The sequence below is a fragment of the Callithrix jacchus genome, chromosome 11 (genome assembly GCF_049354715.1).
Source record: "Callithrix jacchus isolate 240 chromosome 11, calJac240_pri, whole genome shotgun sequence".
NCBI lineage: Eukaryota > Metazoa > Chordata > Mammalia > Primates > Cebidae > Callithrix > Callithrix jacchus.
In genome coordinates, this window is record NC_133512.1 from 17,083,627 (window position 1) to 17,327,419 (window position 243,793).

The 243,793-nt window shown below is 39.6% G+C and overlaps 1 protein-coding gene across 6 annotated transcripts; it reads left to right on the forward strand.

Annotated features, from left to right (window-relative positions):
• The first annotated feature begins 93,293 nt into the window (after nt 1-93,293).
• Nucleotides 93,294-243,163, forward strand: VWC2 (von Willebrand factor C domain containing 2). Of its 6 annotated transcripts, XR_013523691.1 has the most exons (7): nt 93,294-93,742; nt 94,943-95,741; nt 99,511-99,670; nt 121,956-122,085; nt 220,532-220,914; nt 229,564-229,742; nt 233,575-243,163. XR_013523691.1 is itself a non-coding variant. In XM_002751411.7 (4 exons), exons 2-4 carry the CDS (start codon nt 95,046-95,048, stop codon nt 220,681-220,683), a joined length of 978 nt encoding a protein of 325 aa, XP_002751457.1. In that variant the 5' UTR covers nt 93,294-93,742; nt 94,943-95,045; the 3' UTR covers nt 220,684-221,033. The 6 variants fall into 6 exon arrangements, 2 of the variants coding, with proteins under 2 accessions (XP_002751457.1, XP_054093061.1); XR_004727852.3 differs by lacking the exon at nt 99,511-99,670; XR_001913087.4 differs by lacking the exons at nt 99,511-99,670; nt 233,575-243,163 and having other exon boundaries at nt 229,564-230,536.
• Nucleotides 243,164-243,793: the final 630 nt, after the last annotated feature.

Below are 243,793 nucleotides of genomic sequence, written 5' to 3' on the forward strand. Positions count from 1 at the left end.
AAGCATTCCAATTTTGAGAAAACAAATGATACTCTAACTTGGAAAGACGAGAACATGGCTGATTTTTTTTTCTTTGTAACTTCTATGGTTTTAAAATTGTATACAACAAGCACATAACTTATTCAATGCTAGAGGAATTCTCTCGTTCTGAGTATTTGCTTATCCAAGCCATGCACTTATACAGCCAATTTCAGAAAGAGAGAAAATTTCCTTTTGCTTCTCTAAGGTCAAAGCCTGGTCATAGTTTCCAAGAGGCAAGTGGCATCACGTTTCACCGTGATACTCTTAATTTGAAGTGTCAGTTTGATGTAAATCTCTGTCCAATGTGCACCTTCCTAGCCAATATGCTCGTTTTAAAATCCATGTTAGGTTAAAATTGCTTCCTATTTTTTGCAAAAATGGCTTCCAAGTATCCAAATATAGTACAAGTGCTAATAATTTGCACAGTTTTCAAACAACTGACAAATTGGCAAGCACCGAGCTTGCAGCTGCTCCAGCTCCTATTTGCTTTATAAAAGTATACATTTCATTATAGAAAAGACCATCAGGCATAAAGCTAACTGTGATTTACATTTACAAGCGTGTATTATTTGAATTATCTGCTTGATGTTCAAGGTTGCTTGTTATTGACAGATTACAGTTATATCATAATTTATCCTAAAGCCCTGTAAGAATAGTTTCCACCTATGAAAAATGGTGAAGTAGTTACATTCATGAAGTGAGGGAATCAGATTATTGTCTTTCAAATTAGAAAAGGAAAAGATGTGATTGTTATCCTCTGTGTCGAATTGTAGAGTTGCAACTATGTTGGCCCATAGTTAGATGCCCTTGTTCTATGTCTTGTAAAGCATTAGTCGGTGTGCCAATGAGAAAGCCAATCTACAAAGAAACTGTGTGATTTTCCCATGATTTTACATTGTATTAAACAGAGGTCTAGTACTTAAGTCCTCCTGTCACTAATTCAGTGCCTTCAACATGCTACATCTATTTTGAGAAGTCCATAAGGGAAAGGTAAATCAAAAAAGTCATGATATTTTGATAACTGGCAATAATATTAATGTATGCCATTTATTAAGGGCATTAGTATTAAAAATTCTAAAATATATTCACACATAAAAATGCAAAAATAAAGAAATCCTATTATCACAAATAGCCTTCATGTAAATAAAATTATGAAATGCATATTTTTATGTCTGCTTCCTTCGCTCAATATTATGTATATGAGGTTGAGCCATGTTCTCGGAGTGTAATTCATTTATATCTAGCACCTTATGATTTTTCATTGCATAACTATGCTGCAGTTTCTTCATTCATTTTGTTGAAAACAATATGTTTCTCAATTGTATACAATTTTTTGCAGTTGTCACAGGAATGGATCAGTTACATTAGTAGGCAATTCTAGGTGTTCATTTCTTGGTTTATTTCTGGATATTTTCTCCTAGTTTACCTTGCGTAACATGTTTCACTTATTTCCTTTCTTTCCTCTTTCCATCAACACTTTCTTTCCTAGATTGTTACTTTATACTATTTTTTATTTCATTATATTTTCTAAAATTGCTTTGATTCATTGTGTTTCTTAATTTTACCTTAAATATCACAGATTAACTTTTCTGGAGGTTTAATTCTAAATCTTTAATTGTTTCCAAATCTAATTTATTTAGTTTGTTAAGGTCTTCTTTTCAGTGCATTCTCTTTCTGTCTCTGCCTATTTGTTTAATGCACAAAACACTCTCTAATCAAATTGAGAATAAATACCAACCACTCTAAATCTTATTTTATTTTATGAAATAAATATCTTTAAGGGGAAGATTTTCTTTGTGCCTCTAAACATTATTCACTTGATCATTTCAGATGAATTGTCTTATTGAGAAAAGACCATATTTTGTTGATTGTTGTTGATGCTGCTGTTGCTGCTACAAAGTCTCTTACCTTTGAATGCTTTTGTGGAATAATTAGCATTGCCTCTTACTCCATCATGGTCTCAGAAGGACCTTTGAATGCTTTTGTGGAATAATTAGCATTGCCTCTTACTCCATCATGGTCTCAGAAGGACCTCTGAATGCTTTTGTGGAATAATTAGCATTGCCTCTTACTCCATCATGGTCTCAGAGGACCTTTTCACTGGGTTTTCTTTTTTTTAGTACCTTGTCATACTCTAGGTTTCATTAAGTTAGTAATCAATTAACACTCTCAGATGATATTTTTCATTGAATTTTGCTATCAAATTGGGTGTCATATGACTCACAGAAACTTAAATAAGCATATGGTGAGATTTAAAATGTGAAACAACATTGAATTAGCAACATCAGCCAAGTAAGACTAGTGTTACAACACAACAAAAGCAACGAACAAACCGGTATTTTACACAATAGAATATTATTTCTCACTCAGGTTGGGGTCAATATTAATGTTCCTGATTGCAAAACAACCCTTTCACATGTCAGTGTTCAATGACCCCGGTGGACTTCATGAAATGCTGGAAATTGTCATAAGAGACATACAGTGGCTATAGGATTAACGATAGCCATAAGGCCCACCTAACATTTCCCAGGGCAGGGCCAATGCTACATGTACATCACTTAAAAGGAAGATACAACCTGGCCTGGGAATTTTTAACCCTGGCCTGGGGATTTCCAGAAGGCAGAGCCAATTCGGCAGAGGTTGAACTCTCTTAAGTCTTAAAACCAAAGCTTATTCGTGCAAAAATAGATCAACTTTCATTAAGAAATACGTGGTAACTGACCAAGACTGAACACAGTTACAAAAATGGGGAAGAAGCCTCCATACTCTGAGAATAGTGTCCTGACAGAGATCCTCTCAGCCAGGCCCTCACCTGATCTCTGAGACTGGTCCAGGTCTCAGCCTCCTCCCACTATCTGACTCTTAAGAACACTGCCAGAATAAACCACTTGAACGTCTGATGGTGTCTAAGACTCATCTTTCATGTGAATCAGACAGAAGGGAAGAAGTCACCCCTGGGAGGCTGGTTAACTGGAGCCACCTGAGAGCCCTGAATATGACAGAAATATGGCTCCGCTGTCTTCAGGGAAAAGGAAACAAAATGGGAGGAATACATCACTGTCTCTGCCATAGACCACTCCACTTGTGTTCAAGTATCCATTTCATTTTTTCACTTAAACAGAAAATCACGTTCTCTTATGCAAGGAAGGCACTTCAGGTTCCATCTAAGTACCACACTAGCTCACCTTTCAAAATAATACACATAATATGCAACCTCATTCACCTTCTGGTGCAGATGTGGCCCTTCATGGGCTGGTGACATTAGTTTGCAATGCAAGTCATGTAGTCATCACATACATGTGCAACATATGTGGGAGAGCAAAGGCTGGGCAACCTCAGTAAACCCTCTCCCCCAGAGTGTGTAAAAACATTGCACACAGGTCCATACACCCATGAGCCTTGATGGGTAGCTACCATCTCCTGGGTTGGCAGGGTTTCCCTGATTAGCTCCAGGTTTTGTTTTGGAGAAGAATCTTCATAGTCCATTATTATCTGTCACTTGACTCTGCCTATTCACAGATACCCCTTGCATTCATCTTTGAGGGCCAATCTGACTTGGACATCATGTTTTCTGCTTTCTTTGGTGGCTTCTTGGTTTTTAAAATTGACCTAAAGTTTGTGAAAATCGAAGTGCCTCAAGCTTTTACTTTTTTTTTTTTTTTTTTGAGATGTGGTCTCACTCTGTCACCCAGGCTGGAGTGCACGCTGTGATCTCAGCCCACTGCAAACTCCCTACCAAGCAATTCTCCTGCCTTGGCCTCCCAAGTAGCTGGGGTTACAGGCACGTGCCACCATGCCCAGCTAATTTTTTCTATTTTTAGTAGAGACGGGGTTTCACCATGTTGGCCAGGCTTGTTTTGAATTCCTGACCTCTAGTGATCCACCTGCCTTGGCCTCCCAAAGTGCTGGGATAACAGGCATGAGCCACGGTACCAAACCAAGTTTTACATTTCTAACAGTTAAAGAAATATTTGCATAAGCCAGTAAACCAGTATCTCCCAAACGACCAAATCTTCACGTAACAAAAATCATACGTGGATAAAAGATATATCCAAATACAAGATAGATCAATGAACTTCAATGTCATCATGTATGTAAAGTTCATTGCAACTAACCTTTAAGAAATTACCTCTTATCCAGTTTTGATCTGGAATTGAAGAAAAATGTCTACAATTGTAGCTCCAATTAGTAGCTACAATAAAAATGCTTTTAAAATCCTGCTGTATTTTCCAACTACGTATCTGTGTGAGGGCACATTTGCTTTCATGTACTTCAACCGAAACTACAGATCGCAGCAGATTGACTATATTAATAGAAACAAGCTCTCTTCTGTTAATTCAGATAGCAAAGAAATTTGCAAACATAAAACAATGTCACTTTTCTCATATTTTTCTGTTTTGATAAATATATTTATTTTTCATGAAAAACTGTTATTTACATTAACATGGTATATTTATTATTTTTAAATGAATTAATAAATTTTCAAATTTGTTTAATTTCTAATACAATTGATTTCAATACTCAGAATACATATAAACAATAACATTTTAAGAATCATCAATAATTTTTTAAACAGTAGAGACTCTAGAGCAATTGATACACAAATTGTCCAAGAGGACAATTATTATAGAAATAAGCCCAGAAATAAACAGATTTTGGCAAATACGTAGTGATCCCCATTCACACTACAGAATTCTTACCTACAAGTAGAATTCTGTCTTGTAAAAATCACAAATGCTAAAGAACAAATAGTAACAAACATCTGTAATATGGTAATACATCAACCAAAAGTAGCTATTCTGAGTTGTTTAATACAGAAAAGACTTGTTAATGGGGAAAAAAGCAGCAGAACATGTGAAGCTATGGCTCTCCTCATTATTTAACCTGTGTTGGGAATGCACAGCACCTGTGACCATCCAGCCAACAGCTATGGCAGAGCAGGCAGATTTCTAGCTCTTCCTAAATTTAGGTATGTGATTTCTACTTTTGACAATATTTCAGAGCTTTGATATATTTACTTTGGTCTTTTAAATGGTTCATAATGGGATATGGTTCCTATACATAGGTACTTACTTTTAAAATATTTTTGAAATGCTATATTCGTTGTTGTCATTATTTTTTGGGACATATACATAGAAATAATAGATCTCAAATTTAGCTTAATGTCTGCAACAGAACAGTTGCTTAATAATACTTGTTATTGCTTTCTAATAATAGGTAGAACAGCTAGACAGAAATTTGTAAGGAAATAGTTTATCTGAACAACACTATAAACCAAGTAAACCTAACAGACATCTATAGAACCCTCCACCCTACAGCAGAATGCAGATTCTTCTCAAGCACACATGCAACAGTCTCCGGAATAGACCACACAAGAATTCTTACAAGCATCAGTCAATGTGAAAGGTCTGAAGCCATACAAGTCTATTCTCCAGCCACAATGGAATAGAAATCAATGACAGCAGAAAGTTTGAGAAACTTATAAATATGTGCAAATTAAATAACAAACATGCTCTTAAATAATCAATGCATCAAAAAAAATCACAAGGAAAATTGGAAAACATTACCTCAAGACTTAGCTGGCAATTCTACATGGGTTGCTGGGGATCAATCTGCCACAGGTGTGTCTCTGTCTAACACCAGGAGTTGGCCAATCAGGCAACCATGTGTGTGCGTCTTTCCTTTCTCATTTCTACACATGCTTCTGCAAAACCTCAGTTCAATCTTAAAAAGAACTTTTCTAGTGCATGGGTCACTTTAGGAACATAATCAAAAAATAAATTTGCCTGCCTCAGATTTCACATATTCACATATTCATAGTTGACCCGTGATTATGTTGATTATATCCATTTAATATAAATGCTATAAATACAGTTATAACATAGTCATAGCACCTAAAAGAGCAATTTTATTACCATTTAAACTATTGAAACAATTATTATCAAGATTTTGAACATAATTACCGGAGAAGCAATTAATGCACAGAGACAAAACTCATGTCTCAGAAATAGTTGACACTGCAAGTGAAAATTAACAAAAATTATAAAAATTACTTTTTATGGGAAAAAGTAATTATTTCCATTAAGTAAAGTTTAGAATGAGGCACTAGAGAACTCCACAGCAAAAAAACTAAGAGTCAAAAGATTTAGAATATGTTTCAGAGTTGTCATTGAATCTCACTGATTCATTAAGAATTGTCCCCTACTCCCCAAACATAAAGAAATATGATAACATTTGTATTCACAGCAGTTACTGGATTCTTGAAAAATGTATTACAATTATATGGTTAAAAGTCAAACAGTAAAATAATAGAGTAAGAAATCTCTCTGGCTTTCATGTCCCATTTTTCAAATTACTACCTATCTAATCTTCAACCAAGTAACTACTGCTATTAATACTTTCTTGTGTATGCATCTAGACATATGTTACATACACACACAAGCAAAATTTACATCTCATTTTTCAGCTTCTTTTTTTTGAGACAGGATCTTGCTCTGTTGCCCAGGCTAGAATGCAGTGGTGTGATTATATCTCCCTGCAACCTCGAACTCCTGGGCTGTAGTGATCCACCCACCTCAGCCTCTCAAGTAGCTAGGACTAGAGAGGGGTGCCAACACACCTACCTAATTTTTCAGTTATTTTGTAGAGACCAGGTTCTCACTACGTTGTCCACACTAGTCTGGAACTCCTGGCCTCAAGCAATTCTCCCACCTCAGCAACTCAAAGTGCTGAGAATATAAGAGTGAGTCACCATAGCCAGCAAGCTTCTTAATACAAATGGTAACATGTGATACACAGTATGCTGCATCTTAACTTATTAACTTAACTATGTATCCTGATGATATTTCCATTTTACTGCATAAGGAGCTCCATTTTTTATAGTTTCATATTAGTGTTAGAAAAAAAGTACAGAATTTATTTTATCATCCCTTACAGATAAAAATTTAGGATTTTTTTCATTGTTTTGCTGTTAAAAACAGTGTTGTAATAAATAATACTGTACATACACTATTTTTTAAATGTGTGAATATGTCCATTACATAAATTCCTAAAAATAGAATTCATGGCACAAAAGGCATATGTATTGATAATTTTGATGAATATTGATAGATTATACTCCCTCTCCCATAGGTGTTTAACCAATTTACATTTCCATCAACAGTATACGTGATTCCCTGTGTCTCACAGCCTTACTGAAAGAATAATAACAAACTTTAAACTTCTTGTCATAATGAGCTTGAGGGAGCTTGATCACTCTGTCTGATATGTGAAGCCACTTACCTTTATGAGAATTTCAGGGGGACAATAGATTTTTTAAAGTTGCATTGGCTTTTAGGATCAACTGATATGTAATGAAATCATCTGCTTATTTGTGAACTAAATTGGAGCATTTCTCCAATGGTTTGAATTTTACTAAGCTTAGACTGAATTTGTTTGTTGTTTGTTTTTACCAAGCACACGTTTTGTGCTTGTACTTACTGACTTCTATGTAATAGAATATTTCATCCTGTTCCTTGGTGTCTTTTGAATTATGATTGGAAACTCCTTTTCCACTGTAACGACATAAATAAATTCTAATTTTCATTAATTATATTTAAATCTTTGGCTCATGTAGAACTATTTCAGCTGTTCAGTGTGTTCAAATTAATTTCTTTCTAGATGGATAGCTTCATATTCTCAAATCATATATATTGATTAGTCCATATATCCCCCCACTGATTTGAGATACCAAATTTGATTTGAGATACCAAATTTAATTTAAGCTAAATTTTCATATGTATGTATGAGTATTTTTGAATTATCTTACATCATTGCCGTGATATTTTAATTATTAAGGTTCTATAATATTTCAATCTATTTTCATTTAAATTTTAATCACATCAAGACTTTAAAATTATTTTTACAAATACTTTTAGAATATGTAGGTAATATTCTGAATTTTACAAATTTTCAGAATATTTAGGTAATAATTATCATTTCAACCATGGTTCCAAAAATATTTGCATGGAATTGAGCAAAGTACATGTATCACTTTTTAAATCCCTTTCTTGTGAATATTATGACCTCATTGTTTATTTTGAGCATTTTTCTTGTAATAATCAGCCAATGGTTTATCTTTTTACGTTTTGATAACAGACCACATTTAGAATTTTTATCCTAATTCAGAATTATCTGTTCTTAGTTTCTCATTTCATCCCTATTAATGCCTGCCCCTTGCCTTGGCTTTCCTTTAGTTTATATCATTCTTGTTTGTCTAATCTTTCGAGTCAGATATTTAATAAATTTCTTTCATCCTATGTTTTATTGATATAAGTATGTAAGTCTGTAATTAATTTTCTTTTTTTGTAAAGGTTTAGAGTTTTAACAGGAAGACAAACTAGATTTTAAAATTATATTAATTATTATTTCCATAGTTTTTGGAGAACTGATCGATTTCGTTGCATGGATAGGTTCTTTAGTGGCGATTTCTGAGATTTCAGTGCACCCATCACCCATTGTACACCTTTTATCCCTCACACTCCTCCCACCCTTTTCCCCAAGACCCCAGAGTGCATTATATTATTATTATTATTTGTTGTTGTTGTTTTTAGAAGGAAAGAAAGAGAAAGAGAAAGGGGGAGAGAGAACAGGAGTCTTGCTCTATTGCCCAGACTGGAATGCAATCTAAAAATGGGTATTAAAAACCTCCTTTGTGACTATAATTGTGCTTAACAGTGGAGACAGGAAGGAATAAGGAAAGAAAATAACAAACAGCTAACCAATATTTCATTTAAGTCTGTGAAATGCTATGCAAATCTGAAGAGTTATTTACTTCCAATTACGTGGTCACTTTCAAAATAGGTGTAATGTAATACTCAGAAAAATGTATGTTCTGTGGACCTGGGGTAAAGAATTCTATAAATATTCACTGAGTTTACTTGTTCGAGGTCTGAGTTCTAATCATAGATGTCCCTGTTAATTTTCTATCTCATCAATCCATCGAATATTAACAATGTGGTGTCAAAGTCTCTTTATAAGTCATTAAGAACTTGTCTTATGTATCTGGGTGCTCCTATATTGGGTGCATATATATTTACAATCGTTGACTCCTGTTGTTGCATTGATCCTTCTACCGTTATGTAATGTCCTTCTTTGTTTCTTTTAGTCTTCGTTATTACTAAAGTCTATTTTGTCAGAGACGAAAGTTACAACTCCTGTTTGTTTGTTGGTTGGTTGGTTTTGCTCTCCATTTGATTGGTGAGTCTTCCTCCAGTCCTTTGTTTTGAGTCTTTCTGTGTCCTTGCTTATGAGATGGATCTGGATACAGCGTACCAATGGGTTTTGACTTTTTATTCAATTTGCCTTTCTGTGTCTTTGATTGGGGCATTTAATCCATTTAAATTTAGAATTAATATTGATATTTGTGAGTTTAATATTGTCATTTAATGCTAGCTGGATATTTTGCCCATTAGTTGATATAAATTCTTCATTATGGAGATACTCTTTACCTTTTGGTAAGTTTTTGGGATGATCAATACTGGTTGCTTCTTTCTGTGTATAGTGCTTCTTTCAGAAGCTCTTGTAAAGCAGGCCTGGTGTTGACAAAATAACTGAGTGTGTGCTTGTTCATGAAAAGTTTTATTTTTCCTTCATTTATGAAGCTTAGTTTGGCTGGATATGAGATTCTGGTTTGAAAAGTCTTTTCTTTAAGAATATTGAATATTGACCCCCACTCTCTTCTAGTTTGTGGGGTTTCTGCTGAGAGACCTGCTGTGAGTCTGATAGGCTTCCCTTTGTGGGTAACCTGACCTTTCTCTCTGGCTGCCCTTAGAATTTTCTCCTTTATTTCAGCCCTGGTGATCTAACAATTAAGTGTCTTGGGGTTGCTGTACTTGAGGAACATCTTTGTGGTGTTCTCTGTATTACCTGGAGTTGAGTATTGTCCTGCCTTTCTAGGTTAGGAAAGTTTTCCTGAATAATATCCTAAAGAATATCTTCCAACTTGGATTCATTCTCTTCATGACATTCAGGTACACCTATCAAACATAAATTAGGTCTTTTCACATAGTCCCATATTTCTTGGAGACTTTGTTCATTCCTGTTTACTCTTCCTTCTCTAATCTTGTCTTCTCATTTCATTTCCTTAAGTTGGTCTTTGACCTCTGATATCCTTTCTTCTTCTTGATCAATTCAACTGTTAAAACCTGTGCATACTTTGTGGAGTTCTCATATTGCATTCTTCAGTTCCATTAATTCACTTATATTCCTCTCTAAATTGTCCATTCTCGTTAGGATTTTGTCAAACCATTTTGCAAGGTTCTTAGTTTCTTTACGTTGGGCTAGAAGGGCTAGAACATGTTCTTTTAACTCACTGAAGTTTCTTATTATCCATCTTCTGAAACCTAATTCTGTTAATGGAATGTACTCATTTTCCATCAGGCCTTGTTCCCTTGCTGATGAGGAACTGTGATCCCCTGTAGAGGGAGAGGCATTCTGATTTTGGGTATTCTCAGCCTTTTTACGCTGGTTTCTTCCCATTATTGTAAATTTATCCATCTGTCGTCTTTGTAATTACCGACTTGCAAATTAGGTCTCTGAGTGGACGTCCAAGTTGTTGATTCCCAGTGCTGAAATCTGAGCAACCCACTGAGCCAGCTAAAACAGCAGCGTTAAGATTCATGGTGCTTTTCTGCCCAGGAATCTCTGGTCTGGCTTCCTTCTTGAGTCCCTTTTTAAATCAGCTGAATAGGTGACTCTGTCTTCCCAGAGCTCCAAACATCGACCAAAAGAGGACCCAGTCCCGTTTACTCTGCAACAAGAACCACCGCACCGGCCACAAGATTCTCCGTTGGTAATCTCCTGGCCTGTGAGCAACAAAAATTCATCTGAAAGTGTGGTGTCCTCTCGTTCTCTGGGAGCTACAATCCTGAGCTGCTAGTGATCGGCCATATTGGATCTCTTCTCCCCAATTTTCTTTCAATGCTCACTAAGCTGTATTCTGGAAGCTTTTCACTTTTGATTTCATTGTTTTCTTTCCCAGTTGTGCTTCCATTTTTGTTGGTGTTTGTTTCTTCCTGGGCCAAGGAGATAAGAATATTTAAGTAAAAATACTTAAAGTTTTAGGACAAAAAAAATGTTCATTTCTAATTTTAAAATTTAATTTCTAGTTATATTATCTTTATGTATGGTTAATTTTTGTGAATACAGAGGCACTTAAATGTACATATATGTGTATGTATATAGGTATATATGAATATATATTCTTTTCAGAGCACATATTTTAATAAATATTAATCAGATATAACTTGTTCATTGTATTACATTGGAATTCCATAGGCTATATTATTTTTGGCTCTTTTAACTCTGTTTTTGTACCGAGAGAAGTGAATAAAATTATTCTATTTCCAGTGTGCTTCTGTTCCATATTTTATTTCCTGGAATATTTATTTTTAAAAACTTTATAATCTGCTCTTCAAAAGTATTTATGTTCTATATCTACTTATAATTGTATTCTTTAGCATAATTACATATTTTTATTTTTCTCATTTAATAACATTAATTGGATTTCATTTTGTCTGGTGTTTATCATTATGTATTCTCCTTTTTCTTTTTCCACTTTATCTTTGAATATCATTTTATTTTTCTCTTTTTATTTGTTATTATTTTAAGAAAGAGTCTCTCTCTGTTGCCCAGGCTGGAGGGCAGTGGTGCAATCTTGGCTCACTGCAACCTCTGCCACCCAGGTTCGATTCTCCTGCCTCAGCCTCCTGAGTAGCTGGGATGACAAGTGCGTGCCACCAAGCCCAAGTAATTTTTTTTATTTTTAGTAGAGACGGGGATTCACCATGTTGACCAGGCTGGTCTCGAACTCCTGACCTCAAGTGATTTGCCCACCTCGGCCTCCCAAATTGCTGGGATTACAGGCATGAACCTCCGACATCAGCCTAAGTATCATTTTATTTTTGACCATTTTGAATCCCATGGTATCCTCAGCAGAGTCCTGGGTTTTGTTTTACGAGCCGATATGAAAATTTTATTTTTTTCAATTTTGTGAATTAAGCCAAATTATGACAGATATGGTCAGTCTAAATTTGTTATATCTTTTAATGCTATTCTCTGTGTTTTCCTTAAGTATTTTAATATGTGCCGTGGGTATGCTTTGTGTGCACATGTTTGCACATGGCATGTGTGTGCATGTGTGTGCGTGTCTGTGTGTGTGTATGTTGCATGTATAGTTCTGCTATTTAGAAGTTTTATATTTCTTTGTAATTATAATGACATGTTATCTTTATTTCTAATTATTTAAACAGCAACTGTAAATTCTAACTTTATGAGCCATGGTGAAATTGGCTTATGTCATCTTCTAGCCTTTCTAAACTCTCTTCTCAACCATCCAATTAAACCATAAGTTTATCTTCCTTGGTGTATTGTTAATTATGCTCAAATTTCCATTAGAGGATTTGTAAACTTTCTATGCTGTCCTTTGACTGCCAGGTCTTATTAGTGAGGCAATTATTGTGTTTCCTTCCCATCCTCTTCACCACTTTCTGTTTCAATTTCCTGCATCATTAGATGACATTTCCATTCTCGTTTGTCACCCTAAAATCCACTTTTTGTTACATCAATTTAGTTAAATGTATTCCAAGTTTATAGCCACTCTTTTTATCACCATTTTTAGGAATGTTCTAGTTGGCTAAAAGTATGTCTCATGGAAATTTTGTCAAGAAACAATATTTCCTGACTTCTTCCATGTTGAAAACCCTTGTTTTGCAACCTTTATTGTAGCAGAACAAACGTGGATGAATTTCAAATACTAGACTCTCAGTTTATTTTCTTGCAATATTTAATGCAATTTTACTGTCTTCTCACCGTGAATGTGTTGACTGCTGCTGTAGAGAAGTGAGAGACTAATTTTTTTCCATTATAAATGACTTGCTCTTTTTTGTATGAGTGCCCAAGTAATTATTTATGCATGAGTTCCATTCTATGCCTCAATATCAACCCCTTTAGGAAACATTTCACCTGGTATCATCTTTCAGAGTGGAAGCTTGAATCATATTTATTGAATTGTGTCTTTAAATTTTTTTTTTTATTTTGTTGTTTCTGTTCTATTCCTTGGAGATTCAAATTGTGCATATTTTGGATCTCCTTTCCTTGTGTTTTGTTGGGTTTTCTAATTTTTCTTCTTGTTCTTGTTTTATTTTGCTTATTCTTCTCATTTCAGTCTTCTGCACCCCCTACAAGGATTTTAGTAGGTTATATCCTCTCCTTTACTGTTTTTATTTCTATGTTGACTTTATTCCTTTATTTTACTTGTCTCCTAATTTCCCCTAGTTCATGCTGCATTTCCTCCTTTGCCATGCCATCTCTTTCTTGATTTTTAAATTTTTTCTTGTTCTGTGAGCTCTCTTTATAAAGTCTATTGTCTACCAAGTTTCTGGTTTTGTTCTTTTAATTTAAGCCAGAATTTTTTGTCATAGTATTTTTCTCCTCAGGGAAATACTTCCACACTGAATGTTCTCTACTTCGCTATATTTGCTGATCTATTCTTTATTTTTTTCACACAGTATCCTTCTTCCAATATTATCCTTTTGTATGTCTTGTCATTTAATATGTAGGCTTTCCTCAACCCAGATTCCTATTGGCTGAGAAGGACAAGTAGTTTCTAAAGCTTTCTAGTATTCACAACGCAAATATGCTCTTTTTCTTGCTGCCTTCTCTGCTCCTATGAACTGAAGCCACTTTACAAGGTTTCTGCTGTAAGAGTTTTACACTTAAAAGAATGTGCTTCTCACCTGAGACGGCGCGTCTCTGTCATAGATCTCATGCCACTGAGGCCTCTGTACTTTCTTCATTCCTTCTCACTTCTTTCTCTCTCCCCTCATTTTCTTCGTCTCATGTATGTTGTTAAAGACTAGGAATTATATATATATCACTTTACTAAAAATTGAGCTTTCTGGTAATTAATTTTAATTAATTACTAAAATTAATTTAAATAATTATTTTTTTAATTCCTTTAAATTCTACTTTTGAATAATCTCCGGGAGGAAAAGGAAAACGCACACTTTTGCAACCATGATCCCAATAAAAATCCTGCTTAGTGATGTTACAACCACCTTTGAAGATTGATATTTTAACCAGAACAAGAGGATACACAAATTCTCCTCAATGAAATGTTCCTTAGGAAACATATTTTAGCTGTGAACTCGAAACTAAATCAGAAGAGATACTATAAAATGTACATTTTCTTTTGAGACAAAATATACACACAGCAAAATAGATTTTAGACAAGGTCTAGAAAAGAAAATTTAGCTATTCATATAATCCCAGTATTATAAAAAAGATGAAACAGAATTTTTTTTTGTTATTTACTACATTTATCTAGGAATTGACATCATAGAAAATCACTTGGATGATTGCACTCACAGATAAAATGTACTGCTACTAGATTTACTTAAAATGTAACAGTGACTATCAGAATCCTGAACGAGCTGACAAATCACCTTTCCCATTTTTTCCATCCGTTCACTTCCCAGACTTTTCAGCCTCTCTTGAGATAGTTGGTGACGGAGATTCTTTTTTCTTCTCAGGTACTCTTGACCATGTGAAATGCTCTCACATCAATACACATATACTCTCCTCCTTCCAGAAAAATTAACGTCACACAGAGCTCCGTCCACCTTCAGTAGAAACCCTTTCCTGTTTTCAGAAATGTGTAGAAAATGACTGGATGAAATCTCACCAAAGTTAACACTGGCAACCTGCTCAGTCAGACAATGATTGTGTTGTGTGGGAGGGGTAGATAATCTCCTTTTACCTCTCTCCCTCTTGCTCTTGACAGATGATAGAGAGATAGTTAGCTACCTAGCTAGCCAGAGAGAGAGAGAGAGAGAGAGAGAGAGATTAGCAAGATAGATAGACAGCAAAATAGCAAGATAGATAGATAGGTAGGTAGGTAGATAGATGATTGATAGATATCCGTACTGTACTTACAGAATATTTTGTGATGATAGATAGATAGATAGATATCCATACTGTACTTATAGAATATTTTGTGATGAAAATATTCATTTGGTGAAATATCCATGATGTCACAGGGACAGTTGACCTTTTGTCTTCCATTGCTACCCTCTTGTTTCTTCTTTTATCTCAATAAATTTTACTTTCCTACCCAAAGTTTCACACTTCAAGTCTTCTCTTCCCATCTTTCCTGCACTACTCTTACATGGTGGAATATTGTAAAAAAAAGTCTAACAGTTGCCTGTGGTGCTGGCCTGGCTCATGTCCTCTTCTCTCGGCCTAGGTTGTCATCATAGTTGCTCCTACCTGCCCATTAAGGAGTGGCGCTCATGGCCTGCAAGTTGACAGTATCCCTCCAGGCCTTCTGGGCCAGGCTGGAGATGGCTGAAACCAGAGTGGACTGTGAGTGCAAGCCAGAAAATTTGGTTTGTTCCTTCAATAATTTGGAATAGGGACACAAAAACTTTAGCTAGTCCATTAGTCATTTAAACTGAGAGGCTCCATAAATCTGAGTCTGGGGCAGCAAGATTTATGAAGAGAATAAAAAGTTAAGCAAAAAGACAGAGAGAGAACACAGAAGTGAATAATGAAGCCCAGGTGAGAGGTCAGGCTTCTGATAGAAACAGGGCAAGAAGGAGCAAGTGCCACATTGTCGGATTTCACACGTCCAAGCCCACTTTTTGATGCCGGAATCTGTGAGTTTACCAAATAATTATTCTTTCAAATTTCCCATTTTTGCTTAAACTAATTTCACTAAACCTACATTTTGTAAAGAAACAGTTCTATTCTTAAATATACACATTCTTTAAATTGGGGCAACATGAAGATATTTGTCAAAAAAAAGCAATGATAAAAGCAACAGAAATATTTGAATTAATGAAATTACAACAGAGATTCAAATTAAAGGTTAGGAAAAAAATGAAACATATTCTATCGTTTGCAGCATTAACCTATGTGAAATAACTTATTTGTGCAGGTTCATTAGGCTTTGAGGAATTCTCAGTGGAGCTTATTATGTAGAATAAAATTAGAACAAAATATCTCAACCTTCTACGTTTTCAATGCAGCTCTGAGAATTGTAAGGCTATGCTTTTGTAACTGCTGACACATCAAAACTTGTAATCAGATTCTTGAGACCATGCCAGACCAACTAATTAAGATTCACTAACATGTGGCTAAGACAATTTCTTCTAGACCAACTGGGGACCCTCTCTAGAATATAGAAACCACTGTTGATTAGGAGCTATATTGTATTTAAAACTTAAAAACAGGAGGCAGCATACATAATAATCATGGCAAGAATGGCTTCAATGAACTTAATAGTAGGTCTGCTTTTGATCAGATCTGAGGCATGAAGTAAGGGTTAAGCCTCAGTCACCTCATCTAAAAAAGGAGTATAAAGCTTGGCTGAGGCTAAAGAATAATGTTAAATTCTACGCATGAAAGGAATAAACCGCCTTATAATGTTTCTACAACAGCTCATGACCCAGTATTTGCAATGAATGTCTATGGTTGTTGAATCAGGGAACCCAAGTGTGTATACGTGCACACATGCACACAGGCAAGCATGCGCACACTTCCTAGACATGTGCCCTATGTTCTCCTTCAAATACTTAGTGTCGCTAAACCCTTCAAGGTTTGCGTGGAGGCTTCCAGTCCTTGCCTTCTTTTCCAATTGTGGCCCATATGCAAATTTAAAAAAGTTGAGGTACTATAAGAAGAAACTGGATCATTTATTTTTTAAAAAAATAGGTAATTGGCAAAGAAAAAATGTATATATTCAAAACGTACCATATAATTTATAATACATATGCATACTGTGCAGATTACAACAAATTAAAATATTCATTACTACCCATAGTTACCATTTGTCTGGAAGGGGATAAAGACACTTAAAATCTGCTTTCTTATCAATTTTTCTTTTGAGACAGAGTCTCACTCAGCCGCCCAGACCGGAGTGCAATGGCGTGTTCTCAGCTCACTGCAACCTCCGCCTCTCAGGTTCAAGTGATTCTCCTCCCTCAGCCTCCCGAACAGCTGGGGTTACAGGCACAAACCACAACATCCAGCTAATTATTTTGTTGTTGTTGTATTTTTAGTAGAGACAAGGTTTCACCATGTTGGCCAGACTGGTCTCAAACTCATGACCTCAGGTAATCCGCCCACCTTTGCCTCCTAAAGTGCTAAGACTACAGGCGTGAACCATTGTGCCTGGCCTCAGTTTTTAAGTAAGCAGTAAGATATTATTAATTGCTGTCACCATGCTGTACATTAGATCCACAGAATCTCTTCATCTTACAGCTGAAAGTCTGCAGCCTCAAACCAATGTATTTCCTTATTTTACTCTGCATTCAAACAGTGCTGCACATTTCTTAATCAAATCATTTGTTTTCCTGTTATTGAACTGTTTTATCTCCTGTTAGATTTTGGATATTAACCCCTTATCAGTGATGTGGCTTATAAATATTTTCTCTCAATCTGTAGAATGTCTTTTCACTATGTTAATCATTTTCTTTGCTGTATGGAAGTTATTTTAGTTAGATGGAATCCCATTTGTCTGTTTTTTGCATTTGCTACCTGAGCTTTTGGGATCAGGTCCAAAAAAATCATTGCCCAAACCAAATTCATAGTTTTTTCTTTTATTTTTTTCTTGTACTTTTACAGTTTCAGGTCTTGCACTTGACTATTTTATCCATTTGGAGTTGATTAGTGTATATAGTGTGATATAAAGGTCCAATTTCATTCTTCTGCATACATATGTCAAGTTTTTCCAACACACTTCATCAAATGAAGTCTTTTTCCCCATTGTTTATTCTTGACACCTCTGTTGAAATTTGTTGACTATAAATGCATCGTTCATTTCTGTGCTCTCTGTCTTTCTGCACCCTTGGTCAATATGTCTACTTTAATGCCAGTAGCACGTGCTGTTTTAATTACTATAGCTTTGTGATATGGCTTGAAGTAAGGTTGTGTGATGTCTCCAGATTTACTCTTTTTGCTCAAGATTTCCTTGGATATTTGAGAGGTTTGTGAATTTTTGAATTTTTTTTCTATTTCTGTGAGATATGACATTGGAATTTTGTTAGGGGCTGCATTGAATCTGTAGATTGTTTTTGGTAGCATTAACATTTTAACAATACTTATTCTTCCAATTATTAAGACAAAATATTTTTCAATTAATTTTTGTCTTCCTGCTTTTTTCATCGATGTTTTATCATTTTCACTTACAGGATCTTTCACCTCCTTGGTTAAACATATTCTCAAGTATTTTTATACCTATCATAGATGAGATTCTTTTCTTAATTTCTTTTTTGGATAGTTTGTTGTTGTTAGTGCAAAGTACTGAAAAGACATTTCTCCAAAGAAGACATACAAATGCCAAAAGAAACATGAAAAAAAGATGCTTAACATAACTAATCTTCAGGTAAATACAAATTAAAATCACAATGAGGTATCATCTTACACCTATCAGAATGGCTACCATTGAAAAGATGAAAGATAACAATAGTTGATGCGGATGTGGAGAAAAGGAAACTCTTGTCCATTGTTAGTGAAAATCTAAATTAGTATAGCCAATATGGAAAACTGTATGCCTCAAAGTGCTAAAAATAAATTGCCATATGATCAGCAATCCCACATCTCAGTGTATATACGAAGGATCTGAAATCAGTTATGTCAAAGATATATCTGTGTTTCCATGTTCATTGCAGAAGTATCAACAATAGCCATATTATGGAATCAACCTAAGTAAGTGTCCACCAAGAGATGAAGGGATAAAGAAAATGTGGCATATATATACACAATGGGATTGCATTCAGCCTTAAAAAGAAGGAAATGCTGCCATTTCTGACAACATACATGAACCTGGAGGACATTTATGTTAAGTGAAATAGCCAGGCACTGAAAGACAAATACTGTATGTTCTCACTTATATGTAAAATCTAAAACAAACTCATAGAAGCAGAGTAGAATGGTGGCTACCAGAGGGTGAGGGTTGGGAGAAATAGAAAGGTTTTGGCCGCAGGATACAAAATTTCAGTTCGATGGAGGAAATAAATAATAGGTATTCGAGATGATGTATATGCTAGTTTCACGTAATCATTCCACACTGTATACATATAACATCACTTTGTACCCCATAAATAAATGCAATTATAATTTGCCACTATAAAAAACAATGCAAAAGAGTGGCTGCAATCTCCTGTCTTTAATTGTATACATAAACTAGCTCATTTGACTTGTATGACCTTCTGTGGACATGACGGGTTCATACTTGCATTTCAATTCTTGTAGCTATAAAATATGCACTAACAGGCTTACATTAATGCTTTCCTCTATTATTTTGATCCGCAGATGGTTAGTATGCTAAACAATATTTGAATGTGGATTCAATATGAGTCATGTAAATATGGTGTTGTGTAGCAGGAAGCCTCCTAGGCTAGAAAGAACTACATACATTGAAGGTTTTTCTTGGGTGGGGGGCATCGCCCAACTTGTTTGGTCCTTGGAGCCCTGCACCCAGGGTGGGTCTCCTTCAGCCTATTCTGTGTCTGGAGCAATAACCATGGCAGTGAATGTCCCTTGTAAGTTAGCACAAGGTGACAAGTAAAGGATTTGTTTTGAATCATTGGATCCACTCAAGAATGAGAATAATATATATTTACCCTTAAGCTAGTGGCTTCCCAACTGCTTTTTTTTTTTTTTAAGCACCAGACACATTTTTTCTAAACAACAAAAACACCTGATTCAGAATCCTCGTATGTGGAATAATGAAAAGCAGAGTTTCTCTGGCTGAAAGAGGAATGGCTCATAGCAGAGAGAAATACTTGCCCTTAGACCCAAGAGTTCCAAAAAACACAACAAGGGTTGGGGAACAAGAAAAGTTCTTCATCCTGGATGGATTCGGGAGTAAAATCGGGTTTCCCTCTAGCAGAAATTATTGACATCCTTTGGTTGATGTGGTTTTGAGAATAGCCTCCATTATTGTCCCAGTCTGAATTCTTGAATTTTCCTCTCTACAAAGCTTCTGTGTCCACAGTGATTTTGCTCTATTGCCAGTCCATACTAGTCTGAGACTCACTTACATCAGAGATCTGTTCTACAGCTGAAACACTCAACATGAATCCTGTTCCACTTATCTCTAGAATTATGAAGGAAGCTTTGATTTCTGCCGCTGTGTAACTTCAATATCTCCTACTAATTAAGTACAATCCCAGGAAGAGTGTTATTTAACAAATGTCGTGGTCAGCAATTATTCTCTGCTGCTCCCATGATAGGCATGTTTTGTCCTCATTGTGGTTGAGTCTGTTTCTGGCTAAAGTTAAAACTGGAGAAGGTTCTTTTCCCAAAGGGCAGCAGGACAGGACTTGTAGACTGGTCAGTGGAAGGCCCTGAAAATCACTCCCAGCCACCATGGAGGGTCATTTCCACTCTGTGCTTCTAACCAATCCTTGTTGCCTCGGTGGGGTCTACACGGTTTTGCATAATTTTTAGTAGAGTTTAAATATATCAAATAAAATTGGTATAATTTTGAAGATCCTTTGGATTTTTTCAACCTTAGCCACACATTGGAATCACCTGCGGGAATTGTTCAAACAGCTAAAATATCACCGATGTCCAACATAAATTCAATCAGAGCATCTGGAGGGGAGCCCAGGCATCCGTTGTTTCCAACACTACTCAGGTCATTCCAGCAGGCAGCTGAGCCCTGGGAGCTGCTGCGGTCAAGAGAGCCAAGCCCTTTCCACCTGGAAAGCCTTCCGTGGGTTTTCATGACAGCTTGTGGGGCCTTTTCTACTGCTTTTTTTAAAAGCAGTGCTACACTACCTTTCTCTCAAAGCAGTGCTATGCCACATTAACATTTCACTGCCCGTTGTCAAATGTCCTTACTCAGTTCTCCTAAAACAGGGTGCTGAGGGTGTGCACGGCCCTGCCTTTTCCCCTGCATTGCAGCTGCAGTGCTCTTCTCACTCCTGCTCCTGTTACACAGGAGAGGAAGCTGGGCAGGCCCTGAGGGCATGCATGGTGTGTGGGCAGGGCTCCTGGTTCTCAACCTGGGCTGCCTGTGATTTCAGCAAAGAGAAGAATGCCCCTCGTACAGCCTAAGCTATCATCATCACTACCCTTTGACTAGTAATTCTGATGTTTTCATTCCTGCCTTACTCCCAAGCCTGTTTCTCAACTGTGGTTCAGAAGCTAAGAACCATGGAATTGAGTGATTTCCACATCTAATATAAATCCATACAGGATGGGTTCCTGGTGGGTGGAGCGCAGTGATGAGGACCCCAGCCTGACACCCTCCATGCTCAGCTCTGTCTGAGGAGCTGCTGAAGGAGCTGGCAGTGCTGCAGCAGAGCATCAGCCTCTGACAGCGGCACCAAGTGTGGGAGTGAGGGCAGGGGAAGTCACCTGCTGCCGGGCTCCACCTTGGGGACATTAAAAGGGAACAGCACGCACCACTGACTAAGTGTGGGATTCGAGGATAGGTATGAATCATACGAATCATCACTAAAATTTTTTTTTTTATTTTCTAAGGCTTCTAACTGTGATGTTCATTTTAGGTATTTTCTTACCTGAATTTTCTAAACTTAGTCAGAAGACATATTACTTATAAAAGAAGAAGAAGAAGAATTAAAAAGCATTGCTAAAATGATCGTTTTGTATTTCCTTTTAATACTTGCACAAGTTTAGTTTGTATGACTTATCTCCAACTTTTTGTTTTAGCTTAATATTTTGCAATTAAGCAATTAAGCCAAATCACCATTTAGATGATAAAAATGTTCAATATATTTGAAAACCTACTACCAGTCAGTAATATCCTAGGTAATATACTAGCAATATACTAGGTCTTTAAGTCATTTCAAATGTAGGTAAATTTCCTCTGTTTTACAAATGGAAAATTAAATACTCAAAGACATTTATACTAATCCGTTCTAATTCTCTGCTTCATTCTAAATCTTTTGTAATTAATTTGTAATTGTGTTTTGCACTCAAAACTATGGTTTCATTTATTCATGTTAAATTGGGATTGATTTTTTTAAATGTTAAGTGTTTAGTATTATGAATACTTTAATAATAATATAAACTCCACTTTACTCAAGTGCAGTATCATCTTAGTGCACCATTCTCTTCTACTGTATATTTCTATTTCAATTTCTCAAGCGAAGTGTACAGGTTTTGGAATCTCAAGAACTAGACATAAATCTTAGATTTCCCTCACATAAGAAGGATGAGCAGAAGTTTGAAATCAGAAACACGGGTTTAAATCCAACATGTCTTTTCCTCAGCTGTGTTATTTGTCCTCTCAAAAGCTTATTTTCCTTGTCTAGAAAATGGCAGCAATAATGCTTTCTCCATGAGATTATTGTGAGGACAAAATGAGGTAATGGTTATAAATCCTCTTGCAATGTGACTGGCACATTAAAAAGGCTAAATTACTCTTGGTTCCTTTTTCTTCCTCTTAATAACACATACAAATAATTCAAGTTTATGTAGCTGAACCCCTACACAATTCAGTCATCATCCATATGTCTCTGTGATCCCTGGACTCACGTATAACCTGTCAATTGAAATTTCTCAATCCTCCTTAATGAGTCCATCTAAATCAAGGATTGTATGTCAAAAATGATAGTACAACAGAAATGGGAAATAAAGTTCTTTTTTTCCAGAAAAATGCATTTGACTTTTAGTCCCTAGAGTGAACCCTGCTACAGGTGGAAGTCCGCAAAGTAAATGATTTTCTCACAAGAATTCCCTTGTGTCGTCACTTGGCAGACACTCAGAACACCTGCTGCCGGGATGCTGGAGCTGCAGATGACAATGTTACCATTTAATTTCCAGAATTAAATCCATATCCAAAATATTCTGTCCCACTGAATAGTTGATGTAAAAGAGTTTGGCCAGCTCTAGAATGTTCAATCAAAGAAGAATACAAAATCCTGAGACTTCTTCCCCCCATGAAGTATTTATGAACTCTGTGCTTTCTTGGATTTAACCCTTGTGCCTTATATTCATCCTTAGAAGAGTATTTATACACCCGTGTTTGCACACATTTACAAAGTTCCCAATGCCCAGCTGAAGCAGACCCCTAAACAGGTGAATTTCAACTTTCATTTGTTTCTGGTTATAGACATTGAGTGTTGGCTGTGAAAGAGAGTGTCCTTCCAGAATATTTAATGTGTAAACCCACCCATTGCAGAGGTAGCTTCTACATCCTCCCTTACAGCTGGGCATTGGGCTGTCTGTGAATGGTGATGAGGCAAATGTTTAGTAGAAAGAGCATGGAATTGACCAGACCTGGGCTCAATTCCTGCTTTCATCACTTAATCAATGCTTTAAATTGGATTCAAAAATTAACTGGTCTGAGCTTCAGTTTTTTACGTGGGACAGCAAAACCAGCCCCACAGACTGTTTCCACCCCTTCCATTTCCCTTTCCTATATAGATCCTGTCTGTTTTTCTGTGACTTCTACTTGCTGGTCTTTTCCATCCTGGTGGCTATCTCTCCTTACCATTATTTTTCTGCAGATAACCTCTCCTCCTCATGCCAGCATGACCCAGCATTTCTGTATCACTACAATCTTTGCAGTTGGAAGAAAGAAGAAAGTAACTAAACTATCTTAGATCACGAGGGAGCTTCGTCGGCTGTGTAACTGAGCAGTCTGGAGGTCCACAGGCTTCCTGTCCCGTCTGCTGAAGGCCATTAGAGCTCCAGCTATTTCCCTGTAACTCCCCCTGCCACCCACATGTGCTGCCTTTGCCCCAAGACAGAGGCTATCAGTAGTAACAGGGCTTCAAGCTTCACATCTGGGGGAAACTATATGTCTTTTCTCATAGCTATTATAAAAACATGTTCAGCTTCACTGCACATGGATCATCTCAAGACATGAACCCTTCCCTGACCCATCACTAAGGCTGGGGCACATACTACCTAATTGGTCTAGACTAGGTGGGATCTCTCCTGAATGGCTGGTGGGTCTTCCCACCTAAGAACATGTGACGACAGGAATGGCATCAGTTTGACGAAGGCAAATACAACTTCCTCTACCTTCCCTCACCAGTCAAGCCTCTTCTTTCAACATTTCCTGGTTCTATCACTTTTATTCTGATGCTATGGCCTTCTCACCCAGTGTCATCCCAGTGGACACCTGGAGAAAGTTCCATGGCAGGTCTGCTGCTAGATGGCCAGTGGCTCTGCTTCCAGAGAAGGCCACCCATCTGGCCGCCCTGTAATGTTTAAAGAATTTGCTTACATTGTGAGCAAAGAAAAACCCACAAACCTCTTTATAAATTGGATATGAGTATGAAAGACTTCTGACTGGTTCCAAAGTAAACCCATCTACAAAACTAGACTTGTCACTGGTGAGATGACATGAGAATACTTAGGGGAGAAATTCCCATAACAGAGGAAACCTTAATTACACTATGGTTTGTTACTCATTTCGTTATGTCCTACTAAAAAGTCATTCCAGATGCAAAGTATCATGGAATTTACTAATGATTTATATTAAATGGGTACATTTTGATATAAAAGGCTCTTTACAATATGACTATACTTATACAAAACAAATGGCTCACACTTGTAATCCCAGCACTTTGGATGGCCCAAGGCAGGTGGATTGCTTGAGGCCAGGCCAGGAGTTCGGACTAGCCTGGCCCACATGGTGAAACCCGTTCTCTACTAATACTACAAAAATTAGCCGGGCATGGTGATGCACATCTCTAGTCTCAGCTACTCAGGAGGCTGAGGCACAAAAATCGCTTGAACCCAGGAGGTGGAGGTTGCAATGAGCCAAGATTGTGCCACTGCACTGCAGCCTGGAAGACAGAGCAATAAACAAACAAAAAAAAACACAAATAAAATGCCATGTATGGGTGGTAGAGACAAAGGAACACATAAATTAGAAGTGTTCACCTTTGGGATAGTGGATACATTATTAACAGTGAAAAGGAGAATAAACATGAGTTTTTATATTACAGCATATCCTATCAACACATTCTATAGAGAGATTGTCACCTTATAATGAATATTCACAGTCTCTCAAGGTGACGGTTTTATATGAGTAATACCTGTTCTCTTTAGTTGTTTTTTAACAATACTATCAATACCTAATCTTTCAAATATAGAAGATGGTACCTGTAATATTGGTCCTGTCAGTGATTTGTCAATACAGTGTTACTCATCTCACGCACGTTTAGAATGCTTTATTTAGCCCTATCAAGACTCCACCATGTAAACAGTCCTGCCAAAAAAAAAAAATAGCAAATATGCTACATGTACACACAAAACAATGAATTTTAAAACTTCACAAATAAATATAAATACATCTCTGTTTGGAAAACTGTCATTCTCATCAATGAATAGGGCCACACCTAACAGAAGCACCTACTACAGGACACCTGATAATTATATAATTATATTTTTTTTCCTCAGGAAAAACTGGAGCTACGAGCATCTTCCTGGCTAAATTCCCAGACGTCTGATGTTTTAGTTTTATTACAGACCTTGCCCATTTTAATCTGATTCTCTCTTCATGATACATGAGCCTTTTCTTGCAGGGTAGGTTCATTTGAGAGCAGTTCTCTCATTTTAAATTAATCGACTGCCTTCAACGTTATCCAGATTGAAGTGTTGATTGTGTACTATTTATCTTCTTAATAACACAAAATTAATCTGCAAAGGAAATATCAAAGGAGATGATCTGCTCTCCACTGTGAGAGATGAAGTGGTCTGATGTTCTCACTGAGAGTCATATTTAACTCCTTATATTTATTTCTGGGTGGTCATAATTTCATTTAAATGTGATTGCTTTCTAGACTTTATGTTTTTGACATTTTTTCCCAGAACACCCATCAGCTTCACTCCAGGTTTCACTAAGACCAGAAGAGCTCACACTTGGGAGTACTGAAAAGCCCTTCTTAGTCTCCATTTTTAATCCAAACCCCAACATCCTTTTTAGAGCCACAGATATAACCTCCACACCAAAAGCAAATGTTGCAAAGAGATGCTCAGAGCTACAAAACACTCCTTCCTTCCCGACTGATCAATGCAATCCCTTCCTAATAGCTGCTTGCTCTCTCACTTCTCACACCAACCACCTGCCCACTTCCTTTTCTACAATATATATGGGAAGGCAAGCCCATTCACAGATGCCAGATAGAGCAAGGGAGCATATATCTACCCACATATGGCTAAGAAATTAGATCAGATGTTCAGGATTCTACTTACTAAAAGGTCATGTCTGTGTTTCATTAGAGAACAGCAATCTAGAGTTCCCCCAGTGTTAGGGTAAGATGCAAAGAGACCTAAAAAATCTATAAAACTCTGCTCAAGGGAATAAACAAAGATGACAACGGGGTCATGGTAGTAAGGTTAACAGAGCCCTAACATGAAGACCTGGTCTACATATCATTCCTTCAAAGAATGATTCGGCTATTCAACTTGTGCCTGCCAAGTCCAAGGAGCCCGGCAGTGAACCACAAAGTCAACCCTGCCCTCAGGTGACTTAGAGGACATGATGCATGAGCCCGGCACAAATTCAGACTGTTAGAGAGGCCCTTGTTAGATGCTAAACATTGCTCCGCATGATTTATTAGCGCTTTTAATTCTCACAAAAATATTTTACAGAAGTTATTGCAGTTCTTATCTTACAAATGAAAAAAGTTCAGACTTTCTGTTCAGACGCACAGAAAGTCTGAACAATTTGTTCCTCAATGCATGGCCAGGAAGCTCTAGAGGCAGGATATGTGCACAAACGAGGTGCCCATAATCCATGTTCTGACCCCCGGCTGTATCAGGGGTCCCTGACATCCTCCACATTCCTGTTACAGTTTATCCTCACTAAATAAGACATGATCACTTTAGGACTGAAAGTCAGGGAAGAAATTATCTTATCCAAAACTCTAGCTTCTGTGGAGACTGAAGCCCAGAGAGGGTTGCTCACAGAATAGGCACCATGTGCCATGTCCCTATATTTCACACCGCTGTCTGCATTTAAAACCAGCTACAGCAAACGTGGTCTTTGTGGTAACAGAAACCCGCCAGGTTCCCCAGCCTCCACATAGCAGAATGAATATGTCTGAATAAGCCGTCTGTATTTTAACTAGAGTTTCTCTCTGTTTTTCTTTCTCTTTACCCTTTATGTCTCCTAATGCCCTGTCTACGCACTTGTAGCCTTGGGTCTTGACAAGGGGCCACAGCAGAAAGTCTTTTACCAATAAACAATCTCCAAATCTAAATGCAAGATAATGTCTTCTCCTGTGTCCATGATGGATAAGTAAGTAGCTGGCCTTCTGGAGAATTCAAGAAGTTTAGAATGTGCCCCAAGCCTTAGTTACCTCCTGAGTGCAGCTGGGAGCCTCCAACAGTGTGGACCAGTGGAACAGGAAATTGAAGGCAGCAAGCAGATGACCCCAGCTCAGACCAAGCTAGAGATGCACACACAAGGCTCTGCTCCGGCAAATGTTGCTTCATCCTTCCCGTGGCCTGCATGTCCTCACTTCACAACCTGGGTAAAAGTGTGTGATCTCTGGAAGAGTGGACTATCTCCTAACGAATGCCTGAAACTGTAACTTTCATTGTTAGGAAGATTTAATCTGATGTTGGTTACCGAAGTGTTTTCACTTGGTGAAAATGTACCACTTTTGATTTGTGCACTTTTCGGTATTCATGATATATGTTACGATATATGTGAGATCTGAAATCACACAAACCTAAGGCTAAATCAAGTATTCATTCCTACCTTTGATCCTGGGCAAGTTTGCTTATCTGTTCTAGACTCTATTTACAAATAAGAAAAGTAGCAACCCCCAGAGCTCTCCTAGGAAAATAGGAGATTTTCACATACCCAAAAGCACCTGGAATGCAGCAGCGCTTCTTGATAATTCTTGTAAGGAAAGAACCTGAGTCTTTTTTACCTTTTTCCCAAATGTCTACAATGGAAGATCTTAACAATTATTTTATTTGAATGACCAATTACATGACAGATTTGCTTATTTTTCTCAAAGAGACAAATCGCATGGTATAAAAATGACAAGAGAAGTTCCCTTAAGACAGTACTGAGTTTGAGAGCACAGATACTCCTTACACAACCCAGGGGTAGACAAGAGTCACTAGATAATAGTCTATTCTCCAATTGATGTTGAGCCACAAAGTCCTGCTGAGTTTGTTAACATAGTCCTTGAAGACCTGGCTGTAAATGGGCCTTCTCAGGCCAGCAGACAGACAATGAATATTTATGTCTGTAATTACCTGATTTGCATAACTAATTGCCCCCTGTTGCTTGTGTAGCTTGGGCTGTGCCAGTCGTCTAGATATGGGGATGAGAGCCAACAACAGCCTAGTGCAAACTCTCTCTCTGCAATTCATTTGCTCAATGGCTTAAATAAATCACTTAGTGCCTCCACATCTCAATTTCCTACTCTCTGTAACCGTGGCAATGGTTTATACTTGTTTACCAATTAGCTGACTTAATTAATAAATTTAAATTGCTTTGTAGATAGGTGATATCGAGTGCGAGTAAGTATTAATTATTGTGATTTGTGAACACTTCTCAAGCAGTGAGTCTTGTATGCAAATGAGGCAATAAGTAGCCTAATTTGGTAAAAAGAGAAATAAATGCTAAGTAGAAGTTGTGTCAGCAAGTGCAAATGTTTACATGAAAGCAGAAAAGAAGAATGAGAAGACTCGTTGGTGGGAAATTGTCTTTGAGCTGCCAAATTAATCTGTTGCTTATGGAATCTAAAATGCATTGTGAGAATGAATAAGTTAGTGAGAGACTCTGGGACAGCTTCATCCCTTGCAGGATGAAGTAGACATCTACAAAATTGGACCTGGGAAAAGCAAAGGCAGCCCCCAGGATTTCTAAGGCCTTCCTTGACAGGAATGAATTACTCTGTTCAGTATTCCCGGATTGAATGTGTGTTGTGAACCACATCCTCTGCTGGATGATTGGTAGGGGGAGTAAGACTAAGAGCAACAAGCGCTGATGAGTTATTTTCAGTCTTTGAGGAATTCGTAATCTAAGAGAGGAAAACCTACACACACAAGTAATTAACTAGCTATGACAGACACACACAGGTAAGCAACGAGAGTTAGAGGAAATCAGGAGGTGATGTTTGAGCTGGGTCCTGGATAATTAAGTAGCCATTAGCCAGGAAGAAAGGGATGGTTGGGGCGGAGCACGCAGTGTGGCCTTTGGAGCAATGGGCTGGCAGGTCATTCTGGCCATGCTATTGAAGACAGAAAGCACAGGACGAGAGACAGGCAGCCAGGCAGGAGATGGTGGCAGGAGAGGTGGGAATGTAGCCTGGGGAAAGCTGGGATACCAACCTGTTAGCACACTGTCTCCTAGAAAACCAGAACCTAAACAAAGGACGGAATTAGAGGTCGATTCTCTTAGTCACTGAAATTTCCCTTTTTAGTGGACCCTAAGAAAAGAAAAGCCATTACAAAGTAGTGTCTATAAACATGTCAGGTGTATGCTATTAAGCGTACATGTCTAAGGAAGCCAAATACCTTGATTGCCTTACATAGTGAATAACTCACTTTTGCAATTATCTGTAGGGGGATATAATCATTCACTCATTTCTTCACCCACCCACCTGACACACAGACCACCAACCTAGGACTCTTCACTAGGTATTTGTCATTTGGGGAATCCTGAGAAACGAACCCTCTTCCTGTCTGAGGAGTCTCTCATTGTTTGCCCGTGGAAGAGGCAGGTCCCCACTTTTTTCTAAGGTAGCCATCAGAGAGCAGATAATTCCTCTCACATTAAGCAACCAGGAGTTGAGAGGTGACCTGGGCCCAGTCATCATCTAACTCCAGACATAGCCAAGTCTATAAATATGGGGATGGGGAGGCTGGTGAGGCAAAGGCCCAAGGCAGGTAGAGATTCAGGGGGTGGCCACAGAGCATAAATGGTGTGGTCATGCCAGTGGTGCCAACCCAGCCAGGCACTACCTCAGCTGCCTGACCTCCCGAGTTCTAGTCCTGGCCATTCTCCCAGCCTGGACCACAGCCCCTTAAGAGGACCCTGAAAATTCCCAATATCTACTGAATATATTTATTTTCTTTCAATTTACAACCAAGAACATAGACTCCACTACACAGCTTTCCATCCTGAACCTGGAGGCGTCTAAGACAGATCTGCCCTGTCACTCCATTGTGTTCTCTTGATTCCAGCCCTACCATTAATGTTCAGCACTGTCCTGTAGTTCACCCAGTGCCAGACTGGTGGGGTGCCATGAACCACTCCTAAGTTTCAACAGAGCAGAAGGAAACTGAAAGTTGCACAATAATTGTTATGAGTATTTTTTCTGTATTTGTACCCCATGGCCCAAGTAAGAAAGGATAAAAACAAGCATTTATTTATTTCCTTCTATGTGCATAGCCTTGTGCATATATATATGTATATCCCCTTTACATAACCATCTCATCTAATCCTTATCGTTGTAAGGGGAGTGTTATTATCTATGTTTGCAGAAAAAGAAACTGACCCTAAGAAAAGCTGGGGTGATTTGCAAACAACATAGAATCAAGTATATATGAGCGTACTCTTTCTACTTCACAAAGCCACAGTTAAACTAGAGTCAGGGAATTTTACTAATCTGTGATAAATGCCATGTAACAGCTTATGCAACAAGGCAGGGCAGGATGACAAATGTTGAATTAAGAAGACAAGTATTTGAATAGACATTTCTCCAAAAAATACACTAATGGTCAATAAGCACCTAAAAAGATATTCATCCTCATTAGACTTGAGGTAATGCAAATCAAAGCCTCAATAGGATCCCACCTCATCCCCACTAGAATGACTCAACAGAAAAACAAGGGTTAACAAGGATGTGGAAAAAATGGGATTCAACGTATTGTTAGTGGAAAAGTAAAATACCTTTACCGAGTAATGAAAATGTTCCTAAAAATTAGATTATGATGATGATTTCACAATTCTGTATTAATGTACTTCACATGGTAAAATTTGCAGTGTATAAATTGTATCTAAATAAAGCTGTGCAAGAAAGTACTGCTATTAATTTGATGGATAATTATACCATCTGACATATTTCCTACTCAAACAACTCTATGAAGTTTGTTTTATGATGGTCTTTCTTTACAGCTGACAAACCTGAGGTTACAAAAGTTAAGTGACTTTCTCAAGGTAACACAGTGAATGTAACACATTTAAGTTGATCCAAGCTGCAACCAGCAAACCAAGATGCATCTGTCCCTCCAGTCACAGAGAAATAAATTCTATATGTTTCTCAAATATTATTCAAATGAAGGAACCCAGTATGTTTTGAAAAGTTGATGTTTAGTCCCACATTCAGTTTGTGACATCCAAACTATTATTTCCATGTTATAGTTGAGAGAAAGCTCAGAGGAGATGTTTTTACACTTTTCTGACACAATTAATGAGTAAATTTCCCAAATGCACTTTAATTTGGCTTTAAAATGGGAACTCTTTCCTACTGTATACACCATGCTTCCTTCTGCAGAAATTCAAATCCCTAAAACCTATTTGCTTCTGAGATGTCAAAAAGCTATCAAAATATAATTATTTCTTCATAATTTGTACAGAGAAACAGGTACCAAAAGATTACAAAAATTGTCAGAAGTACTATGTGTATCAATGATGAACCTCATTCAGTTCTCAATCCACTATTCATGAAAGTGTTTAAATCGTACAGCACTACCTAGAAATTACATTTAATTTGGTTTCCTTTAATTCTTGTGAAAGATATTTAATCTTATCTTTTCTTCAGTAGAAGTGCAATAAGACAAATGCACTGATGGTACAAAAACAAAAAACATTTAAAAAATACATTCAAAGGCCTGTCCATACAAGAACAGGTGTTAAATTAGCCACAAGAGAAATCTCATGTTACTTCCCAAATGTAATACAATAGAATTACAGGGAATGCGTCATTAAAAAGGGAAAAGCTTTTTAAACTCCTGTTCTCCAGTCTAAATTAATAGCTTCTAGGTTTATTGGTTCCCAGAAGGAAACAAGCTGGGTTTGTTTACTCCTACATATGAATAACCACGTCCATCATGTCCCATTGGAGGAAAACATACAAAAATGATTAATGTTCATGGTTATAAGAAGTAAACAGAATGCACAGTCAGAGGTAAGAAGGGAGAGAGGCTTGAAATGGAACACAAGTAATGCAGTTTGCTCCAGGAAATTTGGATCTGCAGATAGGGGCCCCCAGAAGACAATAATCCAAGTGCAAAGTTCAGTTCAGTACAAGAAAGACAGAACCCCTACTATGTGCCAACCAGCATTGAATAAGAAATATATTCCTGCCTTACAGGTTTAAGTCCTCACACCAATACCAATGCCATACAGAGATTTCTACATTTGGAGAGAAAGGATACTGGAAAGCGGGAAATAGAATAAACAATTGTCAAGATAAGATAACCTGTACATGGATCTTACGTAAAAAAACTTAACATTCGCAAATCTTATTGAGCAGCTTAAACTAGAGCAACAAGTGATTTAAACACATATAATCTTCATAAAAACCCTATGAGATACTGTTGCCCATATTTTCCAGATGAGAATACTGAGGTTGGAGCACTCATGTGCCCAAAGCTTAGGTCTGTGTCTACGAGGCAGGGCCATTTGATGCCCAAAGTCAATCCCTAAGCCCTGTGGTTATCATCTTCCCTGAAAGGAGTAGGAGGACTCAAGGCTGAGGAAAATCACAGCGGGAATGCAGGCTGGGAGGAAAACAGGAGCTGATGAGGCATGCTCAGGTGCCACAAGCCTGCGGAAGTCACTGGGAAAAAATCACCAGCAGGGAGAGGGGAAGCAACTGGATCAGAATGGGCAAGACACTGGACAGTGCTCCAAGAATTTGTAACAATCCAAGGTCCCTGCATAGCAAACAATCTCAGATGTCACTGGCACACAAAACTCAGCAATGAGTTTTGCTCACATGTTAGTGGATCAGCCAGGATGACTCTCCTCCACGTGTCCTTCAACCTTCACGCAGGGCCAGCTGGCTACTGCAGAATGTCCTTCCCATGGCAGTGGCAGAAGCATGAGAGAGCTCTCCCAACTGCCCAGGCCCAAGGGAAGCCTCTGCCTGTGCCAAGTCAGCTGTTAGCCCAGCGGCCAAAACAAGACACAGGGCACAGCCCAGTGTCGAGGGGTGAATAAGCACACTTTGCTTTTGTGGCAGGAATACTTCGGCAAAGAGGCAGAGAGTACGATACAGTGAGGGGTGCAGAACAGGGGCCAATCATCCAGTTTACCACAGCATTAAAGGAGTTTAACAGCAGGTAGCTTCTGGGGAGCCACTGACAGCTTTTACTCATGGGGTTGAAACAGTCAAACTAGTTTTGGTGTGGGGGATAGATTGAGAAGAAATGAGTTTTGAGATGCATAGTTAGAGAATAACTTTTTTTCTTTCCTAAAAAATGTATGAAATAGAAAGTTTCCATTCTGGCTGAGAAGAATAAATAGAATCCATGTACTTGACTCAAGCAGATGACTTCTGTGATTTGGTACTGAAGATTTGTCAAACTCCGGGAAATTTGTGAGTCTATAAATGTTCCTGTCGTTTTTATATATGTGTGTTCAAAGAAAAAGAAGCCAAAAAGGAACTAGGATCAGATTTTAAATTAGCTCAAAGTTAATCAATGTGATTATATCTTTTTACATGTTTTTTCACTTTAATCAAATGAACAACTGTTTAAATAACCACCTGCCTAATTTTTATTTAATATATACATTTTCATTCAATAAAAATGTGAAATCCTATTGTTGTTTTTAAACTGACACAGGTATTTTTACAGCTCTGTACTGAGCTTATCTCACATTGTAGCATGCTTCATTACCATGCTATGTTTGAGTTTGCCTTTTGAAAAATGGGCTGTTATCATCATAAAATTGGACTTTGTAGTTATGTAGTTCTGAACACATACCTTTTCTGGGCTTCCATCATTTTTTTGTTTTTAAAAGAAAAATATTAATTTCTACATAAATAAGGAAGTTGTGGGTTCTGAAGAAAGTGTATAGTAGACAGGCATGATGTCAGGCATGAGCTTTCAATAAATGGGAACCATGATTATTATTACTGTACGGCACCACCCAGTTAAAAGTGCACACACAATTATGGCACACCAAAGGCTTCTCCACTGAGGCATGAGCCACTCTCAATCCTTTTGAAAACACAACAATCAGGAGGAAAATTGGGTTCTTTCTTAAGAATCAGTGGCTCAAAGAATAGGTTTTTATAAAGGTACAGCGTTTTCTCCTTGTTCGCTCTGTATATAGCTCTGCACTGCGAAGGCTGAAAGTTATTACTACCTGATGACCTGCAGTAAAGAAGGTGGGAGCTCTGCTCAGTGCTGTGGTGACATGTGTCTAGCCCAGTCAGATGAATGTCCTTAATTGTCATCCATCTTCACATACCTGAGACAGGTTAAGAAGCCACTAACTGTGCTGAGTGGGATCCCTGGCCTCTTCTGGGCAGGGCACTGAGGAAGGAGGAGGAGAGATAGAAGGAAGAGGCCACACATCTACTTTTCTCCTTCACATCTTCTTGTAAGAGAGTAGATTAAGCATCTCCATCCAGAACATTATCAGTTTAGGTAAACATAAACTTGGCATTAGATTCATATTATGCTAAAGAAGAGTCCATACTAATAAATGCAGCTCACATTTGACAAAGATTTTATCACGTACATTTTCATGCTGTGCATGCTGTAACCGTTTACATTCCTTCCAAAATTAAAGCCTAAAACACCTAATCATCCATTAACCATAAAGAAACAGAATCAGTATATTTGGATGTAATTTCTTAAGCACAAGAGTCTTAAATTTCTCTCAAGCTCTTGCATTAAATGTTAAGGCAAATCTTCTAGTTGCACATGCTTTAAACTATGTGGGAAAATTATATTGAATTTTTAAACTACATTGGATAAAAAGACAATATTTTGTGTAGTTGTCCTACAAAAGTATCATGGATGTGAATATCTGGGCAGTGTGTTTATCATTTCTTTCAAGTGGACAAAAACCAGGATGATTAACAAATTATTGAATGTCAGCATCCCGACTGACCTAAGAAGCAGGGACAAGGATAGCAGAATGAAAACTAACAAGGATAAAATTCCCTCCACTAGTTGGCAGGTGGGGAAAACTAGGTTGGTTTTTTTTTCTTCCTTGAACCTATTTGAAAAATAAGTGTTTCTTACACATATCCCTACAATAAAGGACACAAGAAAGGGGTTAGCTACAGGCAACACTGGGCCAGGACCACTGGAGGCTGCCCATGTGACATATTGCTAGAGGGCTTTAGGATATCAGGCCAAGGAGATTTCATGCATGCATAGTATATACAAGACATGCTCAACAGGAAGGCAGGGAATGTGCCAGGAGCCTGCAGGTAGAGCAATAAGATAGCCACAAAACTTTGAGAGGCCAAGGCAGGTGGATCACTTGAGGTCAGGAGTTCGAGACCAGCCTGACCAACATAGTGAAACCCTGTCTCCACTAAAATTTCAAATAACTAGCCAGGTATGGTAGTGGGTGTCTGTAATCCCAGCTACTCGAAAGGTTGAGGTAGGAGAATCGCTTGAAGTCAAGAGGTAGAGGTTGCAGTGAGCTGAGACAGCGCCATTGCACTCCAGCTTGGGCAACATGAAGGAAACTCCATCTCAAAAAAAAAAAGTCTCAAAAGCCTCAATGAACTGTGGTACCAAAGTGGAGACAAAGAGGAAACTAATGAGAGGGCAATACAGTGAAGCTACAGCAGATGGCAGGTGCAGGTAGGCCTGTGGGAAGACTCAGGGCAGGTGGCAGGTGCAGGTAGGCCCACAGCGAGGCATGGCAGACCCTAGGTCACACTTGTGAACACAGGCTCCGTAGGACAATGCCTGTGTATGTGGGTCTTCCACCAAACTGAGGACAAATTCAAAAGATACTCTGTTCTCCTGAGTGATTACAAACAAGGCAATTAGTTTGGGGGCCCTCATCTAATAGAACCACGAAGTCTTCTAGAAAGACACACATTACAAGTGAACCAACTTCAATCATGCAGGGAACATCTCCTTTGGCCCTATTCTGTGGGATGAAAGTCCAGGCTCAAGAGGAAAATCTAACCAAAGGCTGTGAGCCTCAGGAGGCAAGGATCCTTGGGCGCTATCTCAGACTTGGACAGCCACACTGGTCTTTCTTACCTAGAAAGAAGTGGGGAAGGAAATGTTAAAACAAACAGTCAAACAAAAACCGAACTTCTAGCTGGGTTTCTTCTTAACCGTTAACTTATTTCACAACTGCAATTTGTGCTTCATGATTTATGAGGCTAATTTAATCTCTTGCCTGTTTCAAACTTTATTATGAAACTCTCAGGCATAAGAGAGTTTATAATGTTTCCCTTTTCAGGGATGATGGGTGATGTACACAGAAACATCAAGACTTTACCCTGGGCCATCAGGGTATAAAAGCAGGAAGCTGACACATTTGCCTACAATCCCTGGCCAATGCTACTCTGTCTTTTCAGATGATGCTAAGAAAGATCTCTCTACTGTTATGGTTTAGAATAGACTGCCATGAGGGGCAGAGGGTTATTCAACACTGGAAATTTCAAGCAAAGGCAGAAGAGCTAGTTGTTTAGGATACTGGGAAAGGACAAAGTGCTTACACTATGTGAATTTTTGATGTCTCATTTCTAGTGTAGACAATTAGCAAGCACATTGGCATGGCTGCAACACCTAGTATTTGCCGGGCACTATTAGAGATGCTTTACACAGGCAAATGGTTTTGGTGGAGGTGGTGGTTGTTTTAGTTAAATAATGACACAGTTCCACAGTGCCTCCATTTTATAGGAAAAAGAAAGAAGATTCAGAATGATAAAGGAACTTCTCTGAGATTCCGCATCTAAAGAATGTCAGAGCTTGGAGTCAATCAGAGCCAGTCAGGATTTTTGTTTTATTTCATAGGAGGGTTTATTTGTTTTGCTTCATTACACAATACTACCTTACAGCCCTCGTACATGAGAAATGATTCCGCGTGATCAGAATACGAATTTGATTCAGTTTGGCCTTTTTCACGAGTGACTAATCACATCACCCTGTGATTCAGAAGGCACAGCAAATGAGGAAAGAGTTTCTGTGGAATCATCTTATCCCAGTAGCTGGGCTAGAGGGGAACGAGGAAAAGCAAAAGCTATAAAAACAGCTTTGAAGGTGGAAATAAAAAATACACTTCTAAATAGGAATGGTACCTTTTCCTGCTCCCAAATGTTTTTCGGTCAAGAAAATGGTAACTTGACGGGGTGAGATGAGCAATGTGAAAAATGGAGGGTTTAGCTGTAGCATGGGAGAGAATATGAAAGACGCCAAAATCTAAGTTCCCCAGACTCAACAAAGTATCTCTACTGAACTTCTCAAACTCCATGGCTTACCTGAAGACAGAACTTAATATTTTTAGAAGTATGGTGTTACCATGTTGCTTGGAAGGCCTGAAGTTTCCCTAAATCTTCCCTATAATGTTCTTGATTTCTGGAGGAATCAAGAATGAAGAGAAAAAATAAAGTAACAAAGAAAGAAAAAGATCAAAGTCGGACAAGAATCTCCCTTTAGCTATTGTCGTTAAAAAAATGCCGACCACTAAGAACGAGGAGACTGCAGAGAGGGTAGTCAACAGTGACTGAACATGGAGAGGACATGGAAGCTGAGGCTGGCAGAAGTCCAACTCCAGGAGAGCAGGGGGACAGGACCTCATTTCAGATCTCCGAATTCCAGTTTAGAATTACCCACAGTCCTTCAGCCACCTTTTCAGTTGATGTGTGGGAGGTGATTTTATGTGTTAGACATTGTTCTAAAGGCTGGAATCAGATTTATAGCACTGTTGTCTTCAAGAGACCCAGGGCTGAAGAAGAGAGAAGGCTGGTTAGCCAATGGACAAAGCCAATGTTCTAAGCAATGCAATAGTGGGGTATTACCTAGGGTGATACAGGAGTAAGGAGGAGAAGGGTCTGAGCTCTTCCTGTGGTGAGGCAGGGGTTAAAATAGTTTGTTTTAACCAAGCAATCAATGCCATAATGTTAACCTTCTTAACATTCTGGCCTCAGGTTGGGTAAACTTCTTACCCAACCTGAGTGGGAATCTCAACTCCAACATTTACTATCTATGGAACCTTGTGCAAATTATTTAAATTATCTAATCCCCAGTTTTCTCAAGAGTGAAAAGGACATATCAATAGTCTTTTCTTATGAAATTTTTATGAAGTCAATGAAAGAAACATGTTTAGCATGGTACCTGAAATACATTATGCCTTGTATAAATGTAGGGAGTTGTTTTCACCATAAATTAGTGTCTTAGTCTGATTGTGTTTTATGAAGGAATAACTAGGACTGGGTAATTAATACAGAAAAGGAGTTTCTTTGGCTCACAGTTCTTCAGGCTATACAAGAAGCATAATGCCAGCATCTGTGTCTGTTGACGGCTTCAGGCTGCTTCCACTCATGGTAGAAGGTAAAAGGGAGCTGGTTTGTGCAGAAAACAAGTGGCAAGAGGAGACCCAAGAGACAGGCGGTGGGGTGCCAGGCTCTGTTTAATAACCAGTTCTCACAAGAGCTAATAGACCTAATAGCTGGTTACTCATTATGTGAGGATGGCACCAAGCCATTCATGACAAGTCTGTCCCCATGTCTCCAACACCTCCAACACGGGAGAGCAAACTTCAGCCTGAGATTTGGAGGAGATACACATCTGTGTCATGGCAATGAGACACAAAGACTTGAATTTGTTCTCTCCATTGACGGTTTGTAAGCCTCATGATCTTCTGGATAGAAATTTCCTCACAGAGTGGATGGATCCAGATGATGGAGGCAGGAGCTTCAGTTCAGAATATGTTGTCTTTGGAGGCAATGCCAGTGCTGGACTTTTCTTGGCTCAATTGCAAAAGACTGTTTTTTTTAAAGGACTCATTCCTGGTACAGGTACAAACATCAGTCTGGGATCTCTTGGCCTGCCGGGCTACAAATTGAAATAATTGTCCATGTTTCTCACATGAGCCAATAATAGCATTAATATATGTGAGGGGAAAACCCAGGTCTTTCATACTACAGTGTCTTTAGAAAAGGAAATAGGCTGAGCAAAAAAAAAAAGTGTGAATTTAAGACCTTCGGGCACCACAAACACTAGATCTGAAATATCCTTGCATTGCTCATGGTCTAGCAAAACCACTGGCACTACAGCAAGGAACTGCCCATTCTCCCAGCTTCTCACTTTGTTATTCAATCTTGTTTATAATCTTACCTCACCACCTCAGTCATTATGCTCTGTGACACTTTTCTGGTCACTGTCATTGCTTCTGCCCTTGACAGAAGCTTTAGGTTACCCTTCTGTCTACATGTCAGAGTGAACAACCCACCCCATGTCTAGAGGCCTTGGCAAGTGACCTGTCAAGAACAAACCCCTTCTAGACGTGCTCTGTTACAGCAAGCAATGCTAAGATTTTCCATGTGTGTCCATCAGCAAGACTAGCTGCACAATCTGTGAGGCCTAGAGCAAAATGAAATTGCAGAATCTTTTGCTCAATACAGCAATAGCCGAGCACTAAAGCAAGCACAAGCCCTTCCTAGAGCAGGTCCCTGTGCAATTGCATAGGATACATACCCATGAACCCAGCCCTGTTAGTTAGAGCCCAACCAGGAAACCAGAAGCCACCTTAAGTATCTGAAACAAAGAGAACTGAGTTCACGGAGTTGGTTACTCGGGTTATGAAAATGTTGAGAAGATTAAGAAAGACAATGAAGCACACCAGAAATGAGTAATATTAGGAAGCCATCATTTCCAACCCTTAGACCAGAAGGACACAAGGAGTAGGCTTTTCTGAAGCCCAGCAGCTAGAGCCACCCCACCAAAACAGGAATTCCAATGGGTCTGTCTGCCAGAGGCCTCAATCACAGAGCAGATGTTGCTACTGCCTATGATACGGCTCTCTCTTCCTTCCTCCTGTCCTCTAGTATCCCCCAATGCCTCCTTACTGACATGAGGCAGTTGGCACAGAAGCCTTCACACTCAGCCTGTAGGAATCAGCCCTTCTGCAAGACAGAGCAGAGGAGGTGAAAGATGAAGGGTGGTTTGAACGAGGCAGGCTCAGCACATCCCATATACTTTGTTGACTTTGTTGCTCACTGCTTGCTCTCACCAATTTGCCCTTATTTAATGTTCTTCTTCTCTGTCACAGGCCACCAGCTGCACAAATGAAGACACGTTCACACTTTTCCCCCACAAGACAAGCCCCCTTGCTCATCGTATCCACTTCACACCCAGTGTCCTGTGGATCTATAGCTCCCCCTTGAGGTATGAGTATAACTCTACATGATCTGATAACCTTTGAACTAAATACACCAACACTCCTCAAATGCAGGAGTGCAAAGGAAATGTTTGGCTGTTGCATATATCAACAGAAACATGTAATTGTTTCAATCCTCTTTTCTGTAACTATTAAAGAAGCAATAATTAATATTTATTATTTCTGTCACTCACATCTACTCCAGCTTATTCTTGTCCTCAATTAGCACTTCCCTGATTTGTGTCCTTCACCTAGTAGAGTCCCTAATGGTCCTCACTTTATTGAGTCATGAAGTTTTCCATTGATTTTTACCTTTGAACCTGCAATTACTGAGAGGCATTCTATAGAACTCCCTAGTTTCCAGATCTAATCACAACTCTCATTGTGAATAGCAATCCAGTTTACCCTGAATAAAATAACCGGGTTTGATCATTCCAAATAGCACAGTAATCTCCTCATGTGCCAAATGGTTTACAGTCACGAGGAGCCAAAAATAGCCAAGTGGCAGTCTCAAGGTCCAGCTGAATGGGCCAGTGTTTTATTCACAGGGAGAAGATTCCTCTCTTAGAAACCAGGATATCTAGACCAGCAGATTTTAGAATTTTAGGCACATAAAGCAAAACCCCTGCAAAGGGTATTTATATCCAGGTCCTGGCTCATTATTTGCTCCACCTGATAGAATAGCAATCCAATCATAAAGGTGATTCTCTTCCAGTCATAAGCAAGTTATCTGTTGACACAACATGGCTTGATTAGGCTACTTGCTCCTAGATGATGGGTACATGTCAAGACCAGTGAAGCTGGAATAAACATTCTGGACATGTACATGAAATTTTTACCCATTTACAGTCACTTGGTACTTCATGGCAAGTGCCAGTCTCTGCCAGAACTCAATGGCAAGCAAGAAGCTGACTATTAAAAGGGGTATTGTCATCAACAGAAGAAACCGTGACTTTGTTCTAAACACCCCAGGGTCTGCCTTATGATTTTCTTTCAGGAATGGCTGGGACCATTATTATTGACTAGAGATCTCTCCTTGAGCATCATTAAATCTACTGGATCATAGGGCTCAAGTACAGGAAGGTTCATATCACAGCCTGGAACTGCTGCAGAGCTTATTTCAGTCTGGGCCCCATGCAAAACTAGCAGCCTTGTGGATTTTTCTGTGCCTTGATTGGAGAAGTAAATTTCCAAAAATCCCAGGACTGGGATCTGATTACAGTATATATATACTATACTCATGAACAGTCTCTCTAGAGTTTTAAAGGGTTTTCAATATCTGCCTGTTCTTTTGTCTTAGCCCCTACTCGCTACAGATACACCCGCATTAAGGCTTACAAAAGAAAAAATTAGCTGGGCATGGTGGCACGTACCTATAGTCCTAACTACTCAGGAGGCTGAGGCAGGAGAATTGCTTGAACCTGGGAGGAGGCAGAGGTTGCAGTGAGCCAAGATCATACCACTGTACTCAAAAAAATGTATGCTATTGTCTCTAACCCTCATCCATTACCACATTAATCACACTAGCCTCCTCCTCCCCTTGTTGATCTGACTATATACACTATAAAGTCCAAAAATTTCAACACCAACAGTGAAAAACCTGGATCCACCCATCTACCACATATTTACTTAGGTATTTGACTCCAGCATACATGCATAACAGCACAGATGCTCCTCAACTTATGACGAGATTACATCCTGATAAACCCATCATAAATTGAAAACATCATGTCAAAATTCATTTAATACACCTAACTTACCAAACATCATAGTTTGGCTTTGCCTACCTTAAACGTGCTCAGAACATGTTAGCCTGTAGTTGAGCAAAATCATCTAACACAATGCCTACTCTGTAATACTAAAAATAAATATAAAAGATCAAAATTAAAAATATGGTTTCTACCCAATGTGTACTGCTTTTATACACTATAAAGTCCAAAAATGATTAGTCGAACCATTATAAGTCAGAGTCCATCTGTATGAGAATGGTTAACTCACATCCCAGTGGCAAACAACCTTATCAACTAGAGTGCAAAGCTTATATAAAATTACTTTTGTCTTTACTCTTACAGACTTCATTCATTTTCAGTTACTTGAGGTAGCGCCTCATTCATCTCTCACCTTCAGCGGGATGGTTTCCTGCCGCTTCATTTGTAATCAAGTTAGATGGTTTTGTCACATTCTGCATTCCACCCTGGAATCCTCTGATTTAAGAGGTTTTCTTTGTTTACATAATATTCATACATTAGGGTTAACTCATTATGCTGTAAATTTCTACAGGTTTTCACAAAGTCATAATGTCATCTATCTACCATTACAGTAGAATACGGAATAGTTTTACCATCCTAAAAATCCCGTTTCACCTATTCAACATCTCCCGCCATTCCTGCTTCCCCCGATCCTCTGAAAACCACTGATCTGTTTACTCTGTATGTAATTTTGCACTCCATAATGTCTTATCATTGGAATCATTTAGTATGAAGCTTTTCTTTTACTTAGCAATATGGATTTATAATTAATTTGTGTCTTTTTATAACTTGAGAGCTCATTTTCTTCTCTCTTTTTATACCAAATGATATTCTATGGCATGGATGTATAAAAGTATTTTATCCCTTCACCTATTGAAGGACATCTAGATTGCTTCCAGTTTGGGGTGATTATAAAGTTGTTACAAGCATTCTCAAGCAAGTTTTTACATGAACGTGTGTTCAAAATAACTGGAAAGCTGCCTAGGAGTGCAACTGCTAAATTGTATGTGTTATGGTTTAAATGTGCCCTCCAAACTTCATGTTGAATTTTAATTTTCAATGTGGCAACATTGAGAGGTTGGGACTCTAAGAGGTGATTGGATTATGAGGGCTCTGCCCTCATGAATGGATTAATACACAAATGGGTTAATTGATGAATGAGTTATAATGGGATGAAACTCGTGGCTTTATAAGAAGATGGAGAGAAACCTAACTTAGCATATTAGTTCACTCAACTTCTCACCAGGGGATACCCTGTACTGCCTTAGCATTCTGCAGAGTCCCCACCAGCAAGTCTCTCACCAGATGCAGACCCTGGACCTCGGACTTCTCAGCCTCTGCAATTGTAAGAAATAAATTCTTTTTCTTAATAAATTAGCCAGTTTCAGGCATTCTGTTATAAGCAACAGAATATAGACTAATACAGTACGGTAAGGCTATTTCTAGCTTTGTAAGAAACTGCCAGACTGTCTTCCAAAGTAACTGTATCCTTTGCATTTTCACCAGAAATGATTGAGGGTTTCTGTTGCTCTATATCTTAAACAGCATTTGGTATTGTCTGGTATTTTTTAATTGCAGCTATTCTAATAGGTGTGAAATTATACCAGGTTGTTATCTTACGTTGCATTTTTCTAATGACAAATGATGTTGAACATCTTTTCTTATGCTTATTTGCCATTGCATTTTTCTTTACTGAGGTGTCTGCTCAGATCTCTTGTATATTATTTAATTGTGATGCTTGATTTGCTGTTTTGTTTTCGCGATTTTGGTATAGTTTGGACATAAAACATTTGCAAATATTTTCTCCCAAACTATGGCTTGTATTTTTATTCTATTAATGGTCTTCAACAAAGCTGAATTTTTTTTTTAAATTTTTTATTGGATTTTAGGTTTTGGGGTACATGAGCAGAGCATGCAAGACAGTTGTGTAGGTATACACATGGCAGTGTGCTTTGCTTTTCTTCTCCCCTTCACCCACATTTGGCATTTCTCCCCAGGCTATCCCTCCCCACCTCCCCCTCCCACTGGCCCTCCCCTTTTCCCCCCAATAGACCCCAGTGTTTAGTACTCTCCTTTCTGTGTCCATGTGTTCTCATTTTTTATCACCCCCCTATGAGTGAGAATATGCGGTGTTTCATTTTCTGTTCTTGTGTCAGTTTGCTGAGGATGATGTTCTCCAGATTCATCCATGTCCCTACAAACGACACAAACTCATCGTTTCTGATTGCTGCATAATATTCCATGGTGTATATGTGCCACATTTTTCCAATCCAGTCTATCATCAATGGACATTTGGGTTGATTCCAGGTCTTTGCTATTGTAAACAGTGCTGCAATGAACATTCGTGTACATGTGTCCTTATAGTAGAACGATTTATTGTCTTTTGGATATATACCCAGTAATGGGATTGCTGGGTCAAATGGAATTTCTATTTCTAAGGCCTTGAGGAATCGCCACACTGTCTTCCACAATGGTTGAACTAATTTACACTCCCACCAACAGTGTAAAAGTGCTACTTTTTCTCCACATCCTCTCCAGCATCTGTTGTCTCCAGATTTTTTAATGATCGCCATTCTAACTGGCGTGAGATGGTATCTCAATGTGGTTTTGATTTGCATCTCTCTGATGACCAGTGACGATGAGCATTTTTTCATATGATCGTTGGCCTCATATATGTCTTCTTTCGTAAAGTATCTGTTCATATCCTTTGCCCACTTTTGAATGGGCTTGTTTGTTTTTTTCCTGTAAATCTGTTTGAGTTCTTTGTAAATTCTGGATATCAGCCCTTTGTCAGATGGGTAGACTGCGAAAATTTTTTCCCATTCTGTTGGTTGCCGATCCACTCTAGTGACTGTTTCTTTTGCCGTGCAGAAGCTGTGGAGTTTCATTAGGTCCCATTTGTCTATTTTGGCTTTTGTTGCCAATGCTTTTGGTGTTTTGTTCATGAAGTCCTTGCCTACTCCTATGTCCTGGATAGTTTTGCCTAGATTTCCTTCTAGGGTTTTTATGGTGCCAGGCCTTATGTTTAAGTCTTTAATCCATCTGGAGTTAATTTTAGTGTAAGGTGTCAGAAAGGGGTCCAGTTTCTGCTTTCTGCACATGGCTAGCCAGTTTTCCTAACACCATTTATTAAACATGAATCCTTTCCCCATTGCTTGTTTTTGTCAGGTTTATCAAAGATTGTATAGTTGTATGTATGTTGTGTTGCCTCCGGTGCCTCTGTTTTGTTCCATTGGTCTATATCTCTGTTTTGGTACCAGTACCATGCTGTTTTGATTACTGTAGCCTTGTAGTATAGTTTGAAATCCGGTAGTGTGATGCCCCCCGCTGTGTTCTTTTTGCTTAGAATTGACTTGGCTATGCGGGCTCTCTTTTGGTTCCATATGAAGTTCATGGTGGTTTTTTCCAGTTCTGTGAAGAAAGTCAATGGTAGCTTGATGGGGATAGCGTTGATTCTGTAAATTACTTTGGGCAGTATAGCCATTTTCATGATATTAATTCTTCCTAACCATGAGCATGGAATGTTTCTCCATCTGTTTGTGTCCTCTCTGATTTCATTGAGCAGTGGTTTGTAGTTCTCCTTGAAGAGGTCTCTTACGTTCCTTGTGAGTTGTATTCCAAGGTATTTTATTCTTTCTGTAGCAATTGCAAATGGCAGTTCGGTCTTGATTTGGCTTTCTTTAAGTCTGTTATTGGTGTATAGGAATGCTTGTGATTTTTGCACATTGATTTTATATCCTGAGACTTTGCTGAAGTTGCTTATCAGTTTCAGGAGTTTTTGGGCTGAGGCAATGGGATCTTCTAGGTATACTATCATGTCGTCTGCAAATAGAGATAATTTGGCTTCCACCTTTCCTATTTGAATATCCTTTATTTCTTTCTCTTGCCTGATTGCTCTGGCTAGAACTTCCAGTACTATATTGAATAGGAGTGGTGAAAGAGGGCATCCTTGTCTAGTGCCAGATTTCAAAGGGAATGCTTCCAGTTTTTGCCCATTCAGTATGATATTGGCTGTTGATTTGTCATAAATAGCTTTTATTACTTTGAGATATGTTCCATCAATACCGAGTTTATTGAGGGTTTTTAGCATAAAGGGCTGTTGAATTTTGTCAAATGCCCACTCTGCGTCAATTGAGATAATCATGTGGTTTTTGTTTTCGGTTCTGTTTATGTGGTGAATTACGTTGATAGACTTGCATATGTTGAACCAGCCTTGCATCCCTGGCATGAATCCTACTTGATCATGATGAATAAGTTTTTTGATTTGCTGTTGCAATCGGCTTGCCAATATTTTATTGAAGATTTTTGCATCTATGTTCATCATGGATATTGGCCTGAAGTTTTCTTTTCTCATTGGGTCTCTGCCGGGTTTTGGTATCAGAATGATGTTGGTCTCATAAAATGATTTGGGAAGGATTCCCTCTTTTTGGATTGTTTGAAATAGTTTTAGAAGGAATGGTACCAGCTCCTCCTTGTGTGTCTGGTAGAATTCGGCTGTGAACCCATCTGGACCTGGGCTTTTTTTGTGTGGTAGGCTCTTAATTGCTGCCTCAACTTCAGACCTTGTTATTGGTTTATTCATAGTTTCAGCTTCCTCCTGGTTTAGGCTTGGGAGGACACAGGAGTCCAGGAATTTATCCATTTCTTCCAGGTTTACTAGTTTATGCGCATAGAGTTGTTTGTAATATTCTCTGATGATGGTTTGAATTTCTGTGGAATCTGTGGTGATTTCCCCTTTATCATTTTTTATTGCATCTATTTGGTTGTTCTCTCTTTTCTTTTTAATCAATCTGGCTAGTGGTCTATTTTGTTGATCTTTTCAAAAAACCAGCTCTTGGATTTATTGATTTTTTGAAGGGTTTTTCGTGTCTCAATCTCCTTCAGCTCAGCTCTGATCTTAGTTATTTCTTGTCTTCTGCTGGGTTTTGAGTTTTTTTGATCTTGCTCCTCTAGCTCTTTCAATTTTGACGATAGGGTGTCAATTTTGGATCTCTCCATTCTCCTCATATGGGCACTTATTGCTATATACTTTCCTCTAGAGACTGCTTTAAATGTGTCCCAGAGGTTCTGACATGTTGTGTCTTCGTTCTCATTGGTTTCGAAGAACTTCTTTATTTCTGCCTTCATTTCATTGTTTACCCAGTCAACATTCAAGAGCCAGTTGTTCAGTTTCCATGAAGCTGTGCGGTTCTGGGTCGGTTTCTGAATTCTGAGTTCTAACTTGATTGCACTATGGTCTGAGAGGCTGTTTGTTATGATTTCTGTTGTTTTGCATTTGTTGAGCAGTGCTTTACTTTTAATTATGTGGTCAATTTTAGAGTAGGTGTGATGTGGTGCTGAGAAGAATGTGTATTCTGTGGATTTGGGGTGGAGAGTTCTGTAAAGGTCTATCAGGTTTGCTTGCTCCAGGTCTGAGTTCAAGCCCTGGATATCCTTGTTGATTTTCTGTCTGGTTGATCTGTCTAGTATTGACAGTGGAGTGTTAAAGTCTCCCACTATTATTGTGTGGGAGTCTAAGTCCTTTTGTAAGTCATTAAGAACTTGCCTTATGTATCTGGGTGCTCCTGCATTGGGTCCATATATGTTTAGGATCGTTAGCTCTTCTTGTTGTATTGATCCTTTTACCATTATGTAATGGCCTTCTTTGTCTCTTTTGATCTTTGTTGCTTTAAAGTCTATTTTATCAGAGATGAGAATTGCAACTCCTGCTTTTTTTTTTGCTTTCCATTAGCTTGGTAAATCTTCCTCCATCCCTTTATTTTGAGCCTTTGTGTATCCTTGCATGTGAGATGGGTTTCCTGTATACAGCACACTGATGGGTTTTGGATTTTTATCCAATTTGCCAGTCTGTGTCTTTTGATTGGTGCATTTAGTCCATTTACATTTAGGGTTAATATTGTTATGTGTGAATTTGATACTGCCATTTTGATGCTAAGTGGCTGTTTTGCCTGTTAGTTGTTGTAGATTCTTCGTTATGTTGATGCTCTTTAGCATTCAGTGTGATTTTGGAATGGCTGGTACTGGTTGATCCTTTCTATGTGTAGTGCCTCTTTTAGCAGCTCTTGTAAACCAGGCCTGGTGGTGACAAAATCTCTGAGTACTCGCTTGTTCGCAAAGGATTTTATTTTCCTTCACTTCTGAAGCTCAGTTTGGCTGGATATGAAATTCTGGGTTGAAAGTTTTTTTCTTTAAGAATGTTGAATATCGGCCCCCACTCTCTTCTGGCTTGTAGTGTTTCTGCCGAGAGATCTTCTGTGAGTCTGATGGGCTTTCCTTTGTGGGTGACCCGACCTTTCTCTCTGGCTGCCCTTAGTATTCTCTCCTTTATTTCAACCCTGTTGACTCTGACGATTATGTGCCTTGGGGTTGCTCTTCTTGCAGAATATCTTTGTGGTGTTCTCTGTATTTCCTGCAATTGAGTGTTGGCCTGTCTTGCTAGGTGGGGGAAATTTTCCTGGATGATGTCCTGAAGAGTATTTTCCAGCTTCGATTCATTCTCTTCGTCCCCTTCTGGTACACCTATCAAATGTAGGTTAGGTCTTTTCACATAGTCCCACATTTCTTGGAGACTTTGTTCATTCCTTTTTGCACTTTTTTCTCTAATCTTGGTTTCTCGTTTTATTTCATTGAGTTGGTCTTCGACTTCAGATATTCTTTCTTCTGCTTGGTCAATTCGGCTATTGAAACTTGTGCTTGCTTCGTGAAGTTCTCGTATTGTGTTTTTCAGCTCCTTTAATTCATTCATATTCCTCTCTAAGTTATCCATTCTTGTTATCATTTCCTCGAATCTTTTTTCAAATCTCTTTTCAAGGTTCTTAGTTTCTTTGCATTGATTTAATACATGATCTTTTAGCTCACAAAAGTTTCTCATTATCCATCTTCTGAAGTCTAATTCCGTCATTTCGTCACAGTCATTCTCCGTCCAGCTTTGTTCCCTTGCTGGTGAGGAGTTTTGGTCCTTTCTAGGAGGCGAGGTGTTCTGGTTTCGGGTGTTTTCCTCCTTTTTGCGCTGGTTTCTTCCCATCTTTGTGGTTTTGTCCGCTGGTCGTCTGCGTAGTTGCTGACTTTTCGATTGGGTCTCTGAGTGGACACCCAGACTGTTGATGATGAAGTATTTCTTTTGCTTGTTTTTCCTTCTACCAGTCTAACCCCTTCGCTGTACGACTGCTGAGGTCCACTCCAGACCCTGCTTGTCTGGGGTGCACCTCTAGCAGCTGTGGCACAGCGAGGGATGCTACCAGTTTCTTTTTCTGCTATCTTTGTCCCAGGATGATGCCTGCCTAATGTCAGTCTTTTGGATATAGAGGGGTCAGGGAGCTGCTTAAGGAGACAGTTTGTACTTTATAGGAGGTTAATTGCTGAGCTGCGAGCTCTGTTGTTCATTCAGGGCTGTTAGGCTGCTATGTTTGATTCTGCTGCAACAGAGCTCATTGAAAAAAACCCCTTTTTTTTTTTTCTCAAATGCTCTGTGTTGAGGGGTTTGGGCTTTATTTTTGGATGTCCGTTGAGGTCCTGCCCAGCTAGGACGCAGACTAGCCACTGTTTGCCTGCTGAGTCTCCGCCCTGCTGTTGTGTGATTCGCCCTGTTCCTGCAGGCTCTGCTGTGTTCTCCGCCACGCCCTGCAGCGGAGTCTCTCTGATGTAGCGGGTTGCCTCGGCAACGGCAGGCTGCGTCAGCAGTGGGCGTGTATCTCAGTAGGGACGGGTTGCCTTAGCAACGGCTGGCTGTGTCAGCAATGGGCGTGTATCTCAGTTGGGGCGGGTTGCCTCGGTAATGGTGGATGCCCCTCCCCCTCAGAGCGTCTCGGGCCATCTGCACGGAGCTTGTTTGAAATCACGGTTTTGTTCGTCCCACTGGGCCACCCCTAATGCTCTGTCCCTGCAATCCCCTGGGCTGGCCTACTGTCCAAGTCTAGCTCAGTCTCAAGTCTAGCCCTCTCACGTCTCCGGTTGCCAGTTCAACGGGGCACCCGGACAAGCGCGCCCTGTGGGGAGCGCTGGGTAGCGCCGGCTGCCGCCACCCCGGCTGCCGGCTTCGCCGGGCGGAGGTTCTGCCTGGCGTCCCGCGTCTCCTCTTCACTTGGGAATTTCCCCGTTCCGTGGGCAACAAAGATCAGTCTGGAAATGCAGCTCAGACTCACCTCTCAGCAGACACAACGAGAGCTCCTATCCTGGGTTGTTCTCACAGCGCCATCTTGAGTCAAGTCCAAAGCTGAATTTTTTAATTTTAGTAATATTTAAATAGAAAATATTGTCTTAAAAATGAATTTTTCACAATATATTTAAAAAATTGTCACAAAACTCAAGCCCACTTAGATTTTTGGTTTCTATTTTCTAGTGGATCATTTATGGTTCTGCAGTTTGCATTTATGCCTATAATTCATCTTAAGTTAACTTTTTTGAAAAACGTGAGGTCTATGTCTGGATTTACTTTTGTTTGCATGTGGCTGTTCAGTTGTTTGGATACTATTGGTTTAGAAGACTATCTTTTCTCCATGGTATTGCCTTTGCTCCTTTGTCAAAGATCAGTTGACTATATTTGTTTGGGTCTATTTCGGGACACTCTATTCTGTTCAAATGATCTATTTATCTATTCTTTCATCAATATTACACTGTCTTAATTATTGTAGCTTTATAGTCTTTAAGTCAATGAGTATCAGTCCTCTTTGTTTTTACACAATACTGTGTTGACTGTTCGAGACCATTTACATCTTCTGTAAACATTAGAGTCAGTTTGTGATTAGACATTCCACAACTGCTTTCTGGAATTTTAAGTGGGATTGCATTGCATCTATGTATCCATTTAGGGATGACTTGCGTGTTAACATCACCTTCCGATTCATGAACATGGAGTATCTATCCACTTATTAGATTTAGTTTGATTTCTTTCATCAGGGTTTTGTAGTATTCTCCATAAAGATCCTGTATATATTTTGCCAGACATAGGCCTGAGTATTTTATTTTTTGGTGCTGTTGTTTTTTCTATTTCAAATTATAAATCTTTATTGCATATATATATGATTTTTTATATTTTTTCACTGAATCCTGAAATCTTGCTATACTTATTTATGTTTCAAGAATTTTCTTGTCAATTCTACATAGAAAATCATATAATCTAAGAATAAAAACAGCTTTTTCCTCCTTTCCAATTTGTATATAATTTCTTTCCTATTCTTGTCTTATTGCACTAGGTAAGACTTCCAGTATGAGGTTTAATATGAGCAATGATGCTCTTCTAGATTTTTCATAATCTTTATTTCATCATCCTCATTCTGGGATGCAAAAGTAAAAAATGACATCCACAAGGCAATCTAAGAAGCACACTTTTTAAATTCACCTCTTCAGTTCCTGCATTGGCCAATCATCTTTGTATCTTTCCTATTCAATCCTAGATTGAATATAACTGATACAAACAACCTTAACTCATCCTATATCATCATGACCAAATGGACTTTGTTTTCTGATTCTCACTGAAGAAAATGAAAGATTTTAATGGTGGTAATTGATATCAAGAAAGAGAGGGAACCACTTCAGACACTGGGCGTGTAAGAGGCAGCCAGGGTACTTGGGAAAAAAGAGAGTTGGTTTGAACAGGATGAATTTAGGGACTAGGAAGTGGTGCACAACATAGAAGAAAAATGAAATGACAGCAAAAGCAAAATGTGTATACTTTAAATCTTACTTGGGTTGAAGGACTGGGTCACCCAGGTTTGCATCTTTCTATTCCCCTCCTGAGGATGGAGTTGTCTAACCTGAGGCAGCAATAAATCTCCCTGCCAGCACCCCAACTCTGTGACCTTGAACTTATACTAAGACTGTCTTTTGAGAATTACTACAGACAAAAATATAATAAATGAGGATAGCAAGATATACCTTCATATAATGAGACTGAACACAAAGAAAAGACTTGACTGTTATGTTATTGAATTCAGAGAGGAGAGTTTCCTGTAAAAAGTTTGGTCAGCAATGAAAGCATTAGAAATTAAGAACCAGACTTCGTAGGACTGATGTATCCTCCTGATAGAAGGAGATTTCTGGCAATGGAGTTGAGCACACTCTGCTCCCAGAAAAGGATAAACACCTTCTGTGAATGTGGAGGCATGATGACAGCCTAGCCAATAAAACCACCTCAGTTCCGAGCTCAAAAAGCAACCTTCTGACTGTACAAGACTTCCCATGCCACTTACTGACCTCAGAGAGCAGAGTCACCAGCAATGTATGCCACGGGGAAGTCCAGTTATTGGGCATTATTTTAAACCTCATTATAGATGAATAACTGGTACTTATTGTATAAAATTTTTTCTCTCTGGAGTTTGCTTAACATGACTCTGCATTCCTCAAGCTTGCTTAGTTTTAGGATTCTGACAGTGTTGAGTGTCAAGGGGATAAGGGGCAAGCCCTGATCTCAGTGAGCACTCCAAGTCATATATCATTTGGTTTACAATATGACTGTTTTCAGTTAGTGTTTCTTGTTGAGAACCAACCACAACACTTCCCTCACAATATCGCTTATCTCACTGACAATATATCTGTTCCAAAAACCTTGATGTGATGAAGTAAGAGATAAGAAAGATTACCCTGGGCCAGTTTCTGCTGAAGAATGAGCCTTCCCCTCAAGCCATTACCAGGTTTTCCAGGTGCCATGCTTCTCTATCGTTTTTGGTTTGTTTTGTTTGGTTTGGTGTTTGCTTTTGAGACAGAGTCTCACTCTTTCACCCAGGCTGGAGTGCAGTGGTGTGATCTGGGCTCACTGTATCCTCCACCACCCAATTTAAGCAATTCTCACGTCTCAGCCTCCTAAGTAGCTAGGATTATAGGTATGTGCCTCCACACCTGGCTAATATTTGTATTTTTAGTAGAGACGAGATGGGTTTTGCCATGTTGCCCAGGCTGGTCTCGAAATCCTGGCCTCGAGCAATCCACCTACCTCAGCCTCCCAAAGTGCTGGGATTACAAGTGTAAGCCACTGCACCCAGGCTTCTCCACCTTTTTCATCTTATGCTAAGTAAACCACGCAACATCTCCTGGCCTGAGTCTCAGGGAAGCTCTCATGGTTAGCTACACATTGCAATAGAGGTAAGTGCTGAGGAGGCTGTTAGATACTTTGGTCAAAAAAATCCTCCAGTCTCTTCCTAAAGAAGACAATGCCTACAGAGGCATAATCAGAAAATAGATTGAGTGAGCGACCAGTGTGGTAAAAACATTACCTAAACTCAGTGCTGGAGAATAAAGTGTAGTTTAATTCACACTGATTGCAGGAGCAGCAAACATCGGGATATCTGGTGTTCTCCTGACTTCAGCTAAATGACACCTCCATGTTGCATTGGTCTCTGAATGTGATGTCCATAATCAGATACGTGAAGGGCAACTTTAAATAATGGATGCAGGCATGACATCACTTCTCGCAAAAAAAAACCACATAGGATGATTAATGACTTAAGAGTGTAGGTGAGTGAATTGCAGTCAATCTGGTAAAATAAATGGAAAGTCAAGAAATAAAATACATATTCAGCAATGTTTCCACTCTTCTTCTCAAGGGATAACTGTGATAAACTTCTGTGTTGTTTGGTTGCTCAAAAAGTCTACTATTGTTGGAAAAAGAATCTTTTCTGATACATAAATGATGGTGTAGAAGGAGCAGGTACCGAAAGGGAGTCTACAAGGCTCAGCAATGGTAACTGAGCATAGAGCTTACTTGATCGTGGGGGCATTCAGGGAGGCCGCATGCTGAGGTGACATTGAGTTTCTCTGAACATCTCCTACTTTCCTATGTATTTTCTTCTGATGACATTGACAAATCTCAAAATGTTCCTTAATTCCATTTTATTTGTTGAATTATAAAGATAATGCAGTGTGTTATAGAATTTTGAGTACATATGCAAAATTCAAATCAAAGTGTGAATTGGTGGTAGGGAGCTCATTCTTAAAGAGTAGAGAAACCCTTGAGAACTGATACCTACAAGAGAAGACTAAGGCCATATCAATGGCCTTTCTTCCCAGAGCATATGGAAATGAGCAGTAAGGACACAATATTCTAAAATCAAATCTGAAAGAGGGTGACAAGTCCCTCAGATACTAATTAATGAGTCAATGTGCATTGATTAATATGGATTTATATCCATAAGCCCATATTATTTGGCTGTCCTGACACCATATTTTAAGAACTTCAGTTCTTAAAATAATAGGGATTTATGGGTATAAAAAACACAGCAAAATTTATGCAAAATGAAAGAAGAGCTTCCATGCATTTGACTATTTTAGATAATTCATATAAGTGGAATCATGCAGTATTTGTGAGACACTTATTTCACTCAGCATGATGTCGTCCAGGTCTATCCATGTTGTCAAAAATGGAAGGATATCATTCTTTTTTAAGGCTGAATAATATTTCTTTAAGGAATATTATTCATCATAAGGAATACGCCACATTTTCTTTACCATTTATCTATTGATGGACAGTTGCGTTGATGGACATTCCTCCATTGTGAATAATGCTGTTATCAAGAGTGCAGCTATTTCTTCAAGAAAAATTAAATGATAATTGCCAGGAGCTTGGGGTTTGAGGAAAATGGAAAGTTGCACAATGGGTATAAAGTTCCAGATAAACAAAACGATTTAAGTTCTAGTGTCTGCCATATAACTTGGTGCCTACAGGTAACAATGCAGTGTTGCACACTCAAAATTTTGAGAGGGTTGCAACAGTTTGGATGTTTGTCCCTGCAAACCTCATGCTAAAATTTGATCCTAATGTTGGAAGTGGGGCCTAATGGAAGGGGTTTGGGCCATGAGAGCAGATCCCTCATGAAATAACTAATGCCCTCTTTTCATGAGAGAACCAGAGAGTTCTCACTCTTAGCAGTTTCCTGGCGAATTGGTTGTTAAAGAGGCTGGCATCTTCTTCCTCTCTCTCACTTGCTTCTTCTCTTGCCATATGATCTCTGCACATGGCAGCTCCCCTTCCCTTTCTGCCATGAGTGGAAACAACCTGAGGCCCTCACCAGATGCAGATGCTGGCACCATGCTTCTTGTACAGCTTGCTGTACCACAGGCCTAATAAACCTCTTTTCTTTATAAATTACCCAGCCTGAGGTATTTCTTTATAGCAACACAAACAGAAAAAAACAAGGCTAGATCTCATGTTAAGTGTTCTTACCACACACCAAAAAGCAAAGGAACATAAGGAAACTTCTGAAGGTGATAGACATATTTATCACTCTGGTTGAGGTGATAGTATCACAGTGTATGCACATGTGCAAACTCATTAAATTGTATACATTGAATATGTGCGGATTTTTATACATCAATTATACCTTAATAAAGCTATGAAAAATAAAATGAGAGATAGTAGAAGCAACATACAAAATACCTTTCATAAATCAGATGGGAAAGATTCCTAGTCATTAAAGACTAACCTGCAGTCACACCGAAAGCTTAAAGATCCTGGCTCCAGAGACTGAGAAAGATGGTCCTATTGGCAGGAAACTGTCCAGAGAGGATCTCTGAAGGAAGACCACAATGCAAAACTCGTCTGTATAAGACTTAATGTCAGTCAGCAGGTCAAGTTCTTAAATTCATGGCATTAATATTCAGAAGTTTGATTTATCACCAGGAAATCCATAAAATATCATCATAGATCATAATACTCAGAGTCCTTAAGAGGATAAAAAGGAAAAATGTATAGAAAGTACCTGGAGCACATTTGAATTACCTAGGTGAGTGAGTCAAGCAGAAACCTAATGTTTCCTTTTTAGTTTGTTACCTTATTGTTTTGTTTAAATTAAACAATAGTGAATGCCCATGTGCATTCCTTATGAATGGGAAAATCAATTTTCTTTCCCACTGCGAATGAGTCCGTAGTGCCTAAAGTACTTCCAGGCCTGTCTTTAATTGCTCTAGTGCCTAGATACAGGTTAACTAGCAGCAAAACCCTCATTTGGATAGCAGAGGGCAGCCAAGAAAAATGGGGTTGTCTTAAGATAGACAGACTAGGCTCTAAAAAGAGTGAGTAAAGATTTGAAGAAAACTGAAGAGGTTGACACAACTCAGCAGGACACAGAGAAGTCAGTGCAATTGTGGGTCTGCACCAGCTTCTGTAAGAGCAGAAGCCTGGACAAGAATTCCAGGCACAGAATCAACCACGAAGAGTCTGAATGTGAATCCTCAGAAGATAGCAATGTCTCCAAGCAGAGTGCAATTGGTGAACAGGCTCTCAGAAACTCTTGGAGGTGGCTGACTGAGCAGGACTCAGATCCCAAAAGTTACAGTGAGTGTTTGCATGGAGAAGAACCTGTCTTAAATAAGCAAGCATTTAGGGAGGAGCAACACTGGCTGAGGGCTTCCCAGATATGGCAATAGGAATTGCTGGATGAGATTAGTAGCAGGATTTGGTTATAGTTAGTTGATGTCCATCTTAGAGGAGATCCTTTGCATTTTTTAATGAAATTTTATTCTTTTGATAATAAAAACAGTAAGTGATTATTGTTGAAAATATAGAAAAAATAGAAAAGTATAAAAATATTTTAAATCACCTATTTATCACCACTCAGAGACCCACTGAAATGTTTTTATATATATTCCATTCAGCATTCTGGCCAATCTTTTATACAAAATTGAAATTCTAATGTACAAATGATCTTGGCTACTACTTTTTCAATGAAAATTATATGCTTATAATCTCTTTAAAATCCCTCCTAAATATTTGAATCACTATATAATATTCTAACAGATGGATATATCAGCTTTTATTTAATCCATATAAATTGATAAAGAGGTTGTTTACAATGTTCTGCTACTATAAAGGGTTTGATGTTAAACATTTAATACTCTAATCTTTATTTATGTGTCTTATCATTTCCTCATAATCAGTTACATGTTGTTGAGTCTGAGTACAGAACCCCGGATGTGGCATTGGAGTGTACAAGGAGAAATGAGGGAAGTGTTGCTTTTAACATTAATCCTTAGGCTGGCTTTTCTTAGAATACGGCAGAGAATAAAAGAATTCTCTGGAGTAGAAAATAACTATTAGTGCAATGTGATAGTTCTATTATCATTAACATTCCAATCAAGAAATTGAGAGGCAATCATTGATCAGAAGTATAACAATGTTAAACCATTCAATTCTAGTAGTTGAATTTTAAATTTTGATATAAGGATTTAAAAATTGCAGGTAGAATTCAGGAACCAAAAGACATCTTGAAAGAAATAGTTATAATAATAATTTATATTTAAATAATGACTGATTTGCTTTTTTTAAAATTGCATTTTAGGTTTTGGGGTACATGTGAAGAACATGCAAGATAGTTGCATAGGTACACACGTGGCAGTGTGATTTGCTGCCTTCCTCCCCTTCACCTATATCTGGCATTTCTCCCCATGCTATCTCTTTGTTTTTAAGTAATGTTCACATACATTATACTATTTGCCCCAGAAATTAACTATTTCTCCTGATAGTTTTTATAAGGCAATGGACACATGACCCCAATTAAGAAAATTGGCTCCTGGACTAGGTACAAAAGAATGAAAGCAGATCATTCAATATACTGTACCATTACAAACTGAATTCTAACCTTGTGTTTTTAAGAGAGAAACTAGTGGCTAGGAATCATCCATTACTTTTTGTTTTCTGCACCTGCTCTGCTTACACTGGGCCTGATTGCTTATATTTTCTTTTTGATGATAGGCATTTGGTTCCTCTAAAGCAATTAACAACAGGCTTGATAAAAAGGCCAAATTAGCGTCTGAATTAAATAAAATCTAGCATTTCTGTAACACTTTACAACTTACAAAGATCCAAACAAATGTTAGGACGTGAACTATTTGCCACTGGATTATATAAACTATTTGTCAATAGATTATAATTCCTATGGTAATGTTTCCATAGGAATTATTTCCTTTAATTATTCTGTACTGTAGGAATTATAATCCATTATATGTTCATGTTTTAAAAATTATTTTGAAATGTGATTATACTAAACTGTGTAAAGAGATCTTCCTCATTCAAATTCACAGAAGAAAAAAGATAATTTAGCTAACTAAACTCAGCTGCGATCAATTCAATAATAACTCTCAGGATTTTTCATTTGTTGATCATTATCCTCCATTTTGTTAGCCACTGGATAAACAAAAACAAAGGGTTAAAGCTCCAAAGTGATGCAGTTGCTTTTGACAGAGAAGTAGTTTAGAACAGACTATAACATCTTCAGTAGATTATTAGATTGAGGCACAAAATTAAAAACAAAAAAAAACTCAGAAAATTAAAATCCACATTGGGAAATGAGTTTTTTTTGTAAAAGTTCAATGGGGTCCCTATACCTTAAAATTGTTTAAAATAAAAGAAATGCATTGTATACTACATAGTTCACAGCCTATAGCAATCAAAGCTTTCCATAATATTTTTGAAAATTTGTCAAGGGCCTCACATTGTTAAGGTTATCTCTGGTTCTGAACTCCTGTTTTCACGACATAATTAATTTAGTAGATTGATGTCTGGAAATCCTACAAATGTCCTCTCCATCTGTCTTACTTGCATAAAGTCTCAGCTTATACATATGAACGAATGCCACACAAAAAAAAACTAGAATATCTACTAAACCAGCTTGACTGAAGGCTTCTGAGGAAGGGCAGAGAGGCTCAGATCTCAGCAACATGAAAAATTGCAATTTAAACAGTATTGTTCTTAAAATATTTCTGCAAGAAACAGGTGTTGAAAGCTAGTGTGGGCGCAAGGTTGGGAGTCTAAAAGGTGACCTATATTTACAGGTGAGATGTGAATATCATACTATCAGGTTAAATGTTGATTCACCAAAAAACAAAGCAATCCTGAAACACAGAAGGGGACAACAGGAAGCATGTCTGTTTTAAGCTGAAGGTTGCATGGAGAACCTTTTTTAAATGTATCACCAAACCCACCCAGAGTAAATAGACAGAATTTGTGCTTGCTGGGTTGCCTGAAAACCCTCAGATGAAGAATTTAGCTGAACATAGTCTTGGGTTGGGGTGTTAGAGGTACTTTACAGAAATAAATGTCCTTGAAGGTATATATATTTCAACTCACAGATAAATTTCCAAACTGATCTAAAAAGTTCAATTAAAGAAAAAAGTCACAAAACATGCAAGAAAACAAGGCATTGTGTATAAATGCAAAGACTTACAATGCCGTTATTAAAAGGAATGGAGACAGAATCTAAATACATACACCTTGTGTCCCAAAACAAAAGTGGTGTTTTGAAACATAACTACAGAGCAAGGGATCTGGTAGATTTGGGGGAAAAAAAACCTGATATATTTCTTTCTCAAAATTAAAAAAAAATATTTAATTATTAAGATTGGACATCAAACTAGTAAATTAGTAAACAAGAATATAGATCATCAAAAATTATTCAGAACACAGCACAAGAAGAATATTGTATTAGTCTGTTTTCACATTGCTGATAAAGACATACCCACGACTGGGCAATTTACAAAAGAAAGAGGTTTAATTGGACTCACAGGTCCACATGGCTGGGGAGGCCTCACCATCATGGCGGAAGGCAAAGAGGAGCAAGTCACATTTTATGTGGATGGTGGCAGGAAAAAAGAGAGTTGTGCAGGCAACTTCCATTTCTAATACCATCAGATCTCATGAAACCCATTCACTATTATGAGAACAGCATAAGAAAGACCAGCACCCATAATTCAATCATCTCCCTTCCACAACATGTGGGAATTATGGGAGCTACAAGATGAGATTTGGGTGGGGACGCAGAACCAAACCATATCAAATATAGAGTATTAAAACATTATAAAAAAGAGAAGTTAACCTATTTGGAGAGTTATTAACAGTTCTAGAGAGGTTGTAGAATAATTAGGCAAGAAAGAATAGGCAGAAAATATTCACTAAGAGAAAATATTAGCAAACGATACATTTCACAAAGGACTAGTATGCAGCCTATATAAATAAATCTTACAGCACACTAATAAAAGGAAGGCTTCCAAGAAAATATGGTAAAAGGCTTGAGCAGACATTTCTCAAAGGAAGATATATGAATGGCCCATAAACACATGAAACTTTGCTCACCACCATTAGTCATCAAAGACATAAATAATTAAAACTAAAATTACTCATCACTACATACCCACCACAATGACTGAAATTTAAAAGACTGAAAAATACCTAATATTGGTAATGACATGGAACCCTGGAATTTTTGCCTATTGCTGATGCAACTACTCTGGAAAAAGGACTGTCTATTTTTTAAGTAATAAACCTGAATCCAACAATTCTACTCCCAGATGTGTCCACAAATAAAAAGGTTATACTAGAATAAAGCAGATTTATTCACATTAGCCCAAGGCTAGAAAAATCCATTAAAGGAGAAATGAACAAAACAGTAGTGATACATCCACATACACAATGAAATCCTATTCAGCAATTAAAAGGAAAAAACCAACAAAAGCTCAGAATAATTACACTATGTGAAAGAATCCTTTGAAAAAGAAGTACATGCTGTGTAATTCCATTTACATGAAGTTCAGAAATGGGAGAAACTAACCTATGGTAGAAAAAAATCAGAAAACTTGTTGCCTGGGGTTAGCAGGGATTTACCAGGAAGAGACATTACAGCAATGGTCGTGTTCTGTATATTGACAGATTTTGGTTGCCACAGGTTCATACTATTGTTGGAACTTACCAAGCCCAAAATTTCCCAACACCCAACCCAGCAACTCAAGGTGGCCCAAGTAAGCTCATTCCTCCCAAAAACTGAGTAATAATTCATTGACTGCATCATCAAGCCTAGCAAAACCTGCAAGAAGAATCAACGGGAAGACCTGTTGACAATAAGTGGCCAGGAGAAAAACTCTCCTAACCAGGAAATTAAGTAAACACTTCCATTTACAATGGCATTCAAAAGAAAAAAAAATAGCTAGGAATAAATTTAATCAATAAAAATCTTATACACGGAAAACTACACATCATTGTTGAAAAAAAAGAAAGAAGACCTAAATAAATGGAAAGACAGCCAGTGTTCATGAATTGAAAGACTTAATATTGTGAAGATGACAATACTACTCAAAGCAATCTACACAGTCATTGCAACTCCTTTCGAAATTTAAATGACTTTTGGATTTTCGGCAGAAATGGAAAACCTGATTCTTACATTCATATGGAATTACAAAGGACCCTGAATTGGCAAAACAATCTTAAAAAGTTTTTTTTTTAAGCTGAAGGGCGCACACTTGCTATGATGCTTAATATTAAGTGTCAACTTAATTGGATTGAAACATGCAAAGTATTGTACCTGGGTGTGTCTGTGAAAGTGTTGCCAAAGGAGATTAACATTTGAGCCAGTGGACTGGGAGAGGCAGACACACCCTCAATCTGGGTGGGCACCGTCTAATCAACTGCCAATTCAACTAGAATAAAGCAGGCAGAAGAACGTGAAAGGACTTGACTTGCTAAGTCTTCCCTCCTTCACCTCTCTCCCATGCTGGATGCTTCCTGCCCTCGAACACCAGACTCAAGTTCTTCAGCTTCTGGACTCTTGAACTTACACCAGTGGTTAGCCAGGGGCTCTCTGGCCTTCAGCCATGGACTGTAGGCTACGCTGTCGGCTTCCCTACTTTGAAGTTTTGGGAATCTGACTGGCTTCCTTGCTTCTCAGCTTGCAGATGGCTTATTGTGAAACTTCGCCTTGTGATCATGTAAGTCAATACTCAATAAACTGCACTTCATGTATGTATGTATGTATCCTATTAGTTCTGTCCCACTAGAGAACCCTGACTAATACCCTTTCCAATGTTACAGAATTTAGTAATCAAAACAATATTGTATTAGCATAATGATAGATATAAATACCAAGAGAATAGAATTGAGTCCAGAAATAAACCCATACATCTATAGCCAAGCGATGTTCAATGGAAGTGCCAAGCCCATTCAATGGAGAGAAAGAACAGTCTCTTCAACAAATGGTGCTAGGACAATTAGACATCTATATGCAAAGTAAAGTTCAATTCTTATCACACATATATTCAAATTTTAACTCAAAAGGAATCAATGATGTAAATAAAAGAGTTAAAAACATAAAAATCTTTGAAGAAAACATGAGGCTAAATGTTCATGACCTTTGATTCAGATATGGCCTTAGATAATTAGATATGATGCCAAGAGCACAAGCAACACAGAAAATATGAGACAAACTAGAATTCATCAAAATTAAATTTTTTGTGTATCAAAAGGTATCATTAAGAAAGTGAAAATACAACGTATAGAAGAAAATATTTGCAACGCACATGTCTAATAAGGGTTTAATGTCCAGAATACATAACAACTCAACAACAAAAATACAAACAACCCAATCTTAAAATATGTAAAGGATTTGAATAGACACTTTTCCAAAGGAGATATACAAGTGGCCAAGAAGCATATGAAAGAAAAATCACTAGTCATTAGGCAAACACAGATTAAAGCTATAATGCAATACTACACACCTCCTGGGAAGCCTATAATTGTTTTTAAAAATGAAAAATAATGATAACAATTTGAGGAAATTAGTCTCTGCTGCATTGCTGGTGGGAATGTAAAATAGTTCAGTGAAAGAACTCAGCAATTTGTTCCTAACAAAGTTAAGCAGTCATTATCATGTGATCCTGCAATTCTGCTCTTAGGTATATATTCAAAAGAATTAAAAACTGGTACTCAAACAAATACACGTGTGCATACATATTCTCATAGCCGCACAAATCACAATAGCCAGAAGGTGGAAACAGCCCAAATATCCATCAACAAAAAAATGACTAAAGAGATTGTGGTATATAGATACTATGAAATGTTATACTTCCATTAAAAAGAACCAAGTATTGATACGTACTATAATGTGGATGACCCCTCAAAAACTTTATGCTAAGTGAGGAAAAGCCAGACATATAAGGTCACAATCGTGTGATTTCATGTACATAATATAGAGAAGGTAAGCCCTAGAGACAGATAACAGGTTAGGGGTTGAGAGAAACTGGGGAAAGGAGAGAATGGGGAACAACTGCTTATGGGATACAGGCTTCCCTTTTGGGGGTGATGAGGTTTTGCAACTATATAGAGATGATTGTTTTACCACAAAGAATGCACTAAAATGCCACAGAATTGTACACTTTAAAATGGCTAAATTTATGTTATTTGATTTTCAACTCAATAAAAATACCAAACACACCTACACACACAGAGAGAAGAAAAAAGACTAGTAGTTACCAAGGGTCGAGATTAGTTGAGAAGTATGACAATAAAGGGGCAGCAGGAGTGCCATCTGTGTGCTCATGGAATTGTTCTGCATCTTGATTATGGTGGTGGTTACACACATGGGCTTACACAATAAAATGACAGAGAATGTGCACAGGTCATTGGCACAAAGTCATTTGTGCACAGGTCATTTGGTACATTGTGTACCAAAGTCATCTTCCTGGTTTGGATATTTTACTACAGTTGAGTAAAATGTAACCACTGGGACCAGGTGTGGTGGCTTACCTCTGTAATTCCAGAACTTTAGGAGGCTGTATAGGGAGGATTGCTTGAGTCTAGGAGTTTGACACCAGCCTAGGTGACATAGTGAAACTCTGGCTCTACAAAAAATAAATTAAAAAAAATAATTAGCTAGACATGGTGGCATCCACCTGTAGTCTCAGCTACTTGGTAAGCTGAGGTGGGAAGATCATGTGAGCCTGATTCTATAATAATTTTAAATTTTTAAAAAATAAAAAGATGGATATATTGATTACATTAAAATTAATAGTTTCTTTATTGACTAAGTTAAAATTAAGAGCTTTTATTCATCAAAATAAAAGTTCATGAAGAGTGAAAAGGCAAACAAACTTTGGTAACAATGTGAAATACAGATTGTCTCAGTAACAGTAAGAAAAACAATCTAAGAAAAAATGGGCAAGCAAATTAAATAAATGTTTCTGTGAAAATGAATCATGAATTAAAAATAATAGATAAGCATTTCTCAGCGTCATTAGCAATTAAGTATTAATTAAGCCATGTTAAATCATTTACAACCCCTAGTGTTGAGGGGAGATATGAAGCAAAGGGAACTCCCACCTGCTCTCAATTCAGGCTAAATGACTGAGCAAGCAGCAAATGACTTACGTAGTAAAGGAGTTCAGTCTGACAACCAGATTTCCCAGCTATGTGCTGTGTCCAGTGGTTGCAGTGGAGTGATGTCAAGAAGAGCATAGTGAGCTGTAATGAATGTATAAATCTGGCTGTTTTCAAGCCATACCCCAAGCACTCCCCATACCCCCCACCCACTCCCACTGCACCTCCATCCACGTGAGACCACAGACTTGATGCCATACTAAATCAAACCATTCACCATATCACCTGACACCATTACCTTCATCTTCTTGTGGTCCCACCCCCATTCAGCATGTAAGTAATTCCGGAGCAAGGACTGTGTCATATTTCTCTCTTTATTTCTAGCACCAACCGTAGTGCCTAGAATACATGTGACATACTAATAAAACTTGGTATCACACTGTTAAAAATGAGAAGAAGCTTTTATTCCCCACAAGCACTTAAGGTATTTAAGGATGATCTGTGCTTGATGTCTTTTTTTTTTTTTTAATCTTTTCTTTGACAGGGAAACAATTACACTAGAACGGACATTTTATAGCTCTGCTAAAGTGGCAATTGTGTAGACATTCCTCATCTTAGCTGCAGAAGGAAAACAATTTACAGCTCCTGTTAGTCCATCTAGAAAAATGGTGCTTGTCAGATAACTTTTGTGGAAATGAAGATACTCTTATAGGGAAAAAAAATCATGGTATAGATTACTAACTAAGAAACTTAAGTTTTCAAACTGTAAACGTGTTTGCATTCACGCTGTTCTTAAAAGTCATGCAATTGAAGTCTCTGAGCTATCTAAATTAATGTGCCAAATTTTACTGTTATATAATTCATGCTTAAGCAACATATTTTGAAGTTACAGAAAAATATACATTTTTAAAAATCAAGCATACTGACAATACCTGGAAATATAGAATGTATGAAATGTTTTCGAATGCAATTATTTATTTTTCCTAATTTTAATCTACTGCTTTTATTCTGAAAGTTATTCTCATCAGCTATTTACTTACTTTTTCTTTTTATAATTATTTTATTTTAAAAACATAACTTTAATATTATTTTATTTCTAAGATTTTATTTCTTCTGCTTTGCTGATTTATAATTCTTCCTTGTAAATGTATTAAGTTCATATAGGTACTGAAACTCATTTCAAAGAACTTCTTTCTCGCAGATTATCTGGGATTTCTCAATTGCTATACATTTATTTGTTTTAATAACAGTAAGACAAGTTGTCTTTTGCTGCCTTCGTTTTCAAAATGTACTTTGCAAGTGGTGAAGAAGCGGAGAAAGATCAAGTGTGGTATATTCAGCTTCTGGATTTTGACAGAAGATCAAACACAGGCATCCAAATTCGGTCCTTCTAGATATATCTTTAAGGTTAACTTGAAAAGATATAAACTCAAAGCAACGGTGAAACCAGGAAAAGAGATAAGAACAGAAAATGCCAAAAGCTAAGATACAGATGGATGAGGTGGTAACTGACTTGGCAGAACCTCAAAAAGGTGAATCCCAAGCAGTGGGATAAGCTGAGAACTAACATGATTTACTCTGCAAAATCCTCAAAATACACATGAACTGGCAACTTTAGTACTTCTGTAACTAGAGCTACTGTTGAAATGGGGCTTACATAGAGTATGTTATGGGATAGTGAAGGTGAGATGAGAAATACTGCTCCACATGGCTCAGCCACAGGTTTTTTCTTGAAGATAGAATCCTGGAAAAGTATGAGAACACAAAGCTTAACTGAGGGCACTGGCTTGTATTCACCATCAAGGGAGGATTCAGCAACTGTGCACACTGACGCTGAGAGTCTCCAACCCACACCTGCAGTGAGCTCCCAGAATGAAGAATGGAAAGAAGACCATTGCCTCCATGTGGGAGTTATTAAGGCCCTTCTCTGGGTAATGCAAGAAACTCAGTGGGAAAGTCCTGAAGCTACTGTTGTTAGTTGGCTCTACAAGTAGCTCACATGACAGTTAAGGTCAGAATTAATGAGCACATATTTAGAGCTTACCATCAGCTTTTCAGTCTCCTACTCTTAATCACGAGAAGACAGCCATGTATTATCTGTTATATATCTAAAGAAAGTCTTATTAAAGAAGAAAGATGCTTCCCAGATGAAAGATTGGAGGACAGAGAAAAAAATCACCAAAAGAGGAAAATGAAAACAAAACAAAAATAAATGTTCTCAAAACCATTCTGTTGGCTGAACACAGTGGCTCACGCCTGTAATTCCAGCACTTTGGGAGGCTGAGGCAGGAAGATCACCTGAGGTCAGGAGTTTGAGACCAGCCTGGCCAACATGACAAAACCCCATCTCTACTAAAAATACAAAAATTAGCTGGTCATGGTGACGTGCGCCTGTAGCCTCAGTTACTCAGGAGGCTGAGGTAACAGAATTGCTTGAACCCAGGTGGCAGAGATTACAGTAAGCCGAGATCGTGCCACTACACTTCAGCCTGGGTGACAGGGCAGACTCCATCTCAAAAAATAAATAAATAAATAAATAAATAAAAATCTGCCAATGAAATAAGTAATTATGCACAATTAGGATATATGTCATATATGATATACCTCACTTATAAAGAGATAAATATTTTGTTAATTATATAATTCTAATAAAAATTATATATACATTCATACATATATATTTGACATATAACATTTGTCATATATATGAAATTCAACAAAGACCAAAGAATGCTTAAGAATTGAAGACATAATAGCATGAATATATATAATGAATAGAAGAATTTAGGAGTAAAGTCAAGAAAATCTAGACTTTTCTTAAATATTAAGAAATTGAAATATAAAAATAATAAATTAAGTTTTGGTCCAGAAGATCCAAAAGCCAAATAATGGGATTTCCAGAAAGAAATAACTAAGAGTTGGGAGGCCTTGATCACAAGGTCAAGAGATCGAGACCATCCTGGTCAACATGGTGAAACCCCGTCTCTACTAAAAATGCAAAAAATTAGCTGGGAGTGGTGGCACGTGCCTGTAATCCCAGCTACTTGGGAGGCTGAGGCAGGAGAATTGCCTGAACCAAGGAGGCGGAAGTTGCAGTGAGCCGAGATCACGCCATTGCACTCCAGCCTGGGTAACAAGAGTGAAACTCCGTCTCAAAAAAAAAAAAAAAATAGAAATAACTAAGAGAAAGTCAAGACAATCATCACTGAAATCACTCAAGAAACCTTCCAAGAATAAAGAATATGAAGGATCAATTGAATGACCTTTTTCTGTCTTTCAATTAAGACATAAGAAGTTGAAAAGTATTAATCTGAATCTTACAGCAATAAGAAAAAATAATCTACAAAGTCAAACTTTTTCTTCAATCCATTAGAGAGCTGAGATAGCAGGCAAACAAATAGCTGGAACCAAAGACCAGGACATTAGCAGTTGGTAAACGCTGGAGTGTAGGCTAGCGTGTGAGCATAGAATCCCATAACCTGCAGAAAAAAGGAAACTTTTCACCCACTCACAGTTTCTTCTCTGGAAATTTCAGTGGGAACTCAGAGAAAATGAGGGGTAAAGCAAGAAATAGGAGAAAGCCTGTCTCATGCTGCAGGCCTGGGGAGAAGAGCAGTGGCTGCTGCAGGAAAGACACATAGCTCCACCTAAAGCCTTGTCCCCACCTCCTCTGCAGAACAAAAACTTAAACTGCTGGGGGAAGGGCAGTTTTCTAAACTTTGTGTAACAACACTTAGCTTAAACACATTGTATAATAATACTTAGCTTAAACACATTGTATGATAATACTTAGCTTAAACACATTGTATAATAATACTTAGCTTAAACACATTGTATGATAATACTTAGCTTAAACACATTGTATAATAATACTTAGCTTCAACACATTGTATAATAATACTTAGCTTAAACACATTGTATAATAATACTTAGCTTCAACACATTGTATAATAATACTTAGCTTAAACACATTGTATAATAATACTTAGCTTCAACACATTGTATAATAATACTTAGCTTAAACACATTGTATAATAATACTTAGCTTAAACACATTGTACAGCTATACAAAAAGATCCTCTTTATATCCTTATTTTGTAAACTTTTTCTATTTTTTAATTTTTTTTAAACTTTTTTGTTAACTAAGACACTGTGTGAGGCCATTCTCGCATTGCTATAATATAAAGAAATACCTCAGACTGGGTAATTTATAAGAAAAGAGGTTTAATTGGCTTATGGTTCTCCAGTCTGTACAGGAAGCATAGCGTCATCTACCTCCAGGGAGGCCTCAGGAAGCTTTTGCTCATGGCCAAAGCAGGCACATTGCATAAAGAGAATGGGAGCAAGAGCGAGGTGGGAGTAGGCACCACACACTTGTAAATAGCCAGATCTCAGAAGTCACTCACTATAACCAAGACAGCACCAAGAAGATGGCCCATCCCCATGATCCAAGCACCTCCCACTAGGCCCCACCTCCAGCACTAAGATGACAATTCAACTTGAGATTTACAAGAGATTTAGGGGGGCACGAATATACAAACTCTATTTTGTATGAGGGCACAAACACACTCATTAGTCTAGGTCTGTGCAGGGTCAGGAACATCAGTAGCACCATCTTCCATCTCCACATCTTGTCTCACTGGAAGCCCATCAGGGGCAATGACAGGCAGGGAGCTGTCATCTATGATAACAATGACTTCTTCTGGGTGCCTCCTGAAGGACGTGCCTCAGGCTGTTTTACAGTTCACCTTTTCTTTTTAATAAGTAGAAGCAGTAAACTGTAAAATAACGATTAAAAGCTTTGTATAGTAATTGCATACACCAGTTAACACAGTCATTTATGATTATCAAGTACTAGGTAAATTACACAATCATATTTGGTATACTTTAATACAACTGGCAGTGCAGTAGGCTTGTTTACATCAGTATCACTACAAACACATGAGTAATACATTGTGCTACAACATGTTGAGGGCTAAGATGCCACAGGTCCACAGGAATTTCTTGGCTCCATTATAATCTTATGGAACCACCATAGTGTATTTGGTCCATCGTTGACCAATATGTCCCTACATGGTGCATCACTGTAATGCTCAATCTATGCAAACTCATCCAAAGTATAAAAGACACGGGATACTACAAGTTAAGAAAGCCACAGAACAATATCATTTGTGCACATAGATGCATAAATCCTCAATACATTCTTACAAATAAAATCCAGCAATATGTAAAAATGCTAATACGTCATGATCAGATATGTTTGGCTGGCTTGACATCTGAAAGTCGGTCAATGTAATTCATCTTATTAATAGACTAAAGGAGAAAAAGATGGATCATCTCAGGCATGCAGTTAGAACACATCACTGAGTTAAATGTACATTCATGATAAAAATGCAAAGCAAATGAAAAATTGAAGAGAACTTCTCCAGTCTGGAAAAGGACTCTAACAACAAACAGCTACAACAGAAGTTCAGTCAAAAGGCAAGATGTTCATTCTAACAACTTTGACATTCCAGGTGTTAAAGTAACTTGAAATTAGAGAGGTTCCCCAAACGCCCTCTTGTTCACCACCTCCCTACTTCATCTACAATCCTCAACCAAGGGCAATTAAGCAAACAAGGACACCAGAAGCACCTGTAGCCTCCAGGGGGACAGGAGGATGATGGGAGAGAGGAGCAGGTGAGTTACCCATCAGGCTGAAATTTTATATCTCAGGCCCACTGAGAGAGTTGTGGCTTTAATTCTGTCAACTAGGGTATTACTGTGATGGGTAAGACATGATGATTACTCTAGTGCACTGGATAGAATGTTATTCTTTAAGAGTGATGAGTCTAGAAATTCAGGGAGGCCTATTAGTAGTGTTGCCAGAAGAGAAACTGAGAAAAGCTAGCACAAGGTGAAAGGCTTCCATGGACATCTCCCTGATGAATAGCTGTCTGATCATGATGCCTGTGGGACTGGGGATAAGTCACTGCTATCGCCTGTGTTAATATCCTCATCTGTGCTATAGGCATTTAAACCAAGGGAGGCACTGCTGGTTTAATATGCCACATCAATAGGCTGAATAAGAATCATGACAGGAATTTAGAAGAATGAGAGGAAAGAGGTGAGCATTTAGTTCCTAATTTAAAATTTAAAAGGGCATCACAAATAGCATGGTATTTTATAATATTTATCAGAATATGCTAAGATGTTTCTGTATGCACACATTCTTTTCCAGGAAAATCAATGACCAGGAGCACAGACCTCCCAAAATTGCCTCTTAACAAGGCTTTCAAAGCATCTAGTTATATTTCAGTAAGAACTAAGAAAGTCCAGCATACAGTTTTTAATTAAAACCAAGTGTTTATATGTGGCTGCAAAATAGAGCTTTCCCCTTATGGTTACATAAATTACAGAGGATAAAAATGGTACAAACATCTCTTGATTTCTGACCTGAATAGCAAAGGTTGTTTCACTCTGCACAAAGCCCCCATAGGAGGAAGTGTTATAGGTGGCAGTAAGAGATGGCAATAAAATGGTCAAGAATTCGCAAAATGGCATTCAGGTAAGCAACAGTCTAGTAGTTCTTGGGTATTTTCTGCTTGGAAAATATAACTCTACTTTATGTCTCATGCCAACTTTGTTCTATGTTGAAAAACAGGTCCAGCTCATAAACTGTAGACTTCTATGGGTTTTCAAAGCTCAGTTTTCATATTATATGTGCTATTACACATATAATATGGATGGCTATTGGCATTTTTTCTGTGTATATTGGTGCAGCATTAGGCAAATGTCAGGTCCCTCTGTAGAGCTTTACGTCAATTTGGACAAGCCGGTTGGGCGCAGTGGCTCACATCTGTAATCCCAGCACTTTGGAGGGCTGAGGCAGACGGATCACTTGAGGTCAGGAGTTCAAAACCAACCTGGCCAACAGGGTTTCACCAATCAATTTACTTAAAACCAATTTACCGTGTCTCTACTAAAAATACAAAAATTAGCTGGACGTGGCGGCACATGCCTGTAATCCCTGCTACTAGGGAGGCTGCAGCAGGAGAATCGCTTGAACTCAGGAGGCAGAGGTTGCAGTGAGCTCAGATTGTGCCACTGTGCTCCAGCCCGGGCAACAGAGCAAGACTCCATTTTAAAAATATTTTTTAGAAAAGCCTTGCAGGGTTGAAGCTGTCATGGAGAAAGCACAGCTTTGAAAACTCATGGCCCCTTCTCTAGGAGGGAATCCCTACCGGTCACTCAGGACTGCATAGCAGCAGCTCCTTACTCTTCAAAAAAAAATGAGTGTCCCGAAATTGTAGTATTTTTATTTTCTTCCTCATACATATGAGCAGTGGCATTTTAATTTTTTTGTTTGTTTCTTTTTCTTTTTTTTTTTTTTTTTTTTTGGTAAACTCAAGTAATATAGTCATTGTAAGACAACAATGACTATTTATTTCAAGATGCTTTATTTTAAAAACAGGTCACAACCCTAAGCTTTTGGCCCATTCTGCCACTGTACAAACTACAAACGCATGTTCAGCAGCTGAGGAGCACTCTGAAGTGGCATGTCTGAAGCATGAATAAAAATCCATATAAAACAAATATTCAAATAGTTTCCATAGGAACACAGATAAGTATGACCCATATCCTAGTCTTCTGTGTGGCCGCATCATGCAGACCCTACCCTTACAAAGACATTTCAAAACTAGCAGTAATTAAGTTAAATGGTCCTCCCAAATCCTTTTATTCAAGCTAAACTTGCAGTTAACAGCTACAAGAGTGATACCTACACATTAATACTAGCTGAAGCACAAGCTGCTGGGTGGCCTTCCATCCCACTCTTCCAAGCACAAGAAACAGTCAGGGTGCTGATGTCCTGTTCCTCTACTCTGGGTGGGAAGTCAGGGTTCTGGATTTGCTGCAGGAGTTGCCATGCAGGCCCTGACATCACATAGTAGATTGTCAGCCTCTGTAAGCCACTGAAAGTCGACGCAGAAGCCCATGTTTTCAAAGAACATCCAATCACCCACATGCATTTCCTATAACAAATGCATTTCAGATAAACAAATGTGAAGAAAGTCACATAAAATTTCATTACCAGAAAGAACCACTATTCATATATTAGTATGTAGCCTTCCAGGCTTATATACATATGCACATATAATAATTCTATACCTTTAATACTCTATTTTTTCCTTTAGAATGCAAGGCCTTCCATGTAATAAATAAAATAGCATTATTATTTTTAATAACTGCTGCTTTGAGTATGCCATAACTTATTTGAACATTTTTAGCTAGACGCTAGAGAAAGACCTTTATCAATAAAAATGGACTTTTAGGAATATAGGATGGCAAAAGATCCTGGGAGACTGTAAGAGCAAGTACTTTATACTTTAATAAGTGAATCAATTTACTTAAAACCATTTACAGTGTATCTTCTGCATATATGGCAATTTTCCAGGCTCTGTGAAAAAATAAAGATGGATCAGATGAAGATTCTGATCTCACAGGTTTACTATGCAATGGGGAAAGAGACCCACTCCTCAAATACACAGTTATTTAACAGTTATATAAAATGTGAGAAAGAATTTTATGAGTGGAAGAAGGTGGTGCAGGAAGTGTCATGTTTATTCTGAGATGGTGCTTTCTCCAACGGAGTGAGTTGGAAAAGGTTTTGGGGAAAAGATGGCATTTAATTGAAGGCTTCTAATGAATGACTCTCAGGTCACAATCTGTAGAGAAGCCTGAGGTAAGGCAAGAACAGACCATGCAGAATACAGCCCGAAACAGACCACGGTAGAGTCTGAGAAGTCCCAGGACAAGTGTCGGCTCCAGGCTCAGAGAGACAGGAGAGGTCTGGACCCTGAGTCAAAGGACTGAATCTTGCTTCTCAATACTCACGGTGGAACAAAACATTGCAGCTAGATCAGAGCTGGTGGTAAATCAATCGGATGTTCCACACACCAAAATCCCAACAGCTTGTAAGAGATTAACTGGAGAAAATAGAAAAAGAGTAGGAATATAAATCCTTTGCAAATTCCTTCCTTGCATGAAAAAATATATGCACTAAATCACATAATCTTCATATGCATCTGTTTGAAGTGGACATGACTGACTCCATTTTGTAAATAGTGGAAACTAAGACTCGAAGAGCACTAAATTTGTCCGCTAATCACATGGGTAATAAATGATGGAATCCGATGTAAATTCAGCCAAATTTGTTTTCAAAGACTATCCCCTTCAATCATGTCATTGCCACTCTGAAAGTGATTAAATGCACGCAGGAACTAACAATGAACTTTTTAATAAAAGAAAAGCCCTGAATTTGTGCAGGAAAATAAAAGCAAAGGTGAGGGGAAGACAGAGGCAAAAAAAAAGGAGGGTGGAGGCTGGGCGCAGTGGCACTTTGGGAGGCCAAGGCAGGTGGATCACAAGGTCAGGAGTTCAAGACCAACTTGGCCAATATGGTCTCTACTAAAAATACAAAAATTGACTGGGCATGGTGTTATGCGCCTGTAGTCCCAGTTGCTCAGAGGCTGAGGCAGGAGAATCACTTGAACCTGGGAGGCTGAGACTGTAGTGAGCTGAGATGGCATCACTGCACTCCAGCCTAGGCAACAGAGCAAGACTCCATCTCAGGAGGAAAAAAAAAAAAAGGAGGGTGGAGATCGGAGCTTGACAGGCATGGAACATTAAATGATGCTGCCTCTCAACTCTACTGTCTAGAAAAGGGGCCTCTTAGGAGTCACAGAACAGCTTATCTTAGAATGCCCACCACCCTTCCTATAGCATACAGCTACCACTTCTGATTGGGAAAGACCTGGGATTTCCAGGAGTGCAAAGTGGAGCCCTTTTCACTTCACAGCTGATACCAGGATGCATCTAAGGGAATCCAGGCTTGGGGAAAATAATGAGCTCCAAGACCCAGCAAATGAATGAGGAAGGGGAGACAGCCTCTATAGCAGAGCCCTAATTGCTCCAGCAGGGAGATTCCAGGCCATATGTGTGGCTCCTGAACACCCTTGGCCTAACTTCCCCTTGAAGCTCTATGGGTTCTTTTGGTTCTGGGAAGGAAAAGGTATAACTAAAACCCCTGCCTCACTTGTAGTCCAAAGGGTTCTGCTACGAACCCCTTCCCTGAAAGAACTGGACATGCAGAGGGAAGAGCCATTTCTGAAGGCTGGAAAAGAGTCACAGCAGGAGAGAAGGAGGATGGCTCAGTCCCAGATCCTTGTCAGGTGGATACATTTTACCCAGTGAATTTTAAATCAACTATAGAAATGACTTTGCCAGTTCCCCAAGGAAGGTGGACCTGTGAGACATGCAAGCGTCCCTAAGAATTTTGAAATTATTCGGGTAGAAAATGGTTGGGACATAAGAAAGGACTCCCTGTTAAGCAAGACTTGCAAAATGTAAACTCTGTTTTTGCCTGTGGAAGTACCACTCTCTTTAAAAGCATAGGTCTCCTTAATTTTTGTCCTGTGATTCTCTAACCTACATAATCTGTAGATTGATTTCTTTTCTTTTGATGGGTCTTTCCAAAGCCAAGAAATATGCCCAGGCACCTGTCACCTAACAATATTGATGAGTAAAATAGAAAAACTTCATGTATCAATCAAAGATAAGGCCACAGATACTAACTGCATGTATCACCAGATTGTCTTTAGCAGTCCCGATTTGTCACTGTGGCAAATTGCTGTAGAAGAGAATTCATCTTCCAATAAATCAATAAATCAAAGGCTGTTTCTGGACTCCTACGATGGCCTACCCTTCACTCTAACAATTCCAGTGTCTTCCTTGCTAGGTCAGTTTTATATATTCTTCAGTGATGGATGACTGACACACGAGATGGCCCTTGTTCACTTTGGCAAGGAGTGGTGAAAACAGCTCTTCCAAGTGACAGCAAGTGACTGTGGACACTAAAGCCAACTATTGGCTTGGCTCAAAGTTGCAAAAACGCAAGCAATTAACTACTGTTACTGTAACAGATGGGCATTCTGTAGGGGGATACTAGGGAGATTATATCCTGGAGGTTTGCAATTGAGTGTATCATTCCAAGAAACAAGGAGTCTAGTGTAACAATTACTAAAACAGCAGAGTGACATCTTAGGCTTTGCATCTTTAGGCAAATTTGTGTGTAAACATACATATGGAGTCATTATTTAAAAGTTGTTTTGTAGGACATTACAAACAGCTATTTCTTTAAATATGATTATACCTGTGATCATGGTCTGGCTGCTTGAGTCTGAGACATAGTGATTCTACAAATATTTTGCATACATGTGCATACACACAAACACACACAGACACACCCTTCTTATACCAATACAAAGAATTAAAGGAATGCATTAAAATATGAAGGAGCTTCTCTTAAGTGGTCAAATTATTATTGATTATTTTCTTATACATTTTTATAATTATTCAAATGTTCTTAAATGAGCATATATTATTTTTATTAAATGTCTTTAATGCAAATTTTAATATCAGTAAGAACAGTGCATTTCTTCTCTAAATGAGATTACAGTTTAATAAGAGAAATTTTAGTTCCATAAATCATCCTATTTGCTCGTGTCTTTTCCCTAGAATCCAGGATTGTAAAGTGATTCCACTAATTCCACTGCATAACAAAACCTCTATCAGCAAAGCTCTGATCACATGTAAGAACAGAAAGTCAAAATACTCATTTTTTACCTTTTTATTTGGCAAAAAGGACAAAAAAAAGTCATTTTAATGTCTTGTTATAGAAATCCTTAGCATAAAGCAGTCAGCGTTATGCAATGGAAATAGGGTTATCAGATTTTTCAAGGAAAAGTACAGGATGCCCTGTTACATTTGAATTTCCAGTAAACAATGAACAACATTTTTTGTATAATTATGCCTCATGCAGTATTTTATGAATTTTATCTGGCAATCTCAAATGGAGAGAGTCCAAGATAAGAAACCTGGCCACTTACTTACTGGCTCAGACTCCAGCCCTGGCCCTACGGAACTGGCTGCACTAACTAGAAAGACTGGCTACTGTCTGTCCCTCTATTCTATTTAAAGCCTTGGAGGCTGAGGAAATATTCCTATGAACTTAATCTCCTAAAGGGTCATAATTAGCTAAAGCACTTTTCCCCAAACTGGGACCTGAGAACCCTGAGAATTTGGGGACATAGCTTTTGAGGTCTTATTTGTTTCATTGATTTTAAGTGTCTTAATTTCATTTTTCTAATAATTTTGAAATCATATAATTAAGTTTCACTTCCAGTTAGTATTTAGAAGGATATTTAAAAAATTACTCTCATCTTAACCAAAAAGCACAGGAAATGTTTTAACTTTTTTTTTAAGTTACTGTGGAGCTGTGAAAGCAAAGAAACCAGAAAGAGCTAAAACTCCTGAAGGCAAGCATGGCCCAGGTGAGCCAGGGGCACAGTGCACTTTCCCATGATGACTGGGGGTGGCTGCAGTCATGGGAGAGGTATGGCTTGGCCACGGAAGGACAGCTTCTGGGATGAGGCAAAAACATCCAAATTATTGACACCCCTGTAGACAGGCAGATCAGCTCTGAGTCTGGAAAAAACACAAAGGCAAGGATAATCTCTTCTACTCTGTAACCCAATAATTTTACAGAGGGTGGAGGAGGGCTGTAGAACAAAAATCATAGGCTCTCACTGTCCAAGTCTCGCAGTCCTGCAGCATCCATATCTCAGCCTTAAGGTTTCCCAGTTTCCATAGCAGGACATCTCTGAGTCATCCAGATTTGCAATCCAATGGTATCTGGGGCTCCCAGCTTTGAGGTATAGCAGTCTTCCTCTGACTCTGGAGCTCTAGAGTCCTTCATGAGGAAGAGCCTGAGCTTACCCTGAAAGCATTTGAAGTGCCAGGTGAGCTGAGTTTAAGCTAATATGCAACCAAACCCCAAACGAATTAAACTTCTGTGAAAACTAAAGAAAAACAAAGAACATGACTCTTGGTGCTTGAATTTCAAGGTCCTGCTGTATATATTAAAGCCATAATACTCTTCTGAACCAGCTCAACTCCTGATCAGCTCAAACAGATCAATCCTAACTTATAGATGCCAATCAGAGGAAAGGGAATTTCCTGAAATAAGGAGGATATATCTATATTACATCTAGTCAATCAATAGAAACAAGCCAACAGATGGCTCAGATTTTAGAATCAGCAGTTAAGTTCTTTAAAATAACAGTGAGATGGATTAAAAAAATATAAAGATGGATAAAGAGACAAAGAATTTAGGAGACATGGAAACTATATAGAATAACATGAAAACTAAAATGTACAATATCTGAAATAAAATGTTACTGTATGGGATTAATAGCAGATTGAACAGAGAGATGAGGATTAAATAAATTTTAAGACAAGTCAATAGAAATCATTGAAATTGAACTACTGGCTGAAAAAAAATTGCTTTTTCAAAAAATGAATAAAGTCTCAGTACCTGGGGGACAGTGTTAAGCATTCTGAAATATGTGTAATTGAAGCCCCGGTAGGAAGAGAGAAAGATTGGGGGAAAAAATGTTGGCCAAAACTTAAAAATTTGATCAAAAACAGCAATCCAGACACACTGTAAGCGCAGTCAAAGTTTAAATAAAATAAATACAGCATTTTCCTAAATAATGGTTCCCTGTGTCTACTGTAGAAGCAGAGGCTCACAGATGTAATCCCAGCACTTTGGTAGGTGAGGCAGGTGGATCGTCTGAGATCAGGAGCTCGAGACCAGCCTGCCCAACATGGCTAAACCCCATCTCTGCTAAAAATATAAAATTAGCTAGTTGTAGTGGTGGAAGCCTTTAATCCCAGCTACTCAGGAGGCTGAGGCAGGAGAATCACTTCCAGGAGGAGGAGCTTGCAGTGAGCGGAGATCATGCCACTGCATTCCAGCCTGGGAGACAAAAGTGAAACTTCATCGCAAAAATAAATACATAATTAAATACAAATAGGCCAGGTGCAGCTGCTTATGCCTGTAATTCCAGCCTGGGAGATAAGAGCGAAACTGCATCACAAAAAATAAATAAATACGAATAGGCCAGGTGCGACTGCTCATGCCTATAATCCCAGCACTTTGGGAGGCCAATGCAGTGGATCACTTGAGGCCAGGTGTTTGAAACCAGCCTGGCCAACATGGCAAAACCCAGTTTCTACTAAAAATACCAAAAATAGCAGGGCATAGTAGCAGATGGCTGTAATCCCAGCTATTCGGGTAGCTGAGGCAGGAGTATTGCTTGAATCCAGGAAGTGGAGTTTGCAGTGAGCCAAGATGGCACTGCTATACTCCATCCTGGGGGACAGAGCAAGAGACACTCTCAAAATGAATAAGAAATGACACCTAGCATCAACCAACCAGCCATGATTGCCACTTGCAGAACACCACACCTAACATAGGCAGAATGCAAAATCCTTCCCAAGGCTCATGGAATACAGACTAAGATGGAACATATGATGGACCTTGAAACCAGTCTTAACACAGTTTGAAGGATGAAAATAGTAAATATTATATTCTCTAACCACATTTAAATTAAATTAAAAATAAATGTCAGTAATTATAAAATTATCTAGAAATGATGTAGAATTTTCTAAATATTTGGAGATTTTGCAGCAGAAGTTAAATAAGGCTGAAGAAAAAAATCCTCCAGAAAAACTAAAAAAATATTTTCAACTGGGTGCTGAGAAGACAAATCTCAACATTTATGGGATGCAGATATGGTGGTCCTTAAATAAAACCAACATCTTTTAATGGTGACATTTCAATAGAAGAAGAGGGTACAAAACTAATTACCTAAGTTTCCAATATAAAAATCTACAAAAAAGACAGTAGGATTTACCACCCCCCCACAAAGAAATCAATGAAATAAAAAACAAACTACAGAACGTTCCAACAGAAACCAACTAAGATTTTTTTTTAATAATAATGAAATTTTAAGAAAAGAGAGAGAAAACAATTAACAACAGAAGGATGAAATTAGAAAGATAACTACAGATTTTTCAGATGTTGAAAGGATAGCAAAAGTATATTTTTAATATTATGCCGAAACAATTTGAGAACTTAGAGGAATTGATTAAATTTCTTTAAAAAATAATTTCCAAAATATTAGAAATTCTGAATAGTTATATATCTTAAAATTGAATTTATAATTAAACATCGACTTATAGGAAAACCTCCAGGCTCAGATGGCTTGACTGGTGAATTCCATCAAACATCTAAAAAATAAACAGTATCAGTTGTATACAAACTCTTTCAGAAAAGACAGGATAAGAAAATGTTTCCCAATTTCCATTGTGAAGCCAGAATTACCTCAAAAGCAAAAGCTAACAGAAATCTTACAAGAAAAGAAAGTGTAGACCAGTATCTCCCATGAACATAAACATGAAAATCCTCCTTAAATATTAGCAAACTGAGTTCACCATTAAGACCAAGTGGGGTTTAATCTCAGGAATGCAACATGTGTTCCACATTTGAAAATCAATATAATTTATACACTAAGAAAAAAATGATCAGGTTATTAGATACAAAAATAAATGCACTGGACAAATTCAACACTCATTCATTATAAAAACAATCAGCAAAGAAAAAAAGAAAGAAATTTCCTCAATCTAATAAAGAACATGACAAATAAAACCAACAGCCAGCCAGTGTTACATTTAATCATCCATTTTGAATGTTTTCTGTGCATGAATGTGAGCAAGGCTCTAAGTCCTTTTCTTCCACATTGTGTTAGAGGTCTCTAAAGAATGAAATAACGTATTTAAAAATAAAAAGAAATAAAGATTGAAGAAAAAGAACTAAGCTTGTCTTTATTTAACGTACATACAATTTTTTTCTTAAAAAAAGTCTTAAAGAATATGCAAAGCAATTACTAGAATTAATAAATGAACTCGCCTAGGTGATAGGACACAAGGTCAATATGCAAAAACCAATTTCATTGCTGTACACTAGCAAGAAACTATTGGAAAATAAAATTTTAAAGTATTTATAATAACATTTAGAAACAAAATACTTTGTAATAAATTTTTTAAATTGTGTGTTAGAATTTTGTATTAAAAAATTCACAGAAAAAAATCAAGTTAACATGTAGAGAGACATGCTATGTTCACAGATTAGAGATTGAATGTTATTAAGATGTCAAGTCTCTCCCAATGGATTTGTGGACACAGTACCACCCACTAAGCATGACTGCAGAGACTGACACATGGCTTCAGCTACTCATGTGGAAATTCAAAGCAATATACTTAATAAGTCCAAAGCTAAAATACAATTTTTTAAAATCAAAAGGACCTACACTACCTGATTTCAAGGCTTATTATAAAGCTATTTAATTAGCACTAATGATATTAGCATACAAATCTATCTTTAAAGCTGTGGAACAGAACAGATATCTGACAAATACACTAGAGAGTTGATGGAATTTTGACAAATACTGAAAGGGAAGTTATCTTTTCTAGGATATTTTTGCCTTCTCTGAGGTCAAGGACAATCCTCAACAAATGATAACGGAAAGGTTAGGCATCTGTATGGAAGAAAGAAACCTTGACTTCGAACTCTGAGTACACCACAGAATTACCTTGAACTAGATCATAGACCTAAATACGAAATCTAAAACTATACAGCATCCAGAAGAAAACATGGAAATTATGGTTCACGACCTCAGAGTAGGCAAAAATATCCTAGAAAAGACAGAAAGAAATGAGAAATAATGAAGAAAACACCATTTTATAAGTTGGAATTTGTTAAATAAATGATTGCTTTTTAAGAGACTTAAGAATGAAAATGCAGGTGTTTTTAAGTTTTGTTTTCACTTCATTGTTTAAAAATGAAAGAACAAGATTTGAAAACTTTTTTAAAAAAGAATGAAAACGGGTCAAAATATTTATATTTATATTTATATTTATATTTAAGGATATCTATCCAAAAAATGTATAAACTACAGAAATTCAACAAAAAAGACAATCAATTTGGTTTTGTTCAAAAACAGGCAATTGTAAATAGACTCCTTATAACATAATTTATACAAAAAGCCAAAAGCATATGGAAAAGTGTCCAACATTGGCTAGTTAAAAGGCAAAGGCAAATTAAAACCAAGCTGAGATGCTCCTTCACGTGGACTAGTTTGTCTAAAATTCAAAAAGAGTAAAAACATCTTGTTGACAAGGAATTAGAACAGTAGGAATTCTCAAATATTGCTGGTGGAAGTACACACATGTACAGACATTTTGGAAAGTAATTCAGTAATTTCATATATATATACATATATCACCATACATACAGCAATTCCACTTCTCAGAGAGCACATACCCACAAGAAAATATATCATCTTTATTCCCGATAACCAAATCCCCAGAACAACCCAAATGTCCATTAACAGGTGAACAGAAAAACAAACTATTGAAGAGCCATACAATGTGAGACGACGTAGCAAGAAAAATGAACAGGTTCCTAACTACTTAATCACGTGAATAGGTCTAATCTATTAGATCACTCAGTACTCTAATCACATGGAACAGAGTACTGGGTTAAAGAAGACAGACGCACAGAGACTGTATGGTGCAATAGATTCCATCTATAAGAAGTCCTTAAGCAAAATGAAAGTGATTTTTCTGAGACCGGAGGTGTGAAGGGTTGGTTTGGCAGTATCAATCCAAATAACAAACAGAGTCAGGCTCTCTAAAAGAAGAGATATTCATCTGGGAATAGGGCGTTGTAGTGGGAATACACATGTCATACTAAACTATGTGTGTATTCAGGGAGGTAAGAGGAAACTAGGGACTTTAAAGGGAAAATTAGAAGAATTTCATAACTGCTTTTAAGTAATTGTCTTGGGTTACAAAGATTAATAGCAAGGGTGACACCAGCCAGAGGATGGACAGGCAGTTGCTGGGCAGACGTCCTGGAAGAAGTATTTTTTGTGTAGGGTTGCGACAGCCTTTGTGCAAAGTTGTGGTTTTGTAGCCTTTTTTGTTATCAGGCATACAATCATGAGAAGTCGCTATTCATAGACTTTCTCAGCTCTATTTGTCAGTGGTTTCTTAACATTAGTGACTCCATTTTGATTCTGACAACTTTCACAGCAGTCAGATAGGATATTGACTGAAACAGGTAACAGGAAAGTTACTGAGGGGTAACAATGTACATTTCGATTGCTGTGTTGGTTACAAATGTATATATCTGTCAAAATCCATCCAAGTACATAAAGTCTGTACATTTCATTGTATGTAAAGTATTTCTTAATAAAGTTGGTTAAAAATTACATAACCAGATCTTCTAGATCTTTAGACGAGCACCTTGCTGAGGGCCATCCTGTGATTTTATTTCTCACAGTTCAAATGTTTATTATTATGCTGATACTGCATTTGGTACAATTTTAATACTCACAGATTCAATAAGAAACAGCAGAGAGTCTCCATAAATAACGTCTATAGTTATGTTAAGTAGAGGCCAGTGACTTTATGGGAAGCCATGCTAATGAAGCATTGAAATAGTCTAAATACAGAAAAATGTTGGAGAATCCAGGCCCTGCCAGGCAGGAATCCTCTGACAATGCTAAGCTCAGAACTCAGAGTAATTAGAAACATTGGCCTCCCAAGCTGTGAGCAGCCATGGGGCTTTGGGAATACTCTCTGCTCTGTCCTGGTAAGCTACTGTAGCTCGTTTCCATTCCATTGGTTTTGTAGTTTATATTATATCTGACCTGTAAACTTATTTTTATAGTTGTCTAAAAGCTATAAGCTTAACAGTTTGTAGTGTTTTATGTTTGTGTATATATTTAAGTAAAATTACAATAGAAAGAATTTAAGTCAACATTGGAAGTCTGTGAGAATATTTTCTCCTTTAAAGAGATCAATACATTATTCAAGGCTGGAAAATGCTGAGTATTTCCAAATGGTGTTATAATTGGAAAAGATCCAGAAATCTTGATTGGATGCTGGGTCTGCCAGGAAAAAATGGAGCAGAGCTGGCAACACTGACTCTTTGCACAATTCAGAACCAGTTCTGCCTCTGAGCGCATAGAGGCAGATTTGCTGGGATGGCATGAAAGGAATTCTTGTGCAGAAAAAGCGGTGGCTTAATTTCTAAGAAAGCACTTTTGAGAATACTGAAAATAGGACTAAAAACCATTTATAGTCTAATTATTATGGTGGGATTTTGATATCTGCAGATATGTTGTCAGGCCACCATTTGAATTGTGATATAGCTGATTCAATTAATGCACCATTTTATTTGTTAGGGCTTCTGAATTTGCAAATGACAGAAGACTTCAATTCCAATCAGCTTGGGAGAAAAATAGAAGAAAAAAAAAGATATACATTGGCTCTGGTGACTACAAAGAGAACCAGCTGGAGACTTCTTTGAGCCTGCGAGGACCTCACACGTCATATCACATTATCAGGAGTTGGTTTGTCTTCTTTTCTTGCTTCAGTTTTCTTCTATGCTGCTGCCATTTCAGGTAGAACCTACTTGCAATTTGTGGTGACCCTAGCAGGTCCAGCCTTAATTTTTACAAGATTCAAGTCTAGTAGAAAAAAGAAAAGGAAATATTTTATTTTCATATGGTTCAAGACAGAGCCAGCTCTTGCAGTCTTAATGGGATTGATCACAGGAGCATCCCTGAATACCTAGAATGAGCAAATTGCAATGATGCTGGTCAGGTGGGGACCCTTGCTGCAGCCGGCAGCTCCAACTGAGAATCAGGTGTGTTGAGACTGGGGTAGGCGTTGGTTCTCTAGAGGAAAATCAGGACAGTGTGTGTTATCAGAAGAAAGAGAATGGATATTGGGTGGTGAACCTTTATATATCTTTTGTCAAATAGATATCAATATCTATCTTTCAGTGCACAATCTCCAGCAAAACAGGCATTAGCATAAAAAATATGATGAATTAACAGCAACAATACTTTGAGACACATGGCAGAAATATGATTTGAATGCAGGAAGGTGGCTTTGAAACTATTTGAAAAATTTTACTCAAAGGATACTCATGAACTCTGGTTTCTGGTGCTGCACATAAGGAGCGAAGTCTTCTCACCACCCTTAGAAGTCAAAAGCTGAGCGAACTGAAAACAACAAACAGCTCTTAGATCTGCCAGGGAAATCAGATCTCAGATGAAACCACTGCTCCTAAACTAGACAGACAAGTGAATAACTATTTACCAGAGCAGAAATCCATGGAGGAGCAACCCCCATGGAACCAGTGCCAGGGTAGAAACACCAGAACTGTAATTGACGAAGTGCTGGGGGCTCATTGTGGACAAGTCTGGAGGTAAAAACTCTGGCTAGACCCAGTCACCAGGCATGGGGCAGAATGGGGCCCATTTTTGTGAATTTTGCCTCCTAGAGATCAAACAGAATCCTGCTTCCAGCAAGAGGAGGGAAAAAGGAACTATTTTGAAATACAACAAAGCATTCTCTTCTTAACAAAGCCCACCCTCAGAAGAAACTGGCTAACCAGAGCCTAGTCTGCTAGGGTTTTCTCCAAGTCTAACTACCTTGGGTGAAGGGAATATCCAACTCTAGCCCACTCCAGCCATCCTGTGCCACCTACATGGGGATAAATTTGAGAAGTACTTGATGAAGTTTACAGTGCAGAGGCACACGCTTGCCACATAGCGAGACCTATTCACTGGACTGTAGTGGGTTTCCCCTCCCCACACCTTAAAGGCCAATTTACACAGTTCCTTTTCACCCATGACAACATGCCCTGCTATCAAGAAAAAATTACAAGACAAACTGAAAGGCAAACAAACAAAACAAATAGTTTGAAAAGACAGAACAGCCATCAGAACCAGATAGGGAAGGGAACATTCTCATGCCAGAAAGTTCAAAAAACTATAATTAATATGCAAAGGGTACTAATGGATAAAGTAAATACCATGAAAGAACAGCTGAGCAATGTAAGCAGAGAAATGGAAATTCTATGAAATAACCGAAAAGAAAAACTAGAGAAGAAAAACACTGTTACAGAAATGGAGAATGCCTTTAATGAGCTTCTAATTAATAAATAGTAGACTGGACACAGCTGTGAAAAGAATCCCTGAGTTTGAGAATATCTCAGTAGAAATTTCCAAAATTAAAAACCAAAGAGAAAAACAACTGAAAACAATAGAATGAAATTGAGACAATTATCTGGGACAACTGCAAAAGGAACCACGTATGTGCAATGGAAATTCCCAAAGGAGAAAAGACAGAAAAGGGAAGGAAAATATACGTGAAACAATAATAACTGAGAATTTCCCCAGGTTAATGTCAGATATCAAACCACAGATCCAGGAAACTCAGAGAACCCCAAGCAGGGACTGTTTATTTAATTTGTTGGAAGACAGAATGTCAATTATTAGAATAATAGACCAAATTGAATAATGTGATGTAAAGAATGAAGTTAAAGGCCAATGACTAGGAGGCACACAACACCAACTCCACAGGAGTAAAACAGAGAAGACCTGGCCATTCTCACATTCCATGGATTCCTGAGCATCTCCTCACTGGCCAGTGGTGGAAACCAGGTGCTGCATTCCTCAATAGTCTCTCAAAGGATTGTTTTCTTGAACATCACAAGGGAGTAGGGAATAATTAGGATGCATACGAAATGAGAAAAGCAATATGACAAGAATTCTTGGCCCAGAACCACAGAGAAATTTCAGGCTTATTTATGTCTGGTGCTGAAAGGAAGGAGTTTCTTTCAATAATAGCTGGAGATAAAACCTCGAAAACATGTTCCGGAGTGAAAAGGAGAAGTGGTGCCTGGGAAAGCCTGGCAAATGGCAGACAAGTCTGGAAGCTTGTGCTCACTCATTGCCTTAGGGCTCAGTGCAGGACTGTTTTCCATGACTAAGTACAGTCCTAGTGGGTTGGTGGTGAGGAGGTGGGGGGTTAAGGGGCAGGGATGGGGGAGTGGAGGAGGTTGGTAATGGTAAACATTTATGTTGCCCTTGCTGCATGCTACAGATGCTACATGCTCTAGATGCTAGAAACACAGAAGTGAGATAGAGTAGGGGCGGTCACTGTCATTGTCTTTGACCTGTAAGTCATAGATATCTGTATGTACTCATGTTTAGATCCTGTGAAGAGGTCGTTTGAAATAAGGACTTACCTCCTTGTGATAAGGAGCCCAGAATTCTTCTGAAGCACACCCCCCCGAGTCCCAGCCCAAGTATGAGGCCCAGGATCAGAGCATCAAGCAGTGTCAGGGAGAAGTCAGGTTCTTGACCATCTGTTCACAAAGGGAATCCCTTGTCCCTCCCATCCTCAGGTTCTGCCATCCTCCCATATAGCTGGTGATATCTGGGAAAGTATTGAGGGGCCCCACAGAATTTCAAAGTCCCTTTGGTATACCAGGGAAGGTTCTAGAGATCAACCAGCTTGGGGCCAAGGAGATAAGTCATCCCAGCAGACCCACTTTCCCGACTCTCCACCAAAGATGCATGTGTCCCTGTGATCTTTTGAAATATATATTTGGTCTTTGACTTTGCTTCCCGGCATATATCTGTTAAAATTTTTAGTGACTCAAAAGTAATGTCTTTTTGTATTTTAATGAGTCCGTCATGATTTAACCCATACGCCTGCCTAATGAAGCCTCTTAAAAAACCAAAAAGATAGCATTTGAAGAGCTTCTGGGTAGCTGAATGTGCAGTAGTTACTAGATGGTGGGGCACCAGAAGAGAGCATGGAAGTTCCATGCCTTTTCCCCCATATCTTGCCCTATGCATCTCTTCATCTGTATCCTTTGTAATATCCTTTATAATTAACTGGTAAACAAAGTAACTGTTTGCCTGAGTTCTGTGAGCCACTCTAGCAAATTAATCAAATTCAAGGAGGGGGCTTACGAGATCCCTGATTTATAGCCAGTCAGTCAGAAGCACAGGTAAAACAACTGGGGCCTTGAGATTGGCCTCAGAAGTTTGGGCAGTCTTGGGGACTGAACTCCTCACCTGTGGGATCTGAGGCTATCTCCAGATAGACAGAGTCAGAATTGAACTGAAGGACACCCTGCTGGTGGCTGCAGCGTTGATTGCTTGCTTTAGGGTGGGAAGTAGCCACCAAACATTTGGCCAAAGAAGTTTTCTGTGTTGATTGTCATGGTGTGAAAGCAAATTAAAAATAGAGTTTTGTTTTTTCTCTTAGCTACTCACTCACTATCAGCCCACCAGGAAACACCCTCCCCTTCCTGCACTGCTTTCTGCTGTGCTCAGGCAAGCAAAGCATCCCTATATAGACCACAGGGTATAAATAATGCTCCATTTCTTGTGGAGTGTTCCCAGTCAGGTCCACTGCCTGGCTCCTGGGAAGAAGATGGGTCAGAGAAGTCAGGAGAAAACACACCCCAACTCCGAAGGCCTCGAGTGAATCTCAGGTTCCCTTTATTGACTCCAAGGAAAATCCTGCCCAAATGGGGCCACATGGCATGCAGCACTAGAGAGAGATTTCCTCCTTCAGAACTCTCCAAAGGTAAGAGGAAAGACCTTTAAAAATGCAGTTCTTTACCTCTGCTTTATAGACCATTGTCCTGTCCCACTACTGCACAGGGCCATGCCATCTGCAATTCCAACCATTCTGAGCCAACTGCTTATTGTACTTCTTAGAGTAGTAAGCTCCAATAGGCCTTTGTTTCATAATAATTGTTTCTGAACTTTTTTTTGGTCCATATCTATGGGGTCTGTGATGCCAGTACAGTGGATGACTTTATAGTCTACTAAAAATGGATCCCTGGAAACCTCTTTTCGAGGAGTAAGATTTTGCCACTGATTTCAGAAGAATATCTGTGAGTCATCCATTTGTTTATCTGAACAGATGCTGCTGACTTTTGGCATCATAGCAGAAGGGATGAGTCCCCAAGGTATGTTATAATCAGACAGCATGTGCGGCGGGTCAGCCCAGGGAACAGTAACTCTCAACTGCAGACATGTATCAAAAGGGGAAGTAGTAATGGAGCTGTTGCCCTGCCGGCTGGTAGCCCGTTCCAGGGCAGAACTTTAATTAGTGGCTCCCTTAACAGCCAGACCTGCTTGGTGTACATCCATAAAAAGCTATCTGAGCACCAAAGTGGCCTTTGCCCACTCATTAATTGTCACCTTTCTGCCTGAACCATAATAATCCTGCTGACCCCTGATTTCAGGTGGAAGTGGCTTTTATTCCCTCTAACCCTCAAAGATGAAGGTTTCACAGCATTTCCTTTGCTGGCCCAAGCCCAGAATTCAAGTTAAATGGCTTTGCCAAAGTTGTGAACTAAATGAAGGAAAACTCTTCTCTGTGGGCTAATGCAATCTGCAGTCAGCGGGAGGAGTGACTGCATGAGCAGGAGTGGGGAGCCCTTTGTGTTTTCTGCAGGCACTGCTGTAGCTGGTGTGCCTGGAACAGGACTTCCCAGGAGGCCCTCCTTCCCCAGGGCAGCCACATGTCTCCTCACCCGAAAAGGTGAGGCGTGCCAGCAGTCTGTCAGTTCTCTCCACCTCACCTGTGAAGCTGGCTCGCCTCTGCATCACAAGCAGCTCTCCCCATAGAGCAAATGTGCAAGGTGCTTGTTCCCTCACTGAATCTGCGTTCCATTAAGGCCTTCTTGGTTTCCCGGTCAGGTCTGCAGTCATCCTAACTTCGTTTATGTTTTATTCCACACAGTCTCTTTTCTACTTTCAAATCACAAACAGCTGGCACCGCAGTTGCAGCAGATGACCTTATGGGCAGACCTAAGCTCCTTGCCTCTCTTCTACTTCACTTGCAAATGGGCCCCCTGAGGAGCCTCTCCTCCCAGGGCATCTTCTCTTTCGTGCTTCCTCCCAGGGGAACCTGCTCCTTGACTACTTCCTCCTCTGAGTCTGAGAAAATGTCCATCCAGAGATCCTTTCTCAGCCATGCATGTGTTAATGTGTTCTCTCATTTGTTGGCAAACATGAGTCCCTGTTAAAGGAGGGCCTGGCCTGGGAAAGTGATGATGTAGCGGCCTCTCAGGACTGTCCCCAAGGCCCCTACTGCCCACTCTGGTCCTGGCATAACCTGTTGCTTCTCTGCCACTACAAATGTAAAGCCCAGTGCTTGAGTCCTGCAGTTCTGGCTGGATAGAGAAACTGGGGAGAGCCAGTTAGCCCAGAATAGTAAGTCATTGACCCACAGCCCACCTGGAGGAGACAGCAGTGGGGGTTTTCTGGGACAGGACCCTGGGAGTGCAATCACAGGTGTTGCTGTCAACCAGGCTCTTGCCTTATTAGCTGGGTAAGCTTAGTCAAGTCTAACCTCTTTCAGGCATGGTTTTCCACAGGCAAAATGGAAAACAGTAATGGTCCCTAAAACTAGTAGTACTGTAAGGAATTGAAAGAGGTGGTTGTAAACTTGCCTAACATTGTATAAATAATAAGCGAATTTCCCCTAGTTTTGGCTTTCCTTCCTTCCCTCCCTCCCTCTTCCATCCTCCTTCTTTCCCTCCTTCCTTCCTTCTTCCCTTTCTTCAATCCTTTGTTCATCAGTCTTTATCCTTCCTTCTTTCTTTTCCCTTTCTTCTTCCCTCTCGCTCTTCCTCCCTTCCTCCCCCTCTTCTTACTTTCTCTTCCTTCCTCTCTTCCTCAATTCTTTTTCTCCTGCCCTCACTCCATTCCTCCCTTTTCTCTCTTTTACTCTTCCTTCATTCTTTCTTTCCTTCCTTCCTATGTTTTCCCCTTTCCTTCATCCTTCTTCTTTCCCTCTCCTCCCCTCCATTCCCTCTACCTCCCTCCATCCCTCATTCCCTTATTCTTTCTTTACTTCCTCCCATTCTTGCTTCCTCTCTTCCCTCTTTCCTTCTTTCCTCTCTCCCTTCTTCCCTCCCTTCCTCTTCTACTATCCCTCCCTCCGAATCACTTTCCTTTCCTTTCTCCTCTCGCTCTCTCCCTCCTTCTTTCCTTCCCTCATTCTATTGCTGCTTCCTTCCCTCCTTTTCTCCTTCTCTCCTCACTTGGTCCTATTAGCTCTAAGCATAGAAGGATGACTAAAGCGTAGCCACTGCCCTTTAATAAGCTGCCATTTCAGAGGTGGGTACAAATTATCTGGAGCTATGAAAAAGTTGACTGTTATGAGGGTTGTACAAGAGACATAAACCATGCTCTGGGGAGAAAACAAAGGTAAGATTAATTCTACCAAAAGGGACAGGGAAGGTGACTGGCCTAGAATCCTGCCTGGAATCCACTTGCTCTGCAGTGCTCAGGATTGGCCCTGCAGCCAAGCTCAGACTCTTAGACTGGCGTCTAAATAAGACTACCTCAGCAGATGAACTTAACTCTTGCACACAGGAGGTAAATGGAAGCAACAAACTCAGTTAAAACAGGGCATGGAGGCAGAAATGTGCTGGATTCCTAGAGTGCTTTGGGCTTCATCTTCATTCAGAGAACCTCTCCTTTTCCTTTTAAAGGTGAGAAAACAAAGAGCCTGTAACAATGAGTGACTTGATCAAGGTTGCAAAACTGGCCCCTGGTGGAACTTGGATGACACAGTGTCACCTCACTCCCTGACCAGAGATCTTTCTGCGGCTGCTTTGCACTCTGCAGCCTGGAAAAAAGGAAAGGAAAGAGGAAGGCAAAGGCAAAAGGGAAGGGAAAAGAGAGGGGGAAGGGAAACAAGAGAAAGAGGAGGTAAAGAAAAGGGAAAGGAAAGGCAGAGGAGGGGAAGGAAGAGGAGCAGGGAGAGGAGGGAAGGGAACAGGAAAGGAGAAGGGAAGGGAAGGGAAAAGAGGGAAAGGAAAAGAAGGGAAAGGAAAGCAAGGGAAAGGAAAACAAGTGGAAAGGAAGAAAGGAAAGAGGAGGAAGGGAATAAAGAAAAGTAGAAGATGTGTGGGGGTGTGTGTGTGAAAAAAGAGGAAAGAAAGGAGGGAGAGAAAGAGGAAAAGGAAAGGAGAGAGAGATGGAGGAGGGAGGGAAGGAGGGCAAAGGGCAGGAAGAAAGAAAGAAGAAAGGAAGGAAAGAAGAAAAGTGAATCACAATTCACTGCACTGGCAATAAAAACACTGTATATTCCTTCAATGCCTGCAAAGTCCCCTAGATTTTCTCCAATCACTCAGCTCATCAAGCTGCATGGGTATTTTTCTTCTTCACAAAGGACAGCAATTCCTGGGAAACTGCTTACCTCCCTCATTCTATGGGTCCTATAACACTATGTCTGAGAATATCTGATGGAACAAAGCCATTTGGACATGTGGTCACTTAAATCATCCTCAGTTTTGTCTGGCCTCTTCTTGCAAGTTTGGCTATCTCATATTCATGACTCTCTACTGGAACCAGCTGGTGGGGACAAGAAGTTTCTGATTCAAAGAGACCCGTGATTGAGGTGGGATGGATAAAGAGACGTCATTATTCCCTCAGTTGAGCCCCCAATCGTTTTTTCAGTTAGAATTTTGGACACATACTATTACTGTTTTGTTCTTATTAGTCACGTGCTTGGGGCTACCCCATTGTAACCACATGAGAGTGCTGTTGGCACAACAAAACAAACAGAATATTTAACGAGAAGAACAGAATTAGCTAACAAGTCAAATCACAAAAACTGTAGCCTAATCCATGCTATAAAAGCACTTGCTTTTATAATACTAAGGACTCATTTTGCACGTTATATGTGGTCACACCTTGAGCCATGTTTTCATTTTGGTGGTGCTGAGAAAGGTGTGATATTTGGATTAGAAGCACCTTAAAGACACAGAAGTCATGATTGATTAGAGCATGTAATGAGAGGCAGGTGGGGAGGCAGGCTGCTGCAGCCACAGCCAAGTGTGGTCTGATAAAGGGCTGGGCATGATCGCTCACACCTGTAATCCCAACACTTTGAGAGGCTGGGATTTGAGGCCAGGAGTTCAAAACCAGCTTGGGCAACAAAGGATGACCCCTCCCCCACCATCTCCACAAAAAATAATTTTAAAAATGTATTAGCCTTATATGGTGTCCTGTACACCCAGCTCCTCTGGAGACTGAAGCGGATGTATCGCTTTCAAGGAGGCCTTCCTAGCACCTCAGATAAGCTTTGTTTGTCCGTCGTTTTTTGTTTTTTAATCGTACTTTAGGTTCTGGGATACATGTGCAGATCATGCAGGACTGTTGCATAGGTACACATGGCAAGGTGGTTTGCTGCCTCCATCCCCCCATCACCTATACCTGGCATTTCTCCTCACCCCTCCTCCTCCGGCTGTCCCTCCCCTAGCCCCCCCAACAGACCCCAGGATGTGATGCTCTCCTCCCTATGTCCACACTTTCTCTTTGTTCAATACCGGCCTATGAGTGAGAACATCAGGAGTCTGATTTTCTGTTCTGTGTCACTTTGCTGAGAATGATGGTTTCCGGAGTCATCTATGCCCCTACAAAGGACGGGAATTCATGGTGTTTTATAAAAGTTAGAGGAACTACTTTGTCCCAAGCCAGCCTCCCCAGTTCCCAACAGGCAGAGCGCCTGAAATTGCAGGGAAGGTTATGTGTTTACCATCTGAGCATTTCCAGGATTCTAAAATGTAATGAGTGGGAACCACTGCCCTGGGGATGGCCATTTCCATGAAAATTCTATTTCAGGGATTAATTTGAATAGGTACTATTAACTTTCTCTCCTTTACACAAGATCAAAGAGTAAAAATAACCAGGCCTCTGCTTAAGAGTTGAGGAGTCTAGCAAAGTTGGGAAACGTTTTGATTTGTAGTAGAGAGCAGGCAAGAAGAGAAAGATGGGAGTGGAGAGAGACTGGCAGACATTCAGAAAGTTCGCGCTGGAGATTTCTACGTTTCTTACTCGCAGACGTCCATGGCTCTGGGTTTCTGAATGCAAGGACGAAACATTCTCAATAGTCTGCTAAACTGACATGGCCTTCGAATCAGTAGCTGAACCAAGCTGTCCACAGAGAGGAAAGCCAGAGGGGGCCAATTAGGAAGGGAGAAATTAAAGAAAAGAAAAAAAGCCAAGATGAAATGTCCAGCGCAAAGTGAGTGACACGCCGGGAGAATGGCATCCGGGCAGGGTCTGCGGCTGGGGACACGGCCGCGCGGGCGACTGACAGGTGGGTCGGGCGCAGCGAAGGGAGAGGGTGTAGCGGAAGGGCCTCTCCGGGGCAGCGCGGGCCGTGGCGGCGCCTCCCGAGCGGGGGCAGCAGAGGAGGGAGCCGAGCGCGAGCCGGGCGGGAGGCGGCTGCGGCAGGGGGAGGCGGGAGGCGGGAGGCGGGAGGCGGGCGCGCTGACTCCCATGCCGCCCTCGGTGCCACTCGCGCGCCGGCCGCGCTCCGGGCTTCTCCTTTCCCTCCAACGCGCAGCTGCTGCCCAGACATTCCGACCGCCGGGTCTGGAGAAATCCCTGAGCCCGCCCCCAGAGAGAAGCAAGGCGGGACCAGGGTGGCCCCCGGGGCGCCCTGGGTGGCGAAGAAGCGGGGAAGAGGCCGGAGGATGAGCGGCTGAGGGCGACGCGGGCACTGACGCGAGTTGGGGCCGCGACCACGGGCAGCTGGCAGAGCGATGAGCGAGTCCTCGGAGACTCCCTAGCCCGGTGCGCGCGCCGGGCGGAGCGCGCAGGTGGGGCTGGGCTCTCCGCTGTCCGCCCCGCGCGGGTCCCAGCCGGCCCAGGATGGGCGCTGGCAACCCGGGTCCGCGCCCGCCGCTGCTACCTCTGCGCCCGCCGCGAGCCCGGCATCCGGCTCGCGCCCTGCGCTCATGTATGTAGGTTGGGCTCCGGTCTTCAGGGCTGGGGGTGCATGCTGGGGGTCTCTGCGCGGCCGGACGCGCCCCTGCTCTGTTCAGTAGCTCAGCTGCTCCGGAGGAACCCCCTCCCCCGGCCAAGTTTGTGAACAGGGGCGCTTCGCTCACAGTTGAGGTCGACGGGGACCCGGCAGGGGGTGAGCAGGGCCGGGCACGTCCGTAGCCCTCTGGGAGGAGGGCTGAGGGGGAGGGGACAGACGCACCGGAGTGCGCAAAGTGGGAGCGTTAGGGGAGTGAGGCAGAGAGGCTGGATTGCCGACCTCCTGCGGCGTCTGGAGCTCTCCCGGCCCCTTTGGGCGGCAGAAACTTTGGAATCCAGAAAGGCTGGCGGGGAGGGTCTCGCCCCCAACTCTGCGCCCCGAAGCCCCAGCTTCCCGCACTGCACACCTTGGTGCTGCCCGGGAGCTTCTGCTCCGCAGCCAGGACGTTACAAGTCTGAGCACCGCCGCCGGCGACCTGGCTCCCGAGGCTCGGAGGGGCGGGCCGGCGGAGGAGCTGAAGCTTCGGGAATCCCGATCCCGCGGTCTGGGAAGGGGCCGAGGGCATCCTTTCCTGCAGCGGGGCTTAGAAAGCGGGGAAGGGGCGTCTGCTCCCGGGACTGAAGGCTTTTAAGAAGTTGTTAGAAATGAATCGTGGAGTCCTAGAAGAATCTTTGTTTGACCTCCCCCGTTTTTCCCAGCACAAACCCCTAGAGCAAATGAGAAAGAGTTTCCCTCTTATCTTCCTGTACATTCGTCTATCTCTAACTCCACTGCGGAATTCTCCATTTAATAACCTTCGGGAAACGTGGCCAGGACCTAGGGAGGGACACCCTGGGTGCCTGAAGTACGTGGTTCCCAGCAGGGCTTTGCGGGGGGGGGGGGCGGCTAGCTGCGTTCCCTGAGCCCCGCAAGCCCCCCTTGGCCATCTCCAACACTAATCACGGCTACATCAGAAACACGCCGACCGGTGTCGTTCTTGGATTTTGCTTGCAATGTATCGTTCTACAATGTGTGATGTCTAAGAACCCCGGCCGTGCACCGACGCTGGGCATGCTGCCCCCGCCCCCGTCGCCCAGCTCGTTAATCTAGAGCGATGCCGGATCCCGGGTGGGGGCCGCTGCGGGCCGGGGCGCGCGCGGGCCGCGGGGCTCAGTTGTGCTGCTGTTCTCTCCGCAGGGACGGCGGCTCCGGGCTGGCGGCGGCGCGCCCCCGGGCTGTGAATGCGACTCGCCCCTCGGCCGCGCTCCCCGCCCGCCCGCCCGCCGGGACGTGGTAGGGGATGCCCAGCTCCACTGCGATGGCAGTTGGCGCGCTCTCCAGTTCCCTCCTGGTCACCTGCTGCCTGATGGTGGCTCTGTGCAGTCCGAGCATCCCGCTGGAGAAGCTGGCCCAGGCACCAGAGCAGCCGGGCCAGGAGAAGCGCGAGCACGCCTCTCGGGACGGCCCGGGGAGGGTGAACGAGCTCGGGCGCCCGGCGAGGGACGAGGGCGGCAGCGGCCGGGACTGGAAGAGTAAGAGCGGCCGTGGGCTCGCCGGCCGGGAGCCGTGGAGCAAGCTGAAGCAGGCCTGGGTCTCCCAGGGCGGGGGCGCCAAGGCCGGGGACCTGCAGGCTCGGCCCCGTGGGGACACCCCTCAGGGGGAAGCCCTGGCCGCAGCCGCCCAGGACGCAATCGGCCCGGAACTCGCGCCCACGCCCGAGCCACCCGAGGAGTACGTGTACCCGGACTACCGCGGCAAGGGCTGCGTGGACGAGAGCGGCTTCGTGTACGCGATCGGGGAGAAGTTCGCGCCGGGCCCCTCGGCCTGCCCGTGCCTGTGCACCGAGGAGGGGCCGCTGTGCGCTCAGCCCGAGTGCCCGAGGCTGCACCCGCGCTGCATCCACGTCGACACGAGCCAGTGCTGCCCGCAGTGCAAGGAGAGGAAGAACTACTGCGAGTTCCGGGGCAAGACTTATCAGACTTTGGAGGAGTTCGTGGTAAGAGGCGAACGCCCGCTGGGCGACTTTGCACATTCCAGGAAGGGGTGTAACAGCTTTGGTTCTGTGGTCCCCCACTTGGAAGAAGAGGTGCTCTCTGGTCCTCAGAGGTGGAGAGCGCTGTGTTCACACCCTTTTGACATGACCTCTCTTTTTCAGGATAGAGGTAATCCTTCCACGAGCATTGTGGCCAATCCTTAGGGATTCCTTCGGTGTTCACTTTAAAAGGGCTTCCTTCATGAGGATGAAACCCATGGCACTGAAGGGAAGGGTCCCAGCAGGTATCAGAGGGACTTTCAACATTAATGTACTGCTCCTAATTTGGGAATGTTGTCGGTGAAATGCTCAACCTGTTTTCAAACACAGGGTAATTTACGATGCCATTTGGGATATATTCTTCAGCTGATAGCTAATTAAGGGAGACTTCATATAAGTAAGCCATTTCCCTAGATTATGTGTTTACGGTATCATGCAAATGTTCTAAAAATTAAAGAAAAAGAAAATATTTGTTTATTGGGTGTCAAATCATAGCGGATGGTGAAACCAACAAGTTCAGTTATTGGTTAAAAATTGTTTTGCTTTAGATGAGTAGCAGTGTTAATGGCACCAGCCATCTCTCCAGTGTCTACTGTGTGTCAGGATCCTGCTGCTTTTCATGTACATCAGTTAAATCTTATGCCATGCCAAGGAGTGGATTATTATCCATTGTCTCCATTTTATGGAGAAGATGAAACAGACATAGAATATTTAAATAATGTGCTGAAGGCAGAGCAGCTGTTAAGAAGCAGATTCATATGTCAAACTAAGAAGTTCTACTCCATAGTTCAGGATTTTAACCCTTGTACTCCACTAAAACTTTGGTTTGGGTGGAGGTGCTGCCCAGCATGCACGCACAAGCTCCAGGTAAAATCCCTGCCCATGGGCTAGGGGCCTGAGAGAGACCTGCACAGATGTTCAGTTATTCCAAACACCTGAAGGTAGGCTCAACCTATGGCCTGCCTGGACTTGGCCGATTGACTTGCCAGGCCACAGCTGTCCTTTTCCCACCTGTAGAGGGCGCCTTGGAACGCGTAGCCCCTAGAGCAAAGCTTGGGAAACAGGTAGGGAGCAACTCTGCTGGAATACCTCTCCTGGAATTAGCCTGGGAGATCTGCTAAATCCCAGGATGTGAAGGCCATGTAGTTAATGACTTGTGGCAATGAATTATCAAGTGTTATAGAAATACAAAGCCAGGAAGAACAGACCTATATATAGTGTACAAAGTATGGAAAGGGTCAGGACACATAGTTTTCTATTCTGGCTTTACCACTAATCAGCTGCAGGACTGGAACAAAAAACATGCCCCTCTTTCTTTCTTTTCTCTTATCTGTAAGATAAGGGGCCAGCTTTCTCTAGGCTCCCATAGCAGAATATAGCTCCAGGCATACATTGCCTAAGTACTCACATTTGACTTCCTCCCTTGGGAGACAAACAATTGAGAACTTCAAAATATGAATTGTGGAAACTCATTTGAACCAGGCCCAGGCCATACAAAATTAACTAAATCAGAATGCTTCCTCAAAATGCTGCCTGCCTACCGTGGGAGGGTGGGAGTGGTGGGTCTGGCAGATATCTTGCCAGATGTTTTGCATGCAATACAAAAGTGCACAGGCAGATGTGTCCAGATAAAGGAACCTGTGGGTGCCACAAGAGCCCAGAGGAGGGACCTTCCATTTTGGCCTGGAGCAGGGTTATCGACCTGGGCCCATTGGAACAATTCGCTTAAGTTTTGAATTGGCAACACCATCGGCTCTTCTAAAGTCAAAGATAAGCAGTTGTTTTTTTTTGTTTTTTTTTTTTATTGCATTTGAGGCCAACAAACATACGAAAAAATGCAGTTGGTTTTTAATTAATTGCTTTCGTTGTTTGCATTGTTTATAGTTCCATAGTAATTTGTTAGAATTGTCCTAAGAGATAAACTGAGGAATTAGTAGCGCTTTGATCTAGAAAGCCCAAATAGTTTACATTGTCCATTTATCTATGTGAGATCACAGGTAGAGGGAAGAATTCAAACTTCTTTCTTAATAACTCATGCTAAGTGCTAGCAGCCATGAAGCTGCTTTTGTCTATGTAGAAGGATCTCTTATTTAATTCCTTGTGGCTACCTGTTTGGTAGTCGATAGGTCAAATGTGTTTTCAAACTCTGTGCATGGGAGATGATACTAACAAAAGGGAAATTGGAAAGATTACAATCTTAGGAAGAATTAAAATACCAGTAAAGCTATTTTTGGAGTATTAAGTGCATCCTCCATCTTCAAATGACATTTCATTCTAAACTTTCATCACTAATTACCAGATGCTGAGATGGACACATACTTGAATGTTGCAAAGTTGTTACACATTTTTAATTATATGCCTGTTCCTACAGTATGTCAACTACATAAAGATTTTATAGTGTTCTATCATGTTTGCCCATTTCAGTTAGTATCAGCAACATTTCTAGGCATTCCCCTCATCTATTGTGGCCTTCTGCAAGCCATTTATTGTCTCCATTTTTGTTTCCATCAATGTACAAAAAAGAAAGGAATGCTTTTTTGGAGAGTGTTGAAAAGATTAATGTAGAATGGTTTAGGGTTAGTTGTGAGTCCACAGGGTTCGTCGGTTGCAGTAATGGAGATGTGTCATGATGCTGAGGGCACAGAAATTGTTAACATGCCTGCTCTGGGTATTCTGGGTTTCACAGAGAGATAAATTGTAGTCTGCAGTTTGCATAGCACAAAGTACATAGCAGATGAAAAAGGAAAGCATTTCTGTCTGAAGTGCTTTGCACTTCTCTGAAGAAAATGTAATTCAAATGGAGATTGTGGTACAGTCGGGTCATGCCTGGAACACTGTTTACTTTAGCAAGGAAGGAAGTGAAAGTGACATTACTTGGGCCTCAGTCCCTGTAAGATGCATAGGTCCTTTAACAGTCTATTCTCTGTTTCCAGAGAGAAAGAGACAGACGGCAGGGGCGGGGTGGGGGCAGCGGGTAAAAGAAAGAGAAAGTTACTAGTTGTTGATGGAGGCTGGACCCTCTTTGAGCAGTAGGTTAACCCCAGAGCCTGTGCAAGGCATTTGGCTCCATCAGGAGTGCTGTTTTCTCCCTGTCTTCATAGGCTTCTCTTTCGTTGGGCATGTTTTCTTGCTGCCTTCTCTACTCAGTTTTCTGTATATTCCAAACCTGTTTTGTCCCTTCTCTCTGTACTCTTTTACCTCATTAAAACTTCCACTCCTTACAGCCTCTTTGATCTCAGCTAGACACTGGTGAAAGATCTCACTGATTCCACAAAATACCATTAAGCTGCTAATAATAATGAGAGTAATGTGTTCATTCCTTCGGGGATGGTTGTAATTTAATTTGTACATCCAAATAAAAACATAGTTAATAGTAGAATGTTCTCCACTGCCTCTCAAATTATACCAACTGTCTTTTTTTCTTTAACTTATACCAGCAGGGATCCAACTTTGAATAAAGAAGCTTGTCTATTGGGTTATTTGTATATTTATATATTTATTTTAGTAAATGAATGATATTTTCAACTGTTTTCTGCTTCCTACAGTATATTAGTCTGCTAGGGCTGCCAGGCAAAGTACCAGAGACCCGGTAGTTTAAACAGTAATTTATTGTCTTGGAATCAATCTGCAAGTCCAAATTTCCAGACTTCCAGATTTCCAAGTGATCTGGAAGTCCAAGATCAAGGTGTCAGCAGGGCTTATTTCATCTGAGGCTTCTCTCCTTGCCTTGCAGATATCCATCTTCTCCTGGTTTTCTCATGGTGTTCCCTCTGCATCTGACTGTGTCCACCTTTCCTCTTCTCATATTGGATTGGGGCCTGCTCTAATGACCTCATTTTAACTTTGTTACCTCTTTAAAGATCCCGTCTCCAGTCCTATTCTGAGCTACTGGGGTAAGAACTTCAAAATTTGAATTGTAGAAGCACACAGTTTAGCCCAGAACATACTGTCCATGGCCAGAATTGATTTCATAAAACAGGCCTAACAAGGTAGTAACAGTGGGGTGTGTGAGGATGCATCAGCATGCATCATGGGAAAGCAGTGCTTATAAAGAAGGCACAGAGGGAGTATACCAATGAACATTAACTGAGGGGCTCATATTGACCATTCTGATTCTGCATCCATTCCATTCTGAGCGTCACTTTAGGAGTTCTTTTATTTATCGGAATGGATCCTTGTATCACAGAAAACTAGAAGGTGGCTAAGGGTAGGGAGAGGGGCTACACTGAGCAGATGTAAATTTTACCTCAGTGACCACGTGATTTGTTCAGAAGCAAATCACATTTGAAATGTGTTAATTTAAAAAATCATTCTATTTTGATCAGCAAGTTGTTTTCATCATGGGAATCTTGGTTCCCCTGGAGGATTGTGATGGTGGAAAGGGGAGTCTTCAAGCTTATTTCATGTTTTATAGAACCTAATAGGATTTTTGTGACTCTGAAATAGGGCTATACAGGATAACTAAAACTCCGCATTTCTTTGCTTTTGGTAGGATTGATATCAGCCCAGTGTGTCAACACTGGTTATCATAGTCCAATCAGGAACTCTGATTGGCAATTGTATAAGTCTTTGAAGAAAAAGGGAAGATGAATTATTAATAAATAAAGCTTACTAGACTGTCTTTCAAAGCGTGAGAACTGTTGAGAGAGAGAGAACAGGAAAGGGTACTTGGAGGTAACACGATTTGGGACCACTGAGTTAAACCAAATTCTCTCTGACTGCTTCCACATCTGACTTGCCATTAACTCCACTGCAAAATCGTATTTCTAGGTTATTATCAATTAAAAAAATTCTAACATGAAATTTGGAATCAAAACCTCCATCTAAATAGATCTCTATTGCAATTGTGAGAAAGTGCCAGTAAAGAGAAACCCATGATTATTTGTACTTTTCAGTCTAATGGTATTTATATTATTTTGGCTGATGCTACTTAACTGAAAACAATGCTTTTATTATCCACCTTCACTAAGTAAAATGAGTCAATCTGTGTTCTTTTCTGTAAGTGAGGCTAATGCATGTACTGTTGCTGTCCCTGAGGTTGTTTTGTTTCTGAGTGAGATTTTGTAAATTCTAGACTTCTCAGTTTTTTTTTTTTTAAAGAGGAAGTCCATATGCCATATCTAGACTCTTCAGATGTGTACCTAACTCAGGTGGGAGAAACACAGCTTTAAAAACTGCTCATTTGCATGCTCCACACAATATCGGATGTGTACCTATGAGGGAATTAGCACCATAACATTTGCCCTTTTACAATGGGCAGAAGGGAATCAATATTGATCTAGTGCCCATATTTTTTATGCATTGGCTTTTCTGGAGTTATTTACACAACAGACTAATGAGTTGGTGGTATTGTCTTTATTTTAAAGGAGAGAAAAGTAAGGTCCAAAAAAATTAAGTTATTTAATCAAGGTCAAAGAGTTACTAAACGGTGAAGACAGGATTTGAATTCTACCGTGTTGGACTCTGAAAGTCGTGCATAGTGTCTTCATGACCATATGGTGAAGTGGCATTTTGTGTGTGGTGGAGAACATTTCGGGTAGTTGGAAAAAGGAAAAGTTACACAGGCCCAGAGTGCCTTGCCCACATGTATGTCCAACACACGCTTGATCCACTTGGCTAAGCATCTATTTACATGGATTTATGTCATATTTGACTCAGCCATCTGATGGACAAAATAAATGTCTTGCCCTTCAAAGTATGAAGTCTTGAATCATAATGAGAATTAAAGCAGGTGCCGGGATTCCCTGAAGGCAAAGGGGAATGAGTACAGGGGGCAATGAAAAGAAGATTAGATCCCAAGAGGCAGGTGGGACCAGATCCATGTGGGGCAACAGGTGTCCCAAGAGCAAGATCTCGTTCTAGGAGGTATTCTATTTGGCTCACAGCATATAAAACATTTGTTTACTAGTACCAATATTTGACAAGTGAGAGGTTCATATAAATTCACAGATTGCCTAATTCTTACAAAAATGAAACGATTCCCAGATGGCAGCCATCTGCCAAAGCTGGGCAGGGCTGCTCCTTTGGGAGGCATTTGCTTTCAAGCTGACCACACCCCCACTCGGCAGATGTGCAATTCAGCCATGCTCCTGTAAATACAGGACTTTCAAAAGCCTCTTGTTCACTGGCAGCGAAAAGTCAGTGCCCCCTTCAAAATCATACAGCCAGTTGATATTGGAAGGAGGTTTAGGAAAGTAGGTCTCATGCTCTCCAGTCCTTCCCTGTTCAGTTTTGGTGGAGAATCAGCTTCTGGAAACTTATCACCTGAACACGGCAATGAGAACCGGGTTCTGTTTTATCCAGTGCTTCCCTGGACAACTTTCAGAGCTTTCTTTTCTAGTGGTTAAAAAAAAAAAAGGATGATGAAGCCTAGTGTGGTGACTCATGCCTGTAATCCCAGCACTTTGGGAGACTGAAGCGGGAAGATCACTTAAGTCCAGGAGTTCAAGACCAGCCTAGACAACATAGCGAGGACCCATCTCTACAACAAAACAAATTGGAAAAAAAAAAAAAAAAAGGACAGACATGTTTTGCTCACCTTACTTGAGAGGCTGAGGCAGGAGGATGGCTTAAGCCCAAGAATTTGAGGCTACAGTGAGTCATGCTTGGGCCACTGCATTCCATCCTGGACAATGGTGTGAGACCCCATCTTAAAAAGTAAAAAAGAAAGGAAAAAAAGTGGATAGTCGTCTGCATTTCTCTCCCATTATAAGAAGTAAATAAGATGTATGTGAAAGCGATTTGAACCTGTAAAGCTCTGAATAAAGTTGATGTGGTTGTTTAGACAAGTTCTGTGAAGTGTGCAGCTCAGGCGGAGGTGGCCACGCCCTGGTCCAGATTCTGATCTGTAGGAGGACTTTTGTAGACCCTCCAATCATTAGGGACTGACTCTGTGGAGCTGTTTTTCCATAAAGCATTACCTCCTCAGATGGTATCTATGAATCTGATAAGTTCTAATGGAAAAGTTATTCTTATATTTATTTCAAAATATTTCAGACAACATGTGTGCTAGGCCCCGGGCTGGATCCTGGAGATATGATGGAAGCAAATCGCCCCCTCCAGGAGACAGGCAGCAGTACTGTGGTGTGTGAGGCACTGTGAGAGCTTGGGTTGGGGGTCAAGGGAACACAGTGAGAAGCCACTCTATTATTATTACTAGACTCCATTGTTGTTGATGGCTTGTTTTTAAATGACAGGGGAATCCTGGGCCGGATGTTCTAGGGAAAAGAAAAGAGTTTGTATTAAATGTAACCACTGTGAGTTTGTGTGAAGGATGTGGTTTCCCACCCAGGCCTACCTGCCCTATAACCATCCTTCATGGTACTTTTCTGACCATGTAGCTGGAAATCCTTCTTGCTGCCTGTCTGTTCCAAGGCTGAAATCCTGCCAGCTGGATTGTACTTCTCATTCTATTTCTGTCGGGCACTGGGGTGCGGCCAGGACATAGACTGCCTTTCAAATCTGTGGAAAAGGATGATGTCAGGCCTCTGCCGAGGGCTCTGTGAGTTCTCTCAGAAGGCTTAGGCCTGTAAAAAAGCAAAGAGATGGAAAAATTAAAACTCCATGGCTGGGCACAGTGGCTCATGCCTGTAATCCCAGCAGTTTGGGAGGCCAAGGTGGGAGGATCACTTGAGCCCTTGAGCTCAGGAGTTTAAGACCAGCCTGTGCAACATAGTGAGACCCTGTCTCAAAAAGGAAGGAAGGAGGGAAGGAGGGAAGGAGGGAAGGAGGGAAGGAGGGAAGGAGGGAGGGAAGGAGGGAGGGAAGGAGGGAAGGAGGGAGGGAGGGAAGGAGGGAGGGAAGGAGGGAAGGAGGGAAGAGGAAGGAGGGAAGGAAGGAAGGAAGGAAAAAATTAAAATGCCAGGTGGCTCTGTACAAGTACGCAAGTATAGTAGAAGTGATGGTGCTTTAAACATGAACTACTCCTTCCTTTTCCTTTCCTGGGAATATGGAGAACAGCCTAACAACTCACCTTCTACAAAATCCCTGAAATCCTGGGTATCATATAAAACATGCACTTTTAAAAGAAAATTCTTATTTGTATAAATTGATGGGGTGAGAGTGTAATTTTGTTACAGGGATACACTGCGTAGTGGCAAAGGAAGAGCTCCTAGTGTGGTTATCGCTGGACTGATGTACACTGTGTCCATTAAGTCATCTCTCATTATCTACTCCCTCCCCATACCTGACCCCCCTCTAAGTCTCCATGGTCTATCATTCTACATTCTACATCTATTTTTGAAAGGACATGGCCGGGTGCAGTGGCTCATGCCTGTAATCCCAGCACTTTGGGAGGCTGAGGCAGGTGGATCACGAGGTCAAGAGACCGAGACCATCCTGGTCAACATGGTGAAACCCCGTCTCTACTAAAAATACAAAAAATTAGCTGGGCATGGTGGCGCGTGCCTGTAATCCCAGCTACTCAGGAGGCTAAGGCAGGAGAATTGCCTGAACCCAGGAGGCAGAGGTTGCCGTGAGCCAAGATCGCACCATTGCACTTTAGCCTGAGTAACAAGAGCGAAACTCCATCTCAAAAAAAAAAAAAAAAAAATGGAGTCTAAAGGATGAAATTTAGGAAGAAGGAAAATGATCCCAGAAGCATAGTCAAAGAATCAAGAAGGAGTGGATAAAACTTACTGTTTACTAATCTGTAGACCAGTGATGCTTTGTTGGGGGCAACATTGCCTGCCTTCCCCTAGGAGACCATTGCAAGGGGTTTGTTACCTGGGTATATTGTGTGATGCTGAGGTTTGAGGTAAGGATGATCACATCACTCTGTTACAGAACATAGTACACAAGAACATAGCTTTTTCACCCTTGTGCACCTCCCTTGCCCCCTCATAGTCTTGTGTCTATTGTTCCCATCTTTGTGTACATGAGCGCTCAATGTTTAGCTTCCACTTATGAATGAAAACGTGGTATTTGATTTTCTGTTCCCGCATTAATTCACCTAAGGTAATGGCATCGAACTGCATCCATGTTGCTGCAAAGGACATGATTTCATTATATTTTTATGACTATGTAGTATTCCACGGTGTATATGTACCACATTTTCTTTAGTCAATCCACTATTGATGGGCACCTAAGTTGATTCCATGTCTTTGCTGTTGTGAATAGTGCTGTAGTAAACATAGGACTGCATGTGTCATTTTGGTAGAATGATTTATTTTCCTTTGGGTACATACCCAGGAATGGGATTGCTGGGTAAAGTTGTAGCTCTGATTTAAGTTCTTTGAGGAATCTCCAACTACTTTCTGCAGGGGCTGAACTAATTTACATTCCTCCAACAGTGTGTTACTGCTCCCTTTTCTCTGTAGCCTCACCAGCATCTGTTATTTTGTGACCTTTTAATGATAGCCATTCTGACTGGTATGAGATGGTATCTCATTATGATTATGATTTGCCTTTCTCTGATGATCAGTGGTGTTGAGCATGTTATCATATGCTTGTTGGTCACTTGTATGTCTAACTTTGAGAAGTGTCTGTTCATGTCTCTTGCCCACTTTTTAATAGAGTTATTTGGTTTTTGCTTGTTGATTTGTTTAAATTCCATATAGATGGTGGACCTTTGTTGGATGCATAGTTTGCAGATATTTTCTCCCATTCTGTAGATTGTCTGTTTACTCTGTTGATAGATACTTTTACTGTGCAGAAGCTCTTTAAATATTTTTAGAAAACAGGTACTGGGAACCAGCTCAGCTTTAGGCCAAATCATCCAGTTGGTGAACACTTCAAAGGTACACCAGCTGGCCATAACTGCTCACTACCAAGCTCGACTCAGCCGTGGACAATTTTTCCTTCCTTTCCTGTAATGAAGGTCAGAATGCTTGGAAGTGATATTCCCTCCCTACTGCCCTCTGTGCCCTTAGGGCAATAGGCCTATCAGAAACAGTACTTTCAACTAAACAAACAGATCGGCCCTTCTGTGTGTATCTTTGCTTTCCTTGTGTCTAACTTTAAAAACAATTCTTATTTATGTTACTTTCAAACTCTGTGTGCTTTTTAAAAAGATAGCGCCATATTTTTGTTTTAGGCAGCTTGAAACAAATGAAATATAATAAAATTAATTTCAAGTAAGTCACTATTCTTATTAATTCTTCTTGATATGCCAGGAGCTAAACCTCCCCACCTGGTAACACTGTGGCACTGTTGATAACTATGCTTTAGGGACCTGGAAGGACACGAGTCCCACCCCCATGGAGAGGCTGGGATGTGCAGGGAGCCAGCAGGTGGCTGATGCTCACCTTCTTTTCTCCTGTGGGGCAGAACTGCCCGGAGCACCTTTACCTCCACTCGCTGTGCTTTTGCTGCATCACCACACAAATGTCAGGAGTGGGTAGGTTGAAAAAGAAGATGGCTTTTGACAAGGCTGCTGCTGCAGCCTGGACAAGAGAAGCTGGAGAGACAGGCAGCTGAGGGCTACACTGTGCTGTAAGGTCAGCTTCCCAGCTTGGGGTGACCTCCCACTGGTAGCATAGTTCACGTCTGGGTTCCCAGTGCCCTCCAGGAAGCCAGGAAAATCAGCATCTTGCTTCTGGGTAACATCAAGGGATAACAGATATAATTTAATGGTCAGGTCTCAGGGACTGTTGCGCCGTATGTCTGAGTGCAGAGTCCCTTTCTGCATGAGTGAGCACTGCTGTGTCTTCTCCACCAGCGCTTAAAACGCCATGGAAAGGGATTTCATTAACTGGAGAAACCACAGTGGGTGTCCGGTTCTAATTTCAGCCTACTTTTGAGGAGGCTTAGCTTCAAGAAGAGGTTCAGGGCCAGCGATGGGAGCCCACAGTGCCCATCCACTCCCGGCTCAGGCTGTGGCCCAGCACTTTCTGGGTAATTGGCAGCTGATGTGCCGAAGGAGCTTTAACGAGACAGGCAGGCCCTGACTTCAGACACTGTCCAGACGGACATCCATGTGGGTCACTTTACAGTTGGGGATGCGAGCACTGCTGCTGGAGCCGGGCCAGCTGTGGGCAAAGGCAGACTGATGGGCACCTTGGTCATCTCCACTTCCTGCTCAGAGTGCGCATGGTCACTGCCATCTCAAATAAAGAATGCCAAATGGGAGCAGTGTAGTTCTGTTTTCTCCTGCCCCATGTGTGTGTGTGGGGGGGGGGCAGTGTGTGCAAGTGTGGATATGTGTGTGTGACTGTGTGAGTGTGGGTGCATCTGAGAATGTGGATGTGTGCGTATGAGACTGTGTGTGTGTGAGAAGGTGCATGGGTGTGTGGTGTGTGTGTGACTGTGTGCAAGTGTGGGTATGTGTATGTGAATGTGGGTGCATCTGAGAGTGTGGATGTGTGCATATGAGAGTCTGTGTGAGAAGGTGTGTGGGTGGAGTGTGTGAGTGTGGGTGGGTGTGAGAGAAAGCATGTGTAAGTTTGTGGGGGTGTGAGGTGTGAGAGGGTGTGTGGGTGTGGGGCAGGTGTGGATGTGTGGATGTGAGTGTGAATGTGGATGTGTGAGAATGTGGGGTGTGAGAGGGTGTGGGGTGTGTGTATGGATGTGTGGATGTGAGTCTGTGAGTGTGTGTGGTAGGTGCATGTGTGCATGTGTATGTGTGAGTGGGTGTATGTGTGTGAGAATGTAAGCGTAGGTGCATGTGTGTGCATAAGTGTGTGGGGGGCTTATATGAGTGTGTGAGAGGTGTGGGCATATTTGTATGTGGGTGCATGTGTGTGTGTGTGAGCAAGAGTAGGAGTGGATGTGAGTGGGTGTATGAGAGTGTAGGTGTATGTGTGAGTGTGTATGAGTGTGGGTGTAGGTATGTAAATCTGGGTGCATGTGAGTGTGTGTGAGTGAGAGTGTGGGTGGGTGTGAGCATGAAGTAGGCATAGTGATTTCATTGCATTAAAATTTCCCCCCATTTGCCATGGACCCCACCACTCCCTATTACACACCTAGTCCACAGCATCGTTTTCTTACTTGACTGGTCCCTGAAGTAATTGGAATTTGTCATCCCTGAGAAAACTAATCCCCATGTCACACCTGTCCTTTAAAAGTCTATTCTTAGGAAGACATAATTATAGTCATTTATATATTAAGTGAAAATTAAACTTTTTTTCTCTCAAGGATTACTTAGCTTTAATCCTTTAATTCTAAAACAAAAGGGTTTTGATCTTCCAATGTTTTTAAAGAAGAGAATTTCTTTCAAAATTTGTCTGAAAACCTTCTTCTCTTCCCAAATAGGTGGTCAGATGTGTTGACGTTACTTTCCTTCTCTTATGGGCTTGATTTAGGACTCTATAAATGAGCCAATTATTTACTAAATAATTCTACAAACATTTCAGCATTGCCCGTGCTCCCAAGGTGGGAAGTGAGAGGCCGCTCCTGGCATTGGCCCTGGTGGTCCGGGTGCACCTAAGGCCCCTTGGCTCCTTGCAGAGGCCGGGGTGCAGGTGGCAGCACGTTTGGCTGCATCCTTTCTGAGTGCATATCAGTTAGGCAGGCTGGCACATTCCAGACTGCCCATCCAGTCTGGACCATCAGCAAAGAAGGTGGTGTTCCTCATTCTCCTCCTAGCTGTTCTGCTGTTTACAACCAAATAAATACATGTGTAAACACTGCCACTAGTTTTCCCCCATGTAATTGACCTACCAAGTTCCTGTTGATCTGTATTAATCTGAGGGAATTATTCAGAAGAGAATTTAAAAGACGTTAGTAGACAAGGGTCTTGCCTGAAGCTAAAACCATAAAGAAGGAAAAATTGACTGTGGGGCCTGAGAAGAAAGCTGTATTGCCTCGGATTGTCAGGCTGTTGTATTCTTTTTTTTTTTAATTGCATTTTAGGTTTTGGGGTACATGTGCAGAACATGCAAGATAGTTGCATAGGTACACACGTGGCAGTGTGATTTGCTGCCTTCCTCCCCTTCACCCACATCTGGCATTTCATGTGGTATGTGTGGTACGTAGACTTGTCTTCTTCCCAAGACTCAGAAACTGACAGCCTCTGAGGACAGTTCTTAATTAAATCCCTTTGTGTGCAAATCTGTTCTCTGACAGAGAGTGGAAAGACAAAGAGAATAGAAAAAAATCTTTTCTGAATGGCAAAGGCAGCAGCGTCTCTGTCCTTAGTTTCTGTTGCTATAATACTTGTGTTGGAGGCTGGCAGGTAGCTTGTGGATCAACTTCCCTTGACATTAGAATTAGCTCTCTCTTTTTTTTTTTTTTTTGAGACGGAGTTTCGCTCTTGTTACCCAGGCTGGAGTGCAATGGCGCGATCTCGGCTCACCGGAACCTCTGCCCCCTGGGTTCAGGCAATTCTGCTGCCTCAGCCTCCTGAGTAGCTGGGATTACAGGCACGCGCCACCATGCCCAGCTAATTTTTTGTATCTTTAGTAGAGACGGGGTTTCACCATGTTGACCAGGATGGCCTCGATCTCTTGACCTCGTGATCCACCCGCCTCGGAGAAAGTATAGAGAGGCAGGGAGCTGAGTGGCGAGCCTTTCTGTGCCTGCCTGGATTGATGAAGGGACATCACGAGGCAGAGCACTTACCAGCCCTCAGGGGGTCGGGGACTCAGACTGCTGGGCCAGTGCCTCTAGCAGGTAAGGGCCCTTCTGCTTGTCAAGTTTGGAGGGAGAACTTGGCCATGTCCCATGCTAGTTTGATAAGACAGTTTCAGGGAAGAAAGCTGAAGAAGGATGGAGGAGAGATTTAGTTGCAGGTGACTGCTGAAAGGCAGACATCATGTTCCAGGTTTCTTACAGGTCGTGAGGGTGGCTGACAGGAGCAGGCAGGAATCCACTTGTGCTCCAGGAGCCTGTGGATTCTGAGTACTTATTGATGAAGATTTTCTATCAGTGGTCCTGTAGTATGACCAGACTTGAGTTCAGGCAGCAGTCTGACTCGACAAGTCACCAGACCCGTGGGTGTGTTTTCACTCCATCGAAAGCAGAGTTGAAAGGAATCACTTCAGCATTTTCCTCCAGCTCTGAAATCACACAGTTCCAGGTTATCAGAAGCTAGGAAGACTTCATCGTTTAAATGGAAGGGACTTCGTGACTTGCCTCTGTGTGCACCCAAAGGGTGTGAGCTGGAAACAGGTTTTCATAAATTGGGCAGCTAGACAAGGCACTTTCGCCATCTGGTGACAGAACTGTGACAATGATTTTGGGAGGCTGCTTGCTGTAGGCTACACAGAGTCACTGCTTTTTCGTTCATGCCTCTGGCCACTGACTTCTTAATCTGAGATCATTCAAATAATCATGTAACAAGGTCAAAATGAATACAGCAAAAGTCGGATGAGACAGCGAGGTCCTCTTAGTTTAGAACATCGCTTTTCCTTCCAGGAGTCCCAACATTTGCTGATGGCTGAAAACAGCTGTTCTTAGCAACCTAAAGTTTCTAAGTCTCTTTTGAGATATCCCAGGTTTTTGGATAATTAGGAATCTGATTACTTCTGGGTGGTTACTCAGAAGTATCTTTTGGGATATCCCAAAAGATTTTCAGGAGTTATCTCCCAAACCTAGGGCCATGTTTCGGAGTGCCCCCTCCTTCAGCTGCAGGCTGACTCAAGCCAGGGTGGTGGCATCTGACCTCGGCTTCACCCTCCTTCCATCCTCCTGCCTCCGGTCCTTCTTTCCAGACCAGAAGATGCTTCTCCTTCCTTTGTTATACATTCTTTCATTCTTCCCACTCTGTGATTGAACCTCCAGCCTTTGGCTCTCAGTCTGTAAAAATCCAGCTCAAGAAGTGCTGATAACAGCCACTTTCTTCCTGAAAAGCCTGGCCCTCATGATTCTTAAAAAGCCCAGTAATGATGTAGTTACTTGTTCTAGTAACTTGGGTCTGCTCTCCAGAAAACCAAGACTTAGCCTCTTTGCGTAGATGCAGTGGTGGAAGGACCAAAGGGAAAGACTGGTGAGAAAGAAATATATATGCATCACTTCAAAATACTGCCCTTCTGTCTTTGCCATGACTACTAGCACATCTGACCCTCCACATTCACAGATACCACATATGCAGGGTCACCTGGAAGGGACCTGAATATCCTTGAATTTTAGTATCCGAGGAGTTTCCCAGAATCGGTCCCCCATGGATACCAATGAATGACTGTAATTCGCCCTTGTGGAGTGTCCATCATGAGCCACTCACCACTCTGAGTACTTTGCCAACAGTAATTTAACCATCCTCATTTTGCAGATCAAAAGACTGAGGCGCAGTTTCAGATAACTTGCTCCAGGTTAATCAGGGGCAGCACTGGGCTTGACCCAGAGAGTCTGATTGTCCTCTCCTGTCGTGCACATTTACACTGCAGTAGACACCTTTGATTTTGCACTCTGGTGACCAGGCAGTAACTGTGAGGATTGGTGCCCTACTGGGTTCCACAGGTACCTTCCTCCTTCCCCTTTTTAACAAGAGAACTCAGAAGATGAGGAAGGTAAAGGGAATGACTGGAGACAGCTCAGTCCAGCTCTAGAGCTGCGTTTCCTCCTGAGAATCACTGTACTCTCCCACATATGGCTGTCATTCCTCCTGTTTCCTTGGCCATCCTTCCTACCCTTGCTCTGGAAACCTCCTGTCCTGGTGGCCAAGAGGCCCCCCCATCCGCGCTGTGTCCAGCTTTGTGTTTTCCCTTGGGCTTGGCTGGAAGAGACTGAAGCCGGAGCCACTGCATGGCCTCCTCCCTGGGGAAGCCTCATGCAGTTTCAGTGGGAGGAGGGACCATGGGATTCCTTCTGTGTGTCTCCTCCTGGAACTGTGATGTCAGGTGGTCAGGGGCTTGCTTGTGGCTACAGGATGGGCTCAGGAGTGAGGTCCAGGACCGAGCTGCCCACCTCTCATGGCCTACCTGGATCTCTGGGAGAACCCTCATGCTTATTCCTTTACAGTTAAGGTGCCTGGCAGCCACTCCCAGAGGCCCTGACAGAACTTTAAATTGTGTTAGCGATCCGGCTTCCTGTCTGCCTTCTCATGGAAGAGCTGCAGCCCAGTGAAGCATCACTAACATCCTCCATCAGATGGCTACTGGTTGGGAGTGATCAGTGAGATCTGGAAGATTTCTTGGCATTTTTCAGGTACTTCATAAATGTCCTTTGATGTGAAATGAATTGATATCTCAGAATTTTTTAATTTATGTTTAAAATGTGTCAAATATGCCTAAATAATATGCACATTCTGTCCAGGCACCACAGATGCCACTTTTTTGTCACATTCGTTTCTAACCTTTTTATTTTTTGAGATGAAGTCTTACTCTGTCACCCAGGTCGGAGTGCAGTGGCACAATCTCGGCTCACTGCAACCTCCGCCTCCTGGGTTCAAGCGATTCTTCTGCCTCAGCCTCCCAAGTAGCTGGGAATCCAGATGCACCACCATGCCTGGATACTTTTTGTGTTTTTAGTAGAGACAGGGTCTAACCCTCTTTTTTAATGAAATGAAAGTGTACAGATGGAAACAAACTTGCCCTCCCATTCATCCCATCCCCCCCCTTTCTTTTCTCTTCCAGAAGGAGCATCTCAGTGAAGTTGCTACGTATACTCCGGCACTGATTTTCTTATTTTATTCATGAGCCTGTATCTGTAAGCAACACCTATTTTGACATGTGTTTTCAAAGACTGACATTGATAGGAGTGATGTAATACCAGATATGTTCTTTTGCAACTTATTTTTTCCTGTGTATGTTTTTGAGATTTCTCTGTGTTGTCACAGTATATTTGTTCATTCATTTATAACTGCTGTCCATTATTCCATCTGATTAACACCACAATGTGTTTATCCACTCTCTTCATGTTCAATTGTTTTTAACTTTTTTCTTTCTTTCCTTCCCTCCCCTTCCCTCCCCTCCCCTCCCCTCCCCTCTCCTCTCCTCTCCTCTCCTTTCCTCTCCTTTCCTTTCCTTTCCTTTCCTTTCCTTTTCCTTTCTTGACGGAGTTTCGCTCTTGTTACCCAGGCTGGAGTGCAATGGCACAATCTCAGCTCACCGCCGCTTCCTGGGTTCAGGCAATTCTTCTGCCTCAGCCTCCTGAGTAGCTGGGATTACAGGCATGCACCACTGTGCCCAGCTAAGTTTTTGTATTTTTAGTAGAGACGGGGTTTCACCATGTTGACCAGGATGGTCTCTATCTCTTGACCTCGTGATCCACCCGCCTCGGCCTCCCAAAGTGCTGGGATTACAGGCGTGAGCCACTGCTCCCAGCTGTTTTTAACTTTTTTCTATTGCAAACTGTTAGGGCTTTAGGTCTTTGATAGACAGCACATAAATAGCATGCATTATTTCACTTTGAAGTCAGTCACCAACTGAGAAGTGACACAGAGACTGAGATCAGCAACCTGGGCTGGAAGTACAGCCAGATGGACCACACATTGCTGGTAGACCAGGGGCATTTCTGAACCTCAGCAGTCTGAACAACTCAGAGCCCACCAGTGGGGGACCTGCAAGGTTTCTGAAAGGAGGGCACAAATGTGCTCATCCTGCAGACCAACCAACACCACAGAGCTAATCGGAGGGGCTGAGCGGAGCTGGCTGCAGTGTTTCTTTGTATGCCTCCTCCCAGAGAGACATAGCTGAACACTGGAAGAGAAGCAAGAATTTCTCTCACTCCTGACCCTCCATTTTAACCTCCTATATATCCTGAAGCAAAGTCCTTTTGCCCATTTGCACGTTAGCAAATCTAAGAACTCTGGTTCCCCTTCTCTTTGCCAAGACCTGATGTTACCAGACATTCTTTTCATGCAACTCAAATGTGCATAAAATACTTTAATTTGGTTTGCATTTTTCTGATTTTTAATGAGATGAAACTTTTTTTAATACGTAAGTTGATCATTCAGAGCTTCTTCTTTTGCCACTCAATAGAGCATTCACGGTTGAGGACATTGAGACATAGCAATGTTAAGTGCTTGCCCAAGCTTACACCAATAAATATGTTAGAGTTTGCATCCATGTCTGTTAGCTGCACTGTCTTTGACCCTTGTAATAGACAGGGTATGAGCTCAGCAGGCAGGTATGTGTGGGTGCTGGACCCAGAAGCTTGAAAAAGAAGTATTGCATGTTGATTATTGTAGATCCAAGTTGGTCTTGTTTTATGGTGCAAGGACCCTGAACACAGGATATTCATCACTTCTTTCCACGTTCCCCAGGGTATACAGGCTGTAATCCTAATGCCTTCCCTCTCCACCTGCCCAGTATGATCCATGGTTGCACTTCTTCATTGAAGTTCAGTTTGGCCAGTCTAGAATGTGCAGCAACCTTTGGACACATCTCCATCCTCATCCTCTTGTCTACACACTCCTCTTCTCTTTTCCACCTGTCCTAATCTTTGCCACTTGACTTATCATATTCCAGATTCTTCACTGCCAAATCATTCCAACCCGAAGTGACAGCATTGCCTTTAAAATTCTCAATATGCACATAGCTAAGTTAGCACCCGACATTTTCAGCCATTTTGTTAGTTTCTCCTCCATATATTTACATCTCATCTCCCTAACCAGACTGAGCATTTGAGGTGAGTGGCTTGTGTATTTCTTTATATGTCTCCTTGAGAGCACAAAATTTGGTGCTGTAGTAAGCCTATGGCATTGGTCAAGAGTAGGATGGCTGAGTGGTTGATGTGATTTGGGGGGCCGGTTCTTAGTATTGTTGCCCCAGGTCCCATGTGAATGTAATTTCTAATCAGCAAGATGGATGTGTATCTCTCATATTTGAATTTGAAAAATTTTGTCAATTGCATAATTATGAATCTCAATTATTCATTATACATTTTTAGCTGTTTAAAGAAGACATCAACAGAGGGAGTAAAGCAGAGAGCTAGACATATGGAGTAGGTGGAGTGTGACGTGCAGCTGGAAGTGCCCTGGGTTCGAACTGGTATCAGAACTTTGAAATTCTGCCTTCTGACCTCAGGCTTTGCATTTACTCTGTTTCCTCACGCACTGTCAGCCCCTTCTTTAAAGTCACTGCTTTCACATCTATACTTTCTATTCGCTTTGTGTATTACATGTGTAATTCAAATCATGATCCCTCTCAATGGAAAGGTTTACCTTTATTCCCCCTTTTTAAAGTTTGGGTGTCTTATCCATGAGTAGCTCTTTGTGAAGTGTTGAGCAATTGTCCCTCTAGCAAAGTTGTAGATCCTATTTTTGTTTTCATAAAATGTTATGTAAGTTCATTTTAGATCTTGCGTATTTCCAACCATTTCTTTCTTGACTCAGTCAGTATTTCTTGAGCTCGTTCGGCTCTTTGCACTGGCCCAGCTACTGTAGCCATCATAGTTGTGAGTGAGAGATGGCTCTGGCCTTTGAGTTGCACTGAGTCTAGGTGGCCACACTTTCTGCACACATGGGGGCTAGGGACCTCAGTGATAGAGCATCTGTGTCTGAAAGGCCTGGCAGGCTCCAGGGGGGTCCAGAGACTTAAATAATTTCAAGGAAGGGGAGGATTGGGAAAGGCAGATAGAAAGGAAGGGGCAGAGAGTATTTCAATATTTCTTTGGTTTCATGTTAGTCTTATTTAGTATCATTGCAGAATTCAATAATCTTAGAGTTAGAAAATATCAATGCAATATCTCTACTAATGGAAGAAATAGCAAAATGGGAAGAAGAATTTACCTTATGCTGAATAGTTGTAGTTGAGAAAGTTCTATGCTGAAGTTTATTAGCTCATACTTCTCTTTCTTCTCTATGTTTAAATTAACTCCATCTATGAAACCATTACAGTTTCCTGGAAAATTGTTCTGGGATTTTCATGCCTCCCATTTGTTTGTTAGTGAGTGGGCATGTGCATTCAGCCTGGAATTACTCTCTAACCACCGAGAGCCAGTGCACTTTGCAGCAGGAGGATGTCCTGGCATCTATTCCAGCAGCTCACAGTCAGAAGTTCCAGATTAGACATGTCCTGGTGGTCCTTATGCAGGTGACAGGATTGTGAACACAGGCATCTCTTACTTCTCACAGAAAGATGTGTTTAAACTGGAATTGAGAAAAATATGTTGGCATTCCCAGGTAGGTGGGCATCCTGGTAGATGGTGAGCGTTGCTGCTGTTGCAGACAGAATAGAGTAGGAGGAGTGTCTGAAAAATACTTCCTGCCCTCCATAGTGGAAAAAGATTTGAAACATTAAAATCAAGCTGCTTTCTGTAATATTGCAGAACTTGGTCTTTCTCGTGGTATAATGATTATAAAAACAGTAATGAAATCAAACAAGGCAAAGCTTCTTACAGATAGATACCTAATTGGACTTAAGTTTACTAATGTAAAATATATGCAATGCAATATAAAGCTACCTAAATGCTACTCATACAGGACTGTTAGTCCCAACTCTACCGCCTACCATCATATGGAGCTTTAGTTTATGTATGTCACTTGATTTCAGCAGTATCCAGTTTTTTGGCCTGATTTTTCATTTAAGATTTGTTTCATGTGTAAACTCTATTATCCACTCCTTCTTATTTAGAAATAGATTCAATATTTATTTTACAGTCGTTGCTGCCTATGTACAAAGGATATAGATGTGTCTATAATTAGTGAGCATTATAAAGGTCTAACTAATTACGAATAATTTTACTTTGTCATCAAGTTAATATCTTTACAACGCCTCTGCTATGCATTTAGTTATGACTAGCCTCTGCTAGTTATAGTTGTTAAATTGAAAAAATATTCCCAAACATATCTGTTCTTCATTGTTTTGCTTCGGGTTTGAGTATGTATGTCCTAGATCCTGTTTAACTGCTGTCTGTAAGACAGAGGAACTGTGGTAACTGTGAAAGCAATGTGGATGCGTGAGAATGATTAGTGCATCAGCTTAGAGACCCTGTTTATTGGGGTCAGGTCCAATGTGCACACCTTTGCTAATTTTCCTTACCATCCCCTGCTATTACCTGTATTCTCACCTTCCTGAAAAATGGTTTAAGTGGTATTCATGTCTCTGGCCTCAGGACTGGAATGTGTAAATGAACACATAGAGAATGTCTTCATTCTCATGCCCATTCCTAAAAAACCATGTTCTTTGGATCCCACACATTTTTTGACTACTCCTGACACACAGTAGGGGGCTTGAGAATGAATTCTTTTCTCAAATGCCCAACTGTTTCTCCAGCCTATGCATCTAAATTCTATCCATGCAAAACTTGGAATTATAACTGGAAGATGGTAAAGAATGGTATTTCTGTCATAAGGTATTCTATGTAAAATGCAGGTGGTGATTTGCTATTAAGAAGTACTAGTGCTTTAAACTTAGGTTATCCCTAGTTAAGTTTCCTCTGGGGAAATGATAACTTTGGAAGAGGAGAAAAGTTTGTTTCATCTGACTGGGCAAAAATGTGCATGGAAGTTCCTGCTGCTGATTGCAGAGTAAGAGATGTGCTAAGAATCTTACCTTTAGTTTCCATGTGAGACAAGGAGCACAGCCTGGAAAAAGGCCCTCAAGGCTTGAGTTGGCAGATGGGGAACCATCAGCTTGGTGGGTGCTCAGATCTGGTGCTTAGAGTCAGAGCAGCAGCTTGGTGTCTGACCAGGCCAAAGGACAGGCAAATCTTGAACCTCACTCCCAGACATTTAGGTCAGCTTCCTGGACCTGCTGACCACGCCTGTGGGGCTCCAGCCATACGTTAGTGAAATGAGCCTAAAAGAGGGTCACTGTGACCCAGAATGCCAGATTGGCCCTGACGACTGAGGATTTAAGCCTCATGTCAAAGCTGGAGCCCATGGCTAGAGACGTGGCTGCAGCTTCCATCTGCTCCTTGTCAGACTCTATGCCTCTCAGGAGGTGGAAGGCATTACTAGCACATTGTCTCGGAGGACTCTCAGCAGGGAGCTGCTTTTATGAGTGTACAGTGGCCATCCTGGGGCACTGAGCAGAGCCCTGTGTTGGAATGAGGGTGCCTAGGCAGTGTACGGACTGGAGCCGTGGGAAGAGCCGGAATGAGTCCAGCTGGGTCTCTGTCAGATGTCCCTGGAGGACTTGAGGAATGGAGTTCAGTGGTGGCTTTTCTTCCCTGACATAGTGAGGCTGCATCTTCCCCAGCTGGCTGCTGAGTTTAGGTGGGCACTGGGTTTTGTGTTTGTTTTGTTTTGCTATTTAAACAATGTTCCCCACCCTACATGAGGGCTATGCAAGGCGTAGGTTTGAGCTCAAGTGATGGCTTAATGGAGGGCAAGTGCCCAGCTGATTCCTGTTGTTATCAAAGATGGCTGCCCAGAGGAGGCCACGTTTGAGCTGGATCCATGACAGGTAGGAGTTTATCAAATGTGAGCCTTTCCAGGGAGACAGGACAGCATTGAGGAGGCATAGGCCACTGTTTCACCAAGCAAGGAGCATGGCAGGGTAGGCTCCAGGGGTTGATATGGCTAAAAATGATGGGGCATTATTTTCATCTGTTGAGTCTGGGCACACCTGCTTAGTTAGGTGAAGCCTGATCAAGGATCAGAGCCTAACACGGGGGAGTGGCCCAGTGGCCCAGCAGGTGCTGTGAGACTGTGAGGCAAGAAGGTTTTACTGGAAGGTGGGTTCGTGGGTTAGGACTGGGGCTACCTCAGGGCTAGGACAGCTGGCCTGCAGGAGATGGGAACATAAACCAGAGGAAGGCAGGGTTCTATTATGTAACCTGGATCATGGGCGTGGTCCTGGAACCTGCTTATCAGATGAGAAGCTCTGACTTCTACCTACCCAGGGCCTGTGACTAGCTTGAGGGCTTTTGCCCAGGTAGGACTAGCAGGACACCTGGCTGGCATCTGAGGGGCTGGCACAGCTTTGCCACTTGCTGTTACCAGCCTCACTTTCTCTGGGAGTTGAGGCAGGCCTGAACCTGGGATGGGAGTGCATAGGGCCCAGCATGGGTGCTGGTGAAGGCAGATGTAGGCTGCAGAAAGTGAGGGCTAATCGGTGATCCTAATTCTAAGCACCGACTCTCATATTTTTAGAAGTGAACAAATCTCTACACACAATCACTAAATGACAGGGAAACATTCTGGGAAATACATCCTTAGGCGATTTTATCATTGCGTGAACATCATAAAGTGGACTTACACAAACCCCGAGGGTCCAGCCTGTTACACACCTAGGTTATATGCTATAGCCTATTGCTCCCAAGCTACAAACCTGCATGTTACATTACTGTCCTGAATCCTGTAGGCAGTATAACACATGGTGTTTTTGTATCCGAACATAGAAAAGATGTGTAAACATACGGTATTGTAATCCATGGGATCGGGTCATATATGCAGTCCCTTTGTGACCCAGTTATGGGGTACATGACTGTAGTTGAGTCAGAATTTCTAGATACTTAATGACAATATAACCAACAATCCAATTTTTTAGAAAGCTACGAAACCCTTGAGAAAATAGCATGCTGGTCTGTGTGCATGCCTTTGAGCAGTAATCTGTGGCATGGATTCAGTGACATTTCAGCTCCAGTGGCGGTAAGAAGTGTTTTGTTTCCAGGCCAGTGATCTCTGCCCCTTTGCCAAGGTGTGCGCCTTCATGCAGAAAGTTGCTGGATGAGGCTGATTCAGGGCCTGCTGCTTAAGGACCTGGCACCTTTTTGACTTTGCAGTTGGACATCTGTCTCTGGTCCTGCTGTATTTCAAGGCCCTCCCTGGTGATATGACATAGGGCACGCTCTTGACTTCTTTTAAATTCCCAAATGGAAATGGTGCTTTTCACTCCCTCCCTGATGTATGCCCAGGCAAGGAGTGGTTGCCACGTTGTGCTGCTTCGTGAGGACAGACCTTGCTATCTAACCCTCTTGCTCCTTGCTATCTTAATCTCTATAGGGGATGGTGTTCCCTCTCCTGGGGCAGGCTGTTCTGGCTCTCCATCATGTAATCCACACCCCCCTGGCTTGAGGGCTTATGCTCCGAGTCCTTCCACCTGAAGGCTTCTGACATGCAATAAACCATGTCCTTGCAACTCAAGGTCTTGGCTTTTAAAACTCAGAATCTGACCAGGTACAGTGACTCATGCCTATAATCCCAGCACTTTGGGAGGCCACGGTGGGTGGATCATGAAGTCAAAAAATAGAGACCATCCTGGTCAACATGATGAAACCCCATCTCTACTAAAAATACAAAAATTAGCCAGGCATGGTGGCACATACCTGTAGTCCCAGCTACTTGGGAGGCTGAGGCAGTAGAATTGCTGGAACCTGGGAGGCGAAGGTTGTAGTGAGCCCAGATCGTGCCACTGCACTCCAGCCTGGTGATAGAGCCAGACTCCATCTCAAAAAACAAAAAGAAAGGAAAAACCTCAGAATCCTTCTCTCATTCTGCTTCCTACATGTATATCCCCCTTGAGACAAAAATGCCACAGACTGAATGGGGGAATTGGTAGGAGATAGAAAGAAATGAGACCCACAACGATGACAGCAACCACAAAGAGCAACACTGGTTATGGCATCAAAAAAATAAAAGAAACAGACAGACAAACAAAAAAACCCTAATTGTGCCAACAGCAACAGCAAAACACATGTCAAAAACAGGCCTTTATATTGTTTCAAGACTGATGGCAACTTGTAAAGCTACATTGCAAACCAGTTAGTGTTTTGTCGCAGGCTACTCTAACGTTTGTCAGTTTCCTTTCTTTTTTAGAATTTTTTGGCCAAGTATACATACACACACCCCTTAGTCCTCACTCCCAGGCAAGTTAACTGTGGTCTAGTGCCTCCAAAAGAGACATAGTTAAACCCAAATTGAGCTTTTGCTTCTCATAATGGCCAGTCCACTCAATGGAGATTTCAGTTTTTGGTGCTTGCATTGTGTAGATAAAGAAAGCATCTGTGAGAGTTGTTCATGTTCTTCACCTTCCAAGTGGTGTTTGTATCATGGATGTGGAGCACACAAGTCAACTGGGTGTCTCCCTGCCCCTGGGAAAGGAGCTTGATATGACTCATTTCCACGGGTATCCCCGCTTTCCAGTTTTGCTTCTGATGGCTGGGTCAGCATATGCTGTTCCTACTTTGTCTTGGGTCAACCCAGATCAAAAATCACTCCATTGGTGATAACCAGGGGATAAATCCCCACATACTGGGTGAGTGACTGTGGAGGGTTCCACTGGCCATGTACAGCCTTCCCAGGAATGGCTGGTATGCTTGATTTGGATGGATCAAAAAGGCAGAGTTTGAACCCATGACTGGAAGGTACAGATAGGCAAATGGAAGTTCGGTCTCTAACAGAGCATCATGATGCTGGATAGAGGGCGAAATGACTGGGAGAGGCTGCAGAGGAGATTAGAATCACCATGCATGGACTCAGGAACCCTCAGTGGAAAGGGACCTCGTCCCACAGGACAAAGCTGCCCCTGATGCATTGCCTAACGCCTCTGAGTTTCAGTTTCCTGACAGTATAAAGGGTCAGTAATTGAGTAGGTATATTTTAGTGCTGCTGTAAAAGTTCAGTGACGAAATATTCATACAGCCCCTGGCCCAAAGCCTGGCTTTAATGCCACTCTGTTCCTCCTCCTTCATCCCTTTCCCCTTTCCTACTCCAGTGTCTTTGTAACTGGAAACACTGGTAGTGTTCCACGTGAGGCTGGGGGGCGACTTTACAGGGCTATAGAAAAGGGATTAACCTACATGGTGAGTGGATGGGCAAGAATTCAGCAGCAAGTTTTTATTTGTTTAATTTTTAAATAGATGAAAATAGTTCTTCAAAAAAAAGTTTATTAAAAATCCTAATATGCAGACCACGAATTAAACAGTGGCTCTGGCTGGACAGGAGAGGGAACGTCACAGCCCTGTGGCCAGTCCTGTGCATTCGCACATAAGGCGACTCACTCAATACCCAGCATGCCTGTGTGCACACCCTGAAAACCGCTGGCTTGGATTATTTTTTAACATTCCTAAAACACTTAGGTTTCTTTGCAGAAAGTTTAGGGGAAGAAAAATATGGCCCTGTAGGGCCAGGTGTGGTGGCTCACACCTGTAATCCCAACAATTTGGTGCTGAGGTGGGCAGATCACTTGAGGTCAGGAGTTTGAGACCAGCCTGGCCAACATGATGAAACCCCATCTCTACATAAAATACAAACATTAACCAGGCATGGTGCAAGTGCCTGTAATCCCAGCTATTCAGGAGGTTGAGGCAGGAGAATCGCTTGAACTTGGGAGGTGGAGGTTGCAGCACTCCGAGACCGTACCACTACACTCCAATCTGGGCAACAGAGCGAGACTTTATTTCAAAAAAACATACATGACCCTGTAGGATAAAGATGACAGCAGTCGTGACACTGACTGTGGACTTGTGTTTCAGGTGTCTCCATGCGAGAGGTGTCGCTGTGAAGCCAACGGTGAGGTGCTGTGCACGGTGTCAGCGTGTCCCCAGACGGAGTGTGTGGACCCTGTGTACGAGCCTGATCAGTGCTGTCCCATCTGCAAAAATGGTATGTGAGATGCCCATTGGTGACGGGGTGCACCTTGCACCCTGATGCACAGCCCTTGTGCTGCTTCATGGTAGATGGGACACACACAGGTATGAGTTTCAACCCATGTATCTATACACATGCATACCCATGTGTGTCATCTTTAGGCCACAGTGGTTCTTTAGCAAGGCCTCTCTCCCTCTTACTGACATCGGCACCATGTTTTATGGATGTTAAGAAGTTCTTTGGGGAGGAATTCAATTTCAACCTTTGAGGAGAGTCACTTATTTTAATTTAACTTTGTTTGTTCTTGCAAAGCCGTTTCTATCTTTCTAAGACAAATTAAACACACTGGTTGGGCTCATTTACTTTTCATTACTAAGTGAATTAAACTTGGAACATAATTGAATATTTTTCATAAGCAAATTAGGTGGGAAGAGAGCCCCTTCCTAGTCCCAGGGAGAGAGCCTGGTAGATCAGAAGCCTTGCCTGCTTTATGGAAACAAAGTGACAGGATGCCCTCGGTCCTAATTTGTCAAGGGAGAGTTTCCTTATCCTGACAATGATTATTCTGCACCTGAGGTACTGAGAGCATTACACTTTAAGAGGGTTTTTGACAACAGTGCGTTCCCAGGCTGGCTGGGCCTGAGAACTATGGCTTGGAGGGCAGTTTGACAAGAGGCTGAGTGCAGCTTGGGAAACTGGATGGAAGGAACACAGCTGGCAAGGATCCGAGTGTCCTCCCTGGCAGGAGTGACTGGGCTTTCTGGATGTTGCCTAGGGCGTGCTGTGAGGACCGCTGGTTGGGAGCATTCGGGACTAACTTGTGATGCTGTCAGCCATTCACATGGGTTGCTGGACTGAGGCTTGATAGCTGTGTGGTGTGGGTTTGATAAGTGGCAGGCAGGTGTGGGCAGATGGTGGTACAGGGGTGGTCATGGTACTCAGACAATTCTGAGTCCACGTCATGACAGTCAAAACTGTGTGAGCTGTGAGGTTCCATGGGCACCTCCAACCAGGTACCTGTTTGCGTATCCAAATTTTACTACAACACATTGTAAAATTCTTGAAGTAAATAATTGGAAGAGGGAATGATAGTCCTGAAAGAACAAGATGACTGTGTTAGGAATGTCGTAATTATTGTAGCATAGAACATCCAGTCCTCCAGATGCAAGCAGACAGTGTTAAAGATGTCACAGAGTGTACTTTATATGGGGTTGGCTGATCTCTTGTGCACATTAATTATGAAGAAATCATGAGGTGGGATTCCATTACGTAAGAAAGAGGAGGCCTTTCAGCATGGAGTGTGTTTTTTAAAAAAATGATGTCAAGACAGCAGTGAGATGGAGGGAAATCAATACAGTTTATTCTGCTGGTGTTAATCACTACTAATTTACACTAATAAACGGGGAGGAAGACTCTGGGGTTGGGGAAGGAGAGGCAGGTGGAGAGTCTGGCAGAGTCTCGGAGTGTGGCTTTCGGCACACCTGCTGAGGAGCCCTAGTGAGCTCCTCCCGTCAGCTGGGTGACCTGAGGGCAGGTGCTTAGGCCGTGTGCCCTGCATGGCGGGGGTACTGGACAGCAACTCTCTCTGTGTCAGGTGGGTTAGGGAATGGGTTGCTCAAATATTTGACATCTTAACCATCTAAGATATTCCATGTTTTTCCTGTCAATTTTGATTACAGACTAAGTCTTAGCATTAGACAGTCAGGGAATCCTGGCTTGGGTGCTAACAATAGGTGAGAAGAAAGGATTTCAACCCCTAGATTTTATTCTCCTGCTTTTAGAGAAATTTCAGACCTACTGAAATGTTGAAATAACTCTCCAGTGAACAATTGTATACTGTTAGCTCCATGTACCTGTTGTCAACGTGTTGCTGTATTTACTTTCTCTCTTTCTTTGGCCCTCTGTCTTTGGTCCTCTCTTGCCCCATCTCTGTATGTACATAACCCAACACCATCAATATATTTACTCATTTGTTCTTTCCCATAAGACACACAGCACAAATTCTATTGATACTACCACCAATGTGAAACCTACTGAATATTGTTCAAGATTGAACAACATTTTCAATTGTTTTTGCCCTAAGGATTTATCCTACTTAGAGCACAGAGAACTACACTGAGCAGTTATTTGAATGAATTCTTAAAAGTGTGCAGATATGTTAAATTTACAAAGATGTAATTTATTTTTGTGTTCAATTTTATCATTTAAGATATGGTTATATTTTTTGAGTAGTGTTCAAAAAGTAAGCGCTGTATAAATATGTATTCAGAGATTCAAAATTTGTTTTAATATAGCATTGATGGTTTTGGGAAATGCTTGTTGTCCTGATGGTAAGCTTCTAAATGTTGATCCTTTACCTCTATATTTTGAGAGGCAATATGGGATAGAATAAGGCAAGATTTTTGTGGTGGCCCATTAGAGATTTTTAGAAGGGAGATGAATATATTTTTTAAAGCTTGATTTATGTTACAGCAAGACTTCTATTATAAGGCTTGATCCAATTATATCAAAACATCAACAACTTATTTTAGGGAGTATAACTGGGAATAAATTTAAATGTGTCTAATCATGTACATACAATTACATTTCTTTTATTCACCAGATAGAACTTGGCTTTCAGCTGTCTCTAGTTATAGGGTATTCTGACCTTGACAGGGAAAATGGGGTTTGAAGTTCTTGATAAAAGAGAGATGGTTGAAAAATAAAAACAGTTTCTACAAGAAACAAATGCTCTATAATAAATGACCAAGATTAATGAATAATTTACAGTACTCCAACCGTGCCTCCCCACATAAACAATGTTCTTGCAAAAAAAAAATTATATGTTTGATATATAACAGATTAGAGGACATCCAAAATGAATGCTTTATATGAAATTAAAAGCTTGGATAGACTTAGCTTGGATGAAATATGACGGTTTTAACTCTTGATCTCCGTAGACCAGCCTTTGCTCCTCACTCTGGCATGTCTTGACCTGTAACATTAAATAGCTCTTTCTCCGACAGAAGGGAAATTACAGTTCAGTTGCTAGCTGCCAAAGTCACTTGCATCAAAGCAGCAGAAGTTGGAAACCAAGAGTGCCTTGAATATAAATAAATGATCACAAACCAAATGTACTTTAATACATTCAATTTGTTGACTTGTGTAGATCAATCTCCCAGTGTTTTTCTTTTGATAAAATGGATGTTCATGGCATTATTTGTTTTTAAAATCTTCCCCCCCACACAATGACACAAATAGTGTGTATTATTTGACTTTCAAGAATTCAGCTTTTCTCTGGTGATAGGTGCACAGCACCCATTCTGATCAAGCCCCTTAGTTTCAGACATGCTTGTCTGCGTTAAGTAGGCACTATGTTCCCATTAGGGATTAGAAGACTTCCATTCTGCAGGTGCACATGTCACCTTACTTCATGGATCCAAAAAAGAAAACTGAAAAAAGTAGGACATCAGTGTTGAAATATAAGGACTTTGTCAGAATTAGCTGTGCTTCTCAAAGGTGGAATATGGTATCCAAGGGAGGATATGATGTATGCCAAAAGCACAAAGCCCCTGGATATAAAGGTTATATATCTCCCTGAAGTATAACTGCTACCTGATGATTATTATTTGCAGCTTTATTTTCACAGGAAAGTAAATATGTCTACTTTTTGGAGGAAAATGAAAAACTTTTATGACACTTTAAAGATAAACACTGAGACTTCAGATTATTAAACATACTTTCATGGGAAAATATGTAAGAAGCATATTTTATGCTGAGAATTAGGCAGCGTTTTGTTTGTTTTTCTGTGTATTTCAGAAAGTAGGATAAGATGGTAGTAAATTTCATGCAGTGAGTTAGACAAGACTGAATGGGGTATGTGTGTGTTTGTGTGTGGACATATCAAGATCCTCTCACAAAGAAAAGCCTGCTCCTATATGGTCTCAATATTGAATCCTTCCAACATTGCTACCAAAGAAATAATACAAATTTTATGGAAACCCTCTGTGATTATTTACAGATTACATGACTGTGCCCAGAAAAAAATAAAGGAATTTACAAATATCAAAATGAAGAGTTGATTTTAACAAGCCTATTTAGCAAGATTCGTGTTTGAAAATAAGCTCTATTTCTATATACCAGAAACAAAAAGAAGTGAATTTAAAACAAGAGCTTCAAATAACATCATACAAATCAAATACTTGGAAGTATCTAACAAAATTGTGAAAAGTCTCCATATTTAAAAAACACAAATCTTTATTGAGAGACATTAAAGAAGACCTAAGTAAAGGAGGGATATAGCATGCTCATGATGGAAAGACTCAGTAACATAGAGATGAGTCTGCTTCAAAGTAATCTATTGACTCAGTACAAATTCTAGCCAAAAATTTGATGGTTTTCTGTAGCAATCATCAAACTGATTCTAAAATCTAAATGGTATACAAGAGCTAAAACTGGCTCAAGAAATACCCAAGAGCAACAACAAAGCTGGAAAATGTACAAATATTAAGACTTACTGAAAGACATATGATTAGTTCATTGTTGTTTGGTCACAAAGGAAAACTGACCAATGGAACAGAACAGAGTAAGAAATGCCCCGTGCATGTAAGACCACTGGCTGTGTACTAAACTGACATCACAGGACAGTTGGGAAAGGAGTAATCTTTCCAATAAATGGTGCTAGACCAACTGGATAGCAGTATGGAAATAAAAGGTATCATGATTCCTACCTGACATTTGACAAAAATCATTTCCAGACAGATTGCAGATTTAATTATGAAAGTTAAAACAATAATGCTTTTACAGGAAAATATAGAACAGCTTTATCACTTTGAGTATGCAAAGGTTAAAAGAACACTAAAAGCACTAAGCATAAGGAAATAATTTATAAATTGAACTTTTAAAAATTCAGAATCTTTGTTCACTGAACAACACTATTAAACAAGCACAATATAGCCCACATTTTGAGAAAGTAATTGCAATATGTATAATTACCTAATATCTACTTAAATAATTCTAGCACATCCAAATAAAGCAGGGAGATACAAAAGAGAGAAAAGTATAGGGAGAGATCCCCAACTTTCTTTGTACGTCAATACCCTTTCCCTAATTCCTCTGATCAGTGAGATTCGTTTCTTTGCATTTCAGGTACTGGACTGCTTTCATTATTTCTGTAACATGGCATTTCCATGACAGGTCCTGTTCTTGGTGCAGATATGAGAGAAAAAAGTTTAAAAAAATAGAAAAAAAAGTCTTGTTTTGCTGAAATTAAACTAGTGTTAACCTAACATAGATTATGATCACTTAAGATGCATTTTATAATTCCTAGAACAATCACAAAGAAAATCAACAAAGGAATTAAACATGACACATGAAAGAATTGTGTATTTAATTTTTAAAAGGCAGTCAAGGAGAAACAGAGAAGCAACTACCAGGGAACTGATAGAAGACAAGTAAAATTTTATATATATATATATATATATATATATATATATATATATATATGTACTTAAAAACAGAGCCCCAAAATACATGAAGTAAAAATTGATTGAATTCAAAGGAGAAATAGAAACTTAAGTAATTGTAGTCACAAATACTGATAAACTATTCAATAATTCATAGAAAATCTAGACAGAAAATGAACAATGATATAGAACACTTGAATGACACTATTAGTGAATTTGACTGACATATATGTACAACATACCACGCAGCCACTGAAGAATACTCATTTTTGCCAAGTGCAAGTAGACACTCTACAGCTGACAGTATGCTAAGACATAAAACAAGTCTCAATAAATTTAAAGGACTTAATCATATATAGTTTCTTGTTAACACAACAGATTTTTAAAGGATTAAATTAGAATCAACAACGGAAGCAAATCTGGGAAATCTAAGATTATTTGGAAATTAAATAGCACATTAGAAAAAAAAAACCCAAGGGCCAATGAAGAAATCTCAGAGATTTTAGAAAATGCTTTGAACTGATTAAATAATGAAGACAGAATGCGCTATGGATTATGGGATGATGCTAAAGCAGTATTTGTAAGGAAATGTGCAGATTTGAAGAGCTAGCTCAGAAAAAAAGGAAAGGTCTCAAATCAGCACTGTAACGCTCTACCTTAAGGAACTAATAACTGATCAGCTAATTTTACTAAAATCATGTGGAAAGAACATAAAAATATAAGCAGAAATCAATTAAATGGAAAATAGAAAAGCTTAGGAAAAAGTAAAGAAAACCAAGTTAGTTTTTGAAAGCTGGTTCTTAACAATATTGATAAAGTTGACAAAACTTTCACTAAACTAACCAAGAAAAAATTAGAGAAGACACAAATCAGGAATGAGAGAGAGGCATCACTACTGACCCTGTAAAAATGAAAATGATTACAAGGCAATAGTATGATCAACTTTATGCCAACAGATTAGAATAGTTAAAAGAAATGGACAGATTCCTAGGAAAACACAAATTACCAAAACTGACTCAGTTTATTTCTGAATTGCCCTAAAACAATAAAATTCAAATTAATAATTAAAAGCTTCCCACACATAAAAGTCCAGGCCTACATACATTTACTGGTGAATTCTTTCAAATATTCAAAGAAAGAAATAATGCCAATCCTTTACAAACTCACCCAGGAAATAGAAGCAAAGGAAACACTTCCCTATTTAGTCTCTGCATTTGTCATGATCACAATACTGAAGGTAGACAAAAACACCACACAAAAAAGAAAGCTAGAGACAAATTTATTTCATCAATATAAATGGAAATCTTTTTAAGAAAATGAGTTAATATCAGCAATCTGAATCCAGAACCATATGAAGAATTATACACTTTAACCAAGTGCAGTTGATTTCAGTAGTGCAGGTTGGTTTACTGTCTGAAAAATTAATTAACATAATACATTATTAATGTAAATGATAACAAAAACCACATATGATCTCAAGAGATGCAGATAGGTATTTGAAAAATTCAACACTCATCCATGTTTGAAGCTCTCAACAAACTAGGCATAAAGGGAAATTTCTCAATCTGATAAAGAGCAACTATGATGTATAATTCACAGCTAACAACTTCTATGAATGTTCTGTCAATAGTCCTAAAATCTAGGAGAAGGCAAGGATATCCATATGGACCACTTTCATCCATCAATGTAGTGGAGGTCCTATATACATACAGAGAGAAAGAGAAGGTGGGAAAGAAGAGGAAGGAAAAGGAAATTAAGAAGTAAAACTGCCTTTATTAGAAGATGTTCTGCTCCTGTATATGAAAATGCCAAAGAATTACACATACCCGTGCACATACACACATACACACATGCACACACACATGCACATGCACACACACACGCACATGCACACACACACACAACTATTGTGGCTAGTAAATATTAATACCCAATAATATACAAAAATATAAATTTTTGTAGTATACAATGGATAATATAAATGAAATTAAGAAAATAATTTCATTTAGAATAGCTTCAAAAAGAATAGATACTTAGAAACAAATGTCATAATGCTAGATTTATACACTAAAAGCTGCAAAATATTGCTGCAAGAAATCAAAGGACATACAAATAAATAGAGAGACATTTCATGAGTAGAAGACTCAATGTTGTCAAGATAATAGTTCTTCCCAAATCAAAATATCAATTCAGTGCAATTTCTACACAAATCTCAGCACACTTTTTTTTTGGTGGAAATTGACAATCTGTTCCTAAAATTTATGTAGGATGTAAAGGATAACCAAAAGAAATCTTCAAAAGAACAAACTTGGAAAATTTATACTAGCCAACTTTATAACCTATTAGAAAATCAGTAATCAAGATACCATAGTATTGGTGCAAAGATAGACAATGGAAAAGAATTGACAGTCCTGAAAGAAATCCAGTATGCAAATCTTTATATATTTATTTACAACCAATGTTGTAAGATACTTCAATGGGGAAAAATAGTCTTTTCAACAAATGGTTCTAAGAAAATTATATATTCACATGCATAAAAAAGAACTTAGACCCTTACTTTACGCCATATACACATTAACTCAAAATGAATCATACACCCAAATGTGAGAGTTTAAACTATGTAACTTTTAGATTAAAAATATAGAAAAACAACTTTATGACTAAAGGTTGTGCAACTATTTCTTAAAATAATATCAAAATCATAATCTATAAAAGAAAAAAATCTAATCAAATGTCATCAAAATGAAAAACTTTTGCATCTCAAAACACACAACAAATAAAATGAAAACACAAGCACAGACTTTGAAAAAACATTTGCAAACCATATATTTGATAAAATGTTTGTATCCAGGATATATAAAGAACTTACACAACTTGAAAAGAAGACAGCCTATTTAAAAATGGGGAAAGGATCTGAACAGACAATTGAGCAAGATACAAACAAATGACAAATACCCAAGTAAGAAGATGCTCAACCTCAACCTGGTTGTGTCTCCACCCAAATCTCATCTTGAATTGTATTTCCAATAATCCCCACATGTTGTGGGAGGGACACGATGGGAGGCGACTGAATCACAAGGGTGGTTTCCTGCATTCAGTTCTTGCGATAGTGAGTTCTCATGAGATATGATGGTTTTATAAGGGCCTTTCTGCTTCACTCTTCACTTCTCCTTGCTGCTGTCATGTGAAGAAGGACATGTTTGCTTCCCCTTCTGCCATGATTGTAAGTTTCCAGCTACATGGAACTGTGAGTCAATTAAACCTCTTTCCTTTATAAACAACCCAGTCTTGGGTTATTTAGCAGCATGAGAACAGTCTAATGCAATAATACTATACCCCATTAGAATGGTTGTAATAAAAAGGACAGAAAGTACTGGAGGTTGGCAAAGATGTGGACAAAGTAGAAGAATATTGCTGGCAGAAATGTTAAATGGTTTGTCTACTCTGGAAAACAGTTTGGCAGTTGCTTAAAAAGTTAAAGAAAAACTTACCATACGTCCCAGTTATTCCTTCCTAGGATTATATCCCAGCAAATTGAGAACATATTCTCACACAAAGATGTGTATACACATGTTCCTTGCAGATTATTATTATTTCTAACATTATTATTAATAAGTAAAGAGTAGAAATAATGCAAATGTTCATTAACCAGTGAATTGCTAAACAAATGCAGTATGTCCATGTACTGAATACTATTTATCAGTAAAATGCTATTTATTAATAAAAAGGAATGAACTAATAATACATACTACAACATGGGTGAACCTCAAATACAGAAGCTGTTGCAAAATATTACATATTTTATCCTTCTATTTTTTTGAAACATCTTGTGAAGACAAATTTATGTAAGAAGAAAATTGATCAGTGGTAGCTGAGAGCTATCATCAGAGTGGAAATTAGCTGCAAATCATCATGAGAGAATTTATTGAGGTGATGCTATGTTTATTAATTGGGTTTTTAGGTGGATACAAAATTAAATTTACTAAACATTATTAAATTGTACACTTACACTGGGTGAGTTTTATGGTATATAAAATATTCCTGAATGAACCTTCAAAAAATGTTGAACCTCTTAACAAAGATAGATAAAGTGAAATTTTTGTAATTTTCTTTGACTCACTCTGAAGGCTAATCTTGATACACAACTTTTATCTTTCCTCAGCTACTGACTTTTCTAATCCTAATGTCTTTAATAGCTTTTTGAAATCTTCCTTCTTAAGCCTACTGAAGTTGAGACCCTTGTAAGTATATGTTGTTATTTGCCGGTGTTAAAATAGAAACTTTAGACAAATTAAATTTAAAAGTTTATTTGAGCAAAGTATTCATGAGTCAAGCAATGCTCAGAAGCAGAAGAGGTGCAATGTGAGCAGTGAGCTTCTAAAGGCTGAACACAGAAGCAAAGTGGAGAAGTGCCCTGGTTTGCTAGAGCCAAGTGTCTGACATAATTGGGTGTAGTGTAATGAGGCATTTCCCTTCTTTGAGCATAGTCTGATCAGGTGACTGCCTGTAATTGGTTGAAGCTCAGCTGTTTGTGATTGGCTGAAGCCCAGCTATTATTATAAAAATATATTCCTAAATTATGTTTTGATTTGTTAGGTAGAAAGTCAAAGTAAGGAGACTGTCTCAAGCTAATGGCTTCCTACTTATTTAATACCTGTAAGAGATAAGAGGTTGTAAAGAAAAACAGGCAAAGAAACACAAGTCTATAGCTGGTTATAAATTTTTTGTACTCTCGGTCCCTTGTGCATAATGTGGAAGTCCAACTACACATCCCTCTCTCATTGTTAATTTTTGCTGTGCAGACACCCTCTTTCTCCTTCAAGCAGTGCTCTTCTCCATGTCATTCTAAGAGGCTCTTTTTCTTTATGGATTCAGCTTCCCAGAAGATGGGGCTGAAAACTTAAAATACAGAGAATGAAAGCCAGTGTGTGCCTCTTGTTCTCCCGCAGGCACTGAACACTGCTAGAACTGCAGAGTCTGGGACACAACACTCACTTGCTCTGTAGGATTAGTGGTTCCTGAAGCCTCATGTATAGCAGAATCACTTCGAGGGCTTGGTGAAACTTTGGGACCCACCCCTAGAGTGCCTGCTCCAGAGTTCTGGGCTGGGGCCTGAGAATTTGCATTTTCAACAAACACCATGTGCTTCTGTTGCTGCTGGTCTAGAGACCACCGTTGGAGAGCCACTGCTTTTGGGCACTCATTTGTTCACAGCATTCTCAGATATTTCCTGCCAGTCAAATTTAATGAGAGAACATAGTGGCTGTAAAGATTTAAACATGAAATGAGATAAATTTGAGACTTCAAATGCATTTCAAATGCCTTAATTAATTTATGTTTGGTGTATTCTAGAGATTGTAGGGTTTATGGAAATATATTAGCATGCAATAATACTTTAAAATTTGAAAATATCAGGGCAGAGAAAACATGACTGTTGAATGGCAAATTAAGTCAGAAAGGTTTTATGCAGAAATATGCTCTCCATCATTATGTACAGCTAGTTAGTAAAGGTTGGCATAAAATTAGTCTATAAGCTTGCTAGCACCCAAAGCAAAACACAGAACCATAGGCAGTCTTAGCTACAGTATTTAGCAGAAACACACAATTCTGTTTTTCTTGGTGCCAAAGCCTGGAGGAAATGAGTCCCTGGTGAATTGTTTCCCTGCAAATAAATACATAAATAAATTTTAAAATATTTAAAAGCTTTATTCAGTTCCTCCTGCTGGCACTTCCCAACAAAAGTCAAGAACTCACTCCAAAGTGCTAATGTACTTCTTCTACAGGTGTCTTCTGTTTCACTTGCATTTTGATTTTGTGGAAATATTGATTCAGATGACATGCCATTAATCTGCATAAAGCCCAATGGATGTTAATTATTAATTACTATTAGAGAAGAACCTCAGTGTCCTAGCCTGTGTACTATGTATTTTCATGATGTTCTTCATCACTTCCTTAACTAATACTAACTCTGTGTTTGCTTTTGCTATTCCAGACTTTAGTGTTCAGTATTAACAAGAAAGAGTTCAGATAGTTCTCTGATCTTTTCATTTCCGACAAACTAGATAAGGAGGATGAATAGATAGCAGTTGGTCTTTTACACATAAGAATTTAATTTGTTTTTAATCTCTTCCTGAGATCTTTGAATTGGCACTTCTTCTTTGTAAATTTGAGAACAATTAAAAATGACCGCTTTGTTTGCAAGGATTGGGGCAGAATCTTATTTTAAGATAGACAAATTAAGCTACAGATAGACTTCCCCAAAGTGCTGCTACCAGTTTATAGGGATGAAGTACTTTACAGAATTAAGTGCACTTCCAAACTGCTGGTCAGAAGGTGCATGCAGGTGGTTTTATTTGTGTACTTCCTCAAGACACACTGCCTTTGGGAATGGATTTCAGACAAAGCCGGGGACTCAGAGCAAAGACTGGTGTCCAGTAGGCATGGCCAATACCACTTACACTGTGCCCCTTGAACTTGTTGAGAACCAGCTGTTGAGTGACTTCCCCACCTCTGCCTCTCTGTAACTCTCACTGAGTCTCTATAAATGTGTGTCCAGAGGTCCTTGTGGGAACTTTCTCTGGCTTGCTTCCTAATGCAAGTTGATTCCACTATTCTCATAAGCCATAGTTGTAATTCCATTGATACTGAGCGTAGGAACTGTGCAGACACCATGTTTTGTTGTATCCTTTGTTTTTCAGATTGTTGGAGAAAAAAGTGTTTTGTGTATGTGCATGTATTTATATATGTGTATATATATGTGTGCGTGTGTGTGTAACATATATGTTACTCTGAGAAAACATTGAGGCACTTACTGTTTATTTCACTGCATATACAAAGATGAGTCAAGCTATGGATCCTGACGTTAATGATCTCACAGTCTAGACGGGAGGTAGCCCTATAAATAACTTGTGTTTGCTGTTTTACTTGAATTATGATAGAAGTAGCGAGGGAGATAGTGGGGAGAAGAGAGTTATACTGCAGTAAACATCATGATGTGTATGGCCTTTATTTGCCTTTGAATTCTTACATTAGGAGAAACTCCCAGGAGTGAGATTATTAGGTTGACAGCTTAGAATATTTTATGACTCTGATACATATCACCATGTTGTTTTAAAAAAGGTTGTGTAAATTTATAAAGCCTTTGATTTTATTATAACCTTGCTAACCTTTTATTAATTTAAACTATAGAAAAATGACGGCTCATTATTTCAATACTAAGCGTATAAAACTTTACAATATTTTAGATGGTAATTTTTCCACAATGTATTATACTTCTCTACTTTATTAGCAAAATAATTTTGAACATAATTTAAATGATACTTAATAACTGAAAGCCCTTGATGTGAAAACCAATTATTGGCCTGCCGTGTAATACAATGGAGTATTATTGAGTAAAAGTTTGGTCAAGTAACTTGATTCCTCTGTATCCTGTTGGTACCTATAACTTGGAGATATTTAGCATAGCCACATCAGTGGATGTTTTGTGTCAATTAAATACCGTGATGATTTCAAAGTCCTTCATTAATTCATCCAATAGCTATTGACTCAAGCTTTGCTGTATGCCACAGGAGATACAATGGCTAATAGGAATATGTATAGAACCATAGATTATGGGAAGAAAACAGGCAATTTCCACTGAATTTATGAAGTACACAGCATTGAGCAAGGAGAATGCCTGCTGTGGAATGGGAGTGGGTCTTGGAAGGGGAGAAGCAGAGAAGAAGTGTGTGGGTTCTGGGCAAAACATACATCCATAGGGTGGGAGTGCACCATATTTGTGCACTAGATTTGTTGCCTAAGCCTAGAGTTGGAGAAAGAGTTGAGAAGTGTGAGGCAGCTATGTGCGAATGGACACAGGCTGAATTAGGAAGGACCTTGGTGCTTCATTAGGGAAGTTATTAATAGATTTAATTCCAAGGCAATGAGAAGCCAAAGAAGGGATCATAGGATGGAAATGATGCAAGTACATTTGAACTCTTGAAAGTCATTCTGGTTGAGGGTTTCTGAAAAGAGGCTATTGCAGGAATCTAGCAAAGCATAATAGTTTGGACATGGGCAGTGGACACAGAGATGCGGTGCACTAAGGAGATACATCAAAGGTCACATCAACTGTACTTAGTGGTTGACTGTATAAGGTAGGTGGACATCCAACATTTAAAAATGGGGCTCTGCTGCTGCTTTGGGCAATGGGAAAGACTTTGAGCTGGTCCTGAAGGTAGGAAGAATGGGAGGAAGAACACTTGTAAGCACTGATGGATGCTTTTTGTTTGGTGTTCTGAACTATCAAGTTAGACTGAATTCCTTGAGGAAATAGTACAGAAAGCCCTGGCTTTGGAGCTAGACTGGCACTTTCCAGCTTTCTCCCTACCACCTTGTCTAATTTTCTTCTCCTCTTCAGTTTCTTCACTTACAAAATCAGGACAACCTTTCATTCATTCCTTGTGGGCTTAATATAAGGATTAAGTATGTCAAGAGCCCACTGTTGAATCCAGACACTCAACACTGCTCTCTCCCTGACATTGGCCTACTGGGACTCCACCCCAAGCTGAGTTTCTTAAAGGTAATATCCACAAAATTTTCTTTCAATCAACCTCTAAGACTTGTTGCATGCACACTACGGCAGTCTGCCCAGTTTCAGACACCGGCCCCAAGCTGCTGAAGAGGTTAAATTTCCAGCTGCATTTCACAGGCAAGGCCCTCTGTCCTCTAGAAGATTATCCATTCATACTCCTTCACCATTATTCATGTGTTAAAAGCTGCCTGGTCATTAATACAGTGCTCTAAAATATCTCCAGCTTGTGTCTTTAGCAAAAGGGAAATCAATTGTCACAATATACAATGAAGCTATTCATCCTAAGGCAGATATCTTTACCACATCCACAGCATGATCAATGGCGCCATTACCAGAGGTAACTTGAATTGCATCCAAAACACTTACATGGAACACATTCTGGTAGAAATGATCTGTCAGTGGTAGACAGTGTGAAGACAAATAACCCTGTGGATGACTTGCCCAATCTGTCTCCGTCTCTAGTAGAATAAGCCAATGAATATTCTTAGCAAGGATTTTCAGTGGGTGCTTCCAGGGAATGTAAAATACCCTCTTTGTTGATCAGAAGACACATTTTGCTCTTACACTAACACAAAACCCAAACCTTTTATTTGTCTTTCAGGAAGATAAGCTTCAGGTATAAAAGAGTCCATTACCCCAGGAGGTATCCATAAACCTCCAATTCTAAAAATTGCATCTCATCTTTTCTAAAACAAATGCCTTCACTTAAGAGCAGTTACAATTTGGCAATCCTGACAGCTGCAAAGTGAATTTATCTTTAATCATACATTCACCGAGTGTCTTTTGAAAGCACATCAGCCATCATTGAGTAAAACATTATCGTATGGCGGAAAAACCATTGCCAATTCATTAATTAGGAAAACGGAAATTCTTCAGATAATAAGAATTAAATGCCTCTGAAAAAAGTTTTTGTATTTTAGCCTATGGTACAACTTGATTCTTATAATACTGGTGAGAAGTAGAAGTTATTTCAACCTATTTTGTCACGTGATGAGCAGGCTAAGGCAGATACAAAAGTACACACTAGACTTTGCCCCAAGGAGAGCCGCTAAATACTGAGAGTGTCCACATCTAGGTACTATTAGGAGGGAATGGCTAAAAATGGATGGCAATTGAAAGAAGGCAGATTGGGACGTGAGACAAAGAACAATTTTCTAATAATTAGAATTTCTCCTATCAAGTATTCAGAGGATGGGAAGCCTAATTCACAGAGAAATACTTCCCAAATTGGACTAGATGATTTGAAGAGCCCTTAAATGCTAAAAATCTACGATTCGTTGACACTAATACATAAATGTCTCAGACATCGTTACTCAATCATCCATTTTGGGTGCACAGAAAGAACAGTTGTTTTGTTTTGTTTTTTCTCTAGTTAACTCACAAATTTTCTTGTTTTTTTCCCATCTTATGCCAGTAAATCATCTGGTAAGGGAATGAGATAAACACTTAAAATATTTGTCCTTTATTCCTTGAAGACCCTTGAGAGAAGGTACCATATCACCTTTCCCCAAAGTGGAAAGAGCAATATCAATCTGTGTAGGGGCTCTGTGGGACCCAGAGAGAGTGTACACCCTGCAGCAAGGGAGCTGGATCTGGCTCCACCTGCTGCCAGAACCACCTGTGATGCATACACCTCACTTTCCTCATCTGTGAAAGGAGATTGAAAGTAAAATGGAAGAAAATATATATACGAATTTGCTTTAATATAAAATATTATGTAAAGGAAGGCAACGGTGTTAGCAAATAAATGTGATTAATGTTTAGGAAATGTGTTATACATATCCCCAAAACACCCAAACTTGACTTATCTCCTAATAATTCAATTTTTGAAGCCCTCTCACTAGCCCCTTGGGAAGACACACACCTTGGCATGCAACAGCTTCCTTGCTGGTCTGCAGTTCCCTCTGTCATGGTTGCATCTAGCCCTTCCTCCTGTCTTAAATCTACACAAAACTGCCAATACATCTGTTCACCTGTTTTTGCTCTGTTGCTTACTCCATCCAGAATGCCTTTAAACCCTTCTCGAACAAACAGAACTCTACAGGTGTTCAAGGGTGGGAGCAAATGTCTGCCTCCTGCTTCACAAGGTCTCATCTTCGTGTTCACAGAAAGCATTGTGTGTGCCCCTGCTGTGGTGCTCACATGCTTGGGTGGCATAACTCCTTGGACAGCTTCATGAACTTGCTAATTTCACAATGTGTTCTCCATGGCCAAGTCCTCTGAAACATGAGGGACACGCAGCCAAAACACAGGTTGTGCTATGCAGCCTAAAATGTAAAATACTGCATGATGTTTCTTTATATTGTAGGGGGAAAATAACATAGGTTTGTGGGGACACCTGTCACAAAAGGTAAATTAAGAGAAAACCAAGTTTATTCATATGTATGTTTCATACACATGTGGGAGATACCCAGAGAATGAGCAGTTCTCAAAGAGGTGGCTTTGAATTCCAGCTGATAACAGGGAGCAGTAAATTTTTAGAGAAGTACGAGACAAAAGAAAATGACTTTGAGTCTCTAAGGGTGGCCTATGGGGAAGGGCAGATAACCGGCAGATAGAGACTAGTTAGTGATGTTTGTTACTGTGGGCTACTCTGGTACCATCTCAGACCCAGGACAGTCTCTGTTCTCCCTGGTAGAAGGGAACAGGTAGGGTATCTTTAGTCTTTGTAATACCATGTCCTATAAATAGAGGGAGGGCAGAGGGCTTTCCTGCATCTGCTTCTTCTTGTCTTCAGCTCAACAATCCTCCCTGTTTTGGATGGTATATTTTGGTCTCTCACACTGTATTTCCAAGGTTTTAATCCCTTCTAAATAAAGTGAGATTAGAAACACCAAGCTCCAGTTGTTACTTTGAGAGACATTGACCCTCACAACCTCCCTGAAGCTCTTGAAGAGATTGACAATGATTTCTTATGCCTTGTAAATATTAGGTAGGTGCCATTACTTATAAACCTCAGGAATGCTCTACCCTGCAGCCACTCTAGCTCTGAGCCCATCTGGAGTGCTAGAAACATCTCACAGGCAATCGCTCCACATTCCAGGCTCCATGAACAATGATCACCATGGCAGCCCACAGTGATTATTGAAAATACAGCATCAGAATAATGAAGATGCTAAGGCTCTCTCCTCTGGCCCTCATGAGTAATGAAAGCCTGAAGGGAGGGCTCATTCATTAAGATTTTATAAGTAGAGGAGAAAAAATGGATATTTGTTTTAAAGAAATTCATTTCTTTCCAGTATTCTAACTTTAGAGGAACTTTGTAGGGAATGTAAATTTATTTTTTAAAATGATTAGAATAAAGTTCAGTTACTGCAAGTGAGTCTTTGAACTAAGTACTCCTGAAAGGTTTCATTAGTAACACTTTGTTCAAAAATTCTAGTCAAACTGACAAGAATTTGACTTTTGTTTCATTGTCTGAAGAATGTAAATGTGGTCATTGCACATACCAGGAATGCAGAGAGTCAAGTGCGCCTCATTTATATTGACTCTTCCCCATCATTTATCCTTGCAATGCCTTTGTGATCCCTGGTTAAACACAAAAATCTTGCACCTGAAACTTACCAAAAAGATGAACATTGACAGTCATCCCCCCTAGGTGCAGCCCAAGGACAGGCTGAGGAAGGCTGACAGGACAGGAGTTCTGTGCAGTGATAAGCGTGGTCAGATAAGAGCTGTCCTTCAGCTTGCACCACCTATGGGACCACAGCCTGGAGAGGAGCTGCCCAGTCCTCCCGACCCAGGATGCTGAATGCAGGGCTCCTTTTCCTGTTAGCCAATATTATCACAACAAAATTAACTAACTCATTTCGTAAACTTTTCTACTTTGCAACTAATCCTTTCATTAGCAATGAGGAAGGAAACAGAGAGGGAAAGAGGACATTAAGCCAGCTTTTAATATTGATTTTTGCTTTTGCAAGGATATTGATGAGTCTTAATTTGCACAGTTTGCCCAGTCATTGTTGGAGGCTGCAGTGAACTCACTGGCCAGAGACGAACAAACTGGAAAACATAAATTTGCTTAAGTAACATCACCTTCTATTTCAAAAGTTAATAGTTACATTAAGAAGAGGATCTCAAGGCAATGATGTGACACACTTGGAAGTCGAAGGAATATTTACTTGTCATTCTCTGAACCATGAATGCTCATTGACAGAAGATGAGAATTTTACCTAGATTAAATCACTCATTTTTAACTGCAATTTTTTAATCATTGTGCAAAAAGTAAAACAAATCCTGTTACTATGTTGACTCCAATAGCAGAAGAAAAAACTAGCAAAACATTAAATAATGTCAGTTTTATATCAGTGTCTTATATGCTTCAAGTAGAAAAACAATTTGGTGATTTTCAAAGTAATGAAAAACACATCTATGCTTGGATTAAAAATAAAGTTTTTTGAAGATGATTCCATGAGTTAAAACATCTAATGGTATTTAAAATTCATTTTTAAAATTCATTGTTAAAAGTACAATTAATTTTCAACTGATACTTCGGATAAATTTTTGCAGGAGCAGAGGGTCATGATAAAAACCACGATTTAACTTAAGAAACCAATAGAGTCCAAATGCATCTGAATTTGACTGTGTTGCACATACTCATAATTGCATCTAAATAAGCTGTGACATTCTAGAAATGAATATAGGAGCTATAGTTCAAAAATATAGGAGCTATATTGTTCAAAATTTTAAAATACTCTGATAAACTCATCTTTTTATGAATATAAAAAAACATCTCAGCCTGTCAGTAGTGCTTTCTCTTGCATCAGTTGGAATTTCTTTAGAAATGGTTGAACTTTGGAAGACCTACTCTGAAGTCAATCTAATTGCCTAACAAAGGTTTTTGACATTTTAAAAATGGAATTCTCTTTATTTTAACTGCATAGTTCTTTCTAACTAGAAATATTTAATTACAGTATTCAATCCATTTTTAAAATCTCTAGCTTTTGAAGCTTTAGGAAGTTGCCATTGTTGATGCGGTTATGCCCTATCATATATACGTTGTGTAGTGTTTTCAGTTTCTTCTTTTATAATATCATGCTTACTGAGGTATAACTCACATATCATTAAAAGCCCGCCTTATTTCTTACCTTCCTCCCCAGCCCTGGCCCCAAGCAGCTGCCACTCTGCTTTGTTTCAATGTATGTTTTTGGTGTTTGGTTTTTGCTTGTGACAGAATCTTGATCTGTCACCCAGGATGGAGTGCAGGGGCAGGATCACAGCTCACTGCAACCTCTGCCTCCTGGGTTCAAGCAATTTGATTCTTCTGCCTCAGCTTCCTGCGTAGCTGGGATTACAGGGACACACCACCACACCCAGCTAGTTTTTGTATTTTTAGTAGAGACAGGGTTTTGCCATGTGGGCCAGGCTGATCTTGAACTTCTGACCTCAAGTGATCTGCCTGCCTCGGCCTCCCGAAAAGCCTGAATTATCACTGTGGTTATTTTTAACCTGTGTTTTATAGAATTTCAGATGAGTGGAATCATGGAGTATAAGTCTTTGTATCTGGCTTCTTTCACTTGGTGATGTTTTTGAGGCTCACCCATGTCATTGCCTGTATCAGTCGCTTCCTTTTTACTGCTGAGCAACGTTCCCTTGTATGGATACATCACATTTTATTCATTTACTACTTGGTTGATGTTTGAGATTTTAGCTTCTGATTAGTATGACTAATGCTCCTGTGAGCTTTCATGGATAAGCCCTTGTGTAGATATATGTTTATATTTGTCTTGGGTAGCTTCCCGGGAATGGAACTGTGGGAGTGCATGGGTGTTTTTTACTTTGTAAGAAACTGTCAAATGGTTTTCCAAAGTGGCTGTTCTGTTGAGTATTCCCTCCAGAAGTTCATGAGTGCTCCAGCTTGTTTTGTAATTACATGATAATAGTTATGAATATGGGTTCTCTGAATGGTAGGATATCACACAAGGATGCTTGGACAGATGAAAGACAGAACTCTTGGTTACAGCTGTGAATGAGAAGAGGCTGTCACTTGGGTGACACAGTGGACTGCATCCAGGGACAGGGTAACAGCAGGCTGGAGCCATACAACCACAAACTGTAGTCCCCATAGTGAAGGAAAAAAGACTAAAGAAACTCACTCTTAAAAGAGTCTCGATGTTGGACTCTGCAGAGAAAGACTTCAAAGTAGCTGTTAAGGTATGTTTAAAGATTTAAAAGAAAAAACAATCTTTTGTATGGCAAGTGGGGTGGGGTGAGCTAGCTGGGATCCCTGGACATTGGGCGTTTTGAGTAATTCCAAATAAGAAGTGTCCATTCCTGGGCACTAAGTGTCCTGGGGCCTCTGGCAATTGGATATTTGTTTATTATAATTCAGCAGTGTTAGTACCTGATAAGGGAAGTAGTTGTGGTGGGGACTCAGCGAACAGCCTGCAAAAAGGAATTGAAAGTTTTCAGCCATGACATCAAATCTGGGTCAAAACAGCACTTGTGAAATGTTATTACACAGATATTCCACATCGTTGCCAACACTTGGTACTGACAGAGGTTAGTTTTAGAAAGTCTAGGAGGTCTAGTGCACCTTAATGTGCATTTCCATAACTACCAACGATGAACATTGTTTCCTGTAGTTTATAGCCTTTTTATAGCCTGTTTTGTGAAGTGCTTGTTCAAATCTTTGGCTCATTCTTTATTGTTATTCTTTTTATTGTCAGTTATTCTGTCATATTTCTTATTATTGACTTGAAAAATTTAATACAAATTCTCTGTCTAGTACATGTGGATATGGTATTTTCCCTCAGTCTGTGGCTTGCCTTTTCATTTTTTTTTGAGATGGAGTTTCACTCTTGCTACCCAGGCTGGAGTGCAATGGCACGATCTCGGCTCACGGCAACCTCCGCCTCCTGGGTTCAGGCAATTCTCCTGCCTCAGCCTCCTGAGTAGCTGGGATTACAGGCATACGCCACCATGCCCAGCTAATTTTTTGTATTTTTAGTAGAGACGGGGTTTCACCATGTTGACCGGGATGGTCTCGATTTCTTGACCTTGTGATCCACCCGCCTCGGCCTCCCAAAATGCTGGGATTACAGGCTTGAGCCACCGCGCCTGGCTGCCTTTTCATTTTTAATGATATCTTTCAAAGAGCGGAAGTTTTAAATTTTGATAAAGTTCATTTTCTCAATTTTTCTTTTATGGCTTTCTTTTTGGTCCTCTCTGTGAAATACATGCCTAATCCAAGGTGACAAATTTCTGTTACATTGTCTTCCAAATATTTATAAATTTAGCTCTCAGATATATTGTCTGGGTCCACACTTTTTGTATATGGAGGGAGATAAGGGTTGATGTTTGCTTTTGCCCATATTGATATCTAGTTGGTCCAGTAACAGTTTTCGAAAAGATTACCTTTTTCCCATTGAATTATCTTGCCTTTTTTGGTCAAAAATCAATTCACCATATGTGGGGGACTTTTTTCAAACCATTTGTTCTTTTCCATTGACATACATGTTTATCCTTATGCCAATGTCAGACCCTTAACTTCTCTAGAATTATTGTATATGTTGAAATTAAGCACTATAAGATGTCCAACTGTATTTTTTTAAATTCCATTAGCCTTTGCATTTTCACCAAATTTTAAATATCTTATCAGTTTCTACAAAAATCCTGTTTTGATTTTGATTGAGTTTGCATTTAATTTACAGATTAATTTAGGAAGAATAGACATCTTAACCAGATTCAGTTCTTCAATCTACAAAGATGCCATATCTCTTCATTTATTTAGATCTTTTAAAATTTCTCTCAGTAATATTTATGGCTTTTTTATATAGGCTTTGCATATATTTTGTTAATTTATTTAATTAAATATTTTAATATTACATTTTTCCTAATATTAAATGAAAATGTTTAAATTAAATTTCAATTTCCAATTATTTGTTCCTTCCATATAGAAATATATTTGTTTTAATCTTGTACTTCCTACCTTGTAGCATTCACCAAATTTGTGAAATTTTCATTCATTATTTATTGAGCTATTTTTCTGTTTCTTTTCTCTTTCCTACCAGTCCAAAACCCAGATCATACATATGAAAACTTCTTATATTATCCCACGGTCTTTAAGGATTTATTTTTCCCTTATCTTTTTTTTTTTTCTGTTTTTTACATTGAATGATTTATATTGATTTATCTTCAAGTTTATTGATTCTATTTTCTGCCCTCTACAATCATCTGCTAATTTAGTGAGTTTTTCATTTCAGTTATTGTACTTTTCAATTCTAGAAATTCCACAGAATTATTTTTGTAGTTTTTATTCCTTTGTGTTGATTTTCTATATGTTCACTCATTAAGACCTATTAAGAACACATTTTCTTTAAAAGCTTGAAACATTCCTTAATAGATACTTTGAAGTCTTTGTCTACGAGTCCAACATCTAGGTTCTTTTGCAGTCCATTTCTTGCGCCTTTTTTTCTTCAGTATAGGGCATACATTTTGTTGTTATATTGCAGCAACTCTGGGTTCTGTTGTTTCTTCTGAGGATTGATGGTTTTCTGCTGCTGCCTGGATCCACAGTGTGAACATAGATCTCCACTATTCTTTGCCTATTTTTACTTACAGCTGCTTCTAACTCGGCCTGGGTGTCCTCAGAATTCACTGTGCCTGTGTAGCTTAGTGGCCAAGCAAAGTGCTTGTGTAGTTTATGCTGGCATTTTGGGCCCAGCCATTTTCTTGTCTTGCTTCAACGTGGGCCTCCTTACTTTCCAGCTGCTCTTCTAATCCCAGCTGTATGGCTTTCCTTTCCTTTTTTTTTTTTTTTAACCTGAGCCCGCCCCCAAGGCTTTACTTTCTATTACCTGAATTGCAGGTGATTTGGGAAATTCATACAGTCAAACAGCAACAAGAAATTGATGTTTCTTAATGCACTTTTGCTTTTTAATGATAGACTCCTCTCACATTTACACCTATTTTCTGGCTACGTCCTCAGACTCCCCACTGTACCTGCTTATTTATTGGTTGGCCAGAGTTATAGACAGTTTGTACTGATTTGGGGGTCTTACCCTTTCTTTGGCTTTCTTCCTTCAAAGATCCCAACCACCCCCATATTTCCAACTGTTCTGCCAAATCTGACTTTGTCCTTGAGCTAGAAAGACTGATTTTCTGTGACTGGAGTAGAAAGAGAGGATTGACAAAAACCCACCACAGGCAAAAAAGCCACAAACTTATGATTCTTATCCTTTGTTGTAAGTGTCTATTTAAAGTAAACTCTCCTGAGCTTTCTGCCTCCTTTTGGTGGCTTTCTGATACCTCCCAATAATTACTCCTTCCATCTGGTTTTCATCATTGCTATCTGGAGGACAGTTTTTCAGTGACATCATCACCATCACCATCACCAAAAGTCTTCAACTTTTAGTCTTCAAGAAAATGAAAATATGAGAAATCTTTAACAAGCTTGGTTAATTATTCTCACATATATAATTTTGTATCCAAAAAAGAATAATCTGCTTTAAAAAATCTTAGAACAGCCTTTAAAAATTGATCATGCATTAGGTCACAAATAGAATATTAGGGGACTGAAAACGGTGGGACTCATAGACAGTCATTCAATAATTGTCAGTCAAGTACCTGTTACATACAGGTGTGGTTCTAACTATAGGATTGCAAATGAACACGCCAGAAGATGAAGAAGGTTGCAAAGGAAGAAGCCAGGTGTGGTTCTAACTATAGGTTTGTGAATTTTACAGGCCATACATTTGTGTAGAAGTGCACAAATGTATGGCCTGTAAAATTTCAATTTAAAAAAGATTATCTTAATTATCTTTAGCATAAAGAAGAAATCATAGTAAAATTATATGTTGTTTAGAAACAAAATAAATACTGCATGTCAAAACCAGTGATTTTTTTAAATATTAATGTTTTACTGTATACTACAAATCTGGTAGGAAATTTTTAGTGGTCTCATTTAAGAAATTTTTAGTAGATTTTTTATATGTTTAATTTTTCAAACATTTGAAAATATTATCACAAAAGATAACTTAGTCATTTAACAGACTCTGGCCCCGATCGGTGCACTATATAAATATACATTTTTTCCCCAGCAAGAACGATGTATTATTTGTCTTATGATAAATTTATGATTTCTGTGTATGATGTCTTTGTCTCAGCCAAAATTTCTGCCATTAGCATGTTGAGTATTCCAAGTCAGGAAAAAATAGTTTATTCATAATTGTTTTATTCTTTGCTTATATACACTTATACATAAGAATACACATTTCATTTTCATAATCTTCCAAAATTTTGACATATGCTTATTATAATTTCAAAGTTTTAAAATTATTTCTTGCTTAGCTTGGTTTTATATATTCTGTTAATATTGTTAGTTATGTAACACTGCACTTGTGTTTATGAATAGGACTCACATATTTCCATGTTTAGATTTTAAGTACTTTTCTGTATTATTGAGTTTTTATTGTCAATTTTGACATTTTTATACTCATGCAAGTAGAGTGAAGCTTTGCCCATTTTTTAGTGTTTATGTAATCCATTTTGACTTTGTTATTGTATAGTTAGCAAAGTTGTTTGTCATGCTTTAAAAATTGTTTAATTCATATTAAATCCAGGAAGTACCTTCTTTTTATAGACAAGTCCAGCCCATTTTACTATTTTATTAGCACAGGACCCCATTCTCCAAGATGTTCAACATTGTAGCTAGCCTTTGTTATCTCTTTTTATTTCTATGTTGTATCAAACAGTAACTTTTTATTTTTCTTAGTATGGATGGGAGGTAATTTCATGTTATTAAATTCATTTTCTAGGGTTTATTATGTCAAAATAAGTTGCTTTTATTATTTTATACCATTCTTATCATTATACTGTGTTAATAATAATCACCATTTAAAAGGTCCACCATGTACAAAGAGCAGTTCTAAGCTTCCTTTTAACAATAGCCTGGTTATTTCACGTCTCACCTCTTTTCTGGGGGACTTCTCTAAATTGGGCATTGGTATAGCCTTGTCTGGATACCCCAATACATCTTAGCATTTAGATTTTACTGTAAGAGGCAATACTTACTGTTCTTTGTTTTCTCAGAGTGCATTTGCTTTCTTACATATTCTGATCAATAATTTTATTGAGGCACTATTTACATGCAACAAGATGCACAGCTCTTGATCATTCCGTTAAGAGCTAATAGTTACATACTTCCACCAGCCATCACCCCAGAATGTGCCCTTGTGCATATTGCCATTAATTCCCATCTCACTCTACCTGCCAGAAATACCCATTTCCAGTTTCTGTCTCTATAGATTATTTCTGCTTGTTCTGTGACATCATATAGGTAGAATCTTACATGAGATGTTTTATATCTGGCTTCTTTCACTTGGCATAATATTATTGAGTTTCATCCTTGCTGTGCCTATTTGTATTTTGGTTCTTTTTTGGCTGAGTAGTATTCGTTGTACAAATAAACTACAATTTGTAAGTGCATTCTCTTGCTGATGGATGTTTGGTTCCTTTTCAGTTTGGAATTACAATGAATAAAGAGCTATGAACATTTTGCACCAGGTTTTTGTGGATATACACTTCCATGACTTGCAAATAAATACTAAGGAGTGAGTCATGGGGTAGGCCTATGTGCAAAGTTACATTAAATTATCAGTGTTCAAAGGGTTTGTACCATTTTACACTCCTACCAGCAATACGTGAAGTTCTAGTTGCTAAACATCCTCACCAACACTCAGTATTGTCAGTCTTTATGAACTTGTCCATTCTAGTGGGGTGGGGTGGTAACCTGTGTGTGTTGAGCTGGGTCTGGGCTGTGCTGCTGTGTAGTTGGATTTAGTTCTGTCTTTTATTTTTGTATTCTAATACTTCGACATCTGGAGCCTCATTACTGCTAGACGGACAGCCTCTCCCAGGGTTAGTCAGTTCTAAGAGGTAGTAAATGACTTTCCAGAGAGCTGCCTTTTCAAATACAAGCAACCAATCCAAAGCTCACTCCCTCAACCACCTCCTGCAGCAGGCTCTTACACTCTGGGCCACCATACCCTGCCCTAATACTCACCTAGGAACAGGTTTCAGGGATAGCCCAGGTGCCCCACAGCCCACTGAAATGATTCACACTTCACACTAGCCAATGCTAAGCCTGCTCACCCTGCTTTCCCAATTCCTTCCCACAGAAGCCACACCAAGGCTCTTGCTTACAGCTCATCTCTCTCTCTCTCTCCCTCTCTCTCTCTCTCTCTCTCTCTCTCTCTCTCTCTCTCTCATTGTCTCATGGCTAACCCTGCCAATTCTCAGTGGTCCCCTGAGAGTGATGTCTCTCTTCTATTGGGATTTGTGAGTAATAAACTATTTTGCAAAGAGAGTTGTCTCCTGATCTGTTGGCCTTACTATACCTCGACTTTCTGTTAATACACTATATTTTAAAAGAATTTTTCACTGGCTCAAAATGTTTGCAAACCTGTGTAAGGATTTCTCTTTAGCAGTGCTTAGAATCTGAACACCAGTGTGACTTGAGATTTTAAAAAAAATAATATCCCACTGACCAGTTTTCCAAACTATTATTCTCTCCCCATTTACAACCTGCCAGATTTTGGAGTCTCTAGGGAGTTCCTTGTTCTCCAGATTTGCTCCTGGGCCCCTCTTCTTCAGTGGCCCCTCTCTGTTCTGTGTCCCATGGAGGCATCCACAACACCCTCGGTTAAAGTCCTGGCAGCCTGGCAGGTTATGTGGGCATTCCTGCCCTTCCCCTAATGTCCCTGTTCACTTGATGAAGCTCATTGGAAAGTGCCAGTGTTTGGTTGCAGACCCATTCCATGGCCGATGCTCTTCCGGGGTCTAACGCATCATGCCAGCCTACGCACGCCCTTTGAAGTTTGTGATCCCATTGTCTGCTTTCTCCTTAGCCCTGCCTAAACAGCATTTTTCCTCTCCCTTCACATTGCCAGTGAGGAGGGCAGCTGTCGGTGCCGGAAGGCTTATCTCTTTCTGCATTTAGTCCACCTGGATCCCTTTGCATCTTCAGCTCTCTAATGAATGAATACATTAAACAAACAACTGTTACAACAAAAGCCTGTGTTTTCATAGTTTATCCGGCTCTTCCTTGTTGCTAGGACGGGAATGGCCATCTCTGGAGACTTTTTATTTGCCTCCTGGAGGCAGAACTTCATTCAAGTTGATTGATTTGTGTGCCATTAACTATCTTTTGGGTTATTGTCATTTTTTCAGTCTGTTCTTGGATCTCTCTTGCTGCTTAGGAAGATTTTTTACAGCCAAGGGACTGTGTTTACAGATTTTTTTTTCATAACCTCCAACTACTGTATTTTTTTCTGCCTTCAAAAGAAGTCAACATAACTGAATGCAGTACTTGTAGTACTTCTTTCTTTTGACTGTTCAGCTCTTCCCTGTGGTTCTCTTCCTTTTCAGTGTCTCCAGGAAGAAATCTTAGGCATTATCCTCTTTGTCCTTCGCAAGTTGTAGAATCTTTTATTAATCTTTAACATTTGAGGGAAAAAAAACTCTTTGACAAGTAGGAATCCTGGAACAGAAGTTGTTTCCTTAAGAATTTGCTCTTCCGTGGGGTGATGGGGGCCCTGTGTTGCCCCAAGTCTCTGGTTTCTTTGGTATTCTGACTTACCTCATGTTGTCTTGCTGGGATGTGATTTCAAAATTTGTGAATTCACCTTGCATTATTATTGTCGTTCCTGTCCACTGTCTGATGGTAATTTTCTTGGGCTAGTTTTATTTAACACTATTCTTCCAACATTTCTTTACATTGAGTTGTTCATACCTTCTGGAAAGTTTGTTCATTACCCGGCCCCCTAGAGCTGACTGTTTAGCAAGCCCAATACAGCGCCACGTGCTTGTCTCCATCTAAGGTGTTAATCATTCCTCTTTGGCTTTGGCCGAAGAAATGACCAAATGCCTCCAGAAGCTCCCTGCGGCTCCCGGGTTGAGGGTGCATTTCCAGCTGTTGGCTCTTCTCCCGAGGGCTTGTGGTGGCGGTGATCTTCTTTTGTGCATTTCTCATTGCTTTTTGAAGTTATTCTCATTTATTTTGATGTGGATTTTCTTTATTGAAATGTTAAACCCCACACTTTAGACTGTCAATAATTTGAATTTTTAATTGTTTTTTCATCAGCAGTCATAAAAAGGACTATTCCATGCTCTGTGGACACCGGAATTCAGGAATGCTATAACAAATATGTGTATTAGCATACTTATTTAACCAAGAAATAATTATTTAACCTAGAGAAGATGTAGGGATTTCAGGGGAGAAATGTTATCATACTCGAGTGCTTATTTCGTGGGAAAGGAATTAGATTTATTCTGCATAGCTTCATAGGGTGCACATGGGTAGAATATACAGGTGGCAGATTTTGGCACAGTATAAAGAGATACTCCTCATACTGAGGGCTACCCCCAGTGAAACAGACACTGAGGACACAACAGTTTCCAGCTCCTGGAGGTGGGAGACCAAAGGCTCGCTGGCCATGCTTTAGCTACAGTGAGAAGAGGCCCTGACTCTGGCAATGATAAGAAGCATTGTGTTGTATCAACAAGGTGACCAACTGCAAAATAAAAACATAAATCTGAACTTAGCAAGAAGAAACTTTCATTCAAAAGGATTTTTGCAATAATAAAGGACTATTGCAATTGGAAGAACACACTGATTATAAGAGCTTTAAGTACCTCCAGAACTTAGGCAAAAAGAGCTTTTTTCTTTCATAGACAGGAGTCAACCAGGCTAGAAATAACCAGGGATGAGGAATTGGGATGAAAGAGTAGCAGCATCAGATAGCAGACAGAGAATATTTTCCCTGAGGCCAGCCTGTTCTCAGGAGAGGCGTCCGGCTGCTCAGGCTGAGGGGACCTTGGAGGAAGGTTAACAAGAATTTTGTTCTGGTTGATCAGTGGGGCAAAGCAGTTCAGCTAATTATTTATTAGGCAAAAAAAAAAAAAAGGAATTTGCAAGATCCTTGTCTTTTTCACAGGGAACAAGGGGTATATACACATCTAAGACATATAGGAAGGGTGAGTCTTTGCAGTAAGCTGTTTTCAGAGACACAAAAGGGTGGGATATTCCTTATCCTCATCAAAAGACAAAATGATAACAAATTTTGCTTAAAGATCTAACTGGCTTTTATTTGTTATTCTACAATTGAGTACCACCTCATTCTGTTTTCTGAGGAAGAGAATGAGGTTTCTATGAGCTGATCAGAGAAGTTTGGCTTTATAGGCAGAAAGAACTCAAAGAAGCAGAAACAGGGAACAAAAAGTGTACTGGTCATTTAAAAGTTACTTGCCTTACAGGATTATAACAGAGGGAACTTCCTTATTGTGCTGAACCAGATTGACTGACATCTCCTGTTTTTTTGTTGTTTTGTTTTGTTTTGGTTTTTTGTTTTTTTTTTTTTGTTTTTTTTTTGAGACAGAGTTTCGCTCTTGTTATCCAGGCTGGAGTGCAATGGCGCGATCTCGGCTCACGGCAACCTCCACCTCCTGGGTTCAAGCAGTTCACCATGCCCAGCTAATTTTTTATATTTTTAGTAGAGACGGGGTTTCACCATGTTGACCAGGATGGTCTCAATCTCTTGACCTCGTGATCCACCCGCCTCGGCCTCCCAAAATGCTGGGATTACAGGCTTGAGCCACCGCGCCCGGCCCGACATCTCCTGTTTTTTAGGAAAACGGGCCCATTTCAAACTTCTGTTTGGTTCCATGGCACTTAGCACAAGTTTCTCCATTCTGGTCTGGTCTGGTCTTCTGGGGCCTGGTGCAGGAGGCTGGTTCAAGCCGACAACCTCCCATCAACTGGGCTTAACAACCTTCAGATAAAAGTCTACATTGCCAAGACTTTTTCAAGCTTTATTCACTTCTTGACAATGAGCCATATCCAGTTGTCATTTAGCTTTCTTTGGTAATTTGTCAGGTGCCTCCAGGCACTTCACTAGGCTCTAAGGTTAAAAGTCTGGGGCAAAACTCAACACTGCTTTAAGGATGTCACAGTCTAACAGTCTTCTCTGGAGAAGTACACTTCCAGAAGAGCAGCTACAGGTCATGTACATCCTGAATTGGAAATGTAAAAAGTTCAGAAGTCAAAATGACCAGAGTAAGGGCCAAAGATCAAAGGATACTACAAAGATTAGGCTGATAAGACTTCCTGATATACTGCATTTGGGCATAAGAGAAAGGAAGGTGTCCAGATTAACTTCAAGGAGTTTAGTGTGAGCAACTAAATGAATGGGATTGATATTTACTGATGCAGAGAAGAATGTGGGCATAGCAGGAGGTAAAGGGGGGAGAGAAAGAGTTCCGTTTTAGTTATATTATGTTTGATATGCCTATTAAAAGTCTGAGTAATTTTTTCAATTAGAGATTTGGAGTATGGAACTTAGAGATGGGGTCCAGGCCAGAAAGATGAATGTAGATGTGATACTGACCAGCATGTTCTGCCCATTGTATAATAAGCCAATCACTGAGATGACAAGTTTCGCAGTAGAGAAAATATTTTATTCACAAAGCAGTCAAACAAGGAGGTGGAAGAACACCTCTCAAATTCACCTCCCTGAAGATGAGGTCTTAGTGATAGTTATGGGATAGAGGAGCAAGGTGGTCCAAGGCATGGGGAAAGGTGATTGAGGGTGAGGAAAAATGAGGTAATCAGTGATCCATGCAAATGTAGTCAAGCTTCATGGTTCTTTATGGGACATGTCTTCACAAAATGGCATCATTAACATGATCTGAGAGTGGTGTTTTTGTCCCTCTAATGTTAGAAGATCATTCATTGAACATCTCTGCAGGGGATCGACCCTGTCCAGTTGGAGGGTCAGTGGCCTCAGATGGCTTGAACTGGACAAGTATTGACCCCAAGTTATTAAAAAACAATGTAAGTAAGTTACCATCATGACTTATAGATTCTATTTAAAAATAAGGCAGTGGGAATTTAGTTATATATTGTTTAGCTGATGACTTTTAGCTATATAGGATTTAAAGTCAACTAGAAAAAAGGAACTAAAAGCAACCAAAGCAGATAAAGTTTTGCAGGCTAATCAGCTTAGCTGTTGGTTTTAGAGGTGGCTTGTGGATCATCATATCCAGAAGTCGTAAAGTTGATCTTGTACCATGGGGAGCATATTGGCTGAGCAAAACCAGCAGTGATAGTGATTCTACTGGTTTCTAGGCTGATGGTTGAACTTGGGAGTAAAGGAGTTGCTATTTTCCACCACAGTCCTCTCTAATCTGTGTGCAGGGCCGTTCTGATTAGCTGAATATCGTCATGTGGGTTATGCAGGCCTTGAGGCAAACTTCAAGGTTGACCTGATGCAGTTCATTGGTATGTTCTCTTGTCCTCTATTCATTATTCCCAGTGGCTAATTCATTTCCAGGGGACTCTGTGGGAATCAAATAGTTCAATTATATGGAGAATGAATCTAGGCAGAGAACTTTCATCACACATTAAGAAGCCCATGCTGGAAGCAAGATACAAAACTATCAAAGTAGGACTCCAATTATGTAAATATATATTCATGCAACAAGTGAATGAGCAAGTGGATGATTCCACAGATCTTTTAGTCCTACTGAGTGTCAGCCTGTATTATATGCTGAATCATCAGTAGAAAACAGGGTTTCTGGTCACGGGGTAGATGGAGCTGAGGTTCTTGAATCCTTCCCACTGCAAGCATGAAATGCTGAGTAAATGCTGGATATATATATTGATCACCTAAAGAAAGAAGCTGAGGCAGAATTAATATAGAGAGTGTATTTGGTTCAAGGTTGAACAAGCAGCCTATGACACAATTCCAGGTTGCCTTGGAGAGTGCTCCTTTGCTACAAACAGGTTATTAAAGGCAAAGGGAACAGAGTGGTCTGATACAAAGTTGTTTGCCTAGAATTCTCATTGGTTTACAGTGATAACATTGGTCAGTGTTTGGTTATACATTGTTGAATAGCCAATAGGTAGGGGATTATAGTGTTCAGCGTATGGCATTTTATGGCTACTGGACATTAGTTAGTCTGGAGCCCACTTAGCAAGTGGCTTCAAGCAGTAATTATTTAGTTCAAGGAGTGAAAGGTGACTGCTGTCATTAGGTCACCTTTCATTAAACAAAGTTTAATGAAAGCAGTTTATTTTCCCTGAGCACATTAGAAAAGCCATCTCAGAGAACTTTGCCTTCAGAATGCTCAGGGGTCTTTCTGATAAAGAAAGGGAGCAAGGCCAGGCATCGTGGCTCACGCCTGTAATCCCAGCACTTTCGAAGGCCGAGGCAGGCGTATCACGAGGCCAAGAGATCGAGACTATCCTGGCCAACATGGTGAAACCCATCTCTACTAAAAATACAAAAATTAGCTGGGCGTGGTGACACATGCCTGTAGTCCCAGCTACTTGGGAGACTGAGGCAGGAGAATTGCTTGAACCCGGGAGGTGGAGGTTGCAGTGAGCTGAGATTGCGCCACTGCACTCCAGCCTGGAGCCTGGCGACAGAGCAAGACTCTGTCTCAAAAATACAAAAAAACAAACAAACAAAAAAATTGGATTCTATGCGGAAATGGAAAATTACAGAAGGGGCTAAGGGGAGAATTACTGAAAAAGGGGTTTGGTAATGTGTGTTGGGGCCATGTACATTTTAGGGTTTGGCAGCATTTTGTTAAAACAATTTATAAATAAAATATATGATTGATTGATACTGGGAGGAAATTACAAACTATTGGCATTAGCTATCTCTCTTCGAACATTATTAAGACCTTTTGCTTCTTCTTATATATTTTTCCAATTTGTTATAATGACCATTATTTTTTAAATCATATGAAACAAAAAAGTCATGATATCATGACTAAATTCCTTATAAAAACAAATTAAATTGCTTTAGAAGAAAATACAATTTCCTGGTCATTGATTCCTAGGCAGTAAATCATAATTTGCAAATGATAATGAATAGATGCCAAAGAAAGGGAGTTTGCTAGTTAATTTGTTTTCATTTTGGATTCATACAGAAGTCTGTAATGCTGTTCTCAGATTATTTCATATGACATCATGGCATGAAATTTAATTTGGATAAAATATTTTATAGGCAGACACATTCGATCAATAATTTTATGTATATTTGTAAAACCGAACTAAAATTTATTTTCTACTAACATGAACTAAAAGGCAAACATGTAGGCTGATGGTTTTCATTAATGTTTTTACCATAAAATTCTTGGTCTGTGACTTATAGTTAAATGATATTTCAAATCTATACTTAAGTGTGGACTGGACATGGTGGCTCAGGCCTGTAATCCCAGTACTTCAGGAGGCAGAGGTGGGCAGATCACTTGAGGTTGGGAGTTCAAAACCAGCATGACCAACATGGTTTCCGTCTCTACAAAATAAATAAATAAAAATTAGCCAGGCATGTGGTGGACACCTGTAATCCCAGCTATTCAGGGTGGGCAGATCACTTGAGTTTGGGAGTTCAAAACCAGTATGGCCAGCATGGTCCCTGTCTCTACAAAAAACAAACAAACAAAAATAGCCAGGCTTGTGGAGGTGCCTGTAATCCCAGCTATTCAGGAGGCTGAGACAGGAAAATTGCATGAACCCCAGAGATGGAGGTTGCAGTGAGCTGAGATCTCCCCACTGCACTGGGCAACAAAGCAAGACTCTGTCTCGATCGATCAATCAATCAATCAAATCTATACTTAAGTGTGCATGGATTTATAAAAAATCTTTCTTGAGGTCTAGAAAAATCTTTTAGATTTTTTATATGCAAAGGACATAAATGCATTACAAAAGAAACCAAACCACTGTTTAGTTGTAGATATATGTAGACTGGTTTGGTTTCTTTAGTAAGTTGTATCATGTATTCTTCTCAGAGAGCATCCTCACTTATTGTGTCACAATTAGATCAGAGTTTGACACCACTTTTGTCCTACCCTTGATCAAAATGTCAACAATCATGAGAATGTGTGCGCAACTAATTGCTAAACTATATAGTCACTAAATGCTTGAAATTTAGTCTTTGAAGTCTAACTTATTTGATTTGTATGACATTAAAAATTGACTTTACATGTGATCATATATGGCACTATTGAAGTGAGTTGAGAACCTTAACTAAATGACCCAGTTCTTTTCAAACATTTTTATTAAACATATTCCATAGAGATGGGCAGACTGTAAATTAAGAATTGCAACTGTGATATTCAGTGAGGGAATATAAATAACCAGAGCACTGTGAGACTCAAAGAACCGTGCAAACATTTTTGATATTGGCTGGACGAATAGAACTTAATTAAATTTAGACAGTCTTAGAGTAATTGCTGAAATTTGTGTCTATCTTTTGCAAAAACTAGTATTAAATGCAAGGAAACCAATAACAAGTCACCTCAATGATGTGCCTGCTGTGTCAGGCAAGAGTATAAGTGTCCCCCAAATATGTGAAGGACTTCTGGGTCCCCCCTTCTTAGCCAAAACCAGAAGAGGGATCTTTCCCTTTGAGTTTTGCCTTGGAATTCCTGAAGGCTTGGAGAGATCATGGGCGGAGTTCTAGATGTGGACTCAGGCTGTCTGATCAGACGTGGCACTTGCTGGATTCACGGTCTCCAGGAACCACTTGCATTGTGAGGGAAAAATTTTAAAGTGATGCGATTTTAGAGGAAGAAGGAAAAGAAGATAAATCCAATGGCAAGGTTATGACTCCAAATGCTTTCCAAATTCTTACTTACCAGAGATGGAATACAAATTTCATTTTGAATTTTCCAGTAGCCGAGGGGGTGGAAATCTAATCCATTGCACAATCCACAGTGCTGATAATAAAATTAAGATGTGTCGCCTAGGAGGAACATATTTATTTATTACTTTGAGACATGGGAGAAATTTCCCATTCGTCCTTATGATATAATTTAAAAAATTTCAAATACTTACAGAAAATACAAACATAAAGTTCAAAAATCTGTCTATAACCGTCTTCCCTGTACGTTGATGGGATTGTGTCACATGCAGCTCAGCAGAAACAATTCAAAGGGAAGTTGGTGCTATCCAGACCAGATATGCAAGTCCCAGATGGACTGGCCTGCTCCAAGTACTGAGTTCACAATAGCTATGGGGACAGAGGACTGAAGATCCTGAAAACCATCTTCCCTATCCCTCCCATCCAATGCCACCCTGTGAAAATTAGGAGGCAGAGGCAGGGCTTATAACCTCAGTAATGTAAGTACGGCTGAGAGCACAAAACCATTAAAGGCTAAACACTCTGTGGATGTGAGACATTTCTCACTTAAGATTCTTGAACAATATCCTATTAAAGACATAATGCGACTTATATATTATCTCTTACTTTTTTTTCCAGAAGATTGGTGCACTTATTCATTTTCTTAGGAATAACTAATTGGACTTTTAGGGGAGTACAGATGTTGACAGAGGGGGTCAGGAGACAGTAGGATTGAAGCAGACTCCGGTCTCTTGGGATCTCGTCGGTGGAGGATGGGAGCTGGGAGGCTGTGGTGCTAAGGATGTGAGTGCTCACCCCTGGAGTTCTTGCAGGGCTAGCGCAGGAGGGCCCGTGTCTCTGGGACAGGCTTCAGAGCAACCTACTGCACTTGCGTAGATGATGCCCTTGGAGTAGACCATGACTCCATACAAGCAGTGTTTTGAGGGAAGTGTTAACCAATATCCTTATAAGGTTACAAGGGACAAAGTAATAGCTACAGTTTATTTTTTAGGACCTAAAAGCTTCCAGGATTTTCCAGGAGCTTTTTTACCTGTATTAAATCATTCAAGCCTTACAGTAACACTATGAAATCAATAGAACATACATTTTACAAATCAGAAAACAAGGTTGAGAGGTGAATTATAAGTTTCCCAAAGTTACCTAACTGTTAAGATGTGCTAGGAACTGAACCATGTCCTCAAGCCTTAATTCCCAATGTGACAGAATTTAGAAATAGGGCCTATGAGAGAGGTGATAAATTTTAAATGAGTTCCAAGGGTAGAGCCCTACTCAAAGAGAAAGAGATGCCAGAGCTCTCCCTGTCTTTTTGGTGATGTGAGGACACAGTGAGAAGGCAGCTGTCTGTAAGCCAGAACGAGAGCCCTCACCAGACAACAACCCACCTGGATCTGTGTCTGAAAATTTCCAGCCTTCAGAGCTGTGGGAAATAAATCTCTGTTGGATGAGCTACCCAGTCTGTGATGTTTTATTATGGCAGCACCACCAATATAAGAACAAAAGGCCAAATTTAAATTCAGCCCGTGTGTCCCTTGAGGTCTAATTGATACCACGGTACCTCTGCAGCAAGGGCAATAACTTACAATATGTGACATCATTTAATTTACACGCTCATTAAAAACACGCTCTAATGCCATCAAATCTGAGGACAGTCAAGGCTTTGCCTGTTCAGAAATGTCTTATATCCGTCCAAAATTTCTTGTTTGAACTGAATGATGTTTCACATTCTCATGATTAAAGGGGAGAGAAACCAACATAATAATTATTGAGAAACCTAGGGGAGGTTTCACCTGAACAGGATCTGGGTGGAGGATAACCACTTTCAGATAAGAGCCAAAAAAACAAGGGAGAGATTTTTGTCTGTTGTCAAAGATCCCTCATGTAGGGCCCATGGTTAGAAGGGCAAGGACTACGCATGTTGGATCCATGCAAGTGGGAATTTGTAATATTTGAAAATGGCCTGAGAGGAAAGAGCTGTCTGCAGAAATAAAGCTATTTCATAAATGGGGCCTTTGACATGAACTCAAGTTAGGGGTGAGAACCACATGTTTCAAATTGTGATGTCCCACATCTCTAGCCTAAAATTAGAAGCATTCAGAGATTTGGTGGTTCCATGCTGTTTTGTTGTTGGTGTTTTCCCAAATGAATGATTTCTAGAATCAAATCATGTCTTCCTAAAGTCAAAGCTGTTGCTAGGGCCCGGGCAGTAAGGTCTGTTTCCAGGAAATGGGCATTGGGACGTGTCCCTCTCACCGCACGGACCACCCTGTCCCCCGGGCTGACCAGGCTTCTGGAGGAGGAGACCCTTTACTTGGATGTCACTTTGCACCTCGCTTTCCACCCGAGGAGAGCCTGTCTGAGAAGAGTGACTGTTCTTCAGTCAGTAGTAGAGAAAATCTAGGAAGCTGTTTTCGAGTGAGTTGTAGATGAGCAAAGATGTTTCTTTGATGCTAAATGGAAACTACGAAAATGACTACGGTGCTCTAGAGCTATGGGGAACATCTGGTGGCATGGTGGGGTGGCATGGAGTATATGAAATTCTAGCAGTCATGCAGCAGATCAACAGCAGTACTGGGGTTTTAATTGCATGTACTATTTGCCGTGTGGGTGTGGGGGACCATCATATCTGATCAGTGGCAGATTCCGGATCCATCATTTGTTTATCAGAATGTACCAGCTGCTTTGTAGCCTCCAGCTTGGTGGGGAACCATTTTACAAACCTCAAGTGCTGTATAATAATGTTTAGCAGTGGGAGGGGGTGATTATGGATCACTGAGCACAAATCGTGAGTTAGGTTCCCAAATAAATAAACCTTTCTTAACGCCTCTGATTCTGTTTTGTGAGCATGAGGAGTATTGGTTTGTTTATTTTTTCTTCCCATATTACTAAGAAAATTGCTTCAGTGCAGCTTCAAAAGCTGTTTGCATAAAAGCCGATTATTCACTGTTTTATTGTTCATTTTTTGTGGATCAGGCATTCAGGAAAACTTTCCAAAATCTCTAGTTAGTTTCATTGTATTTCAGGTTCACAATGAGTCAAGCCACTCATACATTGTCCCTCTCCATCTTCTCTCTGAACCCTGAGGCAGAGCTGTTGCTCAGTCTCAAGTTTTCTGCCTCTTGGTGCAAGCTGGTCAACACTACAGCAGGTTAACATGAATGACTTGATGGGGTGCAAAGAACAGACTCAGATGGTGTCAGGAGAAGAGCTAATACCTAAAAGAAGTAATACCTTTTTCATGATTGGACTCCACTCTAAGGACAGAAAATTGAAATATTTGGTCTTAATTTGGATGCCAGAGGAGTGTGGGCTGGGATTTTTTTTCTGTCTGAATTATGAGACGTAATGCATACAAGTGAAGCTGTCTGTTCTGGTCCAGGAGGGATACCAGAGCAACTGGCCTTTGTGCTCCAGGTCCAAGTAACCAGAGCAAGAAAGAGGGCTCACTGCTCCCGCTCTGCAGAGATGAATTCCACTGAGGCTTGAGGCCATGTTTTGAGAGCTAGCATTTGCTGAAACAGCCAAGATGTTTACATTCCTTTTTTTTTTTTAAGTGAGAGAATCAGGCAAAAGCAGTAAGCAGAGCTGTCAGCTCAAAGTACTGTAGGCAAGCAAAAAGAAACGATTTCATAGTGGAGAAATTAAAGGGATTGGTAGAATTTAAGGCAGGGATTCAGTGTTTAAATGTAGATATAAAATTTGTACTTAGATACTACTGAACTAGACTTTCTTTTGGAAGTTTCATGACTCAGAACTTAACTATTATAGTGCATATAACAAATCACCAAGGGATATAGCAGGTTTCCTAAAATGCTTTTGACGTGGAGCTTTTTCAAACCTCAGACCTTCCAGGAGGACAGTGGCTCTGTGGGACACACTTAGGGAGGCCCTGCAGTAGAAATTTATCTGTCATGGTTTGCATTTCTTCCAGTCATTCATCCCGCCTGATTCCCTTGTCCACGCATTTCTTATGATGTGTAGTAAGTTTTGCAGATGTTTTTCATGGAGTTCCATTTTTGTAGGAAACCATGACCAAGGAATTGTTTATATTATGCTTAATAGAAAATAAGCAAATCCTAGGAGGAGAATGTTGAAAGTTCAACTCTTTTAAGTGACATCATTAGTGTTATATAAATACTTGATAAATACATGTTAAATCTTAGTGTATATGCATGAATGAGTAAATGGCTATTGCAGCGCCATCGCTCATGAGAGAATATTATCATTCAGGAAATAAAAATAAATCTAAACTATGTTATCTGTATATTTTAACTTACTTAAAAATTACTTAAATGCCATGACGTTTTTATTTTATTTTATTTTTAATTGGAAGCCTGTTAGGTATGGTAGCTTAGTCAGGTCACTAAAGGGGAGAACCTGAAAACTTTGAGATAATATAGGAGAGCAAACGAGGTTGAGAAACTCATGTTGAGTGTTTCACCATCCAGTGAAACGTAGTGACATGACAGTGAATCCACACCCTTGCCTGTAGGATGTTTCCAGAAATCACCCTGTAATCATATGTCAGTGAACTTAGGAATGTCCTTATCAGGAATTGTCTGTATACTTGCATAATAGTTGCCTTTAAAGTTATTGGGATAAATATGGGAGATAATGCAATAATTCATGCAGGTCTAATGTTAGTGATTTCCCTGGAGATGTTTAAATAGATGGAAATTTCTTAGTATGAATTTGGCCATGTAGCTTTAATACATCTCATCTAGAAGGTGGCCAGGTTCTATAGAAAAGAAGTGTGCTTACTCATGTTCTCACTGCATAATAAAAGGTATCTTATAACATTACTCATCTTATAACATTGCTCATCATTTCAGGGGGTGCTTTTGCAGGTTTGATACCTGGGTCTACTATGTGATGCTGAGGTTTGGGGTGTAAATGCTCTCATAGTGAGCTCATGAACTTTGAATATAGTACCCAACAGTTTGCTTTTCCCTTCCCCTTCCCTCAGTCCCTGCATTCCCCACCTGCTCCAGCAGTCCCCAGCATCTATTGGTGCCGTCTTTATGAGTACCAATGTTTAGCTCCCACTTACAAGTAAGAACATGCCGTATTCTGCAAGATTCTTGCTTATTGTAACCAGTAAGAAGTGGAAAATATGGGAATTCCAATATTCTGCCATGTTCATATAAATATAAATTCCAACTCTGGTTTAAACTTTATTTTCTCATGGATGAGCTAATTCTTAGCACCTGATGGCTCCAGGCACATAACGCTCTCAGAATCATCAGATGTGAAGAATCTCCCAAGTGAAGAGGAGACACAGCTCAACGAGGCCCATGGATATACAGCAAATGTTTTCAGAGGTTGTTTATATGTGTCATTTCCTATCATTCAAGAAATGAAAGGGTCTACTACTAACGAGCGTGTTCAGCAGGGGCCCAGCTCACAGCACTGATTCAGGATAATCTGACTGTTTTACTCAAGTAAAAAACAAACAGCACACAAAAAACTAAGAATTACTCCTCAATGCACGATTTTAGTTCTGTATGTATAGAAAGGTTTTCAATTTGTAATGACCACAATGTAGGTAAAGATGTCAAAAATGTCCCATAGGGTTGAACTCCCACATGCTGGTTGGGGAAGAGCAACAGCTGAGATCTGTTAGAGGCCAGATCATAGAAGCACTAGAATGAGAAGCAAAGCATTGAAATGTTGCCCCCAGAGCTATAGGGCATCGTGGAAGGACTCGATCTGGGCACTGGTATGATGACAGTTCATCTTAGAAAAATCAACCTGTCAGTTGTGCAGAGGATGCATGGAAAAAAGACTGATGATAACAATCCCTGATAGATGGAGAGATAGCAGAGTTTTAAAAGCTGAAGAAAAGGTGACAGTTAGGACTCATCCTATTACTGGGGCCTATGTGTAAGGGAAGATTTCTGAAGATCTCTGGGTTTGGCCCTGAAATGGGCTGGATGAAGATTCATGAGGGTTGGGAGTGCAGGAGGAGATGGAGGGCAAGTTTTAATGCAGGAGAGGATGGCAACAGGAGGATGCATGTGTGGTGTTTCACCTAAGGTATGTGTAGGGGCCACAATGTGGAAAGGTCTTCTCAGATAGGAATCACACACTCAGAGTGGACGTCACAGATGCTGGTACAGAATATCTTGACATCAATCTGTATGATGACTGGCTGAGTCCCTTGAGGACATCAATTCTAACCTCTCAACCTTTAAAACAATTTAAAATGCTACAGTGTTTACATTTGGAAATCTCCTTAAGTTACTAAACTTTCCATTTTCACAGTTCTAGATAAGCCAAGTCAGGTCTATCGGAATGATAGGCTTTTCCCTGACAGAGTTAGCTAACTACAGACATGATAGCTTCTAAAATATTGCCCTGTAAATACTTCCCTGGGCAAGATTTATACTACATTACTCAATTAATTGTATATCCATTGCTGAATATAAATTTATGCTTATTAACAGGTCATAAAATTGAGGCAAAGAGAAGCCCTAGAATGGGAATGCAGCATGGAAGAGTGTGAGAGCCCCGGTCTTTGATTGACTCTGGTTTAGGGTCAATGGATCTGATACGTAGCAGACACATTACCTTGGGAAAATCACTTTTGTCCTCGTTTTGGGGCTTTAGTTTTCCTTTCTCAAAAGAAAGTGATTTCCTAATATTCTCACTTATAAGTGGGAGCTGAACGATGAGAACACATGAACACATAAGCAGGAACAACACACACTGGGGCCCGTCGGTGGGGTGGAAGGAGGGAGAGCATCAGGAGGAATAGCTAATGGAGCCTGGATTTAATACCGAGGCGATGGGTTGATCTGTTCAGCAAACCACCATGGCACACGTTTACCTATATAACAAACCTGCATATCCTGCACATGTACCCTGGAACTCTATCCATCTGTTAAGCATCTACGATTTCTATAGAAATTTATATTCTCACATACAACCTATAATTTCGACGATAATGCTTGTGATTATCACTATCAATAGACTAATAGCAAATCCTTAATATTTAATAGTTTAACTGTAAAAAAGACTGAAATATAGAATGGTGAAGGAATATATCTCAGAGAGAGAAGCAGCCAAAGTGTCTACGTGAAATTGATCAGATGCTAACAAATTTGTGGCCAAGAGGACTTCCTATCCAAAGTCAGTCTTCAAATACAGAAATTCCTAACTTTAAAATACCAACCCTCGGTGATACTTCCAAAGCAAATTATAATTCTTAAAAGATCTTGACATTGTAACAAAATTAAACCCAAGAGCCCTTCCCGATACAAAACAGACATCAGAATGACAGGGTAAGTTTCCTCTTCCTCTCTGGCCACAGATAAAGAACCTCGTGATGTGGGAGTGGAACAGAACAGCTATGCAGGAAGGAAGAGCAAGTGAGTGAGTGTGCACACCCACAGTTTCTCATCTTATATACTCATCGCTAAAGAGTTTTTACTAATGAGTCTTTGAAACCTGCCTCTGTGGATGTTTGATTCTAAATGCTTCCTTGGTATAATCATGATAAAAGATGGCTCCACTCCATGGAAGTTATCCATGTTGTCCCGCTTTCCAAAAAGTATTTCAGGCAGCTTCAAAAATAAACATTGCTTTTTTGGGATGATATCACATTGCTTCTTTAGAGATAACTATCCCAAGGATCTAAGCAAGTCAATAGAGCCTACCAGATTTATTATGATGTGAATATACCCCATTCCCAATACCTTTCCATCACTCCATGGGGTGCAAGGAGTTGCCCCCCAAGACTGCTGCTCTGACCTGCACATTGCCACTTCCTCTGTTGTAAATATGGAAAGACATTTAATGGAGTAAAACGATAGCAACAACAAACGTAGGTCTTGACCTGCACTTCTGTGATCTCGTCTTTTAACAGCTCTCTGCTGTTGCTGTTCCCAGACCTACATGCAGGGCTCCAGCCCTCAAGGACATTTTTGACACTGCCGAACAACGTAAAGTTCTCCCTCACTTCTACATCTTTGCACATGCTTTTTCCTGTGCTTGGAGTGTCATTTCCAAGCTTCCAAATTCGGCTGTGGCCTGACAGTGCTTAGCTCAAGGCTTATCACTATAGAAAGCCTTGTGGGCTAAGACAGATAGCTCTCTCCTTTTCTCCTTATTACACTGTTATTATTATTGCCATACTTATTTCCTGCCCAAAACCATGAGTATCATAGAGACGTTTTTAATCTCAGGATCCACTGTGCCTAAAGAGCAAAGAGCAGGTGACGCATAAGTCCCTGAGCTTCTCATTGGTTGAATTAATTCATAATTTCCTGACATAGGAATGCATACATTTTCCCTTCTTCATACATATGTAAATTTTCCCAGCCTCATTTGACAGCCAGAGAAGTAGGTTCCTAATCACTCTGACACCTTGGCAGTTTAGCCTAGATGAGGTAAAATATTATGGTACAAATACCTGATTGTTTTTCTTTGAAGGAATAATTAGCAGTTTGACAGATTGCAAATGTGAATTATTCAGTGTGAGGCTGTAAATTTCCTACCTGCAGAATTTAACTCTAACTTGCAGTGAGCAGAAGGTCTGTATCAAATTGTGGATGTCTTTGAAAATGTTGGCTTGTTATTTGCAAAGTGTTTAAAAAGAATAGCAAGCTGTAGAGAGGACCTTGTGATAGGAATAGGTGGATTTTAAAAGGGTCACTGTCAGGATATAAGAATGCTCTGTGGGGTGTAATATTAAAAAGTGTGAACCTATTATAATAATATATAATACAATATCTGGTTAAGTTGTAAATTCCACATCTGACTAGTATCACTTGTGACTATTGACAAATTATCCTCTTTAGTCTTCTATTTCTTAGCATAAATTGGCATCATAGTGTTATCTGTGTGGTAGAATTGTTGCTTAGAGGGTCAAATAGTGAACATGTGCATAGCTTGAGCAGAGTCTCGCCAGCATCCCTGACTAATAGCATTAGTTCAGTGCTATTACTCTGACCCTCCCGGGGACAAGGGTTGAAAATGTGGGCTTTGTTAATGGGTGTAATAGTAAGGGCAACGAATCATGAGATGATAGCCGTTGATCAAAGAGAGTCGGTTATACTCAGAGACCCCAAGAGAAGAGGGCGTTCTATTGAGGAGCACACAGGCACACTGGCCTAGGTCAGGAGGCAGCAGAAGCTGAAGGGAAATGAAGAAAAGCCCTCAGTGTGGCTTCCACAGGAAGAAAGGGTGAGACAGGCTTAGAATTGGCTACTCGGAGTGATTTCAGCAGGCTGTGGGCACAGGAACTGCCCTTTGGTGTCTGGAACCTGGCCCTGATCAGGGGAGGTGGACAGTGGCTCTCAGTGTGGAAGCCCACAGAGGAGGTTATGGGGATGTGGGCTCAGATTGGGTGATCAATATTATAAGTGCACTCACGGGAGAGTGGTTTACTGTCTGCTGGAACTGGTTAGCCCCGGGAGGGGCAGTCCCTCCAGGGTCAGCAAGGCCCAATGTCAAAGCATTAGAATGCAGAAAACGAGACAGGGCTAGCACAGCATGTTGCCTCCACGGAGGGTGGGGAATGGGGAGCTTCTCCAGGTCTCAGTCACAAATTAGATCTCTCTCAGAGAGCAATCTAACAGGAGACAGCTTTGTGTGGGGGATGCCCTGTCTAACCAGTGAGGGGCTGGGGAGGCTGCAAGATAGGTGCCCAGGCTTTGAGTGGTGCATGAGTTTTGCACTTGTGTTGCAAGTGTCTTGGGAAGCAGTCTGTGGTGCAGCACCAGAGAATGTCACCCTCCCAACTCCACTCAGAGTCTCCCATGGCAGGGTCTTTCTAGAGTCTTCTCTCTCTCCTGTGCGGCAGCTCCAACTGTCCTGTTCTCCACTAACAAGAAAAAGCAGGAGATGCCCTGCAGCATATGGGAACTAGGCATGGCACTGGACCAGCTGTCCCTCCCAGAGACATGGGAGCCTCTGTTTCCAGCCCACCTGCCCTGAGCTGGCTGTGGGCAGTGGGGGCTATTGCTCATTGAGCCCAGAAATGGTGTGTCTCCTGCAGCTGTGCTCGGCTCTCTCATTTCCTGGTTTATCACCCACCTCCTCTCTAGCTGATCTCAGGAGCCATCTTTTCCCTTTCCCCACTTGTATAATATTGTCAAAAATATGTACATCTTTAAATCATTGCCTGTCATGTCTCACTTCTTCAGACCTTGTGTTCGAAGGCAAACACATTTTTGTGTTTTGTATGAATCATTTCTCTCACATATTAATAATATAAATGGATATTCTGGTAACTGTTCTTTGGCCCTTTAATTATTTTTTTTATGTCACAGATCAAATACATTTTTTACAGTATAGTCAGTAAAATCACACTGTGTCTAATTCAGTAGACCAGAAAGGAATCTAGACAGAAAGTACCTCTAATGATACTTTTGGAATTTCCTGGGCTCCATATCTCTTCTACGACAGCACAAAGTTATCTAAACTGTAGATAATGTGTGTTGATTACCTTTGATCAATACAGTAGCCAATTGTCTCTATTTCTCTTTAGGTCCTACTTGCTTCATGTATGATAAATATGCTGGCATGCTAGCCTTGTGTTTCTTGTCCTACTGTTCTATATTTCTTATTTCTCAGAGTTTGACTTACGTATCCCAGCAGTCCATACTCTACAGTCCCAGGGAGACTCAGCTGTCGGGGGGGCAAGCCAATACAGTCACCATCTCTTGACCACACGATGCTTTTATCTTTTATAAATGAATTTCCCCTAGAGAGAGAGAGAGAAAGTAAGTGCTAGCTATATTAAATCTGCTAAAAGTCATTCCTTTGATGAACTGGCTGGGGGAGCACTGGAAATTAGATGGCTTAGAAGGGAGTTTGGATTTGCTGTGCATCCTGCCACTGCTCCTGAGGGCTCCAAAAGCAATTGGCACCATTGGGAGCAGACTACGGGGAGGGCTCCTCACGGGTCTCTGAGTGGGGTTGGGATCTCCTTTCTGAAGTACATCTTTCTGCGGCCTCACACAGAAAGATGCACTTCAGATGCCCCACTGGCATGCGCACCTCCACCCCATGCCACATTTCAGCTCTTCTGCACACACATGCTCCCTCTTGTTGTTTCACAAATGTAAATGTTCCAACCATGACTCAGTCTGAGAACACATACCATTAGAGAGGGTCTAACACTGGGTGCTTGTTTCACCATTTGGTAGTTCCCTCTGTGGATGCCAGCAGAGGCCTGAAGAATGGGTGACCAGCCTGTCGCTCATTCTGCTCTCTGAGAATCTAGCTTAATAAAAGTGGCTCCTGCTCTAGCCAAGTCTTATGGTAGCATCACTTCTCAGTTTCTAACCTGTGAGGCCAGTGAATCCTCATATAGTGGGATTGAGAGGATCTTGGAGAGACTGAACACAGTACCATAGCACAGGTACAAGAAGATTCAGTGCAGTAGTACAGGATGATGCACAGGAAGACTAAGCACAGTACCACAGCAAGGTGTGGAAGAAGACTAAGCACAGTGCCACTGCAGGGTATGGAGGAAGACTGAGCACAGTGCCACTGCATGGTGCACAGAAAGACTGAGCATAGTATCCTAACACAGATGCAGGAAGACTAAGCACAGTATCACAACATGTTGCTATAGAAAGACTGAGCATAGTACATAGCATGATGCTGCAGGAAAACAAGGTAGAGTGCCCTAACACAGTATTTAGGAAGACTGAGCATAGTATCACAACATGGTGGTCATGTTGGGTCTGCCATCAATGAAGGTTTGACTATCGTAAACTTTCCTCTTCATGCCACACACCAGGGACCTAGAATTACATCATCAACTTGGAATTTGCTCTTTATTTTCAGTCACATTGTTTAACACCTGCTATCTGTCAGTTCCATTGGTGAGTCCAGGCGAACAAAACTGTCCATTGCAATGCCATAGCTTCACGTTCCTGTGACATCCTTATAAGCCAAGTACTCCTGGAACTACGGAAAGAATGGCAGCTTAGGCAGAAAGAGATGGACAGGGGCTCTGCAGGAGGTCCTGAGAGAGGAAAGGAGCGTTTGCTCACGGGTGTGTGCATGTGCTTACACAGATGCCCACACACAGCAGCCTCATCAGTTTTTACTAGGCCAGGCCATGTCTATTTCATATTACCTAAACAATCAACTGTTTGTGATTAGGAGATGTAATGCCATCTTCTGGAAAGAAGCCAATGTCAGACAACTTGTGTTCATGTATTGGTCTACAGTGTCTTACCTGGGTGACTTTCCCCAAATTACTTCACCCTGCATAACTCTCAGTTACATCATCTGTCCAGTGAGCTCCATGTATTTACTCGGCAACCATGTACCCCATTATGCTTGGTCAGGCACTGTGCTGGCCACAGTGGACACCGTACCTCAGGATGCCTCCCTGTGGAGAAGGCTTTGTGGAGTGATCGTGGCACCATGCTCCATTAGCTTCCTGGGGCTGCCACAGCAAATCCACAACCTGAGTGGCTTTAAGGAATGTCAATTTACTCCTTCACAGTTCTGCAGGCCAGAAGTCTAAAGTAGGTCAAGGTATCCCAGGTTCGGTTTCTTTGGAGGTTCTGAGGGCTGCTCCCTTCCATGCCTGTCTCCTGGCCTAGTGGCTGCCTGCCAACCTGGGATTCCTGGGCTTTAGAGGCCTCACTGCAGGCTCTGTGTCTGTCTTGATGTGTTCCTCTTCTCTGTGTCTGTGTCTTCTCCTTTCCTTATAATGACACTTGCCATTGGATTTAGGGCCACTTGGATAATCTGGGGTGATCTCATCTCCAGACCCTACTTAATTACATGTGCAAAAACCCTTTTCTAAATAAGGCCTCATTTGTGGGTTCTCAGTGGACAGGTATTCTGGGGGCCACCATTCAACTCACTCTGGTGCTAAACACCAGAGCCTCACTCATAGCAGACAGGCACTTACGGAGGTCTGCCCACAGGAAAAGCGACACTTGCTTAGCACAAGGTTATATTGAAGGTGCCCCAGCTGCTCTGACAGTGCCACGCCACAGTGTGTGATTGAACAGAGTTCAGGCTCTAGGAAAAACCCTGAAATAAAAAGACCACTACAAAATGGCCAGACCCCACAGAGCATTCACACCTGCAACACTGGATCTCTGGAGTTTGGTGAGCTTCTTCTTCCCACTCCCGTTCTGAGGACTGCTAGGCAGTGACGATGGCATCCTCATCCCCTGTGGATCGTTGCTGTCAGCTGGGGTCCGGATTTAATCCAGGTTAAATTAAGAACTGTCTTGAACAGTCAGGATGCTGAGAGCCCGACAGAGGCCTGCAGCCACCAGCACCACCTGTGTCTACTTTCTAGAGAGTCGGTCATCAGGCCAGCACAGATCTCTCTGCCCTGCGGCCACTGCCTTATCTCAGACCCTCACTAATATGGCCTGAGTCAAAAGTGCAGCCTCAGAAGCTCTTCCTTTTCTAGGTGAATGACCCTGGAGGGTCAGGGGTGATGGTGGCTCTGTGGTTGTGTTCTTCAAGGACCAAAGACATGTATTCAGATGACATTGCAGGTTCTGGTTCGAAGAAGAGGCCTGCCAGGCATGGGCCAGTGGCTGTGCTTGGTCTGTTCGCTCATCTCCCTAACAAGGTGACCAGTGCTGTTTTGTGCTTGCTGGAAATCTGATCCATGCATGGCTCAGCCCTTTAGGGAGATGATTTCTTTCCATCTTGAAACTAACCTTTATAATTATCTTAAAATTGTGGGGCAGAGGGCTGAAGATCATACCTGGGGATAATGCTATTTAACGGTTGTCCTTGTTTCTGTGGCTTTTTGAGAAGTGGTGTTGTGTAGGACCGAGGGGTGGGTGAGGGTGATGTCTTAGCTTCTCTCTTCAGAAAGAGCCCTGCTGCCTTGGCGTGACTGGATGGGAGACGGGCCTTGCTCCTACAGATCAATATCTGTGGGATTTAAGTGACTCTGTCTTAATCAACTTCTTCCAAACCCTGGTTCCTCCCTCTGCTCTCAAACTCGCAGATGTGAGGAACATTCGGCCATGACTTGGACTGCATCTCCATCTAGTGCCTGGCTCCTTGAATTACAGACTCAGATGGAAGCGGGCTTCTGTAAAGCCAGGGCACTCTGTGGACTTGGGTAACAACACGAATGAGCTTGGCGAAGTTAGGCCTCCAAACAAATCCAGTCCTTTAGCACCACAGATCTACTGCAGTCCAGAGCCCTTCCCTCTTGCTCGCCCCACACATTATAAACAACAACCGCACCAAGGGCAGAAGCAGAGGCCCGGAGAACGCAGCATGCCCAGATCTTGCAGCAGGCTGAAGGCGGCTCCCAGGCTGCCCAGTGGGGCTGTGGTCTCTGAACTCTAGCAGTCACTAGAGAGGGCTTGGTTTCACTCTGGATCCTGGTTTGAAGGTGAGGCCTCTTGTGGTCAGGTTCTTGCTATGGTGTGGAGTGGGCAGCTTCTGCATGGTAGGCCCTCCCAGGGATGACTGTAGCCTCCCTTAGAGACCCATGGCCGGCCCCCAGCATGGGGGTGCCCCCCGTCCCTTCCCAGGCCTAGGAAGTCATGCCTGAAGTCTGGACTGGCCTTTGGCCCCAGAAGATGCTGGAAGCCAGCCTATCTGCTCTATGCCAGGAGCTCTGCTGGGCATCGGGGCATATTGGGAACCCAAACCCCACCTCTGCCCTCCAGTGTCCTACAGTTCAAAAGACAGTGGGATAAGACAGGTCCTAAGTTGTTGTTTTTTTCTTTTCTTTATCATGGTAGACTATACACCCTATAATGAGATTAAATGAGAGAATTTACATAAAGTACACAAAGTATGTTTATGAACATTTGTTTTTCTACTTGTCATTTATTATTGCATCCTTAACATGAGCCACACTTTGTGCTAAATGCTCTAGATACATTCGTGCCCTTGTCACAACCCCTGGATGAGACAGTTGTTATCATCCATATTTTTAGATTAGAATTATGAAGCTCAAAAAGGTTAAGTAATTTGCCCAATGCCATGCACCCTGGTTCAAGGGAGAGGGGTTGACAAATACGGTTTTGGCCATAAGAGAAGTGCCAAGCTTCCTGAAGATGCGAAGCGAAGCATTAGACTGCCTCTTTGAGAGGGATGAGGAGTTCTTGGCTTCTATATTTGAAAATAGAAATATAAATATATTCCTTGGAACAGCTGTGAAGATAGAAATAAATGACATTGTGTATGTGAAAGGCTTGCTCTGTCACCCAGGCTGGAGTTCAGTGGCACGATCTCGGCTCACTGCAACCTCCGCCCCCAGGGTTCAAGCAATTCCCCTGCTTCAGCTTCCCGAGTAGCTGGGACTACAGGCACATGCCACCATGCTGGATAATTTTTTGTATTTTAGTAATTATGTGGTTTCACCATGTTGCCCAGGCTGGTCCCAAACTCCTGAGCTCAGACAGTCTACCCACCTCGGCCTCCCAAAGTGCTAGGATTCAGGCTTGAGAGCCACTGTGCCCAGCCTGGAGTCTTGATAGTTAATGCAATTATCGTATTTCCTAGTTCCCAAAAGGCAAGACTTTCTTGTTTTCATGCTGTGGTCTCTGAAAATGGGGTATGTTTTCCAACAAATGGTTGAGGAAAACACTGGGTCATAGTTTGTTGACACCGTAGTCTCTTTCTTAGTGAAGTTCCATGATCTTCCTTATCACTGACAGCTTTGATTCAGTTCACTACCATGTTGCCTGGCATTAGGTGGTGACAAGGACCTCGTCAGCATCTCTGGGTGGGAGTTTAACATCCAGAGAGTAGGCTTTAGGGACTCTCTGCAGGGGGGAGGAGGGCTTGGGTGGCTCCCAGGTGAAAGAGGACAGATGTCGCAGAGAGAGGTAAGGAAGGCTCAGTGAGGACGGGTCCCAGGGATGGAGAGGACGAAGAGACCTGCCAAGCATTAGCTAGGTAGCATCCCTTTAAGTCAGGACAGGTTTCTTGATCTGTGCTGCAGGAGAATGTGGCAGTTCTCCAAAATAATTTCTGGGGGCCTTGTGGTGGCAGATGGCGAGTAGTGTGAATCAGGCAAAAATGAGTCCCCTAAGGGCCAGCTCAGTGTTCGGCCTCCAGGGTCCCTGCCTCCCCAGCAGCCAGCCCAGCCTTCCCAGCTGCCCTCACCAGCCAGGGGCTGGTGGCTGACAGTGCACATTAATTCCCAGAGCACCTGGCTCCCCAGCTGGTTCCCAGGGATTTGGTGAGAGGAACAGAGTGAAGGGGGAAGAGAAGGAAGAAGACTGATGTTTCTTTCAGATCCACTGAGAGACACAGCCCCACAGTTTGCTGCTGTGAGTAAGGGTTTCCTTCAGTTATTTGTGCAACCTGATTGAGAAATGCTTAACCCTGCTTAGTTTAGGTGTACAAGGCTGACTTTCAGGGCTGTGTTCCCTTGTTTTCAGAAACACCCCACTGAGAGGCAATACGTAAGACTATACAAGTAAAGACAGGTGATAAAGTTAGGATGTGTGTCCAAACTGGAAATCTCATGTTGAAATGTGATCCCTAATGTTGGAGGTGTCTGGGGCTGATCCCTCATGAATGGCTTGGCAATGAACCCTCTTGGTAATGAATGGGTTCTCAATCTATTAGCTCAAGTGACACCTGGTTGTTTAGAGAATCTGGCACCTCCCTTTTCTCTCTTATTCCCTCTCTAAGCATGTGATATGCTGGTTACTCCCTTCTCCTTCTGCCATGACTGTGAGCTTCCTGAGGCTCACCAGAAAAAGATGCTCACCATGCGTCTTGTACAGGCTGCAGGCCAGGAGCCATACAGACTTCTTTACCTTAAGCATTATGAAGCCTCAGATAGACCTTTATAACAACACAGCATGGACTAATACAGCAGGATTTCCATTTCCCCCACCAGCTTTATTGAGGTATAGTTGGTATATAAAAAACTGCACACAGTGTATACAATTTGGTGAGTTCAGACATAAGTGTACACTTGTGTTACCATCACCACAGTCCAGGTGATTAATCTATCCATCACCTCCAAGAATTCTCTGATGTCCCTTTGGTTTTGTTTTGTTTTGTGTTGTGGTAAGAATATGTAACATATCTACCTTCTTAACAAATTTTTAGGTGCACAATATCATATTGTTAGCCATGGGCATTATATCATGCAGCAGATCTCTAGAACTTACCCTGCATAACTGAAACTTTGTATCCATTCAGCAACTTTCTATTTACCCCTGCCCCAAGCCCCTGGCAAACTGCCTTTCTCCATTCTGTTTCTATAAGTTTGACTCCTCTAGGAACTTCATATAAATGGAATAATGCAGTATTTATTCTTATGGGACTAGCTGTTTTCACTAAGCACAATGTCCTCAAATTTCCTCCGTGTTGTCAAGAATGCCAGGATTTCCTTCTTTTTTAAGGCTGAATATTCCAATGCAGGCATATAGCACATTTTCTTCATTCATTCCTCTGTCCAGGGACACTTGACTTGTTTCCATATCTTAGCTATTGTGAATAGTGCTGAAATTAACACGGGGATGCAGCCGTCTTCAAAGAAGATAAACAGATGACCAGCAGGTAGAAGAAAAACTGCTCAACATTGCTAGTCATCAGGGAAATGCAAATTAAAACCTCAATGAGATATCACCTCACAACTGTCAAAAGGGCTATTATCAAAAATCAAAAGAAAATAAGTATTGATGAGGAAATGGAGAAATTAGAACCTTGTGACTCTCGGTGGGAATGCAAAATGGTATAGTCCTTGTGGAAAACAGTATGGAGGTTTCTCAAAAAGTTAAAAAACAGAGCCATCATACAATTCAGCAGTCTTACTTCTGGGTATAAATCCATAAAAAGGGAATGAGGGTTTCTATTTCTTTATCTTCTTTGCCTATGATTTTCAGGCCTGGGTCTGAAAAAGGTGGTGAGGGCATCTGAGCTACGTTTGGTGTTTCCACAGGTCTACTGATGATGATACATCAGAGATGAGACCACACAGGCTTCCCCAGAAGATCAAATTTCTTGTTCTTAGGCTTATGGAGTTCCCCTGTAATCTCGCATCAATGAAAGCCATACATAAGGAAGGGACACAATGCAAGATTATGTATTTACCTTTAGTTACCTATGCAGATAGTCTTACAAAATGTTACTTATTTTTTATGTTTATAAAATTCATACGAATGAAATCCCATTGTGTAAATTATTTAAAAACTTACCCATTTCCTTAGTATTTTCTTCTTGAGATTCATCCACACTGATAAAAGTTGAAGGTATATTTATTACATGGCCCCATAGAGTTTATCAGAATATGTAGGGACAGGTTCACCCATTGTGCTTGCTAGACATTGGTGTTGCTATCTGATGGTTTTTAGCGACTGCAGGTGCTACTAGTGAGACATCTTGTTCTACATTGTGGCCCATAGGGGCACATACTTATTTAGGAAACATACCTTGGAGCAGAATTTCGCTTATCAGGCGTGTGTGTCTTCAGCATTACTCAGCAACACCAAAATTAAATACTTTTAGGAGTTTTAAAAGTCTTCTTTAAGGGTTCTATATATTGCAAGTATCTTGAGTTAGCATTTTGGGGGCTCTTCTTTTCAATTCCTTTGTGGTATCTTTTGATGGACTTAAAAATCTAAATTATCTTTTATGGTTTTTCATTTAAGTCTAGTTTTTAAAATCTTATCCTCATCAGAAATGATGAGTTTGTGTCATTTGTAGGGACATGGATGAATCTGGAGAACGTCATCCTCAGCAAACTGACACAAGAACAGAAAATGAAACACCGCATATTCTCACTCATAGGCGGGTGATGAAAAATGAGAACACATGGACACAGAAAGGGGAGTACTAAACACTGGGGTCTATTGGGGGGAAAAGGGGAGGGCCAGTGGGAGGGGGAGGTGAGGAGGGATAGCCTGGGGAGAAATGCCAAATGTGGGTAAAGGGGAGAAGGAAAGAAAAGCACACTGCCATGTGTGTTCCTACGCAACTGTCTTGCATGCTCTGCTCATGTACCCCAAAACCTAAAACCCAATAAAAAATTTAAAAAAAAAAATCTTATCCTCCTTAGGGTAACAAGGCTGCTCTCGTATATATCCTCCTAAAAGTGTGAAATTCTTTAAATGTTACTTATTGCATTTAAACTTTAATGGAGATGAGCTTGATTTTTGTGTGTGGTGTGAGGTGGGAAATCTGATTTTTCCTTGTTGTTGTTCTTGTGAATGACCACTTCTCTCAGCCCCAACAGTGGGACCCTCAGTACAGCCTTTGTCACGTGGCTACTTTTACATACTTGTGCGCTGACGCCTGGGCTTTGCATTCTGTTACACAGGTGTAATTTGCCTATTGCATGTCAATACTCAGCTCTCTTAATTGCTATAGATTTATACTGTGTTGCCAACAGGTGGGCAAGTCAGCCTTCCTCAGAATGATCTTGACTATTTTCTCTATCTATTTCTCCCTACAATTGTACTCGATGTGTCTTAGAACACACACACACACACACACAGTCACTCTGTTGAGATATTAATCACAATTGTATTAATGTACAGATCAATATGGGGAAAGTTAAGAATGTTACCTAAAGGAGTCTATCTAGATATAAATAAATAAATATTATTTATATATACTATATGTTTACTTATATATAAATATAAGTAGGTATAAATATCTATAAATTTATATACCTTTATGTCCATTTAATTAGGCACTCTTTAAGGGCTTCTTTAAAGTTTCATCATTTTGTCCATAGTTTTATGCCACCTTTGTTATTTTTTTAAGTTTAATTGTGGTAAAATAAGTAGGACAAAAAATTGCCATTTTAATCTTTCTGAAGTGCTCACTCCAGTGGCATTGTACAATCACAAGCTGTGCAATCATCACCATTATTTCCAAAACTTTTTCATCATTCCAAATGGAAACTCTCTACATGTTAAGTGATATCTCTTCATTCCTCTCTATGTCAGGCCCGTGGTAAATCTGAATCTAATTTATGTCTCTCAAAATTTATTTCATATGAGTAGACTCATTCGATATTTGTCCTTTTGCGTCTGGCTTATTTCACTTACCATAATGTTTTCAAGGTTCTAACTTGTAGCATGGATTACTGCTTCACTCCTTTCGGTGGCTGAGTAATGCTCTGTTGTATGTATATGCTGTGATTTGTTGCTCCATTCATCTGTTGGTCGACACTTGGGTTGCTCCTACTTATGTGGCTGCTGTGAATAATGCTGCAGTGAACATTGCAGACAAGTATCTGTTTCAGCTCCTCTTCAATTCCTTTGGCTATTGCAATACCCGGAGTGGAATTGCTAGGTCATACGGTAACTGTTAAGGACTGAATTGTTTTCTCAAAAATTTATATGTTGAAGCCCTAACTTTCAATGTTTCAATATTTGTAGATAGAGCCATTAAAGATGCTATCAGATTAAATGAAGTCATAAGGGTGAGGCTTTAATCGAATAGGGCTGGAGTTCCTACAAGAAGAAGGGATACAAAAATGTGTGCGCATAGAGAAAAGGCCATGTGAAGGAAGATACAGAAGGAGGGTGGCCATCTGCAAGCTCAGGAGAGAGGCTTCAGGAGAACCCGAACCTGTCAACACCTTGACTTTGGACCATGAGAAAATAAATTTCTATTATTTAAGCAACTCAGTCTGTGGTATTTTAAATGGTAGCTCTAGCAAACTAAGAAAGTAAATGTTTAGCATTTTGAGGACCCACCATCCTTTAACATGGTGACTGCACAGTTTTACATTCCCATCAGCACCAAACAAGGGTTTCCATTTACAAGTGTTTGAATTTCTCCATATCACCAACACCTGTTATTTTTCTTCTATTCGTTATTATTAATATAACCATCTTGGTACAACTAAAAAGGAATCCTATTGTGGATTGGATTTGCATTTTCCTAATGATTAATGACATTGAGCATTTTTCATCTGCTTATTGGCCATTGTTATTAGAGAAATGACTGTTCAACTCATTTTATTGAGTTGTTTGCCTTTTCGTTTTTCAGTTTTAAGACTTTTTTCTATTTTGTATATTAAGCCCTTATCAAAGATATGATTTGGAAATATTTTCTCCCATTCTGTTTGTTGTCTTTTCATTGTCTTGATAAAACATCCTCTTATGCAGGCAAGTTTTTCAATTTTATGAAATCCAGTTCTATTTTTTCTTCTGTTCTTCATGTTTTGGTGTTTCTAATAATCTGCTGCAAAATTTTGGGTAAGGAAGATTTAAACCTTTGTTTTCTTTTAAGAATTTTATAATTTTATATATTGTGTTTAGGCCAGAGGTCAAGTTTGAGTTAGTTTTTGTATATGGCATGAGGCAGAGGACCAACTTCATTCTTTTGCACATGGCTTTCTAGCTGTCCCAGCACCATTTCTTGCAAACGCTAATCTTTTCTTCACTGAATAGACTTGGCAGTGTTTTCAAAAATCAGTTGGCCACAGATGCCTACGTTTATTTTTGGACTCTGAATTTTATTCTATTGTTTATATGTCTGTCCTTATGCCAGTACCACACTGTTTTGATTACTGTAACTTGGGGGTACATTGAGAATTGTATGTATTCTGACTTTTTAAAAGATTATTGTGGCTATCCAGGGGCCTGTGCAATTGTATATGAATTTTAGGATAGGCTTTTTCATTTCTCTAGAAAATGGCCATTAGAATTTTGAAAGGGATCGTATTGATTCTGTGATTGCTTTGGGAATTATTGCCATCCTGCCAATATTAAGTCTTCCAAGCCGTGAACATGGAACATTTCTTCATTTATTTCTGTTTTCTTTAATTTCTTTAAGCAATGTTTTGTAGTTCTTAATGCACAAGTATTACCTCAGTTAAATTTATTCCTAGATATTTTATTATTTTAGATGCTATCGAAATGGAATTGTTCTCTTAAATTTCTTTCCAGATTATTCATTGCTAGTATATAGAAACACAGCCAATTTTTGTGTGTTAATCTTGTAACCTGCAAGTTTTCTGAGTTCAATTATTAGCCCTAATAGCTTTCTTATGAATTCTTTGAGATTTTCTATAGACGGGGTCATACTATCTGTGAATAGAGACTGTTTTGCTTCTTCCTTTCCAATTTGGATGCTTTTATTTTCCTTGCCTCGTTGCTCTGGCTAGAACTTCTAATACAATGTTGAATAGCAGTAGTGAAATTGGAAATCCTTGTCTTGTTCTTAGTTTAGAAGGAAACCTTTGATTATTTCACCATTGAGTAAAATGTTCACTGTAGGTTTTTTGTAAAAGACTTCGTGAAATTGAGGAAGTTCCCTTCTCTTTTACTTTGGTGTTTTTTTTTTTTTTCATTATAATAGTGCATTGGATTTTGTTAAATGCTTTATCTGAATCAGTTGAGATGACTATGAGTTTCTTTTTTTCATTTTTTATTCTGTAAATGTGTTGTATTATGTCCATTGATTTTTGTAGGTTGAATCATCCTTACATTCAAGGAATAAAACCCATTTGGTCATGATGTAAAATCTTTTTAATGTGCTGTTGTATTCACTTTGCTACTATTTCATTGAGGATTTTTAGAGATCTTTACCTATACTTTACTTGTGATGTCCCAATCTGGCTTTGGTATCAAGATAATGCTGGCCTCTTACAGTGAGGTAGGATGTGTTCCTTCCTCTTTATTATATGGAAGAGTTTGAGAAGGATTTGTGCTAATTCTTTGTTACATGTCTGATCAAATTTACCAGTAAAGCCCTCTGTTCCTGGACTTGTATTTGTTGGAGGTTTCAGATTACTGATCGAATATCTTCACTTGTTATAGGTGTTTTGTTATTTTCCTTCGTTTTGAGTCAGCTTAGGCAGTTTGTAGGTTACCTAATTTTTTGGAGTACATTTGTACATAGCAACCCTTTACAATCCCTCCTATTTCTGGGAGTTCTCATTTTCATTTCTGATTTTAGTAATTTGTGTCTTCTCTCTTTTTATCTTTGCCACTCTACCTAAGGATTTGTCAACTTTGTTGATCTTTACAAAGCACCGAATTTGGTTTTATTGCTTCTCCCCTTTTTCCTTTTATTTTCTTTACTTTTTTGAGACAAGATCTTACTCTGTCACCCAAGCTGGAGTGCAGTGGCATGATCTCAACTCACTGCAACCTCCACCGTCTGGGCTGAAGCGATCCTCCTGCCTCAGCCTCCCGAGTAGCTGGAACTACAGGTGTGCACCACCACGCCCAGATACATTTTGTATTTTTATAGAGAATGGGTCTTGACATGTTGTCTAGTCTGGTCTCCAACTCCTGAGTTCAAGCCATCCACCCACCTCAGGCTCCCAAAGTGCTGGGATTAGAGACATGAGCCACTGCACCTGGTCTGTTTTTCTATTATCTACTTTGTTTACCCCTGCTCTGATATTTCTTATTTTCCTCATCCTGCTAACCTTAGGTTTCATGTGCTCTCTTTTTACTCATTCTTTAAGGTCTCAAGTTAGATTATTGATTTGAGATCCTTTTTCATTTTATAATAGAGGAAGTAATAGCTATAAATTTCCCTTTTAGCATTGTTTTTTTTTTTCTGTAAGTTTTGGTATGTTGTTTTCAAATATTTTCCTTTAATTTTGCAAAAATTACATATGGTTTATTACAATGTGGTAAAGTTGGAAATCAGACTCCCCCCTTCCAGAGGCTTTCTGTTTTTGTTGTTGTTGCAGGCTGTGGTTGTTTGTCTGTTTTGTGACTTTTCTCAACTATTTTTGCAGACTGTACTTTTGGTGTCACTGAAGTTCCTGTTTCTTAGCTATTGTTCAGTTTACTTTTTCCAAAGGTTTCCTTGAAAATCAAGGGAAAGAGAGGAAGACAGGGAAGGAAGACAAAGAGGGAGGGAGGAGAAGAAAGGAGAACCTCTTGTAGTCGCTGCAGAATGGCCCTGTGCCGAAACCTTCCTTCAGCCCTTAACTGGATTTCCAGGGAGCCTCGGGATCCATCTGGGATGAAACCTTAAGGTCTTCTCAGGTTTGTTCTGATTGTGATCTTATCCTGGGCATGTGCGTGGTATTCTAGCTTCCTCCAAATACATGGGTGCTTTTGAATGCCCAAATGTCCCACAGCAGCTCTTTCTGGGCTCTTACTCTCTCGCACTAGCTCGTCTCCTGCATGTCTCGACAGTGGTCTTTTGACCTGGGTGGGTGGCTGCAAGTTGTTGTCTCGCTTACAGTGTTTTCCAGCATTATCTACTGCACTTCCATCCCGAATGGCTCCTGAGTTAGGCAAAACAGAGGCCAGCATTTTGTGTCAGTCTTTCAAGTAGCTCCAGACAGTTTCTAACAGACATGCACAATAATTTATGAATGCTGTCTGCTCCCTCCTGAACCCAGGACCCAGTTCCCAGCATGGGAATGAAGACTGCTGCTGAGCAGGGGAGGGTGAGGCAAGGGCAAACATGACTGCCTCAAAGCTTTCCTGCCATTTTTAAGTTGCCTTGTTCGCGATTCAGTGCTGGCTTTGTTGCTGTAAACCTTTGATTGTTTTCCACATTTCTAACAAAGCTGGTTCTGACAGTTTCTGCTTGTGTTTCAGTGCTCCTGTGGGGAGAATGGGAGGGTAGAGCTGTCTACTCTCGATTTGCTGATATCCCTCTATATTCATTCTAAAAGGTCTTGTTTTTGTAAAGAATTGTAAATGGAATATTTTTCTGTCACGTTTTCTAGCCAAAATATGCCATGTAGAGATGTAATTGATTTTGTATATTGCTTTTATAAGAACATGCTAGTTCAGGAAGAGGAGGAAGAGAATGTGCAGTTCAGTTGTTAGTGTCGTCCGTGGGGTAGGAGAGAAAGGCAAAAGCTTCTTGAGGAACAGTGATGAATGAGTTGGTCTCTAAAATCAAAGTACCTTGGATCAAGTAATAGATTCTCTCCTATCGATTTTGTAATCTGATAATTTATTGAAGTTTTCCCAGCTGAAAAATGAGAATAACATAAGCACTGTATCAATTAGCTTTGGCTATATAACCAAACACCACAAAACATAGTGACTTCAAGTAAAAATTGTTTCATTTAGCTTTTGTTTCTGTAAGTAGCTGAGATGGCTGGGCCGGTGTGGCCTCTGGCAATGTGGTCCCTCATCCTCCCATAAGTTAACTCATAATCCTTCATATCGTGGGCCCAGGGCTCCAAAAAGCATCAAGAGAGGGCAAACTCCAATATGCAAGTATTGTTGAGACTCTGTTTGTATATCCCATTGTCCAAAGCATGTCACATGCCAAGTTGAAAGTCACACCTAAGGGCATGGCTTCAGAAGGGCAGATCCAAAGGCAGGGGTCTATTATGGCAACAAGCCAGCCTCCTGATCCGGATACCCACCTCCAACTTGCAAGATATACCAACTCCATCCCAGCACCCAGAATGCTCACTCCATGCAACCTCAGTCTCAAAGTGTGGATGTGTCTCTACTTTGGGGAACACTTCAAGGTGCAGTGGAAAAATGTCCCTAAGGTTCTTACAAGCCCCTTTGTCCAGTAGAGAGATTCTACTCAGCACCATATTAAAATGCTTAAGTTTTAATAAAAGACTATTATAGCCATACTTGCTTTTATTATTTTCTCTCTCTCTCTTTTTTTTTCCATTTTCTTCCTTCCTTTGAGAATCTTTTGCCAGTGGAAAGACTAGAAATGTGAAACATTCCTTCCATCCAGCAAGTAAATTCGCCTGTAAATTCTGCTTCTGAGCCAAACAGTTCCTTCTTTGGATTGTTTCTCATTTGCTTATCTTACCAGACACAGCTGGAAGAACCAATAGACCCTTCACCAGATGTGTTTATTGGGTATGTTTCTTCAAGGTCCTCCAGCTGTCAGCTGTGCCAGGTGTCTTGCTGTGGCCTGACACTAGTTGCCACTTTTCCTGTCCTGATGGGTGTTCTTCCTTCACCGCTTCTCTAACCTCTGCCTGACACTCTGTCCTGAAACTAATGCCACAGGCTCACTCAGGGCTCTCCCACAGTGGTCTCAGGCTTGCGAGTGCAGTAGTAAGCCAGCCCCTGCAGGCAAGCCCTTTGCAAGCCTCTGCTTGCCTCACATTTGCTAAGGGTCCATTGGTCAAAGCGAGCCACATGATCAAGCCCTGAATCTTTCGAGTTCGGGCTTGTCCATGTGACTTGGAAAAGAAGGAAAACAGCCTCCTTCTTATGGGAGGAAATGCAACATCACAGCACAAGGGTGGTCAGTTTTGACATCTATCATAGGTACCTGGTTTGCAGGATTGTGGTGTGGTGCATTGCTAGGAGGCAGTAACACATAGCAGCTGCTTCAGAGGATGATGGTCCACAGCTGGGTAGGCTGGAATTCAGCACAAAGCACAGCTTCCCTTTATGGCATTTAGGTTCCTGTATTTGCTGAATTGGATCTACATTTGCTTCCTTTCAACTCAGACAGCCTGAGGCATGCCTGAGGCGGGAACATGCTTGAAATGGCTCCACTGGAGCAGTGCAGCAAAGCCACCTTCTTCCGAGGACGCACAGACCCAGAAGCCCATCTGTGTCCTCTTCTTGCTAGGAGCAAAATTATAAGTGAGACTTTAAACTACAGCAGGGATAATCCAGGACTGATTGCATTATCTTTGTAACCCCCATTAGAGAGACAGATGGCTCAAGAAATGTAAATAGCCAAATGTCTCCCTGGGGGTCCTGCAGATACGTGGGGAGCCTCTCATGAGAGCAACACACACAGATTAGCCTGTGAGGAAGGCCTGTCCCTTTCAGTCCACTTCCTCTAAAGAAATTGAAACCTTGTCCACATCCATTAACAATCTCATAGGAATATGATATTGATCAAACTATTGCTAAAAACATACTTCAAGATTTTTTCATTCCTGAAGATTGCCAGAAAGCAAGAATCATGAGAAACCTAGGAAGGCTGTCCTTACATTTACGTTTTTAATGTCAGCACACACTCCCTGGAACAGAGGACAGACCTGGAGGTCAATGTAAGGGAAGGAGTGCAGGTCAATGGAGAGGTGGAGCTGGGCCTCCAAAGCAAAGGAAAACGTTAAGAAAGGATGCCCGGCCGGGCACGGTGGCTCAAGCCTGTAATCCCAGCACTTTGGGAGCCCGAGGCAGGTGGATCACGAGGTCATGAGATCGAGACCATCCTGGTTAACATGGTGAAACCCCGTCTCTACTAAAAATACAAAAAATTAGCTGGGCATGGTGGCGCGTGCCTGTAATCCCAGCTACTCGGGAGGCTGAGGAAGGAGAATTGCCTGAACCCAGGAGGTGGAGGTTGCAGTGAGCCAAGATTGTGCCATTGCACTCCAGCCTGGGAACAAGAGTGAAACTCCGTCTCAAAAAAAATAAAGAAAGGATGCCCATACCAAACAGAGTGTGTCTCATGTGCTGACATAGCCTTCTTGTTCTGTTAAAAATAAAAGACTGAACAAGTAACTAAAGGCTGTATAGAAGACACAGGCGCTGTGAGGTGCTGGAGGCACAGGAGACATCTGAGGCACTTGCCCTCCTGAACTCTGGCACCTGCAAGGCCCTGGGCTGAAGAGACAGAAAAATTCCGGCCCTAAGGCTCACCTGTTAATCAGCCATGATCCCACTGCATTGCTACAAAAGTAGAAACAGTAGACCTGCTGGTGTCTCTCGGGGCTGCCTACAGCAGCCTTTTGTTTAAGGAAAATTACATTATTTATTACTTTATTTTATTTTTTGAGATGGAGTCTCACTCTGGGCACATGCTGGGGTGCAATGGTGCGATCTCAGCTCACTGCAACCTTCGCCTTCCAGGTTCAAGCAATTCTCCTGCCTCAGTCTCCCGAGCAACTGGGACTACAGGTGCCCACCATCATGCGTGACTAATTTTTGTATTTTTAGTAGAGTTGGCCAGGCTGGTCTTGAACTCCTGACCTCAAATGATGAACCCACCTCGGCCTCCCAAAGTGCTCGGATTATAGGCGTAAGCCATTGCACCCTGCCAAGAAAAATTACATTATAAATGAGGAAGACCCAAATGAATGATTCATTCCCCTACAATGAGTGTATTTTTGTGTTTGTGTGTAACATTAATAGGTGCTGTTTTCCTAGAGCTTGGATTGAGGTTAGGTTTCAGTAATAGGAATTATGCGCTGTTTCTTTTAAAGTTGAGACTTGTTTTAGACCTCTTTTGCCAAGTCAATTTTGTAGATATTTCAAAGTATCAATTGATGGTTCATTTCCTTGATCATAAATCAGTGATGATGACATTTATTTAGTATTTGTGAGATGAAACACATCTAATTCAGAGCCACCATGTCTACTTGGGGATTATGTGTTCTGTATTTTATAAAAACATCTGAATCACATAGAAGTAGAAAAAGTGCCTCCAAATGTTCCCATATATGGATTTTCATCATATGGTTCTACATGTATGTTTAATTTTTCTAAGCATTAATTTGCAGCACTTAAATGTAATGATCTCATATAGGGATTTAAAAATAGTTATATGGAATAGTTATCTCAAATATATGTATGTTTTCCAGAATACAGTTTTTGAAGGGTAAGCTATGAATTAAGAAAATATTAGTTATCTTTCTGAGTTGCAGAGAATTTCTGAAACCCATACAAGTGAGGAAACTTTTTTTTTCCATAAATATTCATGGAACACTAGCTATGTGCTTAAACACTACAGTAAGATTGGGGGCACAAATATGAATAAAACATGGTGTCCCACCACTTGGGAGAAGAGGCAGACATTGACTATAATTCCATGAGATAATTGTTATAAATTAAGCATTTGCAAAGTACACAGTGAATGGAGGAAATAATTCCCCCATTCAGGGATCCAGGGAAGAATAGTACAGGAAGTAACACTGAACAGGGTCTGAAAGGGTGCGTTCATCTGGCCGGGTGAGAAGGGTAGGAAGGACTATTCTAAACAAATCAAATATTTTATTTATTTATTTATTTTGAGACCGAGTTTTCGCTCATTACCCAGGCTGGAATGCAATGGCGCGATCTCGGCTCACAGCAACCTCCGCCTCCTGGGTTCAGGCAATTCTCCTGCCTCAGCCTCCTGAGTAGCTGGGATTACAGGCACGCGCCACCACGCCCAGCTAATTTTTTGTATTTTTAGTAGAGAAGGGGTTTCACCATATTGACCAGGATGGTCTCGATCTCTTGACCTCGTGATCCACCCGCCTCGGGCTCCCAAAGTGCTGGGATTACAGGCTTGAGCCACCGCGCCCGGCCACAAACCAAATATTTTAAGAAATCAAAGCCTATGCTTGGGTAGCAGAATTGGAGATAGTAAAAAATTATCTTGTATATTTCTTGCTATGGTTGCTGTATCATGATATTTCTAGGCTCTATGTGTCTTATATTTTTATACTGATCCTTTTGCAAAGATTGAAACCCTTGTTTTGATCTTTTGGCTAAGGAATTAAAAAAGTAGTCCTAAAAAAGGATCTGTTTGTCATCAGAATAGTTGAAATTAAGAAACCTGCCAATAGCAAGGAATGGCAAGAATGTACAGCCACTGGACTTCTTGTGACTCAACATGACAAACGTAAGTCTGTGTCTACAATATTACCAGCAATTCTACCCTTAGATACCTTAGATATACACCCAAGAGAATTGGATGTGCATGGCCACCAAATGACATTTATAAAATGTACCTATATGTTTTTTCATAGTAATCCAAAACTGGAAGCTTCCCAGGAACCCATCCAGAGAAGAATGGATTAACAAACTGTGGCCTGTTCATACAGCAGATGTCAAAAGGAATGACTACTTGCTATATAGAAGATGTGGTTATCTTAAAATATTATTATTATTTTTAAAAAATTTGGTATCCAAATAAATAATTAATATTGCAAATAATTAAGAAGGAAATCTGAGAAATGAGCAGGAACAGAACCAGAAATACTGATGTCAAGAATGATATGAAGAAAAAGTCCAACCTTAGTAGTTTTCAGGGAACTGCAAAACAACACAAAAGAAAGCAAATTCTTACCCATTAATCTGAAGAAAAAAAGGAAATTTGAAATTAACAAATTGTCTTGGTCTGTTTGGGCTGCTATTAACGAAATACATGAACTAGGTAAAATGTAGACAACAGACATTTATTTTTTACAGTTTTGGAGGCTGGAAGTACAAGAGCAAGGCACCTGCAGATTCAGTGCCTGGCGAGGGCCTGCTTCCTGATTCATAGACAGTCCCTTCTCCCTGTGTCTACCTTGTATTGGAGGGAGGGAAGGAGCCCCCTTGGGCCTATTTTATAAGGGCACTCATCCCATCATGATGGCTCTACCCTTATGAACTAATCACCTGCCCAAGTTCCCCCTCCCAATACCATCACCTAGGGGGTTAGCATTTCAACATATGAAATTCTGTGGGGACACAAACATTCAGACCATTGCACCGCAGTTGGCTAGAGCGTAGGGAAGTGATGGTGCACACAGCCGATGTAAGCATGAGTTGGAAGGACTTCTTCGGAAACAAGCTTGCCAGTATATTTTAGAATTGTAAATGTGCACAGCCAGGCAATATGCAGTAATGATGAATTTTTGCTTGTGGGTTGATAGAGGATGCTATCATGCATTTTGTACAGGGAAACTTACATGTGTATATTTGTTAAATCATTGTTATCAATGACCAAAAATACAAAATAGAAAGAGCCTGAATATGGTAATCGAGAGAAAAATGGATTAATTAATTATGGAACACTCATATAATGTACTGCTATATTGCATTTGTATTTATGTCAACTTGGAGAAATGACAAAACACATAAAAAAAGATGAAAGAGTATTAGTATGATATATGTATTTATTACAAATTTAAACAAATTAAAACCAATGCATTATATTGTTTGGAGTGTGTGTGTGTGTGTGTGTGTGTGTGTGTGTGTGTGTGTGTTTAATGGCACTATAGCATACACAGCATATTTTGGTAGAGGCTTTCCCTGGGGTAGGAGTAAGGATGGGACTGGAGTTGGTGGGCAAAGGATGCCCTTGTCTGTGTGTTGTAGCCAAGATTTTGAAAAAGTGAAATTATATACATGCACACACCCACCCACCCCCCACACAGTCATGTGCCTCATAACCACATTTCAGTCAACTATAGACTGCATATAGGATTACAATGCTGCATTTTTACTCTACCTTTTCTGTGGTTAGATACACAAATCCTTACATTGTGTTATAGCTGCCTACAGTATGCAGTACAGGAGCATGCTATGCAGGTTTGTAGCCTGGGAGCAACAGGCTACAGCGTGCAGCCTATGTATGTAGAAGGTCTTTGTAAGTACACCCTATGATGTTCACATAACAACAAAATCACAAATGTCACATTTCTCAGAATGCATCCTCATTGTTACATGACACATGACTATATAGATGTATGTGTCTATATATATCACATATATATGTGTAATATATAAAAATATATATGTAATATATAATATATATATTTATATTTATAACATATAAATATATATGTATTTATATATATTTATATAGAGAGAAAGTTAGATTTTGGTAACAGGATTTGGGGTATTTACATTCTTCTTTTTTCTTTTCTGGAACTTATAACATTGCTGTAACCTTTACTTACAAAATTATTGTAGAAAGACTCCATTAGCAGGCCCTGGGTTAGAGCACCTTCTCTACAGGAGTATGAGGTGATGAGAGACCAGGAGTCTTATGCCTCACTTGTCCATCTTTTTCCTGTTTCACTAAACATGAGGCCTAACACCATAAAAACTCTAGAAGAAAAACTTGGCAACACCATTCAGGACACAGGTATAGGCAAGGACTTCATGACTAGAAGACCAAAAGCAATGGCAACAAAAGCCAAAATAGACAAATGGGATCTAATTAAACTTAAGAGCTTCTGCACAGCAAAAGAAACTATCAATAGAGTGAACCAGCAACCAAGAAAATGGGAAAACATTTTTGCAATCTACCCATCTGACAAAGGGCTAATATCCAGAATCTACGGACAACTTAAAAAAGTGGGGGAAGGTTATGAACAGACACTTTTCAAATGAAGACATTTATGCAGCCAACAAACATACAAAAAATGCTCATCACCGCTGGTCATTAGAGAAATGCAAATCAAAACCATGTTGAGATATTATCTCATGCCAGTTAGAATGGTGATCATTAAAAAATCAGGAGACAACAGATGCTGGAGAGGATATGGAGAAATAGAAATACTTTTACACTGTTGGTGGGAGTATAAATTAACCATTGTGGAAGACAGTGTGGCAATTCCTCAAGGACACAGAAACAGAAGTACCATTTAACCCAGCAATCCCATTACTGGGTATATACCCAAAAGATTTTAAATCATTCTATTATAAAGACACATGCACACATATGTTTATTGTAGCACTGTTCACAATAGCAAAGTCTTGGAACCAACCCAAATGCCCATCAATGATAGACTGGATAAAGAAAATGTGGTACATATATACCATAGAATACTATGCAGTCACAAAAAAGGATGCATTCGTGTCCTTTGCAGAGACATGGATGAAGCTGAAAACCATCATTCTCAGCAAACTGACACAAGAACAGACAATCAAATACCACATGTTCTCACTAATAAGTGGGTATTGAACAATGAGAACACACGGACACAGGGAAAGGAACATCACACACCAGGGCCTGGGGGTGGGGGCTAGGGGAGGGATAGCGGGGGGGGGGAAATGGGGAGGGATAACATTAGGAGAAATACCTAACGTAGATGATGGAGCAATGGATGCAGCAAACCACTACCATGGCACGTGTATACCTATGTAACAAACCTGCATGATCTGCACATGTACCCCAGAACTTAAACTATAATAAATAAATGTTTTTAAAAAAAGATTCCTGCCCCTCTTCCCCAATTCAGAATTCAGAGAGGATGGCCAGAACCTGCCTCTTGGTTGTTCCATTTGTATGAGAGAGTTAGATTCTCGGAATTGTAATTACCCGTAGAAGTCATTTCTAGACCTGCAGTCAAAGATGGCAGAGATTTCTTTGAAACAGTCTCATCATTTCCAATGGATAAAAGAAATTTTGCAGAAAGAACTGGAAACAGTTTATGATCTTGTTTCTGTGAAAAAAAAAAGAGCTTCCAACCTACTTAGATAACAGAGAAAAAATAAAGTATGTGAATGTCTGTTCACTGCCAATGTGGAGCCTCTGTGCTGAGCTGGGGAAGCTGGAGGAGAGCCAGTGTCTTTGGGGTGTAGCTAGAGTCCTTTCGCATGATTGACATGTGAAAGGTGGTCAGTGGTGCAGCTGCCTGTGCTTCGCTGGGTGGAAACCCACCTGCTTCCAGTATCAGCTCTGTGGCCTTGGCCAGACGCTTTGCACCCTGACTCACTTTCCTCCTTGTTGGGGGAAGCAGCAACGGAGCAAGGACTTAAAGAGTGCCTACATAAATTGCTTATTAGTAACTGGGAACAACAAACCATGGCAAACTGCGGGAGGCCTCTGGGGAGGCAAACTTCTCCATGCCTCAGGTTCCGGTGCAGGGTGACCTGGCTCTGCTACCATAAACATTGTGCTCAAAAACATAAAACCTCTTCATAGCGCTAAGACAAAACCAGACTTGTAGGCTCCTTGTGAGGCCTGAGTTCCACCAACTGCACACAGGCAATAGGCTAGAGGTAACCACATCTTCTTGTTTTGTGAAACTCCCAAACCGCCACTGTTATCAATCCTTAGGATGACACACCAGTTCTGGCTCACGGATTCAGTTCCTGCTCACTGAGTCACTCCACCATCACGTCACCCTCTCCCCACCATTACCCCACCCCTACCCTATAGATCAAAGTGATGATAATCAATAAATAGTGTGAGAGATCAGAGTTCGGGGCCTTCACTGCCTCTAGTAAAAAGTGATGGTCCCCTGGTCCCACTTTCACTCTTAATCTGTCTTTTTCCTCATTCCTTTGTTGCCACTGAACTCGGGGTACCCACAGGCAGGATGTGGGGCTGATTCCCTATACCTCCTCTCTGCAATGAGGATAATAACAGTGTCTGATGGGGTAGCATGATAATTACTTAGTTTAACATGCTGTATATTTAGCCCTTAAAACACCATAGTAGTGCAACCAAAAAGTAACTATTGATTGTTAGTATTGGTGTTATTATTCTTTTTAGCTATTGGCTCCAGCCTCCATGAGCAGGAGAATTCTGCCTTGTTTCTCACCACCTTGTCCTTGGCCTCAACTATGGTATGTAATAAATAGTGGTGCTTAATACATAGTGGCTAGAAGAATGAGTCAGAGAAATTGGTATTGTATTGTGCTAGCACACTTATTCTGTGCTGTGAATACGCACCCAGGAAATATTCTCGAAAACCACTTGACCTTATGTATCGAGTATTAAAATAGTTCAGAGTTTGTGGTTTAAAGCTTGTACTTGTGGAAGCTTATCCTAAAGAAAGGATCCAAAATACAGACCAGGAATTATATGGAAGGCTGTCTTGGCTGTAGAAGGACTTGGTAACATTTAAGAGACACAGGTTGGGTAAATTATGTCCAGATGGTAAGATGCTGAAATCTTTTGTCCAAGATAATCTGAAAATGTAGGTAAATTTTCCTTATGGGGAGCAGTTGTAGTTAGTTTGATGAAAAATGCTTTTTGTTTAAAAGACCAAATTTTGATTTTCCTGCCTGCTACTTTGTGGTTGACAAGATTGGCGAAATCAATATCTATGAGCCTCTGTTTCCACATCTGTAGTGTGGGAAAACAGCAGCTGTCTCATAGAGTTTTGAAAATAATTAACTGTATGTAAAAGCTCTTTCAAGACCACAAACTCGTCTTTAATTATAATTCTCGAGTTGTATTTGGGGATATGCCGTTGACATGATTCGTATTTAATTTAGTACTTCAATTAAATACCTTCTTGGAGAAACTCTGTGAGCTTTAACAAAGAGCAGCTCCAGGAAGGAGATCAAGGGAGGAATTTCCTCGTTGTTTTTTAGAAGGCTTGACATTTTACCCTATTTTAAGATCCCCCTTCCTCCTCCTTTTTCCTGACAGCCTGTATCTGTATTCAATCACTACCTGTCAACACAGTTTTATTTGGTATGAATAAATATGGCTTAATTAGCTTGAAAACGATTCTCTTAATTACAGTTGTAGAGTTGCTTTATTTGCTCAGCCTTCATATCTAAAGAATATGACACAACGTGCCGAGATGACTTAAAACACCAAGTCTAAATTTATCCGTGGGATCCTTTTGATGTGTTCCTGTCAGTGTCTTTGCCCAATTTCTTTAGACAGGTCTTCAAGGTTCAAATATATTTGGCCACATTTATTCCTTAGGACAGTCTTGGGGTGCAGGGCTCTCTACTTGACCGTAAGTCTCCTCCAGATTATAGCTGATGCCCGAAGGAACTGGAAGGAAAGACACAGCAGTGTTCTGAGAATCAAGTGAGAAAATACTCTGGAAGACACGGATCTCCTTTCTGATACATAGATTGAATGCTCAAAAAATATATTTGAGGCCAGGCGTGGTGGCTCATGCCTGTAATCCCAGCACTTTGGGAAGCCGAGTCAGGTGGATCACTTGAGGTCAGGACTTCCAAGACCAGCCTGGCCAACATGGTGAAATCCCATTACCAAAAATACAAAAATTAGCTGGGCACGGTGGCAGGTGCCTGTAATCCCAGATACTTGGGAGGCTGAGACAGGAGAATCACTTGAATCTTGGAGGTGGAGGTTGCAGTGAGCTGAGATCATGCCATTACTCTCCAGCCTGGGCAACAAGAGTGAAACTCTGCCTCAAAAAATAACAACAGTGTTTATTTGTTCATTTGCTCACCCATTTCATCCTTTGTCTTCCTCCTTTATAATTGTTTCCATGGCTGAAACACAAACTCATGGATGGACAAAACTTGGTCTGTAAATGCTGTTAACTATTCGATGGTGATTTACCTGCAGTGGCACCTAGAGCGTCATGAACTGGGTGTTAGGAGCCTCCCCATCTAGTCCTAACTTTTACACTCTGACAGTCACTCACTTTTCAGGCATCAGCTGCTTTTATCTAAGCCTTATTATTATTGTTGCTATTATTTGGAATAGGGAGTAGTCTTCAAGGCTACTGCCACCATTTCCCTGCCACACTGGTAAGCAACTGCCACTTTGTCATCTATCTTCCTGACCTTGCATCTGGGCAAAGTTTTTTGGGTCTGGTTGAAAAACGTAGGTTCTGTCATTTTGGGGTTTGGTGTCATATCTTTTGGGTTAAGTAATATTAACGTTTCTTGATATCTTTGGATGACCTGATGGTCTTTTATTCAGCTTTATGATTCGGTGAACTCACAAGTTTTCCTGAGTTTTTTTTTCAGTGATTGCTCCATGTGTTACAGTCTGCCTTCTTGACTTAAATGTGAATATTAAGTGAAGTGGTGTCTGTGGTGCTTCTACCCACAGCCTGGGCAACACTCAGGCTTCCAATCACCTCCCCTCCAAACGCTCCCTCTTTCATATGTATGTATTCTCTGTATTTTAAACACGCCACGCTGCACTATGTTAATACTGTTGTCTTCTGCAGACAGCAATCACTGAGATCGCTCACATATTCATGATTGCGTGGTTCTGCCTCTCCAGGCTCCTTCTGGGATACTTTTCTTTCTGCCTAAAGATTACCCTGTAGTATTTCTGTTAGTAAAGACCCGAGAATGATGAATTTTCTCAGTCCTTGTTCATTTGAAACTGTTTATATTTCCCTTTAATTCTTAAATAATAAATTGTTCAATATATTCCTTTGTTTTGACTATTTTCTTTCAAAACTCTGAAGATATTTTTTAACTGTCTTCTGACTCCCAGCTCTCAATGCTCAGTCTTCTTTTTTGCTCCTCTGGAAGTAATTGATTTTTTTTCCTTTGGCTGCCAATAGTGTCTTCTTATCATTGCTTTTGTTCCAGCATTCTACTTTGTATATGATTATTAGTCCTTATTTTTCCTCCTGATTTCTCTTATCTGTGGTTCAATGTCTTTTATAAGTTCTCTGCCAGAATCTTTTTTAAAAAATTGCTCATGCGCTATTTTCTCCTGTACTGCTGATACTTTAATTTCACACAGGTTAGAGCAAGAGTGGGCAACCATGGCTCACTGGCCAAACACAACTGGCTGCCGGCTTGTGTGAATAGAAACGTGTTGGAACACAGCTACAGTCATTTTTGTATCAGGTGTGGCTATTTCATGCTGCCACTGAAGAGCTCAGGTTGCTCCAGAGACTGGATCGTCTAATACATCTGGAATATTTACTGTTTGGCCCCTTACAGAAAAGTTTGCCAACCCCTGGGTTAGAGCTTACCATGATATTCTCTATGTCATTATGTATTCTGCACGATTTAAAATTTTTGTCTCTGTGCTCCACTCCACTGGATGTTTTCTTAATATTTGGCAGCGCATTCCCTCAATCTTCAGAGGTCTCTGCTTTTTCTTATTTTTCTCCGCTGCCTTTGTAATGTCAATGACTGTATTTCTGGTTTTAGAACTTCCATATGATTCTCTATAGTTTTCAGTTCTCTGCCTAAATTCTTAACTTTGTCTTTTATCTTACTGAATATAGTGAGCAAATCTAATTGAAATTCTGTCAGATAATTCCAATCTCTAGAGAAATTGTGCTTTATTCTGCCATTTTTATTATTCTTTGATTTCATGTGTTTATTAATTTTTATTATTTGTTGGATATTCTTTTTGCAAAAGTGTGTAGGAATGATTTGAGACTAACGACGTCATTATCTTACCCAGAGAGAGTTTATATGTGCAGGTACCAGACAGCATGGCACTTAATACAACCCGGAACCACCAAAGCATGGCATGTAATAGAATGCAGAATCACCAAATCCAATCCTACAGTCCCTGGTAGGGCCTGTCCACTTCTGTTTCACTCCTAGTTCCAGAACAAAGCAATTCCAGGTCCTGACCCAAAGCTCGTGGTGTTCACAGGCAACTGTCCCAGCCCCAACTAGAAGGCCTTGTACTGCACTTTTTGTGATATTTAATCTCCCCAGCCTAGTACGTAGTAATTCTTTCTCTTTGGTTCTTGTTTTCTTTCTTTCCACGGTTATTTCTTTAAGTGGGCCTTTTGCTATCTTGGCTAATTTTATTCTTATAATTTTAGGTGTGATCATGATTGTCAGTGGATATTTTTCTCATTGCCTTTTCAGTTCTCATTTCTCATTTCCATGCATTTATTTTCAAAACACAGAAAGTTATTTGGTTTTCTGAGTATTCAGTCTTACCAGCAGCAACACAGATGAGACTCATCACTGGTTTTCCAGTGTTTATCGAAGCTATTTCATTCTTCTCTCTGTTTTATTGTTTCACAGTCTTCAAGTTTAAAGAAAACAGTGATGACTAGAGGGAGCATCATTTTCTAGTTCTTGATTTTAATTGAAATAATTTTAGTGTATCATGATTTGGAATAATAACTCCCATTAGATTTTGACAAAGTTTTTTTTCTTTTATTTAAAAACCTTTCCACCTTTGCAATATTTTACTAAGAGTATCTGCTAAATTTTATCAGTGCCTTTTTTACCTCTTCATATGATAATGTTTTTTCTCTTATAATGTGTTGCTATAAAACATGTTGACACATTTCCATATATAGAACCACACTTGCATTTCTTAATATATCATTTTGTATTTTTAATATATGATGCTGAATTCTATATATTTGCCTTTTAAACCGTTATCTGAATTTATAGATAACTTTGGGTTTCTTTCATCTTGCCATCTTTGTTAGGCATTTGAATTGAAGTTTACATGGCTCATTATGTCCCTGGGAAGCTCTTCATTTTCACCTATGACATGGAACATCGTAAATACTACTAGGGCTAAAGGTTCTCTTACAGACAAGATCGGGTGTGCTTAGGGTGGTATGACTGTAGACAAAGGTTCTATTATACTTGTCAGTTTATCTGTCTTTGGCATGCTTTTTTAAAGAGTAAACTTTCAACCCATCCTTGTACAATAATTGATTTATTCAAATGTTTCATCCTTTTTTGGGTCTCTTTGTCCATTCTCTGTTGGCCAATACCTTGTTCCAAAGGACCACATTCCTGGCCTCAGTTCTCTCAGCCTGAGAGGCCAGGTTTGTGTTTGACTCACATTCAGTTGTTCTGAGCCTTTGGGGTTACTAGGCTCAGGAGGTGAAGCTGACTGAGCTTGAGTGGAGACGAGAAGAGTCCCAGCTTGCCTCCATCTCAGCTTTCCAATTCTTTTGTTCCATTTGTTTCACCAACTAGCTAAATCTTTAGAGTGCTGCTGGCCTATAAGAGACTCCACCCAACTGACAATACAACTTATGGAACTTGAGAAATTCAAGAGAACAGCACTGAAATTACATTTAAGGTCATAGGGGAGTCTGGAATGAACGATTCAGTAAAAATTTTAAAATAGAGAGAAAGAGAATACTAACTCTGCCTGACGCTACCCCACCTCTACCTCTGCATAAAACATCCTGTCTCTTTTGAATGTGGCCTTAGTTATTTGGGTTGAAACTAATCAGGAGGAAGTTCAAGATATGTGTTATTAGCCCCACAAAATGTGTGCTATGTAGTTTCTTTGAGATATTCTTCCCGTCTATGCTTTGCTTGTCTCAAACCACTACAATATTATTTCAGAATATATTAGTTTTCCCTAAAAGTCTTTGGTTTCATTACATTTCCAGTAGAATAACTATAAATAGGCTTTTGTAGGCAATTTATCATTTTTAAAATATGGATTGAAATCACTTTTTACATAATAATGTTAGTTAAAATAATTATAAATTTATTAAAAATAATTAGAAATTTATTTTGTATGAGATATTTTTCTGAAGTTGAATTCATAGATTTTTTTAAAAATAAAAGACAAATATTAAAGTAAAAATGTTTGTCATTAGGTATGCTCAATCTCCAATAAAAGTTTTCCTTTCCTTTTCAACTTTTCTTGAAAATGAATTACATTTTTATATTATTTTATACTACAAAATATAAGTATATAATATATATAGTATGAAATATAAGTCTAAAAAAATGAAAACAACTTTTAGATGGCACTTAAATCCAAGTGCCATCTGCCTGCTTAACAATTGCTCTAGATTTTTTTGTTTTAGAAATTATTTAAAACAAAATATGAGTGTATATATTTAAAAATAGATTTATATGTGCCACAATTCTTGAGAAAAAAACTGGTGACATAATCGATATTTGTTCTGTTCTTTTATTAATCTAAAAGAAAACAAAACTAGTGGAAGTAACACTTTTTTGTACATAGAACTTGTCCAGAGTTTCCAATTAAGAGTAGGAAGAGAGATTCTTGGCTATTTCTCTTTGTTCTGCTAAGTCTTCCCCACCTTATAATGTTAGCATGTGGCAAAAAGCAAATTAGAAAAAGAAAAACATACCAGTATTTCACATCAATAAACTATCTACTGTTTTTATTTGGTCTTCTCTTTTAGTCTTTTTCCATATACATCCTCTATGGAATTTAGATTGTCACTATAAAGAGAGAGAGGGAGGGAGGAGGAGAGATTGAAAGAAAGGAGAGAGACAGGGTGTAACAAAGAGAGACAAGGAGAGAGACAGAGATAGTGAGTAACACAGAGAGGAGGCAGGGAGAGAGTAAACACTATGTCTCATCCCTGGTGAGCTTTTAGCTTCTGCACCTCCGAGGGTGCCCAGTGCCCACTGAAGAGATCAGTGTGGAATCTTCCTAAGGACACACAAGAAGCACAGACAAAAATTTATTAAAAAGAATCTCATTCCCCATTTTTTTTTCTAAAAGGAAATTCAAGTCATTTATAAGCTTCAACTACATCTTTTTTTTTTTTTTGGTCTGAATTTTCCTCACTTTAAACTCTGGAGAATAAATCCTCAAAAAGCCTCAAAGCTCCCTGTCAATTGCCTTCGAGTTGTCTACATTTCCTCTTTGCCCTGGTACCGCCTGTTTGCTACCTGGATTAACATTCCCTCTTCCTCCCTTAGCTTGTCTGGGTCCTTTGGGACAGAGAAGCCAAGACAGGATGAGACAGGCTAGAGATTTCCCAAAAGAAAGAACTTTGAAGGGAATTGAGAAGGAAGGTGCGAGGAGCTGCCAGGTCTTCATGCAGGTCTGACCTTGAGAAAAAGCAGGCAAGGAAGTCGACTGACCTGAACCTGCCAAGCAGAACCCACTCTGGGAGGTGTCCTCCCAGAGTAGAGGCCAGAACAGGCAAATCCAGGGCAGTGCCATGGAGAACAGATCAGGCCGAGTTACCAGGCTGCAATGTTGACTCAAAAAATAAGCTTAAAAATAAAAATGACTCCATCTGAAATACATGTACTAAAAAAAATAGGAAGAAAACCTTGGAAAAAAGGTGATTTATGTTACCAAAATTACCATTAAAAGTAATGATTTATCCATGGCATTAGATTTAAACTAACTCAGGGATATTAGGAAAGCCCAAGAAAAAATTAAAATCATATTGGCCAATGTTCAAAAATGACAGTGTACAACATCAGCTGCACACATAGGATTGATGAGGACATTAGCTCAGGCATGTTCTTCCAAAGTTGTGGAAATGATAAGCAATGTAAATAAAATGGGAGAAATGGACAGAAAAAGAGGAAATTTCACCTTCCTATAGCTGAACTTCCTAAAACAGACATCAGAACAGATCGAAGAGAATGAACACAAATTTTGGCTTTAAAGTTTCAAATTGAACACAAATTTGAAATGGTACACCAAGTATCAGCTAAAATTAATGAACAGAGCCTAATTCATAGACATACCCTAGTGAAAGTTCGAATTTCTAGAATAAAGAAAATAAGTATTCAAGAAAGATGTAAAAGTCATGCTGGCCTCGATTGTCCTCTGCTAAGAACAGAAAGCAGTGGAGAGTAATCCCCCTTAGGAGTAATGGTGGAGAAGGTTAGGATGACTGTGGGTGTGGGGCAGCCAAGGTAGGAGGCATCGCACACTCCACCAAGAACCCTGAAGCACAGAACCACCTGCAGACCTGTCAGGCTGGGAGAGGAAAGGGTTCCTCCAGTGGACCCTGAAGCCGCAGTATTAGGGCCAGTCCCATAGAGTTTGGGAGGCAGGAAGTGTCCAGGCTGCTGGCTAAGGAGCTGCTGCCCATGTCTGGGGTGCAAGAAGGATAAAGATAGCAAATGCGTGAAAGTGCTACAGAAACACGGGTTCTTCCTAGGTCCTGCTGCACATAGCATGGAGAGTAAATCACTGAGTTGAGTATTGCTAGGGAGGAAGTTTATTACCGGGTGCTATAGCTGAGGAGAACAGGAGATAAAGTCTCAGATCTGTCTCCTTGGCTAAAATTAGGGGATTCACATAGCTGGGAAGATGGAGAACAGGAATTGGGGATCAGCCATCAGCCATCAGCCATCCTGATGGATGAGGGGTGTGGCATCTCACTGGCAGGATTCTGGGATCCACTGAAGTTCAGGAAGAAACCCAATTCTAAGACAAATATAAATTTCAAGTTTTAAGACAGTGGGTCAATTTCTATGTCTATTTAAAAACCAGTAAATATCATTTAGATAGGACAGTTGGACGGGTTTCCTCAGGAGAGCAGGACCTGCCGCCTGGCTGTGTCAACACCTGTGGAGTTTACAACCCAAACTCAAGTTCTAATTCGTTGTCTTAAGTATTTTCACTCCTAAACAAGGACAAAAGATAAATAAATAAACCTAGTATTGCAAAGGAGAGAAAAACAAAAGTCTAAAAATGATACAGAAATCAATACCTAATCAAAACAAATAGAAAAATAATACATTAGAAAATAGAAAAATTACAGAGAAAATTCATGAACCTAAAAACTAATTCCTTGACCAAACCAATAAAATAATAGCTTCTAACAAGTCAAATAAAAAGATGAAAAGTATCAACTTTTTGAAATTAGGATCGAGGATGTAAGAGTTGTATGGCTAAATTTAAAATTATAGGACAATTCCTTGTACTGTTGCAACTTTTAAAATATTTGATAAAATATCGAAATCTCAATTTTTGATATTTTACATGAATTAATTTCTGGGTTTACCAAAATTGTTTCTAAATGAGAAGCAGAAAAATGGAATGCTTCAAAAAGCACATAAGAAATTGAAATAATTATTAAAAAATTTAATTCCAGAAAAGTTTTAATGTAATTTCTTCAAGGCTTTTGAAAAGCAAATAATATGTCTCTGTTTAAATTGGCACATAAAATGAGAGGTAATTTCTCAACAAATTTCATAAAGTTAGGATAATTCTAAACCACAACCTAATTTTTAAAAAAATCTCTGAAAGGAAAACTATATAAATATATACAACTAGTTATGTTCATAAAAATTAAAAGTAAAAATTTATAAGAAAATATGGGAAAATTGCACTTAATGATACAGATGTAAGATGGCAAATTAACATTATCAAAACACATTCTGAAAAGGTAAAACTCCTTATATAATTAAGATTTTTTTCTAGTAACCTTTTCCAACTACAAGTAATATCTATTTCAACTCAGTCTCCTAAACAGGGACAAAAGAGTGAAGCACGAAATATGTTTTTAAGAAATACCTGCTCTCATTTTATTCTGAAAGTTCTACCTAGTCCATTAAGAAAAATGTGTTAACATGGTGATCAGGAATAGATACAGGAATCTAAGAGGGTGTCAGCATTTGGGACTAATTTTAGATGTGGTTAAAACATTGATTTATGAGTAGAGGTGCTTGCTGCCTGGACCACAAGCGCCAGGGATGCAGCCCTGGAGCTGTGGAGAAGCAGCTGGCCACTGCTGCATTCAGCCTAAACCTGGTGGGGCTACAGGCTTTTGATGTGGCAGAGGAAGAGAAGAATCAAGACCCCTGTGATTCTGGGGCTGTGCATTCAGAGGAGTCTCCCCTCCCTGCAAGGGGAAATTTGGTGAAAATCAGAGTTACATTTTTGATGTGATGAATTTTGGAATGGCTGTTGGACATCGGAGTGGAGAGGTCAGGTAAGCAGTGTGTACAGGAGCCTGGAGAGAGGGGAGAGGTCCAGGTTGGAGGTGTCACCAAGACTCTGGGAAATATCTAAAACCCCTGGGCTGGGCAGGCACATATAAGGAAGCATCCCACACTGAATTTGGGGCAGTACAGTGTAGGGTGAGGGAAGTGGGGGAACCCTGGTATGCTGTGCTTCTACTTTACTGAAATCATCAGTGTGGCTTTGAATCACTTTTAGTAAAAGCCCTTGAATATGCAAACAACAGAGTATATTCCTAAATGGAAGAACAAACTTCACTCTATTAGCCTGACCTCTACAATGTTAATTAAGCTTCCTATTGCGTCTGGATCGTCCTCTTCTATGCCTTATGCTAACAGGCAATTAGAAACAATATGATTACTTTTTAATTCTGATTTCAAATGGATTTTTCTTTAAATATTTCATTGGTATGCTCTTTTCCATGTTAAGATTTAAGATATTATTTCTTCATTTTGTTTTGAATTGCACTTCTCCTTATCAAATGCCCCTATTCAGTTATTTTAGAATGTGATAGATATCACATTATTATGCAGGATACTGTTTTTTTAAACTTTTATTTTAGGTTCAGGGGTGCCTGGGCAAGTTTGTTAAATAGGTAAACTAGTGTCAGAGGGGTTTGTTGTACAACTGTTGGACCTGGTAAGACTTCTTCTACCCTAATTTATATTTTTTGGGTCCTTTTCAGTTTTTTTTTTCTTTTTCTTTTGACTTGCGTTGTTTCTTTTACCTCCATTTTTACTTTTACCTATATTCAAGGCAAATTTTAAGTAATTCTTTGCAGAAAACTTATTTTAAACCATCACAATTCCTCTCTGATGTCTTTGCACATGAACATTAAACTACTTGAATTATAAAATCCTTTATCAACAAGGGTTGGTATATTTTAGCATCAGGGATGCTTTATACTGATCAATGATGATTTGGATTTCCTCTTCACCCCTCCAATCTCAATACTACTAGAATAGATGCTAGATTTGTGGTCTGGCTCTGACATACAGTTATTTATTAGTGGCTTTGTGTGTGATTCCTAGCAATTTCTCATCAGAAATTTTAACTTCAGGATATTCTGCATCATTGGAAAGATTTGCAATTGATTTATGTTTGCCTCTGTGGCTGATGACACTATTTGCTAGTCATCAAGAATGACTGACAAAGATACTTACATCACTTTGGACTGATTTTAAATGTGGCTATATCATTGACTTATTAGTTCATGTTCTTGGATTACAATGTTTTTCCCCCTAATAAAACTTGTAATTGTGGGGTGTTACATAACACTACACTGTATTATCCTTAAATGGTCTTTCAGAATATCATTTCATTTGTGTCTATATGATAATCAGATGTCAATGGTTTCCGTTTCAACAGGATTCAGCCTACTTAAGGAAGTACCATAGGCCCTCCTAAAATTTTAGTGAATTCTCAGACAGGCTCGTCCTGGGGCCCAGCTCAAATGCAAGTGCCTCCATTTGTTCAATTAGGAAGTCTATACCACATCACATCAACCCATGGCAATTCCACTCTCTGCACTGCACTTTCCAAGTATGGAACTGCTCTCCCATCCCCCAGAAATATCTATTCACAAATGTTCTAGCCTAGTCCACTTAAGCACCAGACTAGCTGCTAGTTTCTTCCTTGCATTGTTTTTATTCACAGTTCTTCAATCTATGTTTATTCGTTCACTTATTTGCATTTGTGTGTCTGCAGCCTGTTTCACAATGCACTACCCTTCACAACCACTAGGTGTCATGTATTTGTCCATGTTGCTAGAAGTGGGCTCCTACTGGCTTTGAGAGTTGATCATGTACATCTCTGTCCAACTCAGGGACTCTTCCCAGCCTCTTCAGTGAGGTCATGTTGGTTGCTCCAAGTTGGCCTTGGTGGAAGTAGTCAATGGCAATTATTCTTTTCTGGGCCTTTTGAAAATTTTCTGACAGCCAATTAAATACTAATCAGGACACCATTAAATTTCCTTTTTCCTTATCTTCTTAGGTTTAATCCTGCTCCTAATTCTACTTTTCCTTATTTGTTTACAATAACTTGGTATTTATCAGTTTTGTTAGCTCTGTAGCTATTCTCTACATGAGCACTGATTTTCCTAAATTTAGTTCTTGTTCACATTATCAATTTAGGTATGGAATAGGGCTATAAAACTGTGGTTTCACTACATTTTATTCCATTAGTAATACAGATTTTTTTTTCTAATTCATAACATTCCATTTATCCTTTGTACCATGTCACTATGAAGGGATTAAGGCCAGTTCAGGAGGATGGGCTTTAGTATCTGAGATCATAGCAGGCCTCCCTGAAGCCTCAGGCAGCCTCTCATCCAAGCACATTCCCTGGCCCAGGGATGTTTAAGAAGTGCACCCTCAGCGAACACACAGAGGATGGAGCCGGGGATGATCCATCAGGCTGAGGCTAGTAGGGGCCACCTGGGCCACACTGACAGGCTGTATGCTGAGTGCTGCTCTCTGAACTGGAGCTGCAAGTGATTATCAGATATAGAGGGAATGCTCATCTTTTGTTTCTTCTGGGTGCATTAAAAATGATTATTCCTTCTTTTCTGAGACATATCACATTCACTTCATAGTCACAAGCTGATGTTTGTGTCTGGTGACTTTCAAAATATATTAATGGAGTTTGGAGAAGAAGCATTTCCTGGTGTTGTCATTTTTCTGGAAGTTCTTCAGGATGCTACTTAGGCTTCTATTTTGAAGGTTAAACCTGATGGCATGTCATAGTAGCCAATGAATTGAGGTCTAATTATCAAAATAAGAAGACATAATTTAAACAGATCATGGCAATGTTAGTGCTTTCCCACATACTTGAAATTGTTATGCCTCAAATATGGGGAAGGAATGCAGAAGACGACAGCAAAATCAGGACAGCTAAGGTGTTGAAATGGGTCCAGTAAAGGAGGGAGTCCTGGGAGCGAGACACCAAGGCTGGTCAAAGGCCAGGATAAACAGAGAAGAGCCTTTAGGGAGATGACCTAGACAGAATTCTGGGGACACACAATGGCCATCCATGCAGACCCTTCTTGCTCCTTAAGTTTGCCCTAGGAGTTTCTCAAGGCTTTCATGTTGCTTTTGCCAGTGACTACTGAAATGGTGTTGGAAGAAAAAGAGCTTATTGGAAATAGAAAGCCTGATGGACATATTTTGAATATATTCTATTTGATTTCAAATAGCCTAAGTTGGTCTTTAACGATAACAAATAGGTGCCCCTGTATGTCATCATTCACACTTGCAATTTTGAAATAGGGAGACCATCTGGCATGTTAGATCCTACTGAAAAAGTCTGAGAGACAAATATATGTTTTGCAAAGGAGTCAAATAACTAATCTCGATTTTAATTTTGTGCTTAGAATTGGGATATAATTCCAGGTTTCCATTTTCTCGTCTGAATGTTGAAGTATCAGAACAAAGAACACCAAGTCCTAGTATTTTGTAGTTTGAGCATTCAAAGCCTCAGTTTCTCACCTCACATTTAACACCCATACATCTCCTTTAGGAATAGAGGGAAGATTAACAGATGAAACAGAGCTCTGACGTCTTAACAATGAAGAACTGCATAAGTAGCAAAAAAGACGAGATGATGTACTATCCTAATAATTTTCCCGGGTCAAGTGTATTTGATAAAAACTTTGAAATTCAATTTTATAAATTATATTTGCACATAAATGGATCAGGGACACTTGCAAAATTGCATTTAATTTCTAACTGTAGGACCATCAGGAAGACAAAAGCACTTGTTCAAAAACAGGGATTTATAATAGTCAGTATGGAAAGGAATGCATGTGTAAGACTGCTAAATTACATAATATGCTGTTTACTTTTTACAGACCAATAAATCCATAACATCTCTGGATTAGCATCCCAATGAACTATACAGTCATAACACCTTATCAATTTCCGCAGGTTAACTTCTCATTTTATAGGGATACTTCGAATCTGCTCCTTTCTTATTTGGGAATATATTTGTCAAATATACTGTGACAATGAAATGATCCCAAAGCTACTTTTAGCCATGACAGAATAGGGTGCATGAGAGTAACTCCCACTTGAGGACAAGTCTAAGGGATAGAATGCACACACATTAAAACACAAAGCAAAAAACAAAACAACACCAGCACAAAAACCCACTTATTTGAAAGCATCACAGAACAAAGGACTTGAAGGTCTAACTCTCACAGGAAAGGAAGGCTTACTGAGATAAAACCATGTTCATCTCTATTTTAAGATTCTTTTAAGATTTTTATTTAAGGATTTATGTCAGGCAATAGGAAACTCACAAGCCAGGAGACAAGTAAACAGGAATAAAAAAAAGTCCTTTAGAAGACAACATATGAGAGAAAAGGAACAAGCACAGATGGCCACGGATGTAAGACAAATCTATTCATTATCATATTGAATAGAAATTAATTATATTTTAAGACAAATATTTTCAAGCACAGTTTCTTAAACTCTATATTCTGCTTTCAAGGGACACTTTGATGGCAGGATAGAAAAAAATGTTGAATATAAAATGAGACAAATATGGACCCTACAAATCCTAAACAAAAGAATGTAGTTGGTAGAACAGACAAAGTAGATTTTAAGGAAAAAGCATCTCTCAAGACAAGCGATAAAAGCCTAAATTTAGCCAGATGGCATTAGTCTGCTAATTATATATGTACCTAATAGCATAGCTTTAAAGTAAAGCAAAATTTGAAAGAAAGAAAAAGAGAGATGACAATTCCATAATTACAACCGGAAGTTTTATTTGTCATCACAGATCAGACAAAGGACTTTTCCAGAGCACCTGAAACTTCTGACAAGTAAATAAGGACTTGACAGCCGGTAGAAAATAATGACAAAAGACTTCAAAAGACACATGTTAGAAGAGAATATACAATCAGTCATCAAGGAAACGCAAGTTAAAGGCACCATTCAATACTATTGCACATCCGCCATGGTCAGTAAAACATAGCAATAATCGGGCAATACCAACATCACGCTCTAAATCAGCTGGAGTTCTTATCTACTGATTCTGGAGGTCTACAGTGATGTAACCACTTTGGGGAAACGTTTATTGCTTTCTGCTACAGCAGAAAGTACACAAGCCCTATGACCCAACTCTTTCATTCCTGGGATAGTTGCAGAGCAAGGACATTGTAAAAATGCTTATGGAAGAATGTTTTACTTCCTAGTAGGTCCTTTTAATAGCTACTACTATAGTACTCTAAATGTCTGCTATTGATACTTTAAAGTAAATATCTATAAATAGTAGAAGGTAAATATCTATCAAGTGCAGTAAATAAATAGTGACATATTCATAAAATGGAAAACACCATGCAAGAATGAGAATGAAATAAGTACAACTAATTAAACAATGTGACTGAATCGTATAATATTTGAGGGAAAGAAGTCCTGCTATGCAAGGGTATATACATTATGATTATCTAAGGGGCGCAGAGAAAGGCAAGCCTGTTTTATTCTGTTAGTCAGCCAAGGCACATGAGGGGGCTTCCCAGGCCCTAGTCATGTTGTGATTCTTGATATGTGTTGCAGTTTCATGGTATGTTGGCATTTGTGTGTGTGTTCTGTAAGGTTGGTGGGAAGGCCTATGTAATAATCCTTGCCCAGTGAAATTAGCTTGTGCAGGCCCTGAGGATCTGCCTCTCAGTTCTGCATATGCTGTGCAAAGGAGACAATTACATTATTTTTTTTTTATTTTATTGGTTCATTTTTCAAACACTGCTGTGGAACAAATATAAATGTTCATCAGATCCTAATAACTGCTTGTGAGTAAAGACTTTCATGGTCAAGTGAATTTAGAAAATGCTGCCCACTCTGCCGTTTTCTCTGAGGTTCTCAGTATATGTTAGCACAATTAAGGTTCTGAAAATATCTTCAATGAAGAATCCTCACTTCAGTTGTATAATAAAGCCTGCCCCCAATTTACTTGACAGTGGGGCCACCTTTTTAAACAGAGAACCTTTTGCTATATTGAAATATGAACTTTGGGAAATACTTTTCATTGTGTATTCCTTTGAGGAGGACATGTTATTTCTGTTTCCTGAGAACATTGAGCATGTCAATACTTTAGCCTTTAAAAATGGAGATTTTTTTATCTTGAATTTTGGAGGAGACTGGGTGGTATGTGATAAATCAACTTGAAAAGATTGGAATAGGTTGATCAGGAGTTATGCATTAGGTTCCATGAATCTAGAATAGGGTATGTTCCCAGAGGTCTGGAAGGAAGAGTATAAACTACAAGAAGGGCTCCTGTTTCTGCACAGCACTCCCTAGGAGCCACTGGGAAAGACAGGATATTAACTTGGCAGGATAGTTTTCAAGCTGGCAGGCATTTTCTCTGGATGAAGATTATTTCTTCTATAGAGACCAAATTTGCTTTTTTTCATGCTTTAGAGCCTTTTAAAAAATTGTTGCTCATTTGAACTCTTCTCGTTAGAAATGATTTTGTAGTAGGTCCTTACCAGAAAAACACACATGTGCCATGAACACATAAATGTGCACAAACACATCAACTTATTTTTAGTTCGCTCGTAAGTGAACCGAAAATGCACCTTAGGAAATCAGGCTTTTTTTAATCCTTTTGAGATCAGTACCCCATAAAACTAAAATATGTCAGGTATATAAAAGGAAAATTGAAATACAATAGATGTTTATTCATCTGTATAAATAACACTTGGGAAATTTTACATTTGGCAGTCAGAGCTGGTGCTAAGGAACATAATTTACAATAAGTTACAAAAAAAGCAGCTGTTTCAAAATGGGTTTGGGATGTAAAGTTTGGAATACTTGGGAATTATTTGTAGTTTAACTTCAAAAACATTGAAAAAACATTACCAATAGTCTAGTGCCTAAAATAAAATGTGTTGCTGCAAGCAGATGCTGGACCCTGCTGGGCTCCCACTGCATGGAGTTCTGCTCCATGGGGATGGGCTATTTCTCAACGCTAGTCCTGGATGGAAGGGAAGGAGATATGACATAGACACCCCGTGTGTCTTTTTTGTTGTTTGTGTTTTTGAGGCAGCCTCTGTTACCCAGGCTGGTGTGCAGTAGTGCAATCACACATCACCTCAGCCTTCACTGCCCAGGTTCAGGTGATCCTCCCACCTCAGCCTCCTCAATAGCTGGGATTATAGATGGCACTACCATGCCTGGCTAATTTTTATATTTTTTGTAGAGACAAAGTTTTGAATTCCTGGGCTCAAGTGATCCACCTGCCTCGGCCTCCCAAGGTGTTATGATTACAGGAAAGAGACGCTGTGTCTTTGCTCCCCTGTGTCTTTGTTCATCAACACGGTCTTACTATGGCTTACCATCCCTTATTGTAAAAATCTAAACCATATTGGCAATTCACCCACCAGCACAGCTGTGATACTTTTATTTCAGTATGTCAGTTCATTTAATTTGAAGCTTTAACTCAACCATACATATACTGAGCTCTAGCTCTGTGCTGCATGCAGTACTAGACCCCAGGGTGAGGATGCAGTGCTGTGTTGGCACCTGTCCCGAGGGACTCCCAATCAGGGGAGAGCATGGGTGGGGACCAAGGGCTGTCACTAAGAAAGCAGTTCTGCTGGAGACACCGGAGCAGCCAGGAGGAGCATGGGGGGAGGGGAGGGCACTCAACTAGAAATGGCCCAAGAGGTTCTAGCTGGATTTGGAATTTGTAAGCCTCAGCATAACTTATCATCAGTTCAGCGCTAAGTGAAAGCACCTATCCTGGACTAGAGTGTGCTGGCAACTAGGGCAACAGCAGGGGCCGAACACAGCCTTTGCATTGAAGGAGACATGCTGTGAAAGATTTTTTTTAAGGGATGGAAGATGGCTCTTTCCCAATTAAGAGTAAGTTTTTGTTAAATGTGCTAGGCCATTCTGATACTATATGTCTTAGTCTATTCATACTATTATAACAAAATACTACAGGCTGGGTAATTTATAAGCATCAGAAACTTACTTTCTCTCAGTTCTAGTGGCTGGGAAGTCCAACATAAAGGCACTTGCAAATTTGGTGTTTGGAGAGGGCCTGTTCAATTGGTAACTTCCTCACATAGTGGGCATGGGAGGGATGGAAAGATGAAGAGCTCCCTCACATCTCCTTCCTAAGATCACGAAATCTCATTTATGAGGGCTCTGCCCTCATGACATAATCACCTCCTGAAGGCTTCACCTCTTAATACTATCCTGTTGTTGATTCAGTTTCAACCTATGAATTTCAGGGAAACACCAATATTCAGATCATAGCATTGTGCATCAGCACCAGTGAGGAGAGAGGGCGTACTCATGGAGTCCAGATGGTAAAAACGAAAACAAAACCCTTCACAATGTGAACCCTCTGGCCTGGCATCAAATTAGCACAGAAACGTTCAGTTAAGCCAGGTTTATCAACTGTCCATGAGACAAGAAAAACATCTCCTATAGTAATTTCAAAATTAACCATTTTTAACTAGAGCTTCCTTTAACTGCAGCCAGGCAAAATCAACACAATGTAACATTCCAGTAATTAATGATTAGCCATAGGATTTGGACTAATATTCTCTCCAAGTTTCATTTTTCACATTTATATAATTTTTCTGCCTGCTTCATATTTCTTCTTGTTTGTTTGTTTTCTTTTTTTGTTGAAATGGAGTTTTGCTCTTGTTGCCCAGACTGGAGTGCAATGGTGCGATCTCAGCTCACTGCAGCCTCGGCCTCCCGAATTCAATCAATTCTCCTCCCTCAGCCTCCTGAGTAGCTGGGATTACAGGCATACATCACCATACCCAGCTAATTTTGTGTTTTTAGTAGAGACAGGGTTTCTCCATGTTGGTCAGGGTGGTCTTTAACTCCCGATTTCAGGTGAACCACCTGCCTCGCCCTCCCAAAGTGTTGGGATTACAGGCGTTAGTCACCACACCCGACCATATTTCTTTTAATATATAGCATGTAAATATAAAAATTAAGTAGCATATAAATATGAAAATTAAGTCTAATCAATGTTAATTAAGATTAACCCATTCTCCTACTTACTACTGAAATTAAATTTATGAGAGGTTACTTGCATTGAGTGATTACAATAGTAGAATCCATTTGTATACATGTATACATTTTATAAATTCTCCTTAGTAAGTCATATTTTCATCTACTAGGTAGTCATGAGTGACATATTTTTCCAAGATTCTTAGTAGTTCTTGGGCTTGAAATCTATACAATTAAAGTAAATGTTTAATGAAAATGAAAATACAGGCCCAGTGTGGTGACTCACGCCTGTAATACCAGCACTTTGGGAGTTTGAGAGGAGCCTGGCCAATGTGGTAAGACCCCATCTCTACTAAAAATGCAAAGATAAGTTAGGCATGGTGATGCATTCCTGTAGTCCCAGCTACTCACGAGCCTGAGGCACAAGAATCACTTGAACCCAGGAGGTGGAGGTTGCAGTGAGCTAAAATCACACCACTGCACTCCAGCCTGTGTGAAAGAGCAAGTATCTATCTCAAAAAAAAAAAATAAAGAAAAAGAAAATACAATGCATCACAACTTATAAGAGACAGATGAAGCAGTGCTAAAAGGAAAATTTATGAAATAAAATGCTCACATTAGAAAAGAGAAAAGCTTCCTAAACCAATAATTAATTTCCTACCTGAAGAAACTTGAAAAAGCAAAGCAAAGTAAACCAAAAGCAATGGAAAGAGGAAAATAGTAAAGATTAGAACAAAAATCAGTAAAATTGAAAACATAAAATCACTCAAGAAAATCAATGAAACAAAAAGCTGCTTGGTTCTTTGAAAATATCAACAATTAAACGCATAGCAAGACAAGGAAAAAAAGAAAGAAGACAGAAATAACTAAAATCAGTAATAAAATAGGAACGATGATTACAGATCCAACAGGCATTAAAAAGAAAATAAAGGAATATTAGCAGCACATAAAAATTTATGCACATAAATTTAACAACTAAGAAGACAGACAAAGTCCTCAAAAAATGCAAACTACCTCAATTCACTCAATATGAAATAATTTGCTTGAGAACTATTAAGAAAATTGGACTGATAATTTTTTAAAAACTCAAACTCAAGAATAATACCAGATATTGAAAGAATTAATTAGTATCCCTGAATCTCATCCAATAATTTCCCAACTCATTCTATGAAGTCATTATTATCCTGGTACCAAAACCAAAGACAGTGAAAAAATACAAGCCAATATTTTGCATGAATACTGACACAAAATTTCTTTTAAAATATTCATAAAAAGAATACATCAACATAGAAGAAGAATGGTATACCAAGACCAAGGGGAGTTTGTTCCAGATATGCAAAGTTGGCCTAGTTTTCAAACACTGATCAATAGAGTTTCCAGTCTGACATGCAGAAGCTTGGAAGTTGCAACTCTATCCTAAAAACAAGTAAAACTGAACAAACTAAAAATGCAGTAACTCTTCTTGGATCCCTCAGAGATCACAGCACAAATGGTTACTCTCCAAATTGGAGAGACCTACAGGCAAATACAGAAAATCACAACTTACCTGAGCAGAAAGCTCCATGGGAACCAGTACTGGGTTAGGAAAATGTAAATTGTAATTGAGGAAAACCTAACCTGTAACTGATTAATTGCTGGAGGCTTGTTGGACAAGCTTGAAAGTAAAAAACTCCACAGGGACCCAGTCATAGGATCACAGTCCTCATACTTTGAATTTAATTGCCAGAAGCTCAACAAAGTTCTCACAGTGAATATCAGAAAAATTCGCTCACTCTTCTTGCGGGGGGAGGGGAAAAGTAGCCATTTGAAGTATTCCAGAGCATTCCGTTCTCAGTTCTCAGCAGAAACTGTTTAACCAGAACTTCACCTGCTAGGGTTTTATCAGAGCCTAACTGATCTGGGGAAAAGGAAATACTCAACTTCACCCCACTCTAGCCTTCCTGTGGAACCATTATGTATGCTTTATATATATATACATATATATATACTTATTATATATACATATATACACATATACATATATACTTATACATATATACTTATATATACGGACTTATATACATATATACTTATATATACATATATGTATATAAGTATATGTATATTTATATACAAGTATATACATATATACATATATACATACATATACATATATATGTATCTCACTGATTGCTAACAGCTCAGGATTGTATAGACTTATATATGTATATGAGTATATACATATATGTATATACTTACATATGCACTTATATATATACTTATATACGTATATACTTATATATACACACAGATATCATAAGCATACATAATCAAATATATTGTTGCTATGATTATGAACAAAGTGTTATTTAAAATGAAACAACCTTCACTTAGTCTTTCTATGATGTTACTTCTTTCTTTATGTAGATCTGGGTTTCTTAACCATGAAATTTTCTCTCTCACTAAAGAACTTCTTTGAACATTTCTTGTAAGGCTGGTCTACTAACAACACATTTCTCAATATTTGTTTGTCTGACAAAGCTTTTATTACTCCTTTACTTGTGAAAGATAATTTTGCAGGCTACAGAATTCTAGACTGGTGATTTTTCTCTTACAACACATTACAGATATATACACAAACATAATAAGCATACACACAGATATATATACTTTATGTAAGCTTATGTATGACAGAAATGAATGACAGCAATGGGACGATGGATAAAAAGAATTAGGTTTATTTTGTTGTTATAAGATACTCTCACTACCCACAAGGTGGTTTTGTGTTATTTGAAAGCTGGCTTATATTAGTTGTATACTGCAAAGTCTAGGGCAACCCCTATAAAAAGTAAAAAAGGAAATGTAGCAGGTATGCGAAGAAAGAAGAAAAATAGAATCATAAAGTGCTAAATTAAAGCCACAAAAGAATTAAAAAGTAGAAGACAAAAATAGGAACAAAGAACAAGGGCAACAAATAGAAAATAGTGAGAAATATGGCAGATATTAATCCAACTATATTAATAATCACTTTGAACATAAATGAGCTAAATACACCAAGAGACAGAGACAGATTTTCAAAGGGGATGAAAAATAACACACAACTATTTGTTGTCTACAAGAAATCCACATTAAATATAAAGACACATAGAGTATCCCCTCTTATCCACAAGGGATATGTTCTACAACCCCTAGTGGATGCCTGAAACCTTAGATAGTATTGAACCCTATACATACTACATTTTTTCCTTACAGTAATGGGTGAGTAGCATACACGGCAAGAATATGGTAGACAAAGGGAATGACTTATGTACCAGGAAGGATGGCATGAGATGGCATGAATGTTCACCATGCTATTTAGAATGGTGCAAAAAATATTAAAGTTTAGGAGCTGTTTATTTCTGGAATTTTTCATTAAATATTTTTGGATTGCAGTTGACCATGGGTAACTGAAACCATGGAAAGCAAAACTGGATAAAAAGGGACTACTGTATAGCTTCAAAGTAAATGGATGGAGAAAGTTATGCCATGTTAGCACTAATCAAAAGAAAGCAAAGTAGCTATATTAATTTCTGGCAGGGCAGAATTCAGGACAAGGAAAGTTATCAGGCAGAGGGAGGAATCATATAGTAATAAATGGGTCAATTCTCCAAGAAGACACACAAGTCTTCCATATGCATTTGCTTAAAAACAGTATCAAAACACATGAGGCAAAATCTGATAGAACTGCAAGAAGAAACAGGTGAATCCACTTTTATACTTTGATATTTATATACCCCTCTACCAGAAATGTATAGATTTGGCAAGCTGAAAAATCAGTAAGGATGTAGTTGACCTGAAGAGTACCATCAGCTAAGTGGATATAATTGGCATCTATTGACTACTACATCAACAATAGCACAATACACATTCTTCTCAAGATGATATGGAACTTTCACTAAGATAGACACATTCTGGGTCACAAAATACCTTGACAAAGTTTGAAAAACAGAACTCATACAATATCTGCTCTCAGACTACAAGGGAAATAAATTAGATATCAGTAATAGAAAGATACCTGAAAAGTCCCCAAATACTTGAATGTTAAACACCACACTTAAAAATAACACATCGAGCCCAGAAAAAGTCTCAAGAGAAGTTTAAAAATATATTAAATGAAATAAAAATGAAAATACCAATATGTATGGGATACAGTAAAAGCAGGGCTTATAGGGCCATTTGTAGCATTGAATAAATAATTATCAAAGAAGAAATCTAAAACCAATAATCTAAGATTCCACCATTAGAAACAAGAAAAAGAGCAAATTAGTTTTAAAGTAGGCAGAAGGAAAGAAAGGATAAGAAATGGAGCAGCAATCAATTAATTTGAAAATAGGAAAGCAATAGAGAAAACTGATTATTGAGAAAGCTTTATAGAGCGTCTATAGAGAAAGCTTAATTATTTAAAAGATTAACAAAAGTGCTAAGTATCTCACCAAGCTAAGAACAGAAAAGTGGATGCAAATTGCTGATATAAGAAACAAAAGAGGGGATGTCATTAAATACCCCATGGACATTAAAGGGATAATAAAAGAAATACTACAAACAACCCTATTCCTGCAAATGTAATAATCTAAATAAAATGAGCCAATTTTTGAAAGATACTATCTGCCAAAGCTCACACAAAACAAAATAGACACTACAAATAGGTGTGTGTGTGTATATATACATGTGTACACATACATATATATACATGTGTACATATATACACATATGTGTGTGTGTGTGTGTGTGTATATATATATATATATATATGTGTGTATATTCGTTCCTGTAGTGTGTGTGTGTGTACATATATAAATCTTGTACATACTTCAGGAACTAATAAACGAGATTGCAGTATATAAGGTTAATAGACAAAATTCAATCACTTTCTTATATACTAGCAAATGACAACTGTAATTTGAAATTAAATACACAATACATTCATATTATTATCCCCAAAATTGGCAAAATATATATGAGATCTATATGAGGAAAAGATATATATATATATCTTCTATCCATTGTCCCATTGCTGTCATTCATTTCTGTTATACATAAGCTTACATAAAGTATATATATATATGAGATCTATCTATCTATCTATATGTATATCTTTTCCTCATATAGATCTCATATATATATATGAGATATAACCAATAATTAACATCTTTCCAAAACAGTAAGCATCAGGCCCAGATGGGTTCACTGGTGAATTCTACCAAACATTTAATGAAGAAATGATGTCAATATTTTATAATTTCTTTCATTGTTACCCTAATACCAAACCAAAGACACTACAAGAAAGGAAAATTGAAGACCAACATTTCTTAAGAATATAGATGCAAAAATCCTCAACAAACTATTAGCAAATTGAACCCAACAATGTGTAGAAATAATTATACATCACAACTACTCTATGGACTCGCCCCAAAATTCTTTCTTGCATGAGATCCAAGAACCCTCACTTGGGGTGTGGATTAGAACCCCTTTCCAGTAACAAAGAAACTAGTTAATAATAAAGAAAAAATTCAAAAACAAAGAGCTAAAGAATATAGTAAATATTAACTGTCAAAAATTTAATAAATCATATTATTATAAAATTCTTATCAAGAATTATTCTTCTTCTAAAATCACAGCCATGGGGGACAAACGTCTGAAGTCCAAATGCTTGTGTCACCTTCACCCCAAGTTTTCTTCAGGTTGTGACTCAAGAAAAACCCAGAATCAGTGTTTATTCTCATTAGTCATTTAGCAACCATAAAGATATAAATCTCTATATAACTATATTTGAAAGTATATAAAACCAACTTTCTTATGTGAAACAGCTTGTAAATTGCTGCTTTCTGCCTCTAGGATTGTGTGTTTTAAATCATTTTAACATTTGGTGTTTTCACTGGCTTTTTGTTTTCCTCATGAATACAGGCTTTATTAATAAATTCCAAAAATTTTTATATCTCTTTCTTTCCTGAAGCAGATTTAAAGAATGTGCTAGGCATTTATATGTTTCCTAAATGCAGGGGGACCCATTTCAAATGGCCTATCAATAGACTCCGTGCTGAATAAACAATGGTGAAGGCACACAATGGGGCCCGCAAGGAACAAGGACTGAGTCTGTGTACTGATGAGGAGTGATAAGCTAGGACATGTTTTTAGGTGAAAAAAAGCAAAGTACATAGCATTAAGAAGTATGTTTTCTTTTGTGAAAGAAAAATGAGGAAATAATTTGCTTATTCTTAAAATGTTACACTAGAAAAATAAATTAGAAATCACTGAATATGATGGACAGAATGGCTGGAGGTGGGAGGTAACAGAACAGAAATGAAGTGGAGAAGAAAAATGGGAACAGATGGACCTAACTCTGTATGCCAGTGGTAATATAACCACACAGAGAAGAGACAAGTGAATTTTGAGCAAAATATGCTGACTATACAAAGTACAATATATATTATATATGTATGTCCATAATATATATGTACCTGCTGTCTTTCATGTGATTCCAATTCTAGAGTCAGGTGGAATTTGGTGTCTTATTGCTATAAAAATTCTGTTTTGTCAGCTTTAAGGTCTCTATTTTAATGGTAAAGCTGGTCAGCTATGACTGAATTCCAAAGGGAGGAGGTTATAATGAGGCATGTCCTATATACATATATATAATTATATACATAATTACTAGGAATGACATTTATATTGCAATTTTTAAATTACTTTACAGAAGTAGGATAAACATAGGATATATATTCCGGATTTTAATAAACAAGAGTCCATCAACAAAAAAAGTCAAACTCTGTAAAATATTAGCAGAGATTTATTCTGAGCCAAATATGAATGACCATGGCCCATGACACAGTCCCAGGAGAGCCTGAGAATGTGTGTCCAAGGTGATTGGGGCACAAGTTGGCTTTATACATTTTACAGAGACGTAAGACATCAATCAATACACGTAATGTATATGTTGGTTTTTTCCTGAAAGGCAGGACAACTCAAAACTGAGGGTGGAGATGGGGGCTGCTTTCTGGTTGTAGGTATATTCAAAGATGTTCTGATTGACAGTTGCTTAAAAGAGCTATTAAATAAAGACCTGGAATCAATAGAGAGGAATGTCTGGGTTAAGATAAGGGGTGGTGGAGACCACAGTTTTATCATGCAGATGAAACATCCAGGTAGCAGGCTTCAGAGCTCTTATCAGACCTATAAAGGTGCCAGACTCATCATTAATTCTCTCTTGGATGAGGGAAAGACTTGGAAAGGGAAGGGGATTCTACAGAATGCAGATTTTCCCAACAAGAGACAGCTTTGCAGGGCCATTTCAAAATATGTCAAAGAAATATATTTTGGAATAAAATACATCTATTTCTTCAGGGCCCACTGTCTGTCATGTGATGCCAACACTAGCATCAGGTTGGAATTTGGTGTCTCATTGCTACAAAAATTCTGTTTTGTCAGTTTTAAGATCCCTATTATAATGGTAAAGCTGGTCAGCTATGCCTGAATTCCAAAGGGAGGAGGTTATGAGGCATGTTCAAGGCCTTTGTCCCATCGTGGCCTGAGCTAGCTTTTCAAGTTAACTTTAGAATGCCCTTGTCCACAAGGAGGAGTCCATTCAATTGGTTGAAGGACTTAGAATTTTATTTTTGGTTTCTACTCTTAGTGTAAAATTAGATATATAATTAAAATCTAAATACAATAAGACAAGCAAATAAAAAATGAGAAAAGCTACACATACACAAATCTAAGAAGAAAGTTTTTGAATTATAATACTATAACTTTATAATTTTTTTAAAGTGTGTGTGTATTTGTGTTTGTATGTGTTCCTATCTGTGCCCACTGAGAAGGCCTACAAGTGCCCCCTCAGTATACTATGTGATGGCCAGATCTTTATTCTATATCTATTCTCCACCAAAAGGAAGAGAGAAGGCTCATTACAGATATGGGCAGGCTGAGCTGAGGCTATCTTCTTAGTTCAGAAATGAAAGAAGCTTTTAATGATTAAAGGAGTATGCCAAGAAGACATCAGAACTAGCTTGAAGTCCAGGCCTCCCATTAGCCAAATTCTGGACAATTTGAACATCAAAAAGAATAAAGACTTCAATATGTTGCCAAACACTGAAAAATAAAGGTTTTATATTCTACAGTAAAATACAAAATGAAGAGTTAAACTTAGAATGATAAAAAAAAACTCATTACAGACTATTGCCCTGACATAGAAAGATTAATTCAGGTAAAGGCTTTGGCTAGCATTTGTAGAACAACAGGATAGGTGAAATGTATTATCCAGGTTAGCCCTCATGAGGCCCTTTGAGGTATAATTATTCCCATTAAGGCACACAATAATTAATTTAATTATTCCAAGATCACATCACTATTAAGTACCAGATTTTTAATCCAGATTTGTCTGGAGATGAGACCTGTCATTATCTGTATCTAAAGATACAGGTCTTCTGGGCAATTATGGTGTGGCTTCTCTGTGCAAAGCACACTGACTGACAGATATTAGGATGAAACAGAAGCAGAGTGTATCTTCAAATTTACCTCTGCAAAAAAGGATGATACAGAAAAAAATGGCATGCCAAAGAGAGCTCGAGCCAAATGTGGCCAATTAGGGAAATTTTTACAACATAAGCTCAATCCTAATGGTCACTGTGGCACTGTTCGCCTTATGGACTAAGGAAAATTCATTGCAGAGCAAGGGAGACAGCAGTCAAGTGTGGAAGCCAGTTGTGTGGGGTGGGGTGGAGTGCAGGGAGGACTAGAAGATCCTTTTGGGGCCACTGGGTGGGGAGGGCTCTTGAATTTAAAGTCTTAATATTCACCAAAGCTAATTCCTGTGTGTCTTAAACATAAATACTGCTCCTTGGATGGCAGACAGGAGAGACACTGGGCCCAGACATCATAAATTGGTTGTCTTTAAGCAATGCAGATACTGGCCCGCTGGAATCACAGGACTGGAGCTCAAGTGAGAAAGTACAATTGGAACTATAATTTGGGAGTCATTGCCAAACGAATGATTGTTAAAGCTTTGGGTTCTCTGAAAGAGAAGAGAAGAGTTCAGGGGCAGAATCTTAGGGGACAAGAAGAAAAGAAAGTTCAGGGCTAGGCGTGGCAACTCATTCCTGTAATCCCAGCACTTTGGGAAGGCCAAGGGGGGAGGATCGCTTGAGCCCAGGAGTTTGAGACCAGCCTGGGAAACATAGAAAGACCTCATCTCTACAAAAAAAATTTTTTTAAGTTATCCAGATGTGGTGCTGTGCTCCTGTGACCAGAGCTGCTCGGGAGCCTAAGGTGGGAGGGTCCCTTGAGCCCAGGAGGTTAAAGTGGCTGCAGTGAGCCACAATCATGCCACCGCACTCCAACCTGGGTGACAGAGCAAGACCCTGTCTGAAACACAAAACAAAAAAGAAAACAGAGTTCAGGGAGGGAGAAGCGGGTACATGCAAACAGGGAGCCATGTGCCGAGCTTGGCCTCCAGAAATGGGGGCCCTCCACCTCCTCGGTGAACTTGAAAAGCACCACCGCAGAGCATGAGTTATTGTGCTTAGAATTATTCAAAGGCCGGCTGTTATCCTGGAGTTTGCTGGATTAATTTATTTTTAAAAATTTTGCAGATGGACCTTTTTCATCTCTTTGATGACTTCACACATTATAATTAAACACATTTTGGTTGTGAGCACATTATCAAAGACATTAGAAGCAAAGAAGGGGGAGAATAAGAATTTTGCAAACTGTTGAAGATAAAAGTTGAGGGTCTTTATTTAGGATGCAGTAATTAATGGTGTTTGAATTTTAAAGGGAGGTGTAGAGGCAGAGTAGTTGCTCATAGCTGAATGAGGTGTACAGGCATGAGCCATAACAGAAAGCCATTATGTTTTTTAAAAAATTGTGTTTTAACTAACATTGGAATTCTTTCTGATACTCATCTCTCCATGTCCTTGATCTTAACATAAAGTACAGACATGACAGCTTTGTTGGCTGATTTGTTATAGCTGATGTAGTAGTGACTGAGAATTACAGAGATCCTCAATTCTCATGGAAGACTGTGGAAGATATACTCCTGCAACACACTAAGATGGTGCTTCTCAAAGTGTGTCCCCAAACAAGCAGCATCCACATCACCTGAGAATTTATCAAGGCAAATTCTCAGGCCCCATCCCAAACCAAACTCTGGGGGTGGGACCTGCAACCACTGTTTTCAGCGGCCCTCCAGGCCATTGTAATGTATGGGAAAGTCTGAAAACCTGCTCCAGGAGGCCAGGATGGTACACTGTATTTATGTCACTTTGCTTGTTTTAGGGTATCTCTGCCTAAAGTGTCCTGAAAAAGACTATTTCTTTGAAGGTCCCAGTTAGCTATACGTTTTCTGTGATTATTTAGAATTCATTAAATCAAATGGTTGCAGATTTTAGCTTCAAAATGGAATAGTTAAGAGTCACAGTGTTGTCTCTTATGAAAATTTTAAATGACATTAGTTTCATTTCAGAAAAAAAAGTATTTCATATTACCAAAATTATAATTTTGCCACTGTCCTTCATAAAGGAAATGAATAAAAGATGTACTGTTGGCTGGGTGCAGTGGTTCATGCCTATAATCCTAGCACTTTGGGAGGCCAAGGAGGTGGATCACTTGAGGTCAGGAGTTCAGGCCCAGCCTGGCCAACATTGTAAAACGCTGTCTTTACTAAAAATACAAAAATTAGCTGGGCGTCGTGTCACACACCTGTAATCCTAGCTGCTTGAGAGTCTGAGGCAAGAGAATTGCCTGAACACGGAAGGCAGAGGTTGCAGTGAGCCAAGATGGTGCCACTGCACTCCATCCTGGGTAATAGAGCGAGATTCCATCTGAAAAGCAAGCAAACAAACAAAAATATATATACACATATATATTTATATGTATTTATTGTAATGCTTAATACCTAATTATATACATTATATATTTATGTGCACATATAGTATAAAACATTTTTCTGCATTTCAGGTCCAAACTGCTTTGCAGAAACCACTGTCATCCCTGCTGGCAGAGAAGTGAAGACTGACGAGTGCACCATATGCCACTGTACTTACGAGGAAGGCACATGGAGAATCGAGCGGCAGGCCATGTGCACAAGACATGAATGCAGGCAAATGTAGACCCTTCCCAGAACACAGACTCTGACTTTTTCTAGAACATTTTACTGACGAGAACATTCTAGATATCGATCAAAGGAGAGAAGACTTTTAATGAGGAATAATGGAAAATTGTGGGTCCTTTTGCTTTTCTTGATAGCAGTTACTACAACAGAAGGAAACGGATATATTTCAAAACATCAACGCGAACTTTGGGCATAAAATCCCTCTCTAAATAAATGGGCTATTTTCACAGTAAGTACACAAAAGTACACTATTATATATTAAATGTATTTCTATAATCCCTCCATTAGAGAGCTTATATAAGTGTTTTCTATAGATACAGATTAAAAAATGCTGTGTTGTCAACCGTCCTCACTGTGTACCTGCCTATCTTTTTCAGTTCTGATTCTATCGCCCGGGAATGTATGTTCCCCCTGCACATTTTCACAGGGCAGAATCACCCATGAATGGATCATAAGATATTAGATCAATTTCCACTGAAACCCTGTTTAAATTCTATTTAATTACAGACATATATCTAATGTTGAGCCTCAGAAAATTTAGTCTATTTCACATAAATATATTTCCTTCCTTCTTACAATAATATACTGCTTTTATCTGCTTCATTCTCAGTCATTTGTGAAATGCAGGTGTGAAGATCACTAACTTACACTTTCTCAGTTCTTTCCCCTAAGCTCCGTATTGTAGACCATAGGTAAACACATATGTATTTCATTCTTATTTACATTACTTTCTCTTCTAAATATAATTTTAATTCATTCTCTAAATTGAGGAATATAGTAGGCTGGAAAATTTGCATTACTGTTCCATCAAGCTGAAGCAGGCAACAAAATAGGGGAGGAGTCCTTTGATTCTCCCAGGAGAGTCAAGGAAAATCGAACTCCTGAACAAATTTACATACTTGAAACCTAAATGTCCTACAGATATCTCAGCTCTCAGTTCATTGGAATCATATTGGTCATCAGAATGAGTCATCTATCCTCCATAAAGTACACAGTAAAATCCTGACTGATAATGTTGAATAAGCCACCCTTCACATGCAGAGTGAGAAAGGAGTTCTTCTGTTAAAACAAATCTGAAGTGTACTGCACAACTTTCCTATAGTTATGATATCATTCCAAACCAACTTCTTTTCTCTTCACTTGGACAGAGAACATCTAAAGCCACTGCCAAATCCTGCTAACCTAATCAATGCATATTAGAAAATAGTTGTATCTTTAGCAATCATTCAACATAGGGTGCGTTGTGAAAGAGGTAACTGGAGTCTTAATAGGTGTAGGATAAAAAAAGCAACACTATCATCACTATTCATGTCTCTGAAGGATTAAAATACACGTATTCATTACTTGAAGCCTTTAAAGGGATTTTCCATATTTTTGTTTATTCTAAAATTTTGCATTAAGAACCTATTAAGTGGAAAGCACTTGTGATGGCAACAAGGGAATAAGGCTTGATTTCTTGCCTTCTTGGATTTTTGGTCTCTGGCATAAGAAGTATAGGTAATTATAACGTATTGTGTTAGGAGCCAAACTAAGAGACCAGAAAATGGAGATTAGAGAGCCTTCCTAAAGAGAAGATAGAGAATGTGAAAAAAATTATTATATAAAAAATTCAATCATTAAAGACTGAATAATATTTGAGAAAAATAGTTACATCTATCATAATTGAAAAATTAAACTGTATGAAACTTAGTAAATATAAAGATTTCTCTGACTGAGTCATCAAAACATTTACATATAATCATTGAATTTTTATCTTGTTCATAAAGAACATCTGGAGCCAAAGGGACAACCAGTACATAGACTTCATGAAACTACTCAGGGGAATTATTAGCTAACTGCTCTCAGCTGTAATCAGCTTTCCAAAATGTAACCTTTATTATTAAAGACTGCTAGACATTGGCCATGCCTCCTTTATTCAAGGATGGACTGTTAGAGACAGTTATTTAAAGTTGTCATTTTGCTAACAAATGATCCTAGCCCCCATGGGTAGGTGGCCATTAGTAACCTCTTTACTCTTTAATTTGCATGATGCAATTAAAGACTCCTCAGTCCATGTGGCTCAAAGACTTCCTGTTTCCCTTAATTCCTACCAGAATGGATGATGAGCTCTGAAATCATTGCAGTGGTATTTTCAATGCTGTGAGAATTTCAGAAAACCTGGTATTTTGTTGCATATAGAGAGAATGAATATAATATGATCTTGGGAAATTAACTGACTCACTTGCTCTAAACTCAGTGTGACCTGCACGGTCATAGGCACATACTCCTGAGAGCTGAAGCTCAGTGGCTGTTACGACACCAGAGTAACTCCCTCTTCATCTCTGATTTCACCCCTTCATTTCTCTTTCCTCATAGAAATACTACGTAAACCAAACCCATGGAAGAACTTGCATTGATGACACTGCACATACTCATTAATAATAATGGCATTATTTTCATTTTTGTCCAAGACCAACTTCCTGCAGTTAGACTCTCACAACTGTACAGCTATCTCAGACATTCTATTTCCCTGTCCTCTGTTGTCAGGAGAACGCTTTGCTGAGATTATCAACAACAAAACTGTTCTAGTAAATAAACATGATAACTTCAATAAGTGCCCAATAAAAAGAGGAAAGTGTAAGTTACTCGATTTCAAAATAATATGGTTTGGAGATAGCACAGAAAAGGGGGCCTCAGAATTCAAGTATGGAAGTTCTGGAAAAGCCATAATCATTAAAATTCAAATAGGTCTGCTCTATAAGTACCTAATAATTGTTAAATGATTTATTCAAGTTAATAAAATGAAGCGTGCTTACAAGTGTATTAATGAATTTATTTCAAAATTTTCAACCTATATTTAGATCTAAAAGTATAAAGCTACTCATGTAAACAATACAATGGTTCTGGAAATTATCTGATGTCTTAAGAGGTTTTCAATTTAAATTCATTCCTTCAGTCATAGGATACTTACTTGTTAGGTGGATTAACAATGCTTTTTATTGACATTTCCCAGAAGTCTTGAGTAAAGGCAGTTCAAAAACTTGTATTTCATCCCTGCATCCAACAAGCATTAGATACACTTGAGCCTGGGCAAGCCCTGCTATAACAGCTAGTGCAGATGGAGAGTCACAGTATCCTTGACATCAAGGGGTCTGTAAGCCTTGAAACTAATTTACATTTGATTATATTACTTTTAATCTTTTGATACTTAGAATTTCATCATCTGCTTTGTGCAGTAAAACATGCTGAGAAGAATTCTCATACAGTTTTAAATTTGTAACATCATTAGTATGTCTAATAAAATTCTCCTCTCTACTTCTCCGACATAAATGTTACATTTATACAAGGCTAAAAAGTCCTAACAAATCAGAAAATTCAAATTTTTAATATATATTTTAAGCAGTGAAATGGGTTTATAAATGTACACATCTGAAACTTATAAAATATGCACTATGTCAAACAAGCATTGTTGGAAACTACATTAAGTGTGGACTATTTAAACATATAAACAAAATTATAGACATAAAACTATGATTTAAAAAATATTAACAATTTGCTAAATTTACTTCAATGGGCAAGAGATCAATCCTACTTTTCATTATTCTTTTTAATATCATATTTTTCCCCAACACAATGTAATAAGAGAAGTATCAGATGTGCAAATAAGCACCATTGATAAAAACATACAGGCTTCTTTGACCAACATAATTTGTAACTTTCTTACTGAACCTACTTACCTACTCTATTTCTTTTCCTCTCTAGTAGCCTCTGTGGATGGTTGATACAATTGGTAACTATTATGAAGAATTAGATTGAGAGAGAGCAATTTACTTATCCAGGAATAAGGGCATTTTTACAGTACATATTTTTCACATTCCAGCTGCCACCTCAAAAGCTCAGGTTCTCATTGCTCCACAGCACAGATTAAACAGCCTACTATACTATATCCTCACTCCAAACTAACCTCTTCAGTCTACTATTTTAGTTTTCTAAATGTAGATCTAGTTTTCAACTGAATTCTTTATTTTGAGGATTGCAATCACACACAAAATAACATCCAAACTTCTCAGCATGGAAGACTAGTGTCTTCACAATTAGATCATGGACCACACCAGGACCCAGGCCCCTGTGGCTGGTGAGACCTCTGGGCCCTGGGTACTGCACACTGTACTCTGAACATGGCCTGTACTATCCCTGTCCCTGTCCTCTGCAGCATGTTGAGATACCAGCCATTGCTGGTAAGGCGTCTGCAGTTCTTATTGGATGAATTGTCACTCTATGTCCCAGTAATAGTGTTAATTTTGTTTCTTATTTTAACATATAATTTAGAAATCATATATTTTGAATAATAGTTAATTTTATGCTTGCTTCTTCTATTATTTACAAATCCCTTTAATTCAGACTGTGAGGCATTCAATCCTGAAAACCACCCCTATATCTTTATGTTAAAGGCTTGTTGAGTTATATTCAATCTATTAGTTCAGAGTTATTTACTATTCTTCTTTAAGGACCATGTATATATTAAAGAGCAACTAAAAGCTCCCATTACTGTTTGCCATCCCCATTGTCTTTTGATTTCTCTGTTAACTTGCAAGTAAGTATCAAATATCTAAGTCAAATACCCTGAGACACACCAAATACCCCAAATACCCCATGGTGGTTTTAGGATGAAGTCTGACAGCTGTTGGCCATTTCTGATGTAAGTCAGGAAAAAAATTACCTTTGGCGTGAAATTTCTGATGCTGAGGAAAGTTTCTTGTATTGAAGACACATTGGCTCTTACGATAAAGGAAGTCAAGTTTACAGTTTTGACATTTATTTACTTATTTCTAATTTTTGAAAAACAATTTTCTTAGACTTTTATTTGTGGTATTGAATATTTCTGCATGTTTAATCTTTCTATATAACATTATTAAACACCTCAATAGGTATCTAGTGAGCTGACAAAATAATAAGCTGAGTCATTTGTACAGAAATGTAGTAGCTTCCATAACCTGAATGATAACTATTTAAAAGTGACAGTTTTCTATATTTTATTACAGTGTTAAATTTCACTCTAAATTTGCAAAGCACCTGCTATTCTAGCCTTAACACACAAATTTAGAAACTAAATACAATGCCTAATTTTTAAATGAATTAATTTCATTGACTATTAAGTGACGCTGACAATCACCCTGAAAAGTACTCAGCCAAAGTTTCAATGGAATTAGGAAACTTAAATGAAAATGTGCTCTCAGTGCTTGTCCCATGAGTAGTTTAAGATTTAAGACATGCATACTGTTTAACTCCTTCCTTTAAAGTTCAGAAAAGTGTATAAAGCCTCTGACTGGCCTATTATATAGGCATAGAATTATCAAAAGCAATCAAAGTATATACCTGAAGTCAACTTAGTATATTATGAATACAGTCTGATGACTAAAAACAATTGCAAATATTGCTACTTTAGTTTTTAATTCAATTTTCAGTAAGTAGACATAGTTCTCAATTTTATTTAGTATCTAATTGTATTAAGATCAATGCATACATTAAAGTATATTTATATGATTAATATTTAATGATCATTATTTTACTTAATGATTATTTTCTATTATTTGAATTTCTGTAATTTATGTTTTAAAAAGAACTGTTTCCAAACACATTTTATGGAAAGACTTCATTTTTCCATTCCCTTTACTTTTATATTTGCATTGTCAAATAAATACAATTCTATTTTTATTTCTATTAGATTTCAGGGTTTATTCTTTTTCTAAGCATATAATTCTTATAATTATAATGGAAAAAGGTGACAAGTATCCAGTAAGTAATGTAAACCTATGAAACTATTAATGTTCTTTATATTACCAAGTAGTTTCATAGTTTTAAAAAGCCATTCTTAAGCAATCAATGAATGTATGTCATTGGCCAAAAGTTATGCTACATTTCCTTCACTTATTATCACATTTAACCTCACAATTCTCCCAAATAGTGGGCAATGCTATCACCTTTGCTGTAGAAAGTAAATACAGGCTCAGGGAAATTTAAAAACTGCCTTAAGATTCAGTCTAGTGAGTGAGGGGTTGAATTAAGAGTCCAAATCTGCTTTATACCAGAGCTCATGATTTGAAGTCTTATCATTTGCATTTAAGCCAGGAACCTCTAGAAATTAGACAGAAATTTCCAAAACGGTCTTTCACCCCACTCCCCATAAATAAGATAATTCTAGAATATAGATCCCTAATTCTAGAATGCTAATGGTGATACTTGTCAAAGTAAAAAATACTAGCTCCTCACAAAAATGTTGTGACCTCCCTAGTTTAAATGCTTATTCTATATTTTGATTCCTAAATCTACTCTTTTTTAAAATAGTAGTCAAGCATCAGGTTGTTTAGATATGATTGTCACATTGAAATTTACAAAATATAACCAAATATTGTGACCAAATTTTTCTGGAGCCAAGAGAAGTAAATTGCTATTAATTAGATGATGATTACATGACAAACACTGCTATTTCAAATTTCAAATTATTTTATCTGATTTCTTCGTTTTATCAACCCTGCTGTATTGATGAGGAAGTCAACATATGGTGGGTAACTTACCCAAATTTCAGTGATGGGCCAGGCATGGTGGTTCAATCCTGTAATCCCAGCCCTTTGGAAGGCCAAGGCAGGCAGATCATTTGAAGTCAGGGGTTCGAGGCCAGGCTGATCAACATGGTAAAACCCCATCTCTACTAAAAATACAAAAAAAATTATCTGGGCATGGTGGCACATGCCTGTAATCTTGATTACTTGGGAGGCTGAGGCAGGAGAATCCCTTAAACCCAGGAGGTGGAGGTTGCATGAGTGGAGATTGCGCCACTGCACTCTGGCCTGATTGACAGAGTGTGACAATGTCTCAAAAAAAAAAAAAAAAATTCAGTGATGGAAATTAGGCCAAATCTGTCTGGTTCCAAAGCTGTCCTGCGTGGGGCAGAGTTAGGAGTGGAATGAATACCTCTACCTGCTTCCAAATATTCTTCCCTGGAGAGCAGCAATGAGTCTTAATCTATTTATTGATTGCATTCTACATGTCAAATGCAGTTTAGGCCTGGGTGATAAAGCCATACATGGTCTTTGGGCCCACGAAGCTCTGAGTCAAGTATACCAGCAAATATCCTTACACCAATAAAAAAAGTGATAGCATCACATGCCATATTGAACTTTCACATTAATTAACTTACATCAGTATCATGACTTATACTTTTAAGCAAAGTTTTGCTGTTTCCTGATTCATAGTAGCTAGTGATAAAATTATGGTTACTATTGTATGTTCTAATGACATAAAAAAACTAAGTGCCTGCTCCAGCTAGTTATATTCTCTAATATACCCTGTATACATATTTTATATTTCATCCTCACAAACCTCAGTTTAATTTAATATAGATTAATTAAAAAAGTGATCTACCCATGTTACATAATGTTAAACTGTAGTTTCAAAGTGTATGCTATTTCTTAAAAACAAAGATTGTTCCCACTCCAAACAATAACAGCAGTGGTGAAGGTCGTGGGTAGACAGGGGTGACCCCAGGGGGCTCAGCCACCAGTCGCCGGGTCTATCCACTGCTCCCAGCCCCACCCTATTTTCTCTCAAGGGAAAGATTTTCATTTTAAGATTGGCATGAGTGCAATAAAGGAGCTTGATACAAAATCATTATGTTCTATATATCGTTTTGTAGGTTGTAGATTAATTATGGCCAATTGATACATTAAAAAATGTCTGTTACAAATAGCAACACTGAAGTGAGATTCAACATGTGCCCTCTATTGAAGCTAAGAAAGTAAATGTCTTTAAAATAAACATAATGGATTTTTTTTTAGTACAATAAACAGCATACTTACACTTCAGAGGACAAATCATGTTATATAATGACCAGGAGGGAAAGTAAAAAGAGACAGCAATTTAGATATGGAAGCAAAATGGAAATGTTGAAATTTAGGATAGAGTGAAACTGAGGTTTGCCTGAAACATTTAAAATATTAAGAACTATGACTTAAAAACTCAAAAAATTTAATACACGATGAATCTCTTTCTGAAGAAAAAAAGGAAAATAATGAAAATGGTATTTGGATGAGATAATTTTCCTTTAAATTTATTCCTCAGGATTATGTAAATTTTCCAGCTGGCAGCTCATTTTTCTGCACATGCATCTATACAAACAGTTACACAGTTACTCTCTCAATTCCCTGCGAGGAAAGATAGATATAAATATAAGCAAGGGTCTGATTAAAAGAAAACAAAGCAAACAAAAGACAAGAGAAGCAATGCATTGTTGGCCAGAAATTCCTTTTAAGTCAGATAATCACAGAAAGTTGGAGCTAAGCAGTGAAGAGTGTAGGGGAATGGGGAGAGACTGCTTGGCTGAGTTTGTTATTCTCATTTGTCTAGGTCAGTACAGCTATGTAAAGTCCACAACTATTTGCATATAGCTATAAATATAGCATGAATAATACACATACATATACACATATGTATTTAATTGTGTTATTGACTATTTATAATTGGAATTAATTTTAAAAATAATTTCAAATACTTCTTCCATAAACTCAGTATTTGAAAACTTAAAAAAAGTCATTTTAAATAATATCATTTACCAAATCTGTGTGATGCTTTACAAGGTACCCAATGAATGTAAAATTATAGCTTTTTGTCTTCATTTTAATAGACTGTTGTAAGAAAAATGTACTAACGTGCTGTACTTATTACACTTACAAATTTCAGACAGTTTCTATAGACCAAGAACAATGTTATGTCTTTATAAATTATTAGGTAAAAGTTTTCCAGTAAGTGTTCATGTCCTGTACAAATTTATTAAACATCAATTTTACATAACAACTGTAACCATTAATAAATTGTCAGTTACCACTTTTCCTGCATCTGACAGATGGAGAACACTGTGCTTAGTGTTGAAGATACCAAAGGGAACTCAAGTGAGGGGAAAAGAGGAGAGCAAACTGATCAAAAGGGAATGCCCATGATGCTTTCAGGAATCAAGGGTGAGAACATGCTGGCTGGAGGATGGGTCTGGTTTCCAGCAGAGATGATAAGAGTTAAATGGCATAGGTGAGTTGTTCCCATCCCTGGCCTGAGCCTCACTCCATAGGTATAGAAACACAGTCTCTAGAAACAAAGGCCAGAGCATCCTTTAACTTTTATATCATAAGTATTCTCAATAAATGTTTGCAATTTATTTGCTTTAATGTAACTTGCCAGTAAAGACTTTGGCCTTTGGAGGTCTGATTCTAATCCCAGTTCTACCACTTACTGGTTATTTATCAGGTACACGTTACCTACCTCTCTGTAACTCAGATTGCTCATCGGTAACATGAGGAGAGTGGTATCAACCACTAAGGATGAAATGAGTGAATATTTGTAAAACATGTAGCCTAGAATAGATAAATATTTATAAAGCACAGGTCTATTCAAAGTGTTTATAACATAATACATTGGAAATATGAGACTATTGAAATCAAAACATTTTGAAGATTCTAATAAATGAATAATTCAGTTCTCATTTGGAAAAATATTCTATCCTCATATGCTTAAATTTAACATATATAATTTATATATTAGTTTTTATCCCATTTATATATATATTTACCAGAAAAATGTTTTGTAATACCTTAATTTTATGTGGAGCTGAATTTAAATAATTAGGCCTAATTTGTATGTATTGTTGGATGGGTATGTGTATTGAACTGATTTATAAAATAAAGTATTTATTAAACTGGGTTTTGCACTTCCAGGTAGAGTCACATTTAAGATGATCCTTTGAAATATTTCAACTTTTGAAAGTAGATTAAGCAAGATAAATAAAATGTATGTATATCATTAAAAAATATTCAAAATGTTTTAAATATTTTGAGTTATTTAAAACATAGTCCTTGAGCCTCATTCAAATATATAACTTTGATTTCTCTTATTTAAATGAAAGATGAACATTGCTGTACACTGAAGTAGCATCTAATAATATCCCATGTTATTGACTGTGATAATACATTTCTACTTTGTCATTTCTAAAAGTAAATGTAATGATTATGAAACCACATATCTAGAAATATGAACTAACAGTAAGTAAATATCTTAGATTCAGATTTTTTTTTTTTTTTTTTTGAGATGGAGTTTCGCTGTTGTTACCCAGACTGGAGTGCAATGGCACGATCTCGGCTCACTGCAACCTCCACCTTCTGGGTTCAAGCAATTCTCCTGCCTCAGCCTCCTGAGTAGCTGGGACTACAGGCGTGCACCACAATGCCCAGCTAATTTTTGTATTTTTAGTAGAGACGGGGTTTCACCTTGTTGACCAGGATGGTCTCGATCTCTTGACCTCGTGATCCACCCGCCTCGGCCTCCCAAAGTGCTGGGATTATAGGCATGAGCCACCGCGCCGGGCCCCAGATTTTTTTTTTTTTTTTAATGAAAACATTCTAGAGGCTCCTCTGCGCTGGCTGGGAGAAAGGCTTTTTAAAAAATAAAACAAAAATTATTTTTTCTTAAGGCTTCCCGTTGCTGAACTGGAAGATTAGGCAATTCAGAACAATCCTCCTACATACAAAGGGCAACTGGAAAAGCTGGACAGAACAGACAGTTCTTCCTGAAGCCACTGGAGAACTAAATACTTAGGAAAACCTACCAGACCAACAGCTGGAAAAGCCCAAATGAGTTTAGTCTGGCATTCTGAGCATTTTTCCCTGAGTACACTTCCTGTTGGAATAGCATGCTGAGAAGCTGAATAGCACTTTTTGACATTTATGGAAAAAATGGAGCAATATTTAGAGTCTGAGTACACAAAAGCAGGTAACGTCCCCATATGTGTTTGTGGCCCCAGAGGGCTGCATCCAAGGTGCACAGCTGATCTGAGACCACATAAATAAATAGAGCAGAAACAATAGGTTCAGAATCACAGTTTCCTAATGATAGAATAATCAGACCCAGATATAAAATAAATCTATATTCAAAGACCTTAGAACAAAATTGGAAATTTCAGCAGAGGATTAGAAACCTAAACTGACCTAGCAACGACAACAACAACAACAACTGCAAAATGTAACAACTGAAATTAAAAACTTAGTTGACTGGATTTAACAGATTAGAAACAGCTTAAGAGAGAAGAGTGACTCTAAAGACAGATCAAATGAAAAGAAGTACAGATAGAAGATGCATAAGAGGTAAACAATGCAGCAAATATTAAGTTGAAGTTCCAAAAGGTGAAAAAGGATAGGATGTAGCAGGAAAACAATAATTAGAAAGAAAATGGCTGATGGCCTTCTAAAGTTGATGACAGACAATAAAACAAAGAATTCCCAAGTAGCAGCACTACAGTGAAGTGAAAGGAATTAAAAATGACAATCATAAAGGCAGCCAGAGGAAACAGACAGATTCCATGTAAAAAAGAATTCTGACAACTGTGAATGTTTGATGCATGTTTAATATTCTTATCTTTGGACAAGAAAGGAATTCTGAAGGCAGTTAAACGTCTTTAATATGCTGAATGAAAAGAACTGCCAATTTAGAGTTCCACACATATAATTAGTGCCCCATATAGTATACAGCTGTGACTTACTAAGATCTAATACTTATTGATGCCTTTATCATGTTTACAGACAATGCATTAACTATCCCCTCGTCATATTTACTGTTTCGATATATCTTAATTCTGTGTGTTTTAAATCTGAAAACTTCTTCTTCTAATTTAAGTCATTATTCATTTAGCCATATCTTGGATAATTTCTTAGTTTTTATTGCTTTCTTCACCTTTTATTGCAAATCCTTTTTCTTCTGCCTGAAGAATACTCTTTGATATTCTTTTTGTGAATTTCTACTGGTGTTAATTTTTTCTGCTTTCATTTCATTAAAATATCTTTATTTCAACCACATTTTTAAAGAATAAGGTTATAGGCTGGGCACGGTGGCTCACACCTGTAATTCCAGCACTTTGGGAGGCTGAGGGGAGCAGATCACCTGATGTCAGGAGTTAAAGACCAGCCTCGTCAATGTGGTGAAACGCTGTCAAAAAAAAAAAATACAAAAATTAGCTGGGTATGATGGCAGGTGCTTGTAATCCCAGCTACATGGGAGGCTGAGGCGGAAGAATTGCTTGAAACTGGGAAGCAGAGGTTGCAGTAAGCTGAGATCGTGCCATTGCACTCCAGCCTGGGCAACAGAGTGAGACTTCGTCTCAAAAAAAAAAAAAAAGAATAAGGTTATAAAATGGTAAAAGCACTAGATCTTGATAAGGCAAGGAGACATACCATAATTCTTATGGTAATTTCTTATATGTAGTAGTGGAATAAACAGAAGACAAAATGACCATAAAAGATATAAATACCTGAACAATAAAATTAACAAAGCTTATCTAGTAAATAGGTGCATAATTCTTCATTAAAATGTTACAAAATACAAGCATGTGGAAAATTTATAAACGACTTTACTCTGAGGTATAAAGTTTCATTATAAAGCACTGACATCCCGTGAATTATAAATCCTGACAATTCAATTAAACTATAACTCAATAAGAAAATCTATTAATAAATAAAATGTCTCCATATGTTGCAAATTAAGAAACAAAATGGGCGAGGTGGTACACACCTGTGGTCCCAGCTACTGAAGAGGCCAAGGTCAAAGGAGAAGTCACAATAGAATGGAGAAGGGACTGTCACTAGATATTTTAAAGTCTTAAGATAAAATTATATTACGGGAGACTTCTGGTTCTGTCAAGGTAGATTAGCCCCATTTCTCCCAGGTTCTCCCTCTTACTACTAAAAACCCTGGACAAAAAAGCATAAAAATCTCTGGAAGTTGGAAAGAAGGGGATGGCTGCCCAAGGACTTCAGGATTTGAGGAACGACACCCAAGTCTGTTCCATGGTTTCTCTATTGCCTCCCATAAATTCCAGATCCACCAACAGGAACAGACCATAAATGCTCCAAGAGAAGCCAAAGCACAGGAAAAGCATGACCTGACAGCAAAAAACCCTTCTGGCTGTTTGCACTTTACTCCAGGTAAACAACTACGTACCTCTGATTTGAATGGGCCCACCAGGAGCTGGTCTCTCACCCACCCTCCAGGCATAAAAGCAGGCAGCACTCCTGTCTTCCTGTTTGGTGGCGCCTAGTCCATTTCTGCACCTCCTGTGCTGAGAAGTGGTGTAAATGCTGTTCATATGTTCTTTTGTGTAGGATTCCAAGCGTGGGCATCAGCCCTTCTATTAGCCCCTGGATGGCAGTGATACGTATATATATGTATATGTGTGTGTGTATATATGTATATGCACATATATGTATACATACACAAATATATACACATACATATATGTGTATGTATATGTGTGTACATACACACACATATGTATATATACATGAACACACATACAGATACAGTATGTACACACTCAATGAGTACATATGCATCCCTGTAAAGATGAACCATTAGACTGGCCAGATGGCACTAATTTGCTTCTGAGTGGATGACTGGTGTCCCTGGGGAACAGTGCTGTATTGGGACCCAGTCTGGGCCTCTTTTCCAGATAGGTTAGACATTCAGAGGTGGTAGTAGCTACATAAGCCTAGGAAAGCAGCTATCCATGCTATTGGGTGCATATATCACTCCATTGCTCTATCTTGGCCACTCCCTTCATGTGTCTGGTGGGGTTCTGGCAGAGCTGATGATGATGAAAGATGATCAATGCCAATTACCTGGAAAAATTACCTACTTGGTTGTTCAGTGTCTCTTTTAAGGTATGTGTTTTCTGCTGAGTCTTAACTAATGCAATTGAAGTCTTCACACTTTGCACTCATGTCCATGTGTCCATCCACAGGCCTCTGCCTCAGACCTCCTAGCCTCCAGTCTTTCCATCTTTCCTCCCAGGTCCCTGGCTGCAGCCACATCGTTGGCTGCTGTCTAAGCATTAAACATATTCTCCCCTCTCCACTGTTTTTTGGATCTCCCCTAAAACAGGGCAGTCACTGTCAAATTTTGGCTTCACCTACTGACAGAACCCAGCAATCAAGCTTGCAATTTTTCCTCATGTGAGCTTGGGGAAGGGAAATGGTACGATTGTTGTGGGTGATTTGGGAGTTTGGTCTGTCAGCAAATGTAGCTTACTTGGGACCTCTGGACCTGCTTGGACTCAGTTGTGAATGGACTGCTGTTGGGTCAGAGGACTCCACATAATGGGCAGTTCTGGGTGTGTAGTCACTTGGTGCTCCATAGCTAAGCATTCCATCTGCCTCTAGTTCTTGCATTACTATGTCTACCTCTTCTTCCATCAATCCTGGCCAATAGAGAAAACCCACCAATTAGGTGTTTAGTGATGCTGGTAGTGCTTAGACAAGTGTGCCCCTGATGGTGCCATGAATGGTGTCCTTGAGTCGTCTTGTGGGGCATAACGCTCTGTTGGTTTTTTCTGACCTCATAGAGTTTATGAGCTCCAGCATTCCCAATTCTATCGGCTTCTCTATTCTTTCTTCTGCCACCTGCAGCTTAGGCATTTCTATCACTTTTTCTAGCAGTAAGTTTGCCCAAAGCCATCAATCTTGTTCAATCCCTCAGTTTCTCATTCCTTTTCAAAGCATCAGTTTCATTTAACAGTAGTCTGCCACCTCTGCTGTCCTTGCTGGCACCCTTATCCCCTTCTTAGACCTAACCCATCACACCTATAGACACAGGCCACTCACAGGGAGTGGGCAATGAATGAGTCCCAGAGCCCCATTCCACTGCCTATATTCTAAGGCCAGAATCTCCTGGCATCACTTGGGCTAGTTTGAATCCGCTGAGAAACTAAAAAAAATAGGATTAGATGTGTAAGAGATATATTATAGTTTAAAATGTCTGTGAGAGGAAAAGGGAAGGAAGAGAGAAGAGGCTGGGATATCCCCTGGATAACAATGCAGGTCTGAACCTGTGAGGAAGGCCTTAGACTGCAGTTAGCTTTGAGCAGCAACTGGCTGCGAAGGAGTGGCCCTCCAGCCATGGCTGCCACAGGAAATTCTCGCATAGCCAGGAAAGGCTGACAGAAGGCCTCTGCTATGCTCAGTCTAGAGGCATGGATGCAGCGCAAACAGGGTGGAATCAGAGTGCAGCAGTGGAGCCATCGGTCGGTGACTCCTTATAGCAGAAGGTCAGAGAGCCACATTTTGATAGCTGCCACACCTTCATTCCGGGCCATTACCAGCCCCACCTATACTAGGTGTTATAATCTTCAATTAACTTTTACCACAGGACAAAGAAGTACTCAGATATGCCACAGAGCATCTCCCTATCTCTGCTGTGTAATGGGAACCCAATTTCCCCTTGATGGTTAGGATCAACCACTCCAGCCAGTACAGCAACCTCTTTTGTGCCAGCTGGTTCAACAACATGACGTGGCAGTCCTGGCTTACAGTTTATTGGAAGCATTCCTCCCTTGAGAAGTATGACTTCCAAAATAGCAGAGTCCAAAATGACAGACACAGGAAGCAAATGTTTTGCTAGTAGATAACCAGGGTAGTAGTGAGAATTTATTCCCATCACCACCCCTCCAACCCATACGTAACTCTGAGACCCATGGCTCTTAATCATGGAAGCAATAGCACCATATATTACAGTCGTATCAGAAGGGACAGTTCTAGGGCTTTCCACTATGCCCTCCTTACAATATTTAGAAAAACAGCATTGACCATAGAACCAATGAGGGTGATTTGGCAAATTGCTATTCGTTGCTGATTCAGAGCAAAAATCACACCCAGAAGAGATTACAGTAGCTCAACTAAATGATGTCACGCAGCTGCCATCATAAGCATCCTCAGCAGCCCATTACACCATTCTACTACTCCAGATGCTACAAGGTAATGGAGAACATGGTACAACCAATGAATTATATGAGCCCACTGCCACACGTCATTGATTATGAGTTCCCTGGTTAGTAGTACTGCTGTGAGGAATACAACAGCAATATATTTATTTAGTAAGACTACAGATGGTGGTTTTGGCAGAAATACTGTAGTCAGGGAAAGCAAATCTATATCAAATTTCAATATGGACAGAGCATTGCCCCTCTCATGATGAACTTGATCCAATGTAATCAAGCTGGTACCAGTTGGCTGGCTGTCTCCCTGGTCAGTGCTGCCATACTGGGGGCTCCTTGGTGGACTCTGCTGTTGGAAAACTGGGCACTCAGAAGAGCTGTAGCTAGATTATGCCTTGGTAACCATGCGGACCTTCCATCTTTATTTTCACGGCCACTTTGTTCATGACCTTTTGGCAAAGAAGAAAGAGGTTGACCAATGCCTACAGAAAGAGTCATGTTGTCCACTGGGTTCCTAAGGTTATTTGCTGAGTTTCTCATTAGTGTGCATTCCTACATGTTGTGTGCTTGTTTGGACATATCTAGTTACATACACTTTTCTTACAACACTGTCACCGAATTTCCAATCTTATTCCTTCTATGCCTCTGGGCCACATTGTTGACTTATTGCTTAAGAATCTGTGCAGGTCCATACCTCTAGTCATCTCTCATTCTCAACAAGGTGGACAGACTGGTGTACTGCTCTGAGCCTGATCTATTGATATTTCTCTTCCCCACTCTCCTTCGGGACCAGCCCTGTGGGTAGGGCTGTCTACTTGTGGCTGCTGCCAACAGACTGTGTACACCAATCTATAAATGAGGCTCAGATATCATAAAGAACTCCCCATGAGGTCATAGGGGCAGGCTGAAATGGGGGTGGCAAGAGCAGAAACCATGAAGGTTTGAGCCACTTGTTTGTTCAACTTACCACTTCCTCAGGACCTGCTTGAGCCAAATCTTGTACACACTGTTACACCATTCCCAGTGGATAAAAGAGTGCTGCTATGCTTACCCAACTCCTTGTCTCAGTGGTTTAGACAACACCTCTCTCATGATGTAGCTCAGATTACATAGTAACTTGTTGGCCCAAACTGGAACCAGCACCAATCCAAAAACTGCTTCTCAAAAGGAGAATAGTTATCTACAGAGAATAGCATGGCCTTCTCTAACATCCCAAAGGTTCACACTATGATCCTCACCTCTAGTATCCTGTCCAAGAGTTCACACGACACCTTTATCTGCCATGACACTCTGAGCATGCTTGTACTGATGTGTTGCATTTTCCAAGTGGAGAGCACCTTTCACAGTGGCCTGGAATGGTTGCAGAGCCAGTTTCTACTCTGAGCCCCATTCAAAATTGTCAGGCTTTCCAGTGACTTAAGAAATGAGCAGGAGGACCATGCCCAGTGGAAATAAATGTTGACTCCCAAATCAAGAGGGTCCTCCACATTCTAGGCATTGAGTCTCTTCGTTGACTAAAGAAGCCACATAAATGTGTCCATAACCATGGAAGGATATGAACATGCCCCGGATCACAGGAAGATGACCTGGATGCAGAACAAAGGAGAGCAAGCACAAGCTGGGGCCTTGAGGCATCTCTGCATCCTTTGTCACCATGCTTGACCAGGATGATACAACACAACACAACACAACCCACCAAAAGAGACCTGTTCTGCCCAAGAAAAATCCAAATGCGGCCAATGACACCCTGTGTCTTGGACCTCTGACTTCTCAAAGAGAGTAAACTGAAACACGGTTTAGCTTCCAGAAGGGGGAATGCAAGGAATAAAGAAGACAACTACACAGGATAGAACCAGGGACCAAACAAAAAACTTAAACAAAGTTGATAGCAGGAAGGTCTCACTGTATCTTGTCCACCTGGATAAGTACTGAGATATATTTGACTTTCCTCCATTTTCTGCATGGGAGTTTTAAATCAGTTACTTTCTACTTTCTCACACATTTTATGAGGTAGAGGCAGATAAACTGTCTAGACCATATGGGCCCTGGACCTGATGCAAACTTCTCCATATCATCCATGACTCAACACGCATCAGTTAGATGCAGTAACTGGGTGAGAATTTGAAGTTGTATTACATGGGGAGAAGAATGCGGACATTACATGTATATGTTACCAATGTGAAGGGTGTGTATCAATGCACACAAGTGAAAAGGATGATTTGTGTAAGAAAAAGACACTGGCCTGTTCAACACTCATTCAAAGTCCTTGTCTCCTTTTAAATACTTTTCTCTATTAATGAGAATAAAAAAATGAAGCTATCAATTTCTCATCTCCCTTATAGTATCAGGTGACCCTGTGACACTTCCATTCAACGTAATGTAAAAGTCCTGTAGAAGGTTTTTCATTTTTGTATTTTTTTCTGAATGGAAGGCCAATTAAGAGCCTGGAGGCATAAGGGCATCTGCAACCTTGAGGACAAAAGCTGCACTAAGGATTGTGGTGGTTGGGGGGGAAAGGGTACAAGTGGTCCGAGGTCAAGAGGTGCTGGAGAGCCACTGAACGACCTATAGGGAACCATTGAATCAGGGCCCTCAGGATCTTGCCACAAAACCAAATTGTAACTGACACATCTTCACCACTTACCAGCTATTAAACCTGTGAAGGTATTAAATTATTGTGACTCATTTTCCTCATGTACTAATTAGAGTAACAATAACTCACAAACTTAGGCAAATTAAATATGAAAATCTATGTAGTAGGTTTCAAACAATATCTTTCATATAATAAACACTCAATAAATAACTACCACCAGCAACAGCAACATTATTACATCAGAGAAGTTAAACCTCACTAGTACTCAAAAAAACGAAAATAGAGGAAGAAACTATTTCCATATATCACATTACATGAATGACTTAAAATCGATACTGGAAAACATGCAATAAAATACATATTCTGATATATCATTGGTTGTACTGGAAATTGGCATAATCTATAGAAAATACACTTGGCAAATGGTCCAGAAGATTAGAAATACCTAAATCTAGCAATTCTACTTCTGGGTATTTCGCATAAAAAAACAACTTTAAAATATCACAAAATTTTAAGTTAAGAAGATGTCAACTGTAACGCAACACATAATAGTGAAAATTTGAAAGCAATAAAAATGTCCAACAATTAGCAAGGCTTAAACCATATGATTTGGTTTGGCTCTGTGTCCCACCCAAACCTCACCTTGAAATGTAATAATCCCCACATGTCGTGGGTGGGACCCTGTGGGAGGTAACTGAATCATGGGGGCAAGGTTTTTCTGTGCTGTTCTCTTGATCATGAATAAGTCTCACAAGATCTGATGGTTTATAAAGGGGAGCTCCACTGCACATGCTCTCTTGCCTGCCACCATGTAAGATGTGACTTTGCTCTTCATTTGCTTTCTGCCATGATTGTGAGGGCTTCTGCACCATGTGGAACTGAGAGTCGATTAAACCTGTTTCCTTTATAATAGTCTAGGGTATGTGTTTATTAGCAGTGTGAGAAATTACTAATACAGTAAATTGGTATTGCAAGTGGGGCATTGCTGAAGATACCTAAAAATGTGGAAGCAACTCTGAAACTGGGTAACAGGCAGAGGTTACAACAGTTTGGAGGGCTCATAAGACAGGAAAATGTAGGTAAGTTTGGAAATTTCTAGAGACTTATTGAACAGTTTTTCCCAAAATTCCGATAGCGATACGGAGAATGATGTCCAGGTTGAGGTAGTCTCAGATGGAGATGAGGAGCTTGTTGGAAATGGGAGTAAAAGTCACTGTTGCTATGCAAAGAGACTGGTGGCATTTTGCCCACCCTAGAAATCTGTGGAACTCTGAACTTGAGAGAGATGATTTAGGGTACCCATCAGAAGAAAATTCTAAGTGGAAAAGTGCTCAAGAGGAAGCAGAGCATAAAAGTTCAGAAAATTTGCAGTGACAATGGGATAGAAAAGAAAAACCCATTTTCTGGGGAGAAATTCAAGCTAGCTGTAGAAATTTGCATAAGTAATGAGGAGCCAAATGTTACTCACCAAGAAAATGGGGAAATGTCTTCAGGGCATGTCAGAGACATGCACAGCAGCCTCTCCTATCACAAGTTTGGAGGCCTAGAAGGAAAAAAATGGTTTTGTGGGCAAGGCCTGGACCCCCTTGTTCTGTGTGGCCCAAGGCCATGGTGTCCTGCACATCCCAGCTGTTTCAGCTCCAGCTGTGGCTAAAAGGGGCCAATATACAGCTCAGGTCATTGCTTCAGACAGAAGAAGCCCCAAGCCTTGACAGTTTATATGCAGTGTTGGGCTTGGAGGTACACAGAGGTCAAGAATTGAGGTTTGGGAACCTCTGCTAGATTTCAGAGAACGTATGGGAATACCTGGATGTCCAGGCAGAGGTGTGCAGCAGGGGTGGATTTCTCATGGAAAACCTCTGCTAAAGCAGTGTGAAAGGGAAATGTGGGCTGGGAGCCTCTAGACAGAGTCCCCACTGGGGCACTGCCTAGTGGAGCTGTGAGAAGAGGGCCACCGTCCTCCCAACCCAAAAATTGGGAGATCCACCAACAGCTTGCACTGTGTGCCTAGAAAAGCCACAGAATGCCAGCCTGTGAAAGCAGCCAGAAGGGGAGCTGTATCCTGCAAAGTCACAAGGGTGGAGCCGCCCAAGCCTGTAGGAACCCATTTCGAATCAGCATGACCTTGATGTGAGACATGGAGTCAAAGGAGATCATTTCAGAGCTTTAAGATTTTGCTGCACTGCTGGGTTTTGGAAGGGGCCTGTAGCCCCCTTCTTTTTGGCCAATTTCTCCCATTAGGAATGTGTGTATTTACCCTATGATTGTAGCCATATTGTATCTAGGAAGTGATTAACTTGCTTTTGATTTTACAGGCTCATAGGCAGAAGGGACTTGTCTCAGATGAGACTTTGGTCTGTGGACTTTTGAGTTAATGCTGAAATGAATTAAGACTTTGGGGGACTGCTGGGAAGGCGTGATTGCTTTTGAAATGTGAGGACAAGAGATTTGGGAGGGGTGAGAGGTGCAATGATATGGTTTGTCTGTGTCCCCACCCAAATCTCACCTTGAATTGTAATAATCCCCACATATCAAAGGCAGGGCCAGGTGGAGATAACTGAATCATGGAGGCAGTTTCCCTCATACTGTTCTCCTGGCAGTGAGTAAGCCTCACAAGATATGATGGTTATATAAACGGGAGTTCCCCTGCACATCCCCTCTTGCCTGGCACCATGTAAGACATGACTCTTCTCCTCGTTCACCTTCCACCATGATTGGGTGAGACTTCCACAGCCATGTGGAACTATGAGTCAATGAAAACTCTTTCCTTTATAAATTATCCAGTCTTGGGCATGTCTTTATGAACAGTGGGCACAGACAAACCTTATTCTAGTTTTTCTGCTGAAATGTATGAATATTATAGTCATCAGAATTATGTTAAAGAGGTTAAAAAATAGTATGGAAATATATCTATCATAATATTAAGAAAAATACTCACTACATATGGTACCTATAGCATGAAAAAAAGTTCACACAAAAGTAGGAAATTTACCAAAATGTCAGCAGACATTCAGGTTATGAAACTATAAGTGGTATTTTCCCTTTATTTCGAATCCTCTACAAATTTCCTGTAATTAATACTGTAGCATTTAGAATATTTTTAGCTACAAGTAACAGAAAACCCAACTTGCTTAAAAAAAAGAAACTTTCCTATTTGACTGAACTAAGAAGTCTAGGACAGGTTGGGGTTCAGGTATAATAAGGACTAGTAATTCAACACCATCATGAATGCTCCAGTTCTTTTTATATCTTCACTGTGTGTCCTCACTGTGGGCTTCACCCTCAAGCTGGTTCAACTCATGGTCACAAGGCAATGGCCAGAAAAGCTATGCGTTGACTGGCTAAAAGAGTCGTTCTCTGGAGTAAAGAAACTTGGTGCTCCATTAGGAAGGGGAGAAGTGAATTGATGTTGGAGAGATAAGCAATGTCTTCTCTACTTGGCTCCTATTTTAACTTTTTAAAGTACATTTATTGCTTTCAAGATTGTGAATATAATTCATTTCACTGCAGAAAATCTGGAAAACACAGGGCATTAAAAAAAAACCTCACACATGATCCCATTACATGAAACAACCTTTGTTAACATTTTGGTGCATTTTGTTTAAAAATGTACACAACACAGATAACAATTGTACATGTGTATGTAATCTTAATTAATTTGTAAATGTGATTTTAATGGTACAATAATATTCTATCAAATGGAAACAGCATAATTTATTCAACCAATTATTTTGTAAGTCATTTATATTATTTTCCTTTTTATTATTATATATAATACAGAAATTAATACCATTGGATGTAATATTTCACTTTGTTTTTGATTTACTTCTGTAGTAAAATTTCCATTGAGATTACTGAACCACACTTGTTAAGGCTCTTTTACCATATTGCCAAATAAACAGATCTTACATAGTTATAATTTTAAAAAACAAATTAAAAAAAAATAAAAATTGGGAATTATATTTGCTCTATTAACTTCACAGGCTGGTATAATTATCAGATTGTATAATAACTAAAAATGTTTTGTGAAAATTGAAGCATGATATAAATGTAAGATATTATTTTGATGCAAGCAAATAAAAAACACTTGAAACTGCCTTATGAAAATAATCTCTCAGGGATTAGTTTACAATTTTTGTTGTACACACTGTCATCACTTTAACTTTCAACATAGAAGCAACTTGTCTTAATTACTAAAGTATTTATACTCGAAGAACTTTAATGATCTATTCATTAATTTAAAAAATTTTTAAGTATATAACTGTGTGCTACAAAGAAGGCCCTGAAGCTAGAAGTATTCTAGTATAACTGAATGTGGAAGACAAACGTAATCAACTAAAATAAATGTGATAAGCAATATAATAGAGCAAAGAATATTTTACTATGGAACCCAAGAAAAATAAGTAATTAATGCTTCCCTTCCTTCTCCTATTTTATCCTTTACTTCAATTAGTTTGTTTTCTTTGCCTGGACTTTAAAAGTCTTACCTTGTTCTGCCTTCAGATATTTGTGTAGTCTCATTCTGGTCTGCCAATAGCTAAAAATGCATGAATTTGCTCTCATCCCACTCCTGTTGTTCATCTCCTCTTATCTGGGGTCACCTATCTTTTCATGATTGCATTCTGATCCCCAGTACTTATCACTGGTATAACAACTCTGCCTCTGCTTTCCCAGGCTGTTGATGGGATGCTGTTCATGCCTCAGAAAAATGCATTGTATGTCCAATTATTAGAGATT

Coding starts and splice junctions, on each gene's coding strand:
- VWC2 (XM_002751411.7), top strand. CDS start 95,046: ATGCCCAGCTCCACTGCGATGGCAGTTGGCGCGCTCTCCAGTTCCCTC. Junction 95,742..121,955: donor AGACTTTGGAGGAGTTCGTG/GTAAGAGGCGAA, acceptor CTTGTGTTTCAG/GTGTCTCCATGCGAGAGGTG. Junction 122,086..220,531: donor CTGTCCCATCTGCAAAAATG/GTATGTGAGATG, acceptor TCTGCATTTCAG/GTCCAAACTGCTTTGCAGAA.